Source organism: Sceloporus occidentalis, unplaced genomic scaffold (assembly GCF_023333645.1).
Source record: "Sceloporus occidentalis isolate IW3139 unplaced genomic scaffold, rSceOcc1.0.p SCAF_1, whole genome shotgun sequence".
Taxonomy (NCBI): Eukaryota; Metazoa; Chordata; class Lepidosauria; order Squamata; family Phrynosomatidae; genus Sceloporus; species Sceloporus occidentalis.
Window position 1 is genome coordinate 176,991,403 of NW_028316981.1, and position 243,694 is coordinate 177,235,096.

General features: G+C 42.8%; 7 protein-coding genes across 9 annotated transcripts; 3 read left to right on the forward strand and 4 right to left on the reverse strand.

Annotated features, from left to right (window-relative positions):
- Positions 1-553: 553 nt before the first annotated feature.
- Positions 554-5,688, reverse strand: LOC149322808 (uncharacterized). Its single transcript, XM_089532894.1, has 2 exons — positions 5,647-5,688; positions 554-1,510 (listed from the first exon to the last, which is right to left on the reverse strand). Exons 1-2 carry the CDS (start codon positions 5,686-5,688, stop codon positions 554-556), a joined length of 999 nt encoding a protein of 332 aa, XP_089389020.1.
- An 8,107-nt stretch (positions 5,689-13,795) lies between these two features.
- On the reverse strand, positions 13,796-18,759 carry LOC149322809 (uncharacterized). The gene is made up of 3 exons (XM_089533036.1): positions 18,756-18,759; positions 18,520-18,563; positions 13,796-14,764 (listed from the first exon to the last, which is right to left on the reverse strand). Exons 1-3 carry the CDS (start codon positions 18,757-18,759, stop codon positions 13,796-13,798), a joined length of 1,017 nt encoding a protein of 338 aa, XP_089389162.1.
- Positions 18,760-27,437: 8,678 nt separating this feature from the next.
- LOC149322810 (uncharacterized) lies at positions 27,438-32,467 on the reverse strand. Its single transcript, XM_089533168.1, has 2 exons — positions 32,463-32,467; positions 27,438-28,641 (listed from the first exon to the last, which is right to left on the reverse strand). The coding sequence occupies exons 1-2, from the start codon at positions 32,465-32,467 to the stop codon at positions 27,618-27,620; spliced, it is 1,029 nt and encodes a 342-aa protein (XP_089389294.1). The 3' UTR covers positions 27,438-27,617.
- A 4,183-nt stretch (positions 32,468-36,650) lies between these two features.
- ARAF (A-Raf proto-oncogene, serine/threonine kinase) lies at positions 36,651-72,063 on the forward strand. Of its 2 annotated transcripts, XM_089483227.1 has the most exons (16): positions 36,651-36,698; positions 56,877-57,109; positions 57,474-57,580; positions 58,450-58,552; positions 60,110-60,264; positions 60,378-60,482; positions 62,196-62,346; positions 62,574-62,601; positions 65,426-65,580; positions 65,866-66,071; positions 66,210-66,386; positions 68,716-68,762; positions 69,083-69,201; positions 69,367-69,498; positions 69,971-70,105; positions 71,480-72,063. In XM_089483227.1, the coding sequence occupies exons 2-16, from the start codon at positions 56,885-56,887 to the stop codon at positions 71,618-71,620; spliced, it is 1,986 nt and encodes a 661-aa protein (XP_089339353.1). In that variant the 5' UTR covers positions 36,651-36,698; positions 56,877-56,884; the 3' UTR covers positions 71,621-72,063. The 2 variants fall into 2 exon arrangements, with proteins under 2 accessions (XP_089339353.1, XP_089339361.1); XM_089483235.1 differs by lacking the exon at positions 69,971-70,105.
- A 9,491-nt stretch (positions 72,064-81,554) lies between these two features.
- On the reverse strand, positions 81,555-205,088 carry SYN1 (synapsin I). 2 transcript variants are annotated; one of them, XM_089483269.1, is made up of 13 exons: positions 204,508-205,088; positions 160,918-160,975; positions 154,787-154,878; positions 152,681-152,837; positions 150,279-150,368; positions 95,281-95,343; positions 93,798-93,940; positions 92,939-93,013; positions 92,619-92,721; positions 89,614-89,763; positions 86,758-86,821; positions 84,869-85,544; positions 81,555-82,295 (listed from the first exon to the last, which is right to left on the reverse strand). In XM_089483269.1, the coding sequence occupies exons 1-13, from the start codon at positions 204,918-204,920 to the stop codon at positions 82,268-82,270; spliced, it is 2,112 nt and encodes a 703-aa protein (XP_089339395.1). In that variant the 5' UTR covers positions 204,921-205,088; the 3' UTR covers positions 81,555-82,267. The 2 variants fall into 2 exon arrangements, with proteins under 2 accessions (XP_089339395.1, XP_089339387.1); XM_089483261.1 differs by having other exon boundaries at positions 81,555-82,333; positions 204,508-205,087.
- TIMP1 (TIMP metallopeptidase inhibitor 1) lies at positions 136,172-146,186 on the forward strand. Its single transcript, XM_089483249.1, has 6 exons — positions 136,172-136,320; positions 137,027-137,241; positions 141,303-141,400; positions 142,884-142,998; positions 144,194-144,315; positions 145,869-146,186. The coding sequence occupies exons 2-6, from the start codon at positions 137,112-137,114 to the stop codon at positions 146,073-146,075; spliced, it is 672 nt and encodes a 223-aa protein (XP_089339375.1). The 5' UTR covers positions 136,172-136,320; positions 137,027-137,111; the 3' UTR covers positions 146,076-146,186.
- A 26,067-nt stretch (positions 205,089-231,155) lies between the features above and the next one.
- Positions 231,156-243,345, forward strand: LOC149322814 (uncharacterized). Its single transcript, XM_089509415.1, has 5 exons — positions 231,156-231,222; positions 239,744-239,915; positions 241,710-241,899; positions 242,095-242,166; positions 243,166-243,345. Exons 1-5 carry the CDS (start codon positions 231,156-231,158, stop codon positions 243,343-243,345), a joined length of 681 nt encoding a protein of 226 aa, XP_089365541.1.
- Positions 243,346-243,694: the final 349 nt, after the last annotated feature.

The following is a 243,694-nucleotide window of genomic DNA, read 5'->3' on the forward strand; positions in this document are numbered from 1 at the left end:
CCCACTGCTGCTCGGATTTCTCTTGATTCTCCAAGGAGAAGCTATCCACAGAGGTAGGGTGTTGAGCACCTCACCTCTTTTAGCTGAACCACTGGCCTGTGTGCTAATGACATTATTACAACATAACCCTACTAATAGGAACCATAACAAATGTTCCTTAAATATTAGTGGGAGGGAAAGAATATTTCATCTTGAGTCATCCAAAACAAAATACAGTTTCCTTTCTCCATAAATTCTCTCTTTATGCCTAAAATGACCCCCACCAACACGAGGTAAAAAACAAAAGACAAGGTTTTTTTCTTCTTAAAAAAAGGTGTGACCATTTTATTTACCATTCTGTATAAAGTGAGGTGATGCCTCTTGCAATAAGAAGATAGCCACTGTGAGACTAAAAAAGACCTAGTTCTCCAAGCCATACTGCCCTGTGAAGGACCAGACGAGGCTGGTGCAGATCTCTAGTGGCCATATTTCATTAGGGCGGGGCCACTTGTAATCTACTACACCACTTGGAAAATCACTCATTCCCACTGCTTCACATGGCTGGCCATGACCCCTAAAGTTTTTTGTACTTGACGTCTATTCGTAAATTATGATAGACAAGCCCCATCCACCCCCCATATTCTGTGAAGGCCTCTGAACTTCCATTAGGTTTGTACTTCTCAATATAAGCAGTGAAAAGGAGAAAAGCATTATGATGCCAGTCAACAAAAAATAAAGCCATGGCTTTAGACAGGCTGGGCACCTCCACCTCCTTTGTCAGTGTTTCAGAAACATCTCTTTGCACACTGGGGCTGTGCTCATTGTCCTGGGTGTATATCACAGTAGGCTTTGCATTCCAGAATGAAAAGCTGTATGAAGAGGGCACACCACGCCCCCACAGATGGTACCAGAAAGTTCTGTCAGTGGATTGGGTCGCCCAAGTCATGGTGAAAGTATGCTTCTGTGCTTCTTTTGTCGAGTTCACATAGGTCTGCCAACCCACAAGATGTGATATTGGGCTCATCTCTGTAAATGGTTCTGGGATCAGATTCACTATTTCAAAGTCAGGGGGATGGAGGGCTCCAATCAGAGGATGGAAAAAACAACTCTCATCTGGGAAAAACATAGTGGCTTCCAATGTATCTGTTGCTCTACACACTCTGCCCAAGAACCGACCATTATAGGACCGGAAAGCTACTTTGTTATCTTTGTAAAACACTTCAAATTGCAGACTTGGACTTTCTGAATAAGGGAGAAATTGGACAGGAAATGTTTTGGGATCTGTTCTTCTTTCCACTGTGGCAAGGTACATGCCTGCCCAGTCTTTCAGTGTCACTTTTCTTGAGGATAGCTGAGTGACTGAAAATATGCTTGACAGCTTCTTGTCCTTTCTGCCCTGGATGGTCCGTTGGGAACCAGTACTCAGGGAATCCCAGTACAGGTTATTGTCCATCTGAAAAGACACTCCTTCATCCACACCAAGGTAGGCTTCAAGCTGCCCCAGGCCTTTGTTAAATTCTGGGATGGTAAGCTGAAATGAGAAGAGATGTCAGCTAAGTGGGCTAGAAAAGCAAATGCCAAAGGAAACCTGTTATCCTTTCAGGTACCACAATATCATTTTGTTGTTTTTTGTTTCCAAAGAGTAACATGCTGCCACTATCTCATGAAATTATTTCATGAGGAAAAGCCACCCAATGTTTTATTCATCCCTTCAGTCTCCTCATCCAGCTTCTTCCCCCACTGCCTTAAGGTTACAGTCAATATTTAGGTACCAGCTCTTTCTCCAGAGACCTCAAGGCCTGCAAAAGGCTCTCCCACAGACCTTTTCATCCTCACACCAAATATGTAAGATGGGTCAAAAGAAAGCAACTGCCAGAGTACCACCAATGGTCTGTAAAGTGACCTTTAGTATAAAAGATGTCACTTATTTGAGGTTTGGAATGCTTGGCCCTTATAGTACTGGCAGATATCCTTTATAATAAGGGAAGTCCCCTATATGAAGGCTAGGAAGCTTTTCCTTTTATATAGACTAAACAAGATGCAAAAAATTAACATTTTTGAGATGCAGCTCCCTCATAAAGATGGAAATGTGTGCATCATGTAATTTATGAATGTGGAAGTTAGTTTTAGAGAGTGGATCCTTCCAGTCTGTAGGGGCTTGCTTCCAGGAGGCATAGAGATGGGGAAAATGTGCTAGCTCAAGCCCATATTAATCAACGGAAGGTGATATGCATGTGCTCTTATCACCACTCAAGTGGGCTATCACTACCATTGGCTAATATGGGCCAGGGGGATTTGTGGGAGCTCCAATTCACAGATAGCTAGCTCGCCGTAAATCTACACATTTATGCCCAAAAGTTGATCCCAAAATCCCATGTCAACTTATTTACATATCAGTATGGTAATGTGATAGCAACTCTTTCAGATTTCCCCATGCAGTGGGGAGAGAGTTTCTTTTTCTCTAGAGTCAAGCAGGAAGGGTCCTGGGTGATTAATTGCTGTTAAACAAAGAAGCAGAGTCCCTCTCCTGCCCATGCTGGCCAGAGGTGTCTGGGAAATGAAGGGTGGAAGCAAAGTTGAAACGCTGAAGCAAAAAGCCTCAATTAGAGTCTCTCTTGCTATGTGTACACAGACACGCACACTGAAGGAGCCTCCAAGTTTTACCCTCAACTTATCCATGAGTCATGGCAAAATCTGTAATTTTGGCCCCCAAACCTGCCCTCGACTTATACGTGAGGTCAACTTATAGTCAAGTACATACAGTATGTTAACAGAAAATAAATACTTGCATTTGGTATTTGAGCAGAATAGAGACCTGTTAACAGCTACTTACTAATTGTGAACCTTGCCATGTCATGAATTTTGACTGCCCTTTACTGCTGTTTTGAAAATTTGGCAAAACTAATACCACCCAGTGAGCTCTGTTTGTATTAAACCTGGGTTTTCCTAGGCCCAGTTCAGCACCACCCTCAGTTATCTACCACACTTGCCTCCATTAACAGAATCTTGAGTCAATTAGTCCATTGTTCCAGCCCCACCATGGACCCCCTTAAAAACAGCTTTCTACTTACCATTTTTAAAAAGTTTCTGTGGGCTTTTTAGCCAGCTACCTGAAAGCCAGAGAAGGAAAATACACATATATTAGGCATGTGATTACACTGATGAAAACATTGCCCCATTTGAAGCATCTGAGGAGAGGGACAGGTTTCCATATTCCACCTGTTGAGTTGATGCCTTGAATGTGTCTTACTGATGGGCCAGAGTTCTGGATGGAATTGGAAGATTCAACATGGCCAGGTCAGTGGAGACATTTCAGCACAGCACTCTGAACTATCCTAGACTTGTTAAATTGGACTTAGAGTTAGCATTAGGGTTAGCCCTGGAGTTAGGGGATTATGTTGATGCTCTGTCAGAATCAGAGTTAGGATTAGAGTGCCAATCCTGGAGTTAGGGTTACAAACAGATTCTCTGGGACAGGTCAGCATCCTGTGCTGAAATGACTTGCTGAACTAGGCACACTGAAATGACCATCTGAGTTTTTACAGCTAAAGGATTCACGAGTTTATAGTAGGAAAACCACCATCCAACCCCTTGGAGAGCCACCACCACTGATTATAACAGGCAATTGCTCCCATGATCTGGAGTTTCTTATTAGATAGAAGGCCATCCTGGCTTATCTTTTTTCCCTTCTCTTAGTAGGCAAAGACAAATTCAGCCAGGCCTTTGGCATTTAAGCTGGGCTGGTTTGGAAGATGTGCTTTAATTGTATTTATTTCTTTTCAATTTTGGGTTAGCCACCCTGAGCTCAATGTTTTCAAAAAGAATCCAAGATTCAGAAACCAGCAGGGATGTAAACATTAAACTATTTCATCTGCTTAAGTGAAGGTGAATAATTTCCAGTTTTCTCCTTACTATAGAGCAAATGAATATTTCTGCACAATGGTTGTCTGTTAGTCACACTTCCTGAAATACAGTATTTCAAAAAGCTTTTCTATGCAGAAATACACACAAAAAATGTATTTAAACCATTTGGGAAGGATACACAATATCACTGTTTCTGGGTTGCCATGAGCAATTTTAATGCCAGTATATCTTTTGTGTGTGTGTGTGTGTGCAGAAAACAGCAATTCTGCACACACAAAAAACCATCTGGGTATTCCTGTGTACAAGATATCAGTTTTTGTACAAAAAATTTAGCAAAACCAAATATTTTCTGTGTTGAAAACGCTATAAAAATGTACAAACAAAAACGTGAAATTTATGCAGAATAGGTCCAAAAGTGCAGTTCGAGAATTCTCTCTCATAGCGAAAAGAAAATTCCCAAAATTATTTCTTGGCCCCTGTGAAGATGAAATCAGTGACAAACTACATATCTCACAGAAACACACTATGTTTCATTTCGGCAACTATAAGGTGTGGCTGGAAAGACTAATTTTGCCGGTGACATGGGGCAGGTGACAGAAATCCTGGCCAATTTATGAGTTTGGCCTTGTAATGTTAATGCACAGGTTGTAGCTAAAGCTTTTCTTTCTTTTTTTTTGGGGGGGGGATATCCTAAAGCAAGCATGAAAAGGCCTGATCCACACTGCAACTGCCTACACATGAGAAACATCTCAAACCTCCTCACATCGTTGCCCCACTTTGTATATCCACATTTCCTCTCCAAGCCATTTTGGTGTTAGTAGAGTGTGTGTGGTAGTGTCTCTCCTATTTGCCCCTCTCCATAGATCAGTGGTTCCCAACCTTCCTAATACCGCAACCCTTTAATACAGTTCCTTATGTTGTGGTGACCCCCAACCATGAAATTATTTTACTTGCTACTTCATAACTGTAATTAAATAGGTGTTTTCCAATGGTCTTAGGTGACCCCCATGAAAGGGTCCTTCGACCCCCAAAGGGGTCCCGACCCACAGGTTGGGAACCACTGCCATAGATGAATGGCATCTAGTTCCCATGATGACTGGGGTACAGCTGAGGCTATCTATGGCTGCAGCAAGGAAAAGATGCACCTCCAGGCTGAGCTTTAGGAGGCTCAGACTTCAAGAGCAACCCCTCAATAGAAGGTATTTCAACATTTCACAGAGGAAAAATGGAACACATGTGGCCAATCAATATCAGAGAGTGGTCAAGATGACAAATGTTATTCATGAGGAAGAGCACACAAGCTAACAGTTGCTGCAGCCATTTGCTTTTGCCTGGCCCTACAGGGAAGGGCAAGAACATTTCCCCCTCCTTTCCTCCCTGTTGAAGTAACTGTGTGCAAATTAGTTTTGCACATTAAAAATCTGTTTACAGCAACTGAAGAAAGCTGAGGACAAAAGGGAGAAGTGGGCAGATGAAAAAGAAACTGTGACATTATAAAAGCAGCTGAAAAAGTGAAACAGAATTTTTCCTGCTAAATCAGGGTATTGGAAGGGCATTCCTTCAAGGAGAGAGGCACTGTTAGCAGTCTTTTGCCAGGTCAAAGTGTCATGTTTCTATTACTATATGCCTGCTCTGTTTGTATTATATCCAGAAGATTGCCTGCATTGGGAAAATGATGGCACAGCCAATGGAATACAAATACACACGTGTGTGTGTGTGTAAAAGCCAGCTTTCTTCTTATCCCTGTTTTTGGAAGTTACATGAGCCAGGCTTCTTTAAACCCTGGTTTTGAGGCTGACTCACCTTCACAGAATCTACCTGGATGACCAAATGCTCCACAACCATGGATTAGTCAATGTGAATTTCCCCATCTGAAAGGCATCCAGACCGATCCTACCCCTGTACCTGCACTAGAAGCATATTTCCTTTTCAATGAAGAGACAAGAATGGCTATAAAGTACTCCAGGAATGTTATCCCCAGTGCACACATGCAAAGGTGCATGTGTAAATTATACCTTCTAGCCAGACCTTGTGAAGTTACTTTCAAAAAACAATTGGTTCTTTTGTTTGGACAAAAAAGGTAGCCAATACTAATTAAAATGAAGAAAATTAGTTACTAGTTACATTACGTGTTGCACTAATCCTTACTTCATTACTTTTGGTGGGGGGGATTACAATTGGTAAGAAATGATGCAGAATTAGAATAATTTCTGCAGAAATGCCTTTTTAAGAGCAACTTTTGAAAGTAACTAGAAATTATTATTTATTGATATTGTTGATATGTGGCTTTGTTGTATTCCCATTGGTCAAATAAGTCACTAGTTGAAAGTAACTGTGGTTTGTATAAATTGTTCATTTCAATCTCTGCTGTTAGCATTCCCACAAGCTCCACCCAGTGGCTGTAAACTCATCAATCCTAAAAGAAAGAGAAGGAGTGGTCTTTTTTTTTTTTTTTTACAATATTCTGAATGAGTACACAGCAATAGAAAACCCTCTCTGAAGAAACTTGCCAAGAAAACCCTAAGTTCAGGTGCCATGGATCAAAAACAAGTTATGGCACACGACACCAAACAACAAATATTCAGGAAGTGTGGGCTTTGGAGAAGAAATCATAGAAAGCACACTACAGGAAACTCTACTTCAACACACATGAAAGAAGAAAATGTTCACTTTATAAAAACACTCACCAGCAAGCAAAACACAGCAAAGATCAGGTGCGTTCCCTAGTCTTGCTGAGGAAAAAAGAAGGAATAACCAAACTTGCCCCTCAAGGTCTTTTTATGAGCTCCCAGAAGGAGCTCTTCTCAGTGTCAATCAAAGCAAAAAGACACAGGTGATTACAGCTGATGACAGATCGGTGCTTATGATGGGAAAGAAAGGCAGATCCCAAGGTCATGTTATTGGGCCAACAAAATACCAGATTTTTTTTTTGGGGGGGGGGCTTCTCCAATGGAACAAGACCTGCTTGTAATGTCCTCCAAGATTAGGAAAACCATTCAATAAATCAGGGTATGTCACACCTTCCCAGTTGCTTTCTAGACATTCTAAGCAGGCAGTGTGGGCAACGTCCTACTGTTAGCTATTCAGTTCTTCCTTTTTGGCTCCCTCCAGGGCTGCACATCTCACGTTTGGTAGAAAGTGTGAGTCTATATTTAATGAGAGCTTACACTTTTGCACCACATCACACTTCTGCAGTAAGGCTGACCAAAAGCTTTGCCTGAATGGGCCATCCGTCTTAATTGCTTAAGTCTCTATAGGAATATTCTAGCTGCTAAATGGGCCTCCCTAAGGTTAAGGTGGTCCTCTTTGCATGACAAAAGATGTTGAGGGTTTGGGCACCTTTAATAGTTGTGTGGAAGAATGGGTGCCATCAGGTGTAGGTGGTCATGCAAGATTTGCCTGCTGAAATTCCCTTTTCCATAGAGCTGTTAAAGGTGCAAGAGCCTTTTTTAAGTGGCCATTCTTAAGACTGTGGGTTACTTTCAGAACAATGGCATAGGACTTCACATCCCATCTTGCTAGTGAGACAAAGAAGAAATGGGGCCTTGGCTAGCCTGGAACCACTCTCCTTTTTCTGGTAGTCAGGCCTCCATATCCACAGACTAAATCAACCACAATTTGAAAATATTCACCATAAAAAATGCCAAAAAGCTAACCTTGATTTTGCCATTTTATGTAAGGGACAACATTTTACTACACCATTGTACATAATAGGACTTGAGCATCCATGGATAATAGGATTTGAGCATCCATTTTGATATTCATGGAGGGGGGTCCTGCAATCAAACCCCAGTGGACACCGAGGGCCCACTGAAGTTTCCGCCTTGAACAGAAGCAGTGAAATACTCACTACTCCCTCCCCCTGAGACTGGTTCTGGTGGTTGAAGGGCATATTCCTATCTTAGAGAAGTACCTTTTTTCTTCATTCACCAGATCTCCTCCTCTTCTTACCAATTACCAGTTTCCAGTGTCTTCCCTTTCCTAACATTTAAACCTTCTTAGAGAGATCCTTTTGCTCCCCACACTCACACTCCCTTCTTCCCAATTTATTCCCTCTTTTCTAGACAAGTGGCATATAATATCATCAAACTAACATATGTTTTAAAAACTATCATGACTGTCTGCCTTCACACAGCAACGGGGAAAGCAGAAGGGGCAGAAGTAGTAAACCAGCAGTGGTTGAGCAGGCAAGATAAAAGTAGTTGTTGAGCTGAGGAATTCCACTGTTCCAGGTTTCTGTGGTGGACTCTCATTCCACTCAGCATCCCTGATAAGACTGGATTAGAGGCTCTTCCACACTGTAGAAATAAAACATTCACTTTAATTGCCATGGCTCAATGCTATGGAATGTGGGGTTTGGGGAGATATTTAACCTTCTCTGTCAGAGAGCTGTGGTGCCATAACAAACTATTAATCCCAGGATTCCTTAGGATGGAGCCATGACAATTAAAGTGATATCAGGTTTCTGTTCTCAAATCACTCCCTCTAAGGGCTGATTTCCCTGCTAAACAAGTAGAGCCATTGGGCAAAACACCTGGATCCATTGACCTAACTCACCTGCACCTCCCCACAATGCTTTTGGGCTTACCATTGTAAAAGCTTGTATAGGCATCACAGCCAGCCAGGGCAAGCTAGAAAAGAAGGGAGGAGTCAAGTTTATCCATTATTCAGAACCTAGTGGTTAGACAGAACAAACTGCAACTGATACACCAGCTGCATCCTTTCCTGGAGGTAAGGGACCTAGAAACGGTGGTGCATGCGCTGGTAACTTCTCACCTCAGTTTCTGTAATGCACTCTACACGGGGCTACCCTTGTGCTTAGTTCGGAAACTTCAGTTAGTGCAGAACATGGCAGCCAGGCTGGTCTGAGGTATAAGCAGAAGAGATCACATAACACTGATTTTAAGATCACTCCACTGGCTGCCCATTAGTTTCAGGGCGCAGTACAAGGTGTTGGTTATCACCTTTAAAGCCCTAAATGGCTTGGGTCCAACCTATCTTTAGAACCACCTCCCCCTGTATAATCCACTCCATGCACTCAGGTCCTCTGGAAGGAATTTATTGCAATCTATGAAAATTAGATTGTCTGCAACTGCACAGAGGACCTTTTTGGCAACCGCTCCCAGATTATGGAATGGCCTGCCGAAAGAGATCCACCACACTGGCGCATTACAGAGTGCCCAAAATGGGCGCTCTGCCGGTGCCGCCGGTTGCTGCATCCGGGAACCGCAGCAGTCAAACCACGCGGTTCCCGGACGTAACAAAAAGAAGACTCAAAAAGCGGCTTCTTTTTGTGCCCCGGAAGTGGCACCGCAAGTGGCCAATGGCGCACTTGCGATGTCACTTCCATTGTGGGACGTGCGGACGCTATGCGTCTGCAACGTCAAGATGGCAGTGCCCGTGTAGAACGGGTGCCACCATTTTGTACGTCCCCAGGATGTACTAGGATTAGGGGCGTGCGTAAATAATGCCCTTTCCTAACCGTAGTACGTCCTGGGAACATACTTTACACCCGTGCGGAACGGGCCATTACCACTTTAAATAGCTTTTAAAAAGATGTTAAGATGGATCTTTTCCAGCAGGCCTTTCTTGCATAGATAATCGGCTACCAAAAATCTGAACCTGTTATACCCCTGAATTCTGCTACATCTACTATTTGATTTAGCTATTATTTTAAGTCAGGTGGAGAGCATCTGGATAAAAATGAAAGTGAAGGGAAACAACAGGGATGTTATTGTGGGAGTCTGCTACAGACCCCCAAGTCATACTGAAGATGACCACACACTCAGAAAGGAGATATGTAGTCATGATGGGTGATTTCAACTATCCTGATATTTATTGGAAATCAAACTCAGCCAAATCCTCAAGGTCTAGCAAATTCCTTACTTGCCTGGAAGACAATTTCATTGTCCAAAAGGTAGAAGAGGCAACAAGGGGGTCAGCTATTTTAGATCTGATCCTAAGCAACAAGGATGACTTGGTTAATGGAGTGCAAGTGAGGGGACCATTAGGTGGGAGTGATCATGTTCCCTGGAGTTTGTTATACAATGGAAAGGAGAAGCCAAGCATAGTCAGACACACGTTGTAGATTTTAGGAGAGCTGATTTCAGTAAACTTAGAGAAATACTGGGGGTGATCCCATGGTCAGGAAAACTAAAAAAGAAGGGAGTTCAGGATGGATGGGAGTTTCTCAAAAGAGAGATACTGAAGGCACAGTTTCAAACAGTTCCAATGAGGAAGAAAAATGGGAGATGTCTCAAGAAACCAGGATGGATGACTAAGGAATTTTCATCTAAGTTTTAAATGGAACATGTATAAGAAATGGAAAAAGGGGGAAATAACCAAGGAGGAACCCAAGCAAATAGCTAGCACATGTAAGGGGAAAGTCAGAAAAGCAAAAGCACAGAATGTGCTCAGGCTTGCTAGAGAGGTTAAGAACAATAAAAAAGGCTTTGGGGGGTATGTCTGTAGCAAAAGGAAGAAGAAGGAAATGGTAGGGCCTCTGCATGGAGAAGATGGAGAAATGTTAACAAGGGACAGAGAAAAGGCAGAATTACTCAACACCTTCTTTGCCTCAGTCTTCTCACAAAAGGAAAAGTATACTCAGCCTGAGCAAAATGAAGAGAAGACACAATAGGACAAATGCAGCACAGAATAAGTACAGAGGAAGTATAGGAATACCTGGTTAATATAAATGAATTTAAGTCTCTGGGACCAGATGAACTACAGATGAACCCTGGTAGCGCAGTGGTTAAATGCCAAAATTGCAGCCACACACCAAAACCATAAGGTTGTGAGTTCAATACTAGCCAGGGCTCAAGCTCGATTCAGACTTGCATCCTTCCAAGGTCGCTAAAATGAATACCCAGATTGTTGGGGGCAATGAGCTTAGTTGTAAACCACTTAGAGACTGTTTTGTTCCGAATGAAGTGGTATATAAATGAAGCTGCTATTGCTATTGCTTCTACATCCAACGGTATTAAAAGAATTGTCAAATATAATCTCAGAGCCATTGCCAATAATTTTTGAGAGCTCCTGGAGAACAGAAGAAGTCCCAGCAGACTGGAGAAGGGCAAACATTGTCCCCATCTTCAAAAAGGGAAAAAAAGAGGATCCCAACAATTATTGTCCAATTAGTCTGACATCTATACCAGGAAAGATTCTGGAGCAGATCATTAAACAGAGAGTCTGCGAACATCTAGAAGGCAATGCCATAATCACAAAAAGTCAACAAGGGTTTCAGAAAAAGAAGTCATGCCAGACTAATTTGATCTCCCTTTTTGATAAAATTACCAGCTTGTTAGACGAAGGGAATGCTGTGGATATAGCATATTTTAGGCGGGTTACAGACCGCCCGTTTGGGGCAGCCTGTAACTGGCCCTTTCCCCGCCGGATCGGGGCCTCAGCTGCCACAGCGGCAGCCTCTGAGGCCCTGATTCGCCACTTTCCAGGCTGCGGGGAAGCGGCAAAAGGCCACCTCCACGTGACCTGGAAATGGGTGTCCTTGGGGTTTCAAGCCCCAAGGACACCCGGCGATGGTGGGGACCAAGAGAAAGGGGCCACTTGGCTCCTTTCTCATTTGCGTCGCTGGTGCAGCCGTGTAGAGGCTGTGACAGCGACGCAAATCCTGGAAGGAGCTCCGAAACGGAGCTCCTTCCTGCGCCGCAAAAAGAGCGCCCCAGGCACTCTCATGTGGTGCGACTATGCGGTCGTGACGTAGTCATGGCGCCGCCCGTGTGCATAGGGCGCTGCCATTTTCTACGCGCTCCACATGTATTAGGGTTATTGGCGTCAAGAAGTGACGCCCCTTTCTAAACCTAGTACGCGCAGAGCGCGTACTTTTTGCCCATATGTAATGGGCCGTAGTCTCAGTAAAGCCTTTGGCAAGTTTCCCCATGACATTCTTGCAAACAAGCTTGTAAAATGTGGGCTAGAGAAGGCAACTGTTAAATGGATTTGTAATTGGCTGACCAGCCAAACCTAAAGTGTGCTCAATAATAGCTTCTTTTCATCCTGGAAAGAAGTGACCAGTGGAGTGCCACAGGGTTCTGTCCTGGGCCCAGTGCTATTCAACATCTTCATCAGTGACCTGGATGACAGAATTGGGAGCATACTTATCAAATTTGAAGATAATACCAAATTAGGAGGAGTAGCTAACACCCCAGAAGACAGGATCAAAATTCAAAATGACCTGAATAGACTAGAAAACTAGCCAAAGCTAGTAAAATGAATTTCAACATGGAGAAATGTAAGATACTAAGCTTAGGGCAGAAAAATGAAATGCAGAGATACAAGAGGAGGGACACCTGGCAGAGATACAGGATAAGGGACCCCTGGTTTAAGGAAACTACGTGTAGATCACAACTTGAGCATGAGTCAACAGTGCAATGCCGCGGCTGAAAATGCCAATGTGATTTTACGCTGCATCAATAAAAGTATAGTGTCTAGATCAAGGGAAGTAATAGTGCCACTCTGTTCTGCTTTGGTCAGGCCTCACCTGGAATACTGTGCCCAGTTCTTTAGCATTCAGATTGAAATCCAAAACAGATTCAATATTCCACTGGCATGGAAGCCCCCAAGCAGATGATATTGATATACTATCCTTATGTAAAATACTCCAATGTAACCCTTCCTCTCTGAAGCAAGGAGGGGACCTACGGTTACAATCATAGTCTTTGCTCCTTGTCCAGAGTACTCTGTGTTCCATGGTGCTGTTTCATCGATCCTAATTTTCAGTACAAAGACAGAGGACTTTATCATACAAGCCTGCTGCCCTGCCACAATTGTGCTGGTTAAAGAATAGAAACATGCCGGTTTGGCATCATTTCTTATCAAAATTTCCCCCACCATAGCACTTTGATGACCCATGGTTGGGTGATCTGTTTTCTGCACTGTCAAACACCTCCTTCCAGGAGGAAGGGGGTGGACAAGTGATTGTGGCTGCCAACTGTCTCCTAAAGCTGTCTGCTGTGTGAATCTGCACACAGCAGCTGACTTTGGGGAGGTGTTGGCAGCAGCTATGGCTGCTACTCTCCCAAAACTTAATACACACATCACAAAAAATAAAGATACTTCCTTTGTGATCTAGTATGTCTTCATACAGACATACTGGATTACAAAGGAAGTATCTTTTTTGTCTTGCAAATGGATGTTAAATTTCCTGGACTTTGCAGATTATTGCATCTATCCCATTGTTTAAGAACTTTGTGATACTTTCCCTTGAGATTCTCTCCTAGTAGCCCATGGGAATTGTCAGCCTGCAAGAAATACCCCTCCATACCATCTGGACTAAGAACAAAAACAGCAAAATACAGGCCTATGACTAACATCTTCAGTTTTTTTTCTTCTGTATGTTTTTAACACCTTGCTTGAAGAAGCCAGCAGAGCTTTGAAAGGTTACAATATGTATATTATGAATTTTGGTTGGTCCAATAAAGTTATCACTGTTTGGTGGATTTTTTTATTTTATTGGATTTGCTATATGACCAACATAGCTACCCCTAGATGTTTGCAGTAGGATAAGTAACCTTGAAGTGATTCTAAGAACATGGAACTTTCCCATCTCTTATATGGCACCTCTGCTGTCTGCCATGATCTCTAGGCACAAACAGAGACGAGACTTTTTTCAAAAAAAAAGGCTTCACCATTTTATTTATGTTCTGTTGACTGTGCTTCAAGGTGAAGAGTGCTCTCCTTCTTACTATTAAAAGGTAGCCATCATGTTTTGGGTTTCAGGCACCTGGGAGGTGAAAAGGAACTTGTGTTGGAGGTGTCCACTGAGGGAACCCTTGTCTGCACTGACCTGGAAGGAAGCAATCCCCAGAGCAACTTAGTCTTGAAAGAAGTCAAGACTAGGATGGTGGAGAATATTAACAGTCCTGTTCCACCAGGTGTGGGTCACTCATAAACTGGTAGCCAGGGGCCTTTGAAAGGCCACCGGTATTCCATAACTTCACATGACTGTGCACAATTTATGAAGTCCCTCCATGGTGACCTCAATGTGGAGGTCATGATAGACAAGACCAGTCCAGGCACCACCCTCACTGAAGGCCACCACTTCCCCACCAGGTTTCACCTTTCCGATGAAGGCTGTGAATGGCACAGCCACGTCATTGTGCTTTTTGACCCAAAGGTAAGCTGTGGCTTTGGTCCTGGACGGCACCTCCACTTCCTTAGTTATCTTCTGCAAAATATGCCTGCTCACAGAGACAATGTACTCGTTGTCCTCTGTGTAGTTCACAGTGGGTGTTGCGTCCTTGACAGTAAAAGAACACGAAGAGGGCAAGCCAAGGCCCCACAGACGGTTCCAGACTATTCGGTCAGTACAGTGAGTATCCCAAGCCATAGTGAAAGTGTGCCAAACAGGAACCTTACTTCGGTTGAAGTAGGTCTGCCTATCCAAGAGACGGCGGCGGCATTTCACTTGTGACAAGTCTTTGGGGTTCACACTCATTATTTCAAAGGTAGGGAGAAGGAGATCTCCAATCAGAGGCCGGAAAAGGCATGTATCGTCAGGAGGAAACGTGGCTGCTTCCAGCACATGGGATCTTCTGTACTTTCTGGCCAAGAAGAGTCCATTATGGGCCTGGAATGCTACTTTATTGCCTCTGTGGAACACTTTGAATTCCAGAGAAGGATCTTCTGAGTACTGGACAGGTAGGACAGGAAAGGTTTTTGGGTCTGTATCTACTTCCACTGGCGCCAAGCAGACCCCCTTCCAGTTTCTCAGTATAACCTTTCCAAAGGATGCACAGATGACCTTAAATTTGCTCGACTTCTTCTTTTCAGATGTACCCTCAATAGCAGCTTCAGGCAGAGAGTCCCAGAACAGGTCATTGTCCATCTGGAAAGCTACCCCTTCTTCTGCACGAATGTAAGCTTCAAGCTGACCCAAGCCTTTGGAGACTCCCAAGACACTGAGCTGAAATGGTAAAAAGGCAAATTTATTTCAAGTACACAATTATTTCTTGTACATACCACTTTTTTTTTAAAAAAAGGAGGGGGGACAAATGTCTTCTTTATCACCATCACTCAGTTATGAAAGATGCTGGTGGAAATGGAGAACCTCAGAGTAGATGTGCAAAAAAAATTGTGGGGTGTATGTGGCCTGTGTGTTATACACTCCAGTCTATAGCCAGTTTCTACATCACAATCCATCCAACAGGCTCACAATTCAAGGATTTAAATCCTGTATTTCTCATATTACAATACCCACCTAACAAAGTTTTAAAAAATCTAACCAACAAGGGCTGCTGCCACACTGCAGAATCAATGCAGTTTCACACAGCTGTCATGGCTCTATCCTATGGAATCCTGGGCTTTGTAGTTTGTTGTGGCACCAGAGCTCTCTGGCAGAGAAAGCTAAATGCATCACAAAACTACAAATCCCAGAATATCATAGCATTGAGCCATGGCAGTTAATGTGATGTTAAGCTGCATTAATTCTGCAGTGTGGCATCAGCCAAGACCAGAATATTATTATTATTATTATTATTATTATTATTATTATTATTATTTTGTTGCTGTTGTGCACCTTCAAGTCATTATGGTGACCTTAAGATGAACCTATCATGGGGATTTCTTAGCAAAATTTGTTCAGAGGAGGCTTGCCTTTGCCTTGTTCTGAGGCTGAGAGAGTTTAACTTGCTCAGAGTCACTCAGAGGGTCTCCCATTGCCCTAGTCCAGCACTTACACCACCATGCTAGCTCTAGGAATATTCTACTACAATACAAATTCTGAAATTAAAACAGACCGTCACTTCATCCACCTGTTGTCACAGACAAAACAACTGAAAGCTGTTTTCAGTCTTCTGCAGGCTCAGTTCTGGGCTACTTATATTCTTGTCTCATAAGTCTTTAGGGCTAGGCCGGTTCTTGCTTAAGCTATTTGGCCTTAAACAATGGGCCCATTAAAACTACAGAATTATAGCACTATAATTCCAACTTAACTATCATGGTTGCACATTATATTACATAATTAAACAACACCATCCATGATAACAAGGGTTCAAACATCTGTTCATCTTTCAATATATCAGCTATCATCTTATAGCAATGTCATACTGCATTTCACATAGGCCAATGAACTTAAGTCTCTACACAAAAGAATAAAATGGATACAGATTTGAATTCCTGTCTCTCATGCCGTTTTGCCTTTCATGTAGATCATGTACAAGCTACTTTTTTGGACTATAATTCCAGAATCTCCTAACTGGCCATAGTAGTGAGGGGATTCTGAGATTAATAGTGTAACCATATAACTTGTCCAAGCTCAGTACTGACCTCACAATGACCGTTCTTGAACAAAAGAATTTGAGAAACAGATTCCACCATAGAACAGCTGAGTAAGTATTCATTAAGCAACAAAAGATGTCTGTGTTACCACCAAACTACTGTCATGTTAATGACCATTTTTAAGGTAATTATCATTGCCTACACATTTTTCATTTCAAATCCCTCTGACTACACACATCACAAAATACTCATTAAGCATAGATACAATAGTTAGCCAACTAAGATAACACTCATGCATCTAATTTGGTACACTGTAGTCCATTACATGACGGTATACATGTTGCAAGCTTTTGAAGCTCCACTGGCTTCTTCATCAGGCAAAGGTGTTAACTGTTTATATAACTAATATATATACACATTATAAAATGTAGAAAATGCATTTTGGTTGTCCAAATAAAGGTATCACTGTTTTGTGGATTTTGGATGATTTTTATTTTGCCATATGGTCAACACAGCTACCCCTAGATACATAATAGCATGTGTTAGTGTTAAGGTGTCATAAGATTCTGTGAAGATGATAATGGTTGTGGTGGTGATGATGACGACAATGACATCGACTGTCTGAAGTCCCCTGATGAGTAAGTGGACTTTCCCAGTCTGAGTTAAGCACTAGCCACAGTGGCAAGCATTCCTTTGCCTCCTTCCATAACAGGGTTTCAGCTGGACCTGTCATTCCCACTGTCCATTACAACCAAGTATCACCTCACCAAAGCAACAAGAAACATCAGATTAACATTGCTGGAACTCTGCTCCCCACCCTCTGAAATGCCACCTATAACTAAAATACATGAAAGAAGTCTATATGTTGGTTCAATGCAGCCTATGCATTCTTACTAAACAGTAAGCATTATCTATATTTTAGAGAGCAAAGGCGGGCAATGTCTGGCCCAGTGTTGTTAGACTACAAGTCCCAACAGCCCAGGTCATCGCAGCCAATGGTGAGGAATGCTTGGAGTTGTAGTGAGCAACATCTGGAGCATTCCAAAATTCAGTCCCTGCTATAGAGCCTATGTCCAAGTATGCACGCTTAACTTTCATAATATCCCAGTGTACCCACTTTGGGACTTATCCTGGGAGAAAAGTGGGATATATATTAAATTATCAATAAGTAACAATCCAGGAGTTGAGACAGTCAGCAGTAAAATAATTTGGTCTCTTAAGAGGCAAAATAATGTTTGCCAACATTCTTAAGTTATGCAGATGTTACTGTAATTGTGTGTAGTGGCAGCCAACTGCTAAAAGACACGAAGAGCATAACTATGATTTGCAAAGCTGACACAAGGCATACTGCTGTCTGAGTCAAGTTTTATTACAGCTAAAGACAACAGGGTGGTTTATTGGTCATGCAAGGCAGGCTACATAAGTAGCTTTTCCCAGGGGTACCTCACTGCTGTTCTCTACCTGCCAGCATCTGATCCCAGTGATGGCTGCTTTTCTCTGTCAAATGACAGGGAAAGTACTGATGATGTGGCTAGTTACCAAATTAATGGTTATCCAGGCCACAGTCCAATACCTTATCTTCCCCTTCTCTTTGACAGCCTATTTGATATAATTGTATCCAGGAGAATCTAATCTGTAAGACAACCTATCCATTACACAGGGGTGGAAAGAATATTCAAAAAATGTTCCTTAAAATGGTTTTTAAAAAAATTATCGAGTGCCAAGCTCAAGATGAGCAGAATCCTGAACCAACAAGAATTTTCACCATTCAGAACTTATTCTGCAGGAAATTCACACATGTGGTTATTTGGCATAGAAAACAGCCATTTTGCACAGAGAAGAACATTCCAATGCAGAATATTATTTTCTGCCCAGAAAATGCTCCCCCTCAAAATAATAATAATAATAATAATAATAATAATAATAATAATACACTGAGTTTGTGCAGAATAAGTCCTGAATTGCAAATCATCTTCAAAACCTGTATAGTTTTTGAAAACTTTCTCACAATGGAAGAAAATTATTAAAACTACTTGTTGCTTCCTTTACGAAAAATTAGTTTAGAATTGCATTTCTGCACTGTCCGTCTGTGGGACTTCAGACCACCAGCCCTCCGAAGGTTATTCACAGCTTGTTCTACTGTTTCTAGCTGATGGGACAAGTGTTACTTCACCACCTCCAAATACCTGTCATTTTCCTCCTCTTCTGTGAAACATTCTGAGCTTCAAATGCATGTTTTAGAGAAGTGGCAGACATGGAGTGGGCCAAGAATGCCTCCTGTTATCTCAAAAGCTTTCATTCACCAACTCTAGAAACTCCTTTCTGAATTTAAGAAGGAAGATTAGAATACTCACACAAAGTGCATGTCAGTTCCATAGTTCTAGACCCCATCCCATCCCATCCAACCCCGACCCCATCAGAAGCAAACCCCTTTGTGCTTACCATTTTGACAAGCTTTTGTAGGCCTTGAAGTCCACCACTGCAATCTGAAAGAGGAAGAAATGGTTCAGGTTCATACATGACATTACTCAAAATTGGGGGAGGGGAGATACAGAACAAGTGAAGGAGGTTGCATTCCCAAGCAATGGAGATTGGATCTTTGCTGGGATCCCAAGAGAAGAATGGCAGAGAAGTCATGTCACAATTTCACTCAGCATGGCGCATAAGATGACCATTACCCATCTCGGGCTGCTGCCACACTGCAGAATTAATGCTGTTTGGCCTTGCTTTAACTAGTGTTACCAAAACTGCTCTTTCCTGAAATTTTAGTATTAATGATATTCCATATGACCCCTAGATGAACTATGGCTGTCTGTCTGTCTGCCATTATGAGCCAAACGAGAGGACATGTACACACCACACCTGTGAGATCATCCTCAGCAAATATTGTCCCCCCAGATAGTCTAGGAAGTTGCAGGCGAGATTATCATTCTGCCCAAATAATCAGGAGGTGCTATGTTTGCCCTTACTGATCAATTTACCCACTTCCCAATCTGTTGTCAGATCAGATTAAGTCCACCTAGACAATCAAACCCCTCCATCCTGATATCATCTAAGTAGTTACACACCTTTGCCATGGCTCAACTGGGCCTCTATAAAACCTTCAGATTTTCTCCCTCCGTGTGCTTTTGGAGGTTTTTCTTACTCCACGTCAGTTTGACCTTTGATTTAGCTCCGACATCAGACATTCAGACCCACGCTGCAGAACGCACTTGTCCAACCGCCACTTCAACCAATTTGGTCCCTGGAGACAAGCCTAATCTTTGGTATCACTCTAGTGATGCCTATACTGTTTTCAAAGCTAAATTCTTGATTTCCCGAGCCTCGTATGAATGAGTGTGTGTTAGTGAATTGCTGTGTGAACTTTTCCTCATTAATAAAATTAGATTTTAATTGAAGAAACCTGTCTCTGCTCCATTTCTTAGAAGCCCCCAGTCTTCTCGGTATACACAACGGGAAGCGATCTCACAGGGCTGTTGTAGCTGGCCCAACACTGAACTAATTATAAATTCCCCTAATCAGACCCTTGGCTACACTAGCAAGGCTCCATCCTATGGAATCCTGGAATTTGTAATTTGTTGTGGAATCAGAGCTATCTGACAGAGAAGGCAACATATCTCAGAAAACTACAGCTCCCAGAATTCTATAGCATTGAGTCATGGCAGTTAAAGCAGGGTCAACACATTACTTTTGCAGTGTAGATTAAGCTTCTTCACACTGTCATGCCCAGCAAGGTTAGAAGGCCCAGTCATTAACAAAGGGTGCAGAGAGATACATTTGAACACATCCTCTCATTTGTATGTTTTCTCTTTCACTTGGGAATAAGCAAGCTTTCTACAGGAAATCATTCAGCCCTTTTTCTCCTTTGCTGACAACAAATCTCTCTTCATCAGCTACTATTTGCATAGAGAGAGTTCCCTTCCCTCCTACATGCTCTAATGTCAAGAAGCATAAATGTTATGAGCCACCTCACATAGTAATAGATGCTTGTTTAACTTTTTTAAAGTTGCATACACATAGCATCACTTCCAATTTGACCTGGTTTGTTAAAATGGAAAGGGATCTTGTAGCACCTTTGAGATTAACTGAAAGAAAGAAAGACCTTAGTAGCATTAGTTTTTGTAGATGTGAGTTTAATTCTTCAGATGCAACTTGTTTGGTCATGAACTAGAGGATTTCAGCTAGGCAGAAGACAGTCCATTTGGGCTTCATATCTACTCAGCAAACAATGGCTAAGAGGGCAAGACTAGCTGTGTACCCACACTGCAGAATTAAAGCAGTTTGACACCACTTTAAGAATCATGACTCTATCTTACAGAACACTGGGATTTGTACTTTGATGAGGTACCAGAACTCTGACAAACCAGGATGAACAATTCATGAAACTACAAATCCCAGAATTCTGTAGGATGGAGCCATGGCAGTTAAAGTGGTGCCAAACTGCATTATTTCTACAATGTAGATGCACCCTAGCTACTGATTTCTATGCAGAGCATAGACCACAAGGACCAAGTCTGATTTGTCATCCAGTCTGCCTAGAAATTCCATCCTCTTCATCTGACAGCCCTATGTACCTTCAGCATGAGAGAGAGGAACGCTAATTCATTGGAGGAGGGGTGTGATTCATTGGATTGGCAATCCCAGCACAGTCATAAGCATAGCCAATGGTGAAGAATACTGGGAGCCTTAGTTCAACTGCCATTTTCTCTCTTGTTGAATATTTTAAATATGGACTCAGGCATTGCAAAGCGATGCCAAAGCTGATCTCACTAAGGCTTTCCTGGGGCCATCTTGGAGCTGGAGGAGGGTGATAAACATAACTAAGAATAACTTGCCTGTTAACACCTTTTTTTCTGCTATACACCTTCTACAAGGGATCCATCGATTGCATAAACTGGGAGGTGTGAAAGAACAGTCTTGTTTAAAATAACATGTATAAGTTGAGTCTCCTTATCTAAAATGCTTGGGACCAGAAATGTTTTGGATTTGGGACTTTGGGGGAATTTGGAATACCTGTATTTTCATATATGTACATAATGAGATTATGTTGGAAATGGGAACAAATCTAAACCCAAAATTAATTTGTGTTTTATATGTATCTTTTAAAAAATAGCCTGATGGTAATTTTATAGAATATTTTTAATAATTTTGTGCATGAAAAAATGTTTGTGATACTCAGAAAGCAAAGGTGTGAGTATCTCAGCCCCCCATGAAAAATATTTAGGTTTTTGGAATATTTCGGAATTCCAGATGATGAGGGCTCTACTAGTACATCAATTGCACTCAGGCAAATTAGCCCACATCTATATGAACTCTCAACAGGACAGCAACAAGAATGGGATTTGAGTTCGGAAAAGTTACTTGTTGAACTACTCCTGGAATGCCTGGTAACCCAAAAAGTAACTTTTCTAAACTCTAAAGGATCTGAACTGGAAAAGAAAAGGTAGGACTCAATCAGAGAAGAGAAGAAACAGAAGTCAGTGGAGAAAGGTGGAGCAAAGCCAACGGAGAAAGGAATCTGGGGGTTCCGCTCATAAATCTGGACCATGCCAAAGACACTGTGTTGCCTGAAGATCAAGATGGCTGTTCTCTGCACCCCACTTCTTGTTCCACTTACAGATACTGGCTGGAATGACAGTAGATCTCCTCCATCTGATCTCACCTCTGCTACATGCAGCAATGTAATCAAATTAAAGGGATCCCTTCTGTATACTCTAGTGTATGCTTCCTGAGGCAACTGCTTCACACTGCCAAACAATGGGGTAAGCCTTATAATAAACATAAGGAAAATGGACTCAACTGCATTTTGAGGAGAAAGAAAAGTTCTACCCTAGAAAACGGTAGGGGTGGGTGGCAAGAGGAAGCTAGTAGTCTGACTCGTTTATATTTTATATTTAAGACTGGCTGATTTATATTTCTGCATGAGCTTTCATGGATATATGTACTTCATCAGATGTGCTGAGGAAAGTTCAGCATATCTGAGGAAGTGGATTGATATCCATGAAAGCTCATGCTAAAATATAAATTATTTGTTCTTAAAGTTGCCACTGGATTCCTCCCTGCCTCCCTTTTTCATGTTTATGCTACAAGAGACAACTTGGTTATTTCTTTAAGCTTGAAATTAACAGGACCCCAACATCTGGGCTGCTGTCACACTGCCGAAATAAAACAGTTTGCTTAACTTCCATGGCTCAATGCTATCGGATTCTGGGACTTGTAGTTTGGTGAGGCACCAGAGTGCTTTGACAGAGAAGGCCAAATATTTCACAAAACTACAAATCCCAGAATTCTAGAGTATTTAGTCATGGCAGTTAAAGTGGTGTCAAAATGTTGTTTTTCTACAGTATGGATACATCCCTAATCTATTGGTAGATCTATTCCTGGATTCATGTGCATACAAGCTCAATGTTATGTTACAGCTACAATTCTAAACATAACAGCCAGAGGCAAAGAAAGTTCCATTGCATTTGTATTTCTGAATAAACATACTTTTGCTTTTCTGTTTGTCTTTTAAGATGGCTAGGTGTCTCCCTGAATCTTGAGGGGAAATCGTTCCAGCCAACTTGGATTGGAATATAAAGATATAGCCATGTTAGTCTGTAGAATTAATATGTATAGAGATTTTGTAGCACCTTTGAGACTAACTGGGGGGGGGAAGAAGTTTGTAGCATGAGCTTTTGTAGACTTTAGTCTATTTTTCAGATGCTTATGGTGGAGGGAAAGACAGGGGTTTAAACTGAAGAAAACTGAAAATAAATGTTGGTTACTGCAGACTCAGTCAGAATGAGTAGAACCCATGAGCTCTACATGATACATAGTTTGCAAAGGGCTCCCCACACGTAGGTCCTTAGGAACGACATCCCATTGTTTGCACTTGTTGAGAAAGAAGATGTCAGTCTGTATCTGGGCAAGTTTCTTGGTTGATGGATTTCCACTTCATTCAGCTAAATTTGGTGCTTTCCATAGTGGTAGGATTTAAAGATATAGTCTGAAGAAGTCTGAAGAAGTAGACTATAATCTATGTAGCTCATGCTACAAACTTCTCCTTTAAGTTCTACCACTATGGAAAGTACCAAAGTATGAAAGCTTATGCCACAAACTTCTTTTTTCCCCAGTTAGTCTCAAAGGTGCTACAAAATCTCTATACATATTGGATTGGAATAGTTAGACAAAGTTTTAAAACTCCAAAAATTGGCTCCTGGCCCACAAACACAGGGCAGGGAGTTAATGGCAAAGCTGCAACTTGCTGGAATCTGGGAGAGGAGTGATAAAATATTTAGAACTATGCTTTGCTAGGCATCCCTAATGTATAGGGTAGTGCAGTATAGTGATTTGAGCATTGGACCACAACTCTGGAGATCAGAGGTTGAACCTTGCTCAGCTGTGGAAACCCCTGAGTGGCCTTTGGCAAGTCACACTCTCTTGGCCTCAGAGGAAGGTAAAGGCAAAGCCATTCTGAACAAATCTTGCAAAGTAAACCCCATTACAGGTTTGTCTTAGGGCCGCCATAATTCAGAAATTACTTGAAGGAACACAGCAACAACAACAATAGCAATGGCCTCCTTGGAGTAGATTGCTTCTAGAAGCATAGAGGAGAATGATGAGGTTAAGGTGAAGTTACACAAAAGCCTTAATTGAGCATTAAAGCAAGAAATGTTTTCAGGAAAAGTTAGCCAAGGCAAGAAAAAGTCCTTATGAACTGAATAGGTTAAGTACTATAAAAAAATTCCATCACTTAAAATACTCACCACCAAATAATTCAACACAGGGACCAGCCCAGTGGTTAAGTAGTCACTCTCTTTTAAGGGGAAAAGAGAGAGGAATGGCCAGATGTGCAACTCAAAGACCTTTTATGCCTCCCACATGGAGCTCTTCTTGTGTCAGGAAGAGGTAAAGGGGACACAGCTGATTGCAAATGAAAGCAGCTCAGTGCTTCTTTAATGGGGTGCAGCAAGAGGAATATCTTAAATAGTTTGGGGTTGTTTTTGAACTAAGAAGTTTGCCTCCATATGCATGGTTTGCAATCATGTGCCATTGTATCTGCTCCACAATCAAGCAGACACTTAGCTTATTTTTATATTATTATTATTATTATTATTATTATTATTATTATTATGCTTTCCATTAACAGTCTGTCCGTTACCTACTAGAAGTATTTAGCAGGCAGTCCAAGAAATCTTCCCCCAACCTTTTCCCACCTGTTCAGTTCTTCCTTTCCAGCACACATGTGGCAGTGAGTGATTCCATATTTGATGTGCATTTCCATTACATTATTGTCTACCACTGTGGTGTGGTTGTGATGACATTGTGATCATCAAGAGCAGGGGTTCTTTACTTTTTTGGTGCCATTGACCATTCTCCCCCTTTGGTACTATTCACCGGGAGATTTGGTGCCCTTCTTGGAGCATCTGTGGCTTAAGACCTGATAACCCTATTTTGATATACTGGGGAAAGGGCTAAACTGATGGGTTGCCTCAAAATGGCAGGGCATAGTGTGGTATCAGAACAAGCAGGAAGAAGCCAAGGAGATCAACACCTTTTGTGTGTATGTGTGTTCCCAGCTGCAGCAACACTCTCAGGGACCCACCTGACCTCCCACTAAATGGCCTTCAGGGTATACTCCATACATGTGTGGGGACATTGCATATGGAGGTGTCAAAGTGGATTATTTCTGCAGTGTAGATACATCCCTTTAGGGCAAGAACAAAGAGTGATGGCATCAGCTCTCCATCCACCCACCTAGATAGCTTAGACAGACAACTCCGGAAGAGGTGGGGTGAGTAAAAAAGTGAGTTTCCAATACCATCCCAGTTCATCAAATACCTTCTGAGAAATCAATAATCACTTGGACTACTGGTGATAATTGTATTTTACACACATAGACAGACAAAAATATTGTATGCAAAACACTGTTGCTTGCAGAAAAATGGGTTTTACATAGCCAACATTTTTACAAAAAGTCCCAAAATGTAAAAAAAATAATCTTGAATGATTCACTATTTTGGTTGGATGGCTCAATATGCTGACACACCCTTTCTGACTGAGGACAGAATATTCTTTTATATCCCTACTATGTGATGTACTATGATGGAGGAGATTGCTATTGCTAGCCTGAGGCTGAGAGAGTGTGCCTTGTGTGTGCATGCGTGTGTGCATGCATCTACAAGTCATTCCTGGAGAACCTAAGGTGAAACTATTGTGGAGTTTTCTTGGCACATTTCCTCAGAGAAAGATTTGCTATTGGTAGCTTGAGGCTGAGAGAGTGTGCCTTGGGGGGGTGCCTTAAAGTTGTTCCTGGTTTCATCAGAGGGGAGGGTTGCTATTGCTAGCCTGAGACTGAGAGAGTGTGCCTTTGGTCCCCCCCCCCCCCCAGAAGTCCTGCCTCCTCCTCCACCACCACCACCCCAGCACCAGGTGACACCCAGTGCAGGAACGCCACTGAGTTTGGGCACTCAGTCTCTAAAAGGTTCTCCATCACTCAGATAGGGGATGTGAGTCAATCGTAGTTGTTATGTTATTTTTTTTTATGTGTTGCAATTTTTTTTTGTATTGGGGTGTGTATGTACTTGTTGATTTTTTTTTGTAAAATAGATTTGTCAAATAACAGTTTATTAATTTAAAAAGGAAAGAAAAACATGTCACAGTTTCACTCTCCTCTTTCCACTCTCCCCATTTGTCTTCAAGTACTTCAATTAGTACAAATTGAGTTGGAAGTGCAAACATAGTTTGCAGTCAATTTACTCAGCAGGGAGGTGATGAGAGAGAATTTTTACCTCTCCCACTAGGCTCAGGCAACAGCAAGTGGCTGCAGCATCTCTTAGCTTGTGTCTTCTTCTGCATTAATAAATTTTGCCATTTTGATGCACTGTGTTGTTGCTCGGCCACACATGTTCTGGTTTTTATCTGTGAAATGTTGGAGGGTACACCGTTACATGTGAAACCAGCTTCACTTGCAATGCACCTGGTTTCAAACATATCTGAACTGTTTTGACATGAACCAAGATAGCAAGCCTTAAATGAATTAATCAGTATACAGTACACTTCAAAAAAGAGGCAGCACTGATTTACAATAACTTCTCTTTTCCTAGCTTTGACATCATTCATGCCCATTGCATTAGATAAGCGTTACGATTTCACACAAGGCTTCTGCCCATCTCATTTTTCACAGTGGCCAAGCAGACATATTAGCAAAGCTCCTGCAGGCTATATCCTGCCAGGCTTGATCTTACAATTTCATGTAAGTATCATAAGCAGCAGCTGCTAGTAGACCTTTCTCATCCCTTTCTCCTCAAAACCAGCTAACTAATTCTTTATCCCTATATTATGGGAATTAATTTGTTGAACTGCAAATTGTCTGTCTGCAATTGAACACCACAAGAAATTGTAGCATTAAGGTTACCAACCTTCTCTTTTCATGGACTGCCCTGGGTTTCAGCCCACAGAGGAGTAGGGCAGTCAGATCTCAGGGCATGGCCCTGTATGTTCCATTTTCATGTGTCATCTCCAGGTGCAGATTGTCAAATCTTTGTGGCCTCAGCTCTGGGCAAGAAAAAAAGCACTATGTGCAAGGATGCAGCTCTGCTTCCCACATGAATTTATCTTCTAAAACTAAAATGGCACTGCCCCATACCACCACCATTTCACAGATGAAAACAAGACATGTGTGGCTAAGCAAAATCGGAGCATGATCAAGCTGGCAGAAATTATTAATGAGGAACAAAACACAAACTAGGAGAGGCTACAGAAGTTTGCTTTTGACTGACCCTACTTGGAATGGCAAGATTCTTCCTCCTCCCCCTGCTGAGTTAACTGAGTGCAACTACTTTTGCGCTTTCAGCTCAGTTTACAGCAAGTGAAGTAAGCTGAGAACAAAGGGGGAAAGTGCAAGAAGCAGGACAAGGGTAGGACAATGGAAGACTGATCAGGAGGGGGGTGATACCCAGTCAGCCCCCTCTCACCATCCCCCATGCTCTCCGCCACACAGACAGCCAGGCCCTCTGGACGTGCATGCCTCTCCCTACACACAACTGTTTCTCTCCATGCACGCTCAAGCCTCCCTGTCTGTGTGTGCACCCACCGCTCCTTCCACCCCATGCGAGAGAGGGAGTGTGCACTGTCTACAGAAGTCCCAACCCCTGAACTGGGTGACACCCGGTGCGGGAATGCTATTGGTTGATATGCATGCACCTCTCTGCTTCCCATCCACACCAAGAAGAAACAGAATGAAGATGCTTTTTTAAAAAAATCCACAATTTTATTTGCAGTCTGTCAATTGCACTGCTCACCCTCTTGCCATAAAAAGGTAACCATCACATTTTTCAGGCACCTGAGAAGTTAAAAAAAGCAATAATCCCAGTGACATCTCTAGGGAGAGCCCTTACATGTGTTGATCTAGAAAGAACCAGTCCTCAGAGCAGGTGAATCCTACTAGGGGCCAGTCCAACATAGACCCTTAACAATCCCATTTCTTCAGGACTGGACCATCAGCAAACTGGTCCACAACTGGACATCCACTCTATTCACCACCATTCCCCATTGTTTTACATAGTTGTGCATGATTCACGGAGTTTTACATATGAACATTCCACCCAAAGGTCTTGATAAACCAGGCCCATCCAGGCCCCATTTTCATCTAAAATAGTCTCAATTCCGTCATGTGTTCTCTTACGGATGACAGCTGTGAAAGGCAGAGAGGCATTATATTTCCCGTGAATAAAAAGGAAAGCTACAGCTCTGGTTTCAGGGGGCACCTCTACCTCTTTTGTCACCTTCTCAGAAATCTCTCTCTCCACATTAATAAGATACTCATTGTTCCTGGTGTACATCACAAGGGGCATCGCTCTCTCGACAGTGAAAGGGCACAGAGAGGGCACGCCAAGCCCCCAGAGACGTTCCCAGATAACTTTGTCAAGGCAGTATGTCTTCCAAGTCATGGTGAAAGTGTGTCGCACCGGTACCTTAGTCCGATTGACATAGGCCTTTGTTGCCACAAGATGGCGGTAGAATTTCAATTGTGAGAGGTCTGTTGGCACCACATCCAGTATTTCCATGGTTGGAGGGATGAGGTCTCCGATCACAGGCTGGAACAAGCAGCTGTCATCTGTAAAAACCTTGGCTGCTTCCAACACATAGAACTGTCTGAGCACTCTTGCCAGGAAGAGGCCATTGTAGGCCTGGAATGCTACCTTATTGCCACTGTGGAAGACAGCAAAGTGGAAGGATTCATCTTCTACATAACGGGCAGGTAAGACAGGAAAGTTACTAGGCTCTTCTCCATCCTCCACCACAGCAAGATACAAACCTCTCCAGTCCTTCAGCTTAACTTTTCCTGAGGACAGATAAGTGACTGTGAATTTGCATGACAACTTCTTTGGATATATCCACACAACAGACCTTTCGTGCTGGTTTGTAAGCGAGGCCCAGAACTGGCCACTGTCTGTCTGGAAAGCTACCCCTTCCTCTGCTTCAATGTAGGCTTCAAGCTGGCCCAAACCTTTGGAGACGTTTGGAAAGAGGGCCTGAAAAAAAAAAAGGAAATGTGAGTGCAATTCAGGGGAGTCATTTCTACTCAAACCGATAAAATCTTCCTATCTAAAAGGCTGTCCCAATTTTTTCCCTAGGCTTTAAATTACTGCTAACCTCTGCTGAGCCACAGAAGGGAGATGTGAGTGTAATTTTGGGAAGTCATGTGGGCAAAGGATTTAGCTTCATATTTAAAAGTTCCCAAAAATGTTTGTACTCTGAAAGGACCTGGGGACCAAAATACACTCTGGAATCATAGCAGACCATGAGGTCTACATTCCTTACCTCTGGCTATCTGGGCATAATTTCAACTGTATATAGTTGCAATTTCCAACTACAAGAGTGTAATTGCAATTGTACTGTGGGCAGTCACCAGATTCAAGCTTACCCAAGCCTTGGTCCAACATCTCTCCCCAACCTACTAACCCACTTGTATCCAGACGCCTCTGACACCCAGAGCCAAACAGCTCACCAGTCCTTTTTCTGGATTGAAAGAAGGGACACGGTTGTGGCTGCAAGTGAGAATGTTATATACTGGGACATCTCCATTTCCATCACCCTGGAAAATTTGCTATTTCCCCTACTATAGAGGCTTCAAATGAATTGATGAGAAAATAGGAAGTTTGAGTGTTACAGTTCGGCACTCTTCCATCACCACTGAAGTATCTGTCACTCACTTCCCAAGCTACACAAAGAGAGCCACAGGGATACACTGTTACAAGTAAAGTACACTTTGCCTCCACTGATCGAGTCCCTCTGACCCACTCCTTAGAATCAAATATCTGAGCTTCTTAGCATTTTAAAAAGCTTCTGCAGGCCTCAAAGACAGCCCCCAGAATGCTGGAAAAGAGGAAGAAAAGAAGGGGTCAGGTTTATCTATTTATTGTTGTTGTTAGATGCCCTCAAGTCAACCTCAATTCATGGCAACCCTGTGGATGAGACATCTCCAATTGCCTTCCTGTCTCCATCCTCCACTGCTCTGCCCAGGTCTTGCAAACTCAGACCCATGGCCTGCCTATTTTGTCTCGCCATCTGGCATGCAGTCTTCCTCTCTTTCTACTGCTTTCTACCTTTCCTAGCATTGCTTTTTTCCTAATGAAAAGTATGAAACCTCAGTTTGATCATCTTGGCTTCCAGGGAGAGTACAGGCTTGATCTGTTCATGGCCCCATTTCTTTGTCTTTTTGGCTGTCCATGGTATTTTCAGCAGTCTTCTCCAGCACCACATCTCAAATGAATTTATTTTCTTTTTACCCACTTTCTTCACTGTCCAGCTGCCACATCCATACATGGTCATGGAGAATACAATAGCTTGGACTATCCCCTCCTTAGTGCTCAGTTGCATGTCTTTACACTTTAAGATCTTGTCTAGTTCTTTCATAGCAGCCCTTCCCATTTCTAGTTTTCCTGAGTGCACTCTCCATTCTGACCAATTTTTGATCTAAGATATAGGAAATATTTTAATATTTCAGTTTCTTGCACTACATTATTTAAGACCTTGACCTCAAATTGCATTCATTCTGTGCCATAATAGTGCTATTATTCCATTTTAAGTGGTATGAGCTGATCCTAAGAAATCCTGGGATTTGCAGTTCAAGGAGCAGCATTTAGAATTCTCAGCCAGAGAGCTCCACTGGTCAGCAGACTACAAATCCCAGGATTCTATAGAATGGAACCATGCCAGTTAATATGAAAGAATAGTGCTTATTATAATTATATATTGTGAATGGGCCCATTGTGGGAGGGGGGGGGGGAGAACAGAAACAGCATGGGGAAAGACAAAACTGCCTTAAGCTGATTCTCCTGGGACTCAGACCAAAAAAGCATTTACTGACCCCATCTAACAGTCTGCTTAGAGCACCTAGGAAAGAGTCAGCAGCCTCACAAGTAAGTCATATTTTTGTGCACCCCTCCCCATTTCACTTGAATATGATTTCCTCAAGGGCCACAGGTTTATGGCTCAGCACATCCCTGGCATATGGAAGTAGTTAGTTCCAGGTTCAAACTATAGTTGAAAAACTGAAAAAGTTGTACAGTTCTCAGGAGGAGGTTGTTTCTGACTTATGGGTACACTAAGGTGAACCTATCATGGGGTTTCCCTGGACAGATTTGTTCAGAAGGGGTTTGCCTTTGCCTTCCTCTGAGGCTGAGAGTGTGTGACTTGTCCAAATTCACCTGGTAGGTTTCCATGGCCAAGTGGAGATTCGAATCCCGGTCTCCAGAGTCATAGCCCAATGCTCAAATGATTACACCTCTCTGGCCCTCCAACAATCACAGATGCAAATCAGGACACATGTACCCAAGCAACATCAGAATTTGGTAAAGATGGCAAAAGCTATTAATGAGCAGAACACACAAGTGAAGAGAGGTGCAGCAGCATGCTTTTGCCTGAACAAAAGATTTCCCCTCTCCTTTTTCCCTTGTTGAGTTAACTGAGTGCAAACTACTTTTGCACTTTCAACTCAGTTTACATTAATTGAAGTAAGCTGAAAACAAAAGAGGAGAGTGGGAGGAGGAAAGAGAAACTGGGACATTTTAAAAGCAGCTTAAGATGTGGGACAACAAAAGATGAATCAGGACTGTTCTTGCCTAACCCAGAACAGCTGCTTACAGACTCTCAAAGTTGTCTGTTGTTCCTCATTAAAAAATTTCACCATCCTAACTACATTCTGATATTGCCCATCCAAATGCACCCAGGTTTTCATCTATGAAATGTTGCGGGGGTATGGTTTGCAGAGGTAGACTAGCACACCAACTGCACCAGGATATTATTTTTGTAATTGTTTCCAACATGTACAGGAGTCTTTAGCTTGGACATTTCAAGTCCATGACTTACATGAGCAAGCTTACTTCAGCTGATGTTGTTGGTTCCTTAAAACAGGCTAAGCCTAAGGTGTCCATTTTTAGAAACCTACAACCACATATAGAAACCTACAGGAGTGATAAACCACAAGGCAGAGAAAGGACACTTCCAGAGAAACCACCTAGAGCTGCTGTGAAGAAAGAAAAGTCATTTCTTTGTGACTTTAACAGCCCATACATTATCACTTAATAAAAATACTTACCATCAAATCAAGCAACTTACCACCAGGGCCACCCCTGTGGATAAACACTCTCTTACAGAGGAACGAAAAGGAAAAACAGCTACATTTGGCCCCATTAAACTTTTAATGCTTCCCAGAGTTATGGGGTCAATCAAAGTCAAAGAGGTACAGCTGACTGTGAGCAAAGACTGCCTGCTGATTCTGATAGAATATAACAGAGATTTTAGGGTTGAATACGTACTTTAGGGCTGAATAAGTAACTGCTGGGGTCTTCTTCACAAGCATGAAATTTGCAGTGTGATGCCAGGTTCCCTGGTCCAAGATCAGGCAAATAGTCACCTTCTCTTTCTGGTTTGCTGTTCATGCCTGCTCAGTTAGGGATTCCAAAAACAGCAGCTTTTTACCTTGCCTGTTGTAAGGAGGCACACATGGCTCTGGTTGGCTCCACAAGAGCAGAATCCTGCTCTTTCCCTACTCAACTGTTATTGGATTGTTTGCTACAGACCTGCTTCTGCAACTCTAAACTGAAAATCTGTCTTTCTCCAGCTCTCCTTCCGAATCCTCCCAGTGCCAATGCTGATAAAAACTTCTTAGCTAGCTAGAGGATGAGGAAGAAAGGGACCTGGCCTTTGTAAAGAAGCTTCTTTCTCGGAGGCATTAGCTGAGGCATGCCTGCACTGTAAATGTATGATCTGAAAGTCAAATAAGGATCCTTTATTTCAGCTTTGCTTACCAGAATGAGTAAAAAGGTAATCGATTCCCTGTTCCATTGGCAACCATTCAGTGACTCTCTTCTCATCCACCCCTCTGTGGCACCTACCCCATATGGTAGTATGGGATTCTTGTGTTTTCGAAGTAAATAGTCCCATTAGGTTAGTTTCTCTGTATAAAATAAAACACAGTGCTGCAATAGAACTCTTCTGGTGTTAATTTATGCAGCTGCTAGCTTAGGAAATTTGGGTCTCTTTCTTACACACATGTGCACACACCTTTCTTTTTCTTTCTCCTCCTTTCCTTCTGATATCACATAATAGTTATGCCCTGGTCTTGGTCTCGGACCTTACCTGGATCTGCTCCCTTATTTCTTGGCATTATCGCAAGGAACAGATGTTCTGCCTCAGAGGTCAAAATCATAAACCCTCCAAGTGTTCTTGGACCTCAAATTCCAGCAGCCATAGCTAGTATTGCTGGCGGTGAGGAGTTGCAATCCAATACCTGGAGAGCTGTATGAACCAACTACCTGAACCAGCTCAAAGGGAAAACTATCACCCTTGCACTAGAACCTGGGTGAATGTCCTTGCAACTCTTAACTTCCTTTTTGCTTTTAATTATTCCTTCTTCACATTCCTTACAGATCAAATGTCCTTGATGTTGGAACTGCAGAGTTCCCTTTTATGAGCCAACCCACCGTAACTGCACTTATTCTGGGCCAAAATCTGGCAGCTATGTACTCTTTGCAAGGTTTATGTTTCCACCTTTCAATTTCTGCCCCGTCAGGGCACAACCATGTGTTCCATGCAAACTGATAGCCTTTAGGGCTGAAGGGGGCAGGGTATAAATACCATAATAAAATAAATTTTAAAAACCGCATGGAACAAAACATGGCAGCTTATGCTAGACAAGGGCTGGAAGTTTATGGTCCATCTGATGTTATTGTATTGCAAACACCCATCATCCTTCCCCAGATGATTAAGGCTGTTAGGAGTTGTAGAGCAAGGACATCGTCAGAGTTACAAATTTCCCATTTAAGACAGTGATTCCCAAATGTTGCCCTTCTAGATGTTTTTCACATCAGCTCCCAGAATGTCTTTGTTGGCCAAAGTGGCTGGGGGTTCTGGGAGTTGACTAAAGTTTGGGAATCACTGGTTTATTACAAATCAGCTTTCAAAGGTGGCAATATTGGGTGAAGCATCAGAAGGATACAGATATTTAACCTTTCCTGTACTCACTGCCATTTTGCTGCAATTTATCCCCTGCGTGCCTGTGTGTGTGTGTATATGTACATGCCCCCATCATCTGATGACTCTGGATTTCATAGTTTTCTTAGGCAAGGAATCCACAGGGGTGGTTTTGCCGGTTTTTTCCACTGAAATATATCCTACAGCACCTGGTATTCGTTGGTCTCCCATCCAAGTACTAACCAGGGCTGACCCTGCTTAACTTTCAAGATCAGACAGGATCTGATGCTTTTAGAGTAATTAGACCAGCTATTCCTGTTTCCCACCTGCAAGTTATAACACAAGGTATCTTTTCACATTACAGTTATCGCACTGTGATTCCACTTTAACTGCTATGGCCACATCCTTGGGAATCCTGAAGGTGTTGGCATTTCGTCAGAGGCACCAGACAGATTTGTCTGGCTGAGGATTCCCAAGGCCTCTCCCTCCACTGGCAATCCCAGGATTTCATAGAATGTTGCTATGACTATTAAAGAGGAATCATAGTGCTATAACTGTCTAGCATGAAAAGCCTTAGAAGGGAGGGACAGCAGCTGGAGGAGGAAGCAGCAGTATAAAAGCAATGGGCAAAGTGAGATGTAAGCATTCCCACCATCCTGTCTGCTTCAGATCCTCTCCTGAAACTGCTTTGCCCTCTTTCTTAATTTAGCTTGTGTTGTAGCATTACACTTTATTTAACTGTGTTTTAATAATGTAACTTATTGGCCTTTGAGGGAGGGACACCTGTAGTGCACTGCTCTGAATGACAGATTTAGGAGAATGACAGGATAAATATCAATCAATCAACAGAAGTGGTAGGTGGGTCTTTATGATATGGATCGCTGCCTAACTTGTTATTCCATCCTTTATATATAGTAAGATCTCCTCCCTGCCTGCCTCCCAGACATTGCAGCTTTGAAGTGTATACTTTGCTATAATGGTGGTCTGCTTCTAAATGTAAGATATCACAGACAAATCAGATGTCCATCACTTTTATGAACTTCTTTTGTGCTTTTTCAGATGTTACTCAGTGACCTTCATTGGAGACAGAATGCTGGGCTACCTGGATCTTGGCCTTACTGGGTCATACCATACTTATGTGGCCAGGACAATGTGACCATACTCATCTGTCCATGCAATGTGGCCATGGTAATGTGACTATACTTATGTAACCATACCTATGGCAGTGGCCATGGCAATGTGGCCATGGCAATGTGGCCAACCCCAGCTTGGCTGTCATGGTTTATTTTTCCATAGTCGGCACATGATGCTTTGAGCCAGTAACTGTATTGTACTGTGACTGATGTGATATCTTTTTACATTTTAGCTGGCCCTTAATAGCAGCCAACATGTGACCTGGAGCTTTTTGCTGTGCAGCCAGCAATATTCCCTAGTAATGGGATTGTCTTGTCAGACAGATTCAGAAATATGTCACAATACAGAGTATGATGTATTAATGGCACAGGTGAAGCATGTGTGCCCTCCTCACATTGCTGAATTACAGTTCTCACATATTCTTTTTCTCCTATGGCTGGGTGGCAGGCAGGCTGATGGGAAATGGAGTTCATCAACATTTGGAGAGTCCTGTTTTTGTTGTGTGCCTTCAAGTCATTTCCAGGTTATGACAACCATAAAGCAAACCTAGCATGGGATTTTCCTGGCAAGTTTATTCTTAGGAGGTTTGCCATTGCCATCCTCTGAGTCTGAGAAAGTGTGACTTGCTCAAGGTCACCCAGTGAGTTTACATGGCCTTCCCCTGTTAGGGAGTGTATCAAGCTGCTAGGCAGTTCCCTGGTCCTTGGCAATTCTAGAACGGAAGCCATCCCCCAACTTGCCAGCTAAGATTATATCAGTGGCTGCATCTGCATTGCTGAATTAATGCCGTATGACACTACTTTCACTGCCATGGCGCAAGGTGATGGAATTTGGGGTTTTTTAGTTTTGTGAGATATTTAGCCTTCTCTGTCAGAGAGCTTGGGTGCCAGAACAAACTACAAATCCCAGGACTCCATAGGATGGAGCCATGCCAGTTAAAGCTATGCCAAAGTGCATTAATTCTGCAGTGTGGCAGCAAGTGTAAGACACTCCAGTGCAGATCCCAAAGCTCACTGCTTTATCACATGGAACTCAAATTGTCTCTCAGTTTGAGATGAGATAAAGCTGTTTCTGGGCTGTCTCTTGTCTTGTGTGGAGGCAGGTAAGATCCAGCACATATCTGACATGAAACTGTCCAGAAACATGTGCTTGGTTTTATGTTTCTAGCCCCACTTTTCTTCAAGCTAGTACATGTGGCAGCTATATTTTCCACGTTACCCTCAAGACAACCTTGCGAGGTAGGTCAAATAAGCTGATAAGGAATGGCTGGCCCTAGGCCACCACGCAGTGAGTTTCATGGCTGGATAAAGAAGAGAACTCCCTGCCCCTGGGCCAGATCAGCTCCTTAATTGCTACGCCACATTGGCTCTCCACTGCATCTTTTCCCTGGTAGAGCCAACTGTATAAGTGTTTCCTGACTGATCTTGGGAGTTAAGCAGGGTCAGCCCTGGTTAACACTTGGTTGGAGACCGCCAACATTTCAGGGGAAGAAGGAACTGGCAAAACCACCTCTGAGTATTGCTTGCCTAAAGGCATTTCCATACTGCAGAAATGAAGCCGGTTTGACACCATTAATGTCAACACACTCTTCAGAAGGCTCCAGATATTCATTGGCGCCGGTCTCCCATCCAAACACTAACCAGGGCAGACCCTGCTTAGCAGCCAAGATCAGACAGGGATCTGGTGCCTTTATTTAGGTGAATAGGGCTTCCTTAGGCAAGGAATAATCAGATGAGGCTTTGGCAGTTCCTTCCTCTGAAATACAGCCTACAACCCTTGGTTTTCGTTGGCGGCCTCCCATCCAAGTGCTAACCAGGGGCAGGCCCTACTTAGCTTCCAGGATCAGATGGGATCTTAAGTGATTTTTAAAACAAGCCTTTTGCGTCTTTGCTTGGGAGGGAAAGGGTTAAGTTCCTCCCTCCCTCCTTTGCAAGAGTTTCCTCCCCCTTTATTGTGACGTCAGCGTTGGGCGCCCCGCCCCTTTGGAACGCTGATACAAGATGGTGGCAGAGTGGCGGTGAGAGGTAGGAAGTTCCCCCTTCCTTGGCTTTTCCTCGCATTCCGATGGACTCCTCCCTTTCCCGCAGTCCCTTCGCCGCCGCTACCAAAACCACCTCCATAGGGGCCAAGTTGAAGGATGAGATCCCCCCTGTGCTTTCTTGGTATCTCCCCATAGGGGACCGAACGCTGGAGGAGGAGTGAAGATTCCATTCCCCCTGGCTCCTTTGCCACTCGCTTTCCCACGCGGTTCCTGCAGGGGAACCCACCCACAGCCCTTTTTTTGGGTGTGGGAGATCGCTGGGGAGGAGGAGCTTCTTTGGGGCTGGGGTGGGTCCCGCGTCTCCCCAGGGGCCCTTTGGTCCCCCCAAAGGGGGAGTGTCAGCTCCTGGGTTCAGCTGCAATTAGGCAGCAGGGATGTATAGTTAACCCCACTTGTGTCTGGAGGAAGCATTGCCTAGTGGTTAGAGCAGATCTGCACAAGTAATGGCCCACCAAGTATTTAGGGAGGCCCACAAGGATGTGCTTGGCCTCCTTCTGAGAAGAGGGCCTTGTGGAGGAGAAAGGGTTGGACAGAGGAGGATGAAATAATTGATATTAATAATATTAATAATTGTTAATAATGAATAGTAATAATGTTTATTATTAACAGTAATAATAAGTAACATTTATTAGTAGTATTACTATTAATAATATTTATTATTAATAATAACGTATTACTAATAATCAATATTAATTACACTAATTTTTAATAATAATTAATATCAATTATATCGATTATTATTGATTGATATTAATAACATTTATTATAAACAATAATATTTACCATATTAATTAAAATTATTGATTCATATTAATAACTATTATTAATGGTTAATATTGATAATATCAATTATTATTATTGATTGATCTTAGTATTGATTATTATAATATTAATACAAATATTAATAATTATTATTAATAATTCATAAATTAATATGTAATTAAAACCTGTTTGCCGCCCAGTATAGCCTATTTTAATTTTGGCCTCTACCAAGTTGTGCAGGTCTGTGTTGACCCTTGACCTCTTCCCATCCCACACTATACAGAATCGTTAGTAATGGTCTTTTATATTAATGTTATCCATAAGTAGTAATTCCTACATATCCCACTGCATGCAATAGTGAGATCTTGCAGCGCTTTTGAGACTAACTGAGGGGGAAAGAAGTTGGCAGCATGAGCTTTCATAGGCTTCAGCCTACTTCCTCAGATGCACTGGGTACATTTTCTCATAAATCGAAATTCCCATATATCACGTTGACTGTAATGGCCAAATTAAAACAATGCCTTTAAATTACAATGGCATATCCGCAGCCTAAATGTATTGAGATTTTGAATTGTTATTTCGTAAATATAAAAAAACCTTGTTATTTCAATAGTAAATAGTACTGTTATACAAATATCCCCACTTACTTCCTATTAATATCACTGATGTCGATAAACAGTGTAATAAAATATACTGTATTTACGAAATGTATTGACATAGACATAGTTTCATGTGGTGGGAGTGAAAATTTGGTAACAGATGATGTTAAGAACGCTGGTGGTGTAGTGGTTAAATGCCTGTATTGGAGCCACTCACTCACAGGCCACAAGGTTGTGAGTTCAATACCAACCAGGAGCTCCACGTCAACTCAGCCTGGCATAGTTCCTTAGGTCACTATAATGAGCTTATTGGGGACAGTTAGCTTACACATTGTAGGGAGTGCTTAAGTCTACTGATAAGCAGTATAGAAATGTCCTTGCTATTGCTATTGCTAAAGAAAATTAATTAAAAAACAATTTTAAAAAATTAATTAAAACAAAACCTGGGGCCTGGGCCTTTCTCCTCCCACTGACCTTCACCACACTCACACTGTCTCTTCAGTGTTATTAATGGCACACGGGCAAATGCCTGTTTCTGCTAAAAGGCAGATGTTTGAAAAGCATTAGTGTCAACCCCCCCTTAGGGTGTCATCTAGTGTGGTCTGCACCCCCCTAGAGGGTTAGAGCTGCTTCCAAAAATGTCCCTTTGACCTGGGAATGTGGTCAGACTGGCCCAGATTTTGCACCTAGCTCTGGTTTAAGTTGAGAGGTATGGACTTCTTGCGTATTTGGATTCCTTTCTCTCTCTCCCAACATCAGCCAGGTCAAGGGCCAGGGCGACCAGGTGTCCCAGTGGTTCCCAAACCAGTAGATTTCAGCCAACGCATGTAGAGGGAGAAGAGTTCTTTCAACTATCAATGTCTCAAGCTGCTTAAGGCATTGCTAGCACCTTGAATTCAACCTAGAAGTGCATTAGCAGCTGGAGAAACTCCTTTAAGATCAGCATTTACTGCATATACTCAGCTGTAAGTGGACCTCATGTATAAATCAAGGGAGTTTATCACACGGAAGGAATTTCTCTTAATTTTGAATGAAAAGAAAGTGGGACCAGAACGCATTCACATGAATTCGCTAGTTCAGCAAATTTATGTGAATTCGAATTGTGTTCAAACTGACTTCCCATTGCCCAAAAATAGCTTGCCATTGCCCGAAATTGCGTGTGGTAGTCTATCATGCAATAATGTGAAACCCCATGATTGCGTTCGGATTGCCATTGGATTATACTTCCAATTTCCCTTGTCTGATAAACTTCAAGGACAGGTTTTGGTGCCAAAATTAGGGATTTTACTATGACCCATGGATAAGTCAACAGTAAAACTTAGGGCCACATAACAAAGGATGCAAAATTGTTTGTGCTCTCACTGGATGGATGAGAGAGTTGGGGGAGGGGGGATCATTGTTTCCAGAAGGTTACAGTCGTCCCTCCTAATTCGCGAACTTGGAATTCACAAATCTGATTATTCACAAGGTCTCTCCTGACCCCCTCAAATGCCTGGAACAGTTGAGTGAGGCATCAGAGGGGTCAGGAGAGAGCTCCAGCAGCTCCTTCTACCTCCTCTGCCATACTTGGATCACCTGATCCAGGCATGGCAGGGGTGGAGAAAGACCTCTGCGTGTCCCCTCCGGATCCCTGCCATGCTTGGATTGGGTGATCCGGGCATGGCAGGGGGGAGAAAGACCAAGAATGATCCAAACATGGCAGGGGTCCAGAGGGGACCCACAGGGGTCTTTCTCCCCGCTGCCATGCCTAGATCGGGTGATCTAGGCATGGCAAGGGTCTGGAGGGGACCGACACAGGCCCTCATGTGGAGGGAGGGGTTATTTGCAATTTTTCCATATTTGTGGTGGTCCTTCACCCCAACCCCTGTGAATATGGAGGGACGACTGTACACTCTTGTCTTTCATCAGAGGATGGTTCCTTTTTTGTATGGTACTTACATTGGCCTACAGTTTTGGGGGGGGGGTCAATCTTTTTACTAAAATTTCTAGAGTTATACATGAGTACTGTATATGCAGTATATGGTATCAGTGGGATGTCCCAGTCAACAGTCTGCTGCATCTTGTACTTCATACAGTTTCCAAGTGATCGGCAAGGGCAGCCTCACATAAACTGTGTTACATTAGTCTAGTTGAGCAGTACCAGTACATGAACTTTAGAAGCTAGGCTATCCCTGTGCAGAAAATGACATAGCTAATGGATCAGCTGGTGCTGGCTTTCAGTACTCTGTTCATGATAGTTGATGTTGTGTGCTTTCAAGTAATTTCCAACTATCACAGTGTTTTCTGGGGCTGAGTGTGTGTGATTCACTAGGGTCATCCAGTGGGTTTCTATGGCCAAGCATGCACTTGAAGCCTGAGCTCTAGAGTCATAGTCCAATGCTCAAGCCACCGCACTGCCCTTGTTCATTAATGATACAAAAGTGGATCACAGTGCACATAGTTCTCTTTCTGGACAGGGCGCTGAGGTCTATTCTTTAGTCCTTCGCACACCTCTAGCAGGTGTCAGTGTGGGCAAGGGATGGAGGGAAGAGACAGATCAGACAATGAAAATACAGCTGCTTTGGGCTTCCTGGGGAAGGAAAATACACTATGATTTGAATACATCCTCATATTCCTCTCCCTCAAATCTGAGACCAGCTTCTGCTCCATCATCTTAATTGCCTCCCTGTCCCCATTGGTAAGCAGCAGCACAGGGACACACACCCCTGGCATCTCACAGCTGCACAAGTGCGAGAGAGGGCATGGGTGTGAACAGATAGAATGTTATACTATGCCTGTTATGTGTCAGATCCTGACTTGAGTCCACCTGAGCTTCTGGGGACAGGTGGATTTGGGAATAATTTCAAGCTCTGCCCCATCTTCCTTTGGGGTAAGGGTGCAAAACAGTCCAGGAAAAGTTCCTTACCCCACTATGCACAATTAAGAACTGCCAATCCATAGACCCTCTAATTTACTGGGATTGATCTTCAGTTTACTGGCTCTCATCCAGCCCATTACACCATCTTGGCCCCAGACCAGCTGATTCTGACAACAAGGGAAAAGTAATGCTGAATGTCATCAACATTTTGGTGGCACCCAAAACTAATGACCTCATCCATCAGCTTTGTATGGATACAGGACAGCAGAGATTAGAATAGAATGAGTTAGAAAAGAACTCTGAAATGCCCCATAGCTTGGCAACTGTGGAACGAAATGGACATCCTCTAATACTACTGTCTTGTCATCAGCATCATCGTCTCTTACCTGCCTCTCCTTAATAATTGAGGCGAGGAACAACAGACCAACAAATACACAATAACAATTAAAAACACAACATCAGTTAAAAACACATCAGTTTAAAAGAACAAAGAAGAGACATACATATTAACACAATCCTCATTTAAAATTCATCATCATCATAAAACCAGATCTTTTGATAGATGTGGTGTTACCATAACACAGTGCCTCCTAGCATCATCTTTTAGAGCCTGTCACATATCTGTGGTCTCCCCAAACTGCAGATCCCAGGATTCCATAAGATGTAGCTATAGTAGCTAAAGTGGAATTATAGTGCTATAATTGTGCATTGTGAAAAGTCACAGATAGCTGAGGGTTTTACTGCTGGTGTCTCTAAGACTTATCCCAATAGGCTCCTCACTTCCCAGAATAACATTGCTTAGCAAGAAAGTATGACCTTTTTGCCAAGTTCACTGCTGCATACTGCAACCTTTGATCATAGTTGTTTCATGTCCATTGTCATCTACTCTCTGGCATTTCAACTGGCCAAGAAATCATCTGCATGTAGCACATCCCTTAGCCTAAGGCAGGGATGGGGGCAAGTCTCTTCAGGTCATTAGACTGAATGTCCCCGCAGCCTTAGGAAGCAGTTTCAATGACAAGGAATGCTGAGTGTTGGAGCCCAATATCTTCTGGAGGGCAGCTTCCTTCCCACCTAATAAATCACAGCTACTGTTGGGATCTAAGTGTTGGACTATGACTCTGGAGACCAGGGTTTGATTCCCAGCCTAGCCATAAAACCCATTGGGTGACCTTGAACAAGTCACACTCTCTCAGTCTCGGGAAGGCAAAGGCAAACCTCCTCTGAACAAATCTTGCCAAGAAAACCCCAACAGCCTGCATTGCAACACAGTGGAAAGTCTGGGCTGATTCTGTGGTTAGGGAGCAGTGAGGAAGAGGAGGACAAGAGAGTTATGTGGCCACATAGACTCCCATACCAACCCCAGCTACTCTGCTGTCCTTTGGTCTGATGGAAGCTGCTCCCATATCACCATTTTTTTTTTAAATTTTAATATAAATTTTATTAATAAAATTTAAAACAATTACAAGTATACAAGTATACAACAAAATACACAATACGATACACTTTCTCTCGTGTCACTCACATACCATCACATTCATCTATCATCCCTAGATACCAATCCTACATAGTTATATTATATAGATCATCCACCTAATAACCAATAAAATTATCTTGTATCTCATCTTCTTAACTTCTTCTTAACTTCCTATCCCTTACTTACCTATGCCTAACCATATTAACTATCTACCTCTATCCTACTTCCTTTCAATACTTTCTATCTTCAATACATTCTTTCTATCCCATTCTCTTCCTCTCTTGCTCACCTCTCTCATTCATTCTGGATTGACTTCCTGCTTACCATTCTTGTTACGGCTTCATTTAATTTTACTTTCTTAAAAGAGAAATCTCAATGAACACTGGGGTCTATCTCTTTTGTTCTAGTTTATATCTAAATATGTATGCTTACTTAAATTTCCTTTCAAGAATTCTATAACTTCATTCCATTCTTCTACAAATTTACTTTTTGTTTCGTTCCTTAATGCCTGTGTTAGCTTATCCATTTCCATTGCATCATACAATTTCAACAACCAATCCTCCTTTGATGGTATATCATTAGATTTCCACTTTTGTGCAAAACACACTCGAGCAAGGGATATCATATAGAATACAATTTTTTCGTGTCTAGTGTTAATTTCCTCTCCGAATATGCCCAGAAGATAAAATTCCGGTTTTAATTGGATCGTAATATTCAAAATTTCACTAATAGTATCATTTATCATAGTCCAATAATTTTTCGCCCATTTACAGGTCCACCAACAGTGGTAGAAAGTACCTGTTTCGTTTTTACATTTCCAACACTTATTTTCTTTTGTTTTGTATATCTTTGCAATCCTATCTGGTGAAAGATACCACTGATAAAACATTTTATAGAAATTTTCCCTCAAGTTTTGGGAAGCCGTAAATTTATATCCATTTTTCCAGACCTTTTCCCATTGTGATAATAGTATGGGGTGTCCAATATTTTTTGCCCATTTGATCATTTGGTATTTTATCACTTCTTCCTCTGTATCATATTCTAAGAGCACTTTATAAATTTTACCGATTATTTTATTTATTTCAAAGGCCAAAATTTTCCCTAATTGTGTTTCTTTCCCTTTTTCCTCGAATCCATAAGTTTTTAAATCCATCCTAAATCTTTCATAGATTTGCCTGTATGCAAGCCATGATCCTTTCCATCCTTCTTCTATTAATTTATCCTTTGTTTTGATTGTCCAAATCCCGTTTTTATTTTCTAACAAATCACTATAATTAAACCATCTGTTATCGCTGATCATTTCCTTTCTATGGAAAGCTTCGTGAGGTGAGACCCATCCACTTATTTTCCGTAATATTCTATCCCTATATCGATCCCATATTCTCATTAGGGCCTTCCTAATACAATGGTTCGTAAAATTCTTACTTTGTTGAGTTTTCCCATACACCAGGTAGGCGTGCCAACCAAAATTTAAGCCGTCCCCTTCCAATTCTAGTAATTTTTCATCTTTTAGGGTTATCCATTCTTTAATCCATGTTAGCGCACATGCTTCGAAATATATTTTAAGATTGGGAAGATTTAAACCACCCCTGTCTCTAGCGTCCTGTAATGTTTTTAACTTAATTCTCGGTTTTCTCCCTCTCCATATAAATTGACTAATGTCCTTTTGCCAATCTTTAAATGGTTTATCCGAGTTGATAATTGGAATCGTTTGAAATAAATATAGCATTTTGGGTAGGACATTCATTTTAATAACTGATATTCTTCCCAATATCGATAAATTTAGTTTATTCCAATTGGTTAGATCTTCTCTTATTTGGGACCACAGCTTCTTGTAATTATTCTCAAATAACTCTGTAGATTTTTTAGTAATTTGAATCCCTAAATATTTGGTCTTTTTTTCTACCTTTATTCCAAATTTTCCTTCTAATTCTCTCTCTTCATCGTTTTTTATATTTTTTGTCAGAATAATTGATTTATCTTTATTAATTTTACACCCCGTAATTTTACCAAATGAGTCTAATGTTTCCAGAAGGACTTCTAGACTTTCCATGGGGTTTTCCATTATTATGATCACATCGTCTGCAAAGGCTCTAATTTTATACTCGTATTTCTTTATTTTTGCTCCTTTCAGTTTAACGTTGGATCTAACTTCTTTTATCAGCAATTCCATAACTAATAGAAATAATAACGGAGAAAGGGGACAGCCCTGCCGCGTTCCTCTCTGAATATCTATCGTTTTTGTTCTTTCCCCATTAATTCTTAGTTGGGCTTTTTGATTATCATAAATTTTACCCACCCAATTAATAAAATTTCCTTTCACATTAATTCTCTCCAATACTTTCAAGACCAAATCCCAATTTACTGAGTCGAAGGCTTTTTCAAAATCCAAAAAGAATAGACCCAATTTTTTCTCATTATGTTTATCATAATATTCCAATGTATTTATTACCATTCTTAGATTCTCCCTTATATATCGATTAGGTAGAAACCCTCTTTGTTCTTCATCTATTATTTTGCCTAAATATACTTTTAATCTTTTTGATAGTATTGAAGCAAATATTTTGTAATCATTATTTAGGAGAGAAATTGGTCTGTAATTTGCCGGATTTAACTGATCTTTCCCTTCCTTACGAATCAGGGTGATTTCTGCTTGTTTCCACGTTTCCGGTATCTTTCCAATCAGAGCCTCGTTCATTACTCTTTGCAGAGGTTCCAAGATTTCGCCAATAAATGTTTTATAAAATAGTGCAGTAAATCCGTCATTTCCTGGTGCTTTACCAATTCTACATTTCTTAATTGCTTCTTGGATTTCCTCTTTTGTAATTAATTTATTTAGATTCTCTTGTTCATCTTCCTTGAGTGTTTGGATCTTACTATTAGCCAAAAGCTCTTGTATTTCCTTCTCTTCTTCTTTTTGCCTTGTATATAATTCCTTATAATATTCAAGAAACACTTCTTCTATCTCTTTTTGTTGGGTTAGTATCTGGTCTCCTTTCTTTATCCTGTTAATAGTATTTTTCCCTTTTTCTTTCCTTAGCTTATGCGACAACCATTTACCTGTCTTATTAGCATGCTCAAAATTATTTTGTTTTACAACTTTTAAGTTTCTTTCTAATTCATTAATTGCTTCTATTTCTAATTGTTTTTTCAAGGCTTTTATATCATTGAGTATTTTTTTATTGTCTGTTTTCTTTTTTAATTCTTCCTCCTTCTCCTTTAGTATGCTGTTTAGCTCTGTTATTTTTTGTTTTTTCCGTCTCTGATATATTATATTTTGCTGGATAAAAAAACCTCTTATTGTAGCTTTAGCTGCATCCCATACTACTGCTGTGTCAACCTCATTATCTAAATTTTCCCTGAAAAATAAAGTTATCATTTCTTTCGCTTTTTGGACCACCTCTTCATCTTTTGGCAGTTCTTCATTTAATTTCCAGAGGTATTTCCTAAATGGTTCCTTCAAATTTAGTACAATCGGATTATGGTCAGATATCTCTCTATTTAATGTTGATACCTCTTCTATTTCTTTAGTCAGTGAATTAGAAACTAAGAAAAAATCTATCCTTGAAAGGGATTGGTGCCTTTCTGAGTAAAAGGTGAAATTTTTCTCATCGTTGTGTAGGTGTCTCCACGTCTCAATTAGGGAGAAGTTTGAAACTAACTTAAAAAAATTCTTGGGTAATTTACCTTGACTCATATCAATTTTCTTTTCGGAGGCTCGATCTAATTTAGGTTCAATCACCCCATTGAAGTCTCCTAATAGAATTATATGTTCGTAGTCAAATTCTGATATTGTTTTGTTTAATTTGGCGTAGAAGGTATTTTTACTTTCTTGAGGTCCATAGACACCTACTATTAGTATTTTTCTTCCTCCCCAAAAAATTTCTACTCCAACAAATTGTCCATTTCTGTCAACAAATATCTCCCTTGATTCTAGATGGTTTCTGACATATATTATTACCCCTCTTTTACTTTTATCAATCGAACTTATATATTCTTTCCCTAATTTATTGTTTTTAATCAATCTAATATCTTTTGTTTTTATGTGGGATTCTTGTATACAAATAATATCAGAGTTAGTTTTCCCTAGGTATTGGAATATTCTCTTTCTTTTCTGGGGCGAGTTTAGGCCTTTTACATTCCACGATAAGATTCTCATGTTTTCTCTATTTTGTCTTTAGGTGTAAATATGTATATACGTATTAAAGGAGGCAAAACGGCTTTTTCCAAAAAGAATTTGAACTTTATTTGAATAATATAGTTTAATTAATCCAACAGTAAGAAATCAATTAGTTGCTAGACTAAAATTTTAGTTGATTGTCGGGAAATTTAAAAAATAATTTCTCAATCAGTAAAAATATATAAATTCTTCTAAATTCGGAATTTTTAAATTACACTTTTGGATGTCTTTCTTAGTTCCTCACTGTCTCTTCTGTTATCTCCTCTTCTTCGTCATTATTCCCATCCTCATCATCTCTTCCTGGTTTATCTCCTCTCTCATCTTTCTCTCCCTCATCCTCTGTTTCCCTTTTCAGACCAATCAAAAACAGCCTTGCTTTCTCAGTCGAATTTAGTCTCACTTTTCTCTGTTTCCAGGTCACTATGACTCCTTCCAAATCATCCCATTTATAGAGAATTTTCCGGGCTTTCAATTGCTCAATTAAGAAGTTGTATTCTTTCCTTCTTTTCAAGATTTTTCCGGGAATGTCCCTTAAGACTGTGATCTCTTTATTTTCTATCATCAACTTTGTAGTAAAACTCTGTCTTAGAATTATTTCTTTTGTTTGCTTTCTTACGAAGTAGATCACAACATCTCTCGGGAGTTTTTTGATTTTCGCAATTCGGGAGTTTAATCTGTAGACTCGGTCTATTTCCCACGGGAAGAGGGTCTCCGATTCCCCAATAAATTTTGCCAAAATTGGCGTGAGTAGGGTATATAAGTTTTCATTTACATTTTCAGGCAAGCCCCTCAATTTTAGGCAATTTTCTCTTTGTTTCAATTGTAGCCTCAGTATTGATTCTTGTTCCTCTTGTTGATCTTTATATATTGTTTCTACCTTCATTTCCATTTTCTTCATATCGGTTTCCAATTTTTCCACCTTCCCGTTAATTTTCTTCAGATCCACATCAATTTTATCTAGTCTTGAGGTCACTTCTCCTATTTCGTTTCTCAATTCTCTCTTAAATTCTGCTTTTACTTCGTCTCTAGATCTTTCAATTGCTAGGTTTGTTTCCTGATGCATTTTCCTTATTTCTTCCATCATTGTTTCGTTAATTTCTGGTGTTCTGGGAGGTGCTTCCAGTGAAGATCTCCGAAGAGTGTTGACTGATTTCGCTCCAGTTTTTCTAGTACCCACTACCATCTTGGGTATAGTTCAGGCAAAGTGAGTTGGGACCAAAACAAGTAACAAAATAAACACAGAGACAATAATAAGTTCTTGGAACTCTGCAGAGAGTTATTTTCTTAAACTATAAATTAAAAGTTATCCAGATTCAAATTCTATGTTGAGTGGACTTCAGTCCCCAAATTCTCCTTCCAAATTCCTAAATCTTCCAAAAATTTCAAACAATTCCAGGGGGATCAGAAAAATGATAATAAAAATCAAATGTATTTCAAAAGGTTCAAATTTTACCAATTCCTGGATTTCAGTCTTCAATTCTTAATTACTTGTCAAATTTAAGTTTTTACTTTCCTTTCTAATTATAATTTTGCGAATTTAATTTCAAATCTTTTAAAATTCCAAATTTAAATTTAAATTTCGCAAATTTGATTAAAATTCTAATTTTCAATCAGATTGTGTTCCTAATTTAGGTTTTAGTTTCAATTATCTGATCCTCAATTTATAATATACTTATTTGTCCTTGATCTATTACCTCTCTTTCAAAATAGTTTTCCAATAAAATTTTCTGAGTTTGCTATAAGACTTTATATTCAGTTCATCCTCCCCTTATTTTGTTGCTCGCATATAAACAAATTTACTTCTTTTCTTCTATCTTCTAAGTACTCCACCCCCAGACTATCAAACAATGGGAAGTAATCTCCAAGGTTTAACTTAGACCCAATCAGAAGCAAAAAGCTATTTTCAATTTCAAATTTCAGTAAGCTCCAGTTGTCCCTCAGTTAGAAAATAATTTCTTATAAATAGTATATAAGATCTTCCTTTGCAATCCAATAGGCTACTTACTTATTATTTTCACCAGATAGTCAAGCTTAGTTTCCTTTTTGGATTCCTTTCTTTTTTGAAAAGAAAAAAAAAATCCACAAGTACCTAAAGAGAAAAGGTGGGATACTATGATAACAAGTTAGATGCGTATATTACACAATTTATGACCGTGAGGCCCAACTTTGTTAACTACTCCCCTTCTTCAAAACTTTCTATTATACAAAAGAAAGAAATCACAATATAAATCTTGAATTCCCCTTTTTCACCTTAATAAAGCATTAAATTTAATAAAGAAATACAGTTAGGTATTCATATCTATCTATATCTATCTATATCATCTATCTTTACTTTTAACAAGGGTAGAATCATACATATACTGTAGTATTTTGAATCAGTTTGTCCTTTATAATACAGTGGTGCCTCGGGTTACGAAATTAATTAGTTCCGCTGTCAATTTCGTAACCCGAAAAGCCTTCGCAAGCCGAATCGCCATAGCCGCTAATGGGGAAAAGCCGCGATTCCGTGTGAAATCGCGCAGAAAAGCACCAAAAGTTTTTTCGTAACCCGAAAAAACTTTCGCAACCCGGAACAATAATTTCCTATGGGTTTTTTTCGTATCCTGAAAATTTCGTAACCTGGGTATTTCGTATCCCGAGGTACCACTGTATCAAAGTCTATGTAATCAAGTTGGATTGCTCTTTCTTCACCTTTGAATTTTGCTAGTAGTTCATTCAAAAAGTCTGCTTCTATAAGGTTCAAAATATATAAAGAGAGAGAGGAAAAGGAAAGAAAACAAATTATTTCAGTCTTTGGTGGAGATATAAGACAATGTTGCTGTCCTTAATATTGTTACTATATTTCTTTCTGGCAGCTAATGCTCTCTCACGTCTTTCTGCCTCCTCTGCGCTTTATCTCTCCACCTTAGCAATAATTATGTCCAGCTGCTTTCTCTTCCTTGATTGAAGCCACCTGCATGTAGCCTTGGATATAGAGAAGCAACAAGGAGAGGGGAGGGGGGTAGCAAGAGATATGGAGAATAATATAGGATAGTAATAGAACAAGGAGAGAGGGGAGAAGAAAGTAATAAAGAAAACAAGAGACCATTAAAAAGAAAAAGGAGAAGAGGAAGAGAAAAGAGAAGAGGAAAGAGGAAAGAAGAGGAAAGAAAGAGAGAGATGAGAAAAAAAAAACAAACAGTCTTTGTTCGAACTTCAGGCTGCCTTGAGCTCCATTGTTGTCGTTTTCCACACTCCCTTTCAGCAGTAATTGTCTCTCCCAATTGTCTGGTATAAGGTCTCAGTTCTCTACTTTTATACAGGTGACAAATGTAGGACACTTAATTTAATAGTCAATATCCATGTCTGTGAAATAAATACAAAGTATACAGCACAAAACCATTTCTCTCCCTTGTAGCTCGAGCCTCGGTCAGCAGCTCCGAATCTCACTCAGTTCACTTCACTTTCTCCCCTTCAAATAGGAGGTTGGAGTTAAACATAATCAGCCGGCTTTCTAATTATTTGATCCTTTTTAGTCTCTAGCCTGTAGATAGATCCCTCCCTTTTTGTAGAAAGTATCACCTGGGTAAGCTCTATCTTCTCTTGTCTTCTTCAAAGGAAAAAAGTTAAAAGTGGTGGCGGCACTTCTGCCAACAAGCCGCGGCTTGTGGCTCCTCGCTGCGGGCGTGGACGCTCGGGCTTCCCCTCTCGCCTCCTTGTCTCTCGCGGTCCGCGGGTCGCGCCGGCATCTAGCGGCTCGCGTTCCGCATCTCCGGTCTCGCTCTCCCTTCTCTCCTCAGGGCAAGAGTTCCAAGGCGTGGGGTCACCAGTCGAGCCCCTCTGCTTCCCCTTTATCGGGGGGACCCGCTTGACCGGCTGGCAAGTCACTCCAGCCAGCCCCGACCCCGCAGCCTACAATCACCCTCCGGAGCCTTCCTAGAGAGGTGATTCTTGCGCCGCCATAACCACCGGAAGTCCTCCCATATCACCAATTTTAAAGAAAGATTCAAATGCCAATTCAGTCAGCTCTTGCACATTGAATGGATGCAGTACAGTTTGTTATATATCTCAGTCAGCACTGTTCGGGCAACCATGGGGGATGTGCTCTGCACCATTGGCACATGAGAGACTGTCTATCCTATTCATCTTCCCTAACTGATTGCAAATTTTGCCACCTGAATAAGCTGCGAAGTAGGAGTGACTGCAACTTTTAAGACTTTTTTTTAAAAAATCATCAAAATTCTAGCTCTATCTTATTTTAACTTGGTTGCAAATCACCTTAGGTCCTGTGACAGGAGAAAGTCAGGATATGAAAGAAATACATGTCTCTTTCTTTCAGTAGTGGGCAAGCTGTGACCCTCCAAGGCCTTGTTAGATGGCAACTCCCTTGAGACCTAGCCACTATGGCTAATGGTGAAATCCATCTACATGCGGAAAGCCACAAGTAAATCACTCCTGAGTTGTTAGCTGCCAGTTCACAGTGACAGTCCATAAAATACAAAATTCCTAATGATGATGAAAGTTAAATTTTCAGTATGATCTCAATAACTGTGATTAAAAATAATTGTAAGCCGCCCTGAAAGCCATTAGGGCTGAAGGGTGGGATATAAATATCTAAATAAATAATAAAAAATATATCAGTTGAATAAAGTAATAAATAAATAAATAATAAAGTAAGCAGTATAATAAAGTTAGCATGTATGGCCAGAGCAAAAGAAAACATAGTCAAAAGCCATGAAATTTTCAAACATTTGGTTTCCCCTTTATACAGTACAGTCTTCCCCTCCCTTACATGGACCCCCCCATGTAAGGGGAAAATCGTGTATGCTCGCTCCCCATTGAAAATAATGTGTGCACCATTCATAACATTGTACCGTGGCTTCAATGTATACAGTGGTGCGGGCTCACTATATGAACATGCATAAAGAAAATAGGGAGCCACCAAAGGTGGGTATTTTCTGAAAGTTGGGTTGAACACTAGAGGTGTCCCTTGTTCATGCAATGCAAGTAAGAATTTAGGTCCATTCTCTTCCCAACTGCAGAGCTTATCAGAATATATTATCATTTTTGAAGATGTTCTCCAACATATATGTGTAGTTCTGCATGGGAAAAGGAGGACAGCCTGATGTTTGTAAGGACAAGTTGCAGTTGCTTAGTTGGGAGAAAGAAAAGTAGGCTGGATGGGCTTGTAGATGCTGCATAACCTATTCATTAAGAAGGTGTGGAAATGCAACATATGTTGCTGAATGGCAATTCCCATCATCCCTAGCCACCATAATGAGTGCTATTACCCAGCAACATACATAAGGCACAGATTACCTAGACCTGAACAATAATATCAAGACCAAGAATTATTTGTCGATGAGACCTTTTCCTACTTGATATTTGCTGCCCAAGTTCCCAATTCTCCTTGCATGTTACTATCGATAAAAAGGTTGTCTATTAAAATATTTCTATCCTGCACTATACAAGAGAATCTCAGAATGGTATACACAGATGCAATCGATTTAGAACAATTTAAATTTAAAACAGAAATATTTTGAGCGGTCTATAAACATTCAGAGACACAGTCACATTAGTTTGGATCATGATGCCATGAGTTGAAGTTGATGCAAAGGCACCTAACAACAGTGGCCTCTGGCAGACCTCAGTCCTCAGGCAGGCAGACTATCAAGATTCCAAGCCATTTAGATTTTGAACATCATTGCCCATACTCTGAATTCAGACTCCTGTTAGACACATTTCCAGTCTAAATTAATAATCAGATCACAGCAGTTTATACGCTGGTGAATTTCCAATTAGACTGATTTCCAAAGTCACCAGTGCATAAACTGCAGCAGTCTATCCCTGTTCAGGAATGGCCATAGCCAGTGAGTCAGTTGAACATGGCCTAGGCATTCCAAGCCATGTCATTCACCTGGACTGCCATTGACAGAAATGGATCCAGAAGCATCTCCAAACTACACACTTGCTCCTACAGGCAACCCAAACCAGTGTAGAGCAGGGCTGTGTAGTCAGTACACCAAACCTTCAGTGCCTCTGTTTTTCTGTTGTCCGACTTAAGCTCCTTTATAAATGCAAATGTGTATTAATTAGTAATATCATGTTTCTTGTAACAAAATGGTAGCATAATGCATCACATATCACATCACATAAATCAACAAGTTACTTAGATTGTTAGAAAATCGAATATACTTGTTTGATTAAAATTTCTGAACAAGAAGACTTTCCTAAATGCCTATGAAAGTAAATATGCAACAGACTGTGTGCCTTCAAGTCACTTGTCAAGCTAAGGTAAACCCATGAATTTTCTAGGGTTTTCTTAGGCAATGAATAGCAAGTTCCTTCCTTTGAATTGATACTCGACAGCACCTGGCATTCATTGGTGGCCTCCCTTCCAAGTCCTAATCAGAGCTGACCCTGCTTAACTTCTACTATCAGGCAGGATTTGGTGCCTATAGCGTATTTAGACAACAAACTAGACATTTAATATTGCAAGTTTTTGTTTTGTAGCTGGAGTCATCTTGACTTCATAGCCCTAATGTAGTTTATTTACCTGGTTCCCAGTATAATAGTTGCCCTCCTTTCAATATCAGCCCCATTTTAGTGCTAAACATGAGATGCCACTCTGGATGAGCAGAAGGCGAGCTTTATCAATAGTCAACTTTGGTTTTTTTCTACCATCAGACTGACTGATTTTTTGTCCTGATCTTGATCGTAAGCTTCTGTGGCTGTTCTTTATATAGAAAGGCAGGATGTGACTTTCAGCCTTCTAACAAAATTAGAGAAGGGTCGCAGTGTGTCAGCAGCTGCCCCCATTCCTACATTTTAGTGTTAAGGGAGTCCATCTTAGCTTAATCATAGCTGCCACATCCCTCAATTCATGGCATTTTTCACAATTACCGTTCCCAGTAGCAAACCTGTCTCAGTGTTTCTATTTTAGTGCTGACAAGGTAACAGTAGGATGCTATCGATACCCATGATTAATGGGCGCCTGAACGATGGCGGTGCTAATTTGTTTCTTTCAATAGAACAGTTTCTGGAGAATGTGCCTCCCACTCTAGTCTCTGGGATCTATTAGGGAACAGTTTGACAACAACCTATTACCCACACATTTTCCCCCTTGTTAAAGATGGCTGCTAGTGCTTTAGAATCAAAATACAGTTGTCCCTCCATATTTGCTAGGGTTAGGGGAACAAGACCCCCATGAATATGGAAAAAACGCAAATAACAAAAACACTGTTTTTACCTGAGAGGACACCTCTCTAGGAATCTCCAGGTCCTCCAGTGCAACTCTGTGGTCAATGTCCAACATACACTGACCATAGAATGGCACTGGAGTAGCTACAAATGGTCTTTCAGTGCAACTTTTAGTTAAAGTTGACCACAGAGTTGCACTGGAGAACCATGACAGTCCTAGAGAGAATATATTAATGAAATCCGTGAATAATCAAATCCACAAATATCAAAGCAGCAAATATGGAGGGATGACTATACATCCCAAAGCTGGGAAGTTTAAGAGAGGCTAACAATGGGGTGCCTGCAGAGTTGAGTTCCTGGCTACTGCCAACTCAGCAGAAAATAATGGTGATACTGGATTTTCTTTAGAGACCCCTGCGAACTCCATATTCTGTTCTACCACCAGGACCAGCAGTCCCAAGAACCAGCACAATGTAGTTGTTTAGGATTAGGATTCAGAGAGGCCAAGAGTTGATGCACAGCCATGGAAATCCACTAGATGCCCTTGGGCAAGTCACACTTTGCCTCAGAGGAAGGCAATGTCAAACCTCCTCTGATAAATCTTTCTGAGAAACCCCTCTAATGGGCTCTAATCTGTGGATGCTTGAGTCCCAGTATATACAGTGGCATAGTAAGTCAGGTCACTACATCCTAATTTGGCCCCAATAGGGACACAAGTGTTGTGTGTATGTGCCTTAAATTCATCTGTCAATTTATGGTAATCCCATGAATTTCATAGGGGTTTCTTAGACAAGGAATACTAAAGAGGCAGTTTTGCCAGTTCCTTCCTCTGAAATATAGCCTGCTTAGCTTCCAAGATGAGGCCCTATACAGTGGGTCCTTGGGATCCACTGCAGTTTGGTTCCAAGATGCCCTCACAGATCCCAAAATCTGTGATACTCGAGTCTCATATACAATGGCATAATAAAATAGTATCCCTCATAGAAAATGGCAAAAGCAAGGTTTGCTTTTTGGAATTTATACTTTTCAAAAATATTTTCAAGCCACTCAGAAGCTGTTAGGGAGAGGGGAGCAGCAATGCTGATGGCTATCATTGGCCAACTTTGTGGCATTTTTTCCCATTTTCTCCTCACTTCACTAGTGGTATGTGATGGGTGGATGCATGGTTGGCAGTGAGAAGCTCCAGAGATCTCTGGCATCCTGCCTGCTCCAAGCCTCTGGGAATGAGAATCCATCATTCCATACACATAATTAATGTACTGTCAATCTGTGACATGCTCTTTTATGTTCCAGTGGCATGCTTGGGTGGAAAGTCACCTTCTCATTGAAAATAATAGCTATAATGAATAATTATTGGCCAGTATCCAGGCTACCATTTTTTGGGCAAGGTATTGGAATGTGTGGTGGCTTCCCAGCTGCAGGGGTTTCTGAATGAAATAGATTTATCTGGATCCATTTCAATCTGGTTTTAGGCCTAGCTATGGAATGGAGACAGCCTTGGTTGCCTTGGTGAATGACCTACGCAGGAAACTGGACAGGGGGAGTATGTCCCTGTTAGTTCTGCTGGACTTCTCATTGGCTTTTGATACCACTGACCATGGTGTCCTTCTGGGCCGCCTCTCTGGGATCGGACTTGGAGATACTTGGAGAAACTGTTTTACAGTAGCTCTGTTCCTTCCTGGACAGGCAAACCCAGAAAGTGGACCTGGGAGACTCCTGCTCAACCTGGCAATTGGCCTGTAGGGTTCCTTAGGGTTCTGTGTTGTCCTCTGTGCTATTTAACATATACATGAAACCACTCAGAAAGGTTGTCCAGAGTTTTGGGATGTGATTCCATCAATATGCAGATGACACCCAACTCTATTACTCCTTCCCACTCCCATCCAAGGAGTCTGTCCTGGTCCTAAACCAGTGTCTGCCATCAGTAATGAACTGGATGAAGGCAAACAAATTGAAACTTAATCCAGACTCCTGATCAGTCGGAAGGCAGAGCAAGGAACAGGGCTGTGTAGATGGTGTTATATTCCCCCTGAAGATGCAGGTTTGCAATTTAGGGGTACTCTGGACTCAGCTTTGAACCTGGAGGCCCAGGTCTCTGCAGTAACCAGGAGTGCTTTTACACGTTTAAAGCTTGTGTGCCAACCGCACCTGTTGGATATGCCCTCAGTGGTGCATGCCTTGGTTACATCCTTTGTACGTGCCCCCATGTGCTTCTCATTAGCTGAGAATGCAATAAGAAAATATCCTCTGTCAATTTATTTCTCCTCCTCCTCCTCCTCCCCATTATTATTATTAAGCTTTATTTATATAGCGCAGTAAATTTACACAGCGCTGTATATACAGTCTTTTTAATTAGACGGTCCTTCAGACAGCAAGGTGTAAACCAGCTGATGTCTCCCTCTGTCTTCCTCAGCACTGTTAAATGGACTCTTTGCCAGCCCTGCCAGATACAGTATTCTCCGGATATTTTGGCCTATAGACACCATCAATTGCAGTTACATAACCAGCGATCAAGGATAATGGGATCTGTAGGACAACGTGTTTGGAGAGTGCTGAGATGAATACACTTGTACAGACAGACTATATTGTTTTAAAATAAATTACTCAACAAGGTATTAGAGATAATCACCTGATATTAGTGAGGTGTTTTTCTAGGAGATTATGCCAGGCTTTCCTTGCAAATTGTGAGGAGCTAGAAATTTCCTTTTAGTTTTCAGGTAAAATCTAAGGCACTTTTACACTATACAGTTATAGCATTCTGACTCCACTGTGATTGCTATGGTTGCATCCTGTGGAATCCTGGGATTTGTAATTTGGTCAGAAATACCAGTCGAGTTCCCTGACTGAGGATTCTAAAGGACCCTCACTCAACTATACATCCTAGCATTCCATAGGATGCAGTCAATAAAGTGGTATGATAGTGCTACAGTTGTGCAGTGTAGAAAAGACTAAAGTGCCCAAGGTACCAATTTTTAAATCTTTTTGTTAGAGTTCAGATTCTATCTTAGTATGAAAAATAAAAACTATGTGGGAATAGATGCAGCAATTTCTGTGGTAGCTGTAATCCTGTCTGTCTGATGAGTTGCTTTGCCTGTCTTTCCTTGCAGGCACTTGGATGAAGCGCAACCAGAATCCTTCTGGTTCTGTCACGAATGGCTTCGCTGCCTCCTCTCCCAACTCTGGCCCTTCAACTGGGGACAGGAGTGAAAGCTTTCTGCCATTTGGGGATAGCCTGACAACAATGCTAGCCACTCGGAGGAAAAAGCTGGTCAGGAGGCCCATGGCCGACACACGAGGGGGGACCATCAAAGTGGATCTCCCCAATCAACAAAGAACAGTGGTGAGTAAGCCATTCCGAGGGAGAAGGGAGTTGTCCCAAGGATCTCGTGCAGGAGTCAGTCAGGACATGCTTGTAGCTCAGGCAAAGTTCCAGCCCAAATATCGTTACACTTCTTGTCCATGAAGGTCCAGTGGTCAGGCTGACTAGGGAGGACCGTCTTACAGAATGCTGGCATTTGTAGTTTTGTGTGGCACCAGCACTCAATGGAACCTAAAGACCTTGTCAAACTACAGATCCCAGGCTTCCGTAGAGTGGAGCTACATCACTTAAAGTGGTTTCAAACTGCATTATTTCTGCAGTGTAGGTGCACCCTGGAAGGGCAGTTTGGCTGCTGCCTTGCCCACACAAATCTGCTTCCTCTCAGGTGACTGTCCGGCCAGGTACGACTGTCTACAGTTCCTTGGACAAGGCCCTGAAGGTGCGTGGCCTCAACCAGGACTGCTGCGTTGTCTACAGGAAAGCGGGCGATGGGTGAGTGTTGTCAGGGAGAAGGGCAGGGAGGGGTGCTGGGAACCATCAGGTGAGCTGGCTGCTTATCATCAGGTGAGAAGCAAATACTAAGGAGCAGCTCTACATCCTTGTCCTACTCTAAATTTTGCATTAGTGATAACTATATCTGGCTCCATTTGGCAGATCTTGTGCTTCTAAGTAAAAATAGAAAAACCCAGAGTATCTCTTGCAGGCTTGAAGTCTGTCAACCTCCATGTTTTTCCATCCTCATGGAGGTCATCTTCTCAGTTTCGAGCTCATTCCACAAAGCTGTGGCCTAGAGCACACATGAAATTTCAATCCCAGTCAATTTAACAGCCTTTCCTTTTCTCACAGAGCCTGGCTGTAAATATTTTGAGGATCTTGTTCCTTGAGCTGTTGGAATATTTGTGAACATCCCATCTCAATTCAGCCAAGTACCAGGGACTTCCCCATCTCAAGTATGATGGGGAAGGAGTTTGAGGGATCTTGACAAATGCAAAATGAAGAGAGAAAATACCCCCAGAACAAGACTAAAATGCAGAACTTATGTTGCCATCACCTGATGGAGAGTTTACTTGCTGCAGCAATTGGGACATGTTAAAGTTTTTTGTGGCATGGGGTTGGAATTGTTTCCTTCAATCCCAGGGTCTGTAACCTAATACTGATGATCGACTTGAAACTCATCAGTGTATAGGAAGATCTGGACTTGTGGAAGGGCTTCTCTTCCTCCTGTATGCATTGCTTTGAGACTGAATATCAGCCATGGTGTTATTGTTGTCGTTAGAGCAAAGAAGTGTGGGTCTCCAGTGGTTAATGAGCTTTGGGTCTCACAGCTGAAGTAGCTTTCTTCACATCGATCCTGTGTGCAGGCGGAAGACCATCACGGATTGGGAAACAGACCTGGTGAATCTGGAAGGAGCCGAGCTCTCTGTGGAAGTCCTGGAAAATGTACCGCTTACGATGCACAATTTTGTGAGTCACTTGACATCCTCCACTTGCATGATATCTATAGTCCCCAAGAAATAACATGAAATGGCAGTGAAAAACCATTGGCCCTACAAAAGCCAATTGGATTACCATTCCCATCTACATTGACTATTGACCATGCTGATGGGAAAGCTGGAAGTTGGAATCAAACATCAGGAGATTCCACACCTCTGCTGTGTAAGCACATTTGCTTCTTCCCTCCTCTTCCAAAACAGCCCATGACAGGGATGGGTCAAATGTGGCCCATTGGCGACATACAGTTATGTAGACCCCCTACTGAGATGAAAAAAAAATGAAACTGGATGTGGACCTCTGGCCTTTTGTTTTCTGGTTTTTGCATTTCTGGACCTGGTGTGGCTTGTGATAATTTCTAGGGTGAAAAATTGCCTCTGAATGGTTTCAAGTTACCCTTCCTTGGCCTACAGAAATATGCTGGTTCAATAAGGATGTCTGTGTATGCAACAAAATCAACTACAAAGCTGGTTTTAGTCAGCCTGGTGTAATGGTGTGAGTGTTATACTAAGACTCTGGTAGATTAGAGTTCAAATCCCCACTGAGTCATGGAAACTCACTGTGTGACCTGGAGCAAGTCATACTTTCACAGCTTCAGAGGAAGGCAATGACAAACTCCCTCTGACTGAACAAATCTGGTCCAGAAAAACACATGTTTTTTCTTAGGATAGCCACAAGTTGAACAACAACTCCTGCACCAAAAACCACATGATGGAGACCATACCTGTTAACCTTACTAATTTGTTTCTGTACACCTCCATCCTTATGCTCTCTGGATATGTTAGACTATAACTCCTATCATCCTTGTCTATTGGTCTTGTCCACCAGGACTCATGTAGGGTTTATTATATAAATATGTCAGGAAGGCTCTCCATTAAGAAAGGCTACTACAGGTTATGTGTTTATACAGAGCTGGGTTATTTAGGAAAATAGTTATTTATGAGTTATATAAAAGAGATGAAAAAAATGAAAGAAACATGGAAAGATGAACCCCAAATTCTAAAAAGCGACAGTTAACAGAGGGCATCTTCTTGTTGAATTCTGAATCTAAGGAAAGCTGATCTGTCATGAGGGCTTGGGGGTAACTGAACTGTTGCCAATAGCTGTAGAGAGTGAGAATATTGGGAATTGTAGTCCAGCACCATCTAGAAGGTGTCATGCTGGGGAAGGCTCCTTCAAGACTGTTTTCCATTATACAACTATAGCACTATGATTCTACTTTAACTGCCATGGCAAGTTCCTGGGAATTTATAGTTTGGTAAAGCACTAGAGCACTGTGAATGAGAATTCCAAATAACCCTTCCCCAAACTTCCAGGATTCTAAAGGAAGCAGTCATGGCAACTTAAGTGGAATGAAAGAGCTATAACTGTGTTGTGTGGAAGGGCCCTTCGTTTCTTTGTTTGTTTGTTTTGCTCAGCTTCCCATGCGACTTACCAAAAGACAGTCAGAAAGATCCCAGCCCATCACTAACACAGCACTCAGGTGCTGCTTCTCCCTGTCTGGCCTGAAATCTCATTTCTTTTGGGCAGGTCCGGAAGACCTACTTCCGCATGGTTTTTTGTGATTTTTGCCTTAAGTTCCTGTTTCACGGCTTCCGCTGCCAGACATGTGGCTACAAGTTCCATGAACACTGCAGCAGCAGAGTGCCTACAGTCTGTGTGGACCTAGCTACGACACATAAGCCGTGAGTGTCTCCCTGGGTGCTCCGCTTTTTGTTCTTCCATCAAGGGAAGAGTTCCAGAAATTGGTTCAGTCCTTGTTTCCCTTTGTGTTAAGTATCATTTTTCTTCCCTCTAGTGTGTATAGCCATGAATCATGGCAGTATCCTTCACTGTGGCCAGATAATGCCTCGGCTGCCCTAGTCCAGCCTATCCATGAACCTATGACCCCTCAACCTGTCAGGTAAGTGATGGGCTCACAACTGGACTTTACAGAACTAGAAATAACTAATGGAGCATTGTAGCTCCAAGAGGACATGATGGGGTATAAAGGTATATCACAGAATATTAAGGTTAGGATTGTACATGCCATTATATTTCCCATTTGTCTGTATGGTTGTGGAAGCTGAATAGTGCAGAAAACCAAAAGGAAGAAAATCAATTCATTTGAGATGTGATGGCATATTGGCTTGAGCATTGAACTATGACTCTGGAGAGCAGGGTTTGATTCCCAGCTTGGCCATGAAACCCACAGGGTGACCTTGGGCAAGTCGCACACTCTTAGCCTCAGGAAAAGGCATTGGCAACCTCCTCTGAACTAATCTTACCAAGAAAACCCCATGATAGATTCACCTTAGAGTAGTCATAAGTCAAAAATGACTTGAAGGCACACAGCAACAACAACAAGCTGGAGAAGAGTTCTGTGAATACTGTGGGATGCTTTAAAAAGACCAATAAATGGATCCTAGAACAAATCAGCTCAAATTTGCTACCTAGAAGCAAATATGAGTAAACTGAGGTTGCCATATTTTGAACATATCATGAGAAGAAAGGAGTCACTAGAAAAGATTATAATGCTTGGTAAAGTTGAAGACAGTAGGAAAAGAGGACTGCACTCCAGACATATAGATTTAATCAGTGAAGCCATTGGCATGAATCTGCAAGAGCCAGGCATTGCAGCTGAGAATAGACTTGGAAGTCTTTAATTCATAAGGTTGCTGTAGTTTGAAATCTACTTGAAGACAGTTAACAACGAGAACAGGTTAGATTCACCCATCACAAAGAAGACATGTCTGAGCCCTAATGTTAGGTGGACTGAGGTCTTGGCTCCTGTAGCAGATGCTGGGGAGCTTCACTCTTGAACTCAGTTGAAGGACAGAGTTGTATATACTACATAGTCTACCTAGGTTGCTGAAACCAGCCTGCAGCTTTTGGTACAATAGAGGATGTTAATTCTTTGCCAGTAATGAAATGAGTTTCAGCTGCCAGTTCAGGTGGTTTCTGCACATGGAATGTGGAGAGGAGGTCCATCTTGGCCTTCACTTCAAGCAGTAAAATATCTTGAGTCTGCCCAGAATTTATGCCTCCTAAGCAGACACAGAGAATTGCAAACGAAATTGTAAGATTTTCTCTAAAACTTTATAGTATATGAGATGTTTCAACCATGATGTTATCACACTTCTGCAATATGGTAGGAAAATGTAGATACTTTATTGCAAAGGTGTAGCTCTCAACTGTTTGATTGGGTCAAGAAAAAAGCTTAGGTTTATTTTTATTTTTAAGAGTAAGTTTCTAGGATATGGTATGCATACCATACCTTAGGAGGAGAATAACTGTAATAATGATAAACAAAGTTGTTACCAAGATTCATGTTTCATAAACTGAAGGAAAAGCCACAGTGCCTCCCTCTTTTTTTTTTTAAATGTACTTTTAATGCTTTTCAAAGTAGAAGTGTGTAGCGCTGGAATAACAGCAATTGTGACTGTTGTTGCATTGCTTAGCCCAAGAAGATACCATGATAGGTTTCACCTTGGTGTTGCCATGAGTCAGAAATGACAAAATTGTATTGCTAGACCAGACGTAGCTTAGAGAAGTGGAACTGGGGAACTGCTGGGGGATTGGTATGGTCTATTCAGCTTAGATTTAAAGGGAACCATCTTATCCTCCTTCCTTTCAGCTCATACAAGCAATCTTCCCTCAGCAAAGATGCCTTCAGCTTCCCCAATCTCTGTGGTGATGGGCAGCGCCTGCAGCGACACCGCTCAACTTCCACCCCTAATGTTCACATGGTCAGCACCACCAGTCCTGTGGACAGCAGCATCCTAGAGGTGAGGACACCACTCCAGCTGTGAGGTGCCCTGAGGTCTGCCCAGAAGTGCCTTATTCCTTCCCTCACTCCCAAAGGTGTCAAAGGAGGGGGGGGGGTAGAAGCTGGGAAGTTTTGCCCACTAGAGAATGCCTGGGTGTAATCCAATGCCTCCTTACCCCTTCCTGTGCCTTGAGCCTGTGTGTTCCCTCACAGTGCCACTCAGATGCTTGTTTTCTTCTCTTCCAGATTATAAGCAGGAGCCACAATGCAGAGGGTGAGTGAGTGTCATGCCAAAATTGAGTCTGGATGGAGTATGTGTTGGCAGTAATGCCAAGGGATATAGACTTGGCAGAGAAGGCCCTGTCTCTCTGGTTGACAGGGCCAGTCACTCAGTGAGGGCAAAGGCTCTTTGTGAAATGCTGAATTGCTGCATTCTTGAGTCAAGAATCTGCAGCCCCTTGCATGTTTTTGGATACTCACTGCCATTGCTCTTGTCTGTCTGTCATGCTGGCTGGGGCTGATGCAAGTTGGACTCCAATAACAATTGAAAGGTCACAGGTTACCATCCATTGGAGTAGGCCAGTGGTTCCCAAACTTTTTTGGGCTACCTTCCCCTTTCCTCTTGGGTGACAACCCTAGTGCCCTCTCAACACCTTTTTCTTAATATTAGATGTATTGTTTGTCACGCAGCCATCAGTGCCTCAGCCATGCCCAGCTTGTCACCATCACCTTCTCTGGCTCTCGTGCAAATACAGCAGTGTCAGCAGACCAAACTCACCTACGCCAGCCTTACATCAAAAGGAAGACCTTCTGGCTGGCTGCTTGGTACTGCTCCCAAGGTGACTGGGTACAAATGGTGTAGTTACTGAGAAGCCTCTTGCCCGCACCGGCCTCAAACCAAAAGGAAGACCTTCTGGCTGGCTGCTTGGTTGCTGCTCCCAAGATGACTGGATCCAAATGGAGTAGTTAGTGAGAAGCCCGTCACCTGTGCCAGCCTTGCATCAAAGGCTGATGGGGGCAAGAGGTTTCTTGCTGCTTGATTGGCCACTTCTTCTCCCTTTGCACCTGGTCAGTCTGGGAGCAACTGTGGCAAAGGCTGGCAGGGGTAAGAGGCTTTTCGGTTTTTGCTCAATCAGCTGCTCACTTGCTGCGCCCAAGGTCACCTGATGCAAAGGAAGAAGCTTCTTCCCAGTGAAGAAGGACTCTCAATCCAAGGGAGGCAAGAGAAGCAAAAGAGTCAGCCCCGGATAACAGCCTCCCCCCCACCACCACAAACATTGTTTCTTCTACTACCTTTCACACTAATACAAGTTTCACTGAAGGCCCCCCTGCTGCCCCTTTGTTCCTCACTACTCCCCTTCTACCCCTTTTCCCTCACCATCCCCCTGCTGCCCCATTTTCCCTTACTGCTCCCCTGGATCTTTCTACTGCCCCCAAGGGGGGTAGTGCCACTCACTTTGGGAATTGCTGGAGTAGATAAATGTCAGGCTATATCAAGGGGGGGGGGAGTAAATGGCTGTGGCCCCCCCAGATGTTTTGACAAGGCAGCTCCCATCATCCCTTATTGTTGGCTATACTGGCTAGGTCTGATGGGATTTGTAGGCCAAAAACATATGGAAGGCTGCAATCTGCCCAGCCGTGGAGTAGAGATGGACTGGTGGCATGTGCCTGGATCCTGAAAGTGTGACAGTACCACCCCTGTTCTTTATCACAGTTACCCCGTGGAATACCCACCCCTAATCCTAAAGCTCTTGAAACCACTAATCCATATAGACGGCAGTCAGTGAGCAGAGCTTTCTGGCATGATTTCTCTGTCATATGAAAATATTAGCCATCTTAACTTGGCCTGCTGTGTGCTTTGCAACATGTGAATGGCTTCTTTGGAGTAAACCATGACTAGGCAACATAAGGTCCTTCAGATGCTGCTAAATGTCTCCTCCCATAATCCCTTTCCTCTGGCCAGGTTGGCAGAGAATGCTCACATTTGGCAACATCTGGAGGGCCACAGACTTACCTTTTTCTGAAGATTTTCCCTTCTGTCTGAAGCAGGGATTGCCAGATGGCTCTGAGAAGCATACTGGCAGGGCATGCGTGGGTTTGCTCTTATACTATTGCTTAGTATTCAAGGATAAATTGCTTCTCAGCTAACAGGTTCCATTCAGTGAGTATTACAGAGCACCAGAGCATCTCCAACTGAGGTCCTTCTCCAGATATCATTGGTCTCTTGGCCTACAGGTCCAGTCAGCCTGGGCCAGTAAAGCTACTGTTTCTGGATGATGGGAGCTGCAAACCAAAATACATTGGAGAGACGCAAGTCAAAGGGGAATTGTCCTTTTTATAAGCCCTTTTAGGCCCATACTACGTCAGTGGTTCCCAGCCTTTGGTCCTCCATTTGTTTTTCGATTTCAGATCCCAGAGGCCTTAGCCAACTTGACCAACAGTCAGGAATTATGGGAGCTGAAGGCCAATACATCTGGAGCAACAAAGTTGACAACCACTGCTGTAAATTAAAGGAAGATCTCCCAACCTTGTCTATCAGTTCAGTCCAGTTGGTTCTTTGCAAACATGGGACTGAAAAGAATGTGTGACATAAGATCAGTATGTTGGTGCTTTCCTACTCAAGGCAAGTTCCCTGAAATCACTGAGGTAGACTCACTTCAGTCACATTGATTTCAGTGAGTCTGTTGTAAGCCTGATACAATCTGGATCCAACCCAGTGATGTCACATCCCACTGTACTCAGTAACACATTATTTGAGATATGTCACATTGGTAGCATCTCTATGTCTCCTGATAATATATGTAGTTTGTACTGTGCTTAAGATGGTACTACCTTGTGGGAGAGAGTTCCATGAGTTAGTCGTGTATTACTTGAAGGTGGCATTTTTTGTTGGTTTTGAAGCTAGTGCCAGTTTATTTTGCTGAATCACATTACATTCCATCACAATGAGCAAGGGAGCAATCTCTCTCTGTCTGTACTTTCCACACCATTTTGTTAGACATTATTAAAACCACCGCCACTTAATAAGGAAGTATGTTTCAAACTAGGGTTTTGTGGGGGGAACCAGTAAGATAAAGCCATCTTCCTTTTTCCTCCAGCCTTAGGTGGGCCTGAGCTGCCTCCTCGCACGCCCCCAGCTACCCCAGTTTCCAGCATGCCTGCTGTTTCTCCAGGCCGACGCTCCCCACACCCTAAATCCCCCGGCGAGTCCCCAAGAGAGCGCAAGGCCCCTTCAGAAGACAAGAAGAAACCTGTGAGTACTGAGCAGGGAGAGAGAGAGATAGTTTAATCAAGGCCATTTCAAGATGGTGGCCAAAACTAAAAAATGACAGCCCTGTTCAAGGCCTCTTCAAAATGGGAGATACCCTGGCTGAGCAAAAGTTCGGGAGGAAGACCAAGTGGCTGGGCTGTGGCAGGGAATACTGTGGTGACTCTTGAAGGAGCAGTGCTTCATGTGAGAATGGGTGGTCCCAAGACCCCACACATTTTCCTTTTCTCTGTGGTTCCTCCTCATCCTTTGCTTTACCTGTACTTTCAGCCGAAATTCTTGGGCTACCGAGACTCAAGTTATTACTGGGAAGTGTCTTCAAAAGAGGTGACCATGCAGAAGCGGATTGGCACCGGATCCTTTGGTACTGTTTTTAAGGGCCGCTGGCATGGGGATGTGGCAATAAAGATCCTCAAAGTCACTAACCCTACCAGTGAACAGGTGCAGGCCTTCAAGAATGAGATGCAAGTGCTAAGGTAAAGCCAGGGAGCTCTGGTGTCTGAAGGGGAGAGGCAGATGGCCATCTTTGGGGGGGTGATGTCTGACTGGGGTAAAAAGAGCCCTTGATGCTGGATGCTTCCCTTCATTTCCTCTATCCCTACCCCCTCTTACAGGAAGACGCGACATGTGAACATTTTGCTCTTCATGGGGTTTATGACCCACCCCAGCTTTGCCATCATAACCCAGTGGTGTGACGGCAGTAGCCTCTACCAGCACCTCCATGTGCAGGAGACACCCCTGGAGATGGTGCAGCGCATCGATGTGGCCCGGCAGACAGCACAGGGCATGGAGTGAGTGTACTAGGGGAGGAGTCCTCAATGGAACGGGGGTTGGCTTAAGAGATCTGGTGCATCCAGGTCCATAACAACCTACAGTTTGTTGTGTGTCTTCAAATCATTTTTTATTTATGGAGACCCTAAGGTGAGCCTATTACAGGGTTTTCTCGGATGATTTGTTCAGAAGATGCTTGCCATTGCCTTCCCCTGAGCCTGAGTGTGACTTGCCCAAGATCATATAGGGGGTTTCTGTGGCTGAGTAGGGATTCAAACCCTGGTCTCCCAGTGTCCTAGTCCAACATTCAAATCACTGCACAAGAACCTAAGAGATATGGTGGTCAGGTAAAAGGGTTTGACTATGTAGTCCAGCTTTCTACCCCTACAGTGGCTGTGCAGTTACCCTAATGAGAAGCCTACAAGTGGGACATGTCTTTTGTGTTCTTCAGGGGCTGAGACACAGAGATGTGGTACCTCTGTTACCAGAGGTATGATCCCTCTGCTACAGACATGTGGTACCTCTGTTACTAGAATTACTTAGCAAGCAGGAAGACTTAGTCCAGAACAGATTGACAGAGTAGTTCTAGGTCAGACCAAAGGCTTATCTGGTCCAATATTTTGTTCACACCCTGGTCAACTAGTCGCTTCTGGAATGCCCTTGAGTAGGACATGAGAACAATAGCACCTTGTTGCTCATGTTCCCAAGGAACAGAGGTTGGGGGGCTCTGAATTTTTTTCCAGTACTGACAAGATGGGAGCCACTACAACTCTGGAGGCCATGGTTCACATCCCTGCTCAGGAAACCCCCTGGTTGACTTTGGGCAAGTCACACTCTCTCAGCCTCAGAGGAAGACAAGGGCAATCAACCATCTAAACAAGCAACTCTCCTAGCCCCAGAAAACACTGTAATAGGTTTGTCTTAGGATCACTGTAAGTCAGAAATGCTGTGAAGACACACAACAACACAAGTGGCAAAAACCAGTTCCAGCAGCAGGAGATGTGTCTAATACCTTGAGCAGAGGATGCCAAAGAATTAGATAGATGGAAGTCCAGTGAGGCTTTCCACAGCTTAAAGGGGCTTAAAGTGAGATAATATGGCACACTTAGGAGCCCTGTAGCAGCAGGTAGTGGTATGGGATTGGACTTTTGGAATTTCATGACTCCCAAGACCATGTATTGGGCTCTTTCACACCACACAATGATAATGCATCCGGTGTAATCCCAGAATTTTCAGTTTAGAGAGAAATATTCAGAGTTCTCAGCTGGAGAGCTCTAGTGCAGTGGCTCCCAAACTTTGGACCTCCAGGTGTTTTGGACTTCAACTCCCAGAAGCCTAACCAGTTTGGCTAACAGTCAGGACCTCTGGGGAGTGAAGTCCAAAACATCTGGATGACCAAAGTTTGGGAAACACTGCATAATGTCTTACCAAACTAAAATTCCAGCATTCCATAGGATGCAAAACAGTTACAGTGCTATATTTTTTATATATAGCTCTGTCCTAAAGCCAAGAAAGCATGTGTGTGTGTGTGTGTGTGTGGCACAAGAGAGAGAACAGATTATGCACAGCAGGAGTGGCTACTCAATGAATTCTGAGCCACACACCATTCCTGGGCAGCTTAATAAGGGGAAAGAATTTGAGAAGTAGTGGGGTGCAAATGGTTCACGTACAAATGGACTGGAGATATCTAGATTCAGGTCCCCACTTGTGCTATGAAGTGATATCACACTCATTCTCACCCCTAACTTAGATCACAAAGTGGGGATTATAAGGATAAAGTGGGGAAAGAGGAGTAGAACCTTGTCTGCCACTTTAAGGCAGGGTATAAAGGTAACTAAAAAGTAGATGAACAAAGTGTAATTTAAAGGAGATGCCATTACTGAATGGCAACTGCATGGAAAGCAGGGGATAGTTTCCGCCCATAGACCTCTAACAAGCCAAACACACACTGAAATGCCTGTTTTCTTCTGCAGTCCCTCTCAAAATGGTGACAAGAAGTGACATTGCATCACTTCCTATTGCCATTTTAAGAGGAACTTCAGTGAAAACCAGGAGTTAGTATGAAGTTCTAAGGTCCTTGTGTGGATGAGCTGGATGTATTTTCATGTGTTTGGGTGGCTTTCTGCATGATTTTTGGACAAAAATGGGTAATTAAAAAGAAGATTGATGGATTAGGGACTGGAGGATTCAGGTACTGCAAAAGGAGTGTACAGGGGTCCCATATGGTCCCTGGGTTGCCCAATGCCCACCCTTGCTTTACTCAATAGTTCTCACTCTGCAGGATGTTTAGATGTATCCTAATGATGGCAGAAGCTCCCAGTGCTGATCATCTTTCTCTGTTTCCCTCAGTTACCTTCATGCTAAGAACATAATCCACCGGGATCTCAAATCCAACAGTATCCTTCCCTTCCAGCTCTTCAGTGTCAGCTGGGGATTTCATAGGCCCTTTACTGTGGGAACTTGAGTTGCATGACCTTCATTGACTGGTGCAACTGGATAAGTTGGACCAGGATATTGCAGTGGAAAGGAGAGGGTTACACTCTTTGACCTCCAAGACCAAGAGACCAATTCCAAAAATTGTGAAAGCACCAATAATAAAAACCAGTTTTTCTGTCTGGTGTTTGGGGATATAGCAGTTACTTTGGTGCAGAGCAAAGTGGCAGGTCACCATCTTGGGTCAAGACCTACTTGATGCTCCTTCACCTATTGTCCTCAGACATTTTCCTACATGAAGGACTGACGGTGAAGATCGGTGACTTTGGCCTGGCCACAGTGAAGACCCGCTGGAGTGGTTCACAGCAGGTGGAACAGCCCAGTGGTTCCATACTCTGGATGGTGAGTGACATGTGAGGTTACTCTCAGGGAAGGCTCAGACAGTTGGAGGCTGGTGGAAAGAAGGCCAGCAGAAACAAACAGGGCTTTCCAGAGGAGAGGAAAAAAAGGCAGATCTGTTCCTTCACCCCACCCAATCCTGAACACCTTTCCTCTGGACTTCCTTAGGCACCAGAAGTGATCCGAATGCAGGATCCTAACCCTTACAGCTTCCAGTCAGATGTCTACTCCTATGGAGTTGTTCTCTATGAGCTGCTCTCTGGGAGCCTTCCCTACAGCCACATCAATAACCGGGACCAGGTAAGGAAGGAAGGAAAGATAAGATGGGACAAGAGGGGACCCAAGCTTCCAGAGTATTTATATATGTATGTATGTGTACAGTGGGTCCTTGATATCCTCCGGAGTTTGGTTACAGAACCCCCCATGGATACCAAAATCTGTGAAGTCCCATTAGATAAAGTCAAGGCTTGCTTTTTAGAATTTTTTTTTTTTTAATTTTTCAAGCTGTAGATGGTTGAATCCATGCACGCAGAACCCGTGGATATGGAGGGCTGACTGTATAAGGATACACAATAAATATCTCCATTACATACTATAATATTCTGGTTCTAGAACAGATCAAGCCTGAACTATCCCTGGAAGCCAGGATGACTAAATTGAGGCTGTCGTGCTTGAAGAGGCAGAAGGGAAGGGGCTGTGTCAGCCAGAAATTAATCCATTTAAAAAAAAAAAAACTTTGTGGTAATGATGCATCTTCCACACCTCCTTCCAGATTATATTCATGGTGGGCAGGGGGTACCTGTTCCCTGACGTTAGCAAAGTGCCCAGCAATTGTCCCAGAGCCATGCGCAGGCTGATGGGTGACTGTTTAAAATTCAAGCGTGAAGAGAGACCCCTCTTCCCTCAGGTGAGTCCAATGGCAAAGGTGGAGAGGGGGGATTGGCATCTGTCTGTACACGCATGGCAAGCTCCTAATTGTCTCCTAAGAACATCAGGCCTGCTCTCGTAATGAATTTTAATTTATGGTTAAGGTATAAATGTGGTATATACATGCTGCAGTGTATAAACAGTTGAGGGCCACCTCCTCCCATAGGAGTTTGTCCAGAATTTGAGATCTTCAGTGGAGGCCCTCTTGCAACTCCTATCTAACCCAAGTGGGGAGGTTGGTGAGTACAAGAGATAGGGCATTCTCTATCATGGCACCTTGGGAATTCTTTTGCTAGGGAAGTAAGGCTGGCTCCATCCCTGACTTGGGCTTCTACAGGTTGCTAAAAGTGTATTATTTTGCATGATTAGGGGTAAGTTTTTTTTTAAAGTTATTAAAGTTTCAATTCTGTTTTTAATAATGTTTGTAATATCTTTAATTTGTGCTACTTTGGGGGATCCTACTGGGCAGAAAAGAAGTCAGTACTTTTACTAATGAAAAGAAGAATGGATGAATAAAAAGGAAAATGGTATAGTGGAGTTGCATTTTGGGTTGCATTTTGAGGAAAAATAATAAAAAAAACACAAAAAAGTTGCTATATTAGGCTAAAGTTCAACTGGTATCTTTCTTCTCACAAGGACTGCCCAGTGACCTCTGAGAAACTCAAAAGCAGGCATTGAGGGAAACAGCCTTCACCTCTTCTTTGACCACTCCATGTTGTCAGTCAATTTTTGGAGGTCTACTGCTTCTACACATGGAAGCTCCATTCATAGCTCTTGATAGATCTCCTCTATCTCCATGGATGTCTCTGGACTTAACTTTTAAAGCCGAATGAGGCAGACCAGCAATGCATCTTGTGGAGTGATGGTTCAGCTTGGAGGGCTTTTAAAAGAGGATTTGACTAAAAACCTATGAATGGGTCCTAATCTAGATATTATCTTGAGGAGCTACAAAATGGGAGGAATTTTGCCCACCCCTGATGTGGGATGATAAGATGCTGGGCTAGAATGGGGCCTCTGGTTAGACAAAGCAGGTCTCTTCTCATGTTCCCATGTATATGACCATGCATTCCATAAACTTCATTGTATGGTAGGCGAAACACTTCTATTTTGTCTTCCCCAGTCTGCAGATGATTAATGACACTGGCGGGTCTAGTATTTTGAAAAGGCCAGAAAAATCATTCCACATATAATTCATAATTTTATAAATTTTTCTCATGTCCTTCGTTCCCATCCCCATATTTTCTGTTATTGGAGAATCCAACAAGACACTGGTTTGGAGAAGGTGGGGGGATTTTTTTTTTTTACAGTGTAGGAGGCAGTTTCTGTCTGATGATTCCTTCTTTGCTTCTTCCAGATTTTAGCGTCAATTGAGTCACTGCAGCACTCCTTGCCCAAGATTGAGCGCAGTGCTTCGGAGCCCGCGCTCCACCGGGTGGCCTATGATGAAGAAATGACCTTCTTTGGCCTGCCGTCAGCCCTACAGCTTCGCAGCTAACACGATGCTTCTGGAGCTACAACCAGATGCCCCCTTTTAGGGAAAGGCAGGCCAGCATCCCCTCCTTGTTACCCTTCCTGCAGAGGGCAGCAGAGGAATCCCTCTTAAGAGGGCAGCAATGGGGCACAGCCACTTGTTGACTCCTCCTCCCCCCACTTCTCTGCATATGGAGGGACTCTTTGGCTCTGCAGGGAGGCTCCCATGTGACTCGCTATCCCAAACATGCAGAGTCAGGAGGTGTTCCCCAAGCCAAGAAGACAAGGTCAAGTCCCTACTGCAAGGTGACTTCTGTTCCATCTTCCCCAGGTGATTTTTTTTTTTTTTAAAGCTCTCATCCTGCTTCAGTTTTTTGGGAGGGACAGGAACAAGAAAGAGTGGAAAGTTCAATAGAAGAGAAAGAATGAGGTGTAAAAACAATAAAAAGGAAAAATAACCAAACTTGTTTTTGGATTTGATATGCATGTCGACCAGACAAAGATTGATGAGGAACATGTGATTCTTGAGATGTGTTTGGGCTGCAACTCCCATCAGTCCTAGCTGACAGAATAGATGGTGAGAGATGATGGGAGTTGCAGACCAATAACTTGATGAAGGCAAGAGGCCCGTCCCTTCACTTATTAGTGAAGTATAGTCACCCCTCCTTTTTTACAGGAGATTGTTCTGGAACCCACCCACCTCACCCCTCGCAAAAATGAAAAAATGTGCATATTCAAGCCTTATTGGCTCGAATGGAGGTGCACTCTTGCAGGGGCATGCAGGTGCACGTCCCATTTTAACTTCCTCTGTTTGCCCCCCACAGATAATCGAGGGGCGCGGATACCAAGTCCATGAAAACAGAGGGAGAACTGTAGAAAATGTGTAGGAAATGGAACAGCAGAAAGATAAATCCTGTGCCATCTTTGTACCTATTTCTTCATGTATTCTCCTCCCTCTCTGAATCACTGTGTTCATATCCAAATCACACTGCAGAGACGTTGCTGATGAGTCTTCACTCAGATGGCTTCCAGAAAATTCCAGTTGGTATTACATAAATGTTTCTAGACCTCAGGAATTCTTAAGGTTCCAGAATATTAAGGCAAGTGATGGTTTGGTTTTGTAACAGTCAGAAGAACAGACCGTCTTTGCTCCCTTGCACCATTCCCAGGAGTTCCAGCTCTCCCTTTTGTGTGCAGGGGCCATTTTTCACCTCCACACACACACACAAGCATGCTTAGCACAAGAAGTGTGACAACATTTCTGGTTCCATTTACAGTTAAGTTTTGGTCAATTGCGGGGGGGGGGGGGTAGATTTTGAGGTATGTCAGGGAGGAAAACCGTTATGTCTTGTGGTGGCTTTGACCCATTTTCAGCTTGTTTGGTGGGGGAAAAATGCCAAAATTTTGTTCTTCATTATGGACATTTCTGGACGAGACTCCTGTTGCCCCTGTAAGAGGTAATGTAGCCCTTGCCATTGTTTCACAGGCTTGTTCACTGGTGACATTTGGTGGTTTGTAGACATTTGGTGCGTTCAAAATGGCCACCAGGATCACTTTTCTCTATGGGAGCATTGCCATTTCAGAACCTTAGAGGTTGATCCTACAAATAAGGCTGTCTGTGGTGACAGATTTGTAGTTTTGTTGAAGCAAATATCCCCGACCCACATCCCTCTGGAAGTTGTTGGTTTACAATTCGATCGTTCCTACCTGTTGTCCATGTTGGCAGACAAAAGCTAGTGTCTGCCAGCCTCTACAGAAGCGGTTTTCAATCTGGCTGCTGATTGAGGTAATGGCAGGCAGGTGGTCCTCCTGACACGACTGCAGCTCCCAGCATTACTCAGCTTTGGCTGAGTTGGATGTTGTAGTCTAAAAGTATCTGGATGGCCAGTCTTCCCTCCTCTGTGCTAAAAGGCCTGAGTTGAAGCAGAATGAAGCACTATCATGAGTGAGCTGTAACAATGGGACCAGTGAATCGAGAAAGCAGGGGGAATGAATGATGTTACTTGACAGTTTCTAGGTGGGAGGGAGTGCTTGCAAGAGTTAATCTTTTAGGTGGTGAATGCAGGAGCTTTGCTGGATCAGACCAAAGGCCAGTTTGGTCCAGAAATCTGTTCCTTCTGGACCAGTTGCTTCTGGGAAACCCACCAGCAGAACATGAGCATAACAGCATCCTCTCATTTGTATTTCCCAACAACTAGTATGGAGAGCTAAAGTGGCATAGTGGTTTGAGGGCCGGACTATTACTCTGGAGACCAGGATTCAAATCCCCGCTCAGACATGTAAACCCACTCGGCAAGTCACACTCTCAACCTCAGGAAGGCAATGGCCTTCCTGAACAAATCTTGCCAAGAAAACCCTATGATAGACCCGCCTAAGGGTTGCAATAAGTTAGAAATTACTTGAAGGCACACAACAGTATCAAGTATTGTACTAGAGGCAGTTGTAGCAAAAGGCATATCCGTTCTGAATTTGTCTAACCCCCTTTTAAAAGTTCAAGGGATATTCACATCTTGTGAAAGTGAATTCTTTAATTTCACAACATGACTATGAACAAGTACTTCCTTCTGTCTGCCCCACTACTCCGCTTCTGGTCTAATACTTTTCAGAAGAACTTGCTTATCAACTTCCTTCAAAATGACAATTGTTTTTCTGTACCTCAGTCAACCTTCGTTTTCCCCTTTAAAGTAAATAGCCCCAACTGTTGCAATTTTTCCTTGAAGTGCAGGGTGGGGGTGGGGGGGGTATTCCAAGCCTCCAGCTATTTTGGCTGCCCTTTTCTGCACCCTTTCTAGCTCTGCAATAATATTTTTGTGATGTGGCAGCCAGAACACTGGATTTTGAGTGTACTGCGCCATATATTTTTATAAATGCATAACAATAGGACCTCTTTTTCTTTAATTTCTTTCTTTCTCTTATCACTTTCCTAATCCCTCCTTATCATAGAATCTGTCATTTTCACAGAAGCCATTCATTGGGTTAACATTTTTTACAAACTAATCAGCTATGATCCCAGGTGGAGCCCTTTTCTGGTGAGTGCCAATTCAGACCCAGTCACTGTATGTGTCAGTTTAGGATTTGTAGCCCAGCATAACTTTATCATTGCTTGTGTTGAATGAACTTTGCTGTGTGGATACTGTTTTCTCCAGTTTGGAGAGATTGCTTTAGAACTTTGCCACCCCTTTGCCCTTTAACCCACCCAAAATAATTTGGCATCATCCACTGGGATGGCCTTTCTGCCCACTAATCCAGAAGATACAGTTAAAAACAAATGGTCCCCTTAGAACAGTGCTTCTCAAAGTGGCGGTCTACGAGCTATTGGCTGTTGCGAGTCCATGGCAAGTTTCCAGGAAAGAAAGAAACAGTTGTAGTGAATGGGTACAGATAGTATATTAGTTGAGTGTGGTTCTTAATACTGTTTTTCTGTGCTTTCAAGTTAACTTCATCTTATGACAACCCTACAAAAGAGAGACCTCAAGGACCCCAGTCAATGGTACTGCTCAGGTCCTACAAACTCAGAGCCATGGTTTCCTCAATTGAATCTATTATTATTATTATTATTATTATTATTATTATTATTATTATTATTACTCTATCCACTTATAACATGGTTTCCCTCTTTTCCTGCTGCCTGCCACTTTACCAAGCATTTCATCTTTCCCAATGAGTCACACTGCCTCATAAGTCCAAAGTATGACAGTCTCAGTTTAGTTGTATTCACTCCTAGTGAGAGTTTAGGCTTGACTTGCTATTAGACCTATTTATTTGTCTTTTTAGCAGTCTCTGGTACTGCAGAACTCTCCTGCAGCACCACATTTCAAATGATTTTCTTCCTGGCTGCTTTCTCTGCTGCCCAGTTTTCACAAACATACTTAGAAATGCCATGCTGGTGGTGCTTTCCTCGACCTCCCCATTGATCTGGTTTCTCAGCTGATCATGTCCCTTCACTGGAAGAGCTGTTTATTCCTCCTCTCTTCTCTCTGCTCTTTAGGCAGGTGCCAACAGGGATATCCTCATAAATTTTGAAGTGCAGGAATTCACCCTCAACAGCAAGGGGGATTTTAAAAACGTAGATAGTAATGTTGAGCAATGCAAAAAACAAAACAAAAAACAAAAAACAAAAAAAACTTCCAGCTCTAGCTATTTTTATATCTGAATTACCCATTCCAGTCCAAGCCATTGCAAAATGCTTTGCATTATTACAGCATTAGCTCACAACAATACATTGTGGCTGGGAAAATCCCTCTTCCATCCCTCATAACTACTGTATGCCTTTGCAGCATAACCAAGAGGTAAAAGAAAAAAAAAGGGGGGGGGGTGGCAGCACATGGACTGAATCCTACTGCTTAATCTCAGATGTTGAAGACATATTGAATCTATTCTGTGAGTCAATATGTAGGATAAGTCCCACTGATGTCTACTCTAACCATAGGATTCAGGCTGGCATGGTCATGGTCCCTGCTAACCAGAAAGTCATGGTGCTCCTCTTTTCCTGTTCCATGACTGAGAAGTTTACTCTGGAGATTTTGGAGAAGGTTTTTTGATACTCTTAAGTACCATGAGGCCTCAACCCTGTGGGTGACTTATACGGAGGCTGATTCACACTACAGTTAGAGCGCTATGATGCCACTTTAACTGCCATGACAACATTCTGGGGAATTCTGGGATTTGCAGTTGAGGAAGGGACCTTTAGAACAGAGATTTCCTTTGGTCAGCTGATCAGGTGACAAACCCCAGGATTCTAGAATATCACAGGATGCAACCACAGCAGTGAAAGTGGAATCATGGTATAATAATTATATAACGTGAATAGTCTGGAAATAAGAAAGATTAGAAATGGGAAGGGCAGCTATGAAGGAACTAGACAAGATACTAAAGAGTAAAGGCGTACAGCTGAGCGCTAAAATCAGAATCATCCAAACCATAGTATTCCCCATCATCATGTACAGATAGAGCTGGACAGTGAAAAAAGCAGGCAAGATGAAAATCAATTCGTTTGAGATGTGATGGAGAAGAGTGCTGAGGATACTGTGGATGGCCAAAAAGACAAATGAGTCCTTGAACACATCAAGCCAGAACTCTCCCTGGAAGCCATGACAAAACTGAGGCTGTCATGCTTTGGCCTACATCATGAGAAGGCATGACTCAGTAGAAAAGAAGATAATGCTATGAAAGATAGAATGTAGTAGAAAGAGGAAAACTGCACACCAGATGGCTAGATTCAATTAAGGAAATCATGTATTTTATATGTATTATCCTACTAGAGAGGCCCCTTCCCCACCACCACTCCCTTTGTGTTGTGTCTTTTTAGATTGTAAGCCTGAGGGCAGGGAACCGTCCAATTAAAAAGATTGTATGTACAGCACTGTGTAAATTTACAGTGCTTTATAAATAAAGGTTAATAATAATAATGGGCATGAATCTACAAGACTTGAGCAGAGCAATGGTGAATAGGTGCACTTGTGGTGATGTTTCATCCACAGGATTGCCATGAGTCAGGGTCGAGAGAAGTTAACAACAACAATGTGAATGGGTCTCTGGTGTAATGGCCCACTGTGTTGGAGGAAGACCCCTTTTCAAGTAGAGCTAAAGCTCTGGTTCCCGAGCTACTCAAAAGCCAGCAAGGGAGCTTTCTCTCATCACAAACTTTTCTCTGCCACTCTACTGCTACAGTCCTTACCATCTCCTCTGAACTTTGCACTGCCATACAGCCTGTATGTCCACCACACACCCATCTCTCTGTTTTCGTAAGGAGCAGACTGTCCACTGATAAAAGAGTTTCCCCCAACGTGTCTCTGTGGGGTTTGTTGGTGCATCTTACCATGAGAATGAATTCTATGGTACCAGTTTCCTCTTGTCCAGAGTGATGCCCTTCTCTCCCAAGACTGTCATTCCCTGTGACAGCACAGACACTGTCACCTTGGAAGTGTGATGCATCTATTAGGGCCTCAAAATCATGATACAAGGCTCACTCACCTTCTCCAAACATCTTCCACAGCTACCAGGAGCTCATTCCACTAAGTACACACCCACAGCTCTTGTCCTGCAGGCAAAGCACCTATACATGGGACACTGCAAAATGCACTGAATAACACCCCCCCCCCCACTCCTGCTTTCTAGCGCAATAGCTTTTGAGGAGGGGAGTAAGAAGGTTAAATTATGAATGATCAAAGGAACTGGATGATTGCCTATCATCATATTCTTGCCCTTCTGCTAAACTCACACAGGTGCTTAACTTGCCTTTTTCTTTAACTATTTCCCTTGGTGTTTTGTCAGTGGGAGGTATTGAGCAAATATGCTTCTTCAAGCAGTGAACATTAATGTTTGTCATAGCATGTCCTTTTCCTCATTTACACATCTTGAATTCACCCTGATTACTGGCTGATTGATCACTGGATAGAAGACATAATTTGCAAGTCTGATTGCCAAAGCATTGCTCTCTGAGGAAATCCAGTTGCTGAAGGAAAATACATTAATCACAGGGAATAGGCATTTCCCGTCTTCTGGTGAATTTTCTTTTTTCTTTTTCTTTGTTTTGTTCTACTATTAGAAGACTTAACAACAGAGAATAGAGAAGTGGGAAAGACTGCAGTTCCATAGCATGCAAGGACCACAAAAGGTCCTCATAATAATGAGGCATCCCTAAAGGTGTGATTTATTTCCCTTCCATTTCCCCCAATGAAAATAAGGTGCTATTAAATTTAAAATTAATGATGAAAGGCCATTTAAAAAATAAGTCTGCATCACTCACCTTCCATATTTCATTCACTTCAGTTTCTCCTTCTTTGACAAAAAGATTGCTTTGCCTATCACACATTTCATTTAGGACTATCACACATTTCATTTAGAACTGTCATCATTGTGGATGCTAGGATCCAAGAAATAACTGAAACACTAAGCTCATCTGTAAAATCCATGCAGGGGATTCCTGGACTTCTGCTTTACAGCCTGCAGCAACCTGAGTTCATGCTCAAAGCTGCGTTACCGTAACTTATCGTTATGGCTGGGCCCAACCTTTTGGTTAATGCACCAATGCAGCTCATCATGGTTCTGTTTTAGAAGGCGGTACAATTTCACTATGTTCACTTGTATTCAAATTTCATTTGAAGCAGGTAGGGCTTGAGATAACAGCATTTTTCTTTAAAAAAACAGTTTCTTTCAAAATACGTTCAGCTAAAAACAAATTGATTCTTATGTGAAGTCGAAGGCTTTCATGGCTGGCATCCATAGTTTTTTGTGGGTTTTTCGGGCTATGTGGCCATGTTCTAGAAGATTTTCTTCCTGATGTTTCACCAGCATCTGTGGCTGGCATCTTCAGAGAATGCTTGGCTGGAAAAAGTGGGTGTATATATACTGTGTGAGCCTGGGAATGCAGGAGTGATTTGCATGTGTATTGTTCTGTGCTGATTGCAGGCCTCAGGCTGGGAGGATTAGTGTCTGCTAATTGGTGATCATTATCTGCTGGGAAAGCCCCTGACTGAATGGTTTTCCCTTTGCATTTGCTGAGTCCTCATTTTGCTATGCTTCAGGACTGGTAGCCAAATTTTGTTTACTTTAAGGGTTTCTTCTTTCCAGTTGAAATTGTCCAGGTGTTCATGGATTTCAATGGCTTCCCTGTGCATCCTGACATGGTAATGGTTGGCATGGTCCAGAATTTCAGTGTTTTCAAACAGTATTTTATGCCCAGGATGGTTTGTGGCATGTTCTGCTACTGCTGATTTTTACTATACATCTAAGGAGACACAGACAGAATAGGCAAAGTGCTGAGGAAGCACAACCTGCAAATGGTTTACAAACCAATGAAGAAAATCCAGCAAATGCTTCGCTCAGCCAAGGACCAGAGAGACCCTCTCACAGCTGTAGGAGTTTACCACATACCATGCAGCTGCGGACAAATCTACCACCAAACGCAGTGTGCAAACAAGAATCAAGGAACACGAGGGACATTGCAGACTGGGTCAGCCAGAAAAATCAGCAGTAGCAGAACATGCCACAAACCATCCTGGGCATAAAATACTGTTTGAAAACACTGAAATTCTGGACCATGCCAACCACTACCATGTCAGGATGCACAGGGAAGCCAGAGAACATGACCACATAGCCTGAAAAACCCACAAAAAACTAAAAATTGATTCTTAATTGTCTGGACAAACAGACAGGTGTATGGGACATTCTTATTTGTGCTGCTTGAGGGCAGTACTTGCATTTTCCACATCAGAACCAAAGCATGTTGGATTGAGTTTGGACGTAAGGAACAACCTGTGATTCCAGAACTCCACCCTCAGCCCCTCTCATCCCATCCAGTAACATACAAACTCATTTTTTTCTCTTCACTTCTCCAGTTTAATATCTTGGTACATATATATATCTTTCTCTGCACATATATATATATATATTATATATATAACTCTCTATTGATTTTGTTCCAGCCACATAATGTGTGTATTCTTCCAGAAGGTTTTGAGGTTTGCTCCTTTTTTAAATATATATATATATATATATAATATATGTAATTTTTTTTGTCTTTTACACCACTGATCCATTGAAACTTTGATCCACACAGAGACGGAATTCACAGCAAAAGGAAAGGCCTCCAATCCCGCAAGAAGAGCGTGGGAACAGGAAGCACTTTCCGGACAAGAATAAATAACAAAGATACCAAGTTAGCACTTTAAATTGCCCTCCCCAGGTCCCTTGGTGGCGGGAGGAGTATATCTCTGGGGAGAAGAGGTTGAAAGGAAAGGAGTTGTATAATACAGGGTTCGAGCCCCCTGTGGTATCCCCCTCCCCAACCTGACAATAAATTGCATACACAGCTCAAAGCGTCATGTCACAACACAGCTACGACACGCGACTTTGCAGCTACCAGACCATCACGTGTTTAAGTGGCATTTCACCCCCCTCCCCAGTGGTTTTGGTTTTCTTCAAAGGGGTGGAGGAGTGAGGGTAGGCGACATAGCTTTGGGGATCAAGGGAATCACAAAAATAGAGTGGGAGGTTTCTCTCTTGTGTTATATACAAGGGGGAATGGGAAGAGGGGCCAAGCCCTGGGATCAGAAGGCAAGCCCCTCTCCCAGAATGTCTGTGGGCATTAGCGGTGTTTAGTTTATCACCCACCGACCAAGATGGCGGAAGCATCCCTTGGCTACAGTGGCAGTAGTATGGCTGTTCTCTGTGAGGACTGAACGCCCAAGTGGGGCAATGGCTAAGTCCAGTGGACAGAGCAGGAGGGAGAGGGGAGAACAGGGTCAAGGGAAGCCATCTTGTCCCAGCATGGAGTCAATCTCTGTTGGCCTGTTGGTCCTCCATCCAAAGGGCAGTAAGAGGTTGGAGGGTTGGGGCACAAGGTCTAACTGCTAACTCAGGGGAGAAAAGGAGCAGTTTGCTCTTGGACCATCTTGGCCATCAGAGGGGATGTGCTTGGAAGTTTTTAGAATGAACGCAATAAATGCCTGTAAAGGTAGTTTTAGGGTGCGTGTGTGTGCCAGGATTAAGGCTTTGCCAACTAGCCGGTTGCCAAGAGGTGAGGAGAAAGAAGTTGCCAATTGACAGTGGAAAAGGTGGAACCTGTAGCCAAGTAAATGGTTGGTGGGGAAGGGAGAGCTACCAAGAGGGAAACGGGTGACTGCAGAGGGGGAGTGGCAATCGATTGGCTTATTCACAAACAGCGACACAGACACCTTTGTGGCCACAAACACAGACATGGCCGCAGGAGGGGGTCCCCTCCCTCGTGCTATATACAGAGATCCCCGGAGACCCCTCTCCTCTCCCTGTCCCCTTTCCCTGGGGATCCCCCAGCCCCAGGGCTGGGAGAAGAGAGCCGGGCACAGAGTTTTGCATATTCGTGTAGAAGAGACGTGGACTTGAAAAACCTGCAGCCTCAAATTCAAGAGGAGGACTTCGGTGAAAGTACAGGCAGAGGGGGACTCTTGACTAGTATGGATGTTGGAAGTGGGGTGGGCTGGGTTTTTTTTGGGGGGGGAGGAGGGCAGTGTTCTGAAAAAGTGGATTACAAAGGGTAAGGAGAATTAACTTTCTGAAACAGCAAAGGAGAGAACTGGGAACCACAGGATTTAGGGGGAGGGAGGAGAGCGGGGTTTAAGTGGACATTTCAGTGGAAATGAGTGGGTTCCCTTCTTCAGAAATGTATCCCAATACATGATGGAAGGCCTGAAGGGGACTGAGAGGGGACATGGATAAATATTTCAGAAGTCTGAACAACAAACCTTCCCATTCATCAGAATCCCATTTCTGGACCTGGCTGGGCCCATGTTTAGGCCTGTGGACTCTCTGTAGGTGCAGGTGCTTTCACCCATGGACATCAAAAGGTCCCTCCCCCTTACCTGGGACTGCTGTTGGCTAGATCTAGAGGAGGTGATGGGATTAGGAGAAAGTTCTGAGAAGGACCTCAACAGACACTGTGGAAAGGGGCCACCCTTCTGGTTCAGACAGGAAGTTTGGGGTGGGCTGAAGCATTACTGTGCAAGGTGGGATATGAAGTATGGGGGGGAAGAGTCCCAGTAGATACAGAAGGAGTCCTAGATTGTGAAGCAGGGAAAGGAGGAGGAGGAGGTCAAGGATCGCGGTGTGAAGGTGGGAAGTCTCTCAGTCGGAGAAGAGGCTGGCGAAGCTCTGTCGGAGGCTGCGGATGCTCTCGGCACGCACTTCATCCTGACTAAGGCTGCCCCGTGGCACCGGCGCCTCTGCAAGGGGGAAGGTATTGGTCAGAGACTGGGATTTGCTAAGGAACAGTGGGGGAGGGATGGAGGGCAGGAAAGAGGGGAAGGGGAGGTGAAGAGGAGAGATGAGAAACACACTATTAATATCAGGTCAGGCAAGGTAGCTCCTTCCCAGGAAAGTGATAGGGAACAAGCACAGGGCAGTGAAGGGGGCAAGGCAAGTGAGGGTAGAAAATGAAGTGCCCAAACTCTCACCCTCTAACTTAGAGCTGCAGTGGATGGTGGTTCCAGCAGAGGGAAGCAAAGAGCAAATAACCTGCCCTGCCGCAGTCAAAATGGCTGGAAAAGTTTTGGGGAAAGGCATTCTTGGGCATACTGTTCTAATTATTGGAATCCAACACTTCTTTATATTTAATTAATATAATATGTCCTGAAGTAATTATTAGTATTTGGAGGAAGCAAATTCTCAGGCACATCCAACTTAAGATGCAAATTCTCCTATTCAAGCTCTTTTTGGTGCCTCCAGTTAGGAATTCCAACTGGATTTAGGATAGGGTGAGCAAAGTGTAGCCCAAGGACTGTCTGAAGGCCGTGAACACACACGCTCCCTATCAATTAAGTTGAATGAAATTGGACAGACTATTCCAAGGGAGGGAAACAATGACCCATGGGCCCCCAAAAGCTGCTCATCCTTGCATTAGCAGCTCAAGGTGGTGCTAAGAACCTCAAAATATACTATCTTGAGCACTTTGGTGTTAAATATTCTCATATGAATATTTTTAGCATGTTAAGGGAAATTTTTGCTTCCCTCCCGCGCACATCAAAAAATGGAGATTATCACATGGGGGCAATTCAGCAATAATTGTGGTAGGGAAAACATAAAAGGAATGATAGCTCTATAGCAATCAATATTTTCACAGAGTCACGCTCTCACGTGACAGTGCACAACAAAACCCATAAAATTGTGTGATTGCACAATTCAGTGAATGAATCAATATGGAATGGATCGTTGTGCACATGCGCCGTTTCAGTTTTAAAGTTCCCAGGCTGCTGCCTGCAGCCCCTTTAAAATTTAAAGATCCTGGCTGGTGTTGCCTGCACACCCTGTAAAATGCCCAGGTTGCTTCCCCAATACCACAATTGAAGCACGATTAGTTTTTTCATCCTTGCAATCTTGTTTCAATCATGGTATTGAGAAGCTTATTCCTGGGATTTCCCATGAATAGTTTGTTCCCAGATAATTGCTGGCTCTTCCCAGGAGAACTCCTGATTCAGCGGGATGTCATCTGAAAATCTCCTGACCGATCACGCAATTATCCTTTATCTTCCCCCTTTTTAATCCTGTCTGATAATCTCCAATGTTTCACAAAGTTTGGAATGTTTTCTGAAGTATTTTTTTGTCTAGTTGTTGTCATTCCAACCAGCACTCAGCTGGAGGAAAATGCTACATCATCAGTTATCCCAGTCAACCAGAACCAAGAAACCAGCATATGACATCAAGATGACATCATATTTGAATTCACAACACCAATTCAGAGTGAGAGTAATAGTTCCTGCTCTCTCTTTGAATTGGTATTTGACTTTAACCTCTGTGCTGCAGACCTGAAAAATCACTTATTTAGTTTTAATGCTAACTATGTCCACCCAGCAAGCATGAATGAGAATGACCGAGGTGAGGGTGTTGAAATAAAGATTTAGGCAATGTGTCAGGCTTACACTTTGAGAAGGCCCTTGTCTGTGGGCTGCTTTTATTTTCCCTCTTTATTCATGTGCATAGATTTTAGCGACTCCTCTTTGTTTTGGGGATGGTTTTCTGAACAAAAGCCCTAACTTCCTTGCCCTTATGACTGTAGAGTTGGCTGGAAAAAGAACAGACTATATTTCCCAAGGGTGACTGAATGGCTTCCTGTGGGCAAGTGAGTTTTAATTCTCTGTCCTACAGCCCTGTCCTGCCCTACTCAATACTCCACCATGTCTGTGCAATTCCTTCCCTCCACCCACCTCTACCACAGTACTTTAGCCTGGTAATTCCAAATTCATTGAAAAGTTGGTAAAAGCACACATTAAAACCAAGTAGCCCTCTGAAAATGCACTTACTTTGTACTACTCCCTCTGATTTGGGGAAGGAGTGTGGAGTGAAAGAAATGCCCAATGCACTGTGTTAGCCTTTACCAACTGAGTGGGCCCTGGCACTATCGCCAGCCTAAAAAAATGCTGTCATGAACCATGAAGGGAACCCATGGTTTGTCATTCTATTGCTACGGTCAAGAGCTTGTGTGGCATAATGGTCTGAATGCCGGAAAACAAACTCTGCAGGCCAGGGTTCAATTCTCCACTTGGCCATGAAACCCACTGGTGTCCTTGTCACACTCTCTCATCCTCAGTCACACTCTCTCATCCTCAGGGGAAAGCAATAGCAAGCCTTCTCTGAACAAATCTTGCCAAGAAAACCCCATGACAGGGTCATCTTAGGGTCACCAAAAATTGGAAACAACCTGAAGGCGCACACATCCCACTATGGCCACCCATCCTCACAATTGCCAAGTCCCAGAGCCTGCTAAACCCCTCCCAAGAGCACCCCCAAGTCCAACGCTTACTTCAGCTGGGGCTGAGGCGGAGGCAGGTCCTGGTTGGGTTTCTGGGCCACTTGTGGTTTTCCTTGGCTTGGCGGAGGGCGGCTGCCTTGTTGCCCTGGGCCCCCTGGCCCCTGCCCCTGAGTGCTGGGCCTTGGCTGCTGGGTTGTGGGTGGGACTGGGCGCTGCTGCTGTGCTCCTGCCCCTGGCGGGCGCTGCTGAGGCACCCCTCCCTGGCTGCCCTGCCGCGGATGTTGCCGGGGTTGCCCTCCTGCAGCTGGTGGGCGCTGCTGCTGCTGCTGCTGCTGCTGTGGCAGTTGTGGCGGTTGCTGCTGTTGCCCACTCTTAAGGGGACCTGCTCCTGCAGGACGTTGCTGCTGCTGTGGAGTGGCCCCTTGTTGCCACTGCTGCTGTTGCCCTCCACCACCAGGGCTTGGCCCTCTCTGGGGCTGTGGGGACTGCGGGGCAGATGGTGGCCCCTGCTGGCGAGACTGCTGGGCTCCTGGGCCGGGCTGCCGCTGCCCTATGGGACGCTGCTGTCCCTGTGGCGGAGGCTGCTGGGTGGTGGGGCTCGGCAGGCGCTGACCCCCGGCAGGACCCCCTGGTTGTGGGGAGAGGCCGGAGAGCTGCTGGCCTTGGGGAGGGGGGCGCTGTTGAGACGGAGGCCTCTGGGATCCTGTAGGTGGCTGCTGTGGTCCTCCTGGAAGACCAAGAGTCAGACAAAAGGGAAGAGTGACTAAGGCATATTTCTCCTCGCCACCCAACCAGCCTAGTCAAATGCCAACCCATGCAGCCAAGCATCTCTTCTGAGCCTCTTCCCCTGCTTTCAAAAGGGCAGCCTCACTGGGAGGGTTGCCCATTTGGATCTGGAATGTGGCTCCTGTCACTCTAAAACAGTGGTTCCCAAAGTCTGTATCTCCAGATGTTAGGGATTTCGCTTCCAGAATTCCCGACTGTTGGTCAAGGTGGCTGGGGCTTCTGGGAGTTGAAGTCCAAAACATCTGGAAGACCCAAGTTTGGGACCCCCTGCTTTGAATCTTCACAAATCTCAGAGTATGATATGGTATTCATGCCACAAAGCTCTTTCAAGTAAGACAAAGGTACCTGTCCTCCAGCATCTTCCAAACCCCAAGTTTCAATTACAGTTATCCCCTCCCAACATGGCTGCCCCTCCACCACGGAGAGTGGGTGAACGAGACACAAAGGAGTACCCAGCCCTGTTCTTGGCATCAGCTTTTCCACTCACCTCCCCCCCACCCCGGTCCTCCACTGGCATTAGGAGGGCATGGCTGTGGTTGGGAGACAGGTTTTGAAAGTGAGGAAAGAAACGGTTATGCAGATGTTGAAAACAATCTGGGTTGAATCTGGGTTGAATCTTTGTTGTTCAGTTGCATTTTGAATGGATCCAATTAAATTGGGGGTGGGGAGCTGCGAAAAACCCCCACCTAACCTTGGATAAAAGATAATGGGGGTTTTCCTGAGTTTTTTAAAAAAGATTTGCATTGTCAGCAGTGTAAATAATTAAGGTGAATAGACCTGGGATAAAGCAAGATAAAACTCTGCATGAGTTGCATGTGTTTTAAAGACATTCACATCACCGACTCTGTCTGGCATGTGTGAGCACCCAAACTTGCAGAGATATACATAGATGCAGTTCCATAGTGTGAATAACAAACCCAGAATGTATGAGTGAGATTATCTGCATAGTTGCACTAAAAAGAATGAAGTCTGAATGACCCCTTTGTTCTACTCAATGGACTCATCTTGCTCCAAAATTCCCCAGGTTTAAAGTTACCAGAGCCTTGTCCTGTATACAAGCTGGTAACCCTCTTTGCTGGTCATGATTTCCCTCCAGTCAAAGGTCCCTATTCTCCCCAATGAATCCTCTCCCTAACTTGAAGTCTGGTATTTACCCTGGGGCGGTGGTCTCTGTTGGGCAGGAGGGCCTTGTCTTGGTCCTGCTTGAGCCGACTGAGCCTGAGGACAAAAGGAAGCAATACAAAACCAGAAAAGGAGTTGGAAAAAACATTCCCACCTCCCTGCATCCCAGAGGCAACACTCCCTACTCTCTAGCCATCCCAGGTCCAACTGTACTATTCTTCACATCAATGCTGCTGTATTCTGCCAAACTTCTTGTTAAGTAGAATAACAATAATAATAATAAAGGGCTTAAAACCAAATCAATAAATGCTGGAATGTCTGGTTTAAATTTAGCCCAGTCCCTGGCTGAAATGGGGGGGGGGGGGGCAGTGTGCCTCCTCTCCGAGGCTATCTGTACAGCCCCTAAGGTACCTGTCCCCTTTCCTACATCTTGGCTCAGTATATGCATCTGTCTTCTGCTGGATCTGGTAAAAAAAAACTCATCAGCTGGGTCACTTAAAATTCAAGTGTGAATGTCCAAAAAGAAGGGGATGGTCTCCACCTCTCAAAACACTCAAATGTGACAAATAAAAAGCAAAAATTAACTGGCAGCTGATTCTGGGCAAGAAAATGAAACTACTTTCAAAAACCCACGCAACATGTCATTAACATCAGACATTTTGGGTTTCAGGATGTAGGGCTACCAGTTCGGCTTAGACGGATTTAAACTGTGGAGTGACTCAAAGGAGACAAAAGGAAACATTTCTTCACATAGCTAAACTGGGGAATTCACTAATGCAAGATGGAGTTATGAGACCACCAACATAGGTGGTTTTAACGGGATTAGAAAAATTCTCAGAGGATTTGGCTCTCAGCATCAGTAGCTAGTCACGATGACTGTATGGTGGGGTGAGGAAATATGTGGCCCTCCAAATGCTGAGGACTGCAGCTCCCATCAGCCCCAGCCAGCATGGTCAGTGGTAAAAAATAATATTGTCTGTGTAGGTAGGAAGTTGGCACAGTATTTGATCACGACACTGCACTAGACGTGCCTTCAATCTGATTCAGCAGTGCTCTTTTTATGTTCTTCAAAGGCAAGATTAGACAAATTCAGGGAGGATACATCTCTCAGCACCCATAAGCCACAATAACTAAACAAAGCCTCTCCCACCACCCGTGCAGTATTATCTCTGAATACCAAAAGCTGGGAATATAGAGTAGAGGAAGGATGTTGCTGCAAGAAAGGAACAAGACAGAGAGGAAGCTAACCTGAGCCAAGCTGGACCATTTTAAAACAATGTCTGGAATTCAGTTGGAGACTTACATCTTTGTCAGTGGACATATTTCTGTGGGAAATAGAATTAAGTAGTTTCACAATGTCCATGGGGACTGCTATGATGCTACTTCATAGGGAAAGTCAGCTAACTGACCACTGTGTAGAGGAACAATTCTTATTGGGACCATGTCAGGATGCTCTTGCCGGTGGCCTGATACCCATCTTCACAGTTCCCTAAGAGGGTTCTTTAGCACCTCTAGTACATAGCTAAGAATGCATAAAGTTATGTAGCACGGAACATAATAGAGAATTCTGGCTCATGGGTTCTTCCTAAGAATGTACATCGGTGTTTATTTTGTTCTTGTGTACAAGAACAAAAAATTTCAAAACATATGTTTTTATGAATTTTCTGATTATTTTTTATTTGTTTGTTTGTTTGTTTTGGGGGGGAGGCTGCAAAAAAAAATCATTTGTGGAAAAAAATATTTCTCCCATAAGAACCCCTATTTTTTTTTTTTTATTTTTTTTTTTTTTTTGGTTCTGGCTGCAGGGCCAGTGTGGAGCACTGGTTTGAATGCTGGACTAGGACACTGGGAGACCAGAGTTCAAATTACTGCTCAGCCACAGAAATCCAATGTGTAACTTTGAACAAATCAGAGAAAATGAAAGGCAAACTCCCTCTGAACAAATTTTGGCCCCAAAAAATGTGATAGGTTTGCTCTAGGATCACCATCTGTCAGAAATGATTTGAAGGCTTACAGCAACAGTTTTTGTGTACATGCACACACATACACATAAACAAACAACACACACACACACACACACACACACACCATCTTCACACAAATGAACTTTTCACCAAAAGGCCTGAAGTGAAGAAAAATCTGCTATTGAACCATTTTTCAGCAGGACATCTCAATCTGTTGGAACACCTCTCTTATCAAGGATTTGCAAGTTTTATTTCCTGCCCATACTTGGGTTGCAACAGGTATAACCCACTATATGGATTCCTCTCCCAATTCACCCAGCGAAGGACACTCACTGGATGCAGTAGGTAGTTCCCACCTTAACACAAACTAGACAATGGGCCTCCAGGGTCTCTCATGCTAAGATCTTCTACATCCTCCGGACTGAACAGTCTTTAACTAGATCAGGGACAAAGACCATGTCCCCCTTCAGATCCTGTTCGACTGCAACACCCAGCATTTTTTTCCATGTGGTAAGCTGCCTAGGGCCAAATGGGGTTGCAATCCAATAGTATCTAGAGGTGCCCACCCCGATCTTAACAGCTGCAGACAGTATTTGTTTTGTTCCATTAGCTACAGGCCCTCTAGGGTGCATCTACACTGTAGAAATAACACAGTTTAACACTACTGTTTGTGCTGTAGCTCCATCCCATGGATTTCTGGGATTTTTAGATTTACAAGGCCTTTAGCCATCTCTGCCAGAGTGCTGATGCCTCAGAATGCTGTAGGATGGAGCCATGGTAGTTAAAGTGGTGTCAACACTGCATTATTTCAACAGTGTAGATGCAGTATCAAAAGGGAGAGAGGAAAAGGAATGACCACAGCAGACACTATGAACTTAAAAGTGTCATTGTAAGAGGTTTAAGAGAAGAAGAAAGGAGTGTTACCTGGGCATGCTGTCCTGAGGCAGAGCGCACAGGTGAGGGCACAGGTGTGCGAGGAATAGCCTGGGCCATGCGGGTCACGACCAGCTCCACAATCAGGTGCTTGTCTTCATCTTGGTGGTCTCCAATCAGAGGCATGGATGACCCCACTACCTGGGGGTGGAGAGAGAGCACAGGGAAGATGAGAAAGGAGAAAGAACTGAGCTCCTTTCCCCCAAATCAGGTGGAAGCATATGAACTGGTCTGAATGCTGAAATAAAACCAGAGATCATGATGATAGTGGTGGTAAGTTTTTTAAAAATCATTAAAATATAGACAGCAGATAGACAGTTGGGTATTTCTAAGCCTGCAACTCAGGATGAAGAGGAACAGGGAAATAAAGAACAGGAGTGTGGTCAAAGAAGGGCAACTAAAATGGTGAAGGGTCTGGAAACCATGCCCTATGAGAAATGACTTAGGAAGCTGGGGATGTTTAGCCTGGAGAAGAGAATAATAATAATAATAATAATAATAATAATAATAATAATAATAATAATTTTTATTTATATATATATATATGCGGATCGAGGTGGAAGAACAACACAAATATGAAATTACAAGTAGTTAAAATACATTCTCATTATGCAAAAGACAAAAAACAAAAAACAAACAAACAAAAAACTTAAAAACACAGTAAAAAACCTGTACATGTGCAATATCATCCAATTCCTCATCGATGTTACAAGTGGAGTATCATCTTACACTGTTATAGTAGGTCTGGGGGATAGGCTCGCTGGAAGAGATCCGTTTTAATTGCCTTCTTAAAGGCATCTAAGGTGGTAATAAGACAGATTTCCTCTGGCAAGCCATTCCACAGTTTGGGAGCCATCACAGTGAATGCCCTGTGGGAAGGTTAAGAGGTGACATGATATAGCCCTGTTTAAATATTTGTAGGGATGTCATATTGAGGAGGGAGCAAACTTGTTTTCTGCTGCTCCAGAGACTAGGACCTGGAGCAATGGATGCAAGCTGCAGGAAAAGAGATTCCACCTCAACATTAGGAGGAACTTCCTGACAGTAAGGGCTATTTGACAGTGGAAGACACTCTCTCAATGGAAAATGGTGGAGTCTCCCTCCTTGGAGGTCTTTAAACAGAGGCTGGATGGCCATCTGTCAGGGATGCTTTGACAGAGTTCCTGCATGGCAGGGGGTTGGACTGGATGGCCCTTGTGGTCTCTTCCAACTTTATGATTCTATGAATTCTATGAGAATGGCAAACCCAGGAAGAGACAATGTAGCACTGAGCAGAGTTTCTCAAACAGTTCCCTGGAGCCCTAGGGCTTCATGAGAAGCTGGTAGGGGTTCTGCAAGAAATTGTGTTATGAGGAGAGCATTTTTTGGAGCTGTAGATACTATGACTTGAATTCTATGTTACTCCTGACCAGAGTATAACCACGGAATAAATGGAATTATCTTTATGTTGACTCACCACTCAGTCACCAGTTCAATGAGTCTACTCTAGTTGGCACTAACCAACAAAATTCTAGCCAATAATTTTTATGCTGTGGTTCACTGAGAGGTGGAAATTGTTCAAAGGATTTCTCCAGGTTAAAAAAGGTTGAGAAAAGCTGGCTTCGAGACAGGAGAGAAAACCAGGAAGTCCCCAGTTCAAGTCTCTCCGTTACCATTACCTAACAAGACAGCCTTGACATCCTCTTTCCCCAGCTCAACTCCCTCCACCCCAAATCCGTAGCATGAAAATAACAGCAGATAATCTACACTACAGGATTTGCTGAAAGGATTACTGGGAAAATATGTGTACTCTGTGTGTAAATGCTAAACAGCAGTATTAACAAAACCACATGGGGCAACCAATGGTGACTCAAAAATGTAGTCTGATCCAAAGAGCCAGGAAGTAGCTGGATCTAAGCCAAATCTGCTCTGCTACCATGTTTTAACAGGAGCAAGACCCCCTTCCCACGTCAACTTTAGTGGACACAAGTCATATCCTCACGCGCATCTGAAGATATAGTATGGATGGGAGATCAAAAAGGACATGTGTAGCACAAAACTTTGGCAACAGTTTGGACAGCTTGAAAATGTTTTTTTCCCAGTTTTTGATCAGAAAGCCACCACAACATCAGCTTCCTGGGACACACTCAGCGGCAGTCTCAGCCTGGCTCAGAGTTATTCCAGGACCACTTCACTGTAAGAAAATTTTAAGTGGAAAATTTTATCCTGGAGGATCCCTTGAATTAATTTTCAAATCCCAGGAAACCCTTGCATAAAAATTATTATACAATCAGCCCTCCTTAACCACAGATTCTACATCCACAGATAGCAATAGCAATAGTAATTTCATTTCTATACCGCTTATCAGCGAACTCCGCACTCTCTAAGTGGTTTACAATCTGGAAGCCAATTGCCCCAACAAGCTGGACATTCATTTTACCCACCTACAAAAGAATGGAAGGCTAAACCAACTTTGGAGCCCTGGGATTGAACTCACAACCTTGTGGCCGCAGTACTGGCATTTAACCATTGAACCACCAGGGCTCTTTCAACCATTCAACCACCCATGGCTTGAAAATATTTACACACACACATTCCCAAAAGCAAACCTTGATACTGCCATTTTATAGATGGGACACCATTTTACTATACCATTGTATATAATTAGACATGAGCACTCACAGATTTGGGTATCCATGGAGGGTCCTGGAACCAAATTTTAGCAAATATCAAGGGCCCAATGTACAGCCCCAAAATGTTTATTTTTTCAATCACAATCTCTTGCAAGACCTTTCATGGAACCCTAACTGAGAAATCTTGGACTAGACAATAGCCCCTTGTGCCCCATCCAAAAATAAATAAATAAAGGCATATGTGGGGAATGGGAATAGAACTCTGTGGGTGAAGGATCACTGCTTGGTGTAGGATCTCAGCTTTGGTTACCCTGATATTTGGGTAAAGTAGAGACTAGAAACATGCAAGGACACCCATATGCACCCTTGGGCCCAGCACCTCACCTCAATGATGTGGTCTCGTCCATCCTTGCCATGCAGAGCTTCCACTGCACAGATATCCAAACCACCAAATATTTCTGAACAAGTGTCCACCCAAAGCTTGTACCTGCCGGCCAGAGGAGATGGGGAGGGGAAGAATAAGGGGAAGGTTATGCCTAAGATACCACTAGTGAATCCTTCCAAGCCTCCCTGTCTTTTGCATAGATATTTTTTGTCAGGAGAAGTAAATGAGAAATCATAGATGGGTCTGCTTCCCTTTGTCAGCCATCCAGGTGTAATATCCCTCCCACACCAGTTCACCCTCCCCAACCCTTACCACTCACCTGTCAGACATGGCTATTTGCTCCAACATGGCAGAGCCAGTGTTGGTCTTCCAGTTGCCCGAAACAGAAGTCCTCCTGCCAGAGGAAAGAGGACACCGTTAAATGTTGTGAGGCTTCAAGGGGAAGACCACCGAGCAAGCTCTTCCTTGCATAAAGGGCCTGAGAGCATTGAAAGTTGAGACAGCAAACATGAAAGAGATTTCTTAGAGGTTTAGGAAAGATAACCTAGGCACATGCCAGAATTCCATAGGATGGAGCTACAGCACTTAAAGTGGTGTCAAACTGAATTATTTCTACCAAACTGAATTATTTCTACCCATAAGTCCCACTTATGTGGGGATATACATTTTTTGCTTGCATAGGATCAATCAGAAGTGAGCCTTCAAAAATAATTATTTTTCCAACCCTCTGCCACTCGGGTTATACTGTTGCTGTTGCTGCTCTTGTTGTTAATATATTGATTGAATCACCCATCATGTCTTGGTCTCAATGGCTGTGAGAGGCCCTCCCTTTGTTCCAAGTTCCAGTTGCCAGTACTGTAGACTCAGAGGGAGAAGCATTAGTGTGCTGCAAAGATACAGGGCCAATTCACACTAAAGAATTACAGCTATGACTCCACTTCAGCTGCCATGGCTTCATCCTATGGCATCCTGGGGTTTGTAGTTTGGTCAGAGGTGCCCCATGGTTACGGATTCTGAGTGTCCCTGCAAAACTCAGGATTTCGTAAGGCAGAAGCATGGAATTAAAGTGGAATCATAGCACTCTAATTCTGTAGTGTGAATGAGTCTCAAGTCAGAAAGTTGGAGTAGAGTAGGCTGAAAAGCAAGTAGCTCCATAGAGGGCACTGCCACATACTCACATGTAGGCCTTGTAATTGTTGCCAATCTTCTGGATACGGACATCATATTTGGCATCAATAAAGGGCTCTGAAGTGGCATAGGTTTTGGTGAGGGCCACTACACTGGCAATGTCCTGGAAATCATATTGGTTCTCCACCTTGACCTGCAAAACAAGCAGACAAGAGCTTTCCCTTGCACAGTGCCCATAGCAAGCGAAACCCCACTGCCCACCCCGCCCTGCCAAATGCTCAACAATTAACATGGCTTGTGGCTCTTTGAAACTTGCTGAAATCTTAACAACTCCAGCTCAGGGACACTGTTTTCCCCAGTTTCCGTCTACCTAAAGAGCCAGTGAGAATCAAAAGATAGAAGCACAGAGAGTGTTTAGACAGGAGAAAGAATTATTTGGGAGAAGGGCAGAATAACCAGAAGTGGTTTCACACGTAGGATCTACATGTTCAACCTATTTCTTATCACAGACTCAAAACATTTTGCAGGGTTTTCTACTGCTTTTAAAAAAACTAAATAAACCCCCAAAATACCAGGGGTGACAATATGGTGAAGGGGAAAAGTCTATGTGTATGCCATGGGGCCTGAAGCCGCTCTTTATATCTATAGTGTATTCCTAGACTTTAAAAACAAAACACTGGCGTTCCCTGTGAATTACATCTGTCATGGTGGGCCAATGAGTTTGAAAGTGATAGAGCTTCATCTGCATGTGACTGAGTAGCCTGATATGTAATGGAATAGATAAGAAAGAAGGGCTGATTTTTCCTCCAAGTGCATTTTTTTCTACTAACTGGCATCCTAGCCAGAGAGGAAACTAGATAACCACCAGAGACACTACAATTTCACAGATACCTGCCACAGAGAGAGGAGAGTGGAGAGACCGAAGTCTACACATTAGGAAGATGTACAAAGAAAATGTTTAGCATCTCTGTTGTCTCTAGGTGATAGCTTTTGTATTCCAGGTAAGAGAAGACCAGTCTAATAGGGAGTTGTGTTGTTGTTGTGTGCCTTCAAGTCATTTCCGACTGACGGTGATCCTAAGGCAAACCTATCAAGGGGATTTCTTGGCAAGATTAATTCAGAGGGAGATTGGCTTTGCCTCCCTCTGAGGCTTAGAGAATGTGATTTGCCTACGGTAACACAGTGGGTTTCCATGGCTGAGCAGGGATTTGAATCCTGGTCTCCAGAGTTATAATCAAACACTCCAAAGTTGTAGTCCATGCTGTCTCTCTCAATAGGCAATAGGCCATCAGAATTCAAAGGGTACTCAGACTAATAGGTGAGGGAGGTAAACTTATTCCATCTACAGCTGCCCCATACCCCACAAAATAATCCTTGGGCTGCCTCCAAAACTGCCTTTCACAAAGAGGCATTTGATGAATCAGTGTTCTGGGAGTATTCCACATGAGGGCATTATGGGCATAGTTCCTAACTCCACTTTGGAGTAGAAAGAAGTATTGTCTTCAACGTCCCAGAAAGAACAATACTACTCACCTTGCCCATTCCGGAATGAGCATGCCCCATCTTCACCACCACTGGGTACTTGGAGGTTGTGAGCTGAAAAAAGGAAAGAGAAAAATGGAATCAGGAAAGGACCATTTTTAGTGTGACATAACTGTCAGTCTGCTGCAGGAGCCATTGCAGTGTCCAGTCCTGTTCAATGTGTCTGTACAAAAGAATAAGTTGTCACAAAATGACGAGTTGCAGTCACTGCAGAAAACAAGCTAAGTATTCATTTCCTCAATTTGAGGCTAGGAATACAGCAACAAAGTTCTATTTAATAAGAATGAATATACCGTATCTGTTATACATAAGAAAACAAAACCAAATGTGCAAACTTAGGATCTGGTTTCCACACCGGCATCAAATTGTTTCTCACTGCTCGACAGCTGAGAAGATGAACACGTGAACTAACTCCATTAAAAAGTATGACCTCAGGTGGTACAAGACTCCTGTGACATAAATTCTGTAATGGCTCTTTTTTATAACCACAAGCAACCCACTACTTGATTTAATAGCTGTCTAGTAACAAATGTTAATATCTTATTAACAGGTCTATCTCAGGGATAACATTTTAGGCAACAATCAACACCAGACAGATTTACTAGGTCTATATAGTGATGCAACAAAAGTATTACTTGCTCTTCTACATGGCTGTATCTTGCAAGCTGCTGCCTGTGAAGAGCAGGTACATGTCCTTAAATAAAGAACAGGGTCCATAACTCAGTGGAATAATGCATATGGGTAGCATACAAAAATCTCAGGTCTAATCCCCATGTAGTTTAAAAATACTAGGCTGCAAGCAGTGGGACAATGCCTCTAACTGAGATCTCATTGCCAGTCAGAGTAAACGGGGTTCAGTTTGTATCTTCACTTATGTAACCCTGACTGGGATATATTTCCCCCAATGTGTTTCATGAATGTTTTGGGAACATATTCATTATTTGCTTTTGATGTGGGAAATGCCGGCACAACACTTCTTTAAAATTCACACTAAAATACAGAATGGAATCCCTGTCATAGAAGCTGCCATCCTCCTTGCTACTAGGAAGACTTCATTCAAAGTCTGGTTTCATGTAATTCTGGAAGGAGGCTGACACTGGGCATAAATTCCCATGATTGTTAATGGTATTTTATTTTAGTAATAACCTCATGGATTGTAAAAATTTAATTTGGCAGAAATCACACACAGAGAAACATATACAAACACAGAGTGATAGTACAGGTTGGGTCTTTCTTATCTAAAATACTTGGGAACAGAAGTGTTTTGGGTGATTTAAGATTTATTTATTTATTGGATTTTGAAATATTTGCATATACATAGTGAGATATTTTGGAGATTGGACCCAATCCAAACACAAAATTAATTTATGTTTCATATACGCATAGCCTGAAGGTAATTTTATACAGAAATTTAAAAATATTTTTGTATATGAAGCACAGTTTGTGTTTAATGAACCATCAGAAAGCAAAGATGTCACTATCACAGCTACCCATGTGGGCAATCTGTGGTAGTTTCAGGTTTTGGAGTACTTCAGAGTTCAGATTTCCCAATAAGGGATGCTCAGCCTGTACTAGAGAACAGAGGTTCACTAGCACCAGTGACAGCTTTCTCCTAATGCTGATTTCTGTGCTGGAGGACAGAATGTTCACTAATAAGGTGGCTTTACATACCATGTTCCTGAGAATAACTGCCTGCATCACCTACCTTGTATGTCATTTTCAAAAAGGACAGCATGGCTTCTAATCACAGAATTAATGCTAGTATGTCAGTGGCGGCAGAGAAGATGATAAGAAACAGCCCCTCTATTCTAAACACCATTACAAGAGTAAGACAGACAATGATAACAAAGAGGAAGATACTTGATATTGTTAAGAAAATGTAAAAGAATGAGGGTGTATCTGTACTAGATGTTCTTTGTACCAAATCATAATAATCCATCAAGCACTTTTTGACATCTTGCTTGTACTGGACTGAAATGGACATAAATGTGTGATGCAACATGCTGTTTAATGCACAGTGTGCATTTGAATTATTGGAGGTAACGGTGGGAGGCTGGGTGCTTCCTTATCTTATCAGAGTTTGTATATACAAGGCTGATTCTCGCAGAGGGCTGTCTCAGCTGTACCAGCACCAAGACCTGGCAAAAGGTTCACTGTCTTGTCAGCACTGTTATTCCTCTTTAGAAATCAGTAAGGTCAGATGTTGCATGGGAAAGTCCTGATTTGGGTAATATTACCAATGATATTAGATAATTATTTATTATTCATTTTATTTATTATATTATTATTACATACTTATTAGAAAATACAATAATGCTTGGAAAGATGAAGGCAGTAAGAAAAGGGAAAGACCACGCTACAGGTGAACAGAGTCAATCAAGGAAGCCATGGTCCTGAATTTGCAAGACTTGAGTAGAGCTGTTGATGACAAGGTGACTTGGAGGTCTCCCATTCATGGGGTCACCATAAGTTAAAGTCAGTTTGAGGGCAATTGGCAACCAATACAGGTTGAATAACCTTTATCTGAAATGCTTGAGACCAGAAGCACTTCAAAGTTGGGTTTTTTTCAAACAAAAGCAGCATAGTATGTGCCTGTACCATATGGTGGACCCTTGGCATCCACTGGGGTTTACTTCCAGGAACCCCTGTGGAGACCAAAATCCATTCCTACTGAAGTCCCATTATATTCAATAGCATAGTAAAATGGTGTCCCTTATATAAAATAGCAAAATCAAGGTTTGCTTTTTGGATTTTTTTGCGAGGAAGGGGAATATTTTCAAGCTGTGAATGTTGGAATCCAGGTGCAAAATCTATGGATACGTAGGGTTGACTGTATTTGCAAGGCTGGGGATGCATGGATCTAGGAAATGGCAGAAAGTGTGGATTCACGCTTTGCTTGAATTTCTGCCATGTCACAGATTCTCAGTCTCTCTCTCTAGCCTCATGTCTTTTTGCTGACAGCTGCCCACTTCTACCTTCAAGGTGGCAGCTGTGGTGTTCCTGCTTGTTCATCTTTCTCCTGCCTCTCCTCTCTCTCTCCAGCCTTGTTTCTCATTTGTTCACTACTTATGTTGTGTATGAAGTGTGAGGCTGGAGAGAGAGTGAGGATCTGAGAGAAGAACAAGCAGGAATGCCACAGCCATTGCTTTGAAGGTAGAAGTGGAAAACTGCTGGTAAAAAGTTTTGGGGGTTTTAAATTTTAAATTTTAGCTTTCTGGACTAGAGGTACTCCACTTGTAATGATGATGATAACAACAATCATCATCATCATCATCATCATCATCATCATCTTGATTTATATTCTACATTTTCCCCAAGACTAGGACTCAAGGTGGCTTACAAATTAACATTACCATATAATTAAAACATACAAAATGACAACATTAAAACAAAACATACACTTAAAAAGAAGAAAAAGCACATAAAACAGTACAGTTAAAAAACAATGTAGCACCCTCTTACAATCACTTTCCTTAAAAGCCTTCAGTTTTAAAAGCTTGTCTGAATACAAAAAAGTCTTTGCCTGCTGACAGAAGGGGCAGCCACTAAGAATACCATCCACCTAAAACACATATACACTTACCTACAGAAACTGCCCCTTCTGACACACACACTCACACTTCTAGATTATGGGACCTGCAGTAGATTGATGCTCTTGCCCACCAACCTGCAAAATCCAGCCCCAGGCATTTACATAGAACGAAACTGCTGAAATTGCTCAAATAGGACATCTTTGTCTTTTGCCCATAGTCTGATAGAACCAAATAAGCTGCACCAACTATGGAACAGTGAGTCAAGACCTATGTATTTCCCTTGATCCAGTAAGTCTACTCCAATTGGGACTACCAAATGGATTCAATGTTGATGTTGTATGTTAAGCATCTCTGCATACCCTGTGCTGTGTTTTAGAATCTTCATATTTCTATATCTCATATCTGGAGATAACATGTTTTTGAGAGATCAATGACTTTTCAGGTCAAGTGTCTAGGGAAAAAAGATTCCCCCCCTCAAGGCATGTGCACATCTAGGTAAACAAAACTATCAAATCTAAACTGCTTCTTCCTTTGCCCAAGTAATCTGCATTTCCTCTCAAACCCTGAGACAAAAGATATATTCGCATCCAAAGCAGTAAGTCATTCTATCCCTACCTAACCCCCCATTGTGTCCTCAACCAGACTTCTCCATCCATCCATTTTAGGGATATCCCAATCCAATCACTGTTTTTGTTATACTAAAGTTAAAACCATCAACCAGTTTGGAATCCTATTCTCAATTTCTGGGACAAGTCATTCAAGCCTTTGTTATCTGGCCTAGGGCTAGTTTTAAGGTATAAATATGGTTTCAAAATAACCTCTGCACACACAGCCAAACCTGCATACACACCCACACTATGTGTATGTTATGTGTCACCCTTAAACCTCCCAGTAGGAGTAACTCAGCTTTCCATTGTCTTCTCCTCAGACAGGTAATTATAACCGCACTGCAGCGCCTAAAAACTCCACTGTCTCCTTTCCATATTTCCATTTTGGCTAGCTTGTATACTGTATTTGTTTGAATTACTATCTTGTGTGTAACTGCACTCTGCATGTTTCTAAATAAAACTCTATTAATCCACCCAGGACCAGGAGTCCTCCCAGTTAGTACTGGTATACACTGGAGCACATGGTCCAAAGTTACCCAAGCCTTTTGCAAAGCTAATTTCCCCCACCTTTGAAGTAACACTGACAGTTGTTGGGGACTTCCCAGTCCTTCCACCTGTTATTTGGGTAACATGTAGGACAGAGATACAACACCAGGATCAGGAACCCCTGATGATATATAATGACCAAATTTTGCTCTAAGATGTTACATAGCTTGGCAACAAAAAGTGCTTGCTTGAAAGGCTGTTAGTTATTTCATCTACCAGAAAAAAGAACCACTTGATGTTTCCAATGTGACCAGGAAAAGGTTTGCAGCTGGCTGGCAGGAAGCACACCTTGGGGAGACACAAAGGTGGACTATTTGCTTTTGATGAAGTGATGGTTTCTCCATTACTATTGTCTCTCCAGATGCCCGCTTGCACCCCCCAGCCTGAACACACACTCCACGTGTGCATTTGTAAATAAATTATTACAACCCCCCCCCCAAAAAAAAAACCCACAAGTCGTCAGTATAAGGAAACAAACAGGGGAAAACCTGCCCTTGAAAAACGTTTCAGGAAGTAAGGAAAGCAAAGCAATTGTCTCTTGACAGTTGTTTGTTCATTTGTGCAAATTCAGTCCCAAACACTCATTCTGACTCACGGAAAACTGCAAAGTCACTTTAAAAATTGGGTTTTTAAAAAAAAAAAATCATTATTAAAGGAAGTGCAACAGCTCCTTACAAATACGCAAAGCATTTAAAAGCAGAAGATTACAAGAAACCACATTACGCACATACCCCTAAGGCAACCTGAAGCATCCCCCCATCAATAAATGCTGACAATAGCTTGTGTGCGAAAACTGCAGCATAAACACTGTCAGTTTGTAGGATAGTGAACATGAGTCAAGTCATCTGGGCAGGGCTGCAGTTCCACAGAATTATTTCCAATGCTGAAATGGCATTTGTTGTTAGGATAGAGATGCACAAAGATAGAGCAAAATGGTACTCAGGCTCCCAAGGAGAGATTTAAAATTATGACAGCATCACGAACATTCAAAATGCAATCTAGAAATGCCATATGAGATAGTCCCCTTATGCTTTGTACCATTTATTTATTTATTTTCTATTTATATGAATATTGTATTTATATAAACATAATAAACAAACAAACAAACAAACAAACAAACAAATGGTATAAGGCAGCCCACAGATAAAATTGGTTAAAAAGTTACCATTATAAAGACAATTAAAACAATTTCATTTAAACAATATAAAATTACATGAAAAATACATAAGTTAAAAATATAAATAAACTCTGGGTGCACTCCAATAAGAAACCTCCCTGGGAGTGATTATATATTAAAAGTCTGCTTGGACAAAAATGTCTTTGCTTGCCAGCAAAAGGAAAGCAGGGAAGGAGCCAGGCTAGACTCTCATAGAAGGAGGTTCCAGAAGGTGGGAGCAACCATTGCAGGGGCTCTCTCTTGCATGCTCACCAAGCAAGCCTGTGATGGTTGTGGGACCAAGAGAAAGACCTCCCCTGAGGAGCTTGATATTCTGGCCTGTTCGTATTTATTGCTGTGTGCCTTCAAATTGTTTCTGACTTATGGCAACCCCAAGGCAAACCTATCACGGGGTTGTCTTGGCACGTTTCTTCACAAGGGGTTTACCATTGTCATCCTTTGAGACAGAGAGTGTGACTTGCCTCAAGTCACCCAATGGGTTTACATGGCCAATTCAGGATTTGAACCCTGGTCTCCAGAGTAATCCAACGCTCAAACTTGGCTGTTAGGAGGGTTTGAAAAAGCCAACATGGCACATTAAAATGCATTTCTGCCAATTTAAAACTGAATAGATTGGATTTAAGAGCAGCATTTCATCTTTCTATGAGCATCTCTCCCACCTGATGGACCCACATTAATGAAAAACTGGAAGAAAAACTTGTGAAGAAACTTGTCATGACAAGTTTAAGAGCCTTACAGCAAAATCCTCTGTGAGTTTATTCAAAAGTAAATCCCATTCTGTTCATTAAGACTTATTCCTAGGTATGTGTGAATAGGATTGCAGCCTTAGTCAAGATATACTAGAATGTTTTTCCCACAGTTTCACTACTTTAGGGGCGGGAGGAGATAACTTACAAATGCAGTAAGGAAAGGTGATATTGAACACTATTTTGCTACATAAAAGAGGACTCCAGTTTTGCCTGCATTGGTGGACAATAATTAACAAGGATCCTTACAACAACCTGTAACAGTTCAGATCTGTTACTCTCATATGTGGAATATGGAATGGAGGAGGCTAAGAGAGGGCAGCTTGTCTTAAATACATACAGCTTAAATACATGCCACAGCTATAGTGATATTTGAACTGGGGATTTCCTGCTCTGCAACACACCTCCTGAGGCCAGTCTCAAAGTTCTAGGCAACGCAGCTCCTGGAAGCCATCCAGTGCCTTAGTGACTTCACCTGTTACCAAATTCCTGAAGAGAAGGCTCATCACCAGCATGGAGCCTGCTTTACGTCAGATGGTTTTATGTCATGCTCTTCTTCCAGTGTGATGTATACAGTGAGAACTGAGAAGCCATGCTTGGCTGCAACACATCCTTAGAATATTCACTTATTGCAAATATACATTAGCAACCATCCCCACTGAAGGCATTATATGTGACTATCTAACATGGGAGGTTCCTGCTTCTATGCAGACATTTTGCAACATATGAGGCACGCCTGAGGCAATGATGACAGTGGCCAGAAGAATCTTGGGGCATTATGCTGATGTAACACCTGGTTACACAGGAGGTTGTATATTTAGATGCTTGCATAAAGAGATACCCATGCTTCTTTACACATGCCAGTTCTCTTTTTGGCACAGAACACCAAGTACAGTAGATCCTTGGTATCCACTGGGGTTTGGTTCTAGGATCCCCCATGGATACCAAAATCTGTGGATGTTCAAGTCCCATTGAATATGTAAAATAAACGTATCTCTTATATATAAAGGAATTTATATTTTTTAATACAGTTGGCCCTCTATATTTGCAACTTTGACTTTTGTGGATTTGATCTTTTGCGGTTTTGATTAATATGTTCTCTCTAGGAATCTCTAGATCTGCAGCGCAACACATCCAGAGGTTGACCACAGAGTTGTGATGGACAACCTACAAGTTCAAACAGAAAACACTTCTCTAGGCATATGTAAGTCCTCGAGCATGTTTCTATGATCAACTTGTGGCAGATGCTGACTATAGAGTTGCACTGGAGGACCTGGAGATTCCTAGGGAGGTATTCTCTTAGGAACAATATTTTTTCTTTTTAATTTGCAGTTTTTCCACAATCACGGTGCCCTTTACCCCTAATCCCAGAAAATGTGGAGGGACCATTGTATTTTCAATCCCTGGATAAAGAATCCATGGATATGGAGGGCTGACTGTATGAGTAAACCCCAACCACCCTTCAACTGGGATGGCCTCTAGAACAGCTGGGGTGCATCTACATTGTAGAAATAATGTAATTTAACACTACTTTAAATGCCGTAGCTCCATCCTATGGTATCCTGGGATTAGAAGTTTACAAGGTCTTTAGCCTTCTGGGAGCCCATTCAGACTACCTTCTACCCCGGATCAGAAATCAATCCTTCCACGTGAAGTTCATATTCGCTCCGAATCTGTCACAATCCATTTTGAGGCATGCACAAAGAAATGCCCTTTAGTGCGGGTCATCCAGATTCGGGGCAAAATCCATCTTTTTTGGAAAAAAACAGGTTCTGCGAAATATGAACTTGCCCCCGATCATGATCGGGTCAAGTTCAGGGGAGGGATTAAGGTCAGAGGGCAGGCTGAGGGCAGAGCATTCCCTCCCCTCATTGGAGAAGGAGGAGGAGGAGGAGGAGGAGGAAGAAGGAGCCTGGATGCAAAAAGGGGAATCTGACAGGAGGCAGGGTGACAGGAGGCTAAAGGGGAAATCAGGGTGACTGATGGGGGGCTGCAAAGGGCTGTCAGAGGGAGGGCGGGGGGACTGGAGAAAGTGACGGAGGAGGAGGAGGATGAAGGAGCCGTGGGAAGAAGGGAGCCATGGAGGACATTCTATAACGGAGCAGAAGGAGGAGGATGAAGGAGCCAGGGCAACTCAGAGGGAGGGGAGGGTCAGAAGGGAGGAGGAGGAGGATTGCCAAGGGAAATTGGGCTGCGGGGTCAAGCCGGAGGAGGGATGTAGGGAAATCAGGCTGTAGAAGGAACCTCTCTCTCTTTTTATTTTTGACAGTCTATACGCATGATTTTTTGGGTGACATAGAATGTGTGTGTGCTTGCTTGTGCTACTTTCATTCCCTCTTGCTCCTGGAACTTAAGAGCCTTTATTATTATTATTATTATTATTATTATTATTATTATTAGTGTTATATGCGGATGCTACAATCAGAATGCCTGCGCTGCATTTCTCTTTTATTCCCAATTGATTCCATGGGTCTACTTTAGTTGGAACTGACAGGTCACTCTCTCTCAGCCTCAGTGGAAGGCAATGGCAAACCTCCTCTGAAGAGAATGTAAGTAGGAGGAAAGGGTCAGTTCAGTTCAGGTCAGAGATCTCCCCCCCCCCTTTTTTTTATATATTTTTTAAAATTATTTTTGGCAAAAAAATGTGCATGTTTTTTGCTTGAGGTAGATATATAGATACAGTAGATAGAACTTGGCTAGCTGCTGGTTCACTTTCTCTTTCATTTCCTCGCTTCCAGCAAAGGGGAAATGATGCAATGAGTACCTTGCAAAAAACTTTTTTTCCTTTGCGAATGCATGCTACAATTCGAATGTTACAATATGTTTCTCTTTCCAATTTGGGCAAATTGGCAAATTGATACATGCTTTTGCTACTGTCTCTAAGGAATTCAGGGGTAGGCTAAAGAATGCATGCCATGGCATCCTTTTCTGGCATTCCGAGGTGAGGAATTTATTATTATTATTATTATTATTATTATTATTATTATTATTGCATGTGTATGAGGCATTCTGGGGTGGCAAGGAGGGGAGGGGTAGAGGATGCAGAGATGGCATTAGCTTGCATTTTGGGGTTGAAAATGGGGCCAAGGGCAGATCATAACCTGCACTAATCCAAATGCCCACAACACACACACATACACACACAGGAGGTTTTTAAATTTGATAACTGGTGCCTGGTCCTTTAAAAAAAAGGAGGGGGGAAGCACACTTCTGATGCCCCAATTAGTGCTGGAAACGTCACCTATGACGATTGGCCCTTGGTATCTACTGGGGTTTGGTTCCAAGAACACCCATGGATAACAAAATCCATGGATGTTCAAGTCCCATTATATACAATGCCATAGTCAAATGATGTCATATAACATGGCAAAATTAAGATTTGCTTTTTGGAATATATATATATATATATATACACACACACGCACACATACACATATTCAGATATACAGTGTGCCAGCGTTTTACACGGGCGCACTATATGCAGCTTTGAGCATACGTGCTCAAACCACACATGAGCCCCATTCACTTGAATGGGGCTCAAACATAGGCGGAATTCGCCTTACACAGGAGGGTCTGGAACAGATCCTCCACATAAGGCAAGGTTCCACTGTATAAACCAAGCCATGGATAACTGAATCTGTGGATAAAGAATCTGTGGATATGGAAGGCTGACTGTATTTTTCATTCCCACTAAGTTTAAATTAACCCGCTATTTTCTGAAATGGATGCAAAACCATAAATATGCAGGTAAAAATCAAAACAAAATGAACTGGATAGTTTTGATGCGTCCAGGAAGTTTACCCCCTTTCTAGGTATGCCCTAAGTTGTGCTGTGAAAGACTGCATCTGCACTGCAGTCTTTCCAGTTTGACACCACTTTAACTGCCATGGCTCAATGCCTATGGAATTTTGGGAACTGTAGTTTTGTGAGATATTTAGCCTTCTCTGTCAGAGAGCGCTGGTGCCAAAAAACCTACAATTCCAAAAATTCAATAGCACTGAGCCATGGTAGGTAAAATGAGGTCAAACTGAATTATTTCTGCAGGGCGGATGCAGAGAAAAACTTTCTTCTGTGGCCCCATTCCCACTTGCTCATTTGTGCTGGATGGAACTGGGCAGATCCGGGTCTCCGCCTCCCGAATCTGTCCAGAAGCAAGTGCCCACTTTCATTTACCTTATTCGGGGTAATTTACCCCTGAATTCCATTGCAGCTCTTTGCGGAGAGTTCCCATCTGCGGTACCAATTTAAAATGAAGGCTCCTTTGCTGTCAATCAAATTCAGTTCTGCTTTCGTCAAGGTGACATTTCCTACAGCAATTAGCCAAGCGGATGTGTGCTCCCCCCTCCTTTTTTAAAAAAAAACTGGTGGCAGTGTGCACATATTTTGTCAAATTTAAAAAACTTCCAGGTGTGTGTATTGTGTGTATTGGGGTCACTACAGATTACGGATCTTCCTTTGCCTCTGTTTTCAACTCCAAAATGCAATCTAATGCCATCTCTGCATCCTCCCTCCTTGCAACCCCAGAATGCCTCATACGCGTACAATAATAATAATAATTCCTCACCCCAAATGCCATCTCTGCATCCTCTTGCTTTGCCAACCCGAATGCCTCACATACACATACAATAAATAATAATAATAATAATAATAATAATAATAATTCCTCACCCCAAATGCCATCTCTGCATCCTTTGCTTTCCCAGAATTCCTTACAGACACATACAGTAGCAAAAGCATTCTGTATCAGTTTGCCAAATTGAAAGAGAAACATTTGTAACATTCACATTGTAACATTTGCATATAAAAATAATTTAGAAAAAAAGCCTTTTACAAAGTGCTGTGCTGGGAGCAAGCAAATGAAAGGGAAAGTAGCACAAGCAGATTCTATGTATCACCCTGTAGCAATCTATCTGTATCACCCTGTAGCAAAAAGCATGTGCATAGTCTGTCAAAAATAAAAAATAAAAAGAAAGAGAAAGCTGCCTGGTGCAAGAGGAAGGCTTGTTCTGTTTTGTGCCCTCCCTCTGACCTACCCTGAACTTGACCCTTTGTCCTGCTCCTTCCTTCACCTCCTCCTCCTCCTCCTTCGCCTTGATGAAGGGGAGGAATGTTCTGCCCTCTGCTCTCCCTCTGACCTAAATCTCTCCCCTGAACTTGCCCCGATCATGATCAGGGACAAGTTCATATTCGCCGGACCCATTTTTTAAAAAAAAATACAGCTTTTACTCTGCTTTCAAAAGACCCGCACCAAGGAGCATATGCCCCTGAATGGGTGTGAAAGCCTCGGATTCGATTGTGAAAGGATCGGGGCCAATATGAACTTCCCATGGTTAATCCGGGTTCTGATCCAGGGTAAAAGGTAGTCTTAATGGCCCCTGTGATTCTAGAGAGCTGCAGCCTATCAGCATAGGCAATAATAAGCTAGAAGGATCAACGGTGTGACTCAGGATCTGGCAGCTTTCCATATTACTGAGCTGCAGCCTTTTGGGGTTTACTGGTACGATACCTGTGTCTCCCAATGCATTTTCAGTACTCTACAGTACAGTGGACCCTTGCCTTACACAGGGGATCCATTCCAGACACACACACACACATCCCCGCGTAAAGTCTTACAATCTTTTAGATTGTAAGCCTGAGGGCAGGGAACTGTCTGATTAAAAACAATATTGTAAGCCGCCCTGAGAGCCATTAGGGCTGAAGGGCAGGATATAAATACCTAAATAAATAAATATAAATAAACAAAGTGAATTCCGCCTACGTGGAATGGGATGCACCACCCCTTGTGCCCTGCATGCTCCCCACAGCTTAAGCGTATAAGCTCAAAGCCGCATATAGTGCACCCAAGTATAACACAGGCACACTGTATTTCAGTACTTTACAGACAGCTTCCAGGTCTACTTAAAACCTAAAAATTTAGGCATACACCAAAAATGTCTCCTGTAAAGCAAATCCCTCACCCCACCAGTTTCAACTGCTGTTTGGTCAACGATGGGTCAATGTGTACATTTTGCTGCCTGCAAACCTGGAAAGTTAATTCTGGAGTGAAACTAAACCACACCTATCCATTCCCAAATTGTTTCAGTCACTAATGCCAGGTGTGACTATTAAACATAAAAGGGGGGGGGGGGGAGGAGGAGTTATCCCAAGAGTGCTCACTAGTTTGAAAGTGTTACTTAGAACAAAACAATACAGATAGATTGTTCTGCCCAATCCTAAAATCCAGTGCATCTGCAAGGACGCTTAGCATGTGGGTCGGGCACAATCCTTCCCCACCAACAATCCATCATCAAATAGTGTGAAGTCGGGTGTAGCTGTGGATTAAGCCAACCCAGGCTGAATTAAAGCAAACCTATTTATCCTCCTATTTCAAAACTGGAAACATTAATTTGATCCCTCCAATTAGCATCAGAGATAATTGCTGTGAAGCCTTCTTTGTGGGAGGAGCAATTGCAGAAAAACATTTGAAATGCTTATTTCACTTAATATTTATTCATAATTATGGTAATTTTTTAAATATTATAATTATATTATGCTGCAATATAAGTATCTGTTGGAGTCTTCTTCCAGGACTCCCATGGATATCAAAATCCATGGATACTCCTATATAAAATGGCAAGACCAAGGTTTGCTTTTTAGAATTTATATAGATATTTTAGAATTTATATAGATATTTTGATATTTTCAAGCCATGGATAGTTGAATCCATAGATACAGAGGGCCAACTGTATAATGATACGCCATATAATGATTACATGTGAACATAATAAATATAATAAATAATAAAAGTATTTAATTATTTAATAAGTAAAATGATTATTGGTTATATTAATATTACAGTGAATCTTCAGATGTTGGAAGCTAACTTGAAAATTTAGCCAGTTTAATCTTCACCTGCAACACCATTGCCTGAGTGTAGTAAATAGGTCTGAATAAATCAGTAAATAAATACAGTTTGTATCTACGTCAGAGCTTTGATGTAACACAGAAATCTGTAAAGCTAAGGGAAGTGATGTGACATTGATGGAATGGGATGGATTACCTATGTGCCATTCTACAAGTATTCCTAAAACCTTTGCCAGACTAACCAACATACCTGGTATGTACTTAACACCAGTCAGCAATGAGATCAGAACGAGTCCTGACAGAAAGCGGGGCGGGAACATACCATTCCTCCCTTGGACAGGATCCTTGCAAAAGAATCATTGGCAAATCTTTTATGCTCTCTGGGCTGCTTGGCACATGTAACTTTCTGTTTTCCTGCAGAATGCACACCCAGCTGGGAATACACAACCAGTCAGGAAATCAATTTTGTATAGAGCTAACCTCTGGGTTTTTATTTTGATGGATATTTTGAAAGTTTATATTGCCAAACACATTAAGCTTAAAGCTGGAGAAACAAGAGAAGCTGATAATAGCACTGAAGTATCTCAAAGAATATTTGAGAAAAGAAGAGGAATGATGTACCATACAGGTTCTGGTCTGTAACTAGTCTGGTCATTTCAGTAATGAGCAACTTTGGCTGAAAGCAATGGGTCTTGGGCACAGCCTATGTATTTAGCAGAATAAGGTATGTGTCAGTGTTCCCAGTTTTATGTAAGTTATCATTGTCAGTGCTCTACATTTGCTTTCCCTCTGTACACATTGTTCACATTTGCTCATGTCTTCCAAGTTCCAATAAGTCTATAGGCACCTGCAACTTACAGCTTTGGAAAAAATCCTTTTTGGAAGGCTGGGGGAATTGGGATTTGTGATCCCAAAAAAATAGCTTTCCTAGCTCTGCTGCACCTTAGATTTACACTGCATCTGCATCTGCATGAGTCTGGTAATTAGTCTAGACTATAGTCGAAGGCTTTCATGGCCAGCATCCATAGATTTGTGGGGTTTTCGGGCTATGTGGCCATGTTCTAGAAGAGTTTCTTCCTGACGTTTTGCCAGCATCTGTGACTGGAATCTTCTGAAGATGCCAGACACAGATGCTGGTGAAACATGAGGAAGAAACTCTTCTACAACATGGCCACATAGCCCAAAACCCCCACAAAAAAAGTCTAGACTATAGTTTACAATAGAATTGATTGATTGATCATTTGATTGATTGATTGTATTTCTATATCGCCTCCCAACCCATAGGGTCATAACCTCAAGGCCATAAACAAATAAAAATCAATAAAACAATACAATACAAAGACAAAAACATTTTTATAAACACATTAAAATATTCTTTTAAAACTCCTAAAAGCACTCTAAAAAAAACATTCTTAGGCGCGTTACAGACCGCGTCTTTCCCCGGTGTATCGGGGCCTCAGCTGCCAGACCGGTAGCCTCCGAGGCCCCGATCCGCCGCTTTGCAGGCTGCGGGGAAGCGGCAAAAGGCCGCTTCCACGCAGCCTGGAAAGGGGTGTCCTTGGGGCTTCAAGCCCCAAGGACACCCCATGGTGGCGGGGAGGAGGAGAAAGAAGCCGCTTGGGCCCTTTCTCCCTTGCGTTGCTGGGCGCAGCCGTCTGAAGGCTGCGCCCAGCGACGCAAACCAGGAAGGAGCTCCGAAATGGAGCTCCTTCCTGCTCTGTGCAAAGAGCGCATTAAGCACCCTCGCACGGAGTGATGGCATCACGTCCGTGCCGCCTCATTTGGAGGCGGCACATTTGTCACGCCATCATGGCGGCGGCCGTGTGGAACGGCCACCGCCATCTTGTACACGCAGAGCGCGTACTAGGGTTCGGGGTGTGTGGAAGCACCGCCCCTTCCTAACCCTAGTACGTGCTCTGCGCGTACTTTCATGGCGGTCTGTAACCCGCCATAAAATCCAGGTTTAAAACAGCAACCCAAACTTTGAATACCATGCGGGACAGCACTGTTTTAACTGCCCATCGACAGCTTAAAAGAAATATGATCAATATAATAATGTCTTTGCATAGGGACTTCCAGTTAAGGTTGCTGCTACAGAGAAAGCCCTGTTATGTGTAGCCACCAACATAACTTCAGAAGAGGTTGGGACATACAACAGGGCCTCCTCTGAAGATTCAAATTTCTGGCAGGCTCCTATGGACGGAGGAAGCCTTTAGTGCCATGACAAGTCTGTTACATTTTTAACATGCCACAAAATTCTCTGTTGCTTTCTGCAACATAAATAGTTTCCCCTGCATCTTGTTTAGGAAAGGTCAGCACCTGGAACAGAAAGGCTGTTTCTGCAGTTCAGGAGCAAATATATCTCAAAATCAGAACTGGAACACATTTGATAAATTTTCAGCTCTCAAAATTCAGACATTTGCTTTCAAAAACTGGCATTCACACTTCAAAAATTAACATTAAAATATCACGATCAACTTTTGAAGAGTTTGATTCACACTCCAGATATTAACATTAAAATATCACCATCAGCCTTTGAGGAGTTTCATCTGTTCAAGGCTGTGCTTCCCATTTTGGAATGAATGAATGAACAAAGTTCATTAAAATGTATGAAACACACCAGTGGCAAGTCAGCTGCCATGTTCTGTTAAAGCTAAACTCTATTTTTGTGTAGAGATTGTCAAAAACTGATCATTCTAAGATGATACACGTTGACTATAAGATGAACATGGTTCACACAAACCTGCAGAGACCATTCACCATCAAAATTCAAAGAAGATATGTTTTACAGGCATGTTATATCAATCAGTTCTGCTGCAGCTTCACGTGGCATGCAAAAAAAGTATGGAAGAGAATTAGCTGAGGTTTTCAAATAAAGATAAGAGACAGCTGAAATTCCTAACATGCAGCGTTGACAACCAAGAAGTAGCTGTTGGCAAGTTTGTGTTCTGCCTAAATACTAAATCAAAGTATTGATTTCATAGTGACGCGAGCCATGTGTTTCTCTGTAAAATTAACATGGTCCACATTCATAAACCACATGATGCATACATTTCTGTCTTTAAGAAAGGCCCATACGCCAAAAATACAAGATTTTTTTGGCATCTCTTTCAGTCTACAGTGGTCCCTCCACATTCACTGGAGTTAGTGGTAAATGACCCCGGTGAATGTGGGGAAAACGTAAATTTAAAAAACACTATTCTTTTTACCTGAGAGAACACCTCTTTAGGACTCTCCAGGCCATCCACTGCAACTCTCTGGCCAAGATCTGCCAGACGTTGATCATGGAATCATGTTGAAGGACCTACACATGCCTAGAGAAGTGTTTTCTCTAGAAACCTCTAGGTTCTCCAGCACAACTCTATGATCAACTTCTGGCAGAGTCAGAGATTCCAGAAAGAACATATTAATTAAAACAGTGAATAATCAAATCGACAAAAGTCAAAGCAGCAAATGTGGAGGGCTGACTGTATATAGAAGGGAAAGCTTTCCAGCTCTAAAAAAGGAGATATCTGATAAGGGACTCCTGCCAACCTCACAAGGGACAACCTTCCTGGACTTCAAATAAAAGGACAGCACTTAGAATAAGGGAAACCTGGTAACCTCAACACTTAGGCATGTACAGTGAGGTGGTAGTGGCAGCGTTCCTGCCAATAAAGCTCAATCCAGATTGTTCCACAACAATCTCTGCTCAGGTACAAAACCCAATTGTGTGATTCACAGAGATTGTGAAGAACTGAAGGCATCGTTTTGACTCTCTGTTTCAAGGCATGTCTTTCCAAGAACGCTATGGAGGTTTCGGCATTAAACCAAAAAAAAAAGAAAAGAAAAAAAAGAATTGAACAGAAGCAAGGGAAGAACACTGATTTTTAAGGTTAAAGCAGGACACATTCCAACTGGAGATAACTTGCCAGATCTTAAGGAGAAGGATTAGCCACAGGCTACACAGCAAAACAAGGAATTTCCCATCAAGGCCAGACATTCCTCTGCAGGCTGCAATTTTGAAACCCACATGTTAACATAATATTAACACTCAAAGCAAACATGATCTCTGTCATCAGTGGGTCCAGAAAAGTGGGGATGGGCAAAGGGCAGGAGGTTGGCACGCAGTCTTGGGATGCTAGATGACCAGGCAGTAGGAAAGGCATGGGGGGGGGGCAACTTATGAAGGGCAATTTTCACTCTTGGATGCACATACCCAGTGGGACCCCAAACATTAGTAGTATACTCAAGGTAATGCCACATCAACTGGTTCCTTTGGGGGTTGATTTCATACTATTATTTATGGGTTTGGAGGGAGTGGGGCTCTTGAGAAAACAGTCAAACTGCCATGTTTACAGACCATTTACATACACATTGGGCCATTTTGTGCTCCAAATCACCTGAATAAAATGAAAAACAGGTCATGGGCTGGCACTTCTCGGGGTGCCCAAAGGAGTTTGGGAGTTGGAAAAACAAGACTGGGGTCCCACGGGCAGAGTATGGTCTGACCCTTTCCCCACCCCTGAAGCAGGGTATCAGACATGTCTGACACAGTCATTGACAAGCTGCCCAACACCAAAGGAATGAGGGCAGGGTGACCAGATGTCCTTTTCCAAGACATGTTCTGCATTTCAACCTTCTGTCCAGAAGGAATTCCAAAATGTCCTCCATTTTGAACTTGACCAAGAAGCATGGATTTACATTTATATTAGTGTTGTTAGCTTTTGTTTTGTCACATCCTCCATTTTTCTTGGATGTCCTACATTCCCCAGTGCCTTGTCCACCTTTGAGATTATGACATCTGGTCACCCTGAGTGAGGGTGGGGATGTTATATACTGTCAAGATAAACCTGGTTTAGGCATTCTGAGCCAGTACCAAAAAGCATGTGCTCTGTTGTTGCTCATGCGGAGGGCAACAATTTGAAGCATGTCTGGAGGGAGGGTCCCCCTGTGTTCTCAGCACTTGTTTTCCAGGGCCCAGAATCCCATGGATTGCTTCCATGAATGAACACAGGGCGCCCTCTGTTTCAGATTGTTGCTCTTCAGATTAGAAGAACGAAGGAGGAGGGAGAAGGGTCAGTGTGCTTCCTGCCTTCTTGTGTGGTTATTTCCATTCCTTTAGAAGAGCTGAACAGAGCTACATAATGGACTCTATCCAGACTGAATAGGGCTATACACTGGGCTGACAGCAATGGGCAAGAGTTTAATTTCAATTTGTTTTTGGCTGCATCTGCACTGCAGAAATAATGCAGTCTGACATCGCTTTAACTACCATGGCTCAATGCTATGGAATTTTGGGACTTGTAGTTTTGCAAGATATTTAGCCCTCTCTGTCAGAGAGCTCTCTGGTGCCATAACCAACTATAAATCCCAGGATCCATGAGGCAAAGACATGGCAGTTGAAGCAATGTCAAACTGCATTATTTCTGCAGTGCAGATGCAGCCTTTCATAAGAATTAGCAAAATTCACACATTCTTCATGTTCAGGATGGAAAGTACTGTGATGTTATTTCTAAAAATTGAACATGGGAGAAATCAGTCCTGACAGATTTGTTCACCCACATCCAGGGCTTTGAAGGCTTAACTCTTAAAAGCCTGGGTTTGACACTAAATGTGTTAGTGCTTAGCTAGGGTTGCCACTTCTTTTATTAAAAAGGCAAGTAAAACATGGTCCTCTCTGTGGGGCAGACAATTGAATTTGATAACCTAAAGGTACCAGATCCTATCTAATCTTGGAAGCTAAGCAGGATCAGCCCTGGTTAGTGCTTGGATGGAAAACCTCCAATGAATACCAGGTACTGTAAGGCTATATTTCAGAGGAAGCAACTGGCAAAACCACCTCTGAATATTCCCTGACAAAGGAAACACTATGAAATTCATGGAGTCATCATAAGTGAATAGTTGACCTAAAGGCACATATACACATACAAATGGTTGAAATTTCATTGATCTTTGACAAATTCTCCCAAATTCACAAACTGCATATTCAGGAAAAAAAGAATAAGGATTTTTTTTAAAGGAATGGAAGACAAAACAAAATTTGTTTCCATCCATAGCTGGAGTAAAGTGACTGTAGTTCCTTGTTCTAGAAGGCAATGATGCCTTGACATGTAGTTTTTCTTGCTTGCTGGTGCCTCTAGCTTGGGTGGCACAGGGATTAGCATTCTCCACAGAAACTCTAGGCATGGTTCACTGCCATGCCATGCCATCCCATAGTACCAAAAAGTGTCAACAGCGCCTTTTAAATAGCTAGGCAAGTGGCAGTTTAATTGCAGGTTTATTTGCCAGGGAACAGGAAAAACAAGCAAAAGAACCCAGGAGTCTAGTGAATTATACCTTACTTTGAACCATGCTATTGGTGTGATGCAGCAAAGCCATCACAAGCTGTCATTCTTATTATTTTTGTTACTCCAACACACATCGAATTGATGGCTCCCATCTCTTGGAAACCCAGGGACACATCTGTACTAGATACCTCTAGTAATTTCTAACCAATTTAAATTGTTTTGACACCCAGACAGGGAACTGTGTGAACTCTAGTTCTCTGACTGCAGCATTTGTGAGGAGCCCACAAGGCTGGAATTCCCAGAGTCCTTTGGGACAAGCCATGTCAAACTCATTTCAGGCCAGTTCAAAATTTCTAGCATAAACACACACAAAACAGATTAAAGCAGACAAGCAAAAGCTTCCACAGGACTGGTCACTGTGGCATAATAATAACAGCCAACATTTGCCACTGCTCTGACAGACCAGCAGGTCAATTCAACTTCATGGGAGAACAAACCCATCTAAACCAACCCAAAAGCAATACACAGGAGCTGGTCTTGAAATTTAAATTAAACAAGGATTGTTGTTGCTGTTGTTGTTGTGTGCCTTCAAGTCATTTCCAACTTATGGTGATGCTACGACAAAACTGTCATGGGGTTTTCTTGGCAAGATTTGTTCAGAAGAGGTTTGCCACTGCCTTCCCCTCAGGCTGAGAGTGTGTGACTTGCCCAAGGTCACCCAGTGGGTTTCATGGCCAAGCCAGGATTTGAACCCTAGTCTCTAGAGTCTAGTTCAGTGCTCAGACCAGTACATCATAGGTATACCAGACTTAATATGGAGAGGGGGAGTCACTTTTGTCAGGCCCGGCGAACATGAGCTGAGGAGAGAAGAGATTATTATTCCCAGGAAGAAAAGTTCCCTTTGGACCTACTGTACAGGTTTATAAGTAGTTAGACACTGATAGGCACATGGACCACATGTGGGTGGTCCACGGTAGCTATATCCCACAGCTTGCCGTCTCTTTTTAGACTGTATTCTTATTTCTCTACTAATACTGTAAAGACAATGAGCCTTCAACAACCCCCCACAACCTGGAAAAGTGGCAGCTGAATATCAGAATAGGTTTCCAAAGTAAGGCACGGAACACACATATGTCCCAATGAATCCAACTGAAATTGCTATGAGGGGGGTGGGTGATCAGATGTCCTCCTTTCCCAGGACATTTCCTACATTTTCATCCTTCTGTCCAGGAGGAATTCCAAAATGTCCTCCATTTCGAGTATGCCTTAGAAGCATGAGTTTATGTTTATATTAGTGTTGTTAGCTTTTATGTTGTAATGTCCTACATTTTTCTTGAATGTCCTTCACTTTATAGTGCCTTGCCCTCCTCTGTGATTATGACATCTGGTCATCTTGTACTTGGCAGTGCTATTTAAGGGATGACAGTGGAGTGTCAGGAACCTGGTGGGATGACAGCAACCCACAGCAGGCAGTAGAAGTAAGCTTTGTAGGCTACATGTGACCCACAGGTGGTAGGATGCTCACCCGTGATTCTAAGGGTTCCCGACACAAAAAATACCACAGTGATCCTGATTCCTCTCCCGCAGCTGCTATTTTGCAAATTCAAAAATGCATACATTTGTGGGAACAAAGTCTGCATGTTTATGCAAAGTGTAATCTGTGCTTCAGTTTCACAAGATCCCTGCACTGAAGTTGAATTCTCTCTGAGGAAAGTACGAAAAACTCCCACACTGATTCCCACTGGCCACCCAACCCTGAGCGGAAGCACTACAAGACTAAGGCATAGTCAGATTACATATAATCACTTTCATGTGGTCATTGCTGGAGGCAGCTCAAGTGGCTGGGATGCTGATGAGAGGTGTGGAGACGAGAAAGAAGATGACGTGGTCACAACAGCAATGCCTTTTGGCAATCACTTAGGCTGGAGCATCACTTTGCAGAAAGTCACAAGGGCCCTCACCATCTCCTTCCACTCACTCACATTCACAAGAACCATGATGCTGAGAGGGAGAGAGACCAAGCCCTCTGTCCTCTGTCACCTTCAACATGATGTTTCCTGTTCTGCAGTTCTCCCAACTCAGGCTTCTCTAGTGTGTTTCCTCTATCAGATCTGACATGCTCTGCCCCTCAGCGTCATATTCAAAAATAAGGTCAGTGCCAAATGCCAGCTTGCTCTGACTTTACTCAAGAGAAAGCAAGAAGAGCTTCAGACTGTGCAGAAGGAAGATGTGTCTCAACATCAGGATGAATAGAGGCCTAGTTTGCAATGGAGGGCTTCGGTGACTTTTTAAAAAATTAGTCATAAGGGTGTATACCCCAAGTTTGGTGCGAAATGGGCCAGAGATAGCCTGGACTGTTTGCACCAAGGATTTGGGCCATGCATTGTCTAAACATTTTACTTGGTCTGTGCAGACAGAGCCTTAGTCCCCTGACAGAGATGGGGTAGACTCTACTACAGTAAAACAATAGGCTCCTGCAACAATGCTTTCCTTATGCATTGCCGTCCATCAGTACTCCCCTTACAAAGCATAGGTTCATCTCATCTTATCTACTAAGACCATTCAGAAATTTATTTGCTGCAAACTCTGCTCCAACCAGAATCTACATGGCCTTACTGAGTACCAGAAAACAAACATTTGTCTGCCTTAATCTTGTCACTCCTGCCTTACATTCCTTAAAGCCTTTGTCAATACACAGCTTCTTTGATATCCCTGTATACCGTACCTTACTCTATTTACACTAAGTGAGTACACAAACACTTCCTCATTCTGTGGTATCTCTGGAGAAAGCTCTGTGAGCTATCTGTATACATATCCATCCATCCATCCATCCATCCATTTCTTTTTGCTATTTTTTTATGCCATCATTCCTCCAATGATCTCAAGACAGTATATGTGTCTCTCTTTTCACAACCTTATGGAACAGGGTAGGCTAATATACTCAATCTCTTCATGCCTTTGAATTCTTTCAGATGTTTCATCTGAGGAGAAATTGCCAAGCTCACTCTCATTTCACATCAGGTGACATTTCAAACACATCGACCTTTGCTGGGTGTGTGTCTCCTCACTGCCACCCTGTGCCTAGAATTTTGCACACATTTAGGCATTGTGTATGCAAAAACACTATGGCCAGAATACTTCAAATGCAGCATGGATTATTCTGGCTCTGAAGCTGACGTCCCCCCACAATCTGAGGTCCTCCATTGCAATGCCAGGTGGTTTACATGCAAGGCCTGCTATACCATCCAGTGCCGCTGCCACTCATGCATGTCACTTGCTCTGAGATTAGAATGAGGTGTCCATCATCAATCACATGGCTGGGCCTGTCATTCTGACCTCAGCATGAGCAACTTGCACCAGGGCAGAGGGTGGCATACTAGGACATGTTGTAAACAGCCACCCCCCACCCCATTGCAATGGATGGCTTTGGAAGAAAAGGGGCAAAAAGTAGCTTTTAAAAAGCAGTTTAAGGAGGGTATATGGTGGGTTCGGTGCTAAACTGGTTGGACACCATCCAGTCAGTTCACAACTGAACCAGGGATTGGGCCCTACATTGCCCAATATCATCCGCACCAACAGGACAGGGGCAGGACATTTTATTTGCCCTGTGGAGACAAGCTGTATGAATTCCTAGGGGAATTCAAATCAATGGGTGATGGCAGCTAAGATAGATGGTTTCAAGGGTAGAAGGTAGAGGTTTTCCCTTGACAAGATTGACTAGTTGTGTCCAACAGTGAGGGTGGTGCTCATCTCTTGTGGTGCAGTAGTTAAATGCCTATACTGCAGCCACTCACTCACAATCCATAAGGTTGCGAGTTCAATTCCAGCTAAGGGGGCTCAAGATTGACTCAGGCTTGCATCCTTCTGAGGTTGCTAAAATGAGTACCCAGATTGTTGGGAGCAATTATCTTACATTTTGTAAACCGCTTAGGGAGTGCTTAAATGCACTGATAAGCAGTATAGAAATATACTTGCGATTGCTTTTGCTATTACTCTGTTATTAAGCCCTGGAAGCCAGCGTTGTTAAAGAAAATCCCATGATCATGTGGCCAGCATGACTGCATGGAATGCTGTTACCTTCCCATCAAAGTGGCACATATTTATCTATTTGCACTTTAACATGCTTTTGAAATATTAGGTTGGCAGAAGTTGGAACTAGTGACAAGAACTCACTCCATGACACGGCACTTGAGTCTCAAATTGCTGACCTTGCAGTCGACAGAGTCAGTGTCGTAACTGCTGAACCAACACTTCTGAAGCTTGTTTGCTCAGAGATACCATGGAGAATTTTATAGATGGATGATTTCTCAGAGACAGAGAAGTGACGAATCCTTCAAAGTGCTCAGTGAACGTATCCCACCTATGAACTAGACCAATGTCACTTGACTATGCCCTCCAACATTTCACAGATGAAAACCAAAACACATGTGACCACATAACACCAGAGCATAGTCAAGATAGCAAATGTCATTAATGAGGAAGAACAGAGAAGCCAAGAGAGGCTGCAGAAGTTTGCTTTTGCCTGAGCTTTCTGGGAAGGACAAGACTCAGCCTTTCCTCTCCTCTTCCCCCTGCTGAGTTAACTGAGTGAAAATTCCATCGCACTGTAAACTCAATTTTGGCATTTCTAACAGGCCATACAGCCTCTGAAGAGTCCTTGGCCAGAAAATTCTATGTAACTCAATGCAGTTACCCACCCTTGCTAAACAGCCAATGAAAACTGCAGCGAAAAGGCATGGGGCACTGGTGATAGGAAGAAAACAGGTAGAGGATCCAAGGGATGCTTGTAAAGATTTCAGCAGTAATACAGGTCATGACCGAGAAAGAGCCTCTAACAGGTACCGATGTTCCACATAACTCTTGCTTTCCTCCTCTTCCTCCCAAAAGATATTCAGTCAAGGCTGGTATAACTCAAGCTTATTGGTCTCTGCACTAAAGCACGGAGTCCTGGCTGGGGAAGGAATGTGGGGGGAAAAGATGGGCGATTTTCCAGCAGACACAAGTTCAAAGCCAGGGCAGCCAGGATTCTAGGGAGCAGGGAGTGGGAAATAAAAATATGTATGACAAAGCTTTGTTTGCTGCGTCACAAGGGCCCATCGCCCTGACACAAGCAGCCAGACCAGAGAGAAGCCCACACAGACATATAAACAAAAACCTTTATCCCATTATCCTTCCGCCATTATTCCATATTTGGCATCCCCCCAGTGCAGGCAATTCCCTCCCCACCCCAACCCCATTTTCAAGCTGACGCCATCGCAGAGTGCATCATCCCACTGCCAAGTTCCCAGCCCCCAACTTCCTCATCTTTCAGCCCTCTCTGTCACAATACCCAATTCTCAATCCCCTCCATTTCCCCCCTTCCAGATATACACAAAAGCACAGGCTGGCTCCCCAGCCTCCTCACTCCAAGAGGGGTGAAAGGCATCTGTTTCCAACTGAGGCCTGGCTCTCTGCCCAGCCTGGGTTTCCCATTCAGCCAAATCACTGGCTGTCCGGCCCCTCCATGCTGGGCACCGGTTCCAGGAACAATAGACCCTTCAGGGAAAGTGAAAATCGCCCCATATAACCAAACACAAAGTGTTTTCATGCTGTCTCCAAGGCAGCCCCAGTGCAGTGGGTTCATCTGATACATCACTGTGCTCCAAAAAGCCACATCAGCTTTCTTCTCTCTAACCTCAGTGCCCACCCCAGAGACAAGATTAGAACCTACTAGGATTCCTGGTTGCAAACCCAACTAGGTCTAACCCACACAAAGGGACAAGAATAGAATCCTGGGGTCCTGGCTCCCAATCCCACACAGTGTAACCAACCATTTATTTTTATATTGATATAAAATGTGTATCCCAAAGAGGTCTACAGCAACTGAGAGACAGAATGCAGTGTTTGAAAACAGAAGGTCTCAAGTTTAAATTTTAATCTCTGTAGCTTTTTCCAAAAAGTAACTATCTAACTACAGGTGATGGGAAGTGGGGGATCCTTGCCCAAGAGCCTAGAGAGATCTTGGCAAGCTCAATTGGAAAAGAAAAAATGCCCCAGCCTCCCTCCCTTCAGAATTCAGTCTTTTTTAAAACCTCAAGTTCCTTCCACCTTGAATTATGTGCGAATTTGTGCAAACTGTTCAAAAAAAGAACTGAAACAAAATTGTCCCCCATCTGCAAATTCAACTGGTACAGCTATTCCAACTATGGAAAGGGCTTTCACTAGAGGCCTGGGATGCAATCTGTTAACAATGGCAGAATCAGGTCACAAAACTTGTCCAGGACTGGATCGCTTCCAGCTGAAGAAAGGAAGTTGTAACAAGTATGACTGAGGCTGATGCCACACTGCAGCATTAATCTATGGAATTTTGAAATTTGTAGTTTCATGAGATATTTAGCCTTCTTGGTCAGAGAGCTCTCGTGCCACAATGAACTACAAATCCCACAATTACATAGGATGGAGACATGAAAGATAAAGCAGTGTCAAACTGCATTAATTCTGCAGTGTGGCACCAGCCCTAGTCCAATACTCAAACCTCTATAGCACATTGGTTCCCTTTTTGCCTCTCCACCTCAGGTCAAACTAGCAGTTCCAGAATGACAAGTCTGTAGCACTCCTTTGCAACATATGGCTTAGCTCTCTTGCTTGAGTCATTTACAGCTACCTAACTGCAGAATTCCTTTTTCTGTTACAAGCAGCAAAATAAGGCTTTATAGGTCAAATGACACCTAAAGTCATGCTGTATTGTTTCCATTACCATCAACACTACACCACTCCTAACACAATCCAAAATTGTATTCACTGTATATACGCATATTGCACAACTGTATAATTTTTCTGAGTCATATCTATTAGTTTAGTGATTCACCATTCCAACCAGCAGAAAGACAATCAAGCTTCAATTTTATTATTTCTTAGAAATCTGCATCTGAAATACTTCTTCAGGAAATGCATAGGAAGAAAGCAAATAGGTGGTTTTTTTTTTTAAAAAAAAAAATCATGTACACAATTCTGCAAGGGGGTGGGATGTGTGGAAATAGCTTCCCGCTCAAAAATACAGAGCTATATCGGAAATGATACAGTGAGAAAACAGCTGAGGACCACTACTTTGCCCCAAGCAAATCCAGCAACCAGCTCCAGGGTAGAGCAGCTTAGAACACCCACATAAGAATGTGTCACAATAATGGCTCATACAACGTGGAGGTGCAACAAGTAAATAACAGTGGCAGTAGGCAGCACTACTACTGCTAGTACTAAAGGACACTTTAGAATCAAATCAAAAACTGCTCTCACATCTTCATTTTAACTTTGTCTCAGGAACTGGTCTGGCTCCCCACTGCCAACTCTTTATGGCCATTACTACTTGAAAACTATCATTCTTGTTGTGCATTTAGTCTGCACAGACAGACCTTCAGCTTGTATGTAATCCAGCAGAATTCCCAGAGTTTCCTGATGCCATCTGATTCATTGCTTTGACCCTTTGAGGTTGATTTCTTCAACAGTGGAAATGCCATAGATCTCATGTCTTCTGAGAAGCATAGCATCTAGATTGAGGGAAGTAATAGTGCCACTCTATTCTGCATTGGTCAGATCTCACCTGGAATATTATATCCAGTTTGGGGCACCACAGTTCAAGAAAGATGTTGACAAATTAGAGTGTGCCCAGAGGAAGATAACCAAACTGGTGAAAAGTCTGGAAACTGTGCCCTATTAGGAGTGGCTTAGGGAGTTAGGTATATTTTGCATGGAAAAGAGAAGGTTAAACATGATAGCCATGTTTAAATATATTAAGGGATGTCATACTGAGGATGGAGAAATCTTGCTTTCTGCTGCTCCAGACTAGGACACAGAACAATGGATGCAAACTACAAGAAAAGAGATTCCACCTAAACATTAGGAAGAAAGTCCTGATAGTAAGAGCTGTTTGACAGTGAAACAGGCTGCCTCAGATTGTGGTAGAACCTCTTTCTTTTGAGGTTTTTAAACAGAGCCTGGATGGTCATTTGCCAGGAGTGCTTTGCCTGTATCTTCCTGTATGGCAGGGAGTTGGACTGGATGGCCCTTGAGGTCTCTTCCAACTCTAGGATTCTATGATTCTAAGTCAAAGTTTCTGCTATGTACCATTGGATGTACACTACAGATTCACTGCACCATAGCTCCAGAAGTTATTATTTTGCAAACCAGAAAGGTGGTGGAAGCAAAGCTGCGCTGTTTTTCTGATTCAAAAAAAGTGTACCTTATTCGGAAAGCAAAATGGTGGAACAGCCCACGCAGCATTAAAAATTCACCAAAATGAACACCAGATTTTTCTAGAAAGATAAAGAAAGACACCACAGCAATCTCTTCCAGAGGCAATAGCAATAGCAGCTTCATTTATATATCACTTCATACTGAACTAAGCAGTTTCTAAGTGGTTTACAACGTATTGCCCCCAACAAGCTGGGTACTCATTTTAGCAACCTCAGAAGGATGCAAGCCTGAGTCAAGCTTAAGCCCTGTCTAGTACTGAACTCGCAATCTTAAGGTTTTGAGTGAGTGGCTGCAGTACAGGCATTAAACCACTGTGCCACCAGCAAAGACCACATTCAGAAAAAGAAATTTACCAGTGTGGGAGAAATAAGATATCACAAAATGAAAAAATAAATAAACAAATTGGAGCCATTTTTGTTCCCAGATTATCCCTGCACCACAGATGACTCAAGATGACGATGCTGGGTTTCTGCCAAAAGACAGAGGACAAGGAAGTAAGACAAACAGAAAGAGCTGGCAATATAATGCAAGAACAGATTCATCTGCAAACCTGGACCTGAGAGAGTTCAGCCATTAGAGGATCAGAAGTCAGCCTCTCTCTTCATCATTTTCTCCAGTATCCATCCCTTTCCTCCTATCCCCGCTCCCTCCATGGTTACTGTTCCAAGGATAGGGATGTAATTCATCACTAAGTTTCCTCCTGAAGGTAGTGACAAGTAACTTCAGCTTTTCTTCCTAGCATGAGAAAGTCTTTGAAAACTACGTGGGTTTTGGAAGTTATTTGCAATCTGGGCAAAAATTATACATGAAAACAGCATTTTTCTGCACAGAAAACAGCATTTGATGCATGGAAAATATTGTTTCAATACAGAAATATTAATTCTTTTGCAGAAAATACTGTTTTCTGTGCAAAACAACCACATGCAAATGTTGCGCTATGACAATTCTCAAGGTGGCTACTAACAAATTTAAAACAGTAGAGGATAGGGGGTCTTGGAGATGTCTCATCCACAGGGTCGCCATGAGTCAGGGATGCTAACAACAAACAAATTAAAAACAATAAAAAGCTTTAAAATTGTAAATATAAAGTTTAAAAAAACAATTAAACAATTTCAGAACTTTAAAACATTACACATTAAAAAATTAAAATATGTCCAAGTTGCCCAGCTTGAAAATCAAGGGTGATAAAACCTTGGTCATATACCAGATCATTTTAAAGATGGGAAAAACAAAGATGGAAAACACTACAGTGCAACAGTTTGGCAGAACCATTGCCCAGTTTCCCTGGAAAAATCAGGGAATGATGTCAGTTACCGGAGAAAGAGACTAGTATAGAAGCAAGCGGGGGAGAGGAAATTTTAGTAAGTGAGGCCGCATAACTCACAGCAAGGTTCAAAGGGAGTTTTCAATGGCTTTTTAAAAGCCCAACCACAAAACCTATTCCAAGAGCATTTGTTGTTGCTATTTCATAACACTACAAACCATTGTAGATAATCCAGAAGACAACAGCGGATGGGGGATTGCCCCTTCTTTCCCCTAGCCTCCCAAATGAATGCTCCTGAAAACATTTGTATGGCAGACTGAAAATGGCAATAAACAAAAGCAAAGTGAGAAGGAATCAAACAACTCATAAATTGTTTCAGAACCTATGAATCAGAAAGGTAGAAAGCCAAAATTAGGCTGGTAACTGGCCCTTCCCAGCATTGCCAAGGCCCCAAATTCGGAAGGGAGTGTTTGGTTGCATCCTATGAGGCATTGCTCATTCCAGAAAGCAACTCTGAGCAAGGATTTCAAACACCAGAACACCAGCAGCACCATCACTGTCCTGCAGCGCATAACAAGCTGCTTTTGAAAATCCTCAAAGATTGAAAAGGAGGTTGCTGAGCAGCAGGGCTGGCATTCAAGGATCACAATGCCAAAGCCCCACGAGGCAGCATGGTTCTCTGGACTCCTGCCCAAAGAGGAAGGGCAGGAGCAGAGACGCTGCATCAACACACAGTCAGCACTGGCAGCCCAGGCATTGCTGTGGGTATACAAGGCCCCTGTGCCTTACCCATGCCAGGCCAGCAAGAGCCTCCAGGCAGGGAAGTAAAAAGCTCGTGCACTCATATAAACACACATTTACAACACTGAGAGTATGAACATTTAAACAGCCAGTCTATTTACATATGTTTACAGAATGGCCATGTTTATTTGAATACCATGTGCAATTCTGGTCATCCCATTTCAGTGAGAATGAAGTTAAGCAGCTCTATTGGGACTGCCAGTAGAGAAACAGAAGTGAATATAAAGAAGATAAATTCATTTGAGTTGTGATGTTGGTGAAGAGTACTGAGGATACAGTGGACAGCCAAAAAGACAAACAAATGGATCCATGCTTCTAACACTCCCAGAAGCCAAGACGATCAAACTGAGGCTGTCATACTTTGGCCACATCATGAGAGGGCACAACTTAATAGATAAGACAATAATCCTAGGAAAGGTGGAGGACAGTAGAACGAGAGAAAGACTGCACACCAGATGGCTAGACTCAATTAGGAAGGTCACAGGCATGAATCTACAGTGGACCCTTGTTATCCGCTGGGGTTTGGTTCCAAGATCCCCCATGGATAATAAAATCCGTTGATGTTCCAGTTCCATTAAATATAATGACATAGCAAAATGGTGTCCCTTATAAAAAATAATAGAAAATCAAGGTTTGATATTTGAAATTTATACTTTTTTGGAACATTTTCAAACTGTGGATGCTTGAATCCGTGTATAAGAAGGGCCGACTGTACAAGACTTAAACAGAGCAGTGGAGAACAAGGAGGCTTGGAGATGTCTCATCCACAGGGTCCTCATGAGTTGTAATCAACTTGAGGGCAGTTAACAACAACAACAAAAACAACAACAGGGATTGCCACAGGTTGTATAACAAAACAGACTGGCCTTAATGGTGAAGTCAGTGGAGTGCTGGAGTTACTATGTTAGGGTTGGAAGCAGTGGTTCAACCCACTATGACCATCCAACCTCAGCTATGAAATTCACGCAATGGTGTTGGCAAGATACCACAGAAGTAGCAGCTGATTTCCATCTCAAGGGGGAAGTTAATCCATTCTGTGTTTTATACCAGACTTTTAAATAATTAGGGAAAGGGTTCAGCACCTTGGAGTGCTCCTTTTAAACCCACAGAATAGAACACAGATCAGACTGACCACTTTCCTCGACATAGAAACCGATTATTTTAAGTGTTATTTAAAATAATATATGTCCAAAAGTATTGAAAAGACCTTTTAGTTCACTGTTGTTATTAACAACAAAGACAAAGTACAGAGTGAGTATCACTTATCCAAAATACTTGTTTTGGATTTTAGAATTTTTCAGAGTCTGGAATACTTGCATTTACAGTGGGCCCTTGATATCACCAGGGTTTGGTTCCAGGATTCCTATTGATATCAAAATACATGGGTGTTCAAGTCCCATTATGTACTACAATGGCATAGTAAAATGGTGCCCCTTATATAAAATGGCAAAATGAAGGTTTGCTTTTTTGGAATTTATATAGATATTTTGATATTTTCAAGCTGTGGATGGTTTAATTCATGGATAAAGAATCCTTGGATACAGAGGGCCTATTGTACATCATGAGATATCTTAAAGACAGGACAGAGAGAGAGATTGAGAGAGAGAGAGAGAGAGAGAGAGAGAGAGAGAGAGAGAGGTGCATGTAAATCATAATGACAGAGGAAAGGCCTTGGAGAGAGGGAGAAAGACAGAAGATGCAAGAAGCAAGAGGGAGATGAGGATGCTGGATCCTCTCCAGCTCTCCCTCCCCCATCACTTTCCCAGTAACTTTTACTCATTCTTGAAATACGACAAATAAACATACTAAAAATCAGCGCCTAATTTCCTGCCAGTGATGAATGGAAAATCTCAGCTTTCCCTTTTCATGCAGCCATTACCTCATCCCGGTTTTCCTTCTGACCTTTCTCTTCTCTTCACAGCCCACATGCCATATAGGGTAGGAATAAAACACAGGTGTTCTTTCCTAACCCAAGCTGCCTTTGCACATGGGAGCCCTCGGGGATACCGGATCATTTGTGACTAGAAGACTGCTGCCAATTTTTTAAATAACAAAACAAAACAAAAAACCCTGAGTTACTTGAATCCTAGCCAAACAGACAGATTTCCATTTCCCTAACCAAAGTTTGACTGCAGTTTGTCTCCTCTTTTCCCTGAGCAATTGAAATAATGGTGAACGTTCGGTGCCACAACATAAGCAGATGTCACAGCAAGCATCTGTGCAGAATTAAAACCCTTTCTCTGCTATCTAAGAAGGCTACCATCTTCTATTCTACAACATGGGAAAGGGGAGCACTGGAAATGGCTTTCCAAAGCATCTGTAACCCAACCTAAGCTATGATTAACAAGGACCAAAAATTACTCCTGTAGTCCTCAGTGCTAGTTTCTCAGAGGGAACACCAGGTTGCCTTGGAAGAAAAGACACCACTGTAGTTTTTTAAAACCTTTGGGGTATGTCCTTAAGAGAATTCCTCCACTGAATTTTGCTGACAGTACATCCACACTATGAATGATTTCCAATATTTCATAGATGTTTTTTGAGAATGGAGCAAGTTTGTTTTCTGCAGCTCCAGAGAATAAGAACTGAAGGCTTCAAATTACAGGAAAAGAGATTCCACCTAAACATTAGAAAGAATGTCTGACAGTGATTGACAGTGGAATATGCTGCCTTGGATAGTGATAGATTCTCCTTCTTTGGAGATTTTAAACATAGGCTGGATGGCCATCTGTCGAGAGTGCTTTGATTGAGAGTTCCTGCATGGCAGAATGGGGTTGGACTGGATGGCCCTTGTAGTCTCTTTCAGTTCTATGATTCTATGTTGGCCTGTGCCTTTGCTGTGTTTCTTTTAAACCTCATAATCTGAAAAAAAATAATAATACAGAATAAGCATGAGTTAGAAGACTTTGCATGGCTATCACACTCACACACACAGTTAATCTCAGTCAAATCCTAGAAAAAGGGATTTGGAGAGGTAGGTTATTTTCTTTTTCTTTCTTTCTTTCTTCCTTGGAACATAGCTCCCTGAATCAGCAATTCAGCACAGTTAGTGGCCAGAGGCCATACTAATTTAGGACATTCTGGAAGTTGCAGTCCAAAAAAGCAACTTTTCCTAATGCTGGCATTGCTGGGAAATTGGAGGGTGAAACTGCATGGAGAATCTGTACAGATGAATAAAACTGTTCTTTTGAGGGTAACAGAAATGGCAATACATTTATTGTATGTATGTGTGGTGACGCATTCATTCTTCACACATAGTTACTATACTGTATTTGTAAGCTGCCTTCAAGTCAACTTCTACATATCATGGGTCCACGAATGAGAGACTTCCATGTCACCCTATAACCAACAGCCCTGCTAAGGTCTTGCAGACTCAGGGCACGGCTTCCTTAAATCCTATTTACCTGGGATTCGGTGTTCCTCTTTTGCTACTGCCTTCTGTTTTACCAAGCATTATTGTCTTTTCTAGTTAGATGTCATCTAATGACATCATTGCTATATACAGAATCTATAATGTATGACTAGGGCTTAAAAGGCAACAGACTGGCAGTTTTACAAATATTCTTATCTTTGAACAGCTGGATAGGAGCAGGCACCACTTGGGTTTTCTGTTTCTAGTACCAAAATGATTTGAACCAAGCTAGGTGAGAAAACAGGTGCCTAACAAAAGAACTAGTAGTAGCAACTATAGCATGAAACGTCAGTGCTGTCAGCACTGGTCCTTTGCCTACAATGATGGCTGCACCAATCCTATAAGTCTGTCTGGTCTAGGAACCATCAGCTAGGTGCCAGGCATGCCAAAACACAAACCTCCCTCAGGGAAGCAGTCTTTGTACAGGAAAATAAATCAACCTAAGCAAACACCCATTTTGAGGATGGTCTACAGTTCTGGTTTCATCGCAGCTTTGCAATATGAAAAAGGTGTGGCCACATCAGAAGACTTTTTAAAAAAAAGGCAATGAAGAAGATGGTATAAAAATAACTTGTATGAAGAAAGAGAGAAAGAATAGTATAGGTTTGACATGAAGCAAAAACTGAGAAAGGGAGATATGCTTATTTTCTCTCTTTTTCAAACATTGCAAAAATTATATATATTTTTATTATTAAAAATAATATATATAAAATTACATCCATATAAGAAAAAGACAGAATGCAATAAAACACTACTAACACTTGCTTACAGTATCTTACCAAGGCATCCAGGTTGACAGTACACAAACAAGACTTCCACTCTTCTATCCTATCATTCCTCATTTCTACATACCGTATATAGTCAACTATAAGTCAACCTTATGTATAAGTCAAGGGCAAGATTTGGGGCCAAAATTATGGATTTTGCTATGACTCGTGGATAAGTCGAGGGTAAAATTTAGAGGCTTATAGCAAAGGATCTAAAGGATGAAGCAAAGCAAAATAATGTCAAAGAACTTATAAAATTCCAGCAGACATAACTCTATGTGCTTGTTCTTCAGACTGGATGGATGAGAGAGTAGAGGGGAGTCAGTGCTTCACATATTATAATTTTGCTTTTCATCAGGAGATGGTTCCTTCTTTTAAATAAGAGTTAAAGTACAGTACTCACACCTACCCATGGATAAGTCAACTCAGGCTTTTGGGGTCAATTTTTTGACCTAAATTTCTAGACTTATACATGAGTATATACAGTACATTGCATCTGTTACTTCCTTAGATATTCCATAACCAAATATTTCTATCCTTTATGTTTTATTTTTTCTTGTATATCCTATTTTTCTTAACAATTGTTTTTCCTTTGTATTCTCTAATTCTCATTGCTTTTTAATTCCAAAGTAAAGTATTCCTTATTCTTTTACCTCCTTACTTTTGATTTTGAAAAGTAGAGGCAACTACCTCTTACATTTTAAGCGACAAAGGCTTACTATAATTTCTGTTTACTTTCTTACTATACCTTGCTGCACTTTCATCATATTTACCTCATTTCCATTTACCCTTGGAGCATATCCTTTGTTGATAATATCTTTCCCCATCTTTTTGACAGATATTCCATCACTTTTTCCCAAGCATTAGCTAGATCTGTATTTAACGTGTAACGTAATTTCTTAGAAAGTATGTCCATTTCCATCATATCCATTCATTTAATAAGCCATTCTTCCATTTGTGGAGTTTTTTCTTGTTTCCAATACTGGGTGTATAACATTCTTACCACTGCTAACATATAGAAGATTAATCTTTTTTCAAGCTTGTCTTCTGAATGATTTAACAAATACATTTCTGGTTTGCAATCTGATTTTTATATCCAAAATAAAAAATATCAGAAAGAACCATTCCATGGCTTACTCCATATTACACCAAATCCAAGGTTCCTGTTTCTAGCTGACAATTCCCAATTGCCTACCAATGTCTGGGAAAGGGCTACAGCTCAGTTGCAGAATATAATGTTTGCATATGGAGTTGTGGGTTCAATACTCTCCATTTCCAGGCAGGGCTTGAAAAGGTTGCTGTCCAAAATGCCAGTCAACGTAGACATTATTAAGCTCAATGTCTCAATAATGCCATTTGGTATAAGGTAGGGTTAACTAAAGTCCCCCCTTTTCAGGACAAGTCCTCTTTGTCAGAGCTAACATTTCTATTGGGGTGGATTTTAAAAACAAAATATCAAGGGATTTTTAAAATTGTCCTGTCCGCCAATGCCTTTTGAGAGTTGCTATTGCAATTGGTGGTTTGACTATTTTAAACCTTTTTTAAGGTTAGACTATAATGTACCTTCCTAATGGCAGTTCACCATGCTATGCTCTTCCTGATATTAGTGAGGATCCAGCCTTCTCTAAAAAGGAACTCCATGTGCCTCTACCAACAGAAAATTCTGATTTCCATTGTTATATATTATACTTAGAAAATTGGAATACGTAGATCTCTTTTCCTTAAGATCTGTTTTTCTGTGCCCATAACTGTTTTGGTTGTTTTTTTAAATGAAGGCACATTCAAGAATGTGAGCCCCCATGTGAGGTGACATAACCTAGGAACAATTTTACCACCTACTGGGTGGCTTGCCTGGGCTGGCATCAAAGCTGCTTATAATATATAATGAAAACAACATGTTTCTGTTGTAAATTAAAAAAATGAAATCAGCATGTTTATCTTTAATAACCGAATAAACTGTTAATCAACAGAATAAGGAAATAAACATGCTAGGGAGCTAGAGGAATAATCTTCTTTCCATCAATATATTTGTCATGCGCTACGATTCCACAACAAGTGTAAGGGTAGAGTGTAGACACATCGACAGGCATTCTGTTGGTTACTCCACACTAGAAAGGACCTACTCAATCACATTTCAAATAGTGAGTCAACATACAGATAAATCTCTTTGATTCATTGCGTCTATTCTAATCAGTACTAACAGAATTTTGGTCATGAGATACCATTTAGAGAGAATCTCCACTTTCAGTTAATTCAAGGAAATAGAGGAAGAAGTAATAGCAGCAGTAGCAGAAGCAGTATTTTCTGCCTCTTACAAATTATAAAAATATCTTTGTATGTCCACAATCAACAAGAGCTGACATCTTAGAAGTCAGAGGGAATGTTGAATACCATCGGCCCTCCATATCCACAGATTCAATCATCCACAGCTTGAAAATATTCCCCAAAAAAATTTGTCCCAAAAATCAAACCTGAAAGGGTACCATTTTACTATGCCTTTATGTATAATGGGACTTGAGCATCCATGGATTTAGGTATCCGCAGTGGGTCCTGGGCCAAACCCCAGGGGATACCATGGGCCCACTGTAAAATTCCCAGTAGTGGAAATTTGGTACACCGTATGGCTCCATACCCCAAATCCTGACCAGCAAAGCCTGACATAATTTTTCAAAAAGGAAGAATTTGGGAGAGAAACCCTAATTATCATTAGTCTTCATATAACAGCATTCAGTGGCAATCATGGAAGCTACATTAACAGAGCTGAGAAATTTGATTCCATCCCCAAGAACATACTCAGCCTGCCTTCTCATTGTAAAGGTGCACAACATTACAATGACTGAAGAAGGTCAAGAGGTCAAGGAAGGGAAGTGCCAAGGTTGGATTAATGCTGAACATAAAAACAAAAAATAAAAAATAAAAGAAATGACCACAGAAGAGATACATCCCAGACAATGAGAAAATTGAAATAAAGAATTCCCATACTTTATTAAATCAAATATTGATCAGAACAGTGACTGCAGTCAAGAAATCAGAAGAAGACTAGAATTGGGAACAGCTGCTTGAAAGAACTGGATAAGATCATAAAATGTAAAGACATAACCCTGAACACTAAAGTGAGGATCATCCAAGTCATTGTACTCCTCATCACTTTGTATGTATACAAGAGCTGGATAGTAAAGAAAGCTGATGCTAAGAAAATCAACTCAATTGAGATGTGGTACTGAAGAAGAGTACTGAGAATCCCATGGATGGCCAAGAAGAAAAACAACTGGGTTGAACAGATCAAGCCTGAGCTCTTTCTGGAAGCCATAATGACAAAATTGAGGCTGTCCTACTTTAGTCACATCATGAGGAAAAATTAATCACTAGAGAGTGCAATGATGCTAAGATGGTGGAAGATAGTAAAAAGAGAGGAAGATCACAAGCTAGGTGGATAGACTTGCTCAGGGAATATGAGGGCCTCAGCCTGCAAGGCCTGAGCAGAAAGTTTGAGGACAGGGGGGCTTCGAGGATGTGTCATCTACAGGGTTGCCGTGAGTCAAGGCCAACTCAAAGTAACAACTAGGGAAAAGACGGAATATAAATATATATATTATTATTATTATTATTATTATTATTATTATTATTATCTTCAAAATCAGACTGAAACTGGGTTAGTTTAAGATGGTGAACAAGCCTTCATGTACTTGTCTTCCACATCTACTCTTGTTTCTCTCACACGTGTTTGTTTTTTTTATCCCAAGAGCATTTTTGGAAAGTAAAGGAACACAATCAGCATGTGCTCCTTCATTAGCCTATGAACTCAGCCACCTAATTTTAATCTAAACCAGTCAGACATGTTATTACATCACTATAAATAAGTATACTCAGAATGAGGGCTGAGTGCAAAGGCTACAATGGCAAAGTGTCCGGCCACTAGGAGGTGATGTGTCACAGGGGCTGAGAAATAGGGAAAAAGTCAAGAGGTCACGCGTGCAAAGGTTGGAAAATGGGTAAGAAGAACTCAGTACCAATGCCAAGAAACATCCTCAGGTCACTGAAGAGGGTGGTGTGGATTCAAAGCTTTATATCTTATGAAAATGTCTCAAGAGAGGATTTCTTTATTTATGGTTTTACCCTAGGACTCAATTAGTAACTCTGCCTTGCAGTTAATAACTTCTCTGGTAGCCACAGACAGCCAGTATGGCATAGTGGTTTGAGCATTGGACTCCCACTCTGGGAGACCACATTCCGAATCCCCGGTCAACCATGAAAACCCACTGCATGACCTTGGGTAAGTTAGGCCCGGGACAGATGGTCCCGAAGCGCCATGCTGCTGCTGATACTAGGATTAGGGACCACGCACCAACCACACGGTCCCTAACCCTAGCATGGCATGGCACAATGGTGGCCTAATGGCGGCATCCCATCCATATAGGCACCGCCATCTTGATGGTTTTTCCAGGTTCTTTTTGGGGTAGGGGGACGCCAGGCAGTTTGGCTGCTGCAGCCTCCCTCCAGAGGGAAACAGGCCATCACCAGCCTGCCCTTTGGGGGCAGTCTGTCCTGGAGCTTAGTCTCTCAGACTAAGAGGAAGACTTTGAGTCCCAATCTGGGGGAAAGATGGGATAGAAATCATCATCGTCATCATTATCAACTTGAATTCTGTGTCCACATGGTGATAGCAGCAGAAAAGGCAGCTAAAACTTTGTTGTAAGACAGAAATTCATGTCTTGTCAGAAGGCACAGTAAAAAGGCAGAGGGTCACAGAGATATGGGCCTTATTTCTTACCCCTTCATGACCTCATAAACAGGCAAGGAGCTCTCACTTCCACTCCAAACAGAAGAAATAGGCACAGCACACTCCTTCCTTTTACTGTCTCCTTCAGCTGCTCACTTTCCTTTTCCATATCTTAGCCGATGCACAAGGCTGGGCACCTGAGATGCAAATCTGATAACACTCTTGCTGCTGCTCATGTTGCAAGGAGACAGATATAATAAAGAGGCCTTTGTCATAGGCTGTGTGAGAGGAAATTAATTAAGAGTATGGATTGAGGCTGTAGAAGATGGTTTGTAGAATGCAAAATAGGATTGAGAAGGAAAGGTTAGAATGAATGAAGGTGGATGTAAGGGAAGGGAAGGAAAGATGGAGAGTTTGGAGGCTGAAGGGTAGGGATAGAAGAGAAGAGTTGAAGGAGGGAGAGAAGGGTGTAAGACATGGTAAGGAAAAGGGACAAAAGAAAGGAAAGGAAGGAGATGAAGTGAAAGAGTTAAAACAGAGAAGAGAGATTATTAATAATACAGTGCTTAAGGAATGATCTAAATGTGTTATGGTTTGACTGTATTTGTTTGTTTATATGTAGGATGTAGTGTATATTTGTGGTTTGTTTTTTATATTGTCTAATTTTTTTAAATAAAGGACTATGGATTGAGGACGCCACGTGGGCAACTCCAGTGATGCTCAACTGAGCTCTCAGACTGTTGCTGCTTCACTTCCAGATTAGGGCAAGGCAGTGCTGAGAGCTCAGATAATGTGGGACAAGAACACTGTGTGATGCACAAGATAAGCTTCTCTTCTTTTTCACTTGCTGCCCTAATGTCCCACTCTTGTCATTTTTTCTTCAACAGGACCCAGAATGCTCTTTCCCTGTGAAGTTGGTTGGATTCAGAGAAGCACCCTCCTTGCCAAAGATCTTAAAAGAGTTTGGACAGATTCATATGGGAAGATATGGTCAAGCCAATAGACTGGACCTGAACTGTAGGGTCCTAACCAGCAAACTGAATTGTGCCAAGGGAAATTAGAAGTATAATTCAATGGCAATCCGGATGCAATTACAGGGTTTCACGTTATTGCGTGATAGACTACCACACACAAATTCGGTTTCTATGCAACAGTATGCCATCTCATCCATGACCCAGAGCATTTCTTGACTGTGCTGAGTTGCACTTCCTGATCAGTCACAAAGGTAGGGCTCGGTGTCTTATCTGTTACATCATGGATGCTTTGCTGGGCTCAGCACAAGCCATGAACTGGACAATGCCAGGGAAATGAGAAAAGCAATGGGCTATACTCATGCCATTGCCCCATCACTGGAGTCAGACCAAGGCCATAGCAAACTGCATGAGCACCCACTTAACCTGGGATAATCGGTCTCGTGGTTTTTTTCTGAGTTTTTCTAAAAGATTTGCATCATTGACTGATCCAAACAGACCAGGGATAAAACTCTGCGTGCCTTGAACGTGCTTTGAATCCATTTGCACGATTGACTCCATCTTTCTTCGAGTGAAGACACATGTGAGCAAGTGAACTCGCAGAGGTGCAGTTCCATAGTGTGAACAACAAAACCAGAATGCCTGAGTGAGATTATTCACATTGTCGTGCTAAAAAAAAAAAACCTTCTGAATAACCCCAAAGATTCAATTCTACTGGGATTAGTTTTACTGTCGGAATAACCTCCCAGGTGTGGCCAGCTCCAAAGCAACCACCAGTATCACTTTTCTTCCACTGACTAATCAAAATTTTCCCTAAATTCTGCTGGGGGGGGGGGGTGGTACTGGTGCCATTGGTCCCATCCCCATCCCACACCACCATCTTCCTCCGCACCAGCATCTGTCACAGCCTCTATCACTTAAGTTGGATTACTCAGGCCGTGCACACCCCACCTTGGCAGGGCTGACTCCAGACTTGAAACCACAGGCTGTGTCTTCCACGCCCCTTTGGCAATTGGGACAGGAAAAGCAGGGGGAGCCAAGGGGGAAGCAGAGTGATATTTAAGTACCAGCCAGAACGGCTGGGAGCTGCAGACTGAACTGGCAGAAGACCCCTACAGAGATAGAGAGAGAAACCCATAGAGATCAAGGTAAGCGGATGTGATGCTGAAACTCTATCCTTTCAGAACAAAACAAGCCCTGCCAGAACCTACCTCCTGCCCTGTAGGGAACCTAATCTAATCCCCCCTAACTCCCCCAACCTTTTAGATTGCAACCCTTTTCATGCCGGGAAATGCCAGAGAATCCCTTCTCTGCTTTCTGCTCCATCCTGTCTTACTCTTTTTTTCAAACCACTCTTCCACACTGCCAGATATGCCTCACATTGGAAATTCTGGTTTGGTTGGATCATTTAGCCTCACCTATCACCTTCCTGTTCTTTTTGCCTCTGGCTTCCTAGCTTCCTCTTAAAGAGTCTACTTCTGACCATTTTCCCAGATGATGGAAGCTAGGAAGATTGAGTGGGAGCATCCTATATAAATGAAGAGTCACTGTCAAGTTCTAACTGTGCCCAGGACAGACACCCTCTCACACTCCAATTTATTCCTCTCTTCATCCTTCCCTCTTCTTCTCCTTTTAAAATCCAGTCTTGCCCTGTGTTGCCTACCCAAAGAACCAGGACACAGAGAAGCTTTGTTCATCCAGGAGTGGAGACCTCCCTTCCCCACTCGCTCCCTGCTGCTCAAAATAGAGCCAGCAATTGCTCCCCCAGTCTGGGAGCTCTGTGACGGATGTTCCCACACCCCTTTCCTCCAACTCCCACTCCCGAAATAACACTCTACCTTCTCCACCCTCCAGGTCACATCTCTGAGTCACATTCCTCCTCATCTACTCCGAAAGAAAGAAAGAAAGAAAGAAAGAAAGAAAGAAAGAAAGAAAGAAAATGGACTCAGCTAAAGTAAGCGGATTCCTGGCTGCCAGCTTCCTCCTCTTTGCTCTACTGGGAGATCCCACAGAGGCCTGCTCCTGTGCCCCCAGACACCCCCAGTCTGTCTTCTGCTATGCTGATGTCGGTGAGTCTCTGGAACCCAATGCCATCCATGAATTTTCTCCTTGCAGTATTTTTCCTCTCCCTCTGCAGAAACACTCCTTCTGCTGTGAAACCCAGTGCTCTCATAGTCTCTGGATTCTCTTTCTGTCATTCTCAAATACAGAAATGCACATTTCCTCCCCCTGCAGCCTGTAAACAGTCTCTTGTCCGATTGCCTTGCCTTGTGGTATGTAGGTGCACGCCAGCTACAGAAGTGCTTTATACGTGTGTGTCTGTGTGTATAAAGGGGGAAAGAACTGGTTCTTTAACAAATTTCTTGCAAATGAAAAGTAGGAAAGATGAGGACTAGCGGGGTCCATTTAAAGTAAAGAGGATTTTGATTAAACATTCAGAAGAACTTCCTGAAGGTATAAGCTTTTAGAGAGTGGAAGGTGCTACCTTGGAAGATGAAAAATTCTCCTTCTTTGGAAGTTTTCAAACATAGGCCAGGTGGCCATGAGTCAGGGGTGCTTTACCTGCAGCAACAGTGGTTTAGAGTCAATAATTTTTAAGGTCCTTTCCAACTCTCTAAATGTAGGACTGGGGCAGGTAACACACAATCTTAAGACTGCATGTAGCTCCTTCATCCATTTTTAAACTTTTCCCTTTCCTGGCATTTCAGAATAGAAAAAGGCACTCTGCCCTGTGGACTTGCAAGGCTCCTAGTGTGGGAGGCCACACTGGCATCCTCTTGCACCAGATGGCAGATCTGCTGCATATGAAAGCAAATTTTGGTGCCACTGCAGGAACGAACAAATCGTAGAGTCTTAAAAGGGACTACAACAGCCATCTTGTCCAACTCCCTGTTGTGTATCCCTAGAGCAGCATCCCTAAAAGATGCCCATTCAATCTCTATTTAAAGACCTCCAACAATGGAGAGTCCAGCACCCTCTGAGGCAGTCTATTCCACAGACAGACAGCTCCTGTAGTAAAAAAAGAAAGCTCTTCCCAATGGGATCTGTCTTCTAGTAATTTGAATTCATTGGTTCATATCCTAGTCTCTGCAATAACATAAAATAAGCTGGCTCCATTTTCTCCCTTCAGATATTTAAAGATGGCTATCATGTCATCTCTCAATATTCTCTGGGGTAAACATACCCAGCGCCATAAGTCGTTCCTCATAAGGCTTGTTTTCCAGATTTTTGAACATCTTGGTAAATCTAGCAGCCACTGCCAAGTTTCCACAACAGCTTTGAGTTCCTGGAGGTTCAAAGTGACCCTACAACTCTTAGAAGATGTGTACCTCTGCTCTAGGATTTAAACAGCCCTACATCTACCCACAAAGACCAGGTGCTGTAGGCTATATTTCAGTGGAAGGAACTGAAAAAAACCACCTTTGAATATTCCTTGGCTAAGCAAACTCTATGAAATTCATGGGCTTCCTATAAGTCAGTGATGTCCAAACTCTGGCCCTCCAGGTGTTTTGGACTGCATCTCCCAGAAGCCCCAGCCACATTGGCCAATAGTCTGGCATTCTGGGAGCTGAAGTCCAAAACACCTGGAGGGCCAGCGTTTGGACCTCATTAGTATAAGTCAACAGGTGACTTGAAGGCACACACACTCAACAACAACCTACAAAGAAAGACGCTGGTGGAACATCTATGTGCTCTTAAATCTGCAAGCCTCTATGTCCCAACTCTTCCTCTCTCATCAACAACTATGAGTTTATGCTCAACAATTTAAGGGGCTTTGTACAAACAATGGCAATTCAGTATTCAGACTTAAGCAGGAGTGGATTTTGAAGGGTTCTTTCAAGTCATTGTAAATGTATTATTCCAAATCACCTGCTAAGTGACAATGCTTACAGCTGGAAAAACATCTATCATCTCATTGGTACTAAAATTGGTACCTGCCCATTGGTACTAAAATAGAGGTTGCTAATGCAATGTAGACATTTTCCTGGCAGGACATTTGTGTCTTCATCATCTGCCTGAGTGTAGAGAAATGTAGCAGTTGAACTTTTATCTCCATGCTAGAAAAAGCTTTCCTTGCTAAATTTCTGTCAGTCAGGCACCCAGACCAAAAAGAAGCAGTTGGCAGTTGAAATGGAAATTTTCTCATGTATTATGGTATGCTGAGGTTTTATCCACTCTGGCCATTTGTGGAAGTGTTTCAATCCTTATGTTCAGAAACATTCCATTAAAAGTGCTTTAAAATCACTTTTATGCCTCAAAAAAGCATTCTCAAACATACCCAGCACTGCCCTCTGATGGTGCTACAAATATATTGATGTTCCCTTTGTCATAATGCTTGATCTAAATATAGCTATAATTTTGCATCTTACAAATTCCTAAAATCTGTTACTTGAAAATGTAATTAAAAAGAACGAGGCAAAACAAACAATCAAAGGTCATTAGCTGTCCTTCTATAGTATAACAATGTAGTATAACCCAATTTGTATGTTTCATTTTGATTAGTCAAATTTACCTATGCTTGCTTATTTTCAGTTTCATTGGCTAATTTTCTGGCCCTATTTTATTTTATGATTTGTTCAAAAATGTCAAATTCCTAGGAATTTTGTTTCTTCTTTTGCTGAGAGTGCATCTACACTGTAGAAATAATCCAGTTTTACACCACTTTAAGTGCTATAGCTCCTGGATTTGTAATTTTACAAAGTCTTTAACTGCCTCTGACAAAGAGCGCTGTTGCTTCACAAAATTACAAATCACAGGATTCTGCCAAAGGATTGGTGCCGAAGTGCATTATTTCTACAGTGTAGATGCACTGTCAATACTACATTGAGATAGGAAGCAGCAGGCAAAGGCTGGGTGGTGATGGGAGAAATGGGGGTGAGAATACAGTGCGACAGGGAGTATGAAAAGATCCTAGCCCTGACTAAAGGAAACCCCAGCTGGATTCTCTATAATCCCTGACCAGAACCCATGCATAGCTTTTGGCCTTTCCTCACAGTGAGGAGTACTAAAAACGCATCTTTTAAGTCAAGCTCAAGGCATACATGAAAACCGACATTTCAAGATGGAGGGCTCTTAGTGACAGCAATCAGAATACAACATTCAGCTATTCTAACTTTTCTTCCTTAATAGATTGTCTACATTCAGATAAAAGATGGAAGAATTGGTGGGAAAATATAGGAAGCTTACAAAACAGAAGCCAAATTTGGACGTTCTGTAAATGCTCATAAGTGATGCAGGGTGGTAACCAGTGTGGCATAGTGGCTTCAGTGTTGACTACTGTGGAGATCAGGGTTTGATTCGCAGCTCGGCCATAAAACCCACTGGGTTACCTTGGGCAAGTCAATGCTCTCAGCCTCGGGGAAAGCAATGCCAAACCTCCTCTGAACAAATCTTACCAAGAAAACCCATGAAAACCCTTAAGGTCACCACAAGTCGGAAATGACTTGAAGGCACACAACAACAACAACAACAACAACAACAACAACAACAACAACAACGCAATAAATAAAAGCTTCACCTGGAAGGCATCCAGTTAACCAGAATCACAAGAACAGAAGATGCTCCTGCCTCATGCCAGGTCTAGAGACTGGGCAAGTTATCTTTTTAGACAGCAACCCTCCAAATACGGATTGGAATACACTTTTCCATACATTTGCTCTCCTCAATCCTCTTTGAACTGGTTCACACATGCAAGCATATCAGCTGTTCTCTTTGCCATTTGTTATTGTATACTCAATGGCTGAGAAATGAATGTGTGGGACTACTTCCACTGATAATCTGTGATGGCCAATTCAAATGTACACATCTCCACTTATTGAACCTGCACTTGGGAACTAGAGGGAGAAATTCAGAATGGGCTTCCCACTGGAAAAGTAATTAACCACAAAGCATACCAACTCATGTATACAAATGCCAATTTTACAATAGAATCTTGTGAGAGTGGGCATAGATACCAACTCTAAAGCTTCAGAACAGAACAAACAGTGCAGGAATTGTATCTGACATCAGCAGAATCCCAAGGGTCTTTAGCTGTCCCTCTGTAGTATAACAATGCACAGCAAAGGCAGAAGAGCTGGAAAAACAGAAAAAAACTAAATGAGACAAACCCTCTCCCACTCTTTCTTTCCAGTGATCAGGGGCAAATTTGTGGCTGTCAGCCAGGAGTCTGTGAACATCTCAGCAGGAGAACCTGTCTGGTGGATTCGCTATGAGATCAAAACCACCAAGGTAAGCACCTTCTCCTACTGGAGCAGACTGGGAAAGCTATCAGTGGCATGCTCTAATGCACCATTGACAGAAGTGACAGTGGAAGAGATTACCCGGCAGAAAAGTCCATGTCTCTGTGTTGCTGTATTTTAGTGGCTATACATCTACCAAGACATAAATCGTGGTGTAGTGCTTTGAGCACTGGACTACAACTGTGGAGACCAGGGTTCAAATCTCCACTCAGCCATGGAAACCCACTGGGCAACCTTGGCCAAGTCACACACTCTCAGCCTCAGAGGAAGGCAAAGGCACCCCCCCCACCCTTTGAACAAATCTTGCTGAGAAAACCATAATAAATTCACCTTAGGGTTACCATAAGTTAGAAATGACTTGAATGCAGACAAGAACAAATTCATCTACCAAAAGTGCGGACAACCTTTGGCCCTCCAATGGGTGTAGATTATAATTTTCATCAGCCCCAAGCACCAAAAGCAGTGGTAACAGATTGTGTAAGTTGTGGCCTGCAATATCTGGAAAACTGAACTTTACACACCACTGGTATATGAGGTCAAAGAAAACAAGCTTGCAAGAGCTATCCCTTCTAAAACTTTTTTAAAGAGAATAGCACTTCAACACAGGATACACTAGTTATATCCAACATTCCAGAACTCTGTATTCTTCCTTATTTGAATCTAGCTCTGTTGTTTCATTCCTACCCCATTCCCACCACACTCTCCAGAGAAAATCCCCCTCCTGGTTTATTTCAGTTCAAGTGTGATCAGTATTTCCATTTTAAATAATTGGAACAAAACAAAGGCTGAGATATAATGATTTGTTTGAGGAATGTACATTAGAAGTGAGATTGAACTCTGTTCTTCCAAGTACAGTTAGTTTGAAGACTCTGCACCTTTACTCTGACATAAAGACTATTTATTTATGTTAAGAGCTTATATTGGTTTTGCGCAAAACACTATATTGTTTTCTACACAATTTTTTAAATGAGATTCCTATTTTTGCACCCCATTTCCCCCTCTTTCTTGCTGTTGCTGACAGAGAAAAAAGACTGGGTTTTCCCCCCCAGTCCTTTTTCATTTTTCACACAGGAATGAATATTTCGCAGTAGTTGAGTAGTTCTTGAAGCAGGGTGACAAGATGCCCATTCTCCTCAAAAGCTGCATCTGCACTGCAGAATTAATGTAGTTTGATACCACTTTAACTGCCATGGTTCCATGGTATGGAATTGTGGGGTTTGTAGTTTTGTGACATGTTTAGCCTTCTCTGAGAATTCCAGTGCCACAACAAACTAGAAATCCCAGGATTCCATATCATGGAGCCATGGCAGTTAAAGTGTATCAAACTGCATCATTTCTGCAGTGCAAATCCAGCCAAAGACAAGAAAAGCTGGAAATTTGTCTGCAACCCATACCTTTCTGCAACCTATACCTGTCTGTATAGGGGCCCTTTGGTCACTTAATAACTCTTCTTCTCCCCCACCTCTCCACAGGTGTACAAGGCTCCTGAGGAGATGCAAGACGTTCATTTTCTCCACACCCCAGCCATGGAAAGTATCTGTGGATATGAACACAAGGGTTTAAAAGGAGAAGAATATGTCATTGCAGGTAGGAATTCCACTCACTGCTTGGGAAAATCAGGGACAGTTTAAACTCAAGACATATTTTTATTCCTTACCTTTGAATCCTAAAAAAAGCAACCACCCCTCTGCTCATAACCTATACAAGTGTAGATATGCATTTGCCAAGTCACGGGGCATGTCACTGAGGAGTATATTTTGGGGGGACTAGCCGTAGTACTTGACGGTGAAAGAAATGCACTATGTGTATGTTCAGATACCCTGCGATCAAGCTAAACATGCAAGGAAAAGTACTCTCAGAATGGCTGTTTCCTTCAGTGGTAGTTCTGCACCAATCCTGTTGGAATAAGGAACCTTTCTCTTGCCTTGGGAAACAGCTTTGAGGTTCCATTAAGAGGCTGGAAAGAGTCAGCCATGGAAATGCATTATCTTCTTAAGCAGGGTGGAGGGAAGCAGTCTTTGGATTTTTTGGCTTAGGTACCAAAATGGCTTAAAACAGGCCTGCCTATTACTATTAAGTGAGACAACAGGAAATAAGAAAACAACCCCACAAGTATCAGCTAGTATCAAACAGCACACAAATGCAGCATCACAGTTGCGCTTTTTCTGTACCGTTTGTGCTACATCCACACTGATCCTGCTGTAAGGCAGGCAGAAGATGCCTCACCTCCCTTTAATCTTCTCCAGGCTTAACAGACTGAGCTCTTTAAAGCCATTCCTCAGACCCTTCTCAGTCACTCTCCTCCTGAGTTGCTAGTTTGTCAAAACCTATCTTAAAATGCAGAACTAGACCCAGCACTCTAGATGTGACCCTCATGGTTGTGAAGATCAGTTTGGAAGATGCTAAAATCTTAGAAGCCAGAGAAAAAAATGGAATAAGATGTCCAGCGGAGAGGGTTTAGTACAGCTTCCTATGATCAGCTATGACTAGCAAAGGCAGAATAAATTATACCAAAAAATTAAACTGAGGCAAAATGGCTCATTTAGCATGATTATCCAGGTCAAAGAATTCAGATCTGTTTCTGTCATGGGATTTGAATTGCCCAGGCACAAAAGTATAATTCCATCCCCAAGGGCAGATTATATTCAGCCCAGTTTATGATCATTAAAATGTGTGATATTACTGATACCTTTTCAAACCAGGCTGCAGCTGTGATATATATTCTCTTCCTCCTTCATTCTCACAGCTGTTTACCTCGCACTTTCTTTTTCACCTCCAACAGGGATGCTGGAAGGTGACCGTGTTATGATCTCAGCATGCTCTTTCATCCAGCCATGGGCGCAGCTAACTCTTGCCCAGAAGCGAGGCTTGAGTTCAGACTACAGCAAGGGCTGCAACTGCACAGTAAGTGTCTGGCCAACAGAATGGGGGAACAATATGTCTCAGGGCTGCAGCAACATCACTTAGATTTAAAAGATCAGTCACATGCAAAGAGATTTGCAAAGATGTTGGGCCCACAGTGAGCCTCATTCATTCCCTGCAGAATTCTGTGAAGTTTAAAAAGTACTGTCATGTGGAAACAAGACAGTAATAGATGTCAACTCTTCATCAATGGTCTTGTCATGAGACTAACACGGTAGCTCAGCCTTACATTTAACAACTTGTTTGGTAACTACAAACTTCTTCTCAGGTGAGTCAGTAGGAAGATGGACAAGACATCTCTTTGTTGATTCATATATTGTCCAAATGCATCTGAGGAAATAGACTTAAGTCTACAAAAGCTCATGCTGCCAATTTCTTTCTTTCAGTTAGTGTCAAATGTGCTACAATATCTCTCTATATACTGATTCTATAGACTAACACAGCTATATCTTTCAATTCTAAGAGACATCTCTGTCAGTAGAAGGATGTATTTATGGAGGGGAGGCAAAAATGAAGGCATTGGCCCCTCAAATAAAGATTCCACCCCCACAAATGAAATTTTCCTTCAGTTCCCCAAATTTCTAGCATTACAGAAACTTTCAGTTGAAATTTGGAAATAAAGTTTTTAGGCATCCAAAGAAAAGAGGTAAATGGTTATCTAGGAAAGGGGGGCACAACAAATACGAGACAGTTCTAGATGTGAGTTATTTCCAAGGTCTCTCTATCTATCTATCTCTATCTCTGCAAAGCTAGAAATTTGGGGACTGAAGGAAAATATCATTCCAAACAACAGGAACCCTTTTCATCAGCAACATTAGTTAGAGAACTCCATAACCAGTAAATGAGAAATAGAACCCCTTCCTTTGGTATCAACCTAGAAAGGCAACCCTCTAGCCTCTTAAAACAAAATTGCAGGCAATGAACTTCTGTGGGCTTGCAAGGCTACATTTGAATCTACAATGAAAACAAATTGAGAGAAATAGAATTGGTACAGCTAGCCATATATGGAACCAACCATTGCATATTCTCCTCTGTGGTATAGATGAACTAGTAACTAAAAGTACGGGTGCATGGTGGAAATTAATATATTGTCAGACAGCCCAGTAAAAGAGCAGAAGCATTAGCTATAAAGGAGCCACATTTTAAATGGTTGAAGAACTATCACTCCCATTTGGTCTTGCCTTGCCTGATGCACAGGATCATGATACTCTAGTGACAAAATCTTTGTTGCTATTCATGTTGCAGTGCTTTTAAGTTGCAGAAGCAGTTTATAATAAAGATCCATCACGCCTTATCTTAGACTGTGAGAAAAAAGGATTGACATCATTGGGACTGGCAAACTGTGGATGCAAAACTAGGATATTCCTGAAGGACCAGAAGAAACCTCTAGCCATTGGTTTGTTTATCTCCAGATTAGATGAATTTAGACAACAGCAGATACAGGAAGGGAATGTTGTAGGATGCACTGCATGAAAGGAGAAAGGGCTATTCTCTTCTTCTTTCTTCATATGCCTCCATTCTTCTTTCTTCAACAGATTGTGCCCTGCACTTCCATGCCATGTTCCGTCACCTCTGACAATCAGTGCCTGTGGACGGATGGGATCATGTCTCGGGTATGGGATCAATTCCAAGCCAAACGTTTGGCCTGCCTGCCCTGGCCTAGAAAACCTGGCCTCTGTACCTGGCAATCCCTCAACACCCAAGTCCCAGGAACCTTTCGCAAGGCTCGCCTGATGCAGTAACATCTTCATGGACTCTAATAGAGCTGGAGCTCCACTCCGTGAATAACCCTCCCTCACCCACTCTTTTCCTTGTGTTGTCTCTTTTTAAATAAATGCCAGTTCCAAACCCTCTCACTTGTTCTTCATTGTGGAAACTGCATGCACACTCCTCCAAGGATACAACAACTAAGTCCTCTAAAAACTAATGCAGCCATTTGACTGAAGAATCTGGAAATTCTGAGCTTCTGTTAAGAGTTAGCTGCTAGAACGTTTCTCTGGAGAAAAAACAAGATATCTGTGGAGAGTTTTCTGCAAACACCTTACAGCAAGGAGGAGGCACAAGATAGCTTCCACTAGCCTGGGAAAGAGTTATTTTTCATTCAGAAATGGCCTCCAAATCCTTCACATTACCCTCAGTCCTTGCCATTCTTCCCAGTGTGTTGACTGTCCTATCTCCAGTGCTCTATTTCAGAAGCACCTACATCATTACTCAAAAGCTGCCTGCATTTCTTAATCTGGGCCATCCCCAGAAATAGGGATTGTGTTCAGTGACAGAGGCCAGCTGTGGAGCATGCAAAACAATAATTAACATCAGCATGTCTCTGAACACATGCAGAGTACCTTTCTGTTTACTGCTGAGTAACTGCAGATCTCTCCTTCTCACAAACACACACATGGACAGCATTTGGAACAAAATATCCATGTATTCTTGCCACTTGTACCACTTAGGGAAGGTGGAATATGAAGTATAAATGCCACCCTGTTGCAGATGAAACAACAAAATGTCCTTTGGTCCTTTGAAGACTGATAGATTAAGACTAACTGCACACAATAGTTCATTCTATAATAAATCTATTGGCTATAAAGATGCCATGGGACTCTTTCTTATCCTAAAGATTTGCACTTTAAAGCTGAATTTCATGTGCCACCCTTATTGTGATTCTCAGTCCCACAAAATGTGAGATGGTTCCTTGTCCCCAGTAACTATTAGACTTTAACTGTCAACTACATCTGGCTTCCAAACTGTTCAAAAGTAACTCTGCATGAGAGAAGGCAACTATGGATGCATCTACACTGCAGAATTAATGCAGTTTGACACTGCTTTAAGTGCAACGGCTCAGTGCTATGAAATTCTGGGATTTGTTGTTTTGTGAGCTTTCTCTGTCAAAGAGCTCTGGTGCCACAACAAACTAAAAATCCCAGGATTTCATAGGATGGTGCCATTACAGTCAAAGCAATGTCAAACTGCATTAATTCTGCAGTATGGCAGCTTCCTAAGGCATTTGCTCCATTCTTCTTCCATTCCAGATTATGCAGCAGCCTATGGCATTTGCTCCATTCTTCTTCCATTCCAGATTATACACTAGGGAATAGAGACCAGTGTCAAAAGAAACTCTACATAGCCTGGAGCAGAGAGACCATTCTCTGGAGTCTTCAGGCTGAACCTAGTAGGGAGAGAACAAGGAAACTGTTTAAATTTTTAACTGTCTCTAATAATTATACTCACTGTTGTGTGAAGAGTTTAAAACTGCCTGCAGGCATCTTACAAAGGGATAGGTGGTGGCTGGGAAGAGGGGACAAGGGCACGGAAGGAAATGAAGAATGAAAGGGAAAGAGGCATGAAATTGTAAACATGCACACACAAGCATGCTTCACTGGCAGCTAGATGGCTAGAGCAAATTAAGTTCCAGGGGATGCTAAGCAAAAGGTTTTTTAGAGTCCTTTAACAACAGAAATAACAAGGGCAATGAAACTTGAGCCAAAGCAGAACCTAGTACTCTAAATACTGAAACACACAAAATAGGTCCAGATTACAGGATAGCAGTTCAGATCTAAAATGTTAAAAGACTACTACAAGTTGAGTCTCCCTTATCCAGAATTCTGGTCCAAAATACTCCAGAATCCAAAAATTGTCCATATGAGTAGCTGAGATAGTAACACCTTTGCTTTCTGATGGTTTGATATACACAGACTTTATTTCATGCAAAAAATTATTTAAAATATTGTGTATAAAATTACCTTCAGGCTATGTATATAATGTATTTCAAGTTTATACTTGAATCCTATCTCCAAGATAGCTCATTATGTATATACAAATATTCCAGAATCCCCCCAAAATTTCAAAATCCAAAACACTTCTAATCTAAACATTTCAGATAAGGGACACTCAATCTGTAGTTTAAAAATAAATCCAGGTTTCTTTGTTCACCCCCAGTGCATGAATCCTGGCAGCTCCATCAGTCAAAGTAATGTGTCTAAGATTTCTGGATTGTTTTTACTATTATTAAAATACATTCATAATGCACTTATCTTTTAAAAAGTGAATTGCCAATATAGGGACCCATTCTTGAATAGTTTGGCCTGGACAAGTTCTTTCCCTAAGCTTCATTTAAAGCATGAGAAAATAGTCACAGTCAGTGATTCCATACATCAAAAGCAAAGAACTTTTGAGACTGTGTGAAAGAAGTTGTAGCATAAGCTTTCACAGGAATCTCATGCTACAACTTTTTCACTCACTCTGAAGCTGTGCAGACTGTCCCTAAGAGGTGGCCTGCAGCTGCCTCCACCTGTGCCAGATCAGGGCCGCAGCAACCACACACCACGGCCCCAATCTGGCCTTTCCATGGCACAAAAAGGAGCCACAAAAAGTGGCTCCTTTTTGCACCCTGGAAAGGGTGCAATAGCTGTAGTGCCACGGCTTTAAGGTACTCCTTTGGCGCTGTGTCATGTGGACGCAGCACCAGAAGAGTGCCATGATGCCATGTGCCTTGTGCAGTGCGTGGTGTCATGCCAGCCTGGGGGCGGAGCTGGGGCGTGTGTCATATGGATGCCATGCCCCAACTTCACCCCCAAGCTGGCTTTTCCTGCTGGTCTTCACAGCCTCTGTGTCTCAAAGGTACTACGAGATCCTTTTGCATACTGGTATTTCAGACTAACATGGCTATGCCTCTGAATTCTATCCAGAAAAGAGTAAGAGTGAAGATTATTGCATTAGCTGCCTTTTCCTGTTCTGAGCATGAGCTGAGATTGGGCTGGGAACTTGTCTTATCACACAGCTCCATGACCAGATTGTTTTCATCCCACCCTTAGCTAAAAATGCTTCTTTTCCATAATGGGAGGTGTTCTGATCAGAGACAGGATGGTAACAATCTGAGCACAGAGCTGTGCAATAAGGCATGGTCCCAGCCTGGTCTCAGCCTATGTCCAGATCAGAAAAAGGCAATGCAATAATCTCCAGTAAGAGAACAATGAGTATGGAGACCCCTTCCAAGACTCTGAAGGGAAAGAGCATAAGTCACTGACCTCTGCAAAATATAGGCTGATGGACAGGCCCAACCATTAGGCCTTGCGAAGTGGCAGCCTAATGTAGCTGTTTTTTAAAATTTATATTACTGTATTTTTACTACAAGGGGAAGAAACTTGTGCATTTTTATTTCAAGTCCCAAAATAACCTGATACACATCCACACAGATAGTTCCTAGCATTACCAATCAAAAGGTGTTATATAATTACTCCATTTCCTATGCCATGTTAGAGTTTTGCTGTCAACACTGTCAAGACCACCATAAATTTCCACACAAGGAGCAGAATGATGGTACAAACACAACCTTGTCTGGAATCATACCTGAGTATTGTGCACTTTGCTTTAAAGGTGTCATATGCAGTTCCACCTTGGGCATCAAAAATGCTGCAGTGGAGTCCATGAACTGGCCAGTTGAGTGTTAAGTAGCAAGCACTTGGTGTTGTGGGCCTTCCTAGTCATCAGAGTAGTATTTTCTGCCAGCTGCTATTCAGGCTACAGACCCCAGACTCAGCCGCAGCCCACATCCTACATTCCACTCCCAGTCGTGGCAAACACAAACCACGGGCTGGAAAACCCCAATCCATCCAGATTATTCGGATATTTGACCACTCATAGCAATTGCCTCATCATGCCACAGCCTTGGATGAGAAACCATGCCTGTGGAAATGCCAGCTAAGAGAGGGAGAAGTGACCTATTTTGAATCTGAAAGCTGCAGGATCTGACACTACACATGATTTAATCTGGAGTGCGAGACAGATGACACGCACTAACATAACTGTTGTAGCCTGTGAATGGCCCCATTTGAAAATATCAACAAGCCCTTTTGACAGTGTTTAAAAAGTACAGAAAGTTAAAAACAGTGCAAGACAAATGAGTAAAGATGGTATCCCCCAGCCCACCCTGCTCCAGTCCAACATACCATCTCCTTGTGATTGGGATAGAAGGTCTGCTCAATGAGTGGGAATTCTTCCGGTCCAAGTTGGCGATGGAGGCGAACCATCTGGGCAAACTGTTTGGAAAGATAGGGAGGTAAGAGAAAGAACAAAGAAAAGGCTTCTCAGTCATCCGTACTGGCTTCTTTTCTGCCTTTGTTATTGCCCTCTCCTCCTCTTTTATTCTCCTACCATCCACCCCAGTGCCCACACTTCCTGGAGCTGCCTTTGAAGACATTTCACTTGGTGCAGTTTAAGCTTCAAAATATAGCAAGGGGAGTTTTTCCAACAGGGTCCCATGGCATTTGTATTGTGGGATTACACAATAAACCACTACCACCACCACTCCAATGTTCTTTAACAGTAAGCTATTAGGTGAGGCCACGAAGGGATCTGAAATGAAGTGTTGCCAATACATTGAAGACACTCACTTCCACTTCTGTGTGTAATCTGAATCTGGATTCAGGCCAGTAAATTAAAGATGAAGCTGACAAGAGACCAGGTGCATCTGCAGAATTAATGCAGTGTGATTCCTCTTTAACTGCCATGACTTAATGTTATGGCATTTTGGGATTTGTAGGTTTGTGAGATATTTAGCTTTCTCTGTCAGAGTGCTCTAGTGCCACAACAAACTACAAATCCCAGGAATCCACTGCACTGAGCCATGGCAGTTAAAGTGATGTCAGCTGCATTAATTCTCCAGTGTGGAAGCAGCTGGGCAGGTGGTTCTCATGACTAGGATTTGATTATGCAGCCTGTACTTGACAAAACAGTGCTCTCTTTGAAAGAGATGATGTGTAGTTTGGAGTCACTTGAGGTCTAAGTGGCCAGCACTGCCTTCATCCACACATTTTACCAATGGGACAGTCTGGTCACAGAACATCACATCCTAGTAACCTCCTAATTGGACTGTCATAATGTGATAAGAACTCTTATATTTGCTGTGTTAACATTCCCTTGGTCACTTTGATTTAGATTTAGATCTTTATATTTGCTGTTGCTGCTTTATGTCTTCAAATTGTTTTCACCTGATAGCAACCCTATCATGAGGTTTTCTTGGCACAACTTCTTCAGAGAGGGAATTGACTTTGCCTTCCTCTGAGGCTGAGAGAGTGTGATTTGGGACTTCATCACACCACCTCCAGTGCCCAACTTACGTCTTCCTAATTTGAGCCATATTCGGAAGTTATGTTGATTGTATTACACTGAGCTTTCCCTCAAAACGGCTTCCGATTGCCTCCAGTGTTGAATTCGGGCCCTGTAAGTCACTTTGGCGGCCATTTTTTCCAAATTGGAAGCTTTGGAATTGGAAAAAATGGCCACCAAAGTGACCTACGGGCCCGAATTTAACACTGGAGGGAACAGGAAGCCGTTTTGAGAGAAAAGTCTGTGTGATAAAATCAGCGTAACTGTGGAGTTTGGCTCAAATTCTGAAGAGGTAAGTTGGGCACTGGAGGCGGTGTGATAAAGTCCTTGCCTAAGGTCACTGAGTGAGCTTACATGGCAAAGAGGCTCAAATCACTACACCACATTGTTTCTCTTTAAATGCTTAAACTGTATTTCTAAATTCCCAACTGATCTTTCAATTAACTGTGATATTAGAAATGTACAGACTGAAGGAATATTTCACTGTGGAGCAGAATTGTTTTGGGGAAAGTGATGCCCTCATTTTGCCCTTCCTCTAGCTACATCCCTTGAAGTGACTGATACTAGCAAACCAATTGTTTAGGAATCAGATCCAACTTTTGTTTGCCCATAAAATTCCATTAGTTGATACAATGAGTCTGCAATTTGTATTTACTGCCTTCTCTTAGTATGATGATGTTGTTATTTAACTCATTTTCTTGTATTTCATGGTATCATTGCATTTTGGATTATACTTATGAGCATTTATTTAAATAACATGGTCGTATCTGCAAGGAAGAAGGGGGGATTTAAAATATTTCCATCAAGTAATTAAAATACTATGTGTATAAAAACCATGGAAGTGATGGATAGCTCCTCGGGAATTAAGTAAGCCAAATATGCCTTTGTTGTTGTTGGGTGTCTTTGCGTTGTTTCCAGTTTATGGCAACACTAAGGCGAGCCTTCACAGGGTTTTCTTAGCAAAATCACAAGGTTTTCTTGGCAAGTTTTATCAAGGGCAGTGCCTGTGAGACTGTCACATGCCCAAGGTCACCCACTGGATTTTATGGCCAAGCAAGTATTCAAATCCTGGCCTCCAGAGTCATAGCCCAACACACAACCACTACACCATGTTAGTCTTCCATTTTGTGTCCCTGCCTCCCAGTACAAAACACCTGACAAGTTCCCCACTCCCTGCCCCCACACAAAAAGGAAATTTACAGAGATTCTGGTCATCTTACAACCATCCCCTCTTGTCACTCACCACCCAGGGCTTGTCACAAAAATTGTACACTGAGTGTAGGGAATTGACGCTGGGCACCCCTGCATACTGCAGCCCAATCACGATGCCTCGATGGTCTCCACCACGTGCCATGCTGAAGGCATGCTGGCGGATCAGCACAAAGTCAGGCTTCAGGCTCCTAGGACAAGCAAAGTGAGAATGAATAGCCACAAAAATTCATCTCCTCCATAGTCACTCACAAAACCATCTGCCAGTAACAAGCATCCCAGAGTCCTGGCTTCTAGATCTGCAGTTCTCAATCTACTAGATACCAGTATCAAAACTGGGACCTCTCTTGCTGCATGTGCTTCCTTTCTCTGGCGCGTTACAGACCTCCCATTTGGGGTGGCCTGTAACTGGCCCTTTCCCCGCCGGATCAGGGCCTCAGCTGCCACAGCGGCAGCCTCTGAGGCCCCGATCCGCCACTTTCCAGGCCGCAGGGAAGGGGTGTCCTTGGTGGCGGGGACACTGGTGCAGTCGTGTAGAGGCTGCGCCAGCAACACAAATTGTGGAAGGAGCTCTGAAATGGAGCTCCTTCCGGGGCCGCGGAAAGGGCACCCCAAGCACCCTCACGCGTCCCCACTATGTCATTTCCATGCCGCCCCGTTTAGAGGCGGCGCGGTCGTGATGTTGTCATGGCAGCACCCATGTGTATAGGGCACCGCCATTTTCTATGTGCTCTGCGCGTATTAGGGTACGGGGCATCAGGAAGTGACGTCCCTTCCTAACCCTAGTATGCGCAGAGTGCGTACTTTATGCCCGTCTGGAACGAGCCTCTTATTTCCCTCCTTTGGCTCCTATTGAAGGAACAATAGGTCTTCTGCAGGTCAGATCAATCTGAACATTACCATATACCTGACTATAAGTCGACCTCATGTATAAGTCGAGGGCAGGTTTTAGGGCCAAAATTATGGATTTTGATATGACCCATGGATAAGTCGAGGGCAAAACTTAGCAGCATATTACAAAGGATCCAAAGGATGAAGCAAAAAGGATGAAGCAAAAAGATTGATGCCAAAGAACTTACAGAATTCCAGCAGGCTCAATGGTTTGTACTCACACAAAAGGCTGGAAGGGGCAGGGGTGTCAGTGTTTTCTACACTCTTGGCTTTCACTGGAGGATGGTTTCTTTTTTAAAATAAGAATTAAAATACATTGACCCATGGATAAGTCGACTCAGCTTTTTTTGGTCAATTTTTTGACTAAAGTTTCTAGACTTAAACATGAATATATACAGTAAGTAAGCTTTTTAAGAAGAAAAACCAGGCACAAAGCACCAGATTTCAAATACCCCTGACTTTTGTATCATTTGCATTAGGAAATCAAACCAGACTTCACTTGGATCTCACTGCTCCTCAAATACTGAAAGAAATGAAAAGGTCCTTCATTGAAGCCCAGGGGCTGTACAGATTGGGAGAAAGGGACAGCCAGAGGCCACCCCTTTCTCCCCCAGATGAACGCTGCAGCCTCCATGAGGCCTAAAAAGAACCCGCTCCTGGTGGGTTCTATTTGCGCCATGCATGAGGCGCCATTGGCACACTTGTGCACAATTATGACACCAGTGCAGCGTGGTGCTGTTTGGGTGCTGCGCCACACTGATGTCATTGTTGTTTGTCCCATAGGGACGGGTGCATGCAATTTTATACACACACACACACACACACACACACACACACACACCCTACTCCCAATCATTGGGCACATGGGAATCCTGAGCTGGAGTGCACTCTTCCAAAATGAGAGGGAAGATGGACTCCCAAGAGTTACATAGTGTAGAAGTAAACAAAGAAAATCAAGTGAACAAATATGACCCATCTCCTCCTTTGAGTTATGAGGACTATACAAGTAGGTTAGCAACAGAAGACTCTTTGCTAAATTGGACAGCTGTTAATGTTTGGCCATGATGCTAACTAGGACTCTAAAACCCATTTACCTAGTAGCAGAGGCCCAGCAGACTGCACATGGTGACTCCAACGAAATGTGTTAATGTTTCATCATTATTCTACCATTACATTGATTCATAATTTTAAAAAAAAATGAATTAAAGCAGTCACAGCAAACAAGCACAGATCAGATGTTGCCACTCACCTGACCACCTTGACACCATTGCGTATAACCTCCATGTCAACAGAGAAGTTGCCATTGGCATGAGCCACCAAGTTAAGGTCACCAAACTCTGCCTGGGAGACATCAAGAAGACGAAGAAGTGAACATACATACATCACACAGAGAGCTGCCGGCTGCCATTTTACTCTTTCTGCTGAGACAGAAAGAGCAAGCAGAGATTTTCTTGTCTGAAAAAACCACTCATGGCTCCCATATCACTGGGAGAGTATATCTGCTCTGAAGTTTAGTCCAGAGTTTGAAAGTATTCTCCAAGTTGCTGGGTCTCTGTCAGAAGTGCTTTGTATAGCTTCTTCTAAATTAAGACTGAAAGCCAGATAAGATAATCTGCCCCAGTGCTATGAAACCAGCCACACACAGAAACTGTACACTGACTTTCAAACTGTGTTCCAGAAGGAATCCTCAAAGTAATGATACTTTTATCAGACCAACCAAAATGCACAAAATATATCATGCAAGCCTTCGAAGCTTCACTGGCTTCTTCATCACACAAAGATGTTAAAAATCACACATGAGAAGAAAAGTGATGATGTTAGATTCACAGGCCTACATTTTATCTCAGATTTTATTTTTGTTGTTACACTCAGAGGCAACAGGGGACGATGAAAGGGTGGCATATGATGGCATCACTCCTGCTAAACAGAAAGTCCTGGAACTTGGACCCAATAAGTCTTACCATAACTACGTCCAAAAAATGAGAGTTTCTGGATGCAATGTATCCACCTGTCAAGCACTACTCAAAATGGTGATCCATTGTTGGTCCACAACCCATTAGCCATCAGACTGTAGAGTTTCCAGCAAAGAGGACGGTTTCAGCCAATGGGTCCAAACACATTACCAGTCTCTGGCACATTAGGAGAAAAAAATGCCAATTCCTCACATCACATAGCATGAGATACACTGCTTTATCCAACTATTCCAAGTCATGTCACTCCATCTTTCATTTTACTTTCAGCCCTATTATCCACCCACCAACTGCACAACATCCCAAACGCAGGCCTCAAAAATAGTTCATGGCCTTATACTCAAGATTTAGCAATTTCCATATTTTATTTTGAACACAAAGGTTTATTTCTGGGAGACAGGATTTTAAAACCCTTTCCCACTCACTGCTGGCAGGGTATAAGACCTAATTGTGCTCCTGTCCAGGTTTTTATTTTTAAAAAACACAATTATTGTTTCTGAGCCTGGCTTGACCATTTCATGATCCAGTGAGCCAGATGCAGCTCATGTCAATCCTACATGATGACAGTGCACAAGGCTGGATAAATCTAGTTTATGAGCCTAGAAATAGAAAAAGCAGGAGGAGCTTATCATCAGGCCACAAATACACAGCTGGTGAGCAGCATCTCTCTTGGTAGTCCCAGTGCTGGATTTACGCACAAACTGAGGAAACTACAGTTTACATCGGCCTCTAAAATTTAGACTTTTGAGTCTAAATGAATCAGACAAACCTCCCAAATTCTGACAGAATAATAAACAATGGCCTCATCCACACAAGGTTTTGAACTGGTTTGGAAACTGGTTTAAAAGGGGGTGGTTCACACTTGTGTCGGTTTTTCCTTACCTGAATTTGGGGGGGGGGGGGGGAGAGAGAGCACAAATCCCCCTCAACCCAGTTCTTTTGAAACCAAGACATTTGCTGCGACTTTTCAAAAGAACCAGGATATTTTAGGGAGCCGCCAATGGGAACACCTTCCAGGAGAGAGCAGCAATAGGCAGAGGGTGGGCAGAGGGATGGAACATACCCATCCCACACATCTTGGCCATTGTTCCCCCCCCCCCCCAGCACTCACAGTTCCATGGGCGAAGATACCAGCTCTTTAAATCCTGTGAATTCAAGCTTCCCGCACTGTCAAATGGTCCCTTTAAATCACTACACAGCTGTTTTCTGCTTCTGCCAGTGAATTTGTTCCCTTTTTCCTGTTGGCAGAGGTCAGAGAAGCTGGAGAGGGGGTGTGATTTTTTTGGGGGAAAAACTTTGATGGTTTCTTCACAACATTGCATTTGTGTGGCTTTGCAGGGGGGATTGTAGGATGGCTTGGGGGAGTCTTTCCTGGCATGGATGGATTCATGGTTTGTATCGATGGGATCGTTGCTGCCATGGGGGAATCTTGGCTGGCATTGATGGGATCGTTGCTGGAATGAGGGATTTATGGGTGGCATGGAGGGGATCTTTTCTGGATGTCATGTGACAGTGCTTTTTAAAAAATTGCGCAATTGCTGTTTATTGTTGAACAAGATCTGCGATACCTCACAGTGCCAGGATGTGCATCACTTGACTCACAGTTTTTTTAAAAATGCTGGCCTCGCTCACCATTTTGAATCAGTTCCAAATTAAATGTGAACGTGAATTGGGTTAAATTATCATGGAGAGCTCCGGTCATGGCAAGCATCATCTGAACATCTCTTTGGTATTGAATCGATGGAGGGATTCAAACTGATCCAGCACAAAAACGTGAGTGTGAATGAAGCCAATGTTTCCGGTCATGTTTTGAGGCCTCTTGGACCCAGCACAGTCACCATTCTCAACCTTTCGTACCCAAGAGGAACCCTTCAGATAATTTACAGATCTACATAAAGGTATCATATCTGTAGTTCAAAAAACATTGTTGCTGTTTTACAGTCACAGTCTCTTGTGCAACCCTTCACAACCTATTATGAAACCCTAGAGTTCCAGGAAAGCCTAGTTGAGAAATCCTGGAGAACAAGTTTTGAGCATTGGACTAGGATTCTGGAGACCAGGGTTCAATTCACAGCTTGGCCATGAAATGCACTGGGTGACCTTGGGTCAGTCACATGCTCTCAGCTTCAGAGGAAGGCAATGGCAAACCTCCTATGAACAAATCTTGCCAAGAAACCCCCATGGTAGGGTTGTCTTAGGGTCGCCATAAGTCAGAAAGAACTTGAAGGTACACAACAACAACAACAACAACAACAACACAGGCTTAATCCCACTGAGATTGGATTTCAAAGTCTGGAATGAAGTAGAACATTGACAGAGAAGGTCTCAAGAGAATAATAAATACTATTTACAATGTAGATATGTGTTAATTCAAGGGGAATTTGGGGGAGGTGTGTTGCTCAATCCCACCCACTACATGTACCTCGATGAAACCAGATGTTCCTGTTCAAACACAGAAGACAAATGAAACAGGGAGATTGCCAACAGGACAGAAATGTGAACAGAAACCAAACCCAGATGGGGTGACATTCCAGAAACAAGCCTCACCCCAGAACCATACCTTCTCTATTGCCCTAAGGCTCCTCAGAAGCTTATATCTTCCAGTTGTTCCAATGTGGCAGACACTGCTGGTGCTGCTCTTGTGTGCTTTCAAGTCATTTCCAACTTATGGTGACTCTAATGCAAACCTATGCTGAGGTTCGTTCAGAGGTTTGCCATTGCCTTCTCCTGAAGATGAGAGCACGTGACTTGCCCAATGTCACCCAGTGAGTTTCATGGCTGAGAGGGGAATCAAACCCTAGTCTCCAGAGCTGCAGTCCAGAACTCAAACCACTACACCATGCTGGCTCTCATAGACATGTTTAATCCTCTGTACTCCCAATTTTCAAGCTGTGTTTAAAATGTCCCAGTTTCTCTTCCCTCTTCCCTTTACTCCTCTTGAGATTACTTCCATTGTAACAAGCTTAGTTCAAAGTGCAAAGTAGTTTGTACTCAATATTGGGGCTATACAGATGGGCGGCATACAGCCCCCCTCCTTTTTAACCCCAGATCAGTGCCGCAGCAATCGCACACAGTGGCACCAATTCTCTCCCTGGAGAAGGCGAAAAGAAGTTGCCCCAAGCAGCTGCCTGGAAGGGGCGTCATAGGCGTACCAGTGCGCCACGATGATGCCTCTTCCGCACTGTGCCATTTGGGCACTGTGCCACAGTGGTGTCATCATGGCATGCACTGTGTAAATGGGTGCATGCCAAAATGGTACCATGGGGGCGGGGTCATGGCATCAAGCGTGCAGATGCTACGCCATGCCTCCACTCACATGCCGACACAAAGCGCCAGTCTGTATCCCCCCTAAGTCAGCAGAAGAGGGGGCAGAGTCATGCCCTTCTCAGTGGGCTCAGGCAAATGCAAACTGCTGCAGCCTCTCCCATCTTGTGTGTTCTTCATTATTATTAACTTTTAAAATCTTGACCACACTATGATATTGCTTGGCCACACATGTTGCAGTTTTCATCAGGTATGGAAGCTTACTGAGTTGGTCACCAGCAAGGAGATCAATAATAGCGGTGAAGTATCTTCCCTAGAAGCAAATTTTGCAAACGCTACTCCAAATGTTGTGGTACAAAAAAAGAAACTCTGCCTGAAAGAGAAACTGTCCACCACAAGTGATTTTCTTTGGCAGCCCACCTTCCAAAAGTCACGTTTTCAATTCATGTGGGATGACAATGAGGTCTATTCACTGCATGCATTGAACTGGCACTCAAAACACTCTGCTAAATCCTCTGCAAAACACAGACGTTCCCAGCAAGACAAGCTGGCATTAAGATCCAAGCAATCTCTAAATTCTGGAGATCAACTGTTTATCATGGGTTGTAAAGATACAAAAAAATTACTCATAATTGTTCTGGATATAATTACTGCTCAGATTTGTTACACACATTTTTAAATGTCCATTCCTAATCAGCTTTTGTGTCTATTTGTTTCCTATGGGCTTTATCAATTCTGTATGTTTGTTTTTATATAACTAATGCTAATTTTTTTAAAATCGCAGCCAAATGAATGTGAAAAACATTTTCAGAAGGCAGACAAGCAAGCAAGGAGCTGACCTAAGCCATTTCCTTTGCTTTTTGTTTCACTTCCGCATCTCACTGCAATTCCTGTGTGCATTTTTTTTCAGCTACGCAGAATCCCCTTCCTGAGTTACATAAGTTACATAATTGCCCCTCAACCAGAAAAACCACATCATGAGTTGCCCTTGGCTCAGCCACTCGTCAGAGGGAAGCAAGGGAAGAAGTGACAGAAATTTAAGCCATAATCATGGGGGTCAGCCCAAGGCCAGGGTTTCCTCCCTCTTAAAAAAACAATATAGTAATATTAACACCCTTTTGCAGGGTTCAGAACTGGAGCTTCCTCCGTCACAGATTTTGGCTTAGCGCATGTAAAAGCTGAGCAATCAAAGCAAAGAAATACCATCAATAGATGACTCGATAATAAAGTTAGCAGACATGATAGCGTTGGACAAGTTCACTTATTTAATTAACAATAAATCTCAGGTGGGGGGGGATAGTCTGGGAACCAATAATAAACTACTGAAAAAGGAAATGGGCAGTTTTGAGTAATTTTGTGAAATATATCGTAATATATCCATACTGTAATATTGTAAAACAAGTTATCAAAGGCTTAGGGGTATAATAACCCAATGACTTAATGTTAAGAAGGAACCGAGGTAGTTTTAATTGATTTATTAAAAACAGAACAAGTCAGCGTGATTTCCTTATAATAGAAAAACACAACAAACTACAAATTCCAGGATCCCACAGCATTGAGCCATGGCAGTTATTAAATGGTGTCAAACTGCATTATTTCTGCAGTACAGATGCAACCAGAGTGTGACTTGCCCAAAGTGGGCTTTCATGGCTGAGCAGGAATTCAGACGCTGGTCTCCAGGGTTGTAGTCCAACGCTCAAACCACCACACCACAGCAGACATGAAATCTTCTAATCCAGTGCTTCTTAAGCTTTCCGATGTTGGAGAACAACAATTTTCCTCCCATTGTGCCAGAGATTGGTACCATATTTGTGCCTATTGGTTCTAATTGTTTCTTCCCTCCTGGAAACTCTCCAAGGACCAGTGACTGATGGCTCATGAACCAGTAGTACTACCCTAATTGCTTTGTTGATATAGATCAACACAACTGGCTTCCATCTATAAAATGTTATTAGAGCTGTAGATAAAATAGTGCCATGATAAGCAGCTGCTCTTCAAAACTGGTCAGCACTGCATACAGATCAAAATACATTGTATATACTTTGCAGTGTTTGAAGAAGGTCAGCTCAATAGGGAAGTTCAAGTTTTAACCCATAAGGTTCTTGATTCAAGTCCAAGAGTCGCGATCACTTGGGCACAGACTTACTTGTTCAACTTTGATGTCCATCTCCCCATGGAGTTTCTTGCCCTTGAAATACTTTGCCCTGCGGAGACAAAAAGGGAGTGGGTGGGAAATGAGAAACAATATTGACTCAGAGACTCTTAAAATCACCTTAATCTCTGGGTTTATGACTCAGACCAAATCTGTGCTACACTTCACTGGTCTGTGACACAGAACCTGTGTAAGTATTTTGTTGCTAAAGGATTTTCTGCCCCAGTCAGCCCCTTATCTAGACACAGGTAATCCCAATTGCTCTAAAATACTGTACTAGCATTTCAAATAGAACCTGCCTGTCCTCCAGATTGTTCACCGCACAAGAGGGCATACATAACATAGCTTCCCTCCAAGCTTGTGCAACTCACTCTCTTACAATGACAGAAAGGTTTTATGCAGAAGATAAAAATGGCTTGGTGTAATCAATGTGCAGTAGTTACTCATTTGTTTCCAAAGAACCAGGCATCTTTTATCCTAACAGCGTTTTAGTCATGCAGACATCGTATGATCAAATCCCAGCGTTTTGTTCCTCGAAAATGCATCTCTTCCCTCGCCTTTTTTTTATTGTTGTATAAAATGTGGTCGTACAAATTATCTCTTCAGCACTGAACTCCAACTCACTTGCAATGAGTAAGCCAATTCAATGCCTGTGGCAGAAAATCCATGTCCCCTTCCCATTAAAGGTAAGTGTAGGGAAGAATTTTCCACCCTTTATGCCGGAAAGGAATCTGTTGGGGGGCAACTGCTACCATGGAGCAAGGCTGAATCCAATCAAGGAGCTTGACTTTATTTATTTCCTACCATCACTTTTCTTTTCTGCTACCATTTTCATGTACTTTATGCCTCTGCAATTTGTGGAAATAGGCCCAGCATGCCTACTCCCAGGTTAACATGACACACAGCAAATAACCTTCGGAAGTTCACCTGCACAAGCTTCAGTGCAAAGAGGCTGAGTGCAAGTAGTACTCAACAGGGTTTGTATAGCAGTCTGTCACAATGGATGGCACTTCATAGGTCTCTATGTAGAAACCCGCCAGAAGAGTTTTAGGATTCTAGGATTTCTCTTGGTCTCACCATCATTCCAGAGTTTTTTGGTTAGAGCATGGGAAACAGGGCCTTCTCAGTGGCTGCTCCTACCCTGTCAAATTCCTTTCCATGGGAAGGTAGACTGGCCCCCTCCCTGCTCTACTTTTACTGGCAGGTAAAGATCCTTTTGTTCAAGTAGGCATTTAGCGTGAAAATTCCTCTGGGGGTGTACACTTTATTTTTAAACTTTTGTACACTTTTGTACTGATTTATAGTTACGGTTTTAATGTGACCGTTTTTAATTCTGTTTTAAATGTTATTCTCGGCGTTCTGGTTTGTTTTTAATTGTCAGCTGATTCTTTGGGTGCACTAATTCACTCCAGGATAAAGGTGGCATATCAATGAAATTAACTGAAATGAAATAAATGAAGGTCAAAAATGTCTCTCTCCCATTCTGGCAAATGGCATTCAGCATCTGCCACCAGAGACAATCACCTCATCTTCCTTTTCAGAAAGGTTACAGCTACCCCACCAAGCAACTCCTGTTGACCTGCAATATACCAGATATATCCATTGCTCTCTAAACAGACAAGACACTCTATGCAAGTAGCAAAAGAAGCAAATATGGTCTAAATAGCCAATTCCAGGAGTACATTTTTAAATGGGAGTCCTTTCTCCAACCAACCAAGCACCCTTCCTTTTAAATATTAATTTGGGTCACATTAGTCCTCCTCTGCAAGGTACGCAAAAATAACATAGGGAAACATTACACTATTGCACATAATAACATTTATAATGTTTTATATGAGTTTTAAAGCTGCTTTTAACTTGTATTTTAAACTTGTGGGTTTTAACATTGTGTTTTAACTTTAGTAATAAGAGTTTTTTGTTGTTGTATTGTTGGTTTTTTAATGGTTTTATGCTGCCTTTGATCCCCTGCTGAGAGAAAGGCAGGATATAAAAGAAAAGAATGGAGAGAGAGAGAGAGAGAGAAAGAGAGAAGGAAGGAAAGGCATACCTTACTGGACAAAAACCAAGGTCCATTTAATCTATTAGTCTCTTTTCCAACAGCAGTGAGAAAGATGACATTGGAAGTTCAAAGGCAAAGCTTAAAAGCACAAGCAATTACCTGCCAGGGTTGGCCCAGTCATTAGACAAGATGATGGAGCCCTTTCAGACAGCACATTTGGGATGCAATGAAAAGGCAGTAAGTTGTTATTTGCTTACTTTGTTGCTACTGAATTTTTTACTGCCAGAGGCCAGGGAAGGTGTCTATGGCCCATTCCACACGGGCCAAAAGTATGCGCCAAGTGCATACTAGGGTTAAAAAGGGGCTTCCTTTCCGGATGCCCCTAACCCTAGTACGCGCTCAGTTCAGACAAAATGGCAGCGCCCGTTCTACACGGGCGCCTCCATCTTGACATCGTGGGCGCCTAGCATCCGCATGTCATGCTGCAGAAGCAATGCCGCGAGTGCATGACTAGCGACATGCGGCGCCACTTCCGGGGCGCAAAAAGAAGCCGCTTGTTGTGGCTTCTTTTTGTTGTGTCCGGGAATCGCGTGGTTTGTCCGCTGCGGTTCCCAGACACAGCAACCAGCGGTGCCGGCAGAGCGCCGTTTTGGGGCGTTCTGTAATGCGCCTAAGGTACCTTGTGCCTCATGTGCCAAACTAGCTTGGATACTATGCATCTTGACTGAGGTGGGGGGAGACTTACGCCCCATTCACACTCACGTTTTTGTGCCGAGTTGATCCGGAGAGAGTCGATGATGCAACACCAAATCAAAGTTCCCACTACATTTACCCTGATCGAATCTCTCCATGGCAATTTAACCCTGTTGAAGCTCACATTACCATTTGTATCGATTTAAAATGGAGCCGCCGTTTTAATTGTTCTCTGGGGTTTTTTTAAAGTGCCAATCAAATCATGGGCATCTACATCACACTGTTCGGGCAAATCCTCCCCCCCATCAGTGTCGGAGGATGCCGATGGCAAGCCCCTCTGAGGACCCCTTGACAAGAAACCCCCATGATAGCTTCTCGGGGGGGGGGGGGAGGCGGAATTCTCCCTGGTCAACCTTACTCTCTTAATCTCAAGGGAAGGCAAGGAAAAAACCTCTTCTGAAGAGGAGGAGGAGAAAAAAGGGGGAAAGAAGAAAAAAAGGGACTGAGTTTTGGAAATAGGGCGAGCACGATCTTCTTTAAGTGCGCCCTTCTTTACGTGCGTTCCTCCTTGTGAGAGAACAAGCAGGAGGGTTGTCCAGTAGGGTTTGCACGTATGAATGCATGTACACACAGCCCTTCCCCATCCCTTCACATGTGCCTTTGGCTGGCTGAGGGAGGGTGATAAGACACATCCTCTTTTTCCAGGGCCTGTTCTCAATCAAAAAGCTGAGTGGGTGTTTAAAGGGCCCACTAAGGAAAATTAGAATCCACTAAGAGCCGGCAACTAAGTGCAAGCACAAAAATGTTGTTTGCCACCAAACTACCTGTGGGATGGGACTAGTATGTTCTGCCCATCTGCCCACCCTCTGCCCATTAACCCCTTCCTCTTGGATGTCCCGAATGGGATCGGGAGCAAGTTCCCATTGGCAGTACCCTGATGCTATTGAAAAGACACGGAGGAAATAGTGATCCTGGAAAACCTGGGTCAAGGGGATTTGACATAGCACCCCTTGAATTCGGGATGGAAAATCTCAGCGCCAGTATAAACAACCCAATTTTAAACCAGTTTGCAAACTGGTTTATAACATAACATGGATGACCCCACAGACTCCAGAACAGGGGAGACAAGGGCTCAGCACCCCCGAGATTAGATTGAAGGAGCTCCTAACCCCCAGATTATTGGACCACCAGTTCTCCTATGTAGTTGAAACCACCTGGGAAGTATCAATCAGTACTAAGTCATTATTTTCCTGTTGCTTTCCTTGTACTCAGATGGTTACCAGTTTCAGTTAGACTGGATTTATTTGTTTATTATTTATTTATTTACTTACTTTATTTATATGCCATCTTTCTCCCAGGCCAGGACTCAAGACAGTTTCCACAACAACATATTAAAAATGTTTACAAAAAGAGAGGATGAAGATGATGAGTGTTTTAATACAACATAATGTGTTTTGTTTTGTAAAAACATACCCAGAGGCCAGGGTTGACCCTTAGAAGCAACTTGGGAATCCCTGGGGTATAATGTTATTTGCTCTTAGTTGCAGGTTGCAAAATGTCTTGGGATGGCCTTGGTCCCCTACGTGTTTGTTCCTTGCATCTGCCAATCCAGAGTAGACTGCTTAGCAATAGCAATAGCATTTATATGTCTATACCTCTTCATAGTGAACTCAGCACTCTCTAAGCAGTTTACCATCTGTAAGCAATTGCCCCCAACAAGGTGGGTACCCATTTTACCAACCTATGAAAGGAGGGAAGGCAGAGTCAGCCTTGGAGCCCCTGGAATCAAACTCACAACCTTGTGGCTGCAGGACCGGCATTTAACCACTGCACCACCAGGGCTCCAGGACTTAACACAGAAGATCCACTGGAGCTCAAGGGTAACATTCTGAATTTGTTTAATTCCCTTTTCAGGCCCAGTAGTGGGCTATCGCCATATCCTGAGGTTGTGCTAGCGAATTCCAATAATTATGTATTCCTTCCATTTCTCCTGAAAGACTGGGGATGCCAACTGCTGCAGAAATTGGGAAATAATTGGGCACAACCATAGCAGATGGCCAGGGGCAGAGCACCAGAGTCAGAGAAACTGGCCTAAACAAGCCCTTCTTTTTAAAATTCTAGCCTTTGGCAAGCAGTGCCTCAAGCGAGCCCATTTTTATTCCATTCACACAATACCCTCTGTAGCAAATGCCTCCGATATTGTCGTAGTGTGGCGCCCTCTGCTGCCACACACCTGACATTTAGGCTTGCTGCAAAACAGGCAAGCTGGGTAGGCCAAAATGGGCAGCAGGCAGCATGGGATTTTGCTTCCTGCTCCGAGGGAGTCTAGACACAATCGCTAAAAATAATGAGCTGTTTCCTCCACTTATAATTCATTCTGCTCAGCAACCAAATGCCCAGAAGGGACAGGCACAAAGCAGCAATTGCAGCAGAGAGAAAGAGAAAGTGCATACTGCAAGGAGAAACAATTTAGAAGAAAACCTCAATAAAGGGAAATGGGATGAGTCAGATGAAACCTCAAATAGGTTTGAAATGTGCCCGTCCCATGAATTTCAGCAAGACCTATTGAACCATGATGCCAGTATGTACTGATGCCAATGATAACCCAGCCACCCTCCTCCCTAAACCACTTAATCTCCAATTGTCCCAAATTGTCAGGGACAGATCTGGTTAATCCTCTGTCTTCCCACTTTTTCAGCTACTTTTAAAAAGTCCCAGTTTCTCTCTCCTCCTCCCACTTTCCCCCTTCATTCTCTGTTTAATTCCACTGCTGCAAAGTGAGTTGAAAGTGCAAAAGTTGTGTGCACTCAGTTAGCTCAGCCAGAATTCAGGAGCAAGAACAAGATCTTGCCCTTCCCAGTAGGCTCAGGCAAAAGCAATCTGCTGAGATCTCTCCTGGCTTCTGTGTTCTCATTAATAACTTTGTCATCTTGACCATTCTCTGATGTTGCTTGGCCACATGTGTCCCCATTTTCATCCATGAAATTTTGGAGGGTATGCCATCTCTTCATTTGGTCAATAGGGTCTTCTGTGTTTACCCTTTCCTTGACATATTTATGCTTTGAACTATTTCATAATATTTATTATCTTGCCATTGTCTTCATGGTAAAAACAAACCTATCATGGGATTTTCTTGGGAAGATTTGTTCAAAGGAGGTTTGCCAATGCCAACCCCTGAGGCTGAGATAGTGTGACTTACCCAAGGTCACCCAGTGGGTTTCCATGGCCCAGCAGGAATCAAACCCTGGTATCCAGAGTCATAGTCCAACACTCAAACCACTAGGGAACACTGGCTCTCATGGTAATCACTATGTTATTATTCACTGTATGCAGTACTATGTTTTTACAGAGTGAGGACTTTTAGCATGGATTTCTGGCTCCCATTCATTTAACAACACTGGCACAAAATGACAGCTCCTATCCCAAAGTGCATACAACTGAAATAAGGGGAGCAAGAAGAAGGAGTGTAACAAGAAGTGAATTTTCTGTGTGGAAAGATCATGAGCTCTCTTCAGGTTGGGTACTCAGATTATTTTGGTACTCAATGATGGTGATGGTTGCTATTCTTGGGGTCAGAACTCACTTAATGTGAATGAGTGTGTGTGCATACATACATGCATGTGTGTGTGTTTGTGACTGTCTGTCTCTCTAGCTATCTATTTATCTTTGCTACAGGCTCTGGCTGGTGGGCTCTAGTAATTTGTAACCCCCACAAGACTTGAGTTTTGCCCACTCCTACTTCTGAGTATACATTATATTGAATTTCAACAGGGATAGCTTGGCATGGAGTGGCCTAAATTCTCTGAAGGCACTAGATCCCACCTGATCTTGGATACCAAACAAGGTCAGGCCTGGTTAGTTCTTGAATGGGAGACCAGGAGCTATAGGCTATATTTCAGTAGAAGGCAAAGGCAAAATACCTCTGGGTACATCTTGCCAAAGAAAACTTCTTGCCTAAGAAAACCCTATGAAATTCATGGGGTCTCCACATGTCAACAGATGACTTGGAAACACACACACACACACACACACACACACACATCTTTTCATGATAAAGCTGCACCTGCTGAAATTCTCTGATCTCTGCAGCTATTGCAGGTACCCCCTCCTCTTTTGCATCTGGCCACCCAATTCTCCAAATGGATTTGGATCTACAAGACTTCCAGGACGTTTCAGCTCCCCACCCCGCAACCTTTCTTCATGAAACAAAATGACTACAGCTCTCTGCTTCTGTTTCCGTCCTTTGCAAAGGGTTTCCTTTCTTGGGCCAAGGGTGGGCTCTGAGAATGGCCAGGTAAATGGACTGTGCTTTTTCCTCCCCCCCCCCCCACCCCCACTATTTCTCAAAGAATAGGATTCTAGAGAGATTGAAAGATTAAGTTTAAATCCATTGTAGTAGCTACAATTGTTGTAGGGGTTACTATACATTCGCCATCTCTTTAGCATGCTGCAATGGCATGGTTTTGGAAACCTAGTCTCCATCACATCTTCATTATGAAAAGTGCCCCCCTCCAAAAAAAACAACCCAGGGGATCTGGAGCATCAGGGAGACACCCCCGCAACCTTCTGACTCACCAGGATTATCTGGGGGGGGGAGGGGGCATTGCTTTAGCCATGCGGCAAAGCAGCGGGAGGGAGCTCTTGAGCATCTCTCCGTCTTTCTCTCTCTGTAGATCATAAGATCCTGGATATTTTCTCTCCCTCCCCCCCTTCCCAAGCTTTAGAGTTGATGCAAGACTATAGATCCCTTATGAGTTATAGCAGAGCCTGGACAGCTCCTAAGCTGAAAGCTGAAAAGCCCAGCAGCAGCTGATGGAAAGGAATTCCCTGCAGGACATTTGCAAAACAAACCCTCTCATTCTCTTTCTGCTGCCACAGTGCCCTGCCTTGAAACAACCACCACCATGGCTCCTCCTTAGCACACACACAACACACAAACCCTCCTCTGCATCACAACCCTTTCTGTCTGTGCTTCTGCAACCTCAAGACTTCTCCATTCAGTGTGAAAGCACAAACCAGCAAACAAAGCGAATTCTTCAGTGGCTGGCTGCTAACACACAAGGAAGCCACCCTGCACAACAGCCTTCCTCAGGAAGGGTGGACTGCAGAGACCATCTTCCCCAACCATTTTGGCTAATACAGAGCTTGGGGTCCACAACCTCCTACTTCCAGAGAAGGTTCATTGCAGTTGCTGCCCCTGGCTGATCAATATGCATCAGCAACGTCCCCGTCCCCCCCCCCCCTTTGCTGTTATTCTCTGAAGCTGGACTCCTTTTACCAGAGAAGTGGTGAGCATCACTCTTTGGGAGAGGGCAGTCTTTTCCTTGGAGACATTTTAAATTGTGCATTTTAGATGACGGATTTTAAGTGAGGATTGTTTTAATATGTGCACATCTTATTTGTCCTTTTAAAGTGATGCATGTTTTAACTGATGTCTTTTTAACTGATGTTGTTAACTGTTGTTCTGCGTCTCAATCCATGGGGAGAGGCAGGTAAGAAATTACTACTACTACTACTACTACTACCACTATATTATTATTATTATTATTATTATTATTATTATTATTATTATTATTATTCCTTTGCATAAAAAATAAAACCACTCTTCCTTTGTAAACTACTTGAGCCCCTTTTAGGTTCTGCGCCATCAGTTGTTCTTCCAGAAAGTTACCGCAGTCTGCTATTCTGAGATGTCCATTATCTCCTCTTCTTCCTCTCTCTCTCCCTCCCTTCTCTTTAGCAAAGTGACAGAGCCGCAAAAGGCTCCTTTCTTCTAAAGTGCATCTCTGCACCATTCTAGATAACATCTTGGTGCATTGCCTAATAATATTCTCCTTTCCCGGAGGGAAACCACAACATCCCATTGCAACAGCGTGGCCACCTGTCCTGCACCATTGCAGTCTCAATTTTCGACAAAGACCTGACCTGGGAGACACACACGACCCCTATTCTTCAATTAGATTCAGTTCCTTCCCTAGAGAAGGCTGTTTCTTATGGTGTGTGTGTGTGCATGCACCAGCCCCAATTTGTGGTGGAGAGGCATCTTTGGCATGCCACCAAGGTTGCTGCAGCATGCACTAACTACACTGCAGGAACTGGTGTTGCGTGGCTGCAACCAAGGCTTGCTGCCTGCAGTTCTGGGCTGTCCATGGGATTGTGAAAGGATGTGAAATGCTTGCTTGCCTTGCAGCAGGCCAAGACCCTTTCCATCCCAATGCACTAATCATTCATAGAGTAGCTGACATTCTGAGCTGTGTGGCTGGAGCCTGGTTTTGATATATTTAACAAAGAGCAACCCACTGGTTAATCTTGGACAAATCACATCCTCTCAGCCTCAGGGAAAGGCAATGGCAAACCTCCTCTAAACAAATCTTGCCAAAGAAATCCCAAGATAGGTTCACCTTAGGATCCCCATAGGTTGGAAATGATCTGAAGGCACAACAACAACAAAATAATCCTCTAGCAGCCTGTGCTTGGTAAAAGATAGTGACTGCTGCATTGCAGCACACTGCCCTGGAGCCCTCTTCTTTCCATGGTTGGCCTTTCCAGCTTCACAAAAATTCTGTCATCTCAGGCTGAGGGGCTCAAAATAGATACAGAATGCCTCCCTCCCTCACCTTCCCTCAGCACAAAGGGGAACAAAGCTAGTTGCTTAGACCAAGGGTGGACTGTTGTTGTGGTTCAAACAGGCTACATAGTCCTTCAGCACCTTTTTACATTGCACAGGATACAAGTTGTTCAAAAGAAAAAGTGGACTTCCAGCCACTTTGGAGGTGAGAAATTGTTGTTGTTTTGGTACGGGGGGGGGGGGCAGTCTGTATGCCCCTCAGGGGACCCCCCAATAGTTTCCCACCTCTCCTATAAAGAAAACAAGTCTTTTTTTAGGTTGATTTGGGGAGAACAAGCGAGTCCAGGGCTGTATCTACGCAGTATAAATCATGCAGTTTGACACCACTTTAACTGTCATAATTCCGTTCTACAGATTTGTAGTTTGTTGAGGAACCAGCTTTTGGCAGAGAAGATTAAAGAGCTTGTAAAACTACAAATCCCAGGATTCAAGAGGATGGAGCTACAGTAGGGTCAAACCACAATGTTTCTACAACATAGATGCACCCCAGGTCATCTGATGGACCATAATTTCCCCTATGACTCCTCCTGTGTTTTGAAGTCTTCTGAGGAGACTCTTCTCTTCATTCAACTACCCACAAAGGGGCAGCTGGTAGGAACATGGAAAAGGGCCTTCTTAGTGGCTGCTCCCAGCTTCTAGAACATCCTTTCAAAAGAGGCTAGACCCTGTTATCCTTTCATTGGCATCTGAAGACTCTTTTCTTTTAACAGGTCTTTGATGGCTGATTTGTCAGTCAGAAAAGGGTCTGTCAGAATGTTCATTGTTTTCTTTTTAATGGTCTTGCTTTTAACTGCTTTTAATTCAATTACAGTTTTGTTATACTTGGTATCCACTGGGTTTTGGTTCCAGGACCCCCATGGATACCAAAATCCATGGATGCTCAAGTCCCGTTGAATACAGTCATAGTAAAATTGTGTCCCTTATATAAACTGGCAAAATCAAGATTTGCTTTTTGGAATTTATATATACACTCATCCCTCCACATTTGTGGCTTTGACTTTTGCAGATTTGATTATTTACGGATTTTATTAATATGTCCTCCCTAGGAATATCTAGGTCCTCCAGTGCAACTCTATGGTCAACTTTAACCAAACGTTGCACTGAAGGACCTGGAGATTCCTAGAGAGAACACTCCACTAGGCATTTGTAACTCCTCCAGTGCAATTCTATGCTCAGTGTCTGGCAGATGTTGACCACAGAGTTACACTGGAGGATCCAGAGATTCCTAGAGAGGTCTACTCTCAGGTAAAAATATAGTGTTTTTGTTATTTGCAGTTTTTCCACTTTCACAGGGGTCCTGTGCTCTTAACCCTACGAGTTCCAAGGTGCGACTCTGTGTGTGTGTGTGTGTGTGTGTGTGTGTGTACACATACACACATACTTTGGGCCATGGATAGTTATATCTGTGGATAAACTTGGATCCATGAATATAGAGGGCTGACTGTGTTTTTAACTTTTGCATGATGTGAATTTTTTTAGCTACACCTGCTTCAACTTTTCTAAGCCACCTTGAGTCCCAGACTGGGGGAAAAGACAAAAAAAGATATAAATAAATGTGATAGCATATTAATAGTTAATAATAATAATAAGTACCAAATAATGTATTCTAATTCCAACAGGAAGATACTTTGTAAAGTTTTATTTTTAGAAAAAAATCAAAGTAATGACCAAGTGCTTTTGAGCATGACACTGAAGAATACATTGCTTCTTTTGAAAAAAAAATAAAGAAGGAAAAATGAGACAACAGAAGTCACCCGTTTCCCCAACCTCCTTTACTTTAAATTCTCCTATGTTCACTCCAGGATAGGAGACAGACTTCTGGCTGAGCCAGTAAGATTCCTATTGGCAAGCAACCAAAAATCCCTTTGGCAGCCCCTTACTGTTCCAGTAAGATCTGATTTCATAATGCAGAGCACTGAACTATAAACTGCAAACAAACCCTCTTTGCCACCCATGCCTTGCTACTGCAATTCTGCACCAAAACTAAAGCAGTTGTTTAGCAAGCCTAGATCACAAAGATGATGCCGAAGTAAACTCCCTAGGTGTTATCCTGCTTTAGTTTTTATTGTTATCCTACTTGGACTACCATGATAACCCTCGCTTTTTAAAAATGCTTACAAAAGTCCACATGCCCTCTGCATTGCACCACATCATCCCTGCAGTCCAGTAAAATCCACTGTATTCAACCAAACTGCCTTCTTATAGACTGGATGTGGTCTCTGCATTGCTGCAAACCAGATTTCTCCTTGGTTCCTCGAGGCCATTGCATTGCTCCTGCCATCCACATAATAGAATGTTACATTTCTGTGCTGCACTAATTATGCACATTTACACACACACACACACACACACACACCCTGCCTGGTAATGGTGGAAGGCCTCGTATCAGCAGCTACTGCAAGGATGGTCTGTGACAAAGCATTAGGCTTCTGGGCAGACAGATGTTCAATCTGAGTGAAGCCTCCGAAGCTAGCCTTCCTCTCTTGTGGGTGCATCTGCTATCCTTCCCAAAAGTACAGCAGGGCTGGGCAAAGTATGGCCCTCCAGATGTAGTTGGGTCTCCAGTTCACATGATCCACCACTGGCTATGCTAGCTAGGACTGGTGGTTGTTGAACATCTGGAGAGCCACACAGTCTCCACTACTTGGCAAGAGGTTTCCTGGCCTCTGGATGTGATCTGGAGCAATGTTTCTCAAGCTTTTTGATGTCAAGGACCAGCATCCTACCCCCATGCCAGGGACTGGAAGAGTATTTGTCCTCATCGGCTACAATGCTTTTTTTCTTTCCTGGAATTGACTAGGGACCAGTACCCAATGGCTTGGGATTGCCACCAGCCCAGGAACCACCACTTTAGCCCTGATCTGGAGGATTCCAGCCTTCTTCTTGCAATCCCCAAGAAAAAGAGGAAGAACTGCCGGATCTGTTACTTTGGGGGTTGGGTGGATGGGTGGCAAATCCACTCTTGAGTTTGATACTGCTCCTCCCATACCCACTCTGCCTTTGGGGATTCACACCCACAGATCTCCCACCCAGTTCAGAGCAGCCACAGAAGGAGTGGCAGTAAAAAGAAGAGTGTCTCTGGGGACCCACACAGTAGCAGATCCATGGGCCACTCCTGCCTCAGAGTGAAGCAAGCAGAAGCAAGAAAGCAGCTTGTTTCTTTTGGGCTTGAGGTCTTTTAGCCAACAGCTTCCATACCTGAAGGGTCAGCCAGACATGCCAGTTGCCATCCTTTGGCCCCACCCGTTGTTACATGCCTTCAAGTCATTTCCAACTTATAGCAACTCTATCACAGGGGCTTCTGAGGCTAAGAATGTGTGACTCACTCCAAGTCACCCAGTGAGTTTCTATAGCTGAGCAAAAAACTGAACCCCAATTTTCAGAGTCATACTCCAACCCTCAAAGCACTACCCCATGCTGACTTGTGCCAGGTATCACTTTTTTTATGCCCAGACCCTGCTGCCTAGAGCAGTGTTTCTCAGGCTATCTGATGTGGGAAACTGCCTTTTTCTTGTCCCAATATGCCCAGGACCAGAACCGTATTTTTGCCCATCAGATGCAATCATTTCTTTTGTTACTGGAAACTCTCCAGGGATGAGTAGCCAATGGCTCAGGGATCAGTACTGGTCCAAGGACCACAACTTTGAGAAGCACTGTGCTAGACTAAAGTGGGGTCTTTTAACTTGTCAACAAAATTCACTTTACAAGTTTTACAGAGTTTTTCTAACTACTAAAAGTATTTGTAAGCAATTGTTTCTCTCTTTCCTGGAAATTCTCCAGCAACCACCAGCCAACGGTTCATTGATCAGAACAGGTCTCTGCACTACCACCTAAATCTCAGAACCTGGGCCTCAGAAAGGATAAAAACTCGAAGTAGAACATCAATAAAACACAAAATTCTTCTGTCACTCTGCATTACAACACCACTTCAGCGATACTCTAGATATTGGCCTGCAATGCCCATCCATCCTAACCAGCATAGTCCTTAGTGGGGGCAATGGGAGCTAAAATCCAACAACTTTGGGAGGGCCACATTTTTTCATCACAGCATTACAATGTACTTTGTGTCTGCCCAATCTGTAATGCAGGGTAAAGTGCATTTAGCTTTCTGGGGTTGGATTCATACATGGGATTCCAGTGTGAAATATAAAGTTCAGAAAAAGTTTTACCATATGATTCTGCTGGGTGTGTTGCTTTTGAAGAGAAATACTTCCAAAAATACACACGACTAAAACTCTGATCCTGCTAACATCTATCTCTTAATCAGGGTATGGCCCTCCAGTTTTTGCTGGACTTCAGTTTCCATTCTCCCTCACCACTGGTCTAGCCTGGCTAGGGCTGATGGGAACTGCAGTCCAACCATACCTACAGGGCCCCATGCCATCCTCTCCTTCTCTAAATTATCCAGCCTTCCACATTTTATCTATATGGCAAAAAGACCAATGCAGATTGTGACCTCTCCTTATCTACCTTCCTTATTTCCTCTCCTTGTAAATGAAGACTTTAAACCTGGCACATAGTAATGTCTGGTAATATTTTGTCTCAACTGCAGTTGCCAGCTTCCCATCCTACCCCTGTAGCTATGCCTTTAACAGCAGCTGTGTGCTTTTTGTGCAATCATGAGTCAGTGGTAATGTTTATCCCCATGCTGCCGAATGCTTCACTGCAGTGCCAGATTTATGCACAAGCTAAGCAAGCTACTGTTTAGAGCCTCAAATGATGAGAAGTCTCTAAGTATGTTTTTTAAAAACTAAATATTACATTCCATATCACTGTTTGGAAAAAAATAAAACAGGAAAAACATTAAAAGATATAGGTTTACTGCAAGGTTGTGCAGTTTAGTTATATTGTGCTTCCAACAATATACTTGCCTATTTGGTCAACATAGATGCAAATATACAACTGCATCATTTTTATTTTATGTAATTGTCTTTGCTGATAGAGTAACACACATTTTTAATAATACTATGGGGCCTTTAAAGTTTACCATATGTTAGAGCCACAATATGTTTTACCTGTACCCCAATAGGTGATTTCCGCAAACCATTAAAGGCAGAAGAGAAGGCTGGGCCTTTTGTTATGGTTGATGATGATGTTGTTGCTCTTGTTGTGTGCCTTCAAGTCCTTTCCAGGTTATGGCGACCTTAAGGCAAACCTATCATGGGGGTTTCTTGGCAACATTTGTTCAGAGAAGGTTTGCCATTGCCATCCCCTGATGCTGAGAGCATGTGACTTGCTCCTTTTTCCTAGTTTTGTTCAGCAGCCTTACATGTTATTCACACTCACACTCTGTTTTTAAGTACGTACTCTGCTCTCCAGTTATGCCCAGTTAAGTAGCTGTATCCTTCACTGCAGTAGTTCTTTTGGTTTCCCCCTCTGACACATTGTGGAAGCATCATACAGCATCTCTGGGATTAAAATGACACATCAACACCTCCTTGATTGCCACATGCTGCTGCTGCTGCTCACAGCGCAACTAGTCACCTCGCAGGTGCCGCCTCCCTGTAGTCTGCACATCTGTGCAAGTCATGCATTGCTGCATTTTGCTGTCCCCAGGAAATAGAGACTGGCACATATTCATAAACAATTGCTCCTTTGCTTAGAAAGGACACTACAGACTGGTGCTAAATCTCATCAGTGGCTCCTGTTTGAATGTGCTAGCTCAGCCATGAAACACAGAAAAAGCAATCTCCAGGCAGGTGTGCACAGTGGATTCCCATTGCACCAAGTATCAATAGCCTGACTGTACATCTAGAATGAGAAGGAAGATCTTCTAGGCAGATATTATAACTTTCAATCAGAAGAGCCAGATGCAAAAGAGGACAGAACTTATCCTGGACCTTCAATAGTTGTGTAGACATTGGAATTTCAGCAAATAAAGCTTGTTGTTGTGTGCCTTCAAGTCAACTCCAACTTATGGTAACCCACTTTTTCTTGGAAAGATTTATGTGCCATTGCCATGCTCTGAGACTGAAAGGATGTGACTTGCCCCAGGTTACCCAGTGGGTTTCCATGCCTGAGCAAGGATTTAAATCCTGATCTCCCATAGTCCTAGTCCAATACTCAAACAGCTGCACCATACTGGCTCTCAGCATCAGAAAAAACTACACCTATTGAAATTTCCATTTGCTCTCTACACAACCACAACTAGTTCATTTTTTAAATATGTCCACCCTATTTACAAAGGCCCAATGTTTATCTTTATAGACATTAAGTGTTGTACCAGAATTTAGATAGTACACACCACATTTCTCAAGGTTAATGTCTGACACAGGAAGATACCCAAAATGCTCAGATTTTGAGAATCTGATTTTGAGAAGGAATCCAAATGTCCATCCACATTAGGGGTATAACAGTCTCTCAGTTCTACTACATTTGATGCTTGGTAGGGAAACAGGATTGTTATTCCTTTAAAACCTGTAGAGAATTTCCTTATAAGTGCACCTCCACTGAGAAATATTTTCCCTTTGAATTTCCCCCGGCGCATATTCTAAAGACATATGATTCCCACCAAAGACTGATGATCTTAGTTGTAGATCCTTCTTTAGAGTCAAACGTCCAGTATCATAGCACTCCAGAGCCACATTCAAGCCCCATTCCACCCCAAGAAACCACAAGCAACTATTTCCTTTCAAGCTGATAGATAAATACCATCTCAAAATACACAAGACACCTCAGCTTCATACACCCATTGAGACTTTCTCTATGAGAGCCTCAGAAAATCTATACCTCTAGGGTGGTCAGACTTAACTGGTGAGAGCTACTGTATCTGTTAAAGCCATAGAAAGGCAAAAATTTCAAAAGATGTTGTTTGTCATACAACAAGCAACACCTGCTGAAATTCTGCTGTTGTGTGCCTTCAAGTCTTTTCTGACTTATGGGAACCCTAATGCAAGCCTATCATGGGGTTTTCTTGGCAGGTTTCTTCACAGGATGGTTGCCATTGCCATCCCCTGAGGCTGAGAGAGTGTGACTTGCCCATGGTCACCAAGTGAGTTTATATGGCTGAGCTGGGACCATTTAAAGTACAGGAGCTGCCTCCATTTTTCAGTCTGACAAGCCTATATAGTTGGTCTCTATTGTCCTAGTTTTCTACTCACTGGGGGGTTGTTTATGTTATTTAACATAGAGATGCAAATAGGACAGGCTTCTCAGTGTTGTTGGCCTGTGGCTCCCAGATGTCCTAGCACAATGGCCAATCATGAGGAATTCTGGGAATTGTAGGCCAACAATATAGGGAATATATAAAATGTCCATCCTAGATTGAAATAAATATTTACAAATAAGATAAACCAACATTTTACTTGTACGCTACCTTTTTACTTGTACGCAGATCATCCCATACCCTCCAACATTTCACAGATGAAAACCAGGATGTGTGTGGTCACGCAAAACCAGAATGTGGTCAAGATGGCAAAAGTTAATAATGAGGAAGAATGGGATTTGTAGCTTTGCAAGATCTCTAGCCTTTTCTGTCCAAGGGTACTGGTGCCTTACCAAACTACAGTTAAAATGGTGTCAAACTGCATTATTTCTACAGGTTTTTAAAGTTTTTAATCACAAATTGTGTATGTGCTTTCTAGCTATGGTGACCCCATGAATTTCATAGGGTTTTTCCTTGTACCTTTACTCTAAAATCCCTTTCACATGTAGTCTAGCTTTCTATTTTCTGGCCTCCTCTTTTCATGTCTCTCTAGCGTAACCACACAGGAAGCAGAAAAACCTACAGTAAGGCTGAACCCATGCTGGAGAAATGACCTGGTTTTTGGCACCGCTTTAACTGCCCTGGCTCAAGGCTATGGAATTCTGGGAGTTGGTTGTGGGCCCAGAGCAGAGCTCTATCCACCCCCAGAACCACTACTTTAATCAAATGCAGAGCCTCCCTGGGAAAAAAATCAAATTGGGAAGTGGGTGATCTGTGTCACATACCTTTCAAATCCCTGTTTTAATTGGCCCAGTTTCTTTTTTTCCAAGCAACTAGCTGAAGAATTTGAAATTGGCTAATCATGTGCTTTTCAAATGATTAATCAATTAATTACTCAATTACATTTAAGTAGATTGCACCGCAATAAACTCTCAATTTAAGTGCCTGTTTGAGACACAGGAAAACACAAGATAATAAAGCAAAACTGCTAATCTTGTTTCTTCTCAGAAGAGAGATGGGAACCGTACAGATGTTGTTAGACTGCAGCCCTCATCAGCATAGCTCATGCTGAGGAATACTGGGAGATGCAACCCAGCAACCTCTGGAGGGGCACACGGTTCTGAACCCTGTTTCGGAAGGATTTTGCTACATTCCCAATTAGAGAAACATGCTAGAACCAAAGCATCTTCTGAAGAATTAAATGGAGGCTTTTAGCCTGCAGCAGGCTCAATTAAAATTGATACCAATATAAAAAGGGGGTGAAATCCAGTGTGGTGGCATGCATGGAAGTCTGCTTACACTATGAAATTTACTCCCTCTTCTCCCCCTAATTTCTTAATCTGCTCCAGATGGTCTCCATTTTCCAGATCAGATTCTGAGGATTCAAATGGGCTGGCGGAAAGAGCAAAAATCTCTCCTCCCTCTTCATTCCACTGACAGAAACAGTTCCACCAGTGGAAGGATTTAATAGGATATTCCACCCACACCGATTAATTGCTTTAGCTCATGTACTGCGTAAACTGATTAAACTTTTAGTTGATTCACCGGCTGTTTCAAGGTTGCAGCCTTTCCCTTTTCCTCTTTATATTCTCTCTCTCTCTCAAAGATGGCACAATTCACCTAACCAAGTCAGGCTCACAGATGGGCAAGCTGGGTGCCAAGATGCTTGTTGGATGCCAAGATGAACCAGGCACCAAATGAGCTTGGTGGCTCTGTGTTTATTGCAAAAAAAAATAGAAGAACTCAAGAACAGACCTCCTGGGTCAGACCAAAGGCCCAATGGTCCAGCATTCTGTTCACACCAAGGGGCCAGATGGTGGTCTAGTGAAGCCCACCAGTAGGAGGAAATATCCGCAGTCTGAGTCATTGTGTTCCCCATGACCATGTATATATGTGAGAGCTGGAGAGTGAAGACAGTGAATAAAAAGAAAATCAACATATTTGAGATACGGTGCTAGAGAAGAGTGTGGAGAATACCATGGACAGCCCAGACAACAAACAAATGGGTCCTTGAGCAGATCAAACCTAAAATCTCCCTGGAAGCTAAGATGACTAAGTTGAGGCTGTCGTGCTTTGATTGCATTATGAGAAGGCATGACTCATTAGAAAAGACAGCAATGCTAGGAAAGGTAGAAGGTTGTAGAAAGAGAGGGAGACCACACTAGATGGATGGACTCTATTAAGGAGGTTATGTGCATGAATCTGCAAGAACTAAGAAGTGTAGTCGAAGATAGGGAGTCTTGGAGATGTTTCATCCAGAGTAACCATGAGTCAAGGTCAACCTGAATGCACTTAACAACAATACTTCAGTCCATGAAGTAGGTCCATGCTTTTTTAACATCCTGGGGTAGTGTTTTGCTGTTTATCCATGCTGAGTAAGGGATTCTGGATGCAGCTGCTATATACATTGCTTATGTAGTCAGGCACATATAGCTACGGTAAGAACAGCTAAAGTAGAATAAGTGGCGTCACTAGGGTTGGCGTCACTCAGTGTGATAACTCAAGGCGTCAACCCCTCATTGACCTCTTCACGTGCCAACCATACAGAATCCTTAGTAAGTTTTTTTGTACTAACGTTACTCATACATCTAAAGTCCATATATCACATTGAATGCAATAGTAATAGTTGTGACCGAAACAACTAGCTAAATTAAAATTATACCTTTGGATTACAATATCATGCGTACAGACTACATGTATTTACATGTATATAGTTCCATGTGGTTCAAGAGAAAATCTGATAAAATGTGATGCTTTTAAAGAAAATTTTAAAATATTTTTAAAAGAAATTAATTAAAATTTTATTTTTTTAAAAAAATATATAACATTTAAACTTTAATTAAAAATAAAAAATCTTGGGCCTCTCCTTTCTCCTCCCACTGAGCCTTGCCCAGTCACACCATCTCTTCAGCGTAAGGGACACAGGCAAACACCACAATCCATTTCTGCCGAAAAGCAGATATTTGGGAAACAGCAGTGTCACCTCCACCTTAAGGTGTCACATAGTGTGGTCTGGTTCCCCTACACACCCCCAGTGACACCCCTGTGTAGAATCCCACTATTTCCCCATTCAAGCTTTGTTTATTGTATTTATTTATTGCAGAAACACGGTTGCAAGTGACATGGAAAGGTTGTGTTTCTCCAGACCCTTTTTATCCTCCTCCCAATTTGCTGCATCTAAAACTCTTCTGGTACACCGATGACAAGGTGGAAAAGGGGGCTGGAGATCATAAAAAGGCTTTGTAGAAAGGAGCTTTTTAGCAGAGGATTTGTTAACTGAGGTATCCCTAGTGACTGGTCGCTTTTTCTAGTGTTATCATCCAGGAATTTGTTTTTAATCCTCTTGTTGTTCAAGCTTGTTCAAGTTGGTGGCCATCGCTACCTCTTATGATAGCAAAATCCTCTAGAGCTGTGTGATGAAGTACTTCCTTTGATCTGTTCTGATTACACTTTTCTGCAAAAAGACAGAGTAAAAACAAAAATGAGGGGGCGGGTTTTAAATGTCTCTAATCTTTTTTAAAAAACTCCCTTTTTTGCTTCAAAGATCTATAGGTTGTTTGGTGCAAAAATGAACTTCCTGCAAAAATGAATTGGTATCAATAAGCTTTAAATGATTATTTTTTTTCCAGCTTGGTATCATGTATTCATTTTAAAGAAGACAAAAACAAGAGAATGAAGGCTTTACTTTGAGGCAACATTACCAACCACTGCCAGAACTACAAATACGATAAAGACACTCATTTGGCATAGCTATAAAGCCAAGGAAAGGGGAAAGGCTGCATCAATGGTTGTTTTTTCTCAGAGCACTGTTTCTCCTTGAACCAAGGCTTGGCCAACCATGGATGCATCTACACTGTAGAAACAGTGCAGTTTGACACCACTTTAAGGGCTGTAGCTCTAGCCTATGGACTCTTGGGATGTCTAGTTTTACTGATGCTTCACAAAATTATAAATCCCAGGATTCTGTAGGATGGAACCATGGCAATTAAAGTGGTGTCAAACTGTCTTCTTTCTACAGTGTAGATGAAACCCATATAACCCTCCTCTAGGGCAGGGATTAGCCGTGTGTCCTACATCACAAAAGACAGTTCTCCATTTGAAGATGTCTCCCATTAGAATGGTTGCCTTTTCCTTGTCCAGTGGAGGAATCCCAAGTGAGAAGAGCACCCAAGGGCTCAGAAGTTGTCTTGCAAAAATGAAATACATGGAGAGCTGACCAAGCCCCCATATAGGCCACCCAAGCGACTACCAGTACGGCGAAGTGTTTTGTATTTCTACTGCTATTAATAAATTTTAATTAATAAAAAATAAGTTAATTAAAATCAAATGAAATCATTTCATCTGTATGGATATTTCATCTTCTAAATTTGCAGGTGCAACTTTGGTACAAATTGGGGGGGGGGGGGGGCTTCCACACTATATATTTGTATTCTACTTTAATCCTGGGATTTATCTGTTGTTTGAGAAGGTGCTAGAGCTCTCCATCTGAGAATTCTAAATACCTCTCCTTAAAACCCCAGGATACTACAGGATGGTACCATGAACCCTTTCATACTATCCAATTATATTTCATGGAAAAATCCTGCAGAAGCCTGGGATTTGTAGTTCAGGGAGGAGCTAAACTGGTGGCTTTGATTAAATACATCAAAGTAGTTTGGCTTTGATTAAACTACAATACCCACAGGATTCCACAGGGTGCAGCCATGGCAGTTACAGTGGAAGATAACACTATAATTGTGTAGTGTGAAAGGGCCCCTTGCCAGTTAAAGTGGAAACATAGGCTGGGATTCTGCACTGGGAAACATACCTACAACTCCCAATGCTAACTCGCAAATATTTTTTCAGCAGGACAAGCTCCCCACAATTGCTGGGGAGCAAGATGAAGAGCAGAGAAACATCCAGCTCTCTTCCTATTGCTGGAATGTTTCGGAGGCACTTTTGCTCACTGTGTGTACAACAACTGTAAAAGTGAACTGCAATGTCATAAGACAGACTGACAACATGATAACTGCTGAACAGGATGCCAGCCATAGTGCTATAACTGTGTAGCGCAAACAGGCTCAATGTCTCCTATTGTCCTCCTTTTCAGTGATGCCTCAAGTGGCCACCTTAGCCCTGAGTCACATACTGCGGTCTAAATCAGTGATTCCCAAACTCTGGTCTTCCAGATGTTTTGGACTTCAGCTCGCAGAATCCTGACCATTAGCCAAGATGGTTGAGGCATCTGGGAACTTAACTCCAAATGACCTGGAGGATCACAGTTTGGAAATCACTGGTCTAAATCAAGGGTGGGCATATTCCAGGGGAAGAGGGCCATTTTCAATCTTCTGATACCGTAAAGGTCCCCTGAAGTGTGCTGGCAGTACACAGAAGGGACATTTTAACACAAGCCTCGAAATACCATTTTCTGACTAAGTTTCGCTCCCATACCCCTGTTCAGCTGATTTTGCTGTTTTCTTAAGACAAGAAGCTCCCCCAAACAGTGTTTAATAGCAAGCAAGCCCCATAAGACTAAATTTTCAACTGAAAAAGGAGTTTTGCAGCTGAATTGTTTTTGCTAGCTTCAGGGTGGTTCCAGGTGGTCAAGAGTCACAAGGGAAATTCAAAAGGGCAACTGTAAGCACAAAGGACACATCCCTCCACTAAATGTTGCTGTGCTGTTGTTGTTAATAATTATTATTTCGCTGACTGCACCTGTCAAATTTCTGTCTGTGAAAAGGCAGAAAACATGTCAGTGGAGAAGACAGAGAAGTACATTTAGGGTAGGCTGTGCAACGCCCTGCAAGATGTGATCTCCAGCTTTTGAAAGGGAGTACTTCTGTTCTCCAAAAGCTGGAGATCACTTCTTTCATTTGGAGGGGAGTTCCCTGACAGCCAGCATGGTATACTGGTTTGAGCATTGGACTATGACTTTGGAGAGCAGGGTTCGAATCCTCACTAAGGAGGAAACCCACTGGATGACCTTGGGCAAGTCACACTCTCTTGCTCTCAGAGAATGGCAATGGCAAACCCCCTCTGAAGAAACGTGCCAAGAAACCCCTATGATAGGTTCACCTTAGGGTTGCCATAAGTCAGGAATGACTTGAAGGCCAACAAAACACACTTCTGTTCCCCACACATCTTTTGGCAATCACTTTCAAAGGCACAGAGTTGCTATCAGATGAAATGGTGCAGTTCTCTGGTGATAGAAAGGACTGTACCACCTCTATCTGCAGGTGAAAAATACTACCTTAGTGCCTCTCATGTGGAAGACTCCACACAGTTATGAAACTAATACAGCAGCCCTGGTCCCCCTCAAGATAGTTCACTGCATTCTTCTGCAAATGTGTACCACTTCTTTCTTTGGCATACAAGACACAATCCTGGCAAATTGGGGAGCATGCAAACCTCCATGCATCTACCTCATGAAACAGGGATGGGGAAAATTCTGCCCCCAGAGGCTTGCCACAGCCTTTGGGGAGAAAGTGCCCATCCAGCCCACAAGCTGTTCCTATTATCTCTGATCCCTGACTAGAGATAAGAGGGTACTTAAAGGTATTTAAATTTTAAATACCCTGGCATGAAAGCTTCTTCATGGATTTGAGTTGTGCTTTGCAGAGAGAAAAGCTATTATCCTGGGGCTTACTCCTGAGAAGACATAACTAGAATTGAGCTGGGATTTGTATATTTGGTAGGGACACTGCCAAAATTGAAAGAATTACATCTGGTCCTTCTTATTATGTTTTGGCATCACCCTGTTGCCTGATGCTAGCCTCTGCTTAAATTCAGGCCTAAAGCACCCTCCAGAATCAGAACTTACCTCTGGCAGTGTAAAAGGTTCGCCATCCAGGTCTTAAACAAAATACAGAGTCCATAAGGAATTATGCCTGCAAGATTTAATTTCAGCCTGGTTGTTTTTGTGTTCTTTCAAGTCATTTCTGATTTATGGTGACCACAAGAGAAACTTATCATGGGGTTTCCTGAGGCTAAGAGTGTGTTATTTACCCAAGGTCACCCAGTGGTCTCCATGGCTGAGCTGGGCATTGAATCCTGGTCTCCAGAGTCGTAGTCCAATGCTCAAACCACTACACCATGCTGGCTCTTCCCCAAAGTTTTATTTCAGAATCATTTCCTAGTGTCATGCTTAGCCACAAAACATATATAATCATTGTAATCACAGAATTCAAAGATATAGCTGTGTTAGTCAGTAAAATCAGTATGATTTTAGTGTAAAGAGATCTTGTAGCAACTTTGAGACTAAATGAAAGAAAGAGGTTGGCAGCATGAGCTTTCATACACTTAAGTCTACTTCCTCAGATGCATATCCTCAGACGCATTTGGAGAATGCAGCTGAGGAAGTAGAGTTAAGTCTATGAAAGCTCATGCTGCCAACCTCTTTCTTTCAGTTACTCTCAAAGTTGCTACAAGATCTCTTTACATTAAAATCATAATTAAAGTGGGACCTTTGAGCATGTATAGAGTGGATATAAAATGGCTTCTACAATCCTACAATCACATGATATCTGGAGATAAGATTTCTAACCTAAAGAAAAATAGGCATGATTTGAGGAAGGTGCTTAAAGTCTGGTTTAGTTATCTGGATTTAATGTGCAACAGAATTTGGGGTTTGGTGCCCAGAAATTTTTGGAATATACATCAGCAACAGCATTTGTACTTCCTCTGCTTGCTTGAACTATATATAACCCATGCATTCTGTGTGAATCTTGTCATTATGTAATTGAGTCCCTAGGTGGGGCTGGGCTTATTTGTATATGAGGTGTAGTCAGCCATTTCCCGCTGAGATGCTGCCTTAAGAGAGAAATAAACCTCCCCACTCACTCTTTATTGGCATGCCCTCGAAAGGTGCTTCTGAGCAGACAACTCTTGGCACAACCCAAGAATTAGAGTTGCCAAGTATCCCTTATTATCAGACATGTCCTTTATTTGAGGGTTATAAGCTCCATCCTCTAAAGGTAGGAAAGCTTTTCCTTTTATAGGGTCTGAACAAGATGCACACGTGCAAAAAAAACCCTGTTTTGGTGGATGTGGGCCCTTCATAAATTCAAAAATATGTGCAGATTGTGCATAATGTCATCTGTGAATGCAGGCAATATGTTAATTTTAAAGAGAAAAAATAATGTTGATGTCCTGTATTGCTATTCTTAAAAACCTGGCCATGCTAACAAGAATATACAAGTTTTCAGAGTCCAGGCCTAGTCCCATAACTGCTTCAGCAGTCCTTCACTGGCTACCTAAAAAGCAGCAAAGGCTAGTCTCTTCTTTCAGGAAAGCCAGTCCTGCATCCATACTATCATAAGCTGGATTTGGTCTTGAGGGGAAACATCATGTCTCACCTTTTCCCAACATGTGGCAAAAATGTAACCATGGCATGTGTCAGCCAGGACACTGCATCTAGCCTTCTATGAAACAAGAGGATGTAAAATCCAACTCAGGAAGACTTTTCCACATAGCAGTTGAATGCCTAAATGATTTGGATGGCATAATGATTTGAGTGCTGGACCTCAGTTCTTCAGATCAAGGTTTAATTCCCCACTCAGCTATGGAAGCCCAGTGGGCCAAGTCACACATTCTCAGCCCAGAAAATCCTGTGATATGTTCACCTTAAGGTCACTGTAAGTTGGAAACAACTTGAAGGCATACAACAACAAAGGCCCTCAGACCAAAAAATAAAACAAAACAAAACTTAAGGGGTGAAATTGCAAATGAATTATTATTATTATTATTATTATTATTATTATTATTATGTTTATGTTTATGTTTATGTTTATTTATATAGCACCATAGGCTTTACATAGCGCATGAATAAATGGAGAAATAGGGATAGGCAAGGAGGATATCACAGCAATGGTGGCTGGCAGTTCCTTAGTCATTGACTGCATCCACACTGGAGAAATAATCCAGTCTGACACCATTTGAGTTCCATGGCTCCATGCTATGACATTCTGGGAATGTGGCTCTGCTCTGGTGCCACAGCAAACTATCATTCCCTGAATTCCATAGCATGGAGCCATGGCACTTAAAGTGCCATGTCAAACCAGATTATTTCTGCAGTGTGGATGCAGCCTTTAAGACTCTGAATCCACTCCAGGATTTAACTTCAAATTCAAAGGTACTTGCCACGGTGGTGAACTCTAAAGGCCAAAATACATTCAGCACCATAGATAGTTCCTTGTGAATCTACCATCGCCCACTCCCAACTCTGAGCACAGTGGTTTTCAAGCTATTTAATTTGCAGCTCAGGGTCCATTTAAAATGCACCACAGGCTCTGTGGCACTACTAAATACAGCGGGCCCTTGATATCCCCTAGGGTTTGGTTCCAGGACCTCTGTGGATACCAAAATTATAGATGATCAAGTTCCATTATGTACAGTGAGGTAGTAAAATGGTGTCCCTTATATACAATGGCAAAATCAAGGTTTGCTTTTTGGAATTTGTAAAAAATATTTTCAAGCCATGGATGACTGAATCATTGGATGCAGAATCCAGAGGTCTGACTGTACAGGACCTGTGTTTCTGAAGTGTGTTATAGGTGGAGTGGCCTTTGGAAACATCTCAGAAACTTTCATTAGTCCAAAATACTGTGGATCAAAGACAGGAACATTGGGCCTACAGACATCATTGTACCACAGTTCCTATCATCCCTAGTCAGCATAGCCAGCCATGAGAGATGATGAGAGTTGCAATCCAACAACATCTGGAGGACCACAATTTATCCAATCTCTAGTTTAAATTGTTAATTGGGACTAGGTGATATAATTTTTACCAGTAGTTCACTGTGTGCACTAGGATGTTGCCAGTCCCTTTCTGAATCCAAAGCAAAGTTTTAACCTTTAAAGCCCTGAATGACTTGTATCCACCAAATGACCTGAAGGACTGTCTTCTTCACTACTTACCTACCCAGTTCATCATCATCATCATTAAGCTCTCCCCAAAGTGCCCCTGCTAGGTTAGGCAAAGTGGCATACTACTAGACAAAGAGGGCACCCCAGCTAGTGAGATTCAGCTGGCACCTATAGTATGTTCTTAGGGGCACCAGTAGACAACTTTTATTTTAACTGAGATGTTAGAACCTTAGATAGTGCTTTTAGGCCTTGGTCATCCTTTATCCCGTGTTGGCTGTACTCTGTGATTTTATTCTGTTTCATCTGTATTGTGTTTTATTCCTCTCTTTTGTTTTATATACTTAATCTATTTGTATAATGCTCTTTGCTTGCTTGTTTTATTAGATTTCTCTCTGGCTCTACTCTCTCCTGAAATGGCTCTCAAGGTGGATATCATTATTGGCTGTTGTAAAACTGTAATAATTAAGCCAATACTCAAAAGGTAAGTTCTGCTTAAAGGCCATCCCTTCTATGCATCAGAGTTGTTATTTGTTTCTTACAAACCCCTCCCACAGTGTGCCTCTGAGCACATGCAGAATTCCCAAGATTTATTATTTTTTCACAAAAACTACTTGGATCATATTGCTCCTCAATACATGTGAACTGCCTTTTCTAAACAGAAACACTTTTTTGCCTTCCAGTGAGGATATTTGCTGGGGAATCTGTGTTGGGGAAATGTGGTATGCTACAGCCAATCCTCAACCTGCCAACTTGCCCAAATAATAGCAGGAGAGAAGTTAGCCCCCCAAAAGGTGCCCAGGTTGCTCTTCAATAAGATGGTCTACAGACAATTGACTGAGAAGGAGAGGCTGAGGGCTACACTTAAAAGCTAGACACAAGCTTGCTGTTTTCCAAACACATCCTGCAAAACGCCACCAATGTAACTATCACCAACCCCCCAAAAGAATACACATTTGTGATGGCCCTGTTTTTATAACCTGTGGTGTTTCTCTCCATCTGCCAATGTAGTGTTTTGCCAAAGTGTCTGGATGTAGATGCCTTTAAGTCACCTGTCAATTTATTGCAACCCCACGAGTTTCAAAGGGTTTTTCTTAGGCAAGGAATGCTCAGAGGTGGTTTTGCCTATTCCTTCCTCTGAAATATAGCCTATAGCACCTGGTATTCATTGCCCATCTCTCATCCATGTCAGTACTAACCAGGGGCTGACCTTGCTTAACTTCCATGATCAGAAAGGATCTAATGCCTTTAAGGTATTTAGATCACCAAATTCTCTGCTTTAGTTTATATTTGCTTAGTGCTATCTGCAAGAACCTCTCCAGTCTTAAAAGCCTGCCTTAAAAAGTGAAGATTGTGTTTGTTCTTTCTAGTTCCAGATATAGTGCTCAACAAACATGATTGTCCTAAGCAATATGTTACTCATCTGTTCAAAGTAAACTTTGGCAGGTGCAGTGTGTGAAACAGCACGCTGTGCACTTAATGGCAGTGCTGCAGTGTATTCATATGTAATGTATGCACAAGAAATGTGTGTGACAGAGAAGGCACCTCTTCATCTTTCCACTCCAAAATTTATGAGCACTCTCGACATGTCTATGTAACAGTTGGATCAATTGTTTTCAGTGGTGTGGTTTATTACCAGGTCATCTGCCATCCTAGACCCACTTAGTCCTTACCAGAGTAGGCTCTGTTGGGTTTAGTGTGTCTTCCTTCTGAATAGAAAGATTTGGCATTGTACTTAAATTATGTACAGCAAGAGATGGAACCTCTGGTCCTCCAAATGTTCAGGCCTATAATGCCCATAATCCCTTTCTACTGGCCAAACTGTGTATGGCAGGTGCAACTTATAGGCCATCACATCTGAAGGGCCAAAGTTTCCTATGTGGGTTGTTCTGTACAGGGGCTAGAATTCCCATCTGTTGTGGTGGACATGCTGATTGAGGAAATTGTCATCCAAAACATCTGGAGATAGACACATAAAGAAAGGAAGACAATCTGGGAAAGAGACTCAATACAAAAGAGTAATCTCCTGCAACCAAGATCATTCCATACAACATGGACTCTTAATTCCCATCAGACCAGTTGAAATAGGTAATGATTGGAATGACAGAAGACATAGTTTGGAATCTGGATTCAAGACCTCCTGGAGAAAGACAGGTCTTACATCCAGACTACCTGAACGCCCAGATGTCCCCATATGAACTTGCCTGAGTCTTATGAACTTTGGGGGAGGGCTTTCTCTCCATCCCATCACTATCCCAAGCTCATCTGGTAAGAACATGGAAGAGCATCTTCTTGGTGACTGCTCCTATGCTATCCAATTCCCTCCTGAGTAAAGCTAGTTGGCTCCCTCTCTATTCTTTTCACCAGGAGGCAAAGACTTACCTTTTAAAATAGGGCTTCAGTCTTTACCTGGTTGGGGCAAAGAGTTATGCAACGGGTGTGGTGTTTATAAATATGTACTATGTGTTTTATGTGTTTGAATTGTTTTTACATTAATGCCTTTAAAATTAATGTTTTAATTGAATTGATTACTTCATGCTTTTTAAACTTTGGTACCCCCTATGGATTTAGTCATTTTAACTGATATTGTAAGCCACTGTGAGTCCCATTTTGGAAGAAAAGAAGGATATAAATCAAGGCTGGCATTCTATTGGGTAGTTACAACATCGTACACTGGATTTATGATCTCATAAATGCTGGGGATTCATGTTTACAGTTGCTAATGACTGCAGCTGACTGCAAAAATGTACTTTTGCAGGCTGGCAGCTCCCCAAACTGATAGATTTCTGACGTCCTGCATATCAGGATGCTGGGAAATGACATTTGAATCACTTTCTGGGTCTTTGAGCAATTCAAGAGCAGGCAGCTGTCGGATCCTGGCACAATTGCTTGTCTTGAAGCACCCCATGGTTGAAAGAGTGCTGCAGTCATCATTCCCCAGCACCCCAATCTGCAGCAATCCAGAAACCCTTCAACTGGAGGGCTGTCTGGATAAAAAGTTAGATTTGGGGGGATGATATTGTCAGACGTAACTACATGATGGAGCTCTATCTTCACAGTTATGTCTGATGACGCAGGATCTCAGTCGAGAGAGAGAGAGAGAGAGAGAGAGAGAGAAAATTATCTTCTATTTATACCCCGCCTTTTCTCTAAAGCTGGGACTCAAGGCAACCCTTGCATCTTGTACAGTGGGCTCTTGGTATCCAAGACCCCCTACGGATACCAAAATCTGTGGATGCTCAAGTATCATTAAAGAGAATGGCACAATAAGATGGTGTCCCATTTTTAAAATTTCAAAATCAGGCTTTGCTTTTAGGAATGTGTGTGTGTGTTTTTGTGGAGTGAATAGTATTTTCAAGCCGTGGGTGGTTGAGTCCATGAATTAAGACTCCATGGATATCGAGGGCTGACTGTACTAACCTAAAATATACAAATGAATGAATGAAAAATGGGGGGAAATAGATAAAAAAAGGGACAGTGATCTGTTTGGGAGAAGCAATGGAAGAACGGGGGAAATCCTTAGTAAACATGGACAGCTGGAGCAATTTTGTTGGACACTCTCTAAAACTCCACATGACAGCTCAATATGCATGCATTTATATTTACAACACCCTGGCATCACAGTTTATATGTGCATACTAATGCAACTGCCCACGCTTCAAATGGGCATAGTCATCATGCCCTGTGAGGCCAAGACTGGGCTAGTTTGTCATTTCAGTTTTCAATCAATTCTCCAGCTTTCAGTTCTAGCAAAGTGGCCCGATAAAACAAACATTCTGGTGGACTAGTGGGAGTCTAGCAGGGGCCACTTCTACCCAGAAACCTTCAGGCAAGGCAGTAAAGGCTGGCCCAGGAAGGGGAATGCTTGGCCTCCAAACTGTCTGGAGACTTCAACTCCCAGAATCCCAAGCCAGGAGTTTCCCTAGCTGGGTAGTCGCTAGGAATGAAAATAAATTGAATGAGTGGTGAGAAATGGGTTTCCTGAATGTTTGGAAAGCCCTACCACAAAGAATACGGGGGGGGGGGGGGCAAAAGTCTTTGGAGCATGGGATGTCATGGGACTTCATGAAAAATGTACATAGATTTTTTTTTGTACAAATAACACTATGTTCTGCACCGAAAGCAAGTTTTCTGTGCAGAAAACATTGGTCAACATTCTGCATCAATCTGAAATTTTGACAGAGATGTGTCACTGATACAATGCACAACTGGGTTCCAAAAAGATGTCTTGTTGTGCAATCAGGTTTCCCATTGGGTAACAGTACAAGTTAGGCATCAAGATCCTTGTGCAACTGCCACACTACTGGCTGTGCTTGTGCAATGCTCCTGATGGCATAGCAACATCTCCCCCCCTCCACAAGAATATGAATATTGTGCAGCAGCACAAGTCTATTTTATGCAATTGAATATCAGCAGGATGCCAGCTGTTATTTTCTGTAGAGAAAAGGATATTTCTGCACAGTAAAGGTCATTTTTGTGCAGAAAAAGCCATTTTCTACACACACATAAATGTTTTATTTTGTGTAAAAGAGAAAGAGCAGTGCAAAGACAGGGTGACTAGATGTCCTAATCACAAAATAGGACAAGGCATCACAAAATGTAGTACAGTCACGAAAAATGTAGGACATGACAACATGAAAACTATCAGTATCAATTCATGCTTCTTACTCATGCTCAAACTGGAAGAAATTTTGAAATTCCTCCTGGAGAGAAGGCTGATATGGAGGAGATGTCCTGGGAAATGAGAATGTCTGGTCACCCTATATGAAGAGGACCAAAGCTTTCCAGCAAGGCTCAGAAGAACATGAGATTTTGGACAAAGAGCCAGGGAAGTGAGCAGAGACTGCAAGTTGTACAAGGCAGCCTTTTGATCATCTGCTCTGCTCAGCACTGGCACACCCGATGGGAGACGGCAGGGAAGCGAGGTCTCGGTGACACCTCCTTAGGGCTGCCCATGCTTCTGCCAGAGCCCTGGAGATACTGACACCCTCCATCCTGCCCTGCTGTGAAACAAGAGCCTCTGTCTGCATCCTGACACAACATGCCCAGCAGGAATCCAGAGCTGCCTGTGACAAATGCCAGCAAGTCTTGCTCCCCGTGGCCCAAGCCTCCAGAGGCTGCAGCCTCTGTGCCTGTGCAGAATCCCTTCCCTAGGACACATATTACAAAGAGAGGGGAATGAAGTAGATTTTAATTCAGTGGGAAGTGCATCCAGGCCAGCCCAACTATCAGGTAGAGTGAGGCAGCTGCCTTAGGCAGCAGATTCTGGACATCATGAAAAAACATCACATTTCTTATTATTCTGTAACTGTTGGGAACAGAAAGTAGTGCTTGTGGGACATCTGGCCCTTGATGCTGAAATAACTTTTGTTGGCTTAAGAGCCAATGTTCATTTTAAACAAAATGATGGGAATTTGAAAATGTGTTGCTCCATCTTAGGCCAGCCCAACAGAGCAGGCGATTTGAGGGCACAAGAAGTTACCATGCAGCATTGTGTCTTCCCTTCTCAACCAGGGCTATGTCTGAACTGCACAGTTTTAGCAGCTTGATCCCACTTTAACTACTACAGCCCTGTCCAATGGAATCTGGGATCTACAGTTTGGAGAGGCACTTAGAATTCACAAGAATACTCCCCTGAATGACAACACTATAGCTCTGTAGAAGAAAATCCTAAATGCATTGTGAAATTACAAACCCCATGATTCCAAAGGATGGGGTCCGGGCAGTTAAAGTGGTATCAAACTGCTATAATTGTGCAATGGCGATATACTACAGGGATATTCTTGAGCCTTGCTCTCTCCCCTGCTTGACGTAAATGTCCCCTAAAAGGGAAACTCTCTTGGATTTTCATTTCACTGGCTCTACTGCATCAGTTAGCTTCAGTCCAACTGAGACATGAATGCAAGCGAATGTACTTAACATACAGCTGTGTTATGATTATTATACCCCTCTGTGATGCCAGTGGGGTGACTCTGAGTCACGCTTTCATAAGCCAGACAAAAGAGTTGCAGGGATCCTTGGGAGGAATAAACCATTCCTACAAGACAAAGGCCCTTTCTTAAGGCACACCTTAAGCAAAATGTGCATGTTCGTCCACCCAATTCAGCTGCAGCAAAGTGAGATACAGAGTGTGTGTGTGTGTGTGTATACACATACACATACATACATACATACATACTAAGAATGGAATCCTATTCTTTACTCTGTATTTCTTTAAAATATGTCTGTTCCACTTTTTGAGAAAAATCCTCGCCATTTTTAAAATATTCATTGACAGTATTAGAATTGATGCTGAGTCAGACACAAATCCCACCAGATCCAGCATGTTCTTTCCAACCCCCCCATAGGAGACAGCCATATGCTTCTCAGGACCTTAGAGGAAGAATTTTAATCAAATGTGGGCATTGTGTGGCCCCCAAACCAGCTGCTAAAGCTATTTTTGCAGCATCCCAGGCTCCCTCTTTCTGATCTCTATGGATGACTGTGAAGGCTGGGTGGTGAAAAACAGCTGATAGGAAGAGAATCAACTCATTTGAAATGTGGAGCTGGAGGAGAGTTCCATGGACTGCCAAAAAAGACAGATATCTGGGTCCTAGAACAAATCATGAACTCCTATAGACCCAGAAGACTAAACTGAGGCTGTTGTGCTTTGGACATATCATGAGAAGACATGGCTCACTGGAAAAGATGATAATGCTTGGCAAAGTGGAGGGCAGTAGGAAAGAAGGAGACAACACTACAGGTAGGAAAACTCAATCAAGGAAGCTACGGCTACTTTGAGTTTGCAGGACCTGCTGGACGGTTATTGGCCAGGGCTCTTGGAGGTCAGCCTGATGACAAATAATAACAAAAATAACAAGGAGATCCTTCTCTCCTGGTTGGTTAAGAAAAGACCCAATTGCACTTCCACGTCATTCTGAGCGCCTTATTTTAATGCCAGTGCAAGATGAGTTGGGTGCACCTTGTTTTTAAGCCCCCAAACCAATTGAGAAGCCAGAGGTGAACTTCTAGTCATGTCCAGTGTTGCTAGTAATGGTAAATGCAGCCTGAAGTGGATCCAGTCAAGGAGAATTTGGAAATAGTCCCAAGTCTCATCATAGTTGTCCTCCCTTGATGTAAAAGTAATGGCTCTCTGCTATTCCCTTTTACTATCCCCTTGAACACATGAAGATTTCATTTAGTTAGGCATGGGAATTGTGTAACCCTCCAGACATTATTGAACTTCATCTCCCAGCAGTGCTAATGGTGAGGGATACTGGGAGTTGCAGCTCAACAATATCTAGAAGGCACATCATTCCCTGCATTTAGCTTGTTTGTGTTAGTAGTCATGACTAGCACTTCATGGATCAGTCTTCCATGAACCTCCCTCGCCCATTCATTAAGGACTGTCTAAACCAAACACTTCCATTGTGTCCAAAGTTTAGAAAAGGTTTTGGGCTATAATTTCTGGAATCTGGGACTTGTTGGACTACAACCCCCAGAATCCCCTTACCTAGTGGGGAAATCTGGGAGTTGTGGTCCAAAGGAGTAATGTTTAGCTGCTCTGACTACATCCTGTGGCTTTGAATTCTTTAGATTAAGATAGTTTATAGGAGCTTTAAGTGACTAGCCAGCTGTGGTGTACTAGTTTATGGTGCTAGGACTAGGGAAACCTGGGTTCAAATCCCTACTCAGTCCTGAGGCTCACTAAAGAACTGAGGGCCAGTCACAATCTCTCAACCTAGCCTACCTGACAGCATTGTTGTGTGGACAAAAAAAAAAACTGTGAGGAAGACTATGCTTGCAGCCTTGAGCTCCTTGGGGAAAAGTCAGGATGATAATGATGGCAATCATAATAACTAGATAGATAGATAGATAGATAGATAGATAGATAGATAGATAGAGTTAGATGCAAATGAAGAACAGATGGCCAATTGGCCTACTATGACAATTTCAACCTTGGCAGCGTTTTCCTGGATTTGACATACTCATCCTGGCGAAATCACATCTTGCTAATTACAGAATATACTTGGCTCATGTATGTGTTTCTGTTCCTCTATCCAGCCTCCTGATCCCCAGACACAGAAGCCTCTCTTTCAGTAGAAAATGGCAGGTCCACAGTTTTGTGGGCCATCCTGTCCCAGTATTTGCATCCTCCAACCTCTAAGGAGCTGGCATCCCCATGCCAAGAAAGTCTGGATGGTGGCTGGCATATGATCCATGCGGCATGTGCTAGGGTGATGGAACTTTGGGGTTTATGCCAACCAGGAACAGAAGGAGCAGGGGTGGAACCAGAGAGAATGTGGGAAGGACTTACCACAGTGAGCGGAAAGGGAGAGATATCTGTGGGTAACAGCTTATCCTGCTCCCCCCAATATCTCACAAATAGTTGTTACTGTTGGGTGCCTTCAAGTGAACTCTGACTTATGGAGACCCTACCATAGGGTTTTCTTGGCAGGATTCATTCAGAAGAGGTTTTCCTCTGAAGCTGAGAGAGTGTGACTTCTCCAAGGTCACCAAGTTGGTTTCCATGCCTGAGCAAAGCTATGCACCTTAGTTCAACACTCAAACCACTACACCACATCACCTCTCATCAGAAATATTTGTAGAACTCTCTCTTCATTTTTAAAATAAATAAAAAATAGGACAAAAATAAATATTTGTAGAATTCAAAAATATAGCCATGTTAGTCTGTAGAATCAGTATGTAGAGAGATCTTGTAGTACCTTTATTAACCTTTATTATTATTAACCCTTATTTATATAGTGCTGTAAATTCAGTCTACTTAAAAGCATCTGAGAAAGTAGACTAAGGCCTACAAAAGCTGATGCTGCCAACATTCTTCCTTTCACATAGTCTCAAAGGTGCTAAGAGATCTCTCTACATACAGAAATATTTGGTTTTGTTGTGTACCTTCACATTGCTTCTGACTTATGACAACTGTAAACCATGAGAATCAACATGGTATAGTGATTTGAGCACCGGACCTGGTGTTAATACCTTTGCCTGAAGAAGAAGCCAATGGAGCTTCAAAAGCTTGCAACATGTATACTGTGCATTTTTGTTGGCCCCATAAAGCTATCATTGTTTTGTAGATTTCGGATGTTGCTTTATTTTGTTATATGAACAACATGACTGCCCTCCAGTTATGAAGTTTACTGTGTAGCCTTGCACAAATCATGATCCATCAGCCTACCCTGCCTTACAGGATTGTTGGAAGAATAAAAAATGTGGGGGGAGAGGAGTGTGTACACTGTTTGAGCTCCTGGAATGAAGGTGATATATAAATGTAAAGAATAAATAAGAGCATCCTAGCGGTGTAATGATTTGAGTGTTGGACTGTGACTCTGGAGACCAGGTTTCAATTCTCCACTTGGCTATGAAACCCACTGGGCAAGTCACATACTCTCAGCCTCAGGGGAAGGCAATGACAACCATGCTCTGAACAAATTTTGCCAAGCAACCCCATGATAGGTTCACCTTAGGGTTGCCATAAGTTGAAAATGACTTGAAGTCACACAACAACAACAACAATCTTTCTTTTAAGGTGATTTGAAGCAGAAAACTAAACTCTACTCCTGTATATGATTTAAAAGATGCAGTGCTTAGAATTACTCCCATCAAACTTAACTATGGAGGGATTGTGTGCTTTGTACAGGGCTCTGATTTTCTAACTCCACCACAGTCTGCAAAGGTAGAGAATGTGTGGTCTCTCCAATGTGATTTGGTTGAAGGTTTATGCCATGAATCCATTTGTTAAACTTTTAATTAAAGTGCCAAAGGATTCCTATTGTATTTGCTGCCTGAGACCAACATGGCAAAGTTTCTGTTAACACATTACAGTAAAACTGCAAAGCTGGTGGCAGGAACCCCAAACAGGATGAGGACAGTTTTTAGGCTGCATCTGCATCTGGGATTTGTAGTTTTGTGACATAGTCTTCTCTGTTAGAGGGCTCAGGTTGCGCTGCTGCCACAACAAACTACAAATCCCAGGATTCCATAGCATGGAGCTGTGGCACTTAAAGCGGTGTCAACTGCATTATCTCTGCAGTGCAGATGCATCCTTAGTTAAAATCCAACTTTTCTCCCAATAGGGGATCTAAGGCAGCTCACAACATGTATTAAAACAAAAGACAACTTTAAAAAAATTAGTCATCATTTAAACAAAAGTTACAAATAAGCTTTCTTATTAACAACAGCACTACTTTAAAACCATTTTAATAAAAATACAGCATAAACAGCCCCATTGACAGACCCTTCTGTAGAAAGTGTTTAATAACCAACAGCCTCTCTAAATAGAAAATGTATTTGCCTGCCAGTGGAAGGAAAGCAGAGCCAGCCTAGCCTCCTGTGGAGGGAGTTCCACAGGATACACTGGAGCATTTTATTGAACAGCCCACCTGTAAATAAATAATAATGCAATTGGCTGGCTAGCCTATTGCCTCTGGACTGGCCAGGACAGACAAAACCAGCAGAGAATTGGCCTTCCATATTTACATCATCAACAAAACCAAATCCTCTCTTGGTTCCCTGATTTCAAGAAACTCAGGCTAGAAACAAGATCTATTTCCAGAGATGGTTACCCTACTTTCATCAGACGTAGGATGCCAACAGATGAAGCTTTTTCATCCCCATCATCACATTCCTACTCTTGCATTCCCAGCAGAATTTCTGCCTCTCGTATAGCTGTTAAAGCAGAGGACTGCCAGAGAGAAAAGCTGCCAAACGTGGTTTCATCTGAAAGTCCTCTAGCCGAAATGATGGCCTCTCCCTTGCAGCTCTCTCCTGAAACCCCTGAGATTGCATTGGGAAGAAAATACTGTAGTAAGATTCTTTTGCTTACCACCAACTGGCATTCTTGCCTAGAGACATGAGACCCTTTCGCCCTGCACAGCTATAGCACTGTTTCCAATTTAACTGCCATGGCTACCTTCTGAGGAATGCTGAGAATCATAGGCTGGCGAGGCACTAGAGCTCTCTAGGTGAGAATTCCAAGTACCCTTCTAAACTGCATATCCCAGGATGCTATAGGATGGAGCCATGGTAGCTAAAGTGGAATCGTAGCCTGCCTCTACGCTGCAGAATTAATGCAGTTTGACACCGCTTTAACTGACATGACTCAATGCTATGGAATTTTGGGATTTCTGGTTTCGTGAGATATTTAGCCTTCTCTGTCAGAGCACTCTGGTGCCACAACTACAAATCCCAGGATTCCATAGGATGGAATAACAGTTAGGGAATATATAGAAACAGTTAGAGAGGTATAGAAATGTATTTGCTATTGCTATTGCTAGGTATGGTCCAGAAAAGTAACTTCACCATGCTCTGCTTAAATGAGAAAAATGGAGAAAGCTGTTCCTTAGTGAAAAGTCACTATAGGGCCTCACTGGAGCACCCAACAGCAGCCAGTTCAGTTTTAGAGATTTGTAGAATATCACTGTGGTGGTTTGAACATTAGACTATGACTCTGGAGACCAGGGTTCAACTCCGGCTCGGCCATATAAGCCTTGGTGACCTTGCACAAGTCACACTCTCTCAGCCTCAGAGGATGGCAATGGCAAACACTCTCTGAAGAAACTTGCCAAGAAAAGCGCATGTTAGGTTTACTTAGGGTCACCATACATTGGAAACAACTTGAAGGCAACAACAACAACAGAACATTAAACAACCTTACTTATATTTTCTCCAACCTCCCATCTTATCCTTTTAAATTTGGAGTTGCTTTTCTGCTGCTTTTAGTCAGCACATCTTCTTTTACCATTCTCAAGGGTCTGGAAATGAAAATACTGGTTTTTTAAAAATGCTGCTGGAGGTCTAATTTTCCCATTGAGCCCCTCGAGACACAAAATACGGGCACTGGCTCAGTCCATGATTGGCTGCCTGTTTATTACAGAGGTAATATGAAATATGAACAGTCTATAAAAATTATGAACAGGCAGCAACGCTTGTTCTAATGAGGTTGTGTCCGCTCTGGCCAGCGGCCTCTGGGATCATCCAAGGCCTCAGAGGTGGCAAGCCAGAGAGGGTCGACAGCTGCTGGAAAGGCCTGGTGGTTGTTGGGTGGTTGTTTTTTTACAGCAGAGCTTCTTTACTTGCCAGGAGATCAAACTCAATGTATAATTCAAAGGCCTTAAGTGCCTGAGAAGCCTTGACTGCACTTGGAAGATGCAGCCACCAGTGAGCAACTGGGACCTGAAGATGCTCATTAGAAGAGTCAGCTTTCAGCACAAGCTAAGAAAGCAGCAACTTAAGACAGTGGCAGGTTGGGAATCACGTGTCCTTCAAGAATTGCAATTCCCAGCATTCTTCACCATTGATTATGTTAGCTAGGACTGCTGGAGCCATTCCTATCACTGATTTAAGGCCTCAGATTTAAGATCAAAGATGGTGAGACCTTGAAGGTAAGGAATAACTTAGGGAGCTGGATTTGTTTAGGCTGGACAAGAGAAGATTGATGCCACACTGCAGAATTAATGCAGTTTGATGCTGCTTTAACTACCATGACTCAGTGCTATGGAATCCTTGTGGCACCCGAGCTCTCTGACAGAGAAGGCTAAATAGCTCAGAAACTTAAGCATCCAAGAATCCCATAGCATTGAGACATGATAGTTAAAGTGGTGCTAAACTGCATTAATTTCACAGTGTAGATGCAGCCTAAGGGATGACATGACAGCCACCTTTTAATATCTGCAGGAATGTCACATAGAAGATGGAGGTAGCTTGTTCTCTGCTGCTCCAGAGATTAGAATATGAACCAATGGATTCAAATTACAAGAAAAGAGATTCCACCTAAACATGCAGAGGAACCTTTTATACTGTAAGAGCTGTTCAAGGGTGGAATAGATTACCAAAGAAAGTGGCAGAGTCTCCATCTTTGGAGGTCTTTAAATTGAGGTTTTAAGGACATCTTTTGAGATACTTTTGGTTTTTGACTCGTACATGGCAGGAGGTTGGATAAGATGACCGTAGTATTCCCTTCCAACTCTAAGATTCTATGACTTTATGATTTTTTACATACTTGTTAGAAGAGTGCAATTTGGGGGGAAGAGTTCCTTTAAACTTAACTCAGTTTATGGCCTTGGAACATCATAATCCAGCTTCAGTTGTTAACACGAAACTGCCATATACTTGGCCTTAAAATACCTTTGTGTCAGTCCAATCCTCTATCCTACCCAGTATGCTGTTCCCAGCAGTGGTCAGTCCAAGATATTACAGGGGAGATCTAGAAAGCAGCGCACACTCATCCACTTCACACTTGCCTCTTTTTCCTTCATGGACATCTGTTCATTAGGAATGACAACAACTGGATGATGTATATGCCCATATTATCTCAGTACTGATTCACATACGCATTATTTCACTTGTGGCAAAATCATTAAGGACCATTATATTTGTCAGGAGACTTTGATGCAGCGGGAAGACTTGGGGATTCTCTGATATGTGTTGATCTTACAGCTACAGACTCTACCAACTCAGGTTGGTTTCTCCATATAAAACACACACACACAGAGTTGTATGAATTGACACTGTGTTACTAGCTGTCTACCACAAATTTGTTTAGCTCATTTTCTAATCCAGTTACACAGTGGGCCATAAACATATCCCGAGGTACTCAGCTGCAAAGCTCAATAGGAGTGCTGCTTTTTTGGTATAATCCCTTTTTTAAAAAAAACAAAAACCTCTCATTGTGTGTGTGTGTGCGCGTGCGCGCACACTTGCTTGTGTGTGTGTTGTCCTTTTCATCTGAAGGACAGGATCAAATACTGGACACAAGGGCTGATAGGCAAGCTGAGGTTTTGATCTTTTCAGACAGAGCTGGCTTTACCATCAGGCAGAGCGAAGCAGCTGCCTCAGGTAAGATGATGCTGAAAGAGTGGTAGGAGCTCTTTCTGAGGCCATTCCACTCCTCTAAGGGACAGATCTTGCTCTGTTTTGAACCCCTTAAACTAGCCTGCTGCCTTGAGGTGTTGTAGAAAATCCTCTCCTGTTGCCAGGGTTGAAGTAAGACTTAACTGTCGATACAATTAGCTTCTGTGTTTTGCATGGAGAGGGTGTCATCTTGTTTTGCCTCAGGCAGCCAAATGTCTTGGGCTGGCCCTGCTTTTTGTGTCATCCAAGTGTGGTTATCAAAATATCTTTAAATTCCTCACACTCCCTCATTTCTCATTTCCTTTCGCTACCGTTATTAAAAAAAAAAAGAATCAAAGACAGAGAAGACAGCAGACACCTCACTCAGGAGAGACAGAATTGATTGGTTTGATCGATTCGATTTAGCTACCTGCCAGGACATGCATCTATTCCCAATGGGGCCCAAGTTTAGAATTTTAGCTTTATGACCAGTCTTAAAATGTCAAGGGAACTGCATCCTCCAACCAGTAAATCTCAGTCCTCTTGCAGAGAGGCCATATGTCTTTTTATTGGATTCTGGGCAACTGGAGGACAAAATGTCAGTGAATTTGCAGGCCAGAGTGGCCCCATTTCTATGGGAAGGGAAGATACATAGCAAAGGCATTCAGAAAACTGAGGAGAAAGAAACAAATGAGAGTGGGAAAGTAGGGTTCAGAGCCAACCACAAAGATAACCCAAATGGTTGAGACAACTGGAGGCATATTGGGGCAAGGAGATGATTGCTCACAAATATGGAGTTGCGAGGAGATCAATAAGAATTCAGTGCTTATTTAGGGAGTCACAGATTCCTGGTATATTGTGCAGTCCTGGCTTTTAGCTCTTCTTCATCCCCATCCTATTTGAAGGAAGAATATGAATGATTGTACTGTGTGTCTGTGTGTCTGCGTGTGTCTGTTGTGCCTTCAAGTCATTTCCAACTTATGGTGACCCTACAGCAGACCTATCATGGGGGTTTCTTGGCAAAATCTCTTCAAGGGAGGTTTGCCGTTGCCTTCCCCTTAGGCTGAGAGAGTGGGACTTGCCCACGGTCACTCAGTGGGTTTAATGACAGAGCTGGGAATTGAACAGAGCCCTGCAAAATGAACAGAGATATTCCCCTTTGCCTTGTTATTCATGAAGGGAAGAGGAGAGAGAGAGAGCATCACTCCTTTTGCTCACATCCTCAGCCTCCTATTTAATAACTCAAAACTAAGGAACTGGTAAAACCACCTCTGGATATTCCTTGGCTAAGAAAATCATATGAAATTCATGGGGTCACCATAAGTCAACAGGTGACTTGAAGACACATACGCACGCACACATCCCATCGCTGAACTGGAAAGAAGAGAGAGAGGCCAGCCAACCTGATAGGTCTCCTGAGAGGACAGTGGTATTTTTACTTCTCAGTCTACCACTGGTTTGAGCTGCAGTACAAAGGGCAGCCTTGCTGTAAGCCCTTGGAAATATCCTTCTAAAAGGGAAAGAAGCATTCCAAAGGCCCTGGAATCAGCCCTTCTGCAGCTACAATGTCCGTTGTTATTTCCCTGGAGAATACCTCCCATTACCCTTGGATCTCTGTCCTACAACAGTGCATTTTTGCCTCTTTGCAATAAACCGGCAGACAGTGTCCTTGCATCATCCCAGCTAGAAGAGACCTACAGAATCAACTGTCAGATGGCAATACCTAGGTAAATCCCATTGATTCCATGGGTCTGCTTACGCTGGGAACCAACAGTGTCCTTGAGCTGAGCTTAAGCTTTCATTTATAGGATGTGTGTGTGTGTGTGTGTGTGTGTGTGGTGTTGTTAACTGCTTTGGGATGCTGCAGACGAAAAGTGGTCCTGAAACCATTCCAACAAGCAAACAAAATAAATAAATAACCTCTCTGCAAAACAATGGAAAATCACCTGATGGGCCATCATTGCCAGTTTGGGGCACTGTCTCTCTCTGTTTTGCAAACACACACAGAGAGAGACACACACACATATAGAAAACCCCCAAGGTGCAACAGAAAAAAAAAATAAAGTAAAAACTGAGATGCCAATGATCTGTCTTGTGGATGCATTGGCTCAGACGGAGAAATGGATTTCAGGGCAGAAACACAGCTGGGTACAGATGATGTGAAGAGATGGTGAAGTCCTTCCTCCTAATGAAACCAGGAGGAAGGAAAGCAATTAATCATAGTGGTAAAAACAGGAAAAGAAAGAGAGAAGGAGAGAAAGGGAGGGAGGGAGAGGGAGAGGGAGCTGGCTTATCCATTATGACAAAAGGACAACACTGAGCACTGATGTAAGCCCCGATGGATTAGCGCTAAAGAACGCTGCTGTTTACATCACAGATGCAGATAGTCAGGGAAAGCTGCGACTGAACATTAAAACAATTTGTCATCATCGTCATCATCATACATTCAAATTTGGGAGAAAAGCTACAACTTGCTGCTCATGCCATAAAACTGACCAAGGCTTCAAAGGAAAGGAAAGGAAAGCACTGCTGTTAGTAATAACACTGGCATTCCTGGGGAGGGGAGGTTGGATGGCACCCTTGTGTCTAGTACAAATAAATAACCTCAGCAAGGGAGGGTTGAGGAATGAATGGATTAGCAGAAATGGATGGGTAGAGGGATGGAAGGATGGATAAAGGGAGGGAGGGAGGGAGGGAGGGAAAGGGAAGGAGGGAAGGTTGGTTTGAGGGATGAATGGATGTGTACAAATGGATGGACAGAATGGATAACTGGATGAAAAGAAAGAAAGGGAGGAAAGATTGAGGGGTGAATGGATTTGGACAAATAGAGGGAAGGGAGAAGGAAAGGTTGAGAGTAGGATGGATTAGCACAAATGGATGGAAGGATGGATAAATGGATAAAAAAGGAAGGAAGGAAGGAAGGAAGGAAGGAAGGAAGGCTTGAGGGAGGAATGGACTTGGACAAATGGGAAAGAAGGAGGGGAAAGGAACAAATGAAGGGAGTGAAGGAAAGGAGGAAGGATGGATGGAAGGAGGGAGGGAGGGAGGGAGGGAAGGAAGGGAAAGGGGAGAGAGAGAGGGATAAGGAAGGAGGGAGGAAAGGAAGGTGAGAAGGGGGGAAAGGGGAGGGAAGGAGAAGGAAAGAGAGGAAGGAGGGAAGGGAAATGGGAGGGAGTCGGAAGGAAGGAGGGAGGGAGGGAGAGGGAGGGAGAAGGAAGGAAGGAAAGAAGGCAGATGAGAAGGGAGGGGAGAGGGAGGAGGGAGGGAAGAAAGAAGGAAGGAAGGAAGGAAGGAAGGAAGGAAGGAAGGAAGGAAGGAAGGGTGGATGGATGGATGGATGGATGGATGGATGGATGGATGGATGGATGGATGGCTGCTAGAAGGGAGGGAAGGGGTGTCTGGGCGTGGAGGCAGTCCCTCTCCCTGTCTGTCCGGTGCCCATGGTCCGCTTACCATTCGGTGCCGGGCTCGTCGACCACCAGGAGGACCTTGCCCTTCCCGGAGCCCCCGGAGCCCCCTCCTCCGCCTCCGACCTGTTCGCTGAAGGTGGCGGCGGCGGCGGCGGTGGTCTGCTTGACGGCGTTGGAGAGGGAGGAGAAGAAGCCCCCGGCGCCCCCGCTGCTACTGCCGCCTGGTCCGGGGCTGGGGGCCGCCGGGGCGGGGGCCGGGGCGGTGGCGGGGGCGGTGGCGGGGCTCCTGTCGTGGGCGGGGGAGAGGCCCCCCGGGGGGGCTCCGGCGGCGGAGGGGGAGGTGGCGGAGGGGGGCGGGGGCGGGGGCGGCTGGGGCCGCTGGAGGTCGGTCATGTACCCGTTGGGCAGGTTGGCCATGAAGTTGGAGTCCGAGAGGCGCCGGCGGAGGTAGTTCATCCTGGCGGCCGAGAGGGGCTGGCTGGCTCTCTCTGTGTAGCTCTATCGGTCCCTAATCTCGCCTTCCTGGGGCCCGAGCACTCCCACCCCAAGCGCCTCCTGCCAACTCCCGGAGCCTTCTTCTGCGCTGCTCAGGCGGAGGCTGAGGCTGAGGATGGCCAGCCTCCAGCCCCGCCCAGATGACGAGCCCCTCTCTCGGGGGGCCTCTCCCGCCCCCTCCCCCTCGCCCCCCTCCCCGGCTGCAATGGTAGCTCCCTCCCCTCTGCAAAGCAAGCCAGGGAGAGACCACGGGACAAAGGGGACAGGGGGGCTGCTCAGCATCTCTCGACCCTAGCTTCCCTCTCTGGGCAGGAGCCAATGGTACGGCCCGGTACCCAGCAGCAGGGATGCAGGCAGGGAAGCAGCAGCAGCAGCAGCAGCAGCAGCAGGAGGATGCTGGGGATGCTGTCTTCTCCCCTGCAGCTCAGGCTCAGTGGGGCCAAGGCCCAGAATTCTGGTGTTCTTAATAATAATAGCAACAACAACAACAACAACAACAACAATAATGTTGCTTTAATATTGCATTAAAAACACTTAAGTAAGAACATAATATTATCTATGAAGGAGACACCTGCATGTTAACTCGGTTTCTTATACAGTACATCACATCCCTTGTCTGTCTATTATATATACAATTCCATAATCTCTCACCCTTAATTGTTTTATATAATATGATCTATGAGGGAGATATACCTGTATCTTAACTCAGTTTCTTATACATCACATCCCTTGTCTGTCTATTATACATAGAGTTCCAGAATCTCTCATCCTTAATTGATTTATTTTTGATCAGGGTTTTCGTTTTAGCGATTACTCTCACTCCAGCTCCACACTTTTGCCACTTCTCCCCCATTTCTTTTCAAATTGTTGGGTTAACTTTCCTGAAATAAACATATAGAATCAATCCATAACTGCAAAGTCATTGAGTTTTACTCTCCGTTCCTCTAAGGTTAATATTGGATGAGTTTTCAGCTACCTTGCATACACCATCCGTGTGGCAGTTATCATATATAAAATGAGACTTCTTTTCTCTCAACTCAGTTTAGCTTCAGTCACAGAACACTGGTGTCTTGACGCCATGAAGCGGATTGGAAAGCCATTCCAGAGCCGGTCCCTGTTTTAGGAGAAACGTTGGCTCAAATGCACACTTTGGTCAGAGGAGCTGAAAATGAGAAGAAGATTCCTTCTGGAGACTGCCACCGGAAGAGTACTATGCCTGGCTTTGACTTCTTCCTCTTCAGGCTTCCCATGAGCCAAGAGGAGGAAGAAGAGGAGTAAGAAGAAGATACAGAAAGATGGTTCGAATCATAGTCTCGTAGAATAAAAAGGGACTCCCCAGGGCCATCCAGTCCCACCCCATTCTGCCACACGGGAATACACCAGGGCCCCATTCCCTGTTTTCAAACCAATCTGAATTGGTTTAAATAGCCATTGTTTGCACCAAATTTCTGGCGCGGTTTCATAGAATCATATAGAATCCTAGAGTTGGAAGAGCCCTCAAGGGCCATCCAGTCCAGCCCCATTCTGTCATGCAGGAACACAGAATCAAAGCACCCCCAACATATGGCCATCCAGCCTCTGTTTAAAGACCTCTAAGGAAGGTGACTCCACTATAATCTCAGAGGAAGGAGTGTGTTCTGTTGGGATATAGTGTCCCAAGGAAAATGCACAATGTGGGTTTTACTAGTAACCAGGCATTAAAGTGTTACTGTGAGCCATAATGATTAGGCATTTAAACAGGAAGTGACATCAAGAGATAGTCAACAAGTGCTGTAAAGTACTGTAGAATGCTGCCAGTCTGAAAAGTCCCTCAGGAGGGTGGCTGGATCCTTTGTGACCCCAGAGTAGGGTTGCCATAGCTGAGGACCTCCAAACCGGGACAAATGTAGGACAAGGTTTAAAAATGTAGGAACTTTTTTTTTAATTTCCTGGCCAGGAAATTAAAAAAAAAAGGTCCTACATTTTAAACCTTGTCCTCCTCTTCCTTCCCGGCTTGGGAGGAAGCCTCAGCCTGCTCCCAGGCCGGGAAGGAGCGTGGGGGCCGCCTGTCATTGCGGCGATCGCCGCAGTGGGAAGCGGCCTCCTCCTTCTCCCCAGCTTGGGAGGAAGCCTCGGCCTGCTCCCAGGCCGGGAAGGAGGCGGGGGCCGCTCCTCATCGCGGCGATCGCCATGGTGGGAAGCGGCCTCCTCCTCCTCCCCGGCTTGGGAGGAAGTCTCAGAGCTGCTTCCAGGGCCTCACTGGGGCCTGGGAGACAGCGTCTCCCAAGCCCCAGAGAGGCCTTGGAGGACTCCGCGATCGCGTCCCGGGGGCGTCCCGGGGGCGGGACCAAACCGGGGCGGGACCGTGCAGACCTGCCCCAAACCAGGAAAGTCCCGCCCCCAGGCGGGATATGGCAAGCCTACCCCGGAGGGAGAGGCAAGGCCTAGTAGGCCTCACAGAGCCTTGGCTAGAGTAGTGACTAGCATTTCACCTCAGATAGGGTTGTTCCTAGTGTGGATGGTGGATGGTGTCCATGTATATATTGTTGTACACAGTGGAACTTCTTCTAAGAATAAAACCCTCATCTGAGAGAAGATTACAGGGTCTCTTTGCTCATTGAGAAAGAGACAGGTGTTTCTTCAGCTCACCAGCTGCTGACTACACTCATGAAGGTTAGGGTTGCCATAAGTCAGGACCTCCAAACCGGGACAAATGTAGGGCAAATGTAGGACAACCTTTTCAAATATAGGGCACATTTTATAAAAATGGAGGACATGCAGAAAAAATTGATGCTTTTTAAAAATGTTAATATAAATGCATGTTTCTTAGGCATGATCAAAATGGAGGACATTTGGGCATTATTCCTACTCAGATGGCAGAAATGGACTTCCTTTTCTGCCCAAACCACCCCCCTCCATTCCAAAACACACACAACAGCACATTTGGGCACTTCCTGTGGCTTTACTTAACATGGCCTCTTGCATAGTTCAGAGGCTTATTCCATAATCAAACCCCTTGAGTTTAACACTTAGCATGGTTTAACATGGCTATGCATATTGAACATGTCAAGGTGGTTTCACAAGAAGTGGATTTGCCGTTTCAGGTTTCTTGCACCAACTCTACTTCTCAGAAGTGTGTACTTAGTCAAGGGACTTTGATTTTTTTTCACTGCACATGAGTTTGTAAAAATCAGAGCAGCTAACATTGGCCATGCCTGAGAGGCTTGCTGGTATCAATATCACCATCACCATCACCATCATCACCATCATTGTCACAACAAGGGAGACTTGTTAGCATTAAAAGCACAAAAAATACACCAAAACCACACTTTGGAAGGTGACACTCTCTCAACTTCAGAAGCTGACTCAAATCACATCATCACCACACTATCCTTGTCGAAGCAAGGGACAATTGTTAGCATTAAAAGCATCAAAAATACACAGAAAAGGCACTTTAAAATGCACTTTAAAAATACAGTTTAAAAATACAGCTTAAAAATGCACTTTAAAAATACAGTTTAAAAAATACAGCTTAAAAATGCACTTTAAAAATACAGCTTTAAAATGCACTTTAAAATACAGTTTAAAAAATACACCTTAAAAATGCACTTTAAAAATACAGCTTTAAAATGCACTTTAAAATATAGTTTAAAAATACAGCTTAAAATGTACTTTAAAAATACAGCTTAAAAATACAGCTTAAAATGCACTTTAAAAATACAGTTTAAAAATACAGCTTAAAATGCACTTTAAAAATACAGTTTAAAAATACAGCTTAAAAATGCACTTTAAAAATACAGTTTAAAAATACAGCTTAAAATGCACTTTAAAAATACAGTTTAAAAATACAGCTTAAAATGCACTTTAAAAATACAGTTTAAAAATACAGCTTAAAATGCACTTTAAAAATACAGTTTAAAAATACAGCTTAAAATGCACTTTAAAAATACAGTTTAAAAAACACATACAGTACTTCCTCCTTCTCCTTCTCCTTCTCTTCCTCTTCATCCTCCTCCTCCTCCTCCTCCTCCCTGGCACCAAAAAAGGGCAAAGGAAATGGCCCTTTCCTTTCCCCTCTGGCTGCAGCCCAGCCCAACAGAGGAGGAACTCCTCCTCCTGAGTCTGGCTGGCCAATGGGGGCAGACTGGGGCTGGAACAGCCCCGCCCCCTGCCAGCCCTCACAGGCTCAGGCCTGGAGAACCCAGCCTGAGGAGGAGGAAGTCCTCCTCATTAGCCCTGCGTGCAGCTCTGCAAGGGCCAGCAAAGGCAACCTCATCCACCCGGGACAAGGAGGAAACCGTGCAGGGACGCCCCCTAGTGGTCAAAACCCGGGATTGTCCCGCCCCCAGCCGGCTTATGGCAACCCTAATGAAGGTGGAAAATCTGGGGCCAAGCGTTGACATGTTGCCTCATACGCTGCACAACATCAAAAGCGTTTTAACATATCCAACTGTCAAACAGCCCTTATGTCAGGAAGTTCCTCCTAATGTTGAGGTGGAATCTCTTTTCCTGGAGCTTGCATCCATTGCTCTGGATCCACGGCATTCCTCACTTCTTTTGAAATGAATCAATTCACCACACATGTGAATGCACTGTTTGATTCAGTTCCTGTGGCACGGCCACCCCTGTGAGCCGACTCCATGTTGAATTGATCCACTACTGAATGTGAATGTGAAGATGATTAAATTGAAATGGGTAGGTTCAATCAGGGCTTGAATAGTGCGAACATCTATTCAGCACTAAATTGCTTCATCAATTCAACTCGACTCAATAAATGGTTTATTTAGAAGTGTGAATGAGGCCAAAAAAAAGCACCCCTGACAGATGGCCCTCCAGCCTCTGTTTAAAAAACCTCCAAGGGTAGAGACGCCACCATTTTCCATTGAGGGAGTGTGTTCCACTGTCAAACAGCCCTTACTGTCAGGGAGTTCTTCCTAATGTTGAGCTGGAATCTCTTTTCCTGTAGTTTGCATCCATTGCTCCATGTCCTAGTCTCTGGAGCAGCAGAAAACAAGCTTGTTCAACAACAAGCTGCGTGTTGTTGTTGTTATTCTTATTTTATTACCTACCTCTCCCCCTGGATCAAAACAGGGAACAACAGCATATAAACAATGCACCACATCAGTTCAAATACAGATAAATTAAAACATGTGACAGTTTAGAAGGACAAATAAGACATACACCTTCGAAAACAATCCTCATTTAAAATTCATCATTTACAGTTGATAGTTTAAAAATCATCTGGATAAGCCTTCCGGAAGAGACTGGTCTCCAATGCTGTTTTCAATTCAGGCAATGTATTCAGCCGGTGAATCACTTCTGGCAGGTCATTCCACAACCGAGGGGTGGCTGAGGAAAAAGGCCTCTGGCTGACTGGTTGGCAAAGAAACTGGGATCATGAGACAAGACAGCAAAACTGGGTCTGCATTCAAAGACATAGCCATGTTAGTCTGGAAAATCAGTATGCAAAGGGATCTTGTAGCATCTTTGAGACTAACTTAAAAGAGAGAAGTTAGTAGCACAAGCTTTCATAGACTTGAGCTTACTTCCCATGCATCAGAGAAAGGTAGACTCAAGTCTACAAAAGCTCATGCTACCAATTTCTCTCTTTTAGTTAGTCTCATAGCTCTGCATCGTGAATGACATTTTACCTATCAATACAACGAGAGTAAGTGAATGCCATATATCCAAAGATCATGTACACAAGTGAGGAGAGGAAAACATTTATGTGTCTATTGTCTATTGTTTATTTACTTATTTAAGGTGCTTTACAGAGAAGCATAAAAATAAGGAATGAAAGCAGGAAGGAAGAAAAGTGCCTTCCAGGTGCTGGACTGCAGTTCCCATCATCCTTCCTGTTGACTATTCTGACTACAGCTGATAAGAGCTGCAGTCCAATGATTGCTGGAAGGCCATAAGCTGCCTCTTCATAGTTTAAACCTATAGTCTTATAGCCTAAACTTGTAGTCTAAAACTGTGTCACTTTGACCTGAGGTCCACCCAATAGGATTTGCCATGCAGCAAATCAACTGTGGCTTTCCAGACTGGGGCCATGCAGCAAAATAGATGCATGAACTGCATACTCTTCACATGAACAACTGCACATTTTGTTCATCTCATAGATTGGAAGTCTTTCTGTGTGTATGCATATCTGCACACATGCAAACTTATTCAGTATATCAACATGTAACACATGCATTCATGCTCTTTGTTAGAAACATGAGTGCTTGGAGTGAACAGTAAACTAGTGAAAGTTGTAGCAGTGGAAAGGAGGAATTAGGATTCATCATTGGCTCTTTCCTGTAAATTGTTTGCTGTTGTGCCTTCAAGTCATTTCTGACTTATGGTGACGCTAAAAGTGAACCTATCATGGGGTTTTCTTTGCCATTTTCTTCAGAGGGGGCTTGCCATTGCCATCCTCTGAGGCTGAGAGAAAGTGGCTCAGGGTCATCCAGTGTGTCTAAATGGCCAAGCCAGGATAAACTCTGATCTCTAGTCTTAGTTGCTCAGTGCTCACATCTCTACACCAGTCTGGCTTCCAAATAATACATTGTTGTTGTTGTGTGCCTCCAAGTCACCCTAGCACAGGGTTTTCTCAGCACGTTTCTTCAAAGGGGGTTTGCAATTGCCATCCTATGAGGCTGAGAGAGTGTGTCTTGCCCAAGGTCACCTAGTGGATTTCTGTGGCTGAGCCAGGTAAATACAGATGAGAAAGTACAGTCACCCCTCCTTTCTCGCGGACTTGAGATCTGCACTCTTCAGTATTCACGGAGAGGCGCATGCCCCATGTGCACTTGTGGACACGAGCCCCATTTAAGCCTATGGGGCTTGAATATCTGCAAGTCTCTGTCTTTGCGGGGTGGGGGTGGGGGTCTGAAATGAATCCCCTGTGAAAATGGAAGGCCAACTGTATAAGCAAGTGGACACTGAACTACAAGCAAGCACACTCTGTGAACATGAGAGATTGTGTTTATTAAATTTATGGCACAAACGTTAAGGCAGATATCTCAAATTACCATCCTCATGACTCATGGTAAATCATCTATTTACCGCAAGTCATAAGAATGGTAAATTAAGATGTCAGCCTCTATTTCCACACCTTGGATTCAATAAACACAACCTCACATGTTTGTAAGTATCCTAACTCTTCTATTTTCTTATACTTAATGGTTTTTAAAAATGAAACTTGGTTTTATTCATTTACTCATTATCTTTTGATAGCTACTGCATTACATAAGTAGCAACGAAAAGGTAACGTCATAGTTGTTCCACAATATTTGGCACTTATAGTAGGGCAGAAGAAAACCAATTAGGAACTACTAGTAAATCTGTGAAGGATATTGTCTAGTTTAATAAGAGCTTCTCACTCCCACTTATTTAACAGTAGCAACACTTAAAAGATATTAGTGGTCAATTTTAATGTCCTAGCACTCATTGTGAGAGTCCTCATAGCTGCGTCCTCAAAAATAGTCCAAACAATGTGGGCAACTATGTTGATCCATCTGTCTATATATGTTCATGTAAAGATGTTGTGTATATCTTTTGTAAAAACCAAGTATCTTTTCAAGATAAAGCCCCCTCAAAATACTGTGCAAAATACTGTTGAAGGGTAGCTTGCAACATTATATTAACCTACCCCATAGGGATGTATGAAAATAAAAATGGGTGGGGAGGAGAGGACGTTTTTTCTCCTTGGAGAAAAGATGGGATATAAGTGTGATAATAAATAATACATGGAATAATAAATCATTGGTTTGATCAAGTCAGCAAATGCTTTGGTGATGGATGCACTGTCCATAGTGCTGAAAAGGTTGGTGCCTTTGTCCATGGTGCTGATTAAATGTGACCTGCATCTCTAGCCAGCTCCTCCTAGTCCTCAACCCATCGACTGGAGAAACAGCTTGACATGCATACCCTTTTGACTCCTTCCCCCAAACAGACAGGTAACTAGGCCATAACTTTGCTCCAAACAGAGCTCATAATCATGAACCATTTAAAATCTGTTGTGATCTAGTGGTTGGAGTGTTAGGCTAGGAGACTCGGAGGCCAGAGTTTCAATCCCTGCTCAGCTATCAAAACCATCTGGGTGACCTTAGACAAGCCACACTCTCTCAGCCTCAGAGGAGGGCACTGGTAAACCCCCTCTGAACAAAATTCTGCCAAAAAAAACACAACCCTGATACGTTTGCCTTAGGGTCACCATAAATCATAAAATGGCTCGAAAACACACAACAACAACAAAGTGAACCAGAATAAAGCTGGTGTTCCTTGCAAAGTCAGAAGGATAGGTCCAAGGAAACAGGCCCTAGTGGATTTGTTCCTCATTGTATCATGTTTTGCCTCTGCAACTTTATGACCTTAAAATCTTTACTTCTGGGATATGAAAGAAAAGAGGAGGATTAATTACTTTGATCCCTGCTTGGAAATTATTAGAGAATTTTTTTTTACCTACAGTAAAAATGACCAGGATTCATATCTGAATGTTTTGGTGTTGTTCAAAATACTTCTTTCCCCAGCCTGAAAAACACCCCAAAATTATAGTGATGATTGTGATGTATGCTAAAGATCAGCATAAGACCATGCATGTATCTGTATCCCATCATTATGACTCATATTTCATTTTCAACATTTGCTGGAATTCACTTAAGCTCTGAGACATCAAATAGAAATTAAACCCCTAGGTGCTGAATATTCTGTGCCAAAATAATCCAGGGGAAGAATTATGTCTTATTCATTCTTAACCCTGCCCCCATTACTAAATGAGCAGCCTGAGCACCAAGGGTGAGCAATTTGCTTCCCTCAGCTTGATCTCAAGCAGCCCATGGCCTAATTTCAAAAGTCTCCTCCTAGGGATCAGTTCAGAAGACTGGCAAGAGCAATCTGTCCCTTTCAGCAGCCCACTGGGAGGATAAGAAGAGGGAGAAGGGAAAGACAGAAAAGGAGAGGAAGAAATTGCAGAAAGAGAGCAAAATAGTGTGTGTGGGGATGGGGGGTGAAAGAAGCAGGAGAGGATGGCAGAAGAGAAAAAATTATATGGAGTAATAGATTTGAAATATGGTGCTGGGGAAGAGCTATGTAGATAGTGTGGACTGCTACACACACACACACACACACACACACACACACACACACGGCTCCTAAATTAAATCAAGCCTGAATCCTTCCTAGAAGCCAAGATGACTAAACTAAGACTGTCATACTTTGGACATATCATGAAAAGACATGACTTGCTAGAAAAGACAATAATGCTTGGTAAAGTAAAAGGTAGTCAGAAAAGATGAAACCTGTGTTCCACACGGATGGACTCAATCAAGGAAGCCATGGCTGCCCTGATCTGCAAGACCTGACCAGGGCTGTTGAAGGTAGGATGACTTGGTGGTCTCTCATTCATAGAATCACCATAAATCGAAATTGATGGCAGTTAACAACAACATGAAACAGACAAAGAGGGGTAAAGGACATGGTGGAAAGACATAGAACAAAAAGGGTGTGATGAAAGCAGAAAGGAGGCAGAATGGGAGAGAGAGAGAGACTAAAAAGAGGTGGCAGAAGCAGGCAATAGAAGGTGATACATTGAAAGGGAATAGCAAAGAGAGAAGAGGAAGGGTGGCAGAAAGAGGGAGAGTAAAAAGGCATGGCAGAATGTGAAAGAGAGGAAAGAAGATGGCAGAAAGTGTGTGACAAGTGGGTGGCAGGGAAAGGAGGAGAGAGCGAAGGGAATAGTAGAAAGAGAGGGAGAAAAATGGTGACAGAAACCAAGAGGAAGAGAGAAGGGATGGCTGAAAGAGTGGGGAATGGGCAGCAGAGGGAGAGGGATTGAGAAAGGGAATTAGAGAGTGGGAATGGCAGAAAGAGGGAGGGAGAGATGTCAAAAACAGGGCTGAAAAGGAAGCAACAAAAAGAGAGAAACAAGGTGGCTGCACACTTTTGGTTCTGGCCCTGCTTGCCACTGAAATGCACTTTTTAATAGATTATCCACAGCAGAATGTCTCTCTCAATTAAACAAATTGTTCTCTGCCCTGGCTATAGACCTACCTCAAAGTACTATAGAAGTTTCCGTCTTTTTGAACCAAAGGACTATATTCCAGTCTGTGCTATTCACAAACCCAGTCCAATCATGGATCAGTGTGTTTCTCTTCTGGAATGGCTTGAAAAAGTGATGGCAACAGCCGAAACAGCAGTGGCGGTGGCAAAATGAGCATCATTCTGTTTTACAAGGAACCAATCAGGTTCCTTGCAATGAATTTCTCATAGAATATTATACCCTTTTTTTCTTTCTTTACTTTTCCTTTTATTAAAACCATGAAAAGCCCAGACCTTAAAGCGTCTAAACCTGCTGCAGTTTTTCATCTAAAAGAAAGTAGATGTTGACAGTAAATTTCGCTGCATCGCCCACAGGCCCCTGTGGGAATTGTCCCTTGTTCTCTGGTTGTTTCCTCCCTCCCAGCTAAGTGCTGTAATTGCACGTCTCCATTCCAGACCTGCCAGGGGTTCTTTAGGTGTTAATAACACACTTGGCTGGTTGTGTGTCTGCTGGGCCTGGCGATATTTTAAATTACACATCGTCATGCTGTGACAGTCTCAGCGAAAAATTCTGTTGCTTTGAGAAAGTGTGGTGGGCTGGGGAATCCATGTATTTTAAGAGTCTGGGTCTGTGTGTAGAAACTGTCCTGTTCATACTTCCACACAAGGGAAGATAATGAAGGTACATCTATGCATCTTTGGCTGCAACACAGAAGTCCCAGATGACGTTCGGCATGCAGAACAGAGTCAGGGAACAAACAAGTCACATACCGCATTTGTGGTATTTATTTATATCCCTGGTCATTAATCTTCTGCCAATGGAAAGATTTATACCCAGCAGATCTTTATCTCTGTTGTGTCTTTAGTGTTATTAATTGCTGTCAAGTTGACTTCAACGTATGGCAACCCCATGAATGAGATATCTGCAAGTCACCCTGGCACTGACAGCCTTGCTCAAGTCTTGCAGACTCAGGGCTGTGGCTTCCTTCACTGAATCCATCCATCTAGAATGCAGTATTCCTCTTTTCCTACTGCTTTCCACCTTACCAAGCATTATTTCCTCTTCTAGTGAGTCATGTCTTCTCATGATGTATCCAGTCTCAGTTTAGTTATCTCAGCTTCTAGGAACAGTTCAGGCTTGATTTCCACAGGCAGACAAAACTGGATCATTTGCCAGTTTCAGCAGATTTACCAGAAAATGACTTTTACAATCAAATGAATGCCAACATAGTGCTGTGGTCTGAGTATTGGACTATGACTCTGAAGGCAAGGGTTCAAATTTCCACTCAGCGATGGGAACCCCACTGGGTGATCTTGAGTAAGTCACACTCTCTCAGTTTCAAGATAGAAAACCTCATGATAGGGATACATTAGAATTGCCATAAGCACAGACAACTTGAAAGCACACAGCAATATACACGCATGCGCGCACATGCATGCATATACATAAACATATATACACATTTACTCATTTATTTCTTGACTCTGAGTCTGTTATTGCCTTTGCTAGTTTGTGTGCGGAGTAGTATATTTCTGGACTCCTTGGTATCATGGCATCTGTTTTAATGGCTTCTTTGTCTTTTATTGCATTTATTGTTAGCTGCCTTGGGCATTCCATGCAGAAAAGGATGATATATAACCTTCAATAACCTGGAACTAAATTCATTTTGGCATACCCTTCTCCCTCAGATTTAGGGGACGTGGGCAACACAGCTGCTTGAGACTATTGTGAAGGATGCTGCAGTGAGGATGGCAAGGAGAGTGGAGAGGATTTTCTGCTCAGGCATCACCATGACAACCACACTGAAAGTACCCTAGAAATCCTATTCTCTCGCCTAGGCCAATCCTGTCCTTTCCTGGCAGTAGGAGGGAGAATGGGTGTTTATTAAGGCAAGAGAAAAAGAGCAGCAGCTACAAAGAGGCTCTTGGCTCCATCACCAAGAGGATGGGCAGTAGGGGTGAAACTGGGAGGTGAGAGGGCAAATTCCCACACTATTCCATTATCCACAGTGCCTAGTTTAGCTAGCGTGGGCCACTAGATGTCACTGCCGCCCTAATTTTGTTCCACTGGCAAGGAATAAAGGGAAGAAAGAATCAGAATCACAGAATCTTAGAGCTGGAAGGGATCACCAGGGACACCTAGTCCAACTCCCCTGCTGTGCTGGAATACATAACTAAAGCATGTCTGAAATATGCCCATCCAACCTGTGTTTAAAGACCTCCAAAGATGGAGAGTCCACCTTCTCCAAAGGTAATGTATTCCACTGTCGAACAGCTCTCATAGTAGGGGGGAAAAGTCTTCTCCCCAATATTTATTGAAATATTTAACCCATTTGAATCTATTGATTCATGTTCTGATCTCTGGAACACCAAAAAGCAAACTCGATCCATCTTCTACATGACCTCTTTTCAGATCTAAAGAGGGCCGTCGTGTCACCTCGCCGTCTTCTCTTCTCCAAGCTAAACATACCCAGTCCCCTAAGTCAGAAGGCTTGCTTTCCAGACCATTGATCATCTTAGTCACACAACTCTGGACACATTCTACCTTGTTGGTATCCCTCCTGAACTGCAGTGCCCAGAAATGGACACAGTGCCATTTTAAAAGGTTATAATACAAAATACGCGCCTCACTATCTCCTTTCATCTTTCCCCAGGTTCCCCAGAAAGACAAATGTTGATACTTCAAATGTATGTGTTTTTCAATTGCACACAGGTGCCTTCTTGGCTTTGATATTTTACGCAGTGTTATCAGTATGCTGACAACACCCAAATCTATTTCTCTATGTCTCCGACTGCTGCAGTGACTAAGGATGGCATCTCTCTCCTGGATGCCTGCCTAGAGTCGGTAATGGGCTGGATGAAAGAAAACAAACTCAAATTGAATCCAGAAAAAACGGAGGTACTAGCAATAGGATCCTCAGATCTGGGGAAGGAAATTTGTCAACCCGTCCTGGATCTGGTCACACTGCCCCTAAAGGATGAAGTGCGTAGTTTGGGAGTACTGCTGGATCCGTCTCTACAGTTGTCATCTCAAGTAGATGAAACGGTCAGGAGTGCTTGGTACCAACTTCAGGTGATATGCCAACTGTGTCCCTACCTGGACCAAAAGGACCTTTAAGCAGTGGTACATGTTCTGGTAATCTCTCGTCTTGATTTCTATAATGTGCTCTACATGGGGCTACCTCTGTACCAAGTTCGGAAGCTTCAATTGGTTCAAAATGCAGCAGCCAGATTGGTCACCGGAACACCTAGGTCTGACCATATAACACCAGTACTAAAATCTCTTCACTAGCTGCCGATTACCTTCCGGGGCAGTACAAAGTGTTGGTCATTACCTTTAAAGCCCTTCATGGCTTTGGCCTGAGTTACCTGAGGGAATGCCTCTCCCTACACAATCCACCCTGCACTCTCAGAACAACCGGGAAGCAACTATTGGAATATGCTAAGACCAGGTTAATAACAACTTCCCACAGAGCATTTACTGCTGTAGCCCCCAAGCTGTGGAATGACTTGACGGAGGAGATCTGTCTTATTACCACCGTAGATGCCTTTAAGAAGGCACTTAAGACGGATCTCTTCCGGCAGGCCTATCCACCCAATCTGTTATAAGAGAGTTAGAAATACTCCATCTCTATTTGTAATGATATGTATTTTAATACATATAATGGTATATTGTTTTATTGGGTGTATTTTATATGACATTGTAGTTTTAATCTTGTAATTGTAGTTTTTACTGTTGTAATCCCACCTCGATCTGCAGACAGAAATCAAGCAGATGCTGTTCTTCCAAACCCATCGGTACTGCAAGATATAAACAGTTTTTTGTTGAGTTGCAAAAGAGATTATTGAGAGGTGACATAATAACTAGCTTTATATGCCTGAAGAAATTCCATATAGAAGATGGGGCAAGCTTGTTTTCTTCTATGCCAGAGAAGTTGGAGCAGACCTGTTTTTTGCTATGCCAGAGAAGATGGAGCAAGCTTGTGCCATGACACAAGCCAAGGGATTTACACTGCAAGAGAAGAGATTGCACTTAAAACATTACAAAGAACTTCCTGATGGTAAGAGCTGGTCAACAGGGGAATAGACTACCTTGGAGGGTGGTGGACTTCTCCTTCATTGGAGTCTTTAAACAGAGCTTGGATGGCCATCTCTCAGTAGTACTTTAGCTGTGAAATTTCTGCATGGCAGGGCCTTGGACAAGATGGTCCTCGAGGTCCTTTTCAACCTTTTCTGTTACACCACTGTCAAAGACATTGTAATACAAAAGCGATAGAAAGGGACAGGGGCATCCTTACCTGCTGTATTTGCCGTATTTGTTACTAGAAACGAGGTGGTGTTTCTCAAAACAGTTCCCAAATTCTGTCTCCAACTTCTGCTTTCTTTCCCCAGTTGTCTTTCCCTCCTTCACTCATTCAAGAGCCCTGCGATGTGCTGCAGTTAGGCCTAGAAAAATGGGAGTACCCATTCTTCTTGTTTTTATGTGCCTTCGAGTCAAGTCCAAATTATAGCAACACTATCACAGACTTTTCTTGGCAAGATTTGTTCAAAGGGAGTTTGCTATTGCCTTCCGCTTTGGTGCAGAGAGTGATATTTGCTCAAGGCCACCCAGAGGGTTTCCATGGCTGAGTGGGAATTCAAACATCGTCTCCCTAGTCCAACACTCAAACCACTATACCACGCTGGTTGTTCAGAGACAAAGAGTTAGAAGTGTTCTCAATCTGCCTGATAAACTCTAATCATCATGAATGAGTCCTTGCTCAGCCATGGAAACCTACTGGGTGACTTTGGGCAAGTCACATTCTCTCAGCCCCAAAGGAAGGCAATGGTAAAAACCCTCTGAGCCCTTGTCCAACACTTAAATCACTATACCACCCTGACTCTCTCTCTCTTACTTAGTATAGGGGGACATGGGTAGCCATTAATCATGGCAGATGCATAAAACTTGAGCAGGACAAGATCTCAGCTCTTACCAGTTATTGGAATGAATTTCACCTGACTTTCAAGATCAAAAATACCTCTCTAATGCAAAGAACTAAAAGGTCAGCAGATCAAGCAATTTTGGGTTTCTGCTCATATCCTAAAGAGCTGAAAACTCAAATGGAAGATTCTCAGCAGGACACAGAGATGTCATGAGGCTCACACAAATGCAGAAAGGGAGGCAGAGGTGAAAGTCCCCCAACACTGGACCCATCATTTTCAGACCTCCTGGAAAGGCTTCATGAGAATTTAGTGCGGGACTTACAAAAAGACTGGGCATTCATTCACTGCACTGACAGCCCACATTGGAGATATAAAAGATATAGCTAATGCAGCTATAATCCTGACAGAATCTAATGGGCTTGCAACTTTGTCCCTCAGGTTTTTCCTATTTGGGAATAATAATCACGAAAGACATCCAGCAGCTCATAGCCCGAAATTATAACCCAGTAGATAAATGGATGCTACATAAATCTAAGGAACGGAAGGTGATTACGCGAATGACTATAATAAATGTCATGCTTATGCACTCATTATCCTGTCAGTGAAGTGCAATTGTCCTGTCACTAGTATTAATGGGTTATTCCGTTATTCAAAAATGAAGGGAAATGACGGGACAATTCCACCTCACTGATGGAACAATGACGGGATCAGTGCAACGCCGTCATAAAGTCTTTTGCATGATTGCAGACAATTGCACTTCAGATATGGGATAATGTCTGGATAAGCACAACAAGAGAAAGTCTTTCACTGATTATGCAATAAGGATGGGAAAATAATGGGACAAGGATGTCCTTTTCCCCATGTGATAATCTCCTATGACTCTAGAGACCAGTGTTTGATTCCCTACTCGGCCGTGAAACCCACTGAGTGACCTTGGGCAAGTCACCTGCTCTCAGCCTCAGGGAAAGACAAGGGCGAACCTCCTGGTACCCCTCTGAACAAATCTTGCCAAGAAAACCCCGTGATAGGTTCACCTTAGGGTTGTCATCAGTCAGACCTGAAGACATACAACAAGTGTGGGGGTGAAACTGAAACCTATTTAAAAGGTGAATCTGCATCCCTGAAGGCTTCTACATGATTCAGTCCTCTCTTTGGGGAGAACCAGAAGAACATCTTTCTGCAGAGTCCGAAGTGGTTGAAGGCCACAGAAACAGCAGTGCAGAGCCACATGTGACCCAGGTCTGCCTAGAAGTAGAGGTCCAGAAGTTGTCCTTTACAATATATGTAAATTAAATAAATATATATCTGTACTAATCTACAGCACAGCACAGGTTTCTGCCAACAAAGTATGGCAGTGAACTGATCAAACACTTTCTTTTCCCAAAAATAAATAATATTCCCCACAACTTACCCTCAAAACGTTAAGCCTGAGCAATGACTTACCAATCAGAGATACCCAGATGGAGAGGCAGCCTGGAACATATGCAGTTCTTGTGGAGATATGTGAGATTTAGAACTACCGCCTTTATTTCTGGCATTACTGCTTATATGCCTTCAAGAGTTACATGACAAGCAGATATAACAGGCAGAGGAGAATTGCCAACATACTCATTGCAATGGTTGGGAAAACTACCACTATTCGAACTTTTGACACATCTTTAGAAGACTAGGTGAAAAATAAATTTTTATCCTGCTATAGAGTCATAGAGTTGGAAGAGACCACAAAGGCCATCTAGTCCAACCCCATTCTGCCATGCAGGAACCCACAATCAAAGCACTCCCAAGAGATAGCCATTCTGCCTCTATTTAAACATCTCCAAAGAAGGAGACTCCACCATTCTCCAAGGCAACACATTCCCCTGTCCAACAGCTCTTACTGTCAGGACGTTCATCCTAAGGTTTAAGTGGAATCTCTTTCCCTGTAAGTTGAATCCATTGCTCCATGCGCAAGTCTCTGGAGCCGTGGAAAGCAAGCTTGCTCCATCCCCAGTAAGACATCCCTTCAAATATTTAAACATGGCTATCATGTCACCTCTTAACTTTCTCTTCCCCAGGCTAACTCCCTAAGTCACTTCTCATAGAGCATGGCTTCCAGACCTTTCACCATTCCGGTGGCCATCCTCTGGGAGCACCTTTATTCTTTTTCAGGTGTGAAGTGCTGCATTCCTGAAGGGATAATGGGGGCAAGGGGGAAGGTTGCATGCCAAAAGTGTGTGTGGACATAACTTTACTCTTTTTCACTCATTGCCTCTCACCAGAGTTGAGGACCAGCCTCAACTTGAACAGGAAATTATCAAAGTACCTGGGACTCAAAAGTCTGTTGGAAGCAAAGAGGTGTCAGTGTTTGTATAGAATAATCGGTGAGAGAGGAGACCATCCAGGGCATGCCTGCCCCTTTTGTTTCAGCTCTCTGTTTCTCTCTTTATCTATTTACTCAAGTCTTTTGCTTCCTTCCTGCCAGAAGAGGCCACTTCTCCCAAAAGTTAGTTAATCCTTTGTCTCTTTTTGCCTGGAAAGGGAATGGCCATTATGCTCCCACTCTTATGTTGGATGCTAGCCAATTTCCACACATGACAGCCCACTTTATTTGAAGTTTTAGGTTTGTAGTTGTGTGCCTTCAAGTCATTTCTAACTTATGACAACTCTAAGGCGAACCTGTCATTTTTCTGGGGCTGAGAGTGTGTGACTTACCCAAAGTCACCCAGTGGGTTTCCATGGCCAAGCGGGAAATCGAACCCTGGTCTCCAGAGTTGCAGTCCAATGTTTACACTGCTACACCATACTGGCTCTCTGAAATTTAGGTAATCATTGATCTATCTCCTTTCCTATCCTCAGATGGATTTCCTGAAACAATATGTGTCAGTTTTTCCTTTTTGCCTTACAAGAGTATCCTGTGTACTTACTTCTGTTTCCTACCACAAGCTCATATTGTACTGGCTATGCTGTGCTTTGCCTGATCTAGATCCCAAATACAGTATTCCTACAAAGCCCACCACATTGTTTTGGCATGGAAGGCAGTAAACTAAAACAAAATGGACGACTAACCTTTGGCTTCTCTTTCATGACACACAAAATCTGCTGCCTGAGGCAGCTGCCTCACTCCTCCAAATAACAGAACCAACTCTGCTGAGCTGATTCCTTGAGCTATCCAGATAAGACTTTTAAAATGAAACTAAAGCAAGTGATTTATGCCAGCATGTTGATTTTTAATTAATTAATAATTAGTTGCATATTTGTAACATTTACTGACACTAATTGAGTAAAAAAACACAACTCTTTATTAATTAGTAATTAGTTCCATTAAGTGGTAATGACTCTGTTTCCAAAAGACGTGGAATTCTGAAGCTGGAAATAAAAAAAATTCTCAGTTGTTCATAGTCAGAAAAACCTCATTGATTTAGTTATTTGTGAATGCATATTGTAAAAACAAAATGTCAAAATGTCAAGAATGTATTTTTAGAAATATTTAGCTAATATTAATGTATGCCATTCATATCCTACGAATTCTCCACTCCACTTTTTCTTCTTCTTTTTTTCCCTTTCTTTGTAATCATACTTTTTAAACAAATCCAATTATCTATTTTATCTACACAAACTGCAGAAATAATGCAGTTTTTACACCACTTTAACTGTCTTACCTCCATCCTATTAAATCCTGGGATTTGTAGCTCATTGTGGCACCAGAGCTCTCTGACAGAGAAGGCTGAATAAGACTGAAAGCTGAGTCTCACAAAAGTACAAATCCCAGAATTCCATAGCAATTGAGCCATGGCAGTTAAAGTGGCATCAAATGGCATTAATTCTGAGAGCCAGCATTGTGTTGTCGTTTGAGTGTTGGACTGAGACTCTGGGGACCAGGGTTCAATTCTCTGACCTGAAACCCACTGGGTGACCTTGGACAAGTCACACTCTCTCAGCCTCAGGGGAAGTCAATGGCAAACCTCCTCTGAACAAATCTTGCCATGCAAAAAATCCCATGATAGGTTTGACGCAGGGTTGCCATAAGTCAGAAATGACTGGAAGATACACAACAACAACAACAACAACAACAACAACAAGATGCAGTCAGAGTGAGATCAAACACACATTAAGAACATGTTAATAAAACTCTAGGATGAATTTTTAAAATTTATTGAAAATGTGTTTTAAATGGCCCCCATTGCCCCAAGTGTTCTCCCTCCACCCCATTAACACATTGAATGAAATTAATGCAAGTGCTATGGATTGCTTGTTCTTGTTGTTCTTGTTGTTAACCACCCTCAAGTTGATCCCACCTCATGGTGACCCTGTGGATGAGACATTTCCAAGACTCCCTATTTTCTATTGCTCTGCTTAGGTTCTGTAAACTCATGCCTGTGAGTTCCTTAATAGAGTCCATCCATCTAGCATGTTCTCCTCCTCTCTTTCTATTCCCTTCTACCTTTCCTAGCATTATTGTTTTTTCCAGTGAGTCATTCCTTCTCATGACATGACCATGTATGATAACCTTGACTTCATCATCTTGGTTTCCACAAAGATTTCAGGCTTGATTTGTTCTAGGACCCATTTGTTTGTCTTTTTGGCCATCCTTAGCACTCTTCTCCAGCACCACATCTCAAAATAATTGATTTTCTTCCTATCTTCTTTCTTAACTGTCCAGCTCTTCCAACCGTAGATAGTAACAGGGAAAACAATGGCTTGTACGGTTCTAACTTTCGTGCTCAGTTGTATATCTTTACATTTTAGGATTTTTTCTAATTCTTTCATAGCTTCTTTCTCCATTCCTAGTTGCTTCCTATTTCATGGCTGCAGTCCCAATTCTGATCAATGTTTGACCCAAGGTAAGGGAACCCTGTTCTAAAGTAAAATAAACTTTAGCAGGGGTGGGCAATGGCAAGGGGAAGAGATACCCAAAGCACTGTGCAGGCCTGTTGAATGTCAATTTCTGTCGCAGTGGTAAATCTTGTTTCAGTTGCAGTGAAGCAACACTTCTGGAGCTTTTCATGCTTCCACCTGTGTCTCCACCTGGGCAGAGCCAAGGCAGGCCTGAACACAAAGCACGGAGGCACACGCTCCTGGCAGGTTCTGACAAGCCCAGCATGAACTCCTGGCCCAGACGCACTGAGAGACCTCTTTGCCAGATGCTTGTGAGGCACATCCCAGCACACCAGCTGGAGTGCACTAAACTCACCTGCCTCTGGGCAGTGTTTGCAGAGAAGGAAGGAAATTTCCCTGAGGTGTAGTGAGATCTCAGAAGAAGGCAGGCGGCCGAGTCAATTTTCCGTTGTTGTTGTTGTTGTTGTTGTTGTTGTTGTATGCCTTCAAATCGTTTCCAACTCATGGAGACCCTAAAGTAAAACTATCATGGGGTTTTCTTGGCAAGTTTCTTCAGAGGGGGGTTGACATTGCCATTCTCTGCAGCTGAGAGAGTGTGACTTGCCCAAAATCACCCCAGCAGGTTTACACGGCTGAGCCATGATTTGAACCCTGGTCTCCAGAGTCATAGCCCAATGCTCAAACCACTACCCCATGCTGGATCCCTCAGTTTTCCTTTAAAAGAGGAGAAATGAGTGAGGTGACAAGAAGGAAGCAGCAGCCTGGTTTTGCCTTTCAAGATGGAGCTTGGAAGCATTAGCATGTTTGGAACCCTTTCTTATGCTAATGTGTTGGCGTTAAGTTAAATTTTAATTAGGTGCATAATTGCTTGGGTGAAAAATTAAACATTTAACTTTGTTGAGATAAACATTAATTATGTGACAGTAAAACATTAATTCTACATTTTGACAATCACTTTAAAATGATTAAAAATGGCCAAAAATGAAAGCTCTCCCTCCAGGAGACTAAAATAATGCAAAATATGAATGGCAACTCAGGCCGCTAATGGCACTGCCTTTGAACCATTTAAATAACAACTTTTATAACCATTGTCCAAAATTTTAACAAATTAGTGTTTTACTATTTTTCTTCCACCCACTCATTCAGGATAACTATGCAACCCGTTCTGAGTATATCTAGCATATTATCTCACAGAAAAAATCTAATTATCTCACACACAAAAAATAGATCCAAAGATTCCATAGGAAGGAGGTTAAAGCAGAATCAAAATCTTTTAGTTGCATAATGTGGATACACTCCTGGAATCTATTCTGGCTGTTTCACATCAGGTTTTCAACTGTTTGTGTATAACCTTTATTCATTTAATGGCTGTCTATACAGTGGACCCTTGTTATAAGCTGGGGTTTGGTTCCAAGATCCCCCGTGGATAACAAAATCCATAGATGCATAAGTCCCATTAAATCTAATGACATAGCAAAATGATGTCCCATATAAAAAATGGAAAATCAAGGTTTGCTATTTGGAATTTATACTTTTTTTTTTAACATTTTGAAACCGTGGATGCTTGAATCCGTGTATAAAAAATCAGTGTATAACAAGGGCCGACTGTATTTGGAAATACAATTGGGCCTCCATATCCATGGATTCAACAATCCACAGCTTGAAAATATTCCAAAAATATATAAATTCCATAAAGCAAAACCTTATTTTGTCATTTATATAAGATGCGCCATTTTACTGTACCACTGTATACAACTGGACTTGAGCAGCCATGGATTTTGGTATCCACAGGGGTCCTGGAACCAAGGCCAAGCAGATACCAAAAACCTACTGTACGGTGGGGGGGGGGTTGAAGAAAGGAGGGAATTTGGGCATAATGCTTAAATGCAGCTTGTTGTTGTTGTTGTTGTTGTGTGCCTTCAAGTCACTTCCAACTTATGGAACCCAAAAAACCTTCTCATGGGGTTTTCTAGAGTACGTGACTCACCCAATATCACCCCAATGGGTTTCCATAGCCAAGCAGGGGACTCAATCATGATCTCCAGAATCCTAGAATCCACTGAATCCTCTGGCTCTTACCTACATGAAATCTGACACAAATGAGCCCATGCTCATGTTCTTCAAAGAGGCATGCTGGATGGACAGGGAGGAAAGAATCTAGGAATGGTATTGTTCTCCGTGAGCCTTTATCCCCTGCTAAGTTCCTCAGGAAGGCAAGCCTGGTGTTTGAGTACTGGAAACCATGCCTTATGAGAAGATACTTAGGGAGCTGAGTATGTTCAGCCTGGAGAAGAGCAGGTTAACAAATGATATGATAGCCCTGTTTAAGTAATTAAAGGGGTGTCATATTGAGGATGGAGTGAGCTTGTTTTCTGCTGCTGCAGAGAATAAGACCCCAGAGCAATGGATTCAAACTAGGGGAAAAGACATTCCACTTCACCATTAGGAAGAACTTCCTGACAGTAAGAGCTGTTTTACAGTGGAAGAGGGTGCCTTGGAATGTGGTGGAGTCTCCTTCTTTGGAGGTCTTTAAACAGAGGCTGGATAGCCATCAGTCGGGGTGCTTTGATTCTGTGTTCCTGCATGGCAGAATGGGGTTGGACTGGATGGCCCTTAGGGTCTCTTCCAACTCTATGGTTCTATGATTGGCTATGACTCTGGAGACCAGGGTTCGAATCCTTGCTTGGCCATGGAAACTCACTGAGTGACCTTGGGCAAATCTACCTATAATGCCTCTGGAGCAATGCTGGACAAGTCTGGGGCATCCTGCCTTACAGCCCATTCCAATCTCACCACAACCTATACTTTAACTAGCTGAGTCCTTTTTTTTCTACTACTCTACGTCCACTCAGGCTGCATGCACACTGCAGAAATAATCCAGTTTGACATCACTTGAACTGCCATGGCACAATGCTATGGAATTCTGAGAATTTTAGTTTGTTGTGGCACCAGAGCGGAGCCATGACAGTTCAAGTGGTCTCAAACTAGATTATTTCTGCAGTGTGGACCCAGTCTCAGAAGTCCAGACTTCCAAACTCCCAGGTAGCCTCTTTGCCCATTCGACTCTTCTATTTCCTTCCTACAAAACAGTGGCCTCTGAGGCAGGATGGGGCGTGCCAGGCACTGGGCGAGACAGACTCCACTGCTCCAAGTCAGGCCTGCCTGCCCGCCACCCGCCTGCCATCCTTCAGGGATCTTCCCTCCCTCCAGCAGTCGGGGTGGGGAAGGCCTATGGAATGCAGCTCAACTGCTTCTCAGGGTGTGGGGGAGCCAGCCCTGACACGCGCCCCCAGCCACTTGGCTCGTGGCTTCCCTCACGCCAGGACTGGGTGGGGCCCCCATTCTTTTTAACCACTGAGATGCCAAGAACATGGTGGGAGGGTTGGACTGCTCTCTGGAGACCAGGGTTCAACTCCCTGCTTGACCATGAAACTTACTGGGTGAACTTGTGCAAGTCAATAAAGTGAATGACTTTTGATGTTGTAATTGTCAGCGTATATTTGTGTACCAAAAGCCAAAAAAAAAAAAAAAATGTGAATTTTGCGCAAGAGCAAGACCCAAAGTGTGAAGTTTCTCCTGCAGGTAGGATTTTCCATTTTGGGGGTTCACAAGGCTTGAGAAACATGTTTTCGACCATTCTTTCATCTCCTAATGATACACCATGAGCCAGCATGGAGTAGCAGTTTGAGTGTTGGACAATGACTCTGGAGACAGGAGGTATGCTTTAGGATCACCATAAGTTGGAAACCACTTGAAGGTATACAACAACAACAACGACAACACCATGACAAAACTTTCTTTCCACCACAGTTTCCTGGGTTTCTTCACAGCTCTCCAAATCCCACATTTCCCCCGGGGCCTATACTAAAGGCCTTTGGAGTTAGTAATTAGGGGTTCTAAGTAATGAGACTGTGGCTTCATGGCAACTTCATCTCCCAGATCTGTTCAGTAGCCAAAATTATTTAATTAAGAGTCAACATAAAAAGAGCCTGCCATGCAGCAGAAGGGCTCCAGATATAATCTATCCTCTAATATTAACTCACTAAGTCAGAGGTGAAGAACCTTGGAGCTTCCAGTTGTTTTAAAACTACATCTATTACAGTCCCTGTATCTGTATTGATGGGTGTTTGGGGCCAAAATATCTGGAGGACCATTGGTTTCCCAGTCTCTTAGAGAAAGTACTTGAGTCCTGTTGCTCTTTCTTGGAAACAATTGCACTGTAGAAATAATGCAATTTGATATCCGTTTGACTGCCATAACTCCATTGTACAGAATCCTAGGATTTGTATTTTTGTGAGACACCACACTCTGGCAGAGAAGAGTAAAGATCTTGTAAAACTACAAATTCCAGGATCCCATAGGACAGAGCTACAGCAATTAAAGTGGTGTCAAACTGCATTGTTTCTATAGTGTGGATGCACTAGTAGCCTCAGTCCTCTGGCCCTAACATGGGGATTATAATGCTATTCTGCCTTATCAGGATGCTGAAAGTAATACAACACCATACAAAGTATGCTGGCCACTCTAAACTGTGATAAAGATACTGTGTCTGGGAAACAATGTGTTGCACTGGTTAAAAGAGCAAAGGTCCAGATTCTAGTCCTCATTCAGCCATGAAACTCACTGGGTGGTCACTGTCTCTCTCAGCTTGACCAAATTCACAGGGTTGGTGTGAGAAGAAAGTGGGGAGGAGAAACCCCAAGCTCATTGGAAGACAGACAAGATACAAACATAAGCAATTGATATAATGAAAATATCTGAATTTTAGTTATACACAGGCTTCTTAAGTTTCTTAATCCATGTGCATCTTAAGTTTTCCACAAGACTTCACTTAACTTTTATTACTCTCCGCAGATTGTCTCTTCTCGGTCTGGCATCCACCCTATTCTCAACAAAAACGTAGCACCCCAATATTTCCCTCATAATTCAACCTCAGCCAATGATATTTGCTGGTTATGTGGATTCTCATGCCCATGTAGATCCATTCTTTCTGTCAAGACAGACTTGAAGATGTTTCAGAGTTTGATCTGGCATTCCTCATATCTCTTTCTTAGTCTGTAAAATCTCATTCACTTCTTAACGGTACGGATAATAAGTATGTAGCCCTCCAGATATTGTTAGACTGCAGCTCCCACCAGCCTTAGCCAGTGCAGCCAATGGCAAGATTTCATAAAGACCTGCAGTCCAGAAAGATTTGGAAAGCCACACATTCTTTATTCTTATGTTAATGATTTCACCCTTCAAGGCAAACCTAAAAGTAATTTTACACAAATGAAATGATTAAATCTCATGAACATGTCTTGCCTTCTTAATTCAGTACCCATACTCAATTATTTTTCACACCTTAGCAAGGTTCCTCTTGGAGTGAACTATATCTTTCCTTCCATCAGTTCTTATATATTTGATCAAACAATTGATACAAATACATTTTTAAACATGAGATTACATTCTGCCAATAAATCTCTCAGTGTATTACAATATGAGAGCCAGCATGGCATAGTGGATTGGGTGTTGGACTGTGATTCTGGAGACCAAGGTTTTGATATCCCACTCAGCCATGAAACCCACGGATGGCCTTGGGGAAGTCACATGCTCTCAGCCTCCTCAGGGGAAGGCAATGGCACACCTCCTCTGAACAAATCTTGCCAAGAAAACCCAGCGATAGCTTCGCCTTAAGGTCACCATAAGACGGAAACAACTTGAAGGCACACAGCAACAACAATTGCAATAAACTTTCTGATGTACAAGACACAAACTGTTTAAAAGAACATCCCTAAGATTAGCAAACCAGAGCCTCCTTAAACTCAGTTGTTGGATGTGGACATCTGCTCTGTTGCTTTGCAAACATTCCAGTCAAGGGAATCTAAACCAAGAGCTTCATTTCCCTGAAATTACTCATGCCATCCTCTGTCCCACTCCCCGTCTTTCCCTCTCCTTTTTGCCATCTGCTCCACACCTGTCTCTTTTGGGGGGCATTGTACTTTCTCCCCCGTGCAGGGTGTGACACAAGGTACGTGTGCACACACAAACCCTTGCCTTCAGGGGGCTAATAGGAGTGTGGAGAGGAGGGTATCAAGCCTGTTAGGACTGGCCCATTCCAGCTCCACCCCTCGGGAGGCACAATCCAAAAGTTCAAGAAGGGATGCTGCAGCTGTGGGTGATGCAAGAGAATTGAACATTTCTGAAAGAACTATCCGTTGGCTCCAGAAATAGCAAAGGGTCTCTTGCTTTCTCCACCTTTGAAGTTGTATTTCCAGAGCCAAACTTGCACTGGGGACTGGAAGAGATATCCAGTTTTCCATATCCTGAGCCTATGAGCTGCAGCCCTTAGAATCTTGGTGTCTCCTTGGTCACTCCAAATTTCAGAGCAAATTTCATCTTTTCCCAGCATTTAACGCCGACATCAGCAATTCTCCTGTGTGAACCTCTTGCACCTTTCCACCCACGTTGGCAATGATGGCCTTGGCTGATTTTCACTACACAACAGGCATCAGCAGTGGATTCAAGGTCTACATCTTGGAAGGTAAGTAGCCATAATCTGTCTCCTTGCCCCATCTCTGCTTTGTGGAAGAAGCTAGTATGTATGCATACCAAATTTTAGAGCTCATGTCAAGGAGGTTCAGGCTCAGAAATGGTTATCAGACCAGGGGCCAGAGATTGCTGGTTGGGTTTGTGTAGGTCTAAAAGCAGGAGCTACTTAGGGTTCTTCCATCTTCTAGCCCTCTCTTAGTGAACCAAAGGGCAATAGGACATATTGGCTACAGTTTTCAGCTTTCCTTGAATCCAGGTGATTTGAATCCCATCATGCTACAAAGTTATACCTCCATGATTTCACTTTAACTGTCATGGTTTCTGTGGAACATAAAATCTGCAGTTCCTTGTTGTTGTGGCTATATGCCTTCAAGTTTACTATCCTAGGGTTTTTTGGCAAGGTATATTGCCTCTGCCTTCCTCTAAGGTTGAGGGAATATGATTTGCCCAAAGTCACTGAGTGGGTTTCCATGGCTGAGCAGGGATTTGAACCCTGGTCTCTCAGAGTCCTAGGAGATTTTCAGATGGAGGGAAAATGCCGGGCTTAAAAGGAATACTCCTGGCATCATCGTGCTGAAGATTTTTAGATGAAGTCACATTTATCCAGGACTTATCCTGTGAAGATCCAGGAATGCTCAAGCAACAAACCATTCATGGGGGAGTCCTGTGAATGGTTGTTGCTGGAGCATTCCTGCATTTTCACGGGATAAGTCCTGGATGAGCGCAATATGTCTGAAAATCTTCAACGCAATTGCACGATTATGCTGGGAGTATGCCTTTTACGCCTGGCTTCCCCCCCCCCCATCTGAAAATCTCTTACTCTAACACTCAAAGCACTACTATATCACACTGGCTCACTTGTAATTTAGGGAGGGGCAGGTTGAATCCTCAGCCAAAGAACTCCTCTAGTTCCTTTGACCTCAGGAGTACGTAGGAAGCTGCCATGGCAGTTAAAGTGGAATCATAGTGCCATGTGTAGTGCAAACACAACTCTTAGCACCATGACTAAATCAATTCTAGTTTGAATAACAAGAGCATGCACATATCCCAGTCTTTTTTGCAGCAATTGCTGCTGTTGCTGCTTCAGTTACAACACACCTACACAAGCCTATTTCAACATATCCCCAGGGCATGTAAAACAAGTCCATGTTCCAGCTGTGTACAGGTCTTAAGAATGGCAACACCCTGCCTTCCCACTCCCGGGAAATTCTCCTGCATTTCTGGGGGTACCAAGCTAGACTGACCCAATTCATATCTCCCTGCCACTCTAGCCTATGCCCATTTCCATTCTGTCACCAGGTCATTCATCTTTCTCCTTACTTTTTGTGTGTATTTTTAGATGACAGGGAGCAGGGTGAAGAAATTGGATGGCTGAAGATTCTGGGAGTTATGGTCCAAAAAAGTAAATTTTCTTTTTGAGTGCTGAAATATGTTGGGGGAGGAAAAAGACTCAAATACACAGCCAAAATGGGCAAAATTGTAATAGGACAGTGATGGCGAACCTATGACACACGTGCCAGAGGTGGCACTCAGAGCTCTCTCTGTGAGCACACATGTTGTCGCCCTAGCACAGAATTTGCCAGAGTTTCTTACTAGAAAGCCAGAGGGACGTGGCACTTTGCAATAAATAAGTGGGGTCCGGGTTGCAGTTTGGGCACTCAGTCTATAAAAGGTTCCCCATCACTGTAATAGGACATTTTCCTAATTTTAATAGTGGTATGATAGTTTGGAGAGAACCAATGTGGCATTGTGGTTTGGGTGTTGGGACTGTGACTCTGGAGACCAGTTCGGTTCCCCCCCCCCCCCCCGCCGCCATGAAACCCACTGGGTGATCTTGGGCAATTCACACTCTCTTGGCATCAGGAAAAGGCAATGACACATCCCCTCTGAATAAATCTTGCCAAGAAAACCCTGTGATAGGGTTGCCATAAGTCAGAAACAACCTGAAGGCACACAGCAACAAACAACATGTTGGTTTGAGTGTCAGACTACAACTCAAGAGAACAGAGTTAAAATCCCAGCTCAGCCATGGAAACCACTGGGTGACCTTGCGCAAATCACACTCTCTCAGCCTCAGAAGAAGGCAAAAGCAATCCTCCTCTGAAGAAACTTTGCCATGATAACCCCATTATAGGGTCACTTTAGGGTTGCCGTAAGTCAGACACAACTTGAAGGCACACAATAAGCAAAAACAAAAGTTTTCTCTTTGATGTTCACCATTATGGAAGTTGGTGGCAATTACAATGTAACTGTCTACTGTTCAGCCTTCTAGTGTATTGAACTATTTAAATTTGGATTGTAAACACTTAGAGGATGAGGCTATTGGCATCTTCAATCCCATTATGATGATTAGGATTATGGTTGGTATTACGGTTAATCTGGTTGACCACCGTGTACTCCAGTAAATTCGCCACGAATCCCCCTTCATGTAGTATAGTAGAAGTCTTCTCTCTTTTCTGCTTAGAGCAGACAGCTAGAATTGATTAAGGAATTCCAGCATGCACATTATGCTCAGATTCACCAAAACACCAGAAAAATGTTATGGCACTTTTTGATCATAAAATGAAGTACTGGTATCACAAGTTTTTGCAGTTTAGCAAATTTACTCTCAATATTTGATTAAGGGCACAAAAGTATTTGCCAAAATTAACTTTTTAGTGTTTTGAGTGCAGCCAGACAACTCAGATGATCAGCACTCTGAAACATGTGAGAGCTAGCTGAAAAAATGGAAGAGGGTTCAACATGAATCAGGGCTGTCCCAAAATTTACAACCTGCGGTGAAGGAGGAGATGATGTTCCCTCCTCCTCCAATCTATGTACTGAAACTGGCTGGACTGGTAGCTAAATCTGTATTGTAACACTGCTTACCGCTGCCCCACAGCACCTGCCGCCTGGGGCGATTGCTTCAGTCATTTTAGCGGTGGAGCCAGCCCTGCCTCTAATTAGCTAATCCGGCAGCATACGCATGCAGGTCCAGATATGCATCTCATCCACAAGCAGTGTTGGATGCCACACCGTGCTTGTTGGAACAGGAACCATTAGTCAATGCTATTTATGCCTTCCACTTCAGCAAAGGAAGGAGAGTTCCGCCTAGACATCCTGACTTAAGAACCAGACTACAAACACACAATCACACTTCATAATGCAGGTGAGAGGTGTTTAAATTGTCTTCTTCATAGAATCATAGAGTTGGAAGAGACCACAAGGGCCATCCAGTCCAACTCCCTGTCATGCAGGAGGACACAATCAAAGCATCCCCAACAGATGGTCTTCCAGCCTCTTTTTAAAAACCTCCAAGGAAGAAGACTCCACCATGCTTTGAGGGAGTGTATTCCACTGTCTAACAGCTCTTACTATTAAGAAGTTCCTCCTAAAGTTGAGGTGGATTCTCTTTTCCTGTAGCTTGCATCCACTGTTCTGTGTTCTAGTCTCTGGAGCAGCAGAAAACAAGCTTGCTCCCTCCTCAATGAGACACCCCTTCAAATACTGAAACAGGGGTATCATATCACCTCTTAACTGTCTCTTTTCCAAGCTAAACATACCCAGCTCCCTAAGCCTTACCTCATAACTCATGGTTTCCAGACCCCTCACCATTTTGATCACCCTCTTCTGGGCACGCTCCAATTTGTCAACATCCTTTTTGAATTGTGGTGCCCAGGACTGGACACAGTATTCCAGGTGAGGCCTGACCCAAGTACTAGTGGTTGATTTTGGGCCAAGTGGATGCCACCCCTTCCTCCAAAAAGTGAGGTGAGGTGGTCCTTCCCCTGGTTCATGAGCCACTTGTGCTTCCAAGCCCCAATAGTAAGCCTAACCCATTCTGCACATTGAAATCCAAGCCCACCTTACATACAGTAATCTAGCCCCTCACTATACATAGAAATCTGAGCCCTTCCTATACATAGAAATCCAAGCTCAGCTTTCATATAGAAATCCAGCCCCACACTATACACAGAAATCTAAGCCCAATGTGTACACAGAACTCTAAGCCCTCCCTATATGAGTATGCAAAACCATCCAGACCCTCCCCACACATAGAAATCCAAGTTCTCCCTCTCCATAGGAATCTTGCATGCCAGGAAGAAGACTCCACTAGGCTCTTTTCCTTTATATGCCCATACATTAAAATAGATACTGTGGGGGTGTGCCATAAACATGGACATCCAGATTCTGTTTTGCATTCCAAAAAGATAAAATGTAAGGCAGAGCTTGTAAAAATTACTATTTTGGAACAAAATAACTTTTCCATGCTCTTATCCTAAGAGGTTTTTTTTTTTTTTTCATTTTGTTTACAAAATCAGCCACCTGTATCTTCTGATTTCTGGGCAGGTGTACAAAAATCATAAAATGCACAAGGTAAAATGAACAGAAAAAAACCAAGGTAGAGTGCCTACATCTCCATCAGAGCAAACTGTATGGTAGGTTAAGCTATTCTAGGAAGGCTTGCATAAATAGATGTGTCTCCAACATGCCTAAAAATAAAAATTATCCAGGCTTGTTTTGTAAGAGATGGAAGATTTCTCCATGTAGAAAGCAGCCACCACTGCATGAAATGTATGAAATGCTGGCTGGCCTTGAGTCTTGGAGGGTTGTGAGTCCTAAGTGTGCTTCTTTAGTGCACCCATTCTTTCCAAGCCACATGCCCAGCCCAGTTTCTCTTGCCTGTTTCGCAAATGCTGAGGGACTAGCATGCCAGAGCAATGCTTCTGTTCAAAACTTGCCTTGCTTCCTGGGAGAAAGTCAGTAGTTGCCCTTCAGCTCTGCAAATCTCTTTTGTTTTTTGAAGGTTCACTAAAGTCTGTGCCTGAGGTGATGTTTTCTAATATTGGTGGTTTATGCATTGAATTTATATAGCACTTTAAATCATTCAAAGAATATGAGACAGCCTGGTGTGATGGTTTGAGTGTTAAGACAAAAACAGGCTCTGGAAACCAGAGTTTATATCTCCGTTTAGCAAGTCGCATTCTCTCAGCTTTAGAGGAAAGCAATAGCAAATCGCCTTCGAATAAATCTTACAAAGAAAATCCTGTGGAAGGGTCACCATTAGTCAGAGTTGACTTGAAGGCACAAAACAGCATTCAAGTGCTTCACATACATTGGGTTGGAGATCAAGAAACCAGCCAGGTGGAAGAGGAAGGGAATAGGTGTAAATACCTCTTCACCTTCAGCAGCACTAAAGACTTCATCCACATTGCAGAAAAAAATCCAGTTTGATCTCACTTGCTCAATGCTGTGAAATTCTGGGAACTGTAGTTTTGTGAAATGTTTAGCCCTCTCTGGCAGAGAGCTCCAGTGCCACAACAAACTGCAAATCCCAGGATTATATAGCATTGAGTCATGGCAGTTAAAGTGATGTGGAACTGCAGCCTAAGCCTCTCAAAAACACACATCCTCTCTTTCCACTCCACCAGAGCTGAACATCATGATGAATGAAGTGGGCTGTGGCTCCTAGGGCTGAAAAGAAGGCGATGGCCCTTGTGGTCTCTTCCAACTCTACGATTCTATGATAATGACAGCCTATCCCATTTGGGCAGAATATCCTAAACCCCAGGAGAGGTTTCTCTGGAAGTTGAGGCAGTGGTCAGTGGGTGGAAGAGTCACTTGCTGTCCCCTCCTTCTTCAGGCATTTTCCTGGATCTCATCCATCATCTCAGTCATTCTTCCAACAAGGTTAATCACTAGTAATATCTCCAAATTGCTGCAGGGCAAAAGTTGAGCAAGCAGTTTGCCAAAGGCCACATATATTCACAGTGTAGGAAAGATAGAAGTTAGGGAGTCTAGGACTTTTTATGGCAATCCCTTAATTAGGCGAAGGAATCTCTCTACAAGCCTTCTTGCAGAGCTGTTTTGATACAGAGAATTTTGCCCAGTGACGGTACTACAGTTGGTCTTCTGTATTCACAAATTCTGCATCCACATGTTCAACCATCCAGGGCTTGAAAAAAAAAGTTTAAAATGTTTTTCAAAAAGCAAGCCTTGATTTTGCCATTTTATGTAATGGACACCATTTTACTATGCCATTGTATATTTAAAAAGGGCAATGGGGAGGGCAAGGCTGGAAACTGCAATCCAATAATATCTGAATGGGTGCATGTTATCCACACCAGCCTTCCATGCCAAGAGAGCTGCTCTCATTTACTCTATATCAGTTTGGATTAAAAAGACTATAGAGATGGCAGGGTTAGGGTTAGCATTTTACAAAAGAAAAATGCTGCACCCAGGAAATTCAACAAAAAGGTTGCTCCTTGTATACATAATGCAGGGTGAATGCTTTAGCACAGTGGTGACGAACCTATGGCACGCGTGTCGTATCTGGCACACAGAGCCCTCTCTGCAGGCACACGTGCCAGCTCCTCCTCTCTCCTCACTGTCCCATCCCTTCAACTGTCTCTGGGGAGGCAGTTAAAGGGATGGGTGGGGGAAGAGGAAGAGCCAGCACACACCTGCTCCTCCTCTTTCCCCACTGGGCACCATGCCTTTAAGTGGCTTCCCAAAGAGGAGAGGGGTTTGCCCTTGTCATCCCGTAACGCTGAGAGAGAGTGACTTGTGTTTGTGGTACCTTTAAGTCATTTCCGACTTATGATGACCTTAAGGTGAAACTATCATGGAGTTTTCTTGGCAAGTTTCATCAGGGGGGGGGGGTTGCTATTGCTAACCTGAGGCTGAGAGAGTGTGCCTTGTTTTTTTCCCTGGAAGTCCCCCCCCCCAGAAGTCCTCCCCCAGCGCCGGATGACACCCGGTGCAGGAATGCCACTGAGTTTGGGCACTCGGTTTCTAAAAGGTTTGCCATCACTGCTTTAGGGGAAGCTCTCTAGCTTTGCATAGTTTATTCTGCATTTTTTTAAAAAAAAATTGTACAGTTTATTGTGGCTTTTTTAGGTAGGGATGAAGAATTAGCTAGAACACTAGAGGTGCAATCCAATATCCACTTGCCTCAATGTGAATCCCACTGAAATCAATGGGGCTAACTTCTGGTGATATAAATGTTTTTATTTTCAATAACTCAAAATGCTGTTCAACACCTCCCCCTCTTTGGCTGTTAAAGCTTCATAAAGCATTACTCCGTATTTTCAATTATATCCCCAGAGCCATAAGTCCTGGAAACATGCTTTTTATATGAAAGATAAGAATCTGAGAAATCGGAAACGGATGGCCAGTAGTTCTCCTCCTCCCTCCACCTTCCCCTTCCCCCAGTACGTGTTTCTTGTATGTTTAGTTAAACACCTGATATTCAGACAAGTGAGTGCAAGAAGGCTCTCCTGTCTTTGGCAAAGCTGAAATGTAATGCTACATTCATTAAAAAAAATGTGGCAGCCTATCAAATTCACTATTTGAATGTTGAACCTTATCAGATTTCACTTGGGGAATCAGATTTTGAAGGACCCTTTCAAAGACACAGGCACACAAATCTTTAGCTGAGCTGGTCCTTTTTAAGGCAAGCTCAGTTATTTTCCACACCGCAGCATCCATAACAGGAAAAGGAATATTTGGGAACACAGCCAGTTGAAGAAGATCCATCTTTGCTCTCATGCTTATTCTTGTATCTAATGCTGTAGCAAAGACAGGATACAGAGGGTCCCAGGGCCAGGGCTTTATGATTAGAGATGGATGGTCACATCATCTGCTCTCAACCACCCACCCCAGGAGTCCTTTTTCCATATATATTTCTGTATAATCTTCACAATACCTGTAGGAGGACAGCTACTGTATATATTGATGTGGCCTATCCCTATTATTATGCAAAGTATTTGAGGGAAGGGGTCGATTTGGGTTTGAATGGGCAATTAAGATCCATTACCTATACAAAAGACCAACTCCTGCTGGAGATGTCAACTGCCAGATCTGGGACAAAATCCTAGATCAACTACCTAGTTAAATAAACCATATGATGACTCCCTCCTGACTTGGCCCTTCAATCCCATTTTACCAGGCTGCAGCTGCTGCAGGTGGCAAAGGTCTGTTCTCTTGTCAACTTGGACATAGCATACTGACAGTATGCTGCACCCTGATTGATAAAATAGATTTCCATCATTTGCTGCTGCTTATGAAACCAATATTGGTGGACTTTTACAATCATGGTAATAATACCACAACGATAGATATGCAGGGACTGTGAATATGAATCAGTTACAGAGGTATTAACTCTAAGTTATGCATCTGTAACTGTGATAGTGAACATCTCAAGTATGTGCCTTGTTGTTGTTGTTAGCTTCCCCCGAGTTGATCCTGACTCATGGCAAACCTGTGGATGAGATATCTCCAAGAACCCCTATCCTCCACTGCTCTGCTCAGGTCCTGAAAATTCATGCCCATGTCCTCCTGATTGAGTCCATCCATCTGGCATGTGGTCTTCCTGTCCATCACCTGCACATTATTGTCTTTTCTAGTGTGTGCCTTCTCATTATGTGGCCAAAGTAAAATAGCCTCAATTTGTTCATTTTGGCTTCCAAAGTATGTGCCCACCAGCCACTCTGTCAACCAAGAAGATATTTTATTGTGTGAATTTATTCCAGGCCAACCTTCTTTTGCGAATGAGCAGAGGTATCGCCGCCTCCCTGCCCATCGGTTGCCTGTCTATCCAATCAAACGCAAGCTCACTGTGGATGGAAGAAGAAGCCCAGACCCAGCCTTGGAGAGGCAGAAGTTGTTGAAACTCAGGAGATCGACATGTGTGCCTGTGGCAGTGTGAGTTACCATGAGGGCCACAAGGGGGCACTGTAGCATAGTGGGAGGTGGAAGAAAGGAGTGAGGACTTGCACAACTCTGAACAAAACTATGTGCAGGAAAAAGGATAGTGCTGTTGTAGTGTATCGTTGTTGTTGTGTGCTGCTAAGTCTTTTCCGACTTATGGTGATCCTCAGGCAAACCTATCATGGGGTTTTCTTGGCAAGATTTGTTCAGAACTGCACAGACACCCCCCCCTCCCAACACACACAACCATTTCCAAATTGCCAGGATGGTGTGAGATGAGCCATATTTCATCCAGCCTTCTTCCTGTAGCTGGGCACAAGCAGCGGCCTGTCACAGTGTGCCCAACTACAGGAGGAAGGCTGGATGAAATATGGCTCAAAGAGGGCTAGACACATCATCAGTCATCTTTCTCACTCTCTACCAACTTGGCAATAGCCATGTTGTGAGGGAGCTGCAAGGATTAAAAAGTTGGTTTTGGGGGGATCTACATTGAGTGATATAACTATGAGATGTTGCAACATCTCTGTGGTTATATCTCTCTCCCACTGCAGGATCTTGGCAATTATTTGCTGTGCAGAAAATGCTCTTTTCTTCACCAGGAAAAAAAACAACAACATGTGAATTTTGCACAGAATAAGTCCCGAGAGAGAACCTCTGGAGATCAGGGTTTGATTCCCCACTTGGCCATGGAAACTCACTGGTGACCTTGGCCAAGTCACACACTCTCAGCCCTAAGAAACCCCATGTAAACCCATGTTGGCCATGTAGTAAAGTGCAATAGCATCCAAAATCCACAAAACAGTGATACTTTTACTGGGACAGCCAAAATGCACAAAACAGATGTTGCAAGCATTCAAAGTTCCACTGGCTTCTTCATCAGGCAAAATAAATAAGTAAATAAATAAAAATCTCATCTGTTTTTTCCTGTATTGTTTTTTACCTCCTTTGCCTGATGAAAAAGCCAGTGCAACTTTAAAAACATGTAGCATGTATTTTGTGCATTTTGGTTGGTCCAATAAAAGTATCGCTGTTTTGTGGATTTGGGGTGTTAATTGTACTCAGAAGACCCAGATTCTAATAATGATAATAATAATAAAATATATTTATGTTTCCCCGCATCTCCCAGTGGACCAAGAGACTAAATGAAAGTGTAGTTTCGTTACTGTTCATTTCCTAGCAGGATGATGGGTTTCCTGAAATGCAAGACATCCCTGTTGAGAAGAACAGAGCAGCAGTGGAGATTCTTCACACTTTGTAATGTGGAGAATTATTCTGTGCAAATAAGCATTCTTTTCTTATGCAAAAATCATGTGGGTTTTTCTCTTTATTTTGCAGAAAACATGTTTTCTTCACAGAAAATGTTCCTCCTGCACAGGAAACATGTTTTCTATTTTTAAAAACCTATGGTTCTTTGTTTTTTGTTTGTTTTTTGTGGGAAGGGTTGTTTGTTGTTTGTTTTGTGCAAAAAAAAACCTCTGTGGATTTTGGTACAGAATAATTGCACAAAAGAGGAAAGCAATGTACAAAAGAACTACGCAGAAATATTCCTTTTCTGCTGCAGTAGACTGAAAGCTGTGAAAAGTCTTTGTCTTTGCATGCCAGGATCAAGAACAGGAAGATTTACATCCCCTCTAGATAAATTGCACTGCAGCAGTTGGCCCTCAGATTGACTGTGGTTCTGTGTAATGACACACTTTGCCTAAGGTTTAATCTAGTTCTGTACAGTGCATAAATATTACTTGTCTAAAAATGGTAGGGTTTTTTCCCCCTCTCTCTCTGATACTGCAGCTCTCTGGAGCAAAAGGCATCACCACCGACTGCACAAATCTCAGTGGCCCCAACTGGTGTGTCCTGTGTGAGCACATCCACAGCTGAGCTTGGCACAGATTCCCAAGTGCTTCACCCATCTTGCCCACAGAAATGCCCCCTGAGGAAACCCCTGCTGGATTCAGCACTCACAGTGTCCCAGCTGCAGCAGGTGAGCCTGGGTTTAGATTTCCTTTCACTCTAATTTTGTTATTCCTTTTCCCTATCCATCCTTCTTTCCTCTTCTGTTGTTCTTATTTCTCCGAAGAACTCTGGGAGCCTTTCTAGTGATTGGGCATATAGATATATGAGAAATCAGTAAATACATCTCTAGCTCATGCCTCCACTCTCTGATTTGACTTTTTAGATGCGCCCTTCCGTCATCACCTGTGCTCCTCGCCGGAGCTGCCCAGAAGCCCCTACAAGCACCAGCCCCCCGGTAAGTCACCCTGTTTCCGCTCCCTTGCCCTCTATATCTCCCACATTTCCAGTATAAACCTGATGGCCACATTGTCTGGGGATGGTGTGAACTGTAGTGCAGCCCATCCAGAGGACATTAGGTTGGGGAGAAGTGGTGTGTGTCAAGCAGCAGCTCATGTTGTTCCTTTATTTATTTATTTTTACACTTGCATCCCATTGTTCCGCCAAGGACCACAAGGTAGGATCCATGATATCCAGAGCCACCACAGACTATTTCACTGCTGAAGGCAGAGTTGAGAGTCAATAACAAGATGCAGAGGACCCACATTTAATTTGGAACCTGAGGTAGAAAATCCACCAACACCTCTCTCCATTCCTGACAGGAAAAATATACAATAGTGGCAAAGTAATTTCTGACCTTTCTTGACTCCTGTCTGGTAGGGCTGGTTCTGTCTCCCCTCCCCACTCTATTTTATCCTCACAACCCTGTGATAAAGATAGGGTAATGACAAACAAGTTATTCCAACCAGATCAACACAGAGACACCCCAGAGAATAACCATGAATGACCCTGCCTTTCTCATGGTTGAGCTGGGAAAATGACATGTCCAATGTATGAATCCTGTCCATGTTTTGTGACTGCAAGCACAGAACCAGGGCAGAACGAGGAATGGGAGAGACAGAAGATCAAGGAAGGATGCAGTTCAGGGCTAGGTATCTTGGGCATAACATCACATATATGTGGAGGGAGGAGAGGTCTTACAGCCAAGATACTAATGGAGAGAATGAGAGAGAGAGAGAGAGAGAGAGAGATCCTATTGATACCTTTATCGAGCCAACCAAAAGAGACAAAATGTATCAAACTAACTTTCAGAGCATCACAGGCTTCTTCTTCTTCTTCAGGGAAAGATGGCAAAAAATAATGGGTGGCTCAACTAGAGCCCATATGAGCCTGTTTTTGGAGAAAAACCAAAAGCCCAGGTCTCCTCATCAAACCATGTTCTCGCTTTCTCTCCTAGCAGATCTCCCCGCTCGAGCAGAGGAGCAGCATGATCCCCAGTGGCTCCCCCTCCCCACAGAGGCTCCATCACCCATGGACCAACAGTTCAGTGAGGCTTTCAGCACAGCTGTATGGAGAAGCAGCACTCAAGCAGAGAGCGGAAGACAAGGCAGACAAGAATCTCTCCCCCAGACCTTGAGCTGCCTTTGGCCTTGACCCGGTAGAGACCCACTACACCCACCTTGTATATATAGTCCAGCCTACCCCACCCCTTTCCAGATCTGTTGATGATGATGGTGATGGAAGTTGTAGTCCAACACCTCTGAAGCACTAACACACCCAAGTCAGAGAAGTTGCGGTAACCTATCTTTTCTAGGGCTGGGCCCAGAAATCCCAGATGCTAAATCCTACCCTTTCCTCTTTTATATCCTGGCAGTTGTTCCCCACCACCACCATGATGCCTTAGTGCCCTCCTTCCAAAGTGCTGCTGTATGTTCTTGGTCCTCTTGCCACCCTGTAGGTGGCAGCTAAACTGTAAGTCTATTGAG

Bases quoted from the DNA above. Each gene is read 5' to 3' on its own strand.
- LOC149322809 (XM_089533036.1), bottom strand. The intron at 14,765-18,519 runs GTAAGCACAAAG...TTACCATTTCAG, and splicing joins TACAAAAGCTTGTCAAAATG to CTCAGTGTCTTGGGAGTCTC.
- ARAF (XM_089483227.1), top strand. From the start codon at position 56,885: ATGAAGCGCAACCAGAATCCTTCTGGTTCTGTCACGAATGGCTTCGCT. The intron at 57,110-57,473 runs GTGAGTAAGCCA...GCTTCCTCTCAG, and splicing joins CCAATCAACAAAGAACAGTG to GTGACTGTCCGGCCAGGTAC. The intron at 69,499-69,970 runs GTAAGGAAGGAA...ACCTCCTTCCAG, and splicing joins ACATCAATAACCGGGACCAG to ATTATATTCATGGTGGGCAG.
- SYN1 (XM_089483261.1), bottom strand. From the start codon at position 204,920: ATGAACTACCTCCGCCGGCGCCTCTCGGACTCCAACTTCATGGCCAAC. The intron at 152,838-154,786 runs GTGAGTGGCAAC...TGCTTGTCCTAG, and splicing joins AATGGTGTCAAGGTGGTCAG to GAGCCTGAAGCCTGACTTTG. The intron at 92,722-92,938 runs GTGAGTGGTAAG...TCTGGCCGGCAG, and splicing joins CAAATAGCCATGTCTGACAG to GTACAAGCTTTGGGTGGACA.
- LOC149322808 (XM_089532894.1), bottom strand. From the start codon at position 5,688: ATGGTTGTGGAGCATTTGGTCATCCAGGTAGATTCTGTGAAG. The intron at 1,511-5,646 runs GTGAGTCAGCCT...TTCTCATTTCAG, and splicing joins TCCAGGTAGATTCTGTGAAG to CTTACCATCCCAGAATTTAA.
- LOC149322814 (XM_089509415.1), top strand. From the start codon at position 231,156: ATGGCCTTGGCTGATTTTCACTACACAACAGGCATCAGCAGTGGATTC. The intron at 231,223-239,743 runs GTAAGTAGCCAT...AATTTATTCCAG, and splicing joins CAAGGTCTACATCTTGGAAG to GCCAACCTTCTTTTGCGAAT. The intron at 239,916-241,709 runs GTGAGTTACCAT...CTGATACTGCAG, and splicing joins ACATGTGTGCCTGTGGCAGT to CTCTCTGGAGCAAAAGGCAT.
- TIMP1 (XM_089483249.1), top strand. From the start codon at position 137,112: ATGGACTCAGCTAAAGTAAGCGGATTCCTGGCTGCCAGCTTCCTCCTC. The intron at 137,242-141,302 runs GTGAGTCTCTGG...CTTTCTTTCCAG, and splicing joins CTTCTGCTATGCTGATGTCG to TGATCAGGGGCAAATTTGTG. The intron at 141,401-142,883 runs GTAAGCACCTTC...ACCTCTCCACAG, and splicing joins ATGAGATCAAAACCACCAAG to GTGTACAAGGCTCCTGAGGA.